The following is a 252,947-nucleotide window of genomic DNA, read 5'->3' as shown; positions in this document are numbered from 1 at the left end:
CACAAAGTTATTAAAGTTCCCGCCTAGATCCCCGGTCCAGAGGTAGGCTAGATGCAGGCTTTTTGTTTTTTATTCTGCCGATATGTGCTTTTAAGTTCAGAGTGATAAGTTACAACAAGTTACATATCTTCCTCAGATTCTCATCAGATCATCCGAGAAACCTCCAAGGTAACTAGCAAGCTAGCTTGTAATCCTGGAAGTGTAGCCAACTCTATTAATACATGTATGTAATAATTGTTAGCTAAAATACATTAATGTTAGCAAAATAATTTTGGGGGTTAATATATAATTGGCTGGTGAAGTATAATGGCACCGGAGGGGATGGCTGCCGTTTTATGGGCTCCTAACCAACTGTGCTATTTTGTTTTTTTCACATTGTTTGTAATTTATTTTGTAACTTATTTTGCACATAATGTTGCTGCTACCGTCTCTTATGACCGAAAAGAGCATCTGGACATCAGAACAGCGATTACTCACCTTGAACTGGATGAAGATTTTTTCTTTAACGAGTCCGACGTGAAGGATATACTGCTTTCTCGAGACCAGGCCCAAATCCTCGTCATTTACGTGAAGAAAATACAGAGAAAAAGGGGGCGGAGGTCGGGCGGACTTCTGAGAATTCGTAGACGAGTGAGTAAACCTCCACTACCGTCCGAACTATTGGCCAACGTGCAATCATTGGAAAATGAAATGGATGATCTACAATTAAGACTATCCTACCAACGGGACATTAAAAACTGGTCAGATGACGCAGATGCTACACTACAGGACTGTTTTGCTAGCACAGACCGGAATATGTTCCGGGATTTATCCGATGGCATTGAGGAGTATACCACCTCAGTCACCGGCTTCATCAATAAGTGCATTATCGACGTCGTCCCCACAGTGACCATATGTACATATCCCAACTAGAAGCCATGGATTACAGGCAACATCAGCACTGAGCTAAAGGCTAGAGCTGCCGCTTTCAAGGAGCGGGATACTAATCCGGATGCTTATAAGAAATCCCGCTACGCCCTCAGACGAACCATCAAACAGGCAAAGATTGAATCCTACTACACCTGATCTGACGCTCGTCGGATATGGCAGGACTTGCAAACTATTACGGACTACACCATCATCCCTGAAACCCTAGACCCACTCTAATTTGCATCCCGCCCCAACAGATCCACAGATGATACAATATCAATCGCACTCCACACTGCCCTCTCCCTCCTGGACAAAAGGAACACCTATGTGAGAATGCTGTTCATTGACTACAGCTCAGCGTTCAACACCATAGTGCTCACAAAGCTCATCACTAAGCTAAGGACCCTGGGACTAAACACCTCCCTCTGCAACTGGATCCTGGACTTCCTGACGGGCTGCCCCCAGGTGGTAAGGGTAGGCAACAACACATCTGCCACGCTGATCCCCAACACTGGGGCCCCTCAGGGGTGCGTGCTTAGTCCCCTCCTGTACTCCCTGTTCACCCACGACTGCGTGGCCAAACACGACTCCAACACCATCATTAAGTTTGCTGACGACACAACAGTGGTAGGCCTGATCACCGACAATGATGAGACATTCTATATGGAGGAGGTCAGAGACCTGGCAGTGTGGTGCCAGGACAACAACCTCTCCCTCAATGTGAGCAAGACAAAGGAGCTGATCGTGGACTACAGGTAAAGGCGGGCCCCCCCCCGGAAGACCACACACACACAAAATGTGCAACACTGTATGTTTGGGGGACGTCCTTGAGGTTCAAGTGTTGCAGTCATGTTGCAGGTAGCAACAGAGGAAACTGATGCAGTAGTACCTGAATGCTGTCACTAGAGGTTGGTAGTGTTCTACTCACACAGCTCAGAATGAACACAACTCAGCTGTGTAAGAGCAGTGTCAGTGAAGTTGTCTGTGCCTGAGAGGATGGCAGCAGGGATGGCAGTGAGTGATATCTCCAAGCTACATCTGCGGCTCCACAATGAATCAGTCAGACAGACCGTTTACCCGTTCTCCAATTGCCCTATCTACACACACAACATAAACGCAGCCCTGAAGTGTTGTAACTGTAGGCATACTGTCTCCTACTCTTTCCATATAGCATAAAAAGATGTAGATTGTCAATTAACTGTTCATCTGCTCTGAGAGGAAATGAGTGAGCTTCATAATGTAATACAAAGATGAATGGTGCAACACACAGTGCAGGCTGTATGTGATGTCCAATAATGTGATGTCATCTCCATTTCTGGGATCTGTTTCTGTAGCTCAGCTGGTAGAGCACGGCGCTTGTAACGCCAAGGTAGTGGGTTCGATCCCCGGGACCACCCATACACAAAAATGTATGCATGCATGACTGTATGTCGCTTTGGATAAAAGCGTCTGCTAAATGGCATATTATATTATATTATTATTATAAAAGTGAGATGATCACATTTGAATTGAAGATAAGGATCAGATAAGGAAATCTCATGAGCTCCAGATATGTGGTGTTGCAACTGAAGAATGTCTGGCCTTTAAATTGCAATTAACATGACTTGAAACTTGACTTAGTCTAGCCTACCAGTGACTAGGCAGGTTTCCATTCACCCAAGTTTATAAAAACATTGCGACATGTGTAATGGAAACGGCAGTTATAGGAGAAATGTTCTAAAGATTGACAACATTTTTATTCAGGGGACCTAAAATCCCCCAAAGTCCCCACAAGGATAGTAAAACAAATTATACCTCATGGAGACATTTCCCACGTCCTTATGAGGACAAATGCTGTTTTAAGGTTAAGGGTTAAGGTTATAATAAGGGTTAGGGTTATAATTAGGGTTAGGGTAAAGGGTTAGTGGTAAGGGTTAGGAGTTAGGTTTAGGGTTTGGGTTGGGGTTACGGGTTAAGGTTAGGGTTAAGGTTAGGGTTATGGTAAGGGTAAGCGTTAGGGTTAGGGGAAATAGGATTTTGAATGGAGAAACATTTTAGGTCCCCAAGGCCGATCCTTGCCATTTCTAGGATGTTGAAAATACATATTTTCCGGACGTTGAAAATACGTATTTTCCGGACGTTGAAATCAGGTTCATTTTTGGTTCTGAATGAAAGTTGAAAATAAGTAATTTATAGACGTCTATGTTTGGGCCAAATCAAGGCTGGTCCAAACTGGACAAAATCTGAACCAAAGTCTATGATTGGTTCAGATTTGGTCCGGACAGGACCAAGAACGAATGTCCGTGGATGTGGAAATCAAGGCCGGTCCGGACTGCACCAAAAAAAAGACGTCCAAAATGCCCATCCATGTGATAGGCCCACCGTTTGTAAAACAGGCTGTAGCATTAGCTTTATTAGTCCTGATTCCGGTGACTAATCAATTTGGCTATTTAAGCTCTGAATATCAGCTACCCAACTTTATCAGGAATTATCGTGAGCCTGTTTGCAATGTGTTTACACAATGGGAAGTATTTTCTTTTTTGCTATGATCAGCTTGTCAAAAATGTACGGATAGAAACTTGAAACCAATGATCATGACAATAGGGTGAAACTCCTGGACAACAGTTGTGATTGTCCATTCCATTTGTCCATTTTACTTTGACCTGTCCTGTTTTTTATGGAGGACTAAAAGTGCCACAATTAAATAAATAAATACACCATTAAATAATTACTTAAATGTGTCATTAATTAATTAAAATTAGAATTAAATACATAAATGTGTTATTAAATGTGTCATTAATTAATTCAAATACCGATTCATTTTATGTAAAATACATATATAATAATTTCACTATTTACATTTACATTTCATGGTCCTGCGTTGGAGTGCTTCCTGAATTACTTAAAACTGTCAAACTGACCCATCAAAAGTTGGTAGGCGGAACCTAACGCCTGATTGGTTACCCTCTGCATCAAGCCAAGACAAATCAATTCCGGATAATGTCAGCAGGTCCTGCTTCTACATCCTCTGCTAAGTTTAAAATGTCTCTAACCAACTCCCTGGAAAGTTCACGGAGATCCTCCATTGTCTCTATCCAGGTTGGCCTACTCTACTTCAGACCAAAGCAATGGATCAGACTAGATTCGCGTTAGCCCCGCCCACTGACTTTGATGGGTCAGTTTGACAGTTTTAAGTAATTCATGAATCACTGCAATGCAGGATCATGAAATGTAAATGTAAATAGTGAAATAATTATATATGTATTTTACATAAAATGAATCGGTATTTGAATTAATTAATGATACATTTAATTACACATTTATGTATTTAATTCTAATTTTAATTAATTAATGACACATTTAAGTAATTATTTAATGGTGTATTTATTTATTTAATTGTGGCACTTTTAGTCCTCCATAGTTTTTAGGATATGTTGTTTGTTAATATGATTGAGTGCCATTTAGGTTAGACTATTTGATCAGAGAAACCGGCATTATGTAAAATGTGTCCGTGTCATTACATTGTCATAAATTTTATCTCCAGCCTGTAGGCTACAGAAAAGGCCACATACTCTTTCTACTATATCCTATCTGCTACATCATTTATGTTAGATCATTTTTTTGACGTAACATTGGTGGAGCACCGCAGCGATGCGTCTCTCCAACAACACCCTGGAGAGGCGCACTGGGAACGGACAAGCAAAAATATTTTGCGTCCCTGCCTTTGACAAAGTGGGCACTACTTATCACAGGGCGGCATCAGCGCTCACCTAAAAATCACATATGCCACTGGTTGAGAGAAATTGTCATTGTTTTTGGGCAGAATTATGAGAGGTTTTATGTGTTGTTGTTGGAGATGCGTCTTGGTCAGTTTAGCTCAGAAAATGCCGCCCTCGTCAATCTGCTACCATAGGCGGCCGGCTTATCCTGCTTAATGAGCGTGCCGGCTGTGTATCTATCTATCTATCTATCTATCTATCTATCTATCTATCTATCTATCTATCTATCTATCTATCTATCTATCTATCTATCTATCTATCTATCTATCTATCTATATCTATCTATATCTATCTATCTATCTATCTATCTATCTATCTATCTATCTATCTATCTATCTATCTATCTATCTATCTATCTATCTATCTATCTATCTATCTATCTATCTATCTATCTATCTATCTATCTATCTATCAATCAATCTATCTATCTATCTATCTATCTATCTATCTATCTATCTATCTATCTATCTATCTATCTATCTATCTATCTATCTATCTATCTATCTATCTATCTATCTATCTATCTATCTATCTATCTATCTATCTATCTATCTATCTATCTATCTATCTATCTATCTATCTATCTATCTATCTATCTATCTTTCTATCTATCTATCTATCTATCTATCTATCTATCTATCTATCTATCTATCTATCTATCTATCAAAAAACCACACAAGCCTCCCCAAAGCAAGAAAAAAAGTTTGACAACCTATAGGTCCATGACAATAAATATTCCACAATTGGAATACATTCTATCAATAGGGTTTTGTCATGTGGATTAGGTGATGAGCTCTGGGTTGGGTAACAAGGCTGAGGCATGTTTGTGTGTGTGCTGTGGCATAGTGTAGCCAGGTCATTCTTACTGGTGGAGGAGTCTGCATAGGGGTGAATGACTGCACTGCTAGTCTATTCACATACCTTTTCATGGATTTAAATTAGTTCATATTGGAGAAGAAATCTGTGACGTTCTCTGATTTAAAGCAGAAGCTGCGTTGGGTAAGACGGTGAAGAGGCTGCGAATAAACCAACTTCAGCCCCATAGTTGAATCTGTGCCAGAGATGTTCTACTAGAAGTATGTGGCTTTGTCTGTGCGCAATAGAGTACCACAGTATGAGTCATAATACCCATAAAACCTAAAGGTCAAACAGGGAAATGGTTCCAATCGTTTTTCCAATAGAGGATTTTAGAAACACTTAAAATAAGGCCTGTGTTTCGTGTAGGCTTACCCGTGTGTGACGTTTTGATAACCGTGTAAATCTCTCTTGGACAAGGTCACTTTTATTAATATATTCACCTGTATTTACCCCCAAAAAATGAAATGCCAATTAGCTGCTAATGTGACTATCATAAAGAAATACAAATGCCATGATGATCTGGACGAGACTGCCGAGTCGAGGCAAAGGTAAGAATCTCTGGATTAACTATCTAATGTTAGTTAAATGTAGTAGTGAATAAATTGGCAAACTGTCTTTAAATTGACAATTCTGTGAACTGTCAATACCTGTTAGCAAAGGTGTCAGCTAGAGATGACATGCAGGGATTTGTAGTTTTGCATCATGTCTACTTTGATGCTAATTAACATTTTCAAATCTGAGAGTAAACAGAGCCGAATATATTGATAAAACTAATCTTGTCTGAGAGATATTTACATGGTTATCAAACCTTATGCCAGGGTAAGCCTACATGAAACACAGCCCTTATTTTAAGTGTTTCTAAAATACCCTATGGGAAAAATGAATGGTGGAAAAACGATTGGAACCATTTCCCTGTTTGACCTCTAGGTTTTATGGGTATTATGACACTGTGGGGCTCTATATGACAAATATATTGATTGATGAATAAGCTAATAATGAATTCAAAATTCTTCACATCTGTGCTCTTGCTGGGACACTGTAGTTCTTTGACAAAGCCAGATACTGTTGCTTCTTTGGTTGCCTTGATAAAAACATTATAAAAGTCAACGCGATCGAATGAAGATTTTGTAGATTGAGGTGTAGCGGTGGAGCTTATGATTGACAGACACTGCTCCTCCTACCTCTGTGACCGTGCTATCCTCGCAATGAAAAACTCAACTGTCGAATTGAAGAAGCACATCACAACATGGAAACGCAGCACGCCAAAGCCAAATAAAAGCCCCATAGCTCGATTGTGATCAATGGCATTACTCATTACAAGCATTGCTGTTTTGACATTTGAGGTGTGTTTAAGTTATTTGTAATTAGACACAGCCCATTACTTGCACCAAGTTTTCATTATACTATGCAGAGGTGGCATCACAGGTCCCAGAGTGGAGTGGCGCAACAACAAAAAATCTGGGCCCGTAGTTTTTCCTGATCTGATCATTTACAATCCAGACTTTATATGCTATGACGTGATTAATCTGTTGTAAAAAAAAAAGCTTTAATCTGTGCTATGATGGGCCAAGATTTTTCTAATCAGGTCACATGGTTTAAAAAAATATCCTAGAAAAACTTCTAGGCAAATGTTGCCTAGTCAGCCCAAGTTTAAATATAAACCAGATTTGATCCCATTCACATTTTCTAACAAACAAATTGGTTATAAATACACAATGTTACCGCTTCGTTTACCCTGGCCAGAGGGACAGAGCGCATAGTAGGCTAGAGTCAGACTATGCAGCTGCTGTTGTTAGTAGCCTACAGTTGATCAGACTGAAAAATAGTTTCGCTTCCATGCAATACAGAATGTCAGATTGCTAATGTTCAGGTGGATAGGCTGCTGAATTTATGTAAGAGTTTTTGCTTGTGTCTGTCAGGACTCGTGAGTGATGTGTTATGACCAATTATTTATAGATACACTAGATGACTATCAGGGTGCTCTGTTTTGAAGCCACCGTGCCTCCATCTTGGACTCCCCCATCGTGTAAAAAATATTTTGGAAGCTATAGAAATGCATTTATTAATGTCTACATTTGTTTTTGCCACGTTTATTATATTACAGACACCTTAATGCATACTTTTACATTATATTATGTGAGCTAAACATACAAATAAAAAATACACAAATATATAAAAACATTTTCCTTAAAGTATAATTTTTTGAAAGTTCTAATGTTACTGTCCCCACTACAGCAAAATAATACTTAAATACATGTAATTCTCTCCTTGAAACATTTAATTGAAATACTGTAGAATATAATCCATTCCTATGGTGGACTGCTCCGTCTGGGGTGTGCCAATATGGCCGACCGGTGGCTTCAAAGGCTCTCATTGGCCAATACATAGCGCAATCCAGGGTTTATAAACATAATTGGTTATCGCGCTTGCTAAATAAATACTGGAGGAAAGTTGGGAGCACGCCTTGAGTTTTGTGTGTTATGCTCCGCCCCGACCTGCGATTTCCGTGAATCTGATTGGTAAAGAGCATGCTGCAGCACTACGATGTGAAGGACAGAGAAATTGTGTGCAAATCCAACATTTTAAGGCTTTGCGTCGATATACTTCATTAAACTAAAACAAACTGAATGAAAAGTGCTGTGGCAAATGCCGCCTCGCCAGACGTTTTCCGGCAGCCCTGATACGATGTGTGAATTCTATAGGCCTACTCGATTTTTCATTTTTTTTATAGATAGGTTTCCATTGACGCAGGTTTATTCAACAAAAGCAATGTCGCATAAAAAAAAAAAAAACCTTGTGACGTGTAATGGAAACGGCAGAGAAATGTTCTAAAGATCGCCAACATTTTATCCATTTGACAGGGCTCGATTTTTCTTTTGTCTAACTTTCTTTATTGCGTTAAATTATGATGGAAAGGGTTTTCGAATAAATTATGATTGCCTAATAATTTTGAAGGTACACGGGGAACTTGATGTCATCATGTAACTATAAAAGCTCCACTCCACATGTAATTTTAAATGCCTACTGCTTGCTAAATCTATTTTTCAACTCTATTCTTGACTTTCAAGAATGCCTGCATTGCTTCGCATTGCTTTTCTGGTTGGCTGAATGTAAATTTCACAATCCAATCATTTCAGATTAACAGGACTACAAATCTCACACGGACCCGTGGTGATATGGTGGCACATGAATGATTAGAATATGGCATATATTTGCCCATTCTTGCACCCTATCCATGCTGGTTTTTGCGGGCTACCTGAGACATTAAAACAGATAGGTGGAAGGGCATGCAGGCAGTCACCAATTTATTAATGCGCAATTTGGCTAAATGGATAATGGAAACACTTCAACCACTTAATTTTTTTCGACACTAGGTTTTTGCGGGGGGATTTGTACAAATATTTTTTAGGTGTGATGTCATTACATCCAGCGGTTTTTCTCAACAGGAGACAGTTTCATGGAAACGCAATTGTCGCATCAAGTTTCTATGCAAACTTTGTAAATGTCCACCAAAAAATTACTGGAAAAGGTATTGGAAACAGCTAGTGGCGCAGGTGTTCGGTGGTGGAGGCATGGTCGACATGGCGCATTCATTAGGCTATACGTTTTATGGTCGTCACTAGCTAGGTTTCTATTGAATTGGTGACAGATTTTCATGCGAATATTCTAAAATCCACATAAAAACAATATGCGCATTTTCCCATCAGAGATGTGTTTCCATCAAATTGACTTGTTGCAGATAAAAGTCTTGCGTGATGATTTAGTGCACATGAAAATACCCTTTGCGGTTACATTCTCATGTACGAAAAAAAAGCGGAAAATAAGGAGCATAGGTGTTGGTAATGTTCTCTAGTTGCGCTGTGATTGGCTCAGTGTTCTGTCACTCATGGGGACACTACATCAACTCCAAGTCTAAGTGTAGAGCTCGAAAATTCAAGCCCCTTGGGTGCTGCCATAGAGTTACATTAGAAGTGCCCATCCAAGAAGGCTCAAGGTCATTGGCCACAGATACAATTACGTAAAATCACGTTATACAGTTGAAGTCGGAAGTTTACATACACCTTAGCCAAATACATTTAAACTCAGTTTTTCACAATTCCTGACATTTAATCCTAGTAGAAATTCCCTGTTTTAGGTAAGTTAGGATCACCACTTTATTTTAAGAATGTGAAATGTCAGAATAATAGTAGAGAGAATGATTTCTTTCTGGTTTTATTTCTTTCATCAAATTCCCAGTGGGTCAGAAGTTTACATACACTCAATTAGTATTTGGTAGCATTGCCTTTAAATTGTTTAACTTGGGTCAAACGGTCCGGGTAGCCTTCCACAAGCTTCCCACAATAAGTTGGGTAAATTTTGGCCCATTCCTCTTGACAGAGCTGGTGTAACTGAGTCAGGTTTGTAGGCCTCCTTGCTCGCATACGCTTTTTCAGTTCTGCCCACACATTTTCTATAGGATTGAGGTCAGGGCTTTGTGATGGCCACTCCAATACCTTGACTTTGTTGTCCTTAAGCCATTTTGCCACAACTTTGGAAGTATGCTTGGGGTCATTGTCCATTTGGAAGACCCATTTGCGACCAAGCTTTAACTTCCTGACTGATGTCTTGAGATGTTGCTTCAATATTTTTCAATCGAACGCTGCTAGCACCCGCCCACCCGACTAGAATCACCACTCTCGACGGGTCTGACCTAGAGTATGTGGACAACTACAAATATCTAGGTGTCTGGTTAGACTGTAAACTCAACTTCCAGACTCACATAAAGAATCTCCAATCCAAAGTTAAATCTAGAATCGGCTTCCTATTTCGCAACAAAGCCTCCTTCACTCATGCTGCCAAACATGCCCTCGTAAAACTGACTATCCTACCGATCCTTGACTTCGGCGATGTCATTTACAAAATAGCCTCCAACACTCTACTCAGCAAATTGGATGTAGTCTATCACAGTGCCATCCGTTTTGTCTCCAAAGCCCCATACACTACCCACCACTGTGACCTGTACGCTCTTGTTGGCTGGTCCTCACTACATGTTCGTCGTCAAACCCACTGGCTCCAGGCCATCTATAAATCACTGCTAGGCAAATCCCCGCCTTATCTTAGCTCATTGGTCACCATAGCAGCACCCACCCGTAGTCTGCGCTCCAGCAGGTATATCTCACTGGTCATTCCCAAAGCCAACACCTCCTTTGGCCGCCATTCCTTCCAGTTCTCTGCTGCCAATGACTGGAACGAATTGCAAAAATCTCTGAAGCTGGAGACTCTTATCTCCCTCAATAACTTTAAGCATCAGTTGTCAGAGCACCTTACCGATCACTGCACCTGTACACAGCCCATCTGAAATTAGCCCACCCAACTACCTCATCCCTATATTGTTATTTATTTTGCTCTTTTGCACCTCAGTATCTCTATTTGCACATAATCTCTTGCACATCTAGCATTCCAGTGTTAATACTATTGTAATTATTCTGCACTATAGCCTATTTATTGCCTTACCTCCATAACTTGCTACATTTGCACACACTGTATATATATTTTCTGTTGTATTTCTGACTTTATGTTTTTTTACCCCATATGTAACTCTGTGTTGTTTTTATTGCACTACTTTGCTTTATCTTGGCCAGGTCGCAGTTGTAAATGAGAACCTGTTCTCAACTGGCTTACCTGGTTAAATAAAGGTGAAATAAAAATAAAAAATAAAAAAATATATCCACATAATTTTCCTTCCTCATGATGCCATCTATTTTGTGAAGTGCACCAGTCCCTCCTGCAGCAAAGCACCCCCACAGCATGATGCTGCCACCCCCGTGCTTCACGGTTGGGATGGTGTTCTTTGGCTTGCAAGGTACCCCCTTTTTCCTCCAAACATAACGATGGTCATTATGGCCAAACAGTTCTATTTTTGTTTCATCAGACCAAAGTACATTTCTCCAAAAAGTACGATCTTTGTCCCCATGTGCAGTTGCAAACCGTAGTCTGGCTTTTTTTGGAGGTTTTGGAGCAGTGGCTTCTTCCTTGCTGAGCGGCCTTTCAGGTTATGTCGATATAGGACTTGTTTTTACTGTGGATATAGATTATTTTGTACCTGTTTCCTCCAGCATCTTCACAAGGTCCTTTGCTGTTGTTCTGGGATTGATTTGCACTTTTCACACCAAAGTATGTTTATCTCTAGGAGACAGAACGCGTCTCCTTCCTGAGCGGTATGACGGCTGCGTCATACCGCTTATCCGCTTGTCGTCCCCTTATACCATAGTTTGTACATCTCAATTGTCAGTAGAAACCACTTTTGTTTAAGTAAGTCAGCCATATCAGCTATGTTTTTTTAAAGGCAGTAAATGAGGCTGAATTAACTGTTTCGCTGCCAGACATCGCTCCGCTGATAGCCAGGTGTAGCAGTGGTAAGATGTTGGGATGCTGTTGGGACTCTGCTGTTGGGACAGCTTTATCTAGGCGCTAACAGTTTGTGGGCACCATTTGTCACTGTTATAGTGCAATTAATGTATTGTTTAGTGTTGTGTTGTGTAGTGGCTTTGCTGGCATGCTTCCCAGATGTTTTTGTTTTTTTGCCCCACCAAGATTGACATGCTAAAATCGCCACTGGTACTGGCATGTGCGCTCTAGCCAACACCGAGCATATACTGGCGCTGTTGGCCCGAGCAGGGTTTCCCAAACTCGGTACTGGGGCCCTCCCTGGGTGCACGTTTTGATTTTTGCTCTAGCACTACACAGCTGATTCAAATAATCAAAGATTGATGATGAGTTGGTTATTTGAATCAGCTGTGTAGCGCTAGGGCAAAACCAAACTGTGCACCCGTGCGGGGGCCAGGACCGAGTTTGGGAAACCCTGGGCTAGAGCGCATGTATAGCCTACATGAGGAGATTGTTATGGACAAAAGAGCGAGATTATTTTTATTTGTTAAAAGGCAGCCAAGCATCGATGATCATGTCACCAGAATAAAACCCTCAATATTTATTGGAAAGGAGCATCAAGCTCATCACCTTGCACTTTCACCAACCTGTGAATGAACATAATTCATTTCATCTGTAGCCTAATAAAGTGCATGCTTTCCCAATGAGTTGTAGTAGGAGGACCACACTACATGTCATTGCATGACTCCAAGTTTACTTCCATATGATAGTTATTATCTCAATATTTGCGCATAAAAGCGTTCCAAAAACATTTCTTGCATAATTCAATTTACCGACACAAAAAGATCCCACCTTGTCTAGCATATTTAGTTTTGTCGACATTTGGAAAGTTTACCAAAAAATGTTCTGTGTCCATTAGGCCTGTCATGACTTTTTTTATCCAACATGTAGGCTACTTTACTCGCATAAAAAGGTTGGAAACCTGGTTTGTAGTGATCACAGCCACAAAGTCATAATTATGGCTAAACCCCACCTTTCTACAATTTATCTTCTTAAAATGTGAATTATAACCTAACTAACACTAACCTTAACGACTCTGCTAACCTTATGCCTAACCTTAAATTAAGACAAAAAAACACATTTGTGTTTTCATGAATTTGTATGATATGCCTTTAGGCCTAGACAATTTGGCTGTCGTAACTAGTAAAAACCACCATGTTTTATCGCCATGTTTCAAATATCAGTTTTTGTAGCGCTCGACGGGTCTAATTTTGCCATAGTGTACAGTCTTGGGTAATACATTTGGCAGAATAATCAATTGCTCTGCTCTCTCTATCCTACCCTTTGTCTCAGTACAAGCATTTCGCTACACCCGCAATAACATCTGCTAAATATGTGTATGCGACCAATACAATTTTATTTCATTTTGATTTGAAGTAGGCTGTGGCGTCAAGTCGACTCTACCGAATGCGCAAGTGCGCATGCTCCAGTACTCCCGTGCGTGGGGAAACTTCATTTGGAACGTCACGGTGTAACGGACACTTGTGTACCGGATTTCTATCACGATTCTGGGAAAAAAGCCATTCTGAAGAAAATATATTGTTTGCACTGTTTTCACTGGACATCTAGCCTACCTCAACTCAGCTTGGAAGGACATAATACGTTTATAAAGGCTCCCAACAGGTAGGCATGATGATTAAGGTGCGCGCAGTTACAGTTAGTAGCCTATAAAAAGTTTGTGTTTAACAACAAATGGCTTAGGACTAACTCAAATATCCTATAATAATAGAGAATAAGTTCACAAATGTAGTGATTCAACAGTTTAGTACTGATAGATCACCGAGTTATCAATATGGGTCGTAATTTTGGAGAGAGCTGGATTATTGCAATCATATTGTGTCATAGAAGGACATGGGTGCACCTCAATATCAGAGTCACCTCCTTTCCTATGTCTTATTTCTTAGGCCTCACTTTTATGAAAGGATTGGATATAAGTGAGTGCATTTTAGCAGTCACTCCAGCTAAACAATATTGCTTAGCTCTGAATTAGGAAAATATAAATAACACCAACTGTTTTTGAACCTGTGTCTCTGAGTGACAGGAGAAACACTTTATTAGGTTGGAATGGTATGCAGACTTTGCTTTTGAATAGTTGGATGCACCTTGATGACATTATTTTCATCTGCGTTCATCCTGCACACACACCCTTCCTCCTAGTCACATCATGCTGTGGTATTTTATTTTCACAGGATGTGATTCACGGTTTCACACTCATGCCATAATTAGGTAGGTGTGTTTGTATGGAGTAACACTACATACCAAATCATAACCCTCAGCAATGTGTAGGCCTACCCAAGCTTTCACAATCGCATTGAACCATGGTAAAGATGACTTCACAACTGTTAATGAATAAGAGAAGCCTTTCCCTTGGACCTAGGACGACCGAGAGGTCAAGACACAAAGTGACCACTGGAATTCCGTCTAGGGACAAGATGTGCTTTTGAGTAGGAATAAAGGAGCAATTGTCTTAAAAATGTACCACAGTACGAAGAAGAGAAGAAATAAAACACATCCAGGTTACGAGTAGGACAGAATTCAGACTCTCATATCATCAGTAATTGCTATAATACATAAATGAAAACACCCAAATCAGCTGTCCTTTTCCACACTGCCAAGTGTGATACTCAGACAATCACACAGAGATTACATCTCCTCCTGTATCCATGGTAACCATAGCTGTCTGTCCAACTGACTGAGTGGGGTAATTTATGAACTTCTGCTCACCAGAATATCTGGGACTCCCAGTGTAGCCATGTCTGTCTGTTTAAATATGAAGTTCTGTTGAGTTGGCAGTGGCACTTCATTAATGCCTTTTATATTAGACTGCCTGCTTCTGCTCCGTATCCCTGTGCCAGCTGTTGCTCTAGCACCACATCAGACTTCAGGGACGACTGCATACATAAATAATGAGTGCGAGGGAGTCTTCAACAGTCATGAAAACAGGGTAGACATCATGATATCCATTTAGTATGCTGCTTACGTTCCCATCAAAACTATGTAAAAAAGCCTGGTTCAGATACGTTTCTTCTACACAATCTTAATATTTTGTGAATTAATGTGGTTTTTGAAGTGCCAGGTTTCTGTATACCTATTTGCATATGAGACTGGAAGTACAGTACCCTGTAAAGTGGCTATAATTTCTGTATCAAAACACTTTCAACTTCAAGGGCAATGATTGGCTGTCTCGTTGGACCACAGAGGCTGGCTTTGCACTTCAGATGTCTCTCTGATCAAAGTTGTCATAAAATAAGCAAGAGTTGAGCGAGGGAGGGAGGAGAGAGCAACCAAGAGGGGAGATTATAAAAGCATTACATTGGATTTCTTGAGTAGCACTATATGAATGTATTATAGGTAGAAATAGTGTAGCTCAGTTGGTAGAGCATGGTGCTTGCAATGCCAGGGTTGTGGGTTAGATTCCCACGGGGGGCCAGTATGAAAATGTATGCAGTCGCTCTGGATAAGAGCGTCTGCTAAATGACTAAAATGTAAATAAACCACATCTGTTTATTTGCATAAAAGTGTATACATCAACGGTATTGCCATGGTCCCCTTGTTGTTCATAGCATGACTGAGGTGATTAACACACGGGAACCTGTGATAGAGGACTTCAGTGTAGCTGGAGCAGTGTCAGCGGATCAGGGCATATCCTTTCAGGTGAGTCTACTGTTGCCTCAATCCACCAGTCACTCAACCAAGAGATTAATTGACATCCTACCAATGAAACAATTACAAATGTGCCTTTCATTTCGGATCTTTCTTGTAAAATGTTGTATGAGCTCTCATTGCAAGGATCTCAAATCCCTATTAAAAATAGTAAAACACCCTAATAAAGAGTAAATACACCATACTGAGATACAGCTTCTTCCCCCAAGCCATAAGACTGCTGATCAATTAATCAAATGGCCAACCGGACTATTTACATTGACACCCTCCCCTTTGTTTTTACACTGCTGCTACTCGCTGTTTATTATCTATGCATAGTCACTTTACCCCTACCTAAATGTACAAATTACCTTGACTAACCTGGACCCCCACCCATTGACTCAGTACCGGTACCCACTGTATATAGCCTCATTATTGTTATTTTATTGTGTTTCTTTTTCTTTTTTAAAACTTTAGTTTATTTAGTAAATATTTTCTTAACTCTATTTTTCCAACTGCATTGTTGGTTAAGGGCTTGTAAGTAAGCGTTTCATGGTATGTGGCAAATAAAATTTGATTTGATTTGATGTGGTTGTCTCACCTAGCTATCTTAAGATGAATAAGAATAAGAGTGTCTGCTAAATTACTAAAATTTAAAAACATGTAATACTTCTTGTGTCCAGATTTTCCCAGATACCCATGAGCGGAATCCCAAGCTGTCCAAGAGACTTCCCTCTATTGTGGTGGAGCCCTCTGATGGGGGCAATGTGGAGAGTGGGGAACTCCGCTGGCCCCCTAAGGATCCCAACTCTGCAGAGGTCCCAGGTGGGATGCAGCCCCACAAACACACCCCTCTTCAGACCACACAGGACCAGACAGCAGGTAGGATGACCTGGCATGATATTCTATTGCCCCAATTCAAAGTGTGTGTGTGTGTGTGTGTGTGTGTGTGTGTGTGTGTGTGTGTGTGTGTGTGTGTGTGTAGACTTTTTCCCTATCTGAGTGTGACACCTCTCTCCATGCGTCTCCCAGATGTAGATCTGAATCTCGGGGTGCAGGACAGCAATGAAGTGGTGTCTGGGGCTGTAGTGGAGGAATCTAACTGAGAAGATCATCCATCCACCTCCACAGCTGCTCTCGCTGTGAATGTGTCCAGAGTAAGATAGATAGGAAGGGGCACGGAGGAGAGGGTAGGAGGGACTTGGAGGGTCGTAACCCTTATCTGCACACTGCCAGAACACCTATGATTTAATTCTGATGTTTAAGCTGGACAGCGATCTGTAAAGCTGTCTTAAATAACTTGCTCACATGTGCCACACTACTGGTGTTAGCTACTTTGTGCAGTTTTCATATACATGCAGACTAGATCACTGCTACGCAGCACTCTCAAAGCTGCAATATGTAACTTTTTTGCCGACCTGACCAAATTCACATAGAAATGTGAGTTTTATAGATCTGTAATTCTCATTGAAAGCGTGTCTAAGAAGTGGTAGATCTGTTCTATGAGCGCTATTTCTATGCTTCCCGTTCTTAAGTTTTGTACTTTCGGTTTTGTACACCAGCTTCAAACATCACATTTCACAGCGGTTTAGATGCTTGTTTTTTCACATAAACTGAAATTAGGCTAACTATTCTAAATTTAGCAACCAGGAAATGGCAGAGTGATTTCTGCATATTGCACCTGAATAATTGTGTTGTCCTGTCTCTGTAGAAATGCTGATACTGTGTAAAAACATGAGTGGAGTACTGTATAAGAACTGAGGTGTTTTTGAAAAGCAACATTTAAAGTTGTGTCCAGCATATATACTCCAAGTAAAATTTAAGATAGATAAAGTGGTGACAACTGTGGGTATTCCTGTGTAGTGAAAAACTACTATTCTGGTTGGCAGTTTTTTATGTCTGGCTTCATATTTGTAAGTGTTTGTTTTTTTGTGTTCTACCATAAAAAGCAACAGCTTAACATCCGGAGATAGTCGTAGTTGTTACAATCCATGTGAGTGAAAATGCTGTGTACTGTATGTACCGCAACTGCATTTTTCTAGTCTGCTGTTTTTATAAACAATAAAAATGTGAGTGCTTAGATTGAAGCCTCATGTATTGCACAAACAATAGTCTTTAGGCTTGCCAAACAATTTTAGTTACCTGGATTTTTGTCAGCCTGTGCCTATACACCTACCCCCTCTCTCTCACCCCTTTCATGTAGATCCCCTCCCAACCACCCACAGTCCTGGCTTGCAATCCCCATGTCTGATGGCTCACTTGAATCTGGTTTCCTGGTAAAGGTCAGATTCTGTGTTTTCATCTAGACACAGACATGAGTGGCAGGGTCTCAATCTTATTTTTCCATCTCTCTTTCCTTTTTGGATGTGACCTTTCAGCTGACAGTTTAGTGAAGAGCACTTCAGTGCAGCAAACAGGCTCCCTCCTGGGAAAACGAGAGGGCAGAATTGGAGAGCAAAAGAGTGAGAGGGAAAAAAAATAATATGGTGTAGATAACATTTGGACATTTGAAAAATATATATATTTTTGAGAAATGGAAGGTCAATACCGTGCATTATTTAAGCCTTATTCACACTGCAGGCCTTAATGCTCAAATCAGTTTTGTTTTTCAAATCCGTTTTGGACTACTGTCTGTCCAAACAGCAAGTTACAAGTGACCAAATCGGATTTGTGTGTTCAGACAGCAGTCATTTGCTGACAAGGCTATGCTAGTTGTCATAGTAATGGCGGGTGTGTGTGGAGTCAGTAGTGTAAAGTACTTAAGTAAAAATAGTCCTTTTTGGGGGTATCTGTACTTTACTATTTATATTTGTTACAATTTTTGACAACATCCATAAAGATAATAATGTACTTTTTACTCCATACATTGTCCCTGACACCCAAAAGTACTTGTTACATTTTGAATGCTTAGCAGGACAGGAAAATTGTCCAATTCACGCACTTATCAAGATAACATCCCTGGTCATACCTACAGCCTCTGATCTGGAGGACTCACTAAACACACATGCTTCGTTTGTAAATTATGTCTGACTGTTGGAGTGTGACCCTGGCTATCCGTAAATTAAAGAAACAAGAAAACAGTGTTGTTTGCTTAATATAAGGAATTTGAAATGATTTATACTTTTACTTTTGATACTTAAGTATATTTAAAACCAAATACCTTTAGACTTTTACTCAAGTAGTATTTTACTGGGTGACTTTTGTTGAGTCTTTTTCTATTAAGGTAGCTTTACTTTTACTCAAGTATGACAATTGGGTACTTTTTCCACCACTGTATGCAGTAGTGTAAGCTGACTGGTGGTGGTGTTAGCGCTTCCTAACCCTCAGAAGTTATGTATCAAGCTAAGGTGACAACAATGCCTGCCATGGACATTTCCCAGTTGATTTTAATGTTCAAAATCATAGGGTAAGAATACTTTTTAAAGCCTCAAAGGATAAGTTGATCCAACTTTCAAAATCGAGCCTTAGCTAGGTAGCTGTTTAGCTTTCTAGCACATTCACTCACTAATTTGTTTGTAAACAATTAACAAGCTGGTTAGCTAGCTACCACATGTTCTTGTCAAACTATCAACAGAGTAGCTAGCAAGCAACAAGATATGCCAAATAAGTCTAAAAAACACTTGAGGGCAAATAAATCAGATTTGAGAGTTCAGACACAAGTCACGTGGCCAGGAATACGATTTTTATCTGAAATGTGGCTTGAAATATCAGATTCCATGTGCTTTTTGGCTGTTCAGACTGCAAGAAAAATAATAGATTGGAATCGGATATGCAAATAAATAGGATTTGAGTCACTTCAAATTGCCAATGTGAACATGGTTTTAGAAGCTCACTGAGTCTTCAAACCTGATGAAGACTCACAATGATGTATGAAAATATTAGATCACAAGGCACTAAACTACTACAGCAGGACTCTAGTGGCCTTACCCGTGTGATTTAGCATGTTACTCCTTGATTTGATGGTTCAGTTCTGTCCTTGAGCTGTTCTTGAGCTGTTCTTGTTTATTATTGTTCTGGATAATGTCATGTTTTGTGTGGACCCCAGGAAGAGTAGCTTCTGCTTTTGCAACAGCTAAGGGGATCCTAATAAAATAACAAAATAACGAACATAGTTCAACAAGGGCAAGGGCATCATTTCTCACTTGATCATTATTTGAACACATAGGCGAAATCAACATTCAATGGTGTCAGTCTCTGTCCATGGTACTGTATGTTCACACTCAGATATATATAAATAAATATGCATGTGTGCATCATAGTTCAAATCAGTCTTAATCTTTTGTGTATTCTTAATATTTGCCTTGAAATACCTTCATTAATGATGGTGAGGACTTATACTGTGTTTTCAAAATACCCCTCCATATACCCCTCAAGGCATTATAAGTAATGTAAAACTTTGTAGAATTGCAGGAAATGCGTCTATTGTCGTGTTTGAACATAAACACCAGACCTAATTCTTCTTTGTTCACAATAATAGTATATTGTGCCCTCAAGTAGAAAGTTGTTATTTTACATAAAGCTAAATACAGCTACATATATCATGTACAGTGGGGAAAAAAAGTATTTAGTCAGCCACCAATTGTGCAAGTTCTCCCACATAAAAAGATGAGAGAGGCCTGTAATTTTCATCATAGGTACACGTCAACTATGACAGACAAAATGAGGAAAAAAAATCCTGAAAATCACATTGTAGGATTTTTAATGAATTTATTTGCATATTATGGTGGAAAATAAGTATTTGGTCAATAACAAAAGTTTCTCAATACTTTGTTATATACCCTTTGTTGGCAATGACACAGGTCAAACGTTTTCTGTAAGTCTTCACAAGGTTTTCACACACTGTTGCTGATATTTTGGCCCATTCCTCCATGCAGATCTCCTCTAGAGCAGTGATGTTTTGGGGCTGTCGCTGGGCAACACGCTTTCAACTCCCTCCAAAGATTTTCTATGGGGTTGAGATCTGGAGACTGGCTAGGCCACTCCAGGACCTTGAAATGCTTCTTACGAAGCCACTGCTTCGTTGCCCGGGCGGTGTGTTTGGGATCATTGTCATGCTGAAAGACCCAGCCACGTTTCATCTTCAATGCCCTTGCTGATGGAAGGAGGTTTTCACTCAAAATCTCACGATACATGGCCCCATTCATTCTTTCCTTTAGAGGGATCAGTCGTCCTGGTCCCTTTGCAGAAAAACAGCCCCAAAGCATGATGTTTCCACCCCCATGCTTCACAGTAGGTATGGTGTTTTTTGGATGCAACTCAGCATTCTTTGTCCTCCAAACACGACGAGTTGCGTTTTTACCAAAAAGTTATATTTTGGTTTCATCTGACCATATGACATTCTCCCAATCCTCTTCTGGATCATCCAAATGCACTCTAGCAAACTTCAGACAGGCCTGGACATGTACTGGCTTAAGCAGGGGGACATGTCTGGCACTGCAGGATTTGAGTCCCTGGCAGCGTAGTGTGTTACTGATGGTAGGCTTTGTTACTTTGGTCCCAGCTCTCTGCAGGTCATTCACTAGGTCCCCCCGTGTGGTTCTGGGATTTTTGCTCACCGTTCTTGTGATCATTTTGACCCCACGGGGTGAGATCTTGCGTGGAGCCCCAGATCGAGGGAGATTATCAGTGGTCTTGTATGTCTTCCATTTCCTAATAATTGCTCCCACAGTTGATTTCTTCAAACCAAGCTGCTTACCTATTGCAGATTCAATCTTCCCAGCCTGGTGCAGGTCTACAATTTTGTTTCTGGTGTCCTTTGACAGCTCTTTGGTCTTGGCCATAGTGGAGTTTGGAGTGTGACTGTTTGAGGTTGTGGACAGGTGTCTTTTATACTGATAACAAGTTCAAACAGGTGGCATTAATACAGGTAACGAGTGGAGGACAGAGGAGCCTCTTAAAGAAGAAGTTACAGGTCTGTGAGAGCTAGAAATCTTGCTTGTTTGTAGGTGACCAAATACTTATTTTCCACCATAATTTGCAAATAAATTCATAAAAAATCCTACAATGTGATTTTCTGGATTTTTTTTCCTCAATTTGTCTGTCATAGTTGACGTGTACCTATGATGAAAATTACAGGCCTCTCTCATCTTTTTAAGTGGGAGAACTTGCACAATTGGTGGCTGACTAAATACTTTTTTTCCCCACTGTATTTTGTACATTGAAGCACATTTCTCATGTCATGGCAACAGTCTTCTGACACAGCTGCAGCATCACCATGGCAAGTACATTTCCATATCATTTCAAAAGCTATACTTGACCCAGTTGTACAAAATCTGCATGTTGATATTCTCTCTGCATGTTGATATAATCACCATCATCATCAGTGTTCCCTTTATCATGGTGATTATCATCACAAATACATTTATAATCTTCTGTGTTTGTGTTTTTACCCTCCTCGTTGATTTGTATTTTGTTCAATTGTGTAGGACAAAGAGTGACCCACGTCAGATGGTGCCCGTTCTGTGTTCCCACTTTCATCTTTCTCTCCCACTGGCTTCAAACAGGTCCTTTAAAGCGGGGCGTGATGGGTCAAGTTAGATACCCTACCACACCTAACATATCCCTTCACTCACCAACCACCTAGCATCCTCAGCCTTTAATATCACTTTTAGCCTCATCTCACCCAGCAGGAACTTGATGGGGATGTTGTCTCCCCATCATCAGGACAGCAGGCCAGAGAACTCTCATGGCAGGGTCATTATGCTTAAATGAGGCCAAGGTCCGGAAAGCTAGGACATGCCTGTGCACTTGCATCCCACTATCTTTTCCCACCCAGACCGAGGACTTTATGAAATTAAGGCTTTGGGAGTCTTTTGGCAAAGTCCTTCCCTCACAGTAAATTATGTGAAGAGCACATCCAATGAGAGGATGTAGATTCACAGTGATTCTCTGCCTCTTGTTTACTATCTATATGGTCATTTATCCTGCAAAGCACTTAATTAACCACACCAACTTAAATTACATTTAGTTAATGTAGTCAGGGAGCTAGAACAGCAGCCTCACTACAGAATTGCAAGCGAACATGCAGTTTCTGAATGCTTTATAGAATAACAATCAGTGTAGCATAACCACTTTCATTATGTACAGGGCTCTTGAGTGAATAGCTCAAGGCTACTTCTCTCCTCCTGTTAGTGATTCAGTGTTCATATTTACCACAGCCGAGGGTCACGACTGTAGCCTTTCCAGCAAACATTAAATGTCACTTTAATAAATTGTAGATAAGAGGTACTACAAATGGCAGAGCCGAGGAGAGCTAGGGATTCTGTCAGCAGCATAAAAGGGCACATAAACAGTACATAAAGTGTGTCTTTGTCACAGTCATGATTGATTGGTTGATTTTATTTGTCAGTTAAGAAAAAAGACATACAGTGAGCTCCAAAAGTATTGGGTCAGTGACAATTTTTTGTTTGTTTTGGCTCTGTACTCCAGCACTGATGATACAATGACTATAGGGTTAAAGTGCAGACTATCAGCTTTAATTTGAGGGTATGTGTATCCATATCGGGTGAACCCTTTAGAAATTACAGCACTTTTTGTACATAGTCCCCCCATTTTAGGGGACCAAAAGTATTGGGACAAATTCACTTATGTGTATTAAAGTAGTCAAAAGTTTAGTATTTGTTCCCATATTCGTAGCACGCAATGGTTACATCAAGCTTGTGACTCTACAAATTTCTTGGATGCATTTGCTGTTTGTTTTGGAGTCACTTTTATTGTAAATAAGAGTAGAATATGTTTCTAAACACTTCTACATTAATGTGGATGCTACCATGATTACGGATAGGCCTGAATGAATCATGAATAATAATGAGTGAGAAAGTTACCCCCAAGACATGCTAACCTCTCACCATTACAATAACAGGGGAGGTTAGCATTTTTTCTGGGGTATGATATGTATGCCTCTGTAACTTGTTTTATTCTCATCAAGACCAGTATGTAAGGGATCTATACTGAACAAAAATATAAACGCAACATGTAAAGTGTTGGTCCCATGTTTCATGAGCTGAAATAAAAGATCCCAGAAATTTTCCATATGCACAAAAAGCTTATTTCTCTCACATTTTCTGCACAAATTTGTTTACATCCCTATTAGTGAGCATTCCTCCTTTTACAAGATAATCCATCCACCTGACAGGTGTGACATATCAAGAAGCTGATTAAACAGCATGATCATTACACAGGTGCACCTTGTGCTGGAGACAATAAAAGGCCACTCTAAAATGTGCAGTTTTGTCACACATGTCACGCCCTGATTCAGGGGACTCTTATATGTTGAGTCAGGGTGTGAATATTCTATGTTGTGTTTTCTATGTTTCAGTCTAGGTGTTGTATATCTATGTTTGGCTGGGTGTGGTTCCCAATCAGAGGCAGCGGTCGCTCGTTGTCTCTGATTGGGGATCATACTTAGGCAGCCTATTGGCACTCGTTAGTTGTGGGATCTTGTTCCGTGTTTAGGCTAGTTTTGTGTTCAGCCTTTGGACTTCACGTTTGGTTTGGTTTGTTGTTTTGTCGTGTGTTTATTCGTTGTAAATAAACATGTATGCATATCACGCTGCGCCTTGGTCTGACCCGTCCTTAAACAAACGTTACAGAAGATCCCACCAAACACGGACCAAGCAGCGTTCCCAGGAGCAAACACCCTGGACACAGGTGGGGAAGATTTGGTCTTGGGAGGAGATATTTGCGGGAAAAGGACCCTGGGCGAAGAAGGAGGCCCAGGCAGGAGAGGAGCAACGGCAACACAGAAGCCGGCCGGGGAGGAAGCCCGAGAAGCAGCCCCAATAATTTTTTTGGGGTGGGGCTAAAGGGATGGTCGGGGAACGTGAGAGAAGAGCCCCGACCACTGCACCCGGTGGGTTTCCAGATTGATTCCCTACGACCATGGGAAGAAGAGTGGGAACAGTATTATACTGAGGAGTCGGAGGATGACGACGACGAAGATGAGTTTCTGTTCCCTAACTCGTGGGGGCTCCCGGAGGAGTCCTCACTGGAGGAGGAGTGCCGAGAGAGAGAGAAGGATCGGATCTGCAGGGTAAGAGAGGAGGCCACCATATTACGGGGGCTGATAGATAGAATAGAGCGATAGAGATCCAATCAAGAGGAGGCACTGCAGGAGGCTCGTAGGGAGAAGGAGGAAGTAGAGGCACGGAGAGAGGAGCTGGTTAGGCAGGAGCGGGGGTTAATAGAGGCACCCAGGTATGCGGAGAAACGCACTGTATCGCCAGTGCGCATGCACAGCCCAGTGCGTTCTGTGCCAGCGCCCCGCACATGTCGTGCGAAAGTGGGCAGCCAGCCAGGACGGGTTGTGCCAGCTCTCCGCTCCAGACCTCCAGTCCGCCTCCACAGTCTGGTCCGGTCCGTTCCTGTTCCTCGCACCAAACCAGTGGTGCGTGTTTCCAGTCCGGCCGGGCCCGTTCCTGCTCCCCGCACCAAGCCAGTGGTGCGGTCGCCAGTCCGGCCCGGCCCGTTCCTGCTCCTCGCACCAAGCCAGTGGTGCGTGTTCCGAGTCCGGCCCGGCCCATTCCTGCTCCTCGCACCAGACCTGTGGTGCGTGTCTCCAGTCCGGCCCGGCCCGTTCCTGCACCAAGCCAGTGGTGCGTGTTCCTTGTCCAGAGCCAGAGCAGTTTGCTCCACCGGTGCCTGATCCAGCTCCGGTCAGCGGCTCCAGTCCGTAGACAGAGCAGTTTGCTCCACCGGTGCCTGATCCAGCTCCGGTCAGCTGCTCCACTCCGGAGCCAGAGTAGTCCGCTCCACCGGGGTCCAGTCCAGCTCCGGTCAGCGGCTCCAGTCCGGAGACAGAGCAGTCCGCTCCACCGGTGCCTAGTCCAGCTCCGGTCAGCGGCTCCACTCCGGAGCCAGAGCGGTCCGCTCCACCGGTGCCCAGTCCAGCTCCGCTCAGACCAGGGGCGCAACAGGGAGGCGGAGAGTATGTGGTCGTCACGCCCGGGGCCGGATCCGCCTCCGAGGCGGAATGCCCACCCGGTCCCTACCCTGTTATGTAAAGGTTGTGCGGTCGGAGTCCGCACCTTTGGGGGGGGGGGGGGGGGGGGGGGTACTGTCACACCCTGATTCAGGGGACTCTTATATGTTGAGTCAGGGTGTGAATATTCTATGTTGTGTTTTCTATGTTTCAGTCTAGGTGTTGTATATCTATGTTTGGCCCGGTGTGGTTCCCAATCAGAGGCAGCTGTCGCTCGTTGTCTCTGATTGGGGATCATACTTAGGCAGCCTATTGGCACTCGTTAGTTGTGGGATATTGTTTCGTGTTTAGGCTAGTTTTGTGTTCAGCCTTTGGACTTCACGTTTTGTTTGGTTTGTTGTTTTGTTGTGTGTTTATTTGTTGTAAATAAACATGTATGCATATCACGCTGCGCCTTGGTCTGACCCGTCCTTAAACGAACGTGACAACACAGCACAATGCCACAGATATTTCATGTTTTGAGGGAGCATGCAATTGGCATGTTGACTACAGGAATGTCCACCAGAGCTGTTGACTGATAATGTAATGTTAATTTCCTGACCATAAGCCGCCTCCAACGTCGTTTTAGAGAATTGGCTAGATGTGCCAAGCTTAAAGAGACATACCCCAAGAGACTTGCAGCTGTAATTGCTGCAAAAGGTGGCTCTACAAAGTATTGACTTTGGGGGGCGGTGAATAGTTATGCACTCTCAAGTTTTCCGTTTTTTTGGTCTTATTTGTTGTTTGTTTCACAAGAAAAAATATTTTGCATCTTCAAAGTGGTAGGCATGTTGTGTAAATCAAATGATACAAACCCCACAAAAATCCATTTTAATGCGAAGGGGGGTGAATACTTTCGCAAGCCACTGTAAGTACATTACCTTCAGAGGTGAATGTATCAAACCAGTTGTTTTTTGTTGTTGTGCACTCTCCTCAAACAATAGCATGGTATTTTTTCACTGTAATAGCTACTGTAAATTGGACAGTGCAGTTAGATTAACAAGAATTTAAGCTTTCTGGCCATATAAGATGTCTATGTCCTGGGAAGTTTGCTGTTACTTACAACAGTCATGCTAATCACATTAGCGAACGTTAGCTCAACCGTCCCGTATATGGGACACCGATCCCGTAGAGGTTAATCTGACAGACAAATTAAATTAATCTAAGGATAATCTGTGTTTGATGTACATGCAGTGTGTTAAGGTGATCAGGGCACCTGCATTTATAGATGATTGACAGTACGCTGATATTTTACATAATCCATGTTCGTTTTTGGTTCAATAAGTGTGTTTACTTATTTGACCTTTCTCACAACACAAATCCTTTACACTGCTGGGAAAACATGGAACGTGCTCATAATTAGGTTAATTTATTATTTTCAAATGGCAAAGCTTTCAGTGGATTATAGTGCAACCATTAATAAGGCTGCTGCTTACGTGCTCCAGCTACCAGCTGAAGTCTGTGACCTTGGCTGGTGTAAAAGCCCAACGGTCTGAATTGTCTGGGTGGAGTTCCACTGCACATGGCTCTAACACATCCCACAAAGCTCTTCTGACCACATCGAGAGCGAAAGAGAACATTTCACCACACCTCTCTAACTATTTTTGCCCTTTCTCTCGCTCACACACATTTTCATAAAAGCTACTCTGATAACATAGGGCTGGATAGAATCACATTTCACCTGGGTGTTTTCTTTCCTCTGCTGAGTAGAGAGAGGGAACCTTATGAGTCATGGCACTGAGACTGGTGGAATTAAACAGACAAATCTGTTGCATAATTCTGGGTGTCTATGGATTTCCTGGCCCTACAGTACAGTGGTGTAAAGTACTTAAGTAAAAAATACTTTAAAGTACTACTTAAGTAGTCTTTGGGGGTATCTGTACTTTACTTTACTATTTATACACTGCTCAAAAAAATAAAGGGAACACTTAAACAACACAATGTAACTCCAAGTCAATCACACTTCTGTGAAATCAAACTGTCCACTTAGGAAGCAACACTGATTGACAATAAATTTCACATGCTGTTGTGCAAATGGAATAGAAAACAGGTGGAAATTATAGGCAATTAGCAAGGACTGGTTTTGCAGGTGGTGACCACAGACCACTTCTCAGTTCCTATGCTTCCTGGCTGATGTTTTGGTCACTTTTGAATGCTGGCGGTGCTTTCACTCTAGTGGTAGCATGAGACGGAGTCTACAACCCACACAAGTGGCTCAGGCAGTGCAGCTCATCCAGGATGGCACATCAATGCGAGCTGTGGCAAGAAGGTTTGCTGTGTCTGTCAGCGTAGTGTCCAGAGCATGGAGGCGCTACCAGGAGACAGGCCAGTACATCAGGAGATGTGGAGGAGGCCGTAGGAGGGCAACAACCCAGCAGCAGGACTGCTACCTCCGCCTTTGTGCAAGGAGGAGCAGGAGGAGCACTGCCAGAGCCCTGCAAAATGACCTCCAGCAGGCCACAAATGTGCATGTGTCTGCTCAAACGGTCAGAAACAGACTCCATGAGGGTGGTATGAGGGCCCGACGTCCACAGGTGGGGGTTGTGCTTACAGCCCAACACCGTGCAGGACGTTTGGCATTTGCCAGAGAACACCAAGATTGGCAAATTCGCCACTGGCGCCCTGTGCTCTTCACAGATGAAAGCAGGTTCACACTGAGCACATGTGACAGAGTCTAGAGACGCCGTGGAGAATGTTCTGCTGCCTGCAACATCCTCCAGCATGACCGGTTTGGCGGTGAGTCAGTCATGGTGTGGGGTGGCATTTCTTTGGGGGGCTGCACAGCCCTCCATGTGCTCGCCAGAGGTAGCCTGACTGCCATTAGGTACCGAGATGAGATCCTCAGACCCCTTGTGAGACCATATGCTGGTGCGGTTGGCCCTGGGTTCCTCCTAATGCAAGACAATGCTAGACCTCATGTGGCTGGAGTGTGTCAGCAGTTCCTGCAAGAGGAAGGCATTGATGCTATGGACTGGCCCGCCCGTTCCCCAGACCTGAATCCAATTGAGCACATCTGGGACATCATGTCTCGCTCCATCCACCACAGACTGTCCAGGAGTTGGCGGATGCTTTAGTCCAGGTCTGGGAGGAGATCCCTCAGGAGACCATCCGCCACCTCATCAGGAGCATGCCCAGGCGTTGTAGGGAGGTCATACAGGCACGTGGAGGCCACACACACTACTGAGCCTCATTTTGACTTGTTTTAAGGACATTACATCAAAGTTGGATCAGCCTGTAGTGTGGTTTTCCACTTTCATTTTGAGGGTGACTCCAAATCCAGACCTCCATGGGTTGATAAATTTGATTTCCATTGAAAATTTTTGTGTGATTTTGTTGTCAGCACATTCAACTATGTAAATAAAAAAGTATTTAATAAGATTATTTCATTCATTCAGATCTAGGATGTGTTATTTTAGTGTTCCCTTTATTTTTTTGAGCAGTGTATTTTGACTACTTTTACTTTTACTTCACTACATTCCTGAAGAAGATCATGTACATTTTATTCCATACATTTCCCTGACACCCAAAAGTACTCATTACATGTTGAATGCTTAGCACGGGGTTCGTCAAATAAGTTCGGCCTCGGGCCAAATTGTTATTGAGCTAATAATCGGTGGGCCAGAACATAATTATTATATAATATTAGCACAATTAATTGGCCTACACTACAAATTGAATAACATGTTTAACACATCCGATTAGTAGGCTACATAATAAATTCAGTGACAATAAGATAATAATTTCGATCTGATTACGCTTATAAAATCACCATGTCTCTATTCAAATATTATTTTTATTTCTCTGTGCGTTGATTGGTGTGGAAAAACAGGTCTACGCATCCTACTGTAGCCTACACTACTTTTTTTAACGTCAACATTCGTTCAGAACAATTAGCTTGATAGCAAGTGAAAATGTCGCTCTCAAAAAGTATCAAAAGAAAGGTGGATAATGAAAATCGAAGTTTCAGGGAAGAATTTTGGCTGACATATTCTGTCACTTAAACGGGTTAAATCTCCAGTTACAAGGAAGATGGAAACAGTCGTGGATATGGTGGAAAAACTTGAGGCCTTTACAAGGAAGCTTGAGTTGTTCGATTTGGACTTGTCATCTGGAAGGCTACTGCGCTCAGGAGTGCGGAATCCTTGTGTGCGTTTTGGGTCGCATTCCTCTATGAACGCAATATAGACTCACGACAGCAACCGGCTTTCACATAAGTCAATCGAGGACTGACTGCGCATCAAAATCACACCCATCTCATGCGACATCCACAAGATCGTGTCCGAATGGAAATGCAACTTTTCCCATTGAGTAAGTCACTTAGTGGCCTATATGACTATATTTAGTAAATACTAACATTATTATGAGTGCTTATCCAGGGATATTTAGGTCTCAAGCTGACAGTATTTTCAGTTTGTTGTCGTTAAAGGAGCAGGCTATCCTGAGACAGACATTCAGACACAGACATCGCCTTTTTTTCTTTAAAGGATTGTTTTATGTAGGATGCTACATTTTTGGCCAGTTGCAATTGTAAGTAGGACTAATAAATAAATAAATCCCACTTCTATTAGGCCATATATTTTTTATTGTGAAAGATGCTGTTAAGCCTCATAGCCTACCTCAGCCAGTTAAGTTATTTTATATAGGCCTAGGCTCGGAAGAAATAGACTCCAATTAAGCCCTCTTGTTGTTTGTAAAGTCAAATTAAAATGAAGATTATTGTTGAAATGAATTACTCGACTGGTGTAGGTTTTCTCCATCTGTTGCTGTGCAACACTTGCATAACAAGTTAGCTATATTTTCAGCACCAGGCCCTGTTCACCTCATATTGATTGCGCTGGGTTGCAGCTTTACGTTTCAGCACCACAAAATGGTCCGCTGCCTGCTTTATTAGTTGACCATCTCCTGCATTCTCTCTCCTCATGAATGAAGTTAAAATGTAACTTTTGCATTCTTTAGGTAGGGTAACTTCCTTCTTGGGACATTGCATTTGGGAGTTTTTGCATCTAGGGTCCGAGCTTTTTTTATTATTATTTTTTTTGTGGGGGAAAATATTAATAATTCATTTGGGGGGCTTTGGGGGGCCAAATAATATTACTGGCGGGCCAGATTTGGCCCACGTGCCGCCAGTTGGTGAACCCTGGCTTAGCAGGATGTGAAAATTGTCAAATTCTTGCACTTATAAAGAGAACATGTGGTTATCCCTACTGCCTCTGATCTGGCAGGCTCACTAATGCATCATTTGTAAATTATGTCTGAATGTTGGAGTGTACATCTGGCTATCCATACATTTTAAAAACAAGAAAATGGTGCAGTCTGCTTTGCTTAATATAAGGAATTTGAAATGATTTATACTTTTACTTTCACTGTATACAGTATATTTTATCAATTACATTTACTTTTGATACTTAAGTATATTTAAAACCAAATACTTTTAGACTTTTACTCAAGAACAGTGCATTCGGAAAGTATTCAGACCCCTTCCCTTTTTTCACATTTTGTAACGTTACAGCCTTATTCTGAAATGGATAAAATAAAACATTTTCCTCATCAATCTACACACAATACCCATAATGACAACGCGAAACTGTTTTTTATAATTTTTAGCAAATGTATTAAAAATAAAAAACAGAAATACCTTATTTACATAAGTATTCAGACTCTTTGCTATGAGACTCAAAATTGAGCTAAGTTGCATCCTTGAGATGTTTCTACAACTTGATTGGAGTCCACCTGTGGTAAATTTAATTGATTGGACATGATTTGGAAAGGCATTACATTTACATTTACATCATTTAGCAGACGCTCTTATCCAGAGCGACTTACAAATTGGTGCATTCAACTTATGATAGCCAGTGGGACAACCACTTTTTTTCTTCTTTTTTTTTATGGGGGGAGGGGGGGAGGGGGGGGGGGTAGAAGGATTACTTCATACTATTCCAGGTATTCCTTAAAGAGGTAGGGTTTCAAGTGTCTCCGGAAGGTGGTCAGTGACTCCGCTGTCCTGGCGTCGTGGGGGAGCTTGTTCCACCATTGGGGTGCCAGAGCAGCGAATAGCTTTGACTGGGCTGAGCAGGAACTGTGCTTCCGTAGAGGTAGGGGAGCTAGCAGGCCAGAGGTGGATGAACGTAGTGCCCTCGTTTGGGTGTAGGGTCTGATCAGAGCCTGAAGGTAAGGAGGTGCCGTTCCCCTCACAGCTCCGTAGGCAAGCACCATGGTCTTGTAGTAGATGCGAGCCTCAACTGGAAGCCAGTGGAGTGTGCGGAGGAGCGGGGTGACATGAGAGAACTTGGGAAGGTCAAACACCAGACGGGCTGCGGCGTTCTGGATAAGTTGTAGGGGTTTAACGGCACAGGCAGGGAGCCCAGCCAACAGCGAGTTGCAGTAATCCAGACGGGAGATGACAAGTGCCTGGATTAGGACCTGTGCCGCTTTCTGTGTAAGGTAGGGTCATACTCTGCGAATGTTGTAGAGCATGAACCTGCAGGATCGGGTCACCGCTTTGATGTTAGTGGAGAACGACAGGGTGTTGTCCAGGGTCACGCCAAGGTTCTTTGCACTCTGGGAGGAGGACACAATGGAGTTGTCAACCGTGATGGCGAGATCATGGAGCGGGCAGTCCTTCCACGGGAGGAAGAGCAGCTCCGTCTTGCCAAGGTTCAGCTTGAGGTGGTGATCCAACATCCACACTGATATGTCTGCCAGACATGCAGAGATGCGATTCGCCACCTGGTTATCAGAAGGGGGAAAGGAGAAAATGGCACACACCTGTCTATATAAAGTACCACAGTTGAAAGTGCATGTCAGTGCAAAAACCAAGCCATGAGGTCGAATGAATTGTCTGTAGACAATAGTCTACAGCGCCGGAGAAGATGGCTGCCGTTTTACAGCCCTCTAACCAATTGTACTATTATGTGTGTTTTTCCGCGTTATTTGTAATTTATTTTGTACATAATGTTTCTGCCATCGTCTCTTATAACCAAAAAGAGCTTCTGGATATCAGGACAGCGATTACTCACCTCGTATTGGACGAAGATTTTTTCTTCAACGAGGCGGCCGCGAAGGATATCATACAGACACCCGACAAGGCCCAAATCCCCGTCATTCGCGTGAGGAAGAGACGGAGATATCGTGGACGTAGATCGGGGTGCCTTGTAAGGATCCGACGGCGAGCGAGTAAACTGCCTCTTCCATCAATCCTATTAGCCAATCTTCAATTATTGGATAACAAATTGGATGACCTAAGATTACGGTTATCCTACCAACGGGACATTAAAAACTGTAATATCTTATGTTTCACCGAGTCGTGGCTGAACGACGACATGGATAACATACAGCTAGCGGGCTATACGCTACATCGGCAGGATAGAACGGCTGACTCCGGTAAGACAAGGGGTGGCAGTCTGTGTATATTTGTAAACAACAGCTGGTGCACAAAATCAAATACTAAAGAAGTCTCGAGGTTTTGCTCGCCTGAGGTAGAGTATCTTATGATAAGCTGTAGACCACACTATTTACCAAGAGAGTTTTCATCTATATTTTTCATAGCTGTCTATTTATCACCACAAACCAATGCTGGCATTAAGATTGCACTGAATGAGTTGTACAAGGCCATAAATCAACAGGAAAATGCTCATCCAGATGCAGCGCTCCTAGTGGCCGGGGACTTTAATGCAGGGAAACTTAAATCCGTTCTACCTAATTTCTACCAGCATGTTAAATGTGCAACCAGAGGAAAAAAAACTCTAGACCACCTTTACTCCACACACAGAGACGCATACAAAGCTCTCCCTCGCCCTCCATTTGGCAAATCTGATCATAACTCTATCCTCCTGATTCCTGCTTATAAGCAAAAACTAAAGCAGGAAGCACCAGTGACTCGGTTAATAAAAAAGTGGTCAGATGACGCAGATGCTAAGCTACAGGACTGTTTTGCTAGCACAGACTGGAACATGTTCCGGGATTCTTCAGACAGCATTGAGGAGTACACCACATCAGTCACTGGCTTCATCAATAAGTGCATCGATGATGTCGTCCCCACAGTGACCGTACGTACATACCCCAACCAGAAGCCATGGATTACAGGAAACATCCGCACTGAGCTAAAGGGTAGAGCTGCCGCTTTCAAGGAACGGGACTCTAACCCGGACGCTTATAAGAAATCCCGCTATGCCCTCCGACGAACCATCAAACAGGCAAAGAGTCAATACAGGACTAAGATTGAATCGTACTACACTGGCTCTGACGCTCGTCGGATGTGGCAGGGCTTGAAAACTATTACAGACTACAAAGGGAAGCACAGCCGCGAGCTGCCCAGTGACACAAGCCTACCAGACGAGCTAAACCACTTCTATGCTCGCTTCGAGGCAAGCAACACTGAAGCATGCATGAGAGCACCAGCTGTTCCGGATGACTATGTGATCACGCTCTCCGTAGCCGATGTGAGTAAGACTTTTAAGCAGGTCAACATTCACAAGGCCGCAGGGCCAGACGGATTACCAGGACGTGTACTCCGAGCATGTGCTGACCAACTGGCAAGTGTCTTCACTGACATTTTCAACATGTCCCTGACTGAGTCTGTAATACCAACATGTTTCAAGCAGACCACCATAGTCCCCGTGCCCAAGGACTCTAAGATAACCTGCCTAAATGACTACCGACCCGTAGCACTGACGTCTGTAGCCATGAAGTGCTTTGAAAGGCTGGTCATGGCTCACATCAACAGCATTATCCCAGAAACCCTAGACCCACTCCAATTTGCATACCGCCCCAACAGATCCACAGATTATGCAATCTCTATTGCACTCCACACTGCCCTTTCCCACCTGGACAAGAGGAACACCTACGTGAGAATGCTATTCATTGACTACAGCTAAGCATTCAACACCATAGTGCCCTCTAAGCTCATCACTAAGCTAAGGATCCTGGGACTAAACACCTCCCTCTGCAACTGGATCCTGGACTTCCTGACGGGCCGCCCCCAGGTGGTAAGGGTAGGTAACAACACATCTGCCACACTGATCCTCAACACGGGGGCCCCTCAGGGGTGCGTGCTCAGTCCCCTCCTGTACTCTCTGTTCACCCATGACTGCATGGCCAGGCACGACTCCAACACCATCATTAAGTTTGCAGACGACACAACAGTGGTAGGCCTGATCACCGACAACGATGAGACAGCCTATAGGGAGGAGGTCAGAGACCTGGCCGTGTGGTGCCAGGACAACAACCTCTCCCTCAACGTGACCAAGACAAAGGAGATGATTGTGGACTACAGGAAAAAAAGAGGACTGAGCACGCCCCCATTCTCATCGACGGGGCTGTAGTGGAACAGGTTGAGAGCTTCAAGTTCCTTGGTGTCCACATCACCAACGAACTATCATGGTCCAAACACACCAAGACAGTCGTGAAGAGGGCACGACAAAGCCTATTCCCCCTCAGGAGACTGAAAAGATTTGGCATGGGTCCTCAGATCCTCAAAAATTCTACAGCTGCACCATCGAGAGCATCCTGACTGGTTGCATCACCGCCTGGTATGGCAACTGCTTGGCCTCCGACCGCAAGGCACTACAGAGGGTAGTGCGTACGGCCCAGTACATCACTGGGGCCAAGCTTCCTGCCATCCAGGACCTCTATACCAGGCGGTGTCAGAGGAAGGCCCTCAAAATTGTCAAAGACTCCAGCCACCCTAGTCATAGACTGTTCTCTCTGCTACCGCACGGCAAGCGGTACCGGATTGCCAAGTCTAGGTCCAAAAGACCTCTCAACAGCTTCTACCCCCAAGCCATAAGACTCCTGAACAGCTAATCATGGCTACCCGGACTATTTGCACTGCCCCCCCACCCCATCCTTTTTACGCTGCTGCTACTCTGTTAATTATTTATGCATAGTCACTTTAACTCTACCCACATGTACATATTACCTCAACTACCTCAACTAGCCGGTGCCCCCACACATTGACTCTGCAACGGTACCCCCCTGTATATATAGCCTCCCTACTGTTATTTTATTTTACTTCTGCTCTTTTTTTTCTCAACACTTTTTTTGTTGTTGTTTTATTTTTACTTTTTTTGTTAAAAATAAATGCACTGTTGGTTAAGGGCTGTAAGTAAGCATTTCACTGTAATGTCTGCACCTGTTGTATTCGGCGCATGTGACCAATACAATTTGATTTGATTTGATTTGATTAGAGCTCCGAGACAGGATTGTGTCGAGGCACAGATCTGGGGAAGGGTACCAAAACATTTCTGCAGCATTGAAGGTCCCCAAGAACACAGTGGCCTCCATCATTCTTAAATGGAAGAAGTTTGGAACCACCAGCGCTCCAGAGTTCCTCTGTAGAGATGGGAGAACCTTCCAGAAGGACAACCATCTCTGCAGCGCTCCACCAATCAGGTCTTTATGGTAGAGTGGCCAGACGGAAGCCATTCCTCAGTAAAAGGCACATTACAGCCTGCTTGGAATTTGCCAAAAGGCACCTAAAGGATTCTCAGACCATGAGAAACAAGATTCACTGGTCTGATGAAACCAAGATTCGACTCTTTGGACTGAATGCCAAGCGTCACGTCTGCAGGAAACCTGCAGTGAAGCATGGTGGTGGCAGAATCATGCTATGGGGATGCTTTTCAGCAGCAGGGACTGGGAGACTAGTCAGGATCTAGGGAAAGATGAATGGAGTAAAGTACAGAGAGATCCTTGATGAAAACCTGATCCAGAGCGCTCAGGACCTCAGACTGGGGTGAAGGTTCACCTTTGTCGTGGAAATTCTAATCAATAATGAGGAGAGACGAGGTCAATCAAAACGTATTAATAATTCAGCAGGTTACATCACCCACACCCGCGAATATAGTGAGTGCTGGTCGACTGAGCCTGCATTTTCATAGACTGAATTGGTGTCTGTAAGTTACCAGGACGAGATCTGTAATGAATAGTTGAGCTCTGTTATGAATAGTTGATAAGAACCTTGTCTTGGGGGGCCAAACCCTGGTTTCCATACAATGAGAACAATCTTCATAGTAGATACTGTCTGCTGTGAATTGTTCATTTCTTTCATACACATCCTAAGCTTTTGACCCATTCCACACATCTGCTGTTTGTCATGTAGACTGAGAGGGTGTATCTTGACTATAAAAGAGAGCTCTGACATACAGACAATACAAATATATGTTATAGTAAAGACACACCCTCTCAGTCTACATGACAAACAGCAGATGTTTGTCATGTACGAAACAAAATCATCATGTTGATACTGAGCATACTCCAATTGGTCAGCATGGTGGAAATAACTATTTCCATCCCCATAACACCATCCGTAGAAACTACAATTAGCATATCTTGTTGGACAAATCCAGATAGTGACTCCCGGTTTAAGTCAAATGTATTCTGTTTAGTGCCTAGGCAACATGACACAGGACTTATCACTCAAATGTAAAACCCTCAATTTAGCACACATCGACACTGGCAAAATGTACATTTATATTAACATACAGTATAATTATCCCTAATTCTAGTATTAACTTTCTCATCACGATTTATAATTACAGATCAGTATCTTAATGCATTCTTAATCTAAATTATTATACATTTAGCAGTGTATAGACCTCCACAATCAACCTGATACCCCAAAATAAACAATTTTAGACAAGCCTAAATCAATTATGGGCACAGTTGACCAACCCCCCCTTCAGGCACTCATTCTTCTGGCGTCTCTTCATTCTCTTCTTCAGATAGCTTCACAGTTCAGAGTGGATGGCGCAAGGTAAAAGACTTGCTGGCAGGAAAATAGGAATGAATGATCAGTTCCCAAGGGAGATTGCAGAACGGCGCAAAGTTCTGTACCTAATCTTCAAGGAAAATAGATTAAAAGGGAAGCGTGTTGCTCTTGTTGTCAATAAACTGTATATTGACAACCAAATGTTCCGCGACACAAAGACTACTCCATGGCTATTCTGAAAGTTCTAATAGAGGAGTCGAATACACTTCTATACATCACTCAAGGTGTGTAAAACTTCAGTCCAAAAACCTCAGAGGACTGGTAACTCCCCCAAAAAACACTACTACTGGATGAAGAAAAATAAAACAATTTAAAATAACAAATCCATAATAACTTCATAATAATTTTTTTTACCCATACGGTCATAGGAAAATAGACTTAAGACAGCCTCCCCTTATTTAAGGGCAGCACTCTCTTTCCCCCGTCGACCGAATCACAAATAAACTTGTCAATAATGATCAGTATTACAAGGCCTTCAAATCAGTATTACATATGACCTTTAAATCATCACCCAATGTCTCTCGGCTTTCCAGTGAGTGTCACGGAATCAGCCGAGGCTGCTCCTCCTCCTTGCTCGGGCAGGCTTCGGCGTTCGTCGTCCCCAGAGTACTAGCTGCCACCGATCTATGTTTCGGTGTTTGACTTGTTTTGTCCTGATTGTGTACACCTGTTCCCCATTACGTTGTATTGTATTCCCTATTTAACCCTCTGTCGTTCATTGTGTGTTGTGTGTTATTGTATTCGTCATCGGCAGTGTTCGTGTGCGGGTTGTTTTTCCTCCTTGTGTGAAGATTGTTTTCTTCTCTGGTTACTTCCAAGTAAAGTACGTTTCCAGTAAGCTCTGTGTCCTGCATTTGACTTCGCCTACCGCATTTCACCGTCGCATTCTGACAGAATAACACACCACGATGGAGTCAGCAGGATCGGCGGCGCCAAGGGGAGCACTGGAGGAGCGTGTAACCCAACAAGAGGCCATGATCCAGCACCTGGGCACCACCATCCAAGGGGTGATGGACACCTTGAGGCGATGGGAGAGTGGAGGTTTGCCCAAACCTCATCCTACGATACCACCACCATCAGCCATACCCATCGTTCCATCTCCGGAGTCCAGTGGGATACGGCTCTCGCTCCCGAGGGCTTATGATGGCACCGCGGCCGGGTGTCAGGGTTTCCTACTCCAGGTTGAACTCTACCTAGCAACCATTCACCCGGCGCCCTCGGGATACGAGAGCGTGTCCGCCCTCATCTCCTGTCTGTCCGGCAAGGTGCTGGAATGGGCCAACGCCGAATGGGGTGGGATAGACGCCGCTACGGTCAGCTATGCGGAGTTCACCCGCCGCTTCCGGGCAGTATTCGATCATCCCCCAGAGGGTAAAGCGGCGGGTGAACGTCTATTCCACCTTAGACAGGGGAGGAGGAGCGCGCAGGAGTTCGCGCTGGACTTCCGGACGCTAGCTGCCAACACGGGATGGAATGAGAGGGCCCTCATCGATCACTACAGATGCAGCCTGAGGGAGGACGTACGTCGGGAATTGGCCTGCAGGGACACCAACCTCAGCTTTGATCAACTGGTGGACATGTCGATTCGCCTGGATACCCTGTTGGCTACCCGCGGACGTCCGGATTCGGGGCCGTCCATTCCATCCCCCAGCACTTCCGAGCCGACCCCTATGGAGCTCGGGGGTGCTGGTGCTAGGGAGACCAGGAGGGAGACCAGGAGGGAGGCCGTCCCCTGCACCAACTGTGGCCGCAGAGGACACACTGCTGGTCGGTGCTGGGGAGGGTCTCCTAGGAATCGAGGCAGTGGGCGACGCACTGATGAGTCATTCCAGGTGAGTAGGCACCCAACTCACCCAGAGCTCTCTGCTGATCATATGTGTATTCAAGTGGTGTTTCCCGAGGTTTCTCCTCACTCCCCGCATAAGGCGCTAGTAGATTCAGGCGCAGCGGGGAATTTTATCGATCGCCAGTTCACCTATAAGTTAGGGATTCCTATCGTACCTGTTGATGTGCCCTTCCCTATTCATGCCCTAGATAGCCGCCCGTTGGGTTCAGGATTGATTAGGGAGGTCACGGCGCCTCTCCGGATGAAAACGCAGGAGGGTCATGAGGAGATAGTACGTTTGTATTTGATTGATTCTCCTGCGTTTCCCGTGGTGTTGGGGCTTCCCTGGTTAACAGCTCATGACCCCAACATTTCATGGCAGCAGAGAGCTCTCCAGGGATGGTCTGATCAGTGTACTGGGCGGTGTGTAGGCGTTTCCGTAGGGGCAACGACGGTGGAAAGCCCGAACCAAGTTCCCACCTTGCACATTCCACCTGAGTATGCCGATTTGGCTCTCGCCTTCAGTAAGAAGAAGGCGACTCAATTACCACCTCATCGACAGGGGGATTGTGCGATAGACCTCCAGGTAGGCGCTGCGCTTCCACGTAGTCACGTGTATCCTCTGTCTCAGGAGGAGACGGCCGCTATGGAGACCTACGTCACCGAATCTTTGAGACAGGGTTACATACGGCCATCTACTTCCCCTGTGTCCTCGAGTTTCTTTTTTGTGAAGAAGAAGGATGGGGGTTTACGCCCGTGTATTGATTACCGTGGTCTAAATCAGATCACCATCAAATACAGCTATCCTCTCCCTCTGATCGCTAGTATGATGGAGTCATTACACGGGCGCGATTCTTCACAAAATTGGATCTCAGGAGCGCGTACAACCTGGTGCGCATTAGGGAGGGAGATGAGTGGAAGACAGCATTCAGTACCACCTCGGGTCACTATGAGTACCTCGTCATGCCATACGGGTTAATGAATGCTCCTTCAGTCTTCCAATCATTTGTGGACGAGATTTTCCGGGACTTGCATAGACAGGGTGTCAATGGTATATATTGATGACATCCTAATATACTCCGCTACACGAACCAAGCATGTGTCCCTGGTGCGTCGAGTGCTTGGTAGACTGTTGGAGCATGACCTGTATGCGAAGGCGGATAAATGTCTGTTCTTCCAGGAGTCCATCTCCTTCCTGGGACATCGGTTGTCTGCGTCAGGGGTAGAGATGGAGATTGACCGTGTTTCTGCCGTGCGTAATTGGCAGACTCCCACCACGGTAAAGGTGGTGCAGCGCTTCTTGGGTTTTGCCAATTACTACCGGAGGTTTATCCGGGGCTTTGGACAGGTAGCAGATCCCATTACCTCTCTGCTAAAGGGGGGTCCGGAGCGCCTGCAGTGGTCAGCTGAGGCGGACAGGGCATTTAAACGTCTGAAGGACCTGTTTACCTCGGCTCCGGTGCTGGCGCATCCGGATCCCTCTTTGGCATTTCAGGTGGAGGTGGACGCTTCCGAGGCTGGGATCGGCGCTGTGCTGTCTCAGCGCTCGGGTACGCCACCTAAACTCTGCCCCTGTGCTTTCTATTCTAAGAAGCTCAGTCCGGCAGAGCGCAATTATGACATGGGGGATAGGGAGCTGCTGGCTGTGGTTCAAGCCCTGAAAGTGTGGAGACATTGGCTTGAGGGGGCTAAACACCCTTTTCTCATTCTGACTGACCATCGTAACCTGGAGTACATCCGGGCAGCGAGGAGGCTGAATCCTCGCCAGGCAAGGTGGTCAATGTTTCTTTCCCGCTTTGTATTTAAGCTCACCTATAGACCAGGGTCCCAGAACGCTAAGGCAGATGCCCTGTCCCGACTATATGACACAGAGGAGAGGTCCATTGAGCCCACTCCCATACTCCCGGAGTCTTGTTTAGTGGCACCGGTGGTGTGGGAGGTGGATGCGGAAATCGAGCGGGCGTTACGTTCCGACCCTACTCCTCCACAGTGTCCAGAGGGTCGGAGGTACGTGCCGCTCGAGGTTCGCGACCGTTTGATATACTGGGCTCACACGTCACCCTCCTCTGGTCATCCGGGTATTGGTCGGACAGTGCACTGCCTTAGTGAGAAGTACTGGTGGCCAACCTTAGCTAAGGACATGAGGGTTTATGTTTCCTCCTGCTCGGTGTGCGCCCAGTGTAAGGCACCTAGACACCTGCCCAGGGGGAAGTTACAACCCCTACCCGTTCCACAACGGCCGTGGTCTCACCTATCGGTGGATTTTGTCACGGACCTTCCTCCCTCCCAGGGGAACACTACGATCTTGGTCGTTGTGGATCGGATTTCTAAAGCCTGCCGTCTCATTCCCCTGCCTGGTCTCCCTACTGCCCTACAAACTGCTGAGGCCCTGTTTACACACGTCTTCCGGCACTATGGGGTGCCTGAGGATATAGTGTCTGATCGGGGTCCCCAGTTTACCTCTAGAGTCTGGAGGGCATTTATGGAACGTCTGGGGGTCTTGATTAGCCTTACCTCAGGTTTTCACCCCGAGAGTAATGGGCAGGTGGAGAGAGTTAACCAGGATGTGGGTAGGTTTCTGAGGTCATATTGCCAGGACCGGCAAGAGGAGTGGTCGGGATATATTCCCTGGGCAGAGATAGCCCAAAACTCCCTCCGCCATTCGTCCACTAACCTTATGCCTTTCCAGTGTGTGTTAGGTTATCAGCCGGTTCTGGCACCTTGGCATCAGAGCCAGACCGAAGCCCCTGTGGTGGACGAGTGGTTTCGGTGCTCGGAAGAAACTTGGAACGCTGCGCATGTCCATCTGCAGCGGGCCATCAGGCGGCAAAAGGCGAGCGCCGATCGCCACCGCAGTGAGGCTCCGGTGTATGCACCGGGAGACCGGGTCTGGCTCTCGACCCGAAACCTGCCCCTTCGCCTGCCCTGCCGGAAGCTGGGTCGGCGGTTTGTGGGGCCCTTTAAAGTCCTGAGGAGATTGAACGAGGTATGTTATAGGTTACAACTGCCAATTAATTACCGCATTAACCCCTCATTCCATGTGTCTCTCCTCAGGCCGGTGGTGGCTGGTCCACTCCAGGAGAGTGAGGTACGAGAGGCTCCTCCGCCCCCGTTGGACATCGAGGGGGCTCCGGCGTACTCAGTCCGTTCCATCTTGGATTCGAGGCGTCGGACGGGGGGCCTGCAGTATCTCGTGGAGTGGGAGGGGTACGGTCCGGGGGAACGGTGCTGGGTCCCCAGGAGGGACATTCTAGATCCCTCCATGTTGAGGGACTTCCACCGGAGTCATCCGACTCGCCCTGCTCCACGTCCTCCTGGCCGTCCCCGAGGCCGGGGTCGGCGCACGGCTGGAGCCGCGCGTCAAGGGGGGGGTACTGTCACAGACTATATTAGACTAACCATTTAAAAGCAGTCAAACATTTCATACATTTCGTATCCCAGGGTTACAGTCAGTTTTTACAGTACCTTTCTTATCAAAATAATTCACGTTTAATTAAAACTCAGAAAATAAAAACTTCAGAAAATTCCATGTGTGTGCCACTTTTAAGGTGCAGTCTGTCTAACCCGTGAAAAACCCATTAAACCAAATGAAATAAGTCAAACACGGTATTAAAAACACTAACAAATATTCATAACAAGTGTGTTGTATGAGGGTGCCTGCAACCCATATGATACAGCGTCCCTTTAAGTAGAACAAACACCTTCTAAAGAAAATAAACCCAGAACCCCTGTCCGGTAATCTTATCATTGTAACCTGTTGCATTGATTCTGTAAAAATATAAACCTGTTGATTAACAAATCTAGAACCTTCAAAAAGTTGGTGCTGTCTCATCAGCTTAACAGTCAAAACTAACTGCCATCCACTTCAATTACTTGACACTGTTTAGAAATACATTAACTGTTTGCTTAAATCACTGGTGTTACCCAAACTATAGAATTGAGTAATAATAATTAGAAATTGTCAAAGAACATCTCCGCATTCAACTTAGTCATACCTCTACACCAAACTAACCCACTATGTCCCTTACAGCCCACTCGATTTCAGCGAGCACCAGTCGCTAACACTCGCGGAATAAAACATGGAAACTCTTCTATTCATCCAGTAGATTTTTTTTTACAACCATTCTCAAACAATGTTCTGCGTTTACCTCTATCGTAAGGTAAAAAAACAACTTGACAACTTTGTCTTCTGTTTCTGCATCACACTTATTAAATGGCCATTATTTAAAAATTAACATGTAATGCGCCAAATAAAATACATCAGTCAATCCATAAGGAAAAAGACACATTTTGGTGGGAACTAAAACAGTTCACAACGCTAGACCCTCTTTCTGCCCACAACTTCAATTAATTGCTGTTGTAGCCTTGTATTATCATGCAATAATTAATACCCATGTTTAGTTATCAATTATGATCATGGTCACAGCTCTATCGCAATTGCCTATCCGCTATTGTTAGAATGCATTAGATATACAGTACCTTGCAAAAGTATTCATCCCCCTTGGCGTTTTTCCTAGTTTGTTACATTACAACCTGTAATTTAAATTGATTTTTATTTGGATTTCATGTAATGGACATACACAAAATAGTCCAAATTGGTGAAGTGAAATGAAAAAAATAACTTGTTTCCAAAAATTCTAAAAAATAAATAACGGAAAAGTGGTGCGTGCATATGTATTCACCCCCTTTGCTATGAAGCCCCTAAATAAGATCTGGTGCAACCAATTACCTTCAGAAGTCACATATTTAGTTAAATAAAGTCCACCTGTGTGCAATCTAAGTGTCACACGATCTGTCACATGATCTCAGTATATACACAGCAGTTCTGAAAGGCCCCAGAGTCTGCAACACCACTAAGCAAGGGGCACCACCAAGCAAGCGGCACCATGAAGACCAAGGAGCTCTCCAAACAGGTCAGGGACAAAGTTGTGGAGAAGTACAGATCAGGGTTGGGTTATAAAAAAATATCAGAAACTTTGAACATCCCACGAAGCACCACTAAATCCATTATAAAAATTGAAAGAATATGACACCACAACAACCCCTGCCAAGAGGCAGGTATACAAGATGGCGTATTGAATACACAGCGGTACAAATCACCTCAAGATAAAAACATAATATTCAATATCAGTAAGTTAGACTAAATATTAACATTTCAAATATTCAAGGGTAATAACATTCAATCTGGATAATAACACAAAACAAATTATAAGGCTAGAGAAATGTATCAACAAATATTACAACAACACGCAACATCCAAACATGACGGAAGATAAACGAGGAGAATCAATCTCCAAGAGGAAACGCGACTCCTCGACTGATACAGATGATTTATGCTTTTCACCACTGGGACTGGTAAGTGTGGAAAGCGACCTGTTGAACTCGATAAATGACAAACTGGGCATACTAGAGTTGGTCAGTAATGATGTAAAAGAGTTGAAGGCGAGTCTTGAAATGAGTGACGGAAAAGCTGCGATAATGGAGAGCGATACAAAAAAACTGAAAGGGACAGTCACTAGGATGGAAACGGACGTTAAGGAAGCCTTACTAGACATACAAACTAGATCGATGAGAGAAAATCTAGTACTTACGGGTATCCAGGAAAAAGAGGGAGAGATTACAGAAAAAATTGTGAAGGACTTCTTTCTTACAGCGCTTCAAATTCCACTCGAGGCTGTCGACAAAATCCAACTCGAACGTGTACACCGTTTCGGACAAAGAGGACAGAGATATGAGCATCCAATCGTTGCCAAATTTGCTTTTTTTAAGGATAAAGTAATGGTTAAAAGCCTAGGTAAAAGACTTGCTGGCACGAAAATAGGCATGAATGATCAGTTCCCGAGGGAGATTGCAGAACGGCGCAAAGTTCTGTACCTAATCTTCAAGGAAAATAGATTAAAAGGGAAGCGTGTTGCTCTTGTTGTCGATAAACTGTATATTGACAACCAAATGTTCCGCGACACAAAGACTACACCATGGCTATTCTGAAAGTTCTAATAGAGGAGTCGAATAATGGAACACCCAATACTAGCCATGGTAGGGATTGTAATAATAAAGCACATTTGTAGTAGGTATATTATTTTATAAAGGGATAAGACGGTATTACAAGCAAAATAACACATCTTCAAATACAACTAAATTAGAACACAAGTACTTAATCAACATAGTGGAGATAAAAACATAGCAGACAGAAGACATAGAAGGCACAGTATGTGGGTATGTGTGGATGAATTGTGATGGAAGGTGTGGTGTGCGTTTTTTTGTTTGAATAAGTGTGGCGTTAAGTGAGTGAGAAAGGAAATGGTTGCATATCCCAGAACCAACGTGTGTCTGTGAGCAGGGGTTGTGAGAGAGCGCTTTCAATTTTGTGCAGATGAGGGATATACATGTTAAAATATATTATACATCTATTATTTGTTTTAATTGTCCTATCATGATATTATTTATTTTTTTCTAAATTATATATTTTTTTGTTTCTATTTAATTTTGTATTTATTATTATTATTATTATTTATTATAACACTTTTTTGTTGTTGTTTTATTTTACTTTTTTATAAAAAAATTAATGCATTGTTGGTTAAGGGCTGTAAGTAAGCATTTCACGGTAATGTTTACACCTGTTGTATTCGGCGCATGTGGCAAATACAATTTGATTTGATTTGATGGAACGATCCCCAACCCTATATCCTAGACACCCACCTGAGTGACCCATACACCAAAGAGAAGTCCACATCTGTTTTATGGACCTGCTGTGAGTTGCCTATATGCAGCCAAAACATGTGGTCAGAGACCTAATTGAGTAGCACCGCCCCCTCAAGATTCTGAGCCTGCCTGGCAGGGTTGGTCCTACAAAGCCAGAGCCCCCTGATGGGAGAGCATAATATACAAGGAAATTCTCAAAGCTGCTAATGAGAACCTTGACAACCTTGTACCTAGCCGGTGGGGATTCCGGTAGGGTACCCCCACCCAGGTAGTGGCAGTGCTGGCAACACTGGCTGCAGTAACCCATGGGGAGGGGGTCACACTCTGACAATCAGAGAGGGAGCTTATCATTGTGGCCCAGGTGGCACAAAATAATCAAAGGTCTGACTGCACGGAGATGCTTGGGGAAAATGGTTACAACGGGGGACCAGAGTGTTTGTGTCTCAGGTGAAGAGGGTATATTTGATCTCCAACACCTAGGACTTGACATAGATTAAATAGATTAATCAAATCTCACATTGTTATACATTTTTGCTCAATCTTGCGTGCTTTCTCAGCTGTAACTGTATATGCATTCGTATATGCATTTGTAAATCAGGTCCTTTCTTGAGTTGGGCTCTGGGATGTAATAACCGTTGAGCATCTGTTTTTATGGTTGATTGTGGAGGAAAGGGGTTGAGTGTGTTAGAGTATGTGCGTGTGTTTTTATCCCACATCTGTTGCAAGGGGGTAAGGATGTTAGGGAGAATATAGGATGAACGACAATAATTGTTTGCTAAAATAATAATTGCTTGTCAAAAATGTAATGCATTACAATGGCAATCCGGGTTATAAGTTAAAAAATCCTACGCATAAACTGCCAACATTATTACGCATATTAATTGATAGGGCGGCAGGTAGCTTAGTGGGTAAGAGCGTTGTGCCAGTAACCGAAAGGTCGCTGGTTCTAATCCACGAGCCGACTAGGTGAAAAATCTGTCGATGTGCCCTTAAGCAAGGCACTTAACCCTAATTGCTCATGTAAGTCGCTCTGGATAAGAGCGTCTGCTAAATGACTAAAATGTAAAATGTAATTAAATAAGATATGCAAGATATTTGAATAGATATATATTTTTAAATAGCTATATATAAATATTGAGGTGAGAGCATTGGAAATGCTTTTGGCGGTTGACCTGCTTCTGTTTTGTGGGTGGCACTGTGTGCTGTTTTCGATGGATGGGTCTTGGCCTCTCGGGGCCCTAGGGATCCGGAGAGACGGGGGTGGTATGCCGATCACTGGGATGACGGAGGGGCTTTAGGGGGGGAATTAGTGGAGAACAATTGGAGGGTTACTTAGTAGCAATGCAAATATCATGGTACAGCTACAGGACACTCAATCACTATGGTATTTTGTATTGGTAAATTTACAAACATATATAATGATAAATAGATTTGAAACTTGTATCTCATTATGGTATATGGTGAAATAAGTATAGCCAGTTATAATTGTAATGGTTTAGCAGATAATAACAAAAGAATAACAATATTTACATGGCTCAAAGAGAAGGAATATAATATCTGTTGTTTACAGGAAACTCATTCAACAATTCTAGATGAAGTTGCGTGGGAAAATGATTGGGGGGGGGGGGGGGCGAAATATACTTCTCCCATGGGCAAAGAAACTCAAAAGGGGTGATGATATTAATTAACAGTAATTTCGATCCGAATGTACAAATTGTCCAAACAGATATGCAAGGTAGATGGATTATTTTAAATATGTTATTGGACCATAAACAGATATGGCTCATTAACCTTTACGAACCAAATAATAATGAGCCACACTTCTTTGACAATATATAAAATAAATTACAACCCTGCAAGCAATTCAAGACTCTATTATTATGGTGGGAGATTTTAATACTGTTTTAAATAGCTCAATGGACCGCAAAGGAAATCACACTACAAACAATCACCCTCATGCTCTTAAGGAAATCGTGAATGTCATGGATACATTAGAACTAGTAGATATATGGAGGCTTAAATATCCTGATCTAGTGAGATATACATGGCGGAGACTCAATCAAGCTAGTCGTCTTGACTTCTTTCTTATGTCATTCTCGTTGGCACCAAAAGTTTAAAAAGTGTTGATAGGGGACAGAAAGCGGTCGGACCATCATATCATTGGCATATACATTACTCTTACTGAATTTCCACGTGGGTGAGGATATTGAAAATTTCATCAAAGCCTATTGGATGATAACTTGGACAGAGGAATTTAGAACTGATTTTTCCCCAACATAACATGGGACACCTTTAAATGTGCCTTTAGAGGCCATGCAATTCAGTACTCATCTCGAAAACAAGCAATTTTGGTCAAAAGAGTCCATACTAACAAAGGAAATAGAAGATCTAACAGAACAGATAGATAGCAATAAAAACTGTAACATAGAGGCTCAGAATAAATTAGAGGAAAAACAAAAAGAAATTGAGAAACTTATTCAGGAAAGATCTAGTGTAATATATTATAAAAAATAAAGCAAACTGGATGGAATATGGGGAAAAATGCTCCAAATTATTTTTTAATCTTCAAAATAGGAATGCTACCAAAAATAATTTACTGAAACTGGTTACAAATGATGGAGTCACCCATGATTCACCAAATTATATTTTGACGGAGGAAACAAAGTACTTTAAGCATATTTTTTTGTTTCAGTCGCATCCATCTCCTCTAACTGAAGCTAATTGTAGAGATTTTTTTCTATTGATAATGTAAAATTAACAGCCATACAGAAAGACTCATGTGAAGGTGAAATTACAGAGGAGGAACTTCTGGATGCAATTAAATACTCAGAGGACCGTTATTAGCATGTTTTAACCACTCCTATGTAAATGGTAGATTATCAGACACTCAAGAAGAAGGTCTGATTTTATTATTACTGAAACAGGATACAAGTGGAAAATATAAAGATCTAGTCCATTAAAAAAATTGAAGGCCCCTTACACAAAATTCTAGCAAAATGTATAGCGCATAGAATTAAAAAGGTATTGTCAGACATTATTCATTCTAATCAGACAGGTTTTTTTTACATGGAAGATACATTGGAGATAATATAAAGCAAGTACTGGAAACAATAGAACACTATGAGAAATCTGGGAAACCAGGCCTGCTATTCATAGCAGACTTCGAAAAGGCATTTGATAAAGTACGACTGGGGTTTATATATAAATGCCTGGAGCATTTCAATTTTGGAGAATCTCTTATAAAATGGGTTAAAATCATGTATAGTAACCCTAGGTGTAAAATAGTAAATAATGGCTATTTCTCAGAACGTTTTAAACTGTCAAGAGGAGTGAAACAAGGTTGTCCACTATCGGCATATCTATTTATTATGGCCATTGAGCTCTTAGCTATTAAAATCAGATCCAACAATAATATCAAGGGATTAGAAATCCAGGGCTTAAAAACAAAGGTGTCATTGTATGCTGATGATTCATGTTTTCTTTTAAATCCACAACTTGAATCCCTCCACAGCCTCATAGAGGATCTAGATACATTTTCTAACCTCTCTGGATTACAACCAAATTATGATAAATGTACTATATTACGTATTGGATCACTAACAAATACAATTTTTACATTACCATGTAGTTTACCAATAAAATGGTCTGATGGTGATGTGGATATACTCGGAATACATATCCCAAATGAAATAAAGGATCTCACATACAATACATTTTAATAGAAAGTTAACAAAAATAGATCTTGCTACCATGGAAAGGTAAATACCTGTCAATTTGTGGAAAAATCACCCTGATTAACTCTTTAGTATTATCCCAGTTTACTTATTTGCTTTTGGTCTTGCCTACGCATAGCAAACAGTTTTTTAAATTTTTAAAAATTAAAAATATTCCATTTTATTTGGAACGGCAAGCCAGACAAAATTAAACAGGCCTATTTATATAATGAATATGAATTCGGAGGACAGTAAATTATTAAATATGAAAGCATTAGACCTATCACTAAAGCTTCAGTCATACAAAAGTTATACTTAAATCCGAACTGGTTCTCTAGCAAATTAGTAAGATTGTCTCACCCAATGTTCAAGAATGGCCTTTTTCCCTTTATTCAGATTACAACCTCTTACTTTCAGTTATTTGAAAAGGAAATCATCTCCCAAATATCCCTATTTCTAAAACAAGCCATAGAAAGTTTGGTTGCAATTTCAATTTAATCTTCCAGAAACGACAGAATAAATAATGCAATAAATATTGTGGTTAAACTCAAATATACTAATTGATAAAAAAACCTTTTTCTTTTGACAAAATTTAAAAATAAAAAGGTATAATCTTCGTAAATGATATCATCGGTAGGACTGGTGGAGTTGTGTCACACATGCAGCTAACAAAAACATATGGAAATGTATGCTCTACCCAAAATTACAACCAAATAATTGCAGCATTACCGCAAAAATGGAAGAGGAAAGTGGAAGGGGGGAAAAGTAAGAAACTTGTCTGTCGGCCTTGCATTAAATAACATAATACTTTTCAATTGACAATCTGTAGAAACAATGAGAATAGAAAGGTTCAGAACTTCTGTAAAACATGACAGTACAGTTGAAAAATATATGGCAAATAGAAATCCAATATGGATGGTGTTAAGAGATAGATGGGTGGTGTTGAATGGAGTTGAAGGATGGGACTAATAACAACTAACAACAACTAATAACAACAAGATAACTACTAATGTAAGCATACTGTGTCCATAATAAGTATATAGATTATAGGTTGAGAGCTTTTGTGAAAGAGAACAGTTAGAAAGATATGGCATATAAAAGCAAACCGGATGGACATCATGAAAATGATCGGAGAGGTTGAGGGTAGAGGAAGAAGTTAAAGAGTAAAAACAAACAAAATAGAATTATTGTAAAATTGACTGTGTCCATAAAATGTATATAGTATGTATAAACAGGAAGTACAGGCCTAAGCATTGTTGTTCACTAGTTTACTCCAATTAGGTGGTGGGGTTGGAAAGTAATAAAGGGAAATATATTTTTTTAAAGGATATGTAGATGTATGTGTATATATGTATGTACAGTGGGGAGAACAAGTATTTGATACACTGCCGATTTTGCAGGTTTTCCTACTTACAAAGCATGTAGAGGTCTGTAATTTTTATCATAGGTACACTTCAACTGTGAGAGACGGAATCTAAAACAAAAATCCAGAAAATCACATTGTATGATTTTTAAGTAATTAATTTGCATTTTATTGCATGACATAAGTATTTGATACATCAGAAAAGCAGAACTTAATATTTGGTACAGAAACATTTGTTTGCAATTACAGAGATCATACGTTTCCTGTAGGTCTTGACCAGGTTTGCACACACTGCTGCAGGGATTTTGGCCCACTCCTCCATACAGACCTTCTCCAGATCCTTCAGGTTTCAGGGCTGTCGCTGGGCAATACGGACTTTCAGCTCCCTCCAAAGATTTTCTATTGGGTTCAGGTCTGGAGACTGGCTAGGCCACTCCGGGACGTTGAAATGCTTCTTACGGAGCCACTCCTTAGTTGCCCTGGCTGTGTGTTTCAGGTCGTTGTCATGCTGGAAGACCCAGCCACGACCCATCTTCAATGCTTTTACTGAGGGAAGGAGGTTGTTGGCCAAGATCTCGCGATACATGGCCCAATCCATCCTCCCCTCAATACGGTGCAGTCGTCCTGTCCCCTTTGCAGAAAAGCATTCCCAAATAATGATGTTTCCACCTCCATTCTTCACGGTTGGGATGGTGTTCTTGGGGTTGTACTCATCCTTCTTCTTCCTCCAAACGCGGCGAGTGGAGTTTAGACCAAAATGCTCTATTTTTGTCTCATCAGACCACATGACCTTCTCCCATTCCTCCTCTGGATCATCCAGATGGTCATTGGCAAACTTCAGACGGGCCTGGACATGCGCTGGCTTGAGCAGGGGGACCTTGCGTGCGCTGCAGGATTTTATTCCATGATGGCGTAGTGTGTTACTAATGGTTTTCTTTGAGACTGTGGTCCCAGCTCTCTTCAGGTCATTGATCAGGTCCTGCCGTGTAGTTCTGGGCTGATCCCTCACCTTCCTCGTGATCATTGATGCCCCACGAGGTGAGATTTTGCATGGAGCCCCAGACCGAGTGTGATTGACCGTCATCTTGAACTTCTTCCATTTTCCAATAATTGCTCCAACAGTTGTTGCCTTCTCACCAAGCTGCTTGCCTATTGTCCTGTAGCCCATCCCAGCCTTGTGCAGGTCTACAATTTTATCCCTGATGTCCTTACACAGCTCTCTGGTCTTGGCCATTGTGGAGAGGTTGGAGTCTGTTTGATTGAGTGTGTGGACAGGTGTCTTTTATACAGGTAACGGGTTCAAACAGGTGCAGTTAATACAGGTAATGAGTGGAGAACAGCAGGGCTTCTTAAAGAAAAACTAACAGGTCTGTGAGAGCCGGAATTCTTACTGGTTGGTAGGTGATCAAATACTTATGTCATGCAAGAAAATGCAAATTAATTACTTAAAAATCATACAATGTGATTTTCTGGAGTTTTTGTTTTAGATTCCGTCTCTCACAGTTGAAGTGTACCTATGATAAAAAATTACAGACCTCTACATGCTTTGTAAGTAGGAAAACCTGCAAAATCGGCAGTGTATCAAATACTTGTTCTCCCCACTGTATGTGTATATATATACAGTGAGGGAAAAAAGTATTTGATCCCCTGCTGATTTTGTAAGTTTGCCCACTGACAAAGAAATTATCAGTCTATAATTTTAATGGTAGGTTTATTTGAACTGTGAGAGACAGAATAACAACAACAAAAATCCAGAAAAACGCATGTAAAAAATGTTATAAATTGATTTGCATTTTAATGAGGAAAATAAGTATTTGACCCTTCTGCAAAACATGACTTAGTACTTGGTGGCATAACCCTTGTTGAAAATCACAGAGGTCAGACATTTCTTGTAGTTGGCCACCAGGTTCACACACATCTCAGGAGGGATTTTGTCCCACTCCTCTTTGCAGATCTTCTCCAAGTCATTAAGGTTTCGAGGCTGACGTTTGGCAACTCAAACCTTCAGCTCCCTCCACAGATTTTCTATGGGATTAAGGTCTGGAGACTGGCTAGGCCACTCCAGGACCTTAATGTGCTTCTTCTTGAGCCACTCCTTTGTTGTCTTGGCTGTGTGTTTTGGGTCATTCTCATGCTGGAATACCCATCCACGACCCATTTTCAATGCCCTGGCTGAGGGAAGGAGGTTCTCACCCAAGATTTGACGGTACATGGCCCCGTCCATCGTCCCTTTGATGCGGTGAAGTTGTCCTGTCCCCTTAGCAGAAAAACACCCCCAAAGCATAATGTTTCCACCTCCATGTTTGACGGTGGGGATGGTGTTCTTGGGGTCATAGGCAGCATTCCTCCTCCTCCAAACACGGCGAGTTGAGTTGATGCCAAAGAGCTCCATTTTGGTCTTTTATGACCACAACACGTTCACCCAGTTCTCCTCTGAATCATTCAGATGTTCATTGGCAAACTTCAGATGGGCATGTATATGTGCTTTCTTGAGCAGGGGGACCTTGCGGGCGCTGCAGGATTTCAGTCCTTCACGGCGTAGTGTGTTACCAATTGTTTTCTTGGTGACTATGGTCCCAGCTGCCTTGAGATCATTGACAAGATCCACCCGTGTAGTTCTGGGCTGATTCCTCACCGTTCTCATGATCATTGCAACTCCACGAGGTGAGATCTTGCATGGAGCCCCAGGCCGAGGGAGATTGACAGTTATTTTGTGTTTCTTCCATTTGCGAATAATCGCACCAACTGTTGTCACCTTCTCACCAAGCTGCTTGGCGATGGTCTTGTAGCCCTTTCCATCCTTGTGTAGGTCTACAATCTTGTCCCTGACATCCTTGGAGAGCTCTTTGGTCTTGGCCATGTTGGAGAGTTTGGAATCTGATTGATTGATTACTTCTGTGGACAGGTGTATTTTATACAGGTAACAAGCTGAGATTAGAAGCACTCCCTTTAAGAGTGTGCTCCTAATCTCAGCTCGTTACCTATATAAAAGACACCTGGGAGCCAGAAATCTTTCTGATTGAGAGCGGGTCAAATACTCATTTCCCTCATTAAAATGCAAATCAATTTATTACATTTTTGACATGCGTTTTTCTGGTTTTTTTTGTTGTTATTCTGTCTCTCACTGTTCAAATAAACCTACCATTAAAATTATAGACTGATCATTTCTTTGTCAGTGGGCAAACGTACAAAATCAGCAGGGGATCAAATAGTTTTTTCCCTCACTGTATATACACATACATACATATATACACATACATCTACATACCCTTTAAAAATATATATTTCCCTTTATTACTTTCCATATATATATATTTGCGAGAAGAAAAAAAAACATATGGGGGATTGGAAGTGATGCAGACAATTACATTGATGGAAGTTACAATCTATCTGCAATATTAAAGCTGCAATCTACCCCTAAAAAAAATATATAAAAAAACATGCCAAGAGAGGGCCGCCCACCAAAACTCACGGACCAGGCAAGGAGGGCATTAATCAGAGAGGCAACAAAGAGACCAAAGATAACCCTGAAGGCGCTGCAAAGTTCCACAGCGGAGATTGGAGTATCTGTCCATAGGACCACTTTAAGCCGTACACTCCACAGAGCTGGGTTTTACGAAAGAGTGGCCAGAAGAAAGCCTTTGCTTAAAGAAGAAATAAGCAAACACGTTTGGTGTTCGCCAAAAGGCATGTGGGAGACTCCCCAAACATATGGAAGAATGTACTCTGGTCAGATGAGGAAAACGCTATGTCTGGCGCAAACCCAACACCTCTCATCACCCAGAGAACAACATCCCCACAGTGAAGCATGGTGGTGGCAGCATCATGCTGTGGGGATGTTTTTCATCGGCAGGGACTGGGAAACTGGTCAGAATTGAAGGATTGATGGATGGCGCTAAATACAGGGAAATTCTTGAGGGAAATCTATTTCAGTCTTCCAGAGATTTGAGACTGGGACGGAGGTTCACCTTCCAGCAGGACAATGACCCTAAGCATACTGCTAAAGCAACACTCGAGTGGTTTAAGGGGAAACATTTAAATGTATTGGAATGGCCTAGTCAAAGCCCAGACCTCAATCCAATTGAGAATCTGTGGTATGACTTAAAGATTGCTGTACACCAGCGGAACCCATCCAACTTGAAGGAGCTGGAGCAGGTTTGCCTTGAAGAATGGGCAAAAATCCCAGTGGCTAGATGTGCCAAGCTTATAGAGACATACCCCAAGAGACTTGCAGCTGTAATTGCTGCAAAAGGTGGCTCTACAAAGTATTGACTTTGGGGGGGGTGAATAGTTATGCACACTCAAGTTTTCTGTTTTTTATGTCTTATTTCTTGTTTGTTTCACACTATTATTTTTTTTGCATCTTCAAAGTGGTAGGCATGTTGTGTAAATCAAATGATACAAACCCCCCAAAAATCCATTTTAATTCCAGGTTGTAAGGCAACAAAATAGGAAAAATGCCAAGGGGGGTGAATACTTTCGCAAGTCCATTCCAAACACTTGCTGTTGTTGACAAGCATATGTTCCATATCCATATTCAATTCAGTATTTTAAATTACAACCCCATTCTCAGTAGTTTCCTCCCGCAAACCATTAGGCAACACAACAAATTATTACCTCAAAATCGTCCCGCCATTCACGTTGAATAAATGCGTCTTTAAATTTGAACTAAGCAAACTGCTAAATCATTCAGCTTACATCTTCAAACAAAGTTGAATTACAATCAGAAACCCCGATTTTAGTCAGTAAGACAGACCCTATGCCTCTTGAAATGACAAGTAAATCTCACAAATAGCCCTTTTACAATGGTTTGTAGTCTTAACATCTGGCACATAATAACAACACAATTACCAGAAAACAGCCTTAAAGGTCATCCAAGTGTTTCTTTGCAAAGATCATGCTCAAAGGTAATACATTATCAGTCAACAAGTTAAATCCATATTCATTGATTTGGAAACATAATGAAATTCCTTATTACATCACAATGATAATTATTTTGATGGAAACCCTAATTTGGCTTTGTACTATGTTAAAAGTTACTTAGAGATTCCACCTTAATTCGCTCTAACTGTATTTTCTGCGGAAAATACACTAATTTCAGGATTTATGGGCAGTTTTATTTTAAATGTAGTACCCGGACGGAGAAAATCCCATAAGTGTTTTATAGTTACAGTTGAAGTCGGAAGTTTACATACACCTTAGCCAAATACATTTAAACTCAGTTTTTCACAATTTCTGACATTTAATCCTAGTACAAATTCCCTGTCTTAGGTCAGTTAGGATCACCGCTTTATTTTAAGAATGTGAAATGTCAGAATAATAGTAGAGAGAATGATTTATTTCAGCTTTTATTTCTATCATCACATTCCCAGTGGGTCAGAAGTTTACATACACTCAATTAGTATTTGGTAGCATTGCCTTTAAATTGTTTAACTTGGGTCAAATGTTTCGGGTAGCCTTCCACAAGCTTCCCACAATAAGTTGGGTGAATTTTGGCCCATTCCTCCTGACAGAGCTGGTGTAACTGAGTCAGGTTTGTAGGCCTCCTTGCTCGCACATGCATGAATTTAATGAAACTGGTTACAATTGACGGAGTCACCCATGATTCACCAAATTATATTTTGAAGGAGGAAACAAAGTACTTTAAGCATATGTTTTCATTTCAGTCGCCTCCATCTCCTCTAACTGAAGCTAATTGTAGAGATTTTTTTTCTATTGATAATGTAAAATTAACAGCCATACAGAAAGACTCATGTGAAGGTGAAATTACAGAGGAGGAACTTCTGGATACAATTAAAGACTTTAAGTCCGGGAAAACTCCAGGGTTGGATGGCATACCAGTCGAGGTATACCAAACCTTTTTTGATATACTAAGAGGACCGTTATTAGCATGTTTTAACCACTCCTATGTAAATGGTAGATTATCTGACACTCAAGAAGAAGGTATGATCTCATTATTACTGAAACAGGATACAAGTGGAAAATATAAAGATCCAGTCCATTAAAAAAATTGGAGGACCCTTACACTTCAGTGTTGTGATGCTAAAATTCTAGCAAAATGTATAGCGCATAGAATTAAAAAGGTATTGTCGGATATTATTCATTCTAATTAGACAGGTTTTTTACATGGAAGATACATTGGAGATAACATAAGGCAAGTATTGGAAACAATAGAACACTATGGAAAATCTGGGAAACCAGGCCTGCTATTCATAGCAGACTTCGAAAAGGCATTTGATAAAGTACGACTGGGGTTTATACAGTGGGGGTAAAAAGTATTTAGTCAGCCACCAATTGTGCAAGTTCTCCCACTTAAAAAGATGAGAGAGGCCTGTAATTTTCATCATAGGTACACGTCAACTATGACAGAAAAAATGTGGGGGAAAAATCCAGAAAATCACATTGTAGGATTTTTTATGAATTTATTTGCAAATTATGGTGGAAAATAAGTATTTGGTCAATAACAAAAGTTTCTCAATACTTTGTTATATACCCTTTGTTGGCAATGACACAGGTCAAACGTTTTCTGTAAGTCTTCACAAGGTTTTCACACACTGTTGCTGGTATTTTGGCCCATTCCTCCATGCAGATCTCCTCTAGAGCAGTGATGTTTTGGGGCTGTCGCTGGGCAACACGCTTTCAACTCCCTCCAAAGATTTTCTATGGGGTTGAGATCTCGAGACTGGCTAGGCCACTCCAGGACCTTGAAATGCTTCTTACGAAGCCACTCCTTCGTTGCCCGGGCGGTGTGTTTGGGATCATTGTCATGCTGAAAGACCCAGCCACGTTTCATCTTCAATGCCCTTGCTGATGGAAGAAGGTTTTAACTCAAAATCTCACGATACATGGCCCCATTCATTCTTTCCTTTACACGATCAGTCGTCCTGGTCCCTTTGCAGAAAAACAGCCCCAAAGCATGATGTTTCCACCCCCATGCTTCACAGTAGGTATGGTGTTCTTTGGATGCAACTCAGCATTCTTTGTCCTCCAAACACGACGAGTTGAGTTTTTACCAAAAAGTTATATTTTGGTTTCATCTGACCATATGACATTCTCCCAATCCTCTTCTTGATCATCCAAATGCACTCTAGCAAACTTCAGACGGGCCTGGACATGTACTAGCTTAAGCAGGGGGACACGTCTGGCACTGCAGGATTTGAGTCCCTGGCGGCGTAGTGTGTTACTGATGGTAGGCTTTGTTACTTTGGTCCCAGCTCTCTGCAGGTCATTCACTAGGTCCCCCCGTGTGGTTCTGGGATTTTTGCTCACCGTTCTTGTGATCATTTTGACCCCACGGGGTGAGATCTTGCGTGGAGCCCCAGATCGAGGGAGATTATCAGTGGTCTTGTATGTCTTCCATTTCCTAATAATTGCTCCCACAGTTGATGTCTTCACCTATTGCAGATTCAGTCTTCCCAGCCTGGTGCAGGTCTACAATTTTGTTGCTGGTGTCCTTTGACAGCTCTTTGGTCTTGGCCATAGTGGAGTTTGGAGTGTGACTGTTTGAGGTTGTGGACAGGTGTCTTTTATACTGATAAAAAGTTCAAACAGGTGCCATTAATACAGGTAACGAGTGGAGGACAGAGGAGCCTCTTAAAGAAGAAGTTACAGGTCTGTGAGAGCCAGAAATCTTGCTTGTTTGTAGGTGACCAAATACTTATTTTCCACCATAATTTGCAAATAAATTCATTAAAAATCCTACAATGTGATTTTCTGGATTTTTTTTCTCAATTTGTCTGTCATAGTTGACGTGTACCTATGATGAAAATTACAGGCCTCTCTCATCTTTTTAAGTGGGAGAACTTGCACAATTGGTGGCTGACTAAATACTGTTTTCCCCACTGTATATATATATATATATACAGTGCTATGAAAAAGTATTTGCCCCCTTTCTAATTTTCTCTACTTTTGCATATTTGTGATACTGAATGTTATCAGATCATCAACCAAAACCTAATATTAGATAAAGGGAACATAAGTCAACAAATTATTTCATAAACAAAGTTATGCAACACCCAATTCCCCTGTGTGAAAAAGTAATTGCCCCCCTAACTCTCAATAACTGGTTGTGCCACATTTAGCTGCAATGACTCCAACCAAATGCTTCCTGTAGTTGTTGATCAGTCTCTCCCGTCGCTGTGGAGGAATTTTGGCAAACTCTTCCATGCAGAACTGCTTTAACTCAGTGACGTGTGGGTTTTCAAGCATGAACTGCTCGTTTCAAGTCCTGCTACAACATCTCAATTGGGATTAGGTCTGGACTTTGACTAGGCCATTCCAAAACTTCCAATTTCTTGCTTTTTAGCAATATTCATGTAGACTTGATTGTGTGTTTTGGATCATTGTCTTGCTGCATGACCTAGCTGCGCTTCAGCTTCAGCTCACAGACGGATGGTCTGACATTCTCCTGTAGAATTCTCTGATACAGAGCAGAATTCATGGTTCCTTCTATTAAGGCAAGTCGTCCAGGTCCTGAGGCAGCAAAGCATCCCCAAACCATCGGCGTTCGTCGTCCCCGGAGTACTAGCTGCTACCGATCCATGTTTCGGTGTTTGTCTTGTTTGGTCTTTATTGTTTACACCTGTTTTCCATTATGTTACATTGTATTCCCTTTATAACCCCTGTCTCTCATTGGTTATTGTGTGTGATTGTTTTCCGTGAGGTAGGCAGTTGCTGTTGTATGCGAGTATTGTTCCTCCCTGTTAGGAGGTTTTTGTTTTGTATGTTCATTTACTGTGCTAGTAAAGTACGTCTGCCAGTAGCTCGGTGTCCTGCGCTTGACTTCGTTCACCGCATACACGTCACCTTGACAAGAATGTCAGACCATCCGTCTGTGAGCTGAAGCTGAAGCGCAGCTGGGTCATGCAGCAAGACAATGATCCAAAACACACAATCAAGTCTACATGAAAATTGATAAAAAAAGCAACAAATTGGAAGTTTTGGAATGGCCTAGTCAAAGTCCAGACCTAATCCCAATTGAGATGTTGTGGCAGGACTTGAAACTAGCAGTTCATGCTTGAAAACCCACACGTCACTGAGTTAAAGCAGTTCTGCATGGAAGAGTGGGCCAAAATTCCTCCACAGCGACGTGAGAGACTGATCAACAACTACAGGAAGCATTTGGTTGGAGTCATTGCAGCTAAAGGTGGCACAACCAGTTATTGAGTGTAAGGGGGCAATTACTTTTTCACACAGGGGAATTGGGTGTTGCATAACTTTGTTTATGAAATAAATGAAATGAATATGTAATTGTAGTGTTATTTGTTCACTTATGTTCCCTTTATCTAATATTAGGTTTTGGTTGAAGATCTGATAACATTCAGTATCACAAATATGCAAAAGTAGAGAAAATTAGAAAGTGGGCAAATACTTTTTCATAGCACTGTATATAAAAAAACATGGGGGATTGGAAGTGATGCAGATAATTACATTGATGGAAGTTACAGTACAATATATCTGCAATATTAAGCTGATCTACCCCCAAAAGAGAAAAATAAAAATAAAACAATTATAATAATATATATTTTATAGTAAAGATACACCCTCTCAGTCTACATGACAAACTGCAGATGTGTGGAATGGGTCAAAGCTTAGGATTTGTATGAAAGAAATGAATAATTCACAGCAGACAGTATCTGCTATGAAGACTGTTCCCATTGCATGGAAACCAGGGTTTGGCACAAAAGACAAGGTTCTTATCAACTATTCATAACATATCTCATCCTGGTACCTTACAGGCACCAATTCAGTCTATTAAAAAGCAGGCTCAGTCAGACCAGAGACATCTCCCTTTCACACACCACTAAACATGAAATGGAATGTGGCTGTTGGTTTAATCACCTAGCCATTCATAAATCAATTGCCAGCCTCAGCTTCAGAAGCTCATCTCAGTTCACACAGACACAGAAGAGAGAGTTTCTAAGAACCCTATTTTTTTATTTGTTTTTATTTATTTCACCTTTATTTAACCAGGTAAGCCAGTTGAGAACAAGTTCTCATTTACCACTGCGACCTGGCCAAGATAAAGCAAAGCAGCGTGATAAAAACAACAAACACAGAGTTACAAGTCAGACCCGCCGAGAGTAGTGATTCTAGTCGGGTGGGCGGGTGCAAGCAGCGTTCGATTTAAGAGCATGCATTTCGTTTAACTAGCATTTAAGAGCAGTTGGAGGCCACGGAAGGAGTGTTGTATGGCATTGAAGCTCGTTTGGAGGTTTGTTAACACAGTGTCCAATGAAGGGCCAGATGTATACAAAATGGTGTCGTCTGCATAGAGGTGGATCTGAGAGTCACCAGCAGCAAGAGCGACATCATTGATATACACAGAGAATAGAGTCGGCCCGAGAATTGAACCCTGTGGCACCCCCATAGAGACTGCCATAGGTCCAGACAACAGGCCCTCCGATTTGACACATTGAACTCTATCTGAGAAGTAGTTGGTGAACCAGGCGAGGCAGTCATTTGAGAAACCAAGGCTATTTAGTCTGCCAATAAGAATGCGGTGATTGACAGAGTCAAAAGCCTTGGCCAGGTCGATAAAGACGGCTGCACAGTACTATCTTTTATCGATCGCTGTTATTATATCGTTTAGGACCTTGAGCGTGGCTGAGGTGCACCCATGACCAGCTCGGAAACCAGATTGCATAGCGGAGAAGGTACGGTGGGATTCGAAATGGTTGGTGATTTGTTTGTTAACTTGGCTTTCAAATACTTTCGAAAGGCAGGGCAGGATGGATATAGGTCTGTAACAGTTTGGATCTAGAGTGTCACCCCATTTGAAGAGGGGGATGACCGCGGCAACTTTCCAATCTCTGGGGATCTCAGACGATACGAAAGAGAGGTTGAACAGGCTAGTAATAGGGGTTGCGACAGTTTCGGCGGCTAATTTTAGAAAGAAAGGGTCCAGATTGTCTAGCCCAGCTGATTTGTAGGGGTCCAGATTTTGCAGCTCTTTCAGGACATCAGCTATCTGAATTTGGGTGAAGGAGAAGTGGGGGGACATGGGCAAGTTGCAGCGGAGGGTGCAGAGCTGGTGGCCGGGGTAGGGGTAGCCAGGTGGAAAGCATGGCCAGCCGTAGCAAAATGCTTATTGATATTCTCGATTATCATAGATTTATCAGTGGTGACAGTGTTTCCTAGCCTCAGTGCAGTGGGTAACTGGGAGGAGGTGCTCTTATTCTCCATTGACTTTACAGTGTCCCAAAACTTTTTGGAGTTAGTGCTACAGGATGCAAATTTCTGTTTGAAAAAGCTAGCCTTTGCTTTCCTAACTGATTGTGTATATTAGTTCCTGACTTCCCTGAAAAGTTGCATATCACGGGGGCTGTTCGATGCTAATGCAGTACACCACAGGATGTTTTTGTGCTGGTCAAGGGCAGTCAAGTCTGGGGTGAACCAGGGGCTATATCTGTTCTTAGTTCTGCATTTTTTGAATGGGGCATGCTTATTTAAGATGGAGAGGAAAGCACTTTTGAAGAACATCCAGGCATCCTCTACTGACGGAATGAGGTCAATATCCATCCAGGATACCCGGGCCAGGTCAATTAGAAAGGCCTGCTCGCTGAAGTGTTTTAGGGAGCATTTGACAGTGATGAGGGGTGGTCGTTTGACCGCGGACCCATTACAGACGCAGGCAATGAGGCAGTGATCGCTGAGATCCTGGTTGAAGACAGCGGAGGTGTATTTAGAAGGTAAATTAGTCAGGATGATATCTATGATGGTGCCCATGTTTATGGATTTAGGGTTGTACCTGGTAGGTTCCTTGATCATTTGTGTGAGATTGAGGGCATCTAGTTTAGATTGTAGGACGGCCGGGGTGTTAAGCATATCCCAGTTTAGGTCACCAAGCAGTACGAACTCAGAGGATAGATGGGCGGCAAGCAATTCACATATGGTGTCCAGGGCACAACTGGGGGCTGAGGGGGGTCTGTAGCAAGCGGCAACAGTGAGAGACTTATTTCTGGAAAGGTGGATTTTTAGAAGTAGAAGCTCAAACTGTTTGGGCACAGACCTGGATAGTATGATAGAGCTCTGCAGGCTATCTCTACAGTAGATTGCAACTCCGCCCCCTTTGGCAGTTCTATCTAGATGGAAAATGTTGGAATTTTTGGTGGCCTTCCTAAGCCAGGATTCAGACACTGCTAGAACATCAGGGTTGGCAGAGTGTGCTAACGCAGTGAATAACTCAAACTTGGGGAGGAGGCTTCTGATGTTGACATGCAAGAATCCAAGGCTTTTACGGTTACAGAAGTCAACAAATGATAGCGCCTGGGGAGTAGGAGTGATACTGGGGGCTACAGGACCTGGGTTAACCTCTACATCACCAGAGGAACAGCGGAGGAATAGAATAAGGATACGGCTAAAGGCTTTAAGAACTGGTCTTCTAGTGCGTTGGGTACAGAGAATAAAAGGGGCAGATTTCCGGGCGTTGTGGAATAGATTCAGGGCATTATGTACAGACAAGGATATGGAAGGATATGAGTACAGTGGAGGTACACCTAAGCATTGGGTAACGATGAAAGAGGTAGCATCACTGGAGGTACCGATTGAACTGGTCTCCGCGTCTATGGGGGGTGGGACAAAGGAGCTCTCTGAGGCTGGTTGAGCGGGACTGGAGGTTCTACAGTGAAATAGTACAATAAGAAGTAGCCCAAACAGCAATAGGCTAGGCATATTGACATGGGAGAGAGGCATAGTGCAATCACAAGTGTTATTCGAGAGGGCTAAGACAACAACTGGTAATGGCGATGAAAGTTTGGGCTGAGGCTAAACAGATAAACAGGATAGGGTACAGTGTAAAGGAACAGTCCAGCAGGCATCAGCTGTGTAGCTGAGTGATTATAAGGTCCAGTGAACAGCAATAGCTATGTCCGGGAGCAGTTTGTAGGCTGCTACAGCACAGGGGAGCAGGAGGCACGGCTGTTGATTGCGCATGCTAGCGGGCCGGGGATAACAGATGGATCTTTGTGGTCGTCACAACTGGAAGCCTGTTGAAACCACATCTGACGATTACGTCGGCAGACCAGTCGTGATGGATCGGCGGGGCTCCGTGTCGACACTAAGTGGTCCCGTCTGGTTGACAGAGAGGTAGATGGGCCTGGCTCGAGGCTAGCTCAAGGCTAACTGGTGCATCGGGACAGTGGTGAATTAGCCAACAACAGCCATTCGGTTGCAGCTAGCTAGTTGCGATGATCCGGTGTTAAGGTCCAGTGATTCAGTGATTCCGGCAGAAAATCTGATATGCTCTGGGTCGATAGCACGCTGTGCAGACTGATAATTGTCCAGGCTAGAGCTGGCTGGTAGGTAGTGCAGGCCACGGACAGTGGTGAAGAACGCTAACGGTGGCTAATAGCAAGTAGCTAGTTAGCTGGCTAGCTGGCTAGTTTCAGCCGTAGGTTCTTGAAAAAAATAAAGAAATAATAGAATCCGTTCCACATCGGGTGAGGCGGGTTGCAGGAAGGTATATTTGGTTAAAGGATGGGAAGTGAGATAGAGAAATATATACGAAAAAAAGACAAAAAACTGGCTATTTACACGAGGACACAACACAATTCACGACCACACTGTTACACTATCTTGGATTCCAATCTATTCTATTGAATAAAACAGTATTAAACATAATCTTGTAATTTTTCCACCATACCTTCCAACAGGACAACAACCCTAAACACACAGCCAAGACAATGCGGGAGTGGCTTTGGGACAAGTCTCTGACTGTCCTTGAGTGGCCCAGCCAGAGCCCGGACTTGAACCCGATTGAACATCTCAGGAGAGACCTGAAAATAGCTGATAAGCAACGCTCCCCATCCAACCTGACAGAGCTTGAGAGGATCTGCAGAGAAGAATGGGAGAAACTCCCCAAATACAGGTGTGCCAAGCTAGTAGCGTCATACCCAAGACACTTAACCCTCCCGTTGTCCTAGGGTCAAAATGACCCGCCACTGTGTTAAACCAACTTTATTAAATTTTTATATTTTTTGGATCATTTGTGAGAAGGAGGCAGTGATACTTTCTTTAAAGTCTCACTGCCTCCTTCTCACAAATGATCCCAAAAATATAAAAATTAAATAAAGTTGGTTCAACACAGTGGCGGGTCATTTTGACCCTAGGACAACGGGAGGGTTAAGGCTGTAATCACAGCCAAAGGTGCTTCAACAAAATACTGACTAAAGGGTCTGAATACTTATGTAAATGTGATATTTCCGTTGTTTATTTTTTATAAATTTGCTAAAATTCGTAAAACCTGTTTTTGCTTTGTCATTAAAACAATTTAATCAATTTTAGAATAACGCTGTAACGTAACAAAATATGGAAAAAGTCAAGGGGTCTGAATACTTTCCGAATGCACTGCAGTATTTTAACTTTCTATTAAGGTAGGTATCTATACTTTTACTCAAGTATGACAATTGGGTACTTTTTCCACCACTGCTCTTGTATTAATGAAGGGGGGTATTGGAGGCGGTTGGCTCAACCTGAGAGCCTCAGCATCCTCACACAGACACTGACAGGCTCAGGCCAGATTGGAGAATAATTTTCATTCCATGCTGACTTTAGACATACACGAGCAGAACATTGATAGACAGAATGACTTACTTGACTTTCTTGAGATATTCCCTTCAGCTACTAGTGGAGAAAATGGCCTCAACGGTGCATCTCCAGCAGACTCTGTTCTGGGCAGTTTTCTTGAACTCATTCCAGATGGTTCCTGCCTTCCTCATCTCTTCCTCATTTGTCCTTCTCCATGGCTTCTTTGGGAATATAGACAGAATGACAGATCGAAAAGCGTTTTACTTATCCTGACAGGTGAATCACACATTTGTATTACTTCACCAGCAGTGGCGGCTCCTGAAAAAATTCTCAGGAGGGGCAATTTTTCTGATGATTTAGGTGACCTACACACATTTTTAAAAAGATATGTCCAGCAACAACATGAAGACAGGGGCAGCATATAAGTCAATACCAGAAGCATTTATTGACTGATCTCAAAAGTGTTGGCTTACAAAAGCAAAATAAGTTATCACAGTAAAAATAATCAAGGGTGTTCTTTCACATTCCTCAACACTGCATAAACAATATGTATGGCTTTGTAAAAATGAACAACCATATTCTGGCCAATTGTATAGATTTGTAAATATGAACAACCATATTCTGGCCAATTGTATAGATTTGTAAAAATGAACATGAACAGATTTTTTATTTTTTTGAATGGCAGTACCTTTCAAACATGTCTGCTTGCAGTAAGGTAGCACTCACAAGGTGGCCAGAGAAAGAGAACCTTTCTTTGGTGTGATCCAGGATGGTGTTGCAGACCTCTTCAGACAGCCTCTGCTTCTCCTCTTCTCTCAAAGCTGTTCTGGGTCTTTTGGCTCCTGTTGCTTCTTGCAGCTGCTGTTGAGAGGAGTCCCTGAAGGCAAACAGACCAATGTGTTTGTTGGCTTTGTACAGTATTGTTGTCTATGTGATGCACAGGTATATGCAATGTATCCATGTATAGTACAAATACTTCAGTTCCACTTAAAATGGGCAGGGATGCATAAAGTCTTTAGTGTTTAAGTTAGCCTTTGTGTCTCACATAGCCTGGATGTTCAGCACAGTATACAGTGGTGCTCATAAGCTTATGATCCCATGCTAAAGTTGACTAAAAAGAGGAATAAAAAAGAAAAGAAAATTGGTGTCCTTAAAGGTTGGATTTTCCAACTTTTTTAATTAAGTCATTAAGATCAATTTCCAAAAGATGATTTTTTTATTTTTTTATTCCTCTTTTTAGTCAGCTTTAGAATGTGTTCATACACTTATGAGCACCACTGTACAGTACACATAGTATATAAAATAAGATAGATTACACCACTGGCCATATGTATAATGACAATAATGTAATTTCAAACACAAATGCAGTCTCCTTTCATGCATACATTTTCAAATAAAGCTCTGCTTTGAGAAAGATCGAATGATATTGTTTAATCTTTATCTTACCTTATGGCCTGCACACTGCTTGCGAAGCTGTCGAGGGCACGTTTGATAAAGACAGCATCGATGTCCTTATTCTGTAGCTTCTGGTACGGTGGGCTGGTCAAATGAACCCAATGAACCCGTCCGGATGGCTTCAAAACATTCTATGAGGTCGTCTCGATTCTCGTAGACAGTGTTCACGACTCTGCTGTTGCTAACCTCATCGTTGTGGCGGCGGACAGCTAGCCTGTATCCCTCATCCAGTTGAGTGGCAATATTCACTCTCACCAAAGCAGACAATCTCAAACAGCTATCAATGTGGGTCTTTGACAGCTCATTTTTCTTAATCTTTTCTGAAAGATGGTGCATGTCGGTTACACCAGTCGCTGTCCAAGCGTTGCTGTCTGCCGTTCATGGTTACGTTACGTTACGTATGACGAAAGCGCGTAAGTGCAAGCCCTCAGACACCCATAGAGAATGTATTGAAAGCTCAGAAATTTGAAAAAAAAATATTTTACATTAGAGGCTATGAGAGACTTCTGGGCGATTTTCAACCTGACTGAAATCGCCCCAAAACGGGCGGGGACATTTGAAGCACGACTTTAGCCTGATTGGACATTTAGTGGCTGGCAGATCAGACGTGAACACTGAACTACTGTTGCCATGATATAATTGATTAGAAAAAAAATCCCTTCCTTTTCCCGTTTGGCAGTGCGTCGCCCATATCGCCCTATTGAACACACCGCCCATGTTCACCAGGTGGTGATCAAAATGAAGAGGATAACTTTAAGTCAGGGAACCTAAAACTGTAACAGGCGATTCAGGTTTCACAGTGTCAACATATGAAAGCATTCATGTCATACTACACTGTAGCGCGAGTGCTGAAGCGCGTGGTGTGTAAAAATGATCTGTCCTCGGTTGCAACACTCACTATCGAGTTCCAAACTGCCTCTGGAAGCAACGTCATCACAAGAACTGTTTGTTGGGAGCTTCATGAAATGGGTTTCCATGGCCGAGCAGCTGCATACAAGCCTAAGATCACCATGCGCAATGCCAAGAATCAGCTGGAGTGGTGTAAAGCGCACCGCCATTGGACTCTGGAGCACTGAAAATGTGTTCTTTGGAGTGATGAATCACGCTTCACCATCTGGCAGTCCGACGGACAAATCTGGGTTTGCAGATGCCAGGAGAACGCTACCTGCCCAAATGCATAGTGATACCTGTAAGTTTGGTGAAGGAGGAATAATAGTCTGGGGCTGTTTTTCATGGTTCGGGCTAGGCCCCTTAGTTCCAGTGAAGGGAAATCTTAATGCTACAGCATACAATTACATTCTACACAATACACAATTCTTTTTTTTCAATTTTAGGCTAAAATGACATACCCAAATCTAACTGCCTGTAGCTCAGGACCTGAAGCAAGGATATGCATATTCCTGATACCATTTGAAAGGAAACACTTTGAAGTTTGTGGAAATGTGAAATTAATGTAGGAGAATATAACACATTAGATCTGGTAAAAGATAATACAAACATTGCAGTTTAGGCGCAATTTAGATATTGGCCACTAGATGGCAGCAGTGGATGTGCAACGTTTCAGATTGATCCAGTGAAGCATTGCAATACTGGACTATTTTGTATCAAGTCTGCCCAAATGTGCCAAATTGGTCAATTAATACATTTTCAAGTACATAACTAGAGAACATACAAAAATGATATGGTAATACAAAATGTAAGTTTACACACTCACAGGAATGTCATACATGATGGATCATTAGCTTATACACTAACTTTCACACATCTAGATGGCCGGGCGGGGTGGGTGTGGAGCCAGAGACAGCAGGGGTTCAAAATGTAGAACCCAGTTCCTACATTTGAATATAAAAATTGATTTTATCAAACAAAACTATGCTACATTTTATCTCTGGGACCCTTAGGATGACAAATCAGAGCAAGATTACTGACTGCAAGTACATTATTTACCTTCAGAGGTGAATGAATCAAACCAGTTGCCGTGATAAGTTTTTTTTTTGGTGCACTCTCCTCAAACAATAGCATGGTATTTTTTCACTGTAATAGTGACTGTAAATTGGACAGTGCAGTTAGATTAACAAGAATTTAAGCTTTCTGGATATATAAGACATGTCTATGTCCTGGAAGTTTGCTGTTACTTACAACAGTCATGCTAATCACATTAGCGAACGTTAGCTCAACCGTCCCGTATACGGGACACCGATCCCGAAGAGGTTAAAGAACAACTTTTGTTTGAGCACCGCAAAACAGTCTCCCGCTGTCTTATTTTATTGTGAGTTTCACCTCTGACTCCCCTGGGCTGCCACATGTCTCGTAAACCCAACCCTAGGCAAAGTAGCTTTGATACATTGTGGGAGGTTCAAGTCTGCCTAGGGAGACTGATGGATGTAGGGCTCTGTAGCCTGAATGCAAAATAGCTGATTTCCATATGTCATTTTAACAAGGGGAGACATTTTAGGGGGTTTCTCCACAGAATGACGCGATTGTCCATTTTGGTGTCCGATGCATATTTACAGTATTATAAAAATATACATATAAACACTGCATTATAAGACTTAAATTAACCATATTTATCAGCTTATAAGGGTATTCATTATGAATAATGGGAATTTAGGGAGCTATAGAGGTACCAAAATGTCATTCGGAGTAAATGTCCAACTAAAATCAATATGCAAAAATGTCAAACCCCAATAAAAATAAAATAAACTCCTCTGGCGTAATTGTGAGGGTATCTGTATTGATAAATAAAAATAATGGTGAGGATCCTAATCTTTATTACCTTTTTATGCTTGAAAGACCCTACATCGGGATTTCATTCAATGTCATTCAGTATAACAGACATTCAGGAGCCATTTCAGACCATAATACTTTGTGATAGTCACATGACAGGGTATTGCATCTGAAAGAAGATACAGAAGGACCCCCACACAGTGCAAAAAGGTCAGTAAGTCTCTCCTAAAATGTTGATAATTTCACCTTTTCGGTCACTGGTGCATTATGATACAAAATCCTGTGTCATATGGTACAACGCTTAAAAATGTATGTTTTATTTTAAAATGGCATATTTGATGTGCACATTAAAAAGCTGTAGATCAAGGTCATAGTTTTTTCATAGGTGGCCAAGCAATTGCCTGTAGAATAAGTTCAAATAGTTTTTTTGTCATACGGAGTAACGATTGTCATTCTGTATAACTGTTATACCACAATGTAATTCGTTACTCCACGTGACACATATATAGTTTTTGTGTTTTCAGGACTATTCTTAAGCTTTTAGGGAATGTAGTGTATGTGTGTATGTTTTATTAATAACATTTATGTATTTTAATGCGTTAAGGTATTTTTCGTCTTTATTTATTACATTGTGAAAAACAAAAGTAATGACAACATGGTAATTACTGTTTGGTTTTTGTGAAGTGACCTATTCAAGTCATAAGCACTGAATTATTATTATGTTTTATTAATGCTTTATCAGTACAGTTTTGATGTTGAGGGAATATCTGTCGTTATAGATGCCTCTATCCAACAAAGAGAGGGCTGCATGGTTCAGGGCCCGGAAGAACTCAGATCATCTAGTTAGGGAAGATTGGCTTCTGAGCAGGAAAGCAAGGTATTATAGTGGTCCTGCAGTTAAGTGACAAGTGCAGTTCAGTAACCAGCAAACCTGAATTAAGACTAAGTTCAATTAGGTTCACACTCATTTGCAGTAGGCTAGATATTTTAGGTAATCAATCAAATGTATGAGTGTCAGACTAAGCTGTGGGCGATTACTCAAAGGTTGTTTACAATAGCATTTAGGAAATATTCATGTAATGGAAGTAATTTTGACTATAGCCTGCACTATATTTCTGTAATTATATTCGTCTTGTGTTTAGCTACCGCAGATGTAAGGAGGATGGGCACATAGACCATCGCCCAGTTAGGGAGATGACGACCTCCGCAGCTGAAAAGAGAAGGGATAAATTGAAGAAAAACCAGAGGAGTCGGAGGGAAAAATTGAGGCAGATGCATGCTGTGATGAACCTTACTCCAGTGTCCAGGAATGGTATCCATCTTGAGGATCATCCTGAGCAACATCTACAAGAGCCACAAGCTCAACAGCAGCACCCACCTCAGCCCTCAACTCCACAGCAAAGCCAACCACATTCACAGCACCCACCTGAGAAGCCACCAACAGAGCAGGGACAACCACTTGCTTCATCAACCCCAGAGAGAAGTGATGTAGAGTTAGGTAAAGAAAAGGCACAGTTGAAAATAGCAGACTTCTGCCTGGGAACAAAGACACCGTAACGAAGCACAAAGAGAAAGTTCAGAGACGAGTCCTTCTCAGACCTTTGAAAGAGCTCCTCTCACAGTATAAAAAAAGGCAATAAAGGAACTCTCCCTGTCATACAGACAGTTTGTGCATTTGAATCCCTTTTATGTCACAGAACCAAAAACAAGTGATTGCAACACTTGTGCATGCATTGATCATGAAAATGTCAAGCTCTTTGCTGACAAACTGAACCAAAGTGGATATTCGAAAACCTCAAGCATCTCAGAGCTGCTGGCCTCCATAGTGTGTGACCCTAATAGCAAAGACTGTATGTATCGTGTCTGGAGTCGGTGGAGCAGTCAAATGTAGTGCTGATGACATGGTGAAATTGGAAGCATACAGTGACTTTGGAAAGTATTCAGACCCCTTGACTTTTTCCACTATTTTGTTACGTTACAGCCTCATTCTAAAATTGATTAAATTGTTTTTTTTATTCATCAATCTACACACAATACCACATAATGACAAAGCAAAAACAGGTTTTTAGAGATTTTTGCTAATTTATTATAAATAAGAAACGGAAATATAACATTTTCATAGGTATTCAGAACCTTTACTTAGTGCTTTGTTGAAGCACCTTTGGCAGCGATTACAGCATCGAGTCTTCTTGGGTATGATGCTACAAGCTTGGCACACCTGTATTTGGGGAGTTTCTGTCACGAACATTGACTGATGACTCGTGGAACCAAGGCGCAGCGTGATAAGCGTACATTTTATTTATTACACAACACACGAACAAAACAACAAAACGAACGATACGTGAAGTCCTGAGGTTACAACAACACAAACCTTTACGGAACAAGATCCCACAAAATAACTGGTGCCAACAGGCTGCCTAAGTATGGTCCCCAATCAGAGACAACGAGCTACAGCTGCCTCTGATTGGGAACCACCCTGGGCAACATAGATCTAAACGATCTAGAACAAAAAACATAGAAAACAAAACATAGAAAAATCCACACCCTGGCTCAACATTTAAGAGTCCCCAGAGCCAGGGCGTGACAGTTTCTTCCATTCTTCTCTGCAGATCCTCTCAAGCTCTATCAGGTTGGATGGGTTTTCAGGTCTCTCCAGAGATGTTCGATCAGGTTCAAGTCCGGGCTCTGACTGGGCCACTCAAGGACATTCAGAGACTTGTCCCGAAGCCACTCCTGCGTTGTCTTGGCTGTGTGCTTAGGGTTGTTGTCCTTTTGGAAGATGAACCTTCACCCCAGTCTGAGGTCCTGAGCGCTCTGGAGCAGGTTTTCATCAAGGATCTCTCTGTGCTCAATTTCGAGTCTCATAGCAAAGGGGCTGAATACTTCTGTAACTAAGGTATTTCCGTTTTTTTTTTTTATACATTTGCAAAAATGTCTAAAAACCTGTTCTCGCTTTGTGATTATGGCGTATTGTGTGTAGATTGCTGAGGATTGTTTAAAAAAAAACCATTTTAGAATAAGGCTGTAATGTAACAAAATGTGGAAAAAGTCAAGGGGTCTGAATACTATCCGAAGGCACTGTATATCCAGACCCCAAAAGATCTGTACAGCAAACTACAGGAGAACATAAGCTCAAGCATAAAGTACTTTTGGGCATCTGAAGATGATGTGTGTAGATAGGACAATGTAGTGCCGAGTCAGTTGCAAGTGGTTAAAGGCACCATGAAAATACATCAGATTTCCTCACAAACCCCTGGGAAGATAAGTCACAGAGAGCTGTCCTGCTTCTGCAGCTGCGGATAGAGACATCGTGACTGCAACAGTCCAAATGAGGTGGACTTCAATCAAGAAGGATCTGAGGAGCCTGCCACCACAAGCTCAAAGTCAATACTGCAGCCTGCACAAAAAAACACACCGGATTTAGTTGGGAAGTTTGTTATTGTGATGTATGATCATCAACCTGCGTCGGCCAAGTCCTTGATCTGGTGGGGAATGAAATTGAGGTGAGCTGCATGAGATAAACTTTGGGAAAGAACTCATTCATGTGGCCAGAAACAAGCGATGTGATCTTTTACTACATATCTGACGTGAAAGCAGTCATCTCAGAGCCAGAGCCATCCACCAATCGCAGCTCAAAACGATGCAGCCCGGACTTCGAACAATTCAATCGGATGTGGTATGAAAATGTATGCACTCACTAACTGTAAGTTGCTCTGGATAAGAGCGTCTGCTAAATGACTAAAATGTAAATGTAAAATGTAATGTGGTAACTCAAAGGCTCCAGCTAAAATGGGGAGAGTACACCACAGATTGGGTATTTTGTAGCTTAACTTAAAGTGATGGTTACAAGGCCATGTAACAGAAGTCAAATGTGAACAGAAAGTATAAAGTAAAAAAAATATTAATTTAAGTTTTAAACCAACATTCCAAATGATAAACAGGCAGTGTTATTCTTTCATAGCATCCTCAGTCTTGTCAGTTGGATAAGACACCAACCAGGATTTAGTTAATTTTGTCACGCCCTGACTCAGGGGACGGTTATTTGTTGAGTCAGGGTGTGTATATTTCGTGTTGTGTTTATTTCTATGTTTAGTTTCTAGATCGTTTAGATCTATGTTGGCCAGGGTGGTTCCCAATCAGAGGCAGCTGTAGCTCGTTGTCTCTGATTGGGGACCATACTTAGGCAGCCTTTTGGCACCAGTCTGTGTGGGATCTTGTTCCGTGTGAGGTATGTTATTTTGTCTACCTCGGACTTCATGTTTCGTTTGTTGTTTTGTCGTGTGTTCAGTACGGAAATAAATATGAATACATATCACGCTGCGCCTTGGTCCTTCTCGTTAATGAGCGATCGTGACAAATTTGGTTTTCAATCCAAGTTCATCACATTTTGCTAACAATGTTATTCAATCAAAATGGTATACTTTACAATGTTTCAAAATGAATTGATCTTGACTTCATGTCATATATGAATTAGAGTTCTGATATGCCTTTTCCATATGCCTTTTCTCCATTTACCTGACAGTAAAAAAAAGCTGATTAAAACTGATTGCCAGTACCTCTTATTTTATATTTAGTATGTAATAAATACATCTTTGTTGCTGAGACAGTCTTTTAGGATAATCCAATGTGGAGTCTCACAGTATGTCATTCGGTATAACGATGCCACAGTCAGACTGTGTAACGCAGGTTTTAGTTTTGTCAAGCTGAGGATACAATAACAATCTTTACTCCTTTACAGAAAAACCTTTTTAGAAATTTTCCAGCTTTTTTCACTTTTGAGCATGAAATTGTGGGTGCTAAAATCAACAAATGAGCTCATGTTAGTAGAAAAGCAATTTTGATTTTCAAAGCAGTACATGTTTGTTGAGATCAAACCATTACTATCTATAGACAGCTAAATGCTAACACTGGTAAATAAACAAATAATTTGAAAAAGCCATTATCGCTACACCGAATGACATGCATTTAATTCTCGGTGACTAAAACTTGTTGAAATATATATACAATACTAATGAAGGTAGAAATAACTTAATTAGCATTTTTAACACATTTATTTTCTTCCCATTTTGAAATCCTTATTCGTCATTGACCCTGGGTGATGTACATGCTTTACTTCTTTGCTATCAAAGTTTCCATTGTTCAGAAGCACTGAATCCTAAAAAAAGTAGCTTCCACTACCCAATGCCCCAATCCATCCTCCACCCTTTACATTCCTCCCTCCTCCACCACTACCTCCAACACAGGAGGCTGCTGAGGGGAGGACAGCTTATAATAATGTCTGAAATGGAGTGAATGGAATGCTATCAAACGCATGGAAACCATTGTTTGATGAGTTCGATACCATTCCATTAATTCCGTTGCAGCCATTACTATGAGTCCGTCCTCTCCAATTAAGGTTTCACCAACCTCCTGTGACCTCCAAACCTCATATTCCACCACTGTCTGCAGGAAGTCATCCTCTCTCATCCTCTCTCCCTGCTTCCTCATGCAAATCTCCCACCAGGCTTTTGCTTAACTGCTGTGGTCCCCAGAGGCCCTCCTCTGGTAGAGGAGATGGAGTGGTACGTGGAAGATAAGATGTCAGAGGAAGTGCTGTCAGAGCTCTGCATCAGCCATCAAAGGTGCATCATCATGACACAGCATGAATAGCCAAATCATCACACTAACTAATCATACGATACATTGTGGTCATGCCCAAACCCCAAGCCCTTGACCTGTAGTCCAGTAACACATTGGCACCAAAGCTTAATCCAAGAACATCTGGTCTGTGGGCACACAACTCTCACACGCATGTAGGTCCATACACAGACACACACATGAACATAAACATAACAATGCTCACACAGCTATAAGTACAGTCGTGGTCAAAAGTTTTGAGAATGACACAAGTATTGGTCTTCACAAAGTTTGCTGCTTCAGTGTTTTTAGATATTTTTGTCAGATGTTACTATGGTATACTGAAGTATAATTACAAGCATTCCATAAGTGACAAAGGCTTTTATTGACAATTACATTACGTTTATGCAAAGAGTCAATATTTGCACTGTTGACCCTTCTTTTTCAAGACCTCTGCAAACCGCCCTGGCATGCTGTCAATTAACTTCTGGGCCACATCCTGACTGATGGCAGCCCATTCTTTCATAATCAATGCTTGGAGTTTGTCAGAATTTGTGGGTTTTTGTTTGTCCACCCGCCTCTTGAGGATTGACCACAAGTTCTCAATGGGATTAAGGTCTGGGGAGTTTCCTGGCCATGGACCCAAAATTTCAATGTTTTGTTCCCCGAGCCACTTAGTTATCACTTTTGCCTTATGGCAAGGTGCTCCATCATGCTGGAAAAGGCTTTGTTCGTCACCAAACTGTTCTTGGATGGTTGGGAGAAGTTGCTCTCGGAGAATGTGTTGGTACCATTCTTTATTCATGGCTGTGTTCTTAGGCAAAATTGTGAGTGAGACCACTCCCTTGGCTGAGAAGCAACCCCACACATGAATTGTCTCAGGATGCTTTACTGTTGGCATGACACAGGACTGATGGTAGCGCTCACCTTGTCTTCTCCAGACAAGCTTTTTTCCGGATGCCCCAAACAATCGGAAAGGGGATTCGTCGGAGAAAATGACTTTACCCCAGTCCTCAGCAGTCCAATCCCTGTACCTTTTGCAGAATATCAGTCTGTCCCTGATGTTTTTCCTGGAGAGAAGTGGCTTCCGCGCTGCCCTTCTTGACACCAGGCCATCCTCCAAAAGTCTTTGCCTCACTGTGCGTGCAGATGCACTCACACCTGCCTGCTGCCATTCCTGAGCAAGCTCTGCACTGGTGGTGCCCCGATCCCGCAGCTGAATCAACTTTAGGAGACGGTCCTGGCGCTTGCTGGACTTTCTTGGGCGCCCTGAAGCCTTCTTCACAACAATTGAACCTCTCTCCTTGAAGTTCTTGATGATCCGATAAATGGTTGATTTAGGTGCAATCTTACTAGCAGCAATATCCTTGCCTATGAAGCCCTTTTTGTGCAAAGCAATGATTACGGCACGTGTTTCCTTGCAGGTAACCATGGTTAACAGAGGAAGAACAATGATTTCAAGCACCACCCTCCTTTTAAAGCTTCCAGTCTGTTATTCTAACTCAATCAGCATGACAGAGTGATCTCCAGCCTTGTCCTCGTCAACACTCTCACCTGTGTTAACGAGAGAATCACTGACATGATGTCAGCTGGTCCTTTTGTGGCAGGGCTGAAATGCAGTGGAAATGTTTTTTTGGGGATTAAGTTCATTTTCATGGCAAAGAGGGACTTTGCAATTAATTGCAATTCATCAAATCACTCTTCATAACATTCTGGAGTATATGCAAATTGCCATCATAAAAACTGAGGCAGCAGACTTTGTGAAAATAAATATTTGTGTCATTCTCAAAACTTTTGACCACGACTGCACGACTGTACATGCGCACACATGCACACACACACACACACACACACACACACACACACACACACACACACACACACACACACACACACACACACACACACACACACACACACACACACACACACACACACACACACACACACACACAGCTGAGTGATGACATTGTATGTCCACGGACACACAGTTATTAACTTCACATCTTGGCCGGAAATGTAATGTATAGAGGAGTTCTTATATCCTGAAATGTCCTTGGCTGTAGGAGATACTGTTGCCCACACAATTGAATATTTTTCCCACTACTTATCCATATGGGAGAGTGACTATTATATATAGCCTATGATAACATATGATATGAAACTGTTGATATGGAGACTGTTGTCTTCCAAACCATAGAATAGGTTATACACCACCCTATCAGAGAAAATACCAAGGCTACACACTTAGAAACAAAGGGGCTATCTGGAACCTATAAGGGTTCTTCAGCTGTCCCCATAGGAGAACCCTTTTTGGTTCCAGGTAGAACTCTTTTGGGTTCCAGGTAGAACTCTTTTGGGTTCCATGTAAAACCCTTTCCACAGAGGGTTTTACATGAAACCCAAAAGGGTTCTACCTGAAACCAAATAACCCTTTCTGAACCTTTTTTTCTGAGTGTATGTTGATAAATGTGTTTGTTTGTCTTCATATGTTTTGTCACTTTGTATGTTGCATATTGTAAGTGCTTGATGCATTTATGCAGGGCTCATCTGTAAAAGAGACCCTAGTCTCAGTATGACTTCCCTGTCAAAATCAAGGTTTAATATATATATATATATTAGGTTAGCAGGTGTTATGGCAGGTGCAATCAATGCAGTAAATGTCAAACAAGCACACAATAACCAACAATTCAAAGATAATCCAAAAGTTGTCTTTTCTGAGCAGTTGTTTGCTCTTTACAGATAGACCTGTAGCCTATCTAGCCAACTGTAGAACTCCATGTTGGGATATCTCAAAACTATGCCTGTATGTAAGTGCAGTCTGGTTTAAAAGCATCGTCGTTCGATATCGTGTGTAATTTTCTTTGCCACGGATTTAGGCCTAGCTACAGCAAATATTGACGGTACACCAACAAATACACAGTGTAATGTAATGATTAACTTTCTAACAATATGTGATCTTTGCTTCTCTCATGCGCAGGTTGTCTCAAGCCCACATTATTGCTGCGATATGGTTGGTTACCCAAGAATTCTGTAGCTACCTGTCACTACTGGTCGAGGTCAACATGAAAGTGGAAGCAGTGAAATCCCCAGACTGGTATGCCTTGTCACCGCTCCAGACGGTAAAAAGTGTTGCTCAGGTGAGTGAGGCTATATTCTTTTGAAATTTGAAAGGGTGTATGCTTATGAGAAACATTTGTCTGTATGTCTGTAATGTTTTCCCCTACAGCAAATAGGAGCAGGGGATTATGCTGAGGCAGATTGTTTTTACAGACTAGGTTTCATGCATAATTGGGGCATTTGTCATACAATTGAACTCTTTAGCCTCTGCATGCTAAGTATTGCTCTGAAAATGGTGATGAATGTACTGTAGGGCTGTGCAGAGACATACTTCAATAGATAAGAAACTGCTCTTTAAATTTTTACAGGCAAGTTTTAACATGTTACTGCAGCTATCAACAAATAAGCTGTCTCTCTCATGGAAACTTAAGTGGAGAGGATGTTTATTCATCAACAGTGTTGGGGAGTAGTGAACTATTGTACATTTAGTTTAACTAGTCATTTAATTACATTTAGCAGTGGCTTGGTGGTAGTTGAACTAAATTCAAATCTTGGTAGTGTTTTCAGTAGTATTCTGCTAATGTTTTTACATTTTTGCCATTTAGTGGTATAGCTAACTACTGGAACTACACACTACTTTTATTTGCAAAAATAATAATAAAATATGTGTGAAGTAGGCAAGAATGTCCTTTCTTTTTTGTAATCAAACCTGCCTAATTCTCACTTGAAACACTTGTGTGTGTGCCTAATTCTCAATTTTTGTTTTTAATAGGTTTAATTACACATTCTGTTGACATCTGACTCCAGAGTGATCTGTTCTTGCATTTTGTAGTCAATGACATTTCAGATTTAGATATGGTAATTTTTCACAAAGTAGTTTGGATGTAGTTAACTACTTTTTCTAAGTAACTTCAGTTAAGTAAGCTATATTTTTCTTAAGGGTAGCTTTAGTGTAGCTTAACTTCTTCCAGTGTGAAGTAATTGGTAGCTTGGTAAACTATACAGTGGGGGAAAAAAGTATTTAGTCAGCCACCAATTGTGCAAGTTCTCCCACTTAAAAAGATGAGAGAGGCCTGTAATTTATATCATAGGTACACATCAACTATGAAAGACAAAATGAGAAAAAGAATCCAGAAAATCACATTGTAGGATTTTTTATGAATTTATTTGCAAATTATGGTGTAAAATAAGTATTTGGTCAATAACAAAAGTTTCTCAATACTTTGTTATATACCCTTTGTTGGCAATGACACAGGTCAAAAGTTTTCTGTAAGTCTTCACAAGGTTTTCACACACTGTTGCTGGTATTTTGGCCCATTCCTCCATGCAGATCTCCTCTAGAGCAGTGATGTTTTGGGGCTGTCGCTGGGCAACACAGACTTTCAACTCCCTCCAAAGATTTTCTATGGGGTTGAGATCTGGAGACTGGCTAGGCCACTCCAGGACCTTGAAATGCTTCTTACGAAGCCACTCCTTCGTTGCCCGGGCGGTGTGTTTGGGATCATTGACATGCTGAAAGACCCAGCCACGTTTCATCTTCAATGCCCTTGCTGATGGAAGGAGGTTTTCACTCAAAATCTCACGATACATGGCCCCATTCATTCTTTCCTTTACACGGATCAGTCGTCCTGGTCCCTTTGCAGAAAAACAGCCCCAAAGCATGATGTTTCCACCCCCATGCTTCACAGTAGGTATGGTGTTCTTTGGATGCAACTCAGCATTCTTTGTCCTCCAAACACGACGAGTTGAGTTTTTACCAAAAAGTTCTATTTTGGTTTCATCTGACCATATGACATTCTCCCAATCCTCGTCTGGATCATCCAAATGCATTCTAGCAAACTTCAGATGGGCCTGGACATGTACTGGCTTAAGCAGGGGGACACGTCTGGCACTGCAGGATTTGAGTCTCTGGCGGCGTAGTGTGTTACTGATGGTAGGCTTTGTTACTTTGGTCCCAGCTCTCTGCAGGTCATTCACTAGGTCCCCCCGTGTGGTTCTGGGATTTTTGCTCACCGTTCTTGTGATCATTTTGACCCCACGGGGTGAGATCTTGCGTGGAGCCCCAGATCGAGGGAGATTATCAGTGGTCTTGTATGTCTTCCATTTCCTAATAATTGCTCCCACAGTTGATGTCTTCAAACCAAGCTGCTCACCTATTGCAGATTCAGTCTTCTCAGCCTGGTGCAGGTCTACAATTTTGTTTCTGGTGTCCTTTGACAGCTCTTTGGTCTTGGCCATAGTGGAGTTTGGAGTGTGACTGTTTGAGGTTGTGGACAGGTGTCTTTTATACTGATAACAAGTTCGAACAGGTGCCATTAATACAGGTAACGAGTGGAGGACAGAGGAGCCTCTTAAAGAAAAAGTTACAGGTCTGTGAGAGCCAGAAATCTTGCTTGTTTGTAGGTGACCAAATACTTATTTTCCACCATATAATTTGCAAATAAATTCATTAAAAATCCTACAATGTGATTTTCTGGAGAAAAAAAATCTCATTTTGTCAGTCATAATTGACGTGTACCTATGATGAAAATTACAGGCCTCTCTCATCTTTTTAAGTGGGAGAACTTGCACAATTGGTGGCTGACTAAATACTTTTTTCCCCCACTGTATTTTCAGAGTAGCTTCCCCAACACTGCAAATCAATTAGGGGGTACCTTGGTTAAATGACCACACTCGTACCTTAAAAAGTGAACTTAGAACTTAGGCTGAACATAAATGGAAGGCCTGCAAACTTCAAATATTCTATGAGATAATGAAGGATCTGATGAGGAACTACAATGTTGCGGTTAAAGATGCAAGAGTGAAAGTTGTTTTCAAGCAATTGGTGGCTTATTTGAGTATGAACAACTTATTTGGTGAATGCTCTATCCTAGTTCTTTTGGATCTCAGTGACGCGTTTGATACTATCGATCATAACATTCTTGTCTACCGGCTGGAGAGGTGGGTGGGAATCTATAGCATTGCCCTCGATTGGTTCAGATCATATTTATGTGACAGACGTTTCTCAGTGAGCATGGGTGGTTCAGTATCATCCCCAGCACCTATTCACTATGGTGTCCCTCAGGGTGTCAATTCTGGGCCCCATCCTTTTTTCCCTGTACATACAGTGGGGAAAAAAAGTATTTAGTCAGCCACCAATTGTGCAAGTTCTCCCACTTAAAAAGATGAGAGAGGCCTGTAATTTTCATCATAGGTACACGTCAAATATGAGAGACAAATTGAGGAAAAAAATTCCAGAAAATCACATTGTAGGATTTTTAAGGAATTTATTTGCAAATTATGGTGGAAAATAAGTATTTGGTCACCTACAAACAAGCAAGATTTCTGGCTCTCACAGACCTGTAACTTCTTCTTTAAGAGGCTCCTCTGTCCTCCACTCGTTACCTGTATTAATGGCACCTGTTTGAACTTGTTATCAGTATAAAAGACACCTGTCCACAACCTCAAACAGTCACACTCCAAACTCCACTATGGCCAAGACCAAAGAGCTGTCAAAGGACACCAGAAACAAAAGTGTAGACCTGCACCAGGCTGGGAAGACTGAATCTGCAATAGGTAAGCAGCTTGGTTTGAAGAAATCAACTGTGGGAGCAATTATTAGGAAATGGAAGGCATACAAGACCACTGATAATCTCCCTCGATCTGGGGCTCCACGCAAAATCTCACCCCGTGGGGTCAAAATGATCACAAGACCGGTGAGCAAAAATCCCAGAACCACACGGGGGGACCTAGTGAATGACCTGCAGAGAGCTGGGACCAAAGTAACAAAGCCTACCATCAGTAACACACTACGCCGCCAGGGACTTAAATCCTGCAGTGCCAGACGTGTCCCCCTGCTTAAGCCAGTACATGTCCAGGCCCGTGCTAGAGTGCATTTGGATGATCCAGAAGAGGATTGGGAGAATGTCATATGGTCAGATGAAACCAAAATAGAACTTTTTGGTAAAAACTCAACTCGTCGTGTTTGGAGGACAAAGAATGCTGAGTTGCATCCAAAGAACACCATACCTACTGTGAAGCATGGGGGTGGAAACATCATGCTTTGGGGCTGTTTTTCTGCAAAGGGACCAGGACGACTGATCCGTGTAAAGGAAAGAATGAATGGGGCCATGTATCGTGAGATTTTGAGTGAAAACCTCCTTCCATCAGCAAGGGCATTGAAGATGAAACGTGGCTGGGTCTTTCAGTATGACAATGATCCCAAACACACCGCCCGGGCAACGAAGGAGTGGCTTCGTAAGAAGCATTTCAAGGTCCTGGAATGGCCTAGCCAGTCTCCAGATCTCAACCCCATAGAAAATCTTTGGAGGGAGTTGAAAGTCCGTGTTGCCCAGCGACAGCCCCAAAACATCACGCTCTAGAGGAGATCTGCATGGAGAAAGGGCCAAAATACCGTGTGTGAAAACCTTGTGAAGACTTACAGAAAACGTTTGACCTGTGTCATTGCCAACAAAGGGTATATAACAAAGTATTGAGAAACTTTTGTTATTGACCAAATACTTATTTTCCACCATAATTTGCAAATAAATTCATAAAAAATCCTACAATGTGATTTTCTGGATTTTTTTCCATCATTTTGTCTGTCATAGTTGACGTGTACCTATGATGAAAATTACAGGCCTCTCTCATCTTTTTAAGTGGGAGAACATTCACAATTGGTGGCTGACTAAATACTTTTTTTCCCCACTGTATATCCCCTTGGTGACATCATTTGCAATCACAAAATTCAGTTTCACTGCTATGCGGATGACACACAGCTTTATTTACCAATCAGACCCAGTGATCAAGCTAACGTAGCTACCCTTCACAAGTGTCTTGCTGATATTGTATGTTGGATGTCTGACAATTTCCTCCAGCTCAATGACTAGAACCCAGACTGAGAATAACCTTGGTCCTTTGTCCACCAATGTAAAGCCTATGGCCAGAAACCTTCTTCAACCCTAATCTTAATCTTGTTGTATGTAAAGATGATTGTCCAGTCCAGTTTTTTTTTGTGTATACATATTTTTTTGTTACTCCTTTTCACCCCAATTTCGTGGTATCCAATTGGTAGTTACAGTCTTGTCCCATCGCTGCAACTCCCGTATGGACACGGGAGAGGCGACGGTCGAGAGCCGTGCGTCCTCCGAAACACAACCCAACCGAGCCGCACTGCTTCTTGACACAATGTCCGCAACCCAGAAGCCAGCCGCACCAATGTGTTGGAGGAAACGCTGTACACCTGGCGACCGTGTCAGCATGCACTGCGCCCAGCCCGCCACAGGAGTCGCTAGTGCGCAATGGGACAAGAACATCCCTGCCGGCCAAACCCTCCCCTAACCTGGACGACGCCGGGCCAATTGTGCACCGCCCTATGTGTCTCCCGGTCGCGGCCGGCTGCGACAGAACCTGGACTCGAACCAGGATCTCTAGTGGCACATCGCAGTGCCTTAGACCACTGAGCCACTTGGAAGGCCCCAGTCCTGCTTTTATCATCTTAGAAATATAGCCAAAGTCAAGTATTTTATTTCAGTCACTGATCTGGAGAAAGTTATGCATGAATTTATTTCCTCACGCCTAGATTACTGTAACTCTTTGTATACATGTCTTAGTCAGAAATCATTCTGTCTACATATAGTTCAAAATGCTGCAGCTTGGCTTTTAACAGGTACCAGAAAATGTACCCATGTCACACCTATTTTAGCTTCTCTACTGTACACTGGCTACCAATCACTTTTAGAATTGATTTTTAAATTGTATTAATCACGTTTAAGGCTCGGTTTATGAGCCAGGACGCAGCATGATATCCTCTTGCAATGCACTGTTGGCCATTCCAAAGTTGAAAACTAAAGGAGACCGGGCATTTGCCATTAGGGCCCCTAGATTTTGAATGGTCTGCCAGAGGAGATCAGGCTTGCGGATTCAGTGCCCCTTTTAAATCCCTACTGAAGGCACACTTTTATAAAAATCCATTCTTAGCAGTGACCTGTGACTTGTTTGTCCCTGGCCTAGCGGCATATTAGAATATAATACTCCCTACATAGTAATTACAGGTTGTACACAAATTAATGTATCTACATATGATTCTTACGCAATGTAGGAATGCTACCCTTATTTTTAACTTGAGGTACTTCGCCAGGTTGGGTTGGTTACCGTGACGACACACCCTGTCCCTCTTACCTTCAAGAGAAAATGGCATGTTGTCTGTGAACAGAAGCTGTTCCTGCTGACTGTGAAGACAGGCACCAAAAGCTACAGGCACTTTTAAAAACACGTTCCACAAACACCTCCTTGCCTGACACAAGCAATTGATTTTCTAGAGACAATCTTCATCTTTCCCCTACCATTTTATTTTAGTAACCAGGGACATTCGATGCCAAGCGGTTATCAGATGGCAGAGATTGGGGAACCTGGGGACATGGAGGAGGTGAATGAAGCTCGGGGTCTAGAGGAGGACAGATCCTCCCTCAAATCCACCATGGAGAGGAACGGGAAGACCCAACCCAACGGCCCGGTGAAGGACAAGAAACTGGGGATGATTAAGCAATTTAGGGAGAGCATGAAGCAGGTTGGAGAGAAGAGTCCTCTGTTTTCAAACAGCAAAGGGTCAAAGGACAGACCCAATTCAGACCAGGGGGGACACAGTATTGAACCTGAAGTGACATCTCTGACCCATCAGCTGCCACCCCCTCCCTCACCAAGTAAGTTTTCCTTAGGTTTGTCCCTCTGTCAAATTAAGTGAGTTATGAAATATGCTCTTGAGTCAAGAAATGGCTTCCCAAGGTCATGGGAAGAGGAAGTCTCAGGACACACAGAATGACAGTATAAATGACAGGAAGGACTCTCTTATGCACTGTATTGAGGACTTGTATTTATTTTCAGCCTGACATAGCCAGACTGAGCAGGGAGTTTTCCTCATTACTCAATAACTGACATTCCTATCTTAATTAAGTTAATGCTCAACTCAGAAAACAGCTCCCAACCAAGCAGGATATACATTAACATAACTAACCTTTGTACAATAACAAATCTGACAGAACCTGCTTAACCAGTTGCCAACGTAGGTTGACTTTTTCTGTGTTTGTGTGTGTGTTTGTGTGTGTGACTGTGCGACTGTCCGTTTGTTTGTTTGTTTGTTTGTGTGTGTGTACGGTCAGCACACCCACTATTACACTGCAAATTAGTTAAATTACTACCGGTATTCAATGTCAAAGAGATCAGCAACTCTCTCTCTCTCTCTCAGGTTTGAGTGCTGGGTCTCCTGTGGCCTCTCCCCTGAAGAGTCCGGGTGGGTTCTTCCAAAGGAAGGAGGGAGGAGAGAGTGCAAAAGATTCACCACCATCCCAGAAGAAACACTCCAGATCACACTCAGGTACACCGCTGTTTACCCAACCAACCAGTCAATGGTTGTTTTTAGAGGCTGTTTGCAGTATTTTTTTCACTGACAGAATTCTAGAGAGCTTTGTAAGGTCTTCATAATCTGATCTCCGTATTGGCCATCTATAGACTCATCAGCCATTGGGGACTCTCTTCTGAAGAAGGGGGCTTCCATCCGACGGAGTTTGCGACTTGTGGGGAATAAGAAGGACAAGACCCTCAAACAGGTGCGGCTCCCGTCTGTCACTGAGATCACAGTGGAGGAGAAGCGAGAGAGGGAGAAGGAGAGCATAGAGATCAAAGAGTCATACATACTCCCAGAGATACCCCTCACACCCCTCTCAGGTGAGGCTCCCTCTCTCACTCTCTCACTCACTCCCTCCCACTCACTCACTCACTTTGATTTGTCTCATCCATCTTTCTTTGTTTTAGCAACAGAGATCACAAGAGATCTTATCTGTGATGTAAATTTACATTTACATTTTAGTCATTACATGAGCAATTGGGGTTAAGTGCCTTGCTCAAGGGCACATCGACAAATTTTTCACCTAGTCGGCTCGGGGATTAGAACCAGCGACCTTTCGGTTACTGGCACAACGCTCTTAACCACTAAGCTACCTGCCGCCTAAATCACTACGCTTGTGTTTGTGCAGTATGTGTGTATTAGGTATAACAGCCTAGATAACAAAGTTGTCTGCTCTTCCTCTCCAGTGATGCAGATCAACGAGCTGATTAAGACTGAGGTGCTGGAGGAGGCCCACCTGAATCTCCTCTCCCTACGCCAGGAGTTCCAGCGGGAGAGGGAGGAGTGCACGGAGGAGGCCTCCCCCATGGAGCTGGCCAAGAAGGAGAAGGATCTGAGCATCCTTTACAGAGCCATGCAGGAAAAGGTGAAGGAGATAGTGCGCGACTCCAACAGCCTTTCCTCCCGCAACAAGGAGCTCCTGATGCATGTGGCCCGCATCATCCAGGAGGAGGAGAAGAGGGAGGCAGAGCCCGGGGGCGTGGTTGGGCCTGGGGACTGGCGGGGTGCCTGGAGGGAGGCGGTGAGTTTGGGGGTCAAGGCAACGTTGATGAGAGTTAATCTGGACAGGCCCGAGCAGAATGCCTCCTGGCTGGCTATCCACCTGGGTCTGCTGGGCAAGGCCATCGTAGAGGACTTGGAGAAGGTGAAGGGAGAGCTGCAGGGCTCTTACCCACCCAGCTTCAACGTGTTCAGCACCTACATGAGCTGTTACCATGGTGCTGTCAGCCAGCACCTGAACATGCTTCAGCAGCAGGTGACAGATCTGAAGGACTACTACACCCTGCTGGACTGGATCATCAATCGCTATGAGAGGTGAGGAAGGCTAAAAGTAATTGTCTTGACAAATACATACAGTATATAAACAAAATGTTTTCTATGACTCAAAATGATGAGTATTATTTTATCTGAGAGACACCATCCCTGTTGAACAGTGAGAAGATAATGACCAGTCCTTCATTGAGACCAGAGATGGAGGCTGAGAACACAGGCCTCTCCCTGGAGGAGGGCTTCCTGGACCAGCTCAAAGCGAAATACTGCATGCGGGCTAAGGTAAGGGATTGAGCACTCCACTAAGAGACAGATGGAAAGATGTTTAGGAAGAATTTAGATTGAAAGCAGGTACCACACTAGAAGAGTTTACAAACAATTGTGTTATTTTGCCCATCAGGCCTTTAGCCTTTATTATTATTTTGCTTTACATATCTTTTCCAGGAGGACATGAGAGCTTCGCTGGATAAAATATTAGAGCTTGAAAACGAGGACATTTGGATAAAGAAACAGGCACCTGAGACTGATGATGAACACTTCTTCAACTCTGACATACACATGGATATTTGGACGGTATTGTTTTGTCATTATTTCATATAATGCAATAGCATCATATCTCCATTAGAGGGCAACATTGCCTACTTAGTTACATTTTCATTGTAGTGACAGGCACCTTTTCCTGCATGGTCCTCTGTAGCTCAGCTGGTAGAGCATGGTGCTTGTAACGCCAAGGTAGTGGGTTCGATCCCCGGGACCACCCATTCACACAAAAAATGTATGCATGCATGACTGTAAGTCGTTTTGGATAAAAGCGTCTGCTAAATGGCATATTATTATTATTACAGGCTACTAAGGCTACTATTGAGTTGAAACTGATGTTGTTTTCTTTGTAGAAAGTTGAGAGCAATGCTGTTAACTCCAAGAGGATTGATGCGAACCTGGAGATGAGAGTAGTCTGTTCCTGTCTGGAAGAGTTACAGAAGTTTCCCAAACAGTATGCTCTGCAACAGTCCAAAGTCTGCTCTTTCTATCTCTATCCTAACCATTATTCACTGGAAAAACAAAACAAAACCGGACCTTCTCCTTTGCTTGTTAATAACCCCATAGCTTATATATGTTTTATTATCTCTCCTTCACTCTCTCTCCATCTTCATAGATTTGAGACCAAATTAAGGTGCTGCTGTAACAGTGTGGAAAACTCTTCACTTTGGGCTGACTATCAGATAACTTACATCAACAGCTTTACAGCTCTTAAGTAAGTCTGACTCCTCTCTTCATTACATCCGGTCAACAACCCTCCTTATTTCCTCCACCCTCAATGTAGACTAGAATGTCCTGAACAACAGTTGCCAGGCAGTCAGTTCAGCTTGCCAGACACTTTGGGGTACATTCACCAAAGGAAGGTGTGAATTTAAAAAGAAATGCTGCCTAAAAGATTGAACTGAGAACAGAAGTCTTGGATTAGAAGTACAGTCTAAGTAACAATTAGTTTAATACTATCTCAGTGATTTGATGCACATTTTTTGTTTGGACTAGAGCAACCATATTTTAGTGGCATAATGTCATGCATTTAGGTAAAAGTTTAACTTCACTCTGTCTGATTTGAAGTTGCCACTCATACAACAGAAGTGTGATGAAAAACTGGGACGATGAAACGACTATAAGAGAGTATTTATTTCATGTGCATTTTCTGTGGAACCCAAAGAGGGTAATTTAGCCTGCCTGCAAGATGCTGTTCAAGATAAACATAAAGAAAATACACAACAAGAGTGAGCATAGATCTATAAGAGAATGAGCAGATATACAAATGTACAGTGGGTATACGGTTGATATACAGTGGATGTACTCATTTACAGTGTCAGTATGAATATATAAATAATGAAATATATCAAATGAATATATCTACATGCAGAGAGATGGACAGAGTGCAATGCAGTATAGTGCAGTTATTTTGTGTATAGTTCAGAGAAGCTTGATGCGATAGAGTGTATAGTCCTTTAGTCTCTATGGGCCAGATGGCCGGTCAGAGAGGGCCACAGCCCGGGGGAAGAAACTTTTCAGGTGGTAGGAGGTTTTAGTCATGAGTGACCTGAACCGCCTGCCAGAGATGAATTTTTGGAGGAGGGGGTCACCGGCGTGGGAGGGGTCGGCGATAATCTTTCTTGCACGCTTCCTTGCCCTGGAGTCGTGCAGGACCTCGATGGAGGGCAGGTGGCAGCCGATGACCCTCTTTTCAGACCGGACAATGCGTTGTAGTTTGCCATCAATCTCGAGGGGGAGAGATGGTGGGGGGCGGTTTCTGAAGTCAACCACCATTTCAGTGGTTTTGCCTGTGTTGAGTTCCAGTTTATTGCGACTGCACCAGGCCACTAGCCGGTCGACCTCTCCACGGTACATGGACCATAGTGGTGTCATCTGCAAACTTGAGTAGTTTGACAGTTGCGTTATTGAAGGTGCAGTCATTGGTGTAGAGTGAGAAGAGGTGAGAGCATGCATCCTTGCGGCACTCCGGTGCTGAGGGATAAAGAGTTCCAAAAGGTGTTTTCCCACAAACATTATCCTTGCATATGTCTTTGGGTTATCAAAGTGTTTGAGGATGTGGTGTAGGCCCATGTTGACAGCGTCGTCCACAGACTTGTTAGCTCTGTAGGCAAACTGCAGTGGGTCGAGGAAAGCATAATTGATGGTTGTGAGATGGGACAGTACCAGACGCTCAAAGGTTTTCATGATGACCAAGGTGAGCGCTACAGGTCTGTAATCGTTCAGGCAGGACACCTTTTTTTTTGGGGGGGGGGGACTGGAACAATGAAACATACAGGAACAGTGCATTGCTCTGGACTTCGATGGAGGGCAGGTGGCAGCCGATGACCCTCTTTTCAGACCGGACAATGCGTTGTAGTTTGCCATCAATCTCGAGGGGGAGAGATGGTGGGGGGCGGTTTCTGAAGTCAACCACCATTTACGCGGTTTTGCCTGTGTTGAGTTCCAGGTTATTGCGACTGCACCAGGCCACTAGCTGGTCAACCTCTCCATGGTACATGGACTCATCGGCGTTGGTGATAAGACCGACCATAGCGGTGTCATCTGCAAACTTGAGTAGTTTGACAGATGCGTTGTTGAAGGTGCAGTCATTGGTGTAGAGTGAGAAGAGGTGAGAAGAGGTGAGAGCATGCGTCTTTGCGGCACTCCGGTGCTGAGGGATAAAGAGTTCCAAAGGGTGTTTTCCTGTTGGGCAGGAAGTCAGTGATTCAATGACAGATGGAGCTGGACACATTCAGCTGGGAGAGTTTGTCTTGTAGCAGTTTTGAGATGATGGTATTGAACGCAGAGCTAAAGTCCACAAACAATATCCTTGCATATGTCTTTGGGTTATCGAAGTTTGAGGATGTAGTGTAGGTCCATGTTGACAGCGTCGTCCACAGACCATGCATTTAGGTCCAAGTTTAACTTCACTCTGTCTGATTTGAAGTTGCCACTTATACAACAGAAGTGTGATGGAAAACTTGGACGATGAAACGACTATAAGAGAGTATTTATTTAATGTGCATTTTCTGTGGAACCCAAAGAGGGTAATTTAGCCTTCCTGCAAGATGCTGTTCAAGATAAACGTAAAGGAAATACACAACAAGTAATGTTGAATTATGGATAAATATGTACAGTGTCTTACAAACAAACTCAAACATACTCAAACACACTAACATGCAGGCACAGTGGCACACTATATCATATTATTGTATAAGTGAAAGTGTATTGAAGAGCAAAGCTGTTTCCAGCCAATGGGCATCTCTGGAGTATATCACTGCCAGTCTAAAGAGAGAAACACCACGTGGTTTCAGGGAAACGGAGCTGAGTAAAATAACTGCCTGGGGGTTTAAGCTGTAGAGAGAGAAATACCTCTCTCCATGCTCAAAGAGCTGGTAATGCCACAGAAACAATCCACAGCATGTCTCCGTCAGTCAAAAAAGAGGAACATAATATTACAAATGGGCAGAAACAGTCAGAATTCTCTCTTGCAGATTTAGTTATTCATGTTCAAGGAGACAGGACACTCAGAATAATGATGGGGCTTGTCTGAGATGGCCAGATATAACTTTATACTGTTTATCCTTATTTCCTACTATTGGCATAATGTTTGTTTGGATAATCTCATCACCCAGCTCCATCAAGACAACATAGCCCTTCTTCCCCAAATGGCCAAATCCATCTGTCACAACAGTTTCCAAACAGACTCAGAAAACCCCTCACAGTTTCACAAGAAACATCACATAGTTACACAAACAAAACATCAGAAATCGTAAACATTCTGACAACCTCTGTTGAAACCCTCACGCTATCCCCCTTCACCCCCCTTCCCCAACATAGTGTTCTGATGAATTTAACCTAGGTGTGTATGCATGACAAGCTGACCTAACCTCTGACCTGTTTCATTTCCCTCTTTCTCTTCCTCCAGGGAGCATATGGAGGGCTACAGGGAGAGCTGCCCGACACAGGTGGACCATCTCAGCAGAGAGGTGGATGGCCTGGTTCATAGACTGGTCCAGGGCCTGGAGGACCAGTTTAAAAATGATGTCAGGGTAGGTTAGGGAGGGAAGTTTGATTGACCTTTGACTTTGTCCTCGTTCTACAAATGCCATGATAGCCTGAGTTGATCAGAGTGTGTTGAGGTGATTGAGATCTGTCTTTGCTACTTGTCTCGGGTGACCTGGAAGTTACTTAGTTTGGTAGCCTACTGATTTCCTCCTTGCACATGTTTTTGTAAAGGCTTTTAAACTCTCAATTGCTCCTGTTGTCAATGTAATGGATGGGTGAACAAACTAATTAATTAATTCATGAAAAAATTAGTGAGGGAATGGGTGGGTTAATATGTGTCTGTTGTATTTTCCAGCCCTACCTCAGGAGAATGATGACGAGGAAGTGGCTCTCCACAGATGAGGACTTCCAACAGCTGTATAGCAGGACAGAGAAGCTGTCCCAGCGCTGTTCACAAATGAGACCTCCATATGTACAGGTAAGGAATCGGGAAGTGCTGTTCATATTGTTTTAAATAAAGGATATAACACTCAATAAAGCAAATACTCAGAATTGTACTTGGTGGTATGGTGCTGCTAGTGATGGACAACATTTAGAGACAGAATACAGACAACAGAGTTTAAACAAAGTGTACATACATGAAATAATACAACTAGGTAGAGTGAGCATAGATCTATAAGAGAATGAGCAGATATACAAATGAACAGTGGGTATACGGTTGATATACAGTGGATGTACTCATTTACAGTGTCAGTATGAATATATAAATAATGAAATATATCAAATGAATATATCTACATGCAGAGAGATGGACAGAGTGCAATGCAGTATAGTGCAGTTATTTTGTGTATAGTTCAGAGAAGCTTGATGCGATAGAGTGTATAGTCCTTTAGTCTCTATGGGCCAGATGGCCGGTCAGAGAGGGCCACAGCCCGGGGGAAGAAACTTTTCAGGTGGTAGGAGGTTTTAGTCATGAGTGACCTGAACCGCCTGCCAGAGATGAATTTTTGGAGGAGGGGGTCACCGGCGTGGGAGGGGTCGGCGATAATCTTTCTTGCACGCTTCCTTGCCCTGGAGTCATGCAGGACCTCGATGGAGGGCAGGTGGCAGCCGATGACCCTCTTTTCAAACCGGACAATGCATTGTAGTTTGCCATCAATCTCGAGGGGGAGAGATGGTGGGGGGCGGTTTCTGAAGTCAACCACCATTTCAGTGGTTTTGCCTGTGTTGAGTTCCAGTTTATTGCGACTGCACCAGGCCACTAGCCGGTCGACCTCTCCACGGTACATGGACCATAGTGGTGTCATCTGCAAACTTGAGTAGTTTGACAGTTGCGTTATTGAAGGTGCAGTCATTGGTGTAGAGTGAGAAGAGGTGAGAGCATGCATCCTTGCGGCGCTCCGGTGCTGAGGGATAAAGAGTTCCAAAAGGTGTTTTCCCACAAACATTATCCTTGCATATGTCTTTGGGTTATCAAAGTGTTTGAGGATGTGGTGTAGGCCCATGTTGACAACGTCGTCCACAGACCTGTTAGCTCTGTAGGCAAACTGCAGTGGGTCGAGGAAAGCATAATTGATGGTTGTGAGATGGGACAGTACCAGACGCTCAAAGGTTTTCATGATGACCAAGGTGAGCGCTACAGGTCTTTAATCGTTCAGGCAGGACACCTTTTTTTTTCGGGGGGGGGGGACTGGAACAATGAAACATACAGGAACAGTGCATTGCTCTAGTGACTGGTTTAATATGTTTGTGAAAACGGTAGAGCTGGTCAGCGCAGTGCTTAAGTATGGCTGGAGAGACCGTGTCCGGGCCGGCAGCCTTCCTGCTATTGTCAGTGGTACTGATGTCGATGTGGTGGTGGAGTCAGGCGCAGGACACAGAAGCTTAATCCAAACAGACTTTACTCATCAGGAAAAGGACAAATACAAAATAAAGAGCCTCAAACGACGGAGGCGAGTGATACGCAGACCGTGCGTAAAACACTAAATACAAGAGATGCGCAAACAGTGCGTAACTATTCTTGAATATGAGAATGCAAAATCCAACAAACCCCAACAGACAGGCGTACAATTACACACAACTAACTACAAACAAAACGAGAAACTTATAGGGGACATAATGAACACTAAATGGAAACAGGTGTACAAGGAAGACAAAACCAAACAAACATCGATAACATTCAACGGTGGCAGCTAGTACTCCGGGGACGACGAACGCCGAAGCCTGCCCGAGCAAGGAGGAGGAGCAGCCTCGGCCGAATCCGTGACAGCTATTCTGTTTCCTAAAGAGTGTTACTGGAAGGTGACCATGCATAGAATGGAAAATGTATTAAAGTAGCTTCTTGAGTTGATGTGGAAATAGGGGTGAAGTGCCAGGAAAAGCAGTAAAAGGAAGAGGAGGAGGATGGGTGTCAATTAGTTGATTAGGATTGTGTCAGTCATGTGAAAGAAAGAACGTAAACAGTGAAAACAGCAGACTTTCATTTTTCTTTTAAATTCCTTTCTCTTGCCCCACTGTTCCATGTGTTCCTCTGCATCAGACCTTTGTGAGCCGCTTGCACTACTACGTGGTGAAAGAGTATGTATCCCAGCTAATGAAAAACAACTACTCCTGTAAGAACAGAAAGCATGACAAAGCAGCCACCAAGATGAGGATGCAGTGGGATAAACTCAAGGATCTGTTTGAGGAAATGGTAGCTAACACTTCTTAACCCTGAACCACAATCTGTTATAAGATTTTTTTGTCAATTTACATCCACACACATTCCACTTTTCATGTTCAAAATGTAGAATACTATAGTACATACATTTGTTTCATCGTTATGTCTTTGTGCTTTGAAGAATATTACTGACTTGCTATAACCATTCAAGACTACTAGACACACTCAAAATACTTTCCTCTTCTATAAGACAACCCATGACTGGCTCCACCCAGTAGGAGACCACCTGAGTAACATCATTGGTGAAACAAACAAGAGGAACATAAAGAACCACCTGGAAGGTTTAGTAGCAGACTACCCAGACATCAGGTAATAACATGCATATTCCTGTGGTCACACCTTGTATCTGTTGATTTGGATAATCAACAGAGTATACAGGTGTAATATGCACAGTATAAATTACAAAAGATAATCAAAGTTTTAAAAAAACATCATATGAATTCTACTCTGACTCTGTTATGGCCCTGTTGCTGTGAGGAGAGAAGAACAGTAGTGGAAGAAAGTAGGTCAGTAGTTAGCAGTGTTCATCAGACAGAGGAAGCAGGTTGACAGTAGCAGATTGAGAGAGCGCAGAGAGCATTGTTGATTCCCAACAGCAGTAAATACAGGAAGTAGGAGGGGCAAGACCAGCCTGAGCCTGTTGAGAGAGAGACTTTCCCTCAGATTACACAGACCCACAAAGAATTTGAAAACAAATCAAATGTTGAACAACTCTCATATCTACTGGGTGAAATACCACAGTGTGCCATCACAGCAGCAAGATTTGTGACAAGTTGCCACAAGAAAAGGGCAACCAGTGAAGAACAAACACCGTTGTAAATACAACCCATATTTATGCTTATTTATTTTCCCTTTTTTAACACTGTACACAGCCATAATATGACATTTGAAATGTCCCTATTGTTTTGAAACTTTTGCGATTGTAAAGTTTACTGTTCATTTTTTATTGTTTATTTCACTTTTGTTTATTATCTATTTCACTTGCTTTCTCAATGTTTCCCATGCCAATAAAGCCCTTTGAATTGAATTGACTGCAAAGCAGGGGTGACAGAACACTTGTAAAAGTGCTGTATTTTCCCAGAACATTGCCCTGGTCTGGATTTTTGTGAACCTCTCTGTGACATTTGATTTGTTGATTGAACTTTAGTAAACTACTCCAAATCAAGATTCACTGAATTTTTTGTCTCTGTCTGCAGTAAGAAGCACCTGTCGGCTGTGCTGTACTTCAGGGGCTTGATGCGGGGAAGGGAGAGGCAGGTGATCCTGCAGCGTCTCACTGAGCTGAAGAGGGAACTGGGAACCGCAGGGAACACTGGAGATAGTAGAAGAGCTCTCTTCAGTGACATGCAGGTCACCGTCACCAATACAGACTGTCTGGCTGACATTCCTTTCTCCTGCCTCTCCTCCTCCCAGACAGATAAGGAACGGGCCTAGATACAGGAGCCTACCACAGAGATGGTACCCTAACCAAGCTGTCTGAGAAAAATAACATACTGTACAGTAGGATCACAAGTATAATCACCTCGCACAAATCAAACGTAGAATAATGATTTATGTAATCAAAGGGATGCTTTAAGACACCTCATTGATTAAATGGACACAAATAAAAATGGGGCTGATGCTAAATGAACTCTATGATGGGGCTCAAACTGTATGTTCAGCAGGGGCGCAACTTTGGTTTTAGAAGTGGGGGGACATAATACATTTTTACAATTATTATTAAAAATATATAAATATAATTTTGGGGGGGGGGTAGATTAGCTTCATTATTGCACATAGATTGTGGCTTCCATCAATGTAATTGTCTGCATCATTTCCAATTCCCCATATATTTTTTGTAAATATATATATCTATTTTTTAAATACATTTTCCTTTATTATTTTCCCCTAACCCTCCCATCCCTCACCTAATTGGAGTAAACTAATGGACAGCAACACTTATGCTTCTACTTCCAGTTTATACATTCTATATACATTTTACTGACACAGTATATTTTATATTAGTTATCTTATGTTTGTTTTTAGTTCCATCCTTCATCTCCACACAATCCTTCTCATCTGTCTCTGAACACCATACCATTTTTATTTCTATTTGCCATATATTTTTCAACTGTGCTGTGATGTTTCACAAAAGTTCTGAACCTTTCTATTCTCATAGATTCTACATAAGGTAAATAAATAAAAGGAATAAGAGTATTATATTACTGATCAAGCTTGGTAAGAGATTATTAAATATGTTTAAGTGATTGATAAGACTGAACTAGATCCATGATAATTCAATAATCAATATTGTGTTGCACCTTTAACCAATAGCCTAACAAATGAACAACTCTTACAAATAAAGTACAAAGACAACTTTTGATTGTCTTTAAGACATCCTCTATATAAAATTTCAACCAGACCGCCCAGCCAACCCGAGCTGCCTACACGCCCGACTCCCACCAGTCTAGTCAATAACTCAACTCTCTCCCCAACACAACTTCCTTCCCATCTTTTTTTATGTCTCAAGGGAATGGTTTGGAAAACAAAAGTTGAATGAAAACACACATACACCTACACATTGACACACAGAAATAGTACACCCTCCATATAATTCATATCATAGGCCTAATAGTTCTGTAGAGCTCTTTTTACTTGCACACAATATAGCTGGGTAGCCCCGTCCTGCCCCTAGGGGTCCACCGCCCTGTAGCGCCCCAACCCAACACACCCCACTCACATTTAGGATCTTAGTGAAACATTCATTATTGGTTTCAGGTGTGTTAGGCCAAGGCCAGAGTGACAACAGTACAGCAGACCCCCATGGCCAGGACTGTGCAGCCCAGCAGCTAGGGATTGCCTAATACTCCTTTTGTCGTACAATATTCCATATAAGGCATCCAGACCTTATGAAAGTTGCACAGTATACCCTTAATCTTAGTGAAACTGTACATAACCAACCTTCCAATTAATGAATTAACCACTATAAATGCTAGGTTACACAGTTTCTTCTGATAACAGTCTCCAGTATCAACATTTCCAAGCAAACAAAAACAGGGAGAAGGGAGAATCTGTAGACATGCTGAGATAAAATAACATACTCTTTGCCAGAATTCAGCTAGCCTTCACAAGACCACAACATATACAAATATGTCCCGTTTTGTGCTTTACACCTCTATCAGAATAATGCAATTTCTGTTTCACTGGCATATAGTACGTTCTATTGATGGTCTTAAACTGCAGTAATTTATGTCTGAGATTATATGAACATGACTGGCCATGCTAACACATCTGTATCCAGGGATGCGGGTCCCGACAGAGATCATTGCGGCGCGGTCGGAATTTTTCATGCTGCAGGCTGGAGCCGGCGGTCAGATGACTTTGGAATGAAAATATTTTTGTCACACAGATTGTTTTTAAACGGTCCTCTTTCTGCTATGTCTGCGTTGCCTACCTATTGTATTAAAATCACATATTTCTCACATTATTCACACCAGTGGCGACCCGTCATTCAGGGCAAGTGGGGTAGAGCCCCACCTGTTTTGAGCCTCACCTGTTTAGCTAAAAAAAATATAGAACACTTTTTAAAAAATTGGGTTGCCTATTTTGCATGTTATTTTGGCATTAATACATGTCACATATCAATGTGCAAACAGTGTAAAAATAAATAATCATTGAGTTAATAAAGCCGCATACAAACTTGGTCTCTTTTTTGCTTTCTTGAGTAAGGCACCTCCAAAATGCAGGTGTTTCAGCCTAGCTCAGTGCTTTCTGTGGTGGTGGGGAAGCCAGCGGAAAATATGGAGCGTAGGGGTTGGCAATGTTCTCTATTTGCGCCGTGATTGGCTCAGTGTTCTGTCACTCATGGGGACACTACGTCACTGCAAAATCTACAGGTAGAGCTAAAAGATTCAAGCCCCTTGGGTGCTCCCATAGACTTACATTAGAAGTGCCCATCCAAGAAGGCTCAAGGTCATTGGCCACAGATAAAATGACATAAAGTCACGTTATATCTACAGTAGCTTTGATTGAACTGATCATGTCAACATCATACTTTCAAAATCTTGTAATGTAATATGCCAGGGAGATATGTATACTGTAGCTAAGAAAGTAATACTATGTTGTGTAGTAAACTGTTAGTTGCCCATGTGCCTCACCCTAATACTTTGGTCCCTTTTCCCCTCATTATTTAGCCTACTGTTCTGACTTGGTGGTGCACATGTAGCCTATGGCCTGTTTTAGAGAGATGTCATCATCGAATATTGTAAGACCTTTCATTCTGCTTAAATGCCCCCTTTATTTATCCTACAGTTCTGACTTAGTGCACAGGGAGAATACTGTAAGAACGGCCCATGTTCTGAATTCTGTCACTGTACATTTCAAAAGTGCTGAACAAATAGCTACATTGACTACGTCCATCCTAGCTCGCTCATTAATGTCTTAATCGAAATTACAGATTGCCTCTTATCCGCTCGTCGTCCCTGATGCCATAGTTTGTACATCTCAATTGTCAGTAGAAACCACGTTTGTTTAAGCAAGTCAGCCATATCAGCTATGTTCTTTTTAAAGGCAGTACATGAGGCTGAATGAACTGTTTCGCTGCCAGACAAGGCTCTGCTGACAGCCAGGTGTAGCAGTGGTAAGGTGTTGGGACTGCTGTTGGGACTGCTGTTGGGACAGCTTTATGTAGGCCCTAACAGTTTGAGGGCACAGTTTGTCACCGTTATAGTGCAAATAATGTATTGTTTAGTACTGTGTTGTGGCTTTGCTGGCATGCATAAAAAATAAAAATAAAGAAGTTTGCTCCACCAAGATCTACATTGTCACGTTCGTTCATCGACGGGTCAGACCAAGGCGCAGCGTGATATGCATACATGTTTATTTGGAACGAATAAACAAGCGACAAAACAACAAACTAAACGAAACGTGAAGTCCACGGTACACAAACAACATACCTCACACGGAACAAGATCCCACAACCCACTAGTGCCAATAGGCTGCCTAAGTATAGTCCCCAATCAGAGACAACGAGCGACAGCTGCCTCTGATTGGGAACCACACCGGCCAACATAGATCTAGACATACTAGACTTATAACATAGACCTACACCACATAGAAAATACACACCCTGACTCAACAAATAAGAGTCCCCAGAGTCAGGGCGTGACAGTACCCCCCCCCCCCCCCCCCCCAAAGGTGCAGACTCCGACCGCACAACCTTTACTTAACAGGGTAGGGGCCGGGTGGGCGGATCCGGCTCAGGGCGTGACAACCACCTATTCTCCGCCTCCCTGTTGCGCCCCTGGTCTGGTCTGGACCTCGGCGCACTGCTTCCCCTCTCCTTCTTCCCACTATACTCCAAGCCCTGTCTGGACCCTGGTGTGGGAGGCCCCGAACCTGGAGAGGGGCTGACGTCTGGGTCTGGTCTGGACCACTCAGAGGCGTCCGCATGATCCTAAAGCACACCCTTGCCTTGTTTTTTTTATCACATTCCAATAATACAACTGTGGGGGGGGGGGACAAAAATGCAATTTCAGAATGTGGGGTATCCCCCCCATCCCCAGTGAAAGTTGCACCCCTGATGTTCAGTGTTGAACAAACTTAACCATTGAGGAAAGTGAAAGTACAACTATTTCCGGGCTACTTAGATGCATTTCGTTGCAGGTATTAGCCTACTTTAAAAAAAAAAAAAAAAATTTACCCCACAGTCCACAGTTCTGTTTTTGTGAGGTTAAGAGCGAGGATTTGAAATATAACATTTGAGAATTAAACCACAAAACAAATGCAGTCTTCTCCATTTGTTAGTTAAGTGAAAGCTTTAGTTTCCTTCCTTTGTATTCGTGTCTTGTATGACTATAGATTTCAAGTCCATCCCAAATAAATCCATCCAACATCTACTGTATACTGTTCTCATAGTTCACTGATCATTTGTGTCAGCTCATTAATTATATTGTAAATATAATGATAAGCAAATGTATCATAAAAGTAATCATTATCTTGTACATAAAGTTTTAGTTGAAGTCAATACACATTTGCCTGTTTATCATGTGAGATGCATGCAGGCCAACCCAGCACATGATAGGATTGGGAAAATATGTTGAGACTGTTGTGACATGCTTTATGAAAATAAACTCCAAAGTGTCAGATAACAGAAGCAAAGCTACACCAACATGAAAACCCATAACGTCATATGAGGAAGGAAGCAATGTTGCTAAAGAGCAGCTCAACCGTCTTATAAAAGGACTGCCCGGTATCCTCCTGAGGTGTCTATTGCTAAGCAACATTCAGTTCATCTTGACCACATGCAGGGGAGGTAGAACACTTGACCCATCATTTATAGCAGCGCGAACTGTGGAAGAATGGAGTTATTTAGAGGGTTGAGGGATGAAGCAGGTAAGGCATGATCATTTCTTACGTTTTTCAAGTCTAGAACTCAATGACATTACATAACGGAAAATAAATCAGACTATTGCTTAGCTATGTCAATATTAACTATCTGTTTAAAACAGGTGATAAATTCCATAGCCTCAAATTTCTTTAGGGCTGATTCAATCAGATCCGCTTTAGCCAACATCTGCATAGCTGATGTTTTTACGGTGCTGGAGTTGAAACATTAGAGCAGTTACACCTGGCTATCAGCGGAGCCTTGTCTGGCAGCAAAACAGTTCATTCAGCCTCATTTATTGCTTGTTAAAAAAACATAGCTGATATGGCTGACTTGCTTAAACAAACGTGGTTTCCACTGACAATTGAGATGTATAAACTGTGGCATAAGGGAATGATGAGCAGATAAGAGGCAATCTGTAATTTCGATTAAGACATTAATGAGCGAGCTAGGACGGACGTTGTCAATATAACTGTTTGTTCAGCACTTTTGAAATGTACAGCGACAGAATTCAGAACATGGGCCGTTCTTACAGTTTTCTCCCTGTACACCAAGTCAGAACTGTAGGATAAATAAAGGGAGCATATAAGCAGACAATGAAAGCTCTTACAATATTCGATGATGACATTTCTCTAAAACAGGCCATAGGCTACATGTGCACCACCAAGTCAGAACAGTAGGCTAAATTATTAGGGTGAGGTACATGGGCTACTAACAACTTACTACACAACATACACTTAGTATTACTTTCTTAGCTACAGTATACATATCTCCCAGGCATATTACATCATTTATGCAGCAGCATACAGGACATTTTTGGACTCACCTTGTTGTACTGTGCTCACGTGAACAGGAAGGTGGCGCGGTGGTCCTTCACGGGCAAATGTTGTCATCAAACTTTGTCATCAAAGTCTGGCATTCTCTGGATTTATCGTGCTTTCAAGACAACTGGGAACTCAGAGAAAAACAAGGTTGAATCATGATGATGTCAGTGATCTTCAGGTAGGAGCTCTAGAAAGAGGCCAGAGTTCCCGACTTAGAATTCCGAGTTGGATGACTGTTCAAAACGTATTTTCCCAGTCGGAGCTAATTTCATTCAGAGTTCCCAGTTGTCTTGAACTGGGAACTCTGAGATTTCCCAGTTCCGAGTTTCCAGTTGTTTTGAAAATGCCAGAAGTCTTGCTGGATTGACAGCATGGCCAATGTTTAATGTTTATCCCTTTAAGCTTGGAAAAGAGACCTTTAAACCCAGACTTGGACCACACATCCACTCCACTGAATAGCAGGCTAGTGATTGCTTTGCAATGCTTGCAGTTAGCCACTGATTCCTACCAAACCACTCATTGTTGAATTTGCGATTTCCAACTTGTTGTGTAATGTTTATGTCCAATGGCAGATGAGCACCGATACGTTTTATCTATAATTTCTCTTCATAATTTCTCTTCATATGACAAGGATTGAAAAGGATTTGCCAGTAGATTGTCGACTTGATTCATGATGATGACTGCTAGCTTGCTAGCTAAGATTTTGAAAGTATGATGTTGACATGATCCGTTCAATCAAAGCTACTGTAGATATAACATGATTTGATGTCATTCTATCTGTGGCCAATGACCTTGAGCCTTCTTGGATGGGCACTTCTAATGTAAGTCTATGGCAGCACCCAAGGGGGTGACATAGTCCCCTGTAGCTCATTTGGTAGAGCATGGCGCTTGCAACGCCAGGGTTGTGGGTTCGTTTCCCACGGAGGGCCAATATGAAAATGTATGCACTCACTAACTCTGGATAAGAGCATCTACTAAAATGTAAATGTTTGAATTTTCGAGCTCTCCCTGTAGATTTTGCAGTGACATAGTGTCCCAATGAGTGACAGAACACTGAGCCAATCACGAGAGAACATTACCATCCCCAAGGCACCGTATTTGCCAAGAGTGTGCAAAGCTGTCATCAAGGCAAAGGGTGGCTATTTGAAGAATCTCAAATATAAAATATAATTTAATTTGTTTAACACTTTTATGGTTACTACATGATTCCATATGTGTTATTTCATCGTTTTGATGTCTTCACTGTTATTCTACAATGTAGAAAATAGTAAAAATAAAGAAAAACCCTTTAATGAGTAGGTGTTCTAAAACTTTTGACCTGTAGTGTATTTTAAACCAAATACTTTTAGACTTTTACTCAAGTAATATTTTACTGGGTGACTTTCACTTTTACTTGAGTCATTTTCTATTAAGGTATCTAAACTTTTACTCAAGTGTGACAATTGGGTGCGGCTTTATTAACTCAATTATTTATTTATTTTTTACATTGTTTGCAAACTGATATGTGACACATATTAATTACAAAATAACATGCAAAACAGGTGGGACTCTGCCCCACCTGCCCTGAATGACGGGTCGCCACTGCGTCTTTTTACAGATTTATAAACTCAGCAGAGAACGTTCTCTCTCTCTCAATTCAGCGCCACTCTAATGTTGAGGGGCGTTTCTTTAAAACATGCATCCAATCCCCTTGATCCCTTACATAATTAGACCAATCATATACTTCAATGTGCCGTGGTTCACAGTGCTGTGACAGGACAGGACCATTACATTTACATTTACATTTACGTAATTTAGCAGACGCTCTTATCCAGAGCGACTTACAAATTGGTGCATTCACCTTATAGCCAGTGGGATAACCACTTTTCAAAATTTTTGGGGTGGGGTAAGGGGGGGGGGTAGAAGGATTACTTTATCCTAACCCAGGTATTCCTTAAAGAGGTGGGGGTTTCAAGTGTCTCCGGAAGGCGGTGAGTGACTCCGCTGTCCTGGCGTCGTGAGGGAGCTTGTTCCACCATTGGGGTGCCAGAGCAGCGAACAGTTTTGACTGGGCTGAGCGGGAACTGTGCTTCCGCAGAGGTAGGGGGGCCAGCAGGCCAGAGGTGGATGAACGCAATGCCCTCGTTTGGGTGTAGGGACTGATCAGAGCCTGAAGGTACGGAGGTGCCGTTCCCCTCACAGCTCCGTAGGCAAGCACCATGGTCTTGTAGCAGATGCAAGCTTCAACTGGAAGCCAGTGGAGTGTGCGGAGGAGCAGGGTGACGTGAGAGAACTGGGGAAGGTTGAACACCAGACGGGCTGCGGCATTCTGGGTGAGTTGTAGGGGTTTAATGGCACAGGCAGGGAGCCCAGCCAACAGCGAGTTGCAGTAATCCAGACGGGAGATGACAAGTGCCTGAATTAGGACCTGTGCCGCTTCCTGTGTAAGGCAGGGTCGTATTCTCAGAATGTTGTAGAGCATGAACCTACAGGATCGGGTCACCGCCTTGATGTTAGCGGAGAACGACAGGGTGTTGTCCAGGGTCACGCCAAGGCTCTTCGCACTCTGGGAGGAGGACACAACTGAGTTGTCAACCGTAATGGCGAGATCATGGAACGGGCAGTCCTTCCCCGGGAGGAAGAGCAGCTCTGTCTTGCCGAGGTTCAGCTTGAGGTGGTGATCTGTCATCCACACTGATATGTCTGCCAGACATGCAGAGATGCGATTCGCCACCTGGTTATCAGAAGGGGGAAAGGAGAAGATGAGTTGTGTGTCGTTTGCGTAGCAATGATAGGAGAGGCCATGTGAGGATATGACAGAGCCAATTGACTTGGTGTATAGCGAATTTGGGGGTTACCCACAAGCAGGACTCGAACCCTGTTCAGCGACTGTCAAGCTAACACCTTAATCAAATCAAATCAAATTGTATTGTATTGGTCACATACATTTAAATACACTGCTCAAAAAAATAAAGGGAACACTAAAATAACACATCCTAGATCTAAATGAATGAAATAACCTTATTAAATACTTTTTTCTTTACATAGTTGAATGTGCTGACAACAAAATCACACAAAAATGATCAATGGAAATCAAATGTATCAACCCATGGAGGTCTGGATTTGGAGTCACCCTCAAAATTAAAGTGGAAAACCACACTACAGGCTGATCCAACTTTGATGTAATGTCCTTAAAACAAGTCAAAGTGAGGCTCAGTAGTGTGTGTGTGTCACGATCGTCTAAAACAGGAGACCAAGGCGCAGCGTTTTGAGTGAACATGATGACTTTAATTAGAAAAGCACGTCAATACAAAACAAAAGACGAAAGTGAAGTCCAACAGTGACAAAGACTGAACTTGGAACAAAAACCCACAATTCCCACAGGAAAACATTCAGATTAAATATGGCTCCCAATCAGAGATAACGAGCCGACAGCTGACACTCGTTACCTCCGATTGGGAGTCATAGACCAAACCTAGAAATGAACCAACAGAAAGGCAAACCTAGAAATACACCCAAACCCAACATAACAAAATACACCCTGGCTCAAATACAAAAGTCCCGGAGCCAGAGTGTCACAGTACCCCCCCCTAAAGGTGCGAACTCCGGGCGCACCAGCATACAGTCTAGGGGAGGGTCTGGGTGGGCGTCTGTCCACGGTGGCGGTTCTGGCCCTGGTCGTGGTCCCCACCCCACCTTAGTCACTATCTGCTTCCGTAGCCTCCTCCACCTGACCACCCCCCAACTAAACCCCACTGGATTAAGGGGCGGCACCGGACTAAAGGGCAGCACCGGACTAAGGGGCCGCACCGGACTAAGGGGCAGTACCGGACTAAGGGGCAGCACCAGGATAAGGGGCAGCACCGGGCTAAGGGACAGCACCGGACTCAATGGCGGATCCTGGCTGGCTGGCTCTGGCGGATCCTGGCTGGACGGCTCATGGCTGGCTGAAGGATCTGGCTGCTCATGGCTGGCTGACGGATCTGGCTGCTCATGGCTGGCTGACGGATCTGGCTGCTCATGGCTGGCCGACGGATCTGGCTGCTCATGGCTGGCCGACGGATCTGGCTGCTCATGGCTGGCTGACGGATCTGGCTGCTCATGGCTGGCTGACGGATCTGGCTGCTCATGGCTGGCTGACGGATCTGGCTGCTCATGGCTGGCCGACGGATCTGGCTGCTCATGGCTGGCCGACGGATCTGGCTGCTCATGGCTGGCTGACGGATCTGGCTGCTCATGGCTGGCGGAAGGCTCTGGCTGATCCTGTCTGGCGGAAGGCTCTGGCTGATCCGGTCTGGCGGAAGGCTCTGGCTGATCCTGTCTGGCAGAAGGCTCTAGCGGCTCCGGTCTGGCGGACGGCTCTGAAGGCTCATGGCAGACGGGCGGCTTAAGCGCCTTTGGGCAGACGGGCAGTTCAGGCCCCGTTGGGCAGACGGCAGACTCTGGCCGTCTGAGGCGCACCATAGGCCTGGTGCGTGGTGCCGGAACTGGAGGTACCGGGCTGAGGACACGCATCTCAGGGCTAGTGCGGGGAGAAGCAACAGGGCATGCTGGACCCTGGGGACGCACATAAGGCCTAGTGCGGAGAGCCGGAACAGGGCATGCTGGACCCTGGGGACGCACATAAGGCCTAGTGCGGAGAGCAGCAACAGGCCGGACCGGGCTGGCGACGCGCACCGTAGACTTGGTGCGGGTGGCAGGAACAGGTCGGGCAGGGCTGTCGACGCACACCGTAGACTTGGTGCGGGGAGCAGGACTGGGCCGGACAGGGCTGTCGACGCACACCGTAGACTTGGTGCGGGGAGCAGGACTGGGCCGGACAGGGCTGTCGACGCACACCGTAGACTTGGTGCGTAGAGCAGGAACAGGCCGGGCAGGGCTGTCGACGCACACCGTAGCCTTGGTGCGGGGAGCAGGAACAGGTCGGGCAGGGCTGTCGACGCACACCGTAGACTTGGTGCGGGTGGCAGGAACAGGCCGGACCGGGCTGTGGAGACGGATAGGAGGCCTGGAGTGAACAGCGGCCACCACCCGTCCTGGCTGAATGCCTACCCTCACACACTCTGTGTGAGGCATCCGCACAGGACGTACAGGGCGGTGTACCCCTGGCCTGGTGGCCTCCTGGATTCGCCCCATCTTTGCCTCCGTCGTCCATGCCGTGTGCTTGATGCGTGGAGTAGGAACAGGCCGGGCTGGACTGGCGACGCACACCGTGGGCTTGATGCGTGGAGTAGGAACAGGCCGGTCCGTACTGGGAACACACACCACTGGCCTTAACCGGGGATCAGGAACGGGCCGGTCCGGACTGGTAACACACCTCAGTCTCTCACGCCGTGCCTCAACTGCTTCCCTCCCTCTATTCGCCAATGGCTCCCGTAATCCGGTAGCCTTCTCTCAACATCTCCCTGTGGCAGCCTCCTGCTGCCCAGCCGCCCAAGCCATGTGCCCCCCCCCAAAAACTTTTTGGGGTTGCCTCACGTCCTTCCAACGATGACCCTGCTGACGCCGTTGCTCCTCTCTCGCCAGGGCCTTGATCTTCCCCCAAGGTCCCTTGCCCCCGAGCATGTCCTCCCAGGACCACGATTTGCCCACCTGGGCCATCGCCAGCCTCTCGATCTCCTTACCAGGCGCCTCCTCCCATGTCCAGTCTCTTTGCTCCCGGACACGCTGCTTGGTCCTTTGATGGTGGGTTTTTCTGTCACGATCGTCTAAAACAGGAGACCAAGGCGCAGCGTTTTGAGTGAACATGATGACTTTAATTAGAAAAGCACGTCAATACAAAACAAAAGACGAAAGTGAAGTCCAACAGTGACAAAGACTGAACTTGGAACAAAAACCCACAATTCCCACAGGAAAACATTCAGATTAAATATGGCTCCCAATCAGAGATAACGAGCCGACAGCTGACACTCGTTACCTCCGATTGGGAGTCATAGACCAAACCTAGAAATGAACCAACAGAAAGGCAAACCTAGAAATACACCCAAACCCAACATAACAAAATACACCCTGGCTCAAATACAAAAGTCCCGGAGCCAGAGTGTCACAGTGTGGCCTCCACGTGCCTGTATGACCTCCCTACAATGCCTGGGCATGCTCCTGATGAGGTGGCGGATGGTCTCCTGAGGGATCTCCTCCCAGACCTGGACTAAAGCATCCGCCAACTCCTGGACAGTCTGTGGTGCAACGTGGCGTTGGTGGATGGAGCGAGACATGATGTCCCATATGTGCTCAATTGGATTCAGGTCTGGGGAACGGGCGGGCCAGTCCATAGCATCAATGCCTTCCTCTTGCAGGAACTGCTGACACACCCCAGCCACATGAGGTCTAGCATTGTCTTGCATTAGGAGGAACCCAGGGCCAACCGCACCAGCATAAGGTCTCACAAGGGGTCTGAGGATCTCATCTCGGTACCTAATGGCAGTCAGGCTACCTCTGGCGAGCACATGGAGGGCTGTGCGGCCCCCCAAAGAAATGCCACCCCACACCATGACTGACCCACCGCCAAACCGGTCATGCTGGAGGATGTTGCAGGCAGCAGAACGTTATCCATGGCGTCTCCAGACTCTGTCACGTCTGTCACGTGCTCAGTGTGAACCTGCTTTCATCTGTGAAGAGCACAGGGCGCCAGTGGTGAATTTGCCAATCTTGGTGTTCTCTGGCAAATGCCAAACGTCCTGCACGGTGTTGGGCTGTAAGCACAACCCCCACCTGTGGACGTCGGGCCCTCATACCACCCTCATGGAGCCTGTTTCTGACCATTTGAGCAGACACATGCACATTTGTGGCCTGCTGGAGGTCATTTTGCAGGGCTCTGGCAGTGCTCCTCCTGCTCCTCCTTGCACAAAGGCGGAGGTAGCAGTCCTGCTGCTGGGTTGTTGCCCTCCTACGGCCTCCTCCACGTCTCCTGACATACTGGCCTGTCTCCTGGTAGCGCCTCCATGCTCTGGACACTACGCTGACAGACACAGCAAACCTTCTTGCCACAGCTCGCATTGATGTGCCATCCTGGATGAGCTGCACTACCTGAGCCACTTGTGTGGGTTGTTGACTCCGTCTCATGCTACCACTAGAGTGAAAGCACCGCCAGCATTCAAAAGTGACCAAAACATCAGCCAGGAAGCATAGGAACTGAGAAGTGGTCTGTGGTCACCACATGCAAAACCAGTCCTTTATTGGGGGTGTCTTGCTAATTGCCTATAATTTCTACCTGTTGTCTATTCCATTTGCACAACAGCATGTGAAATTTATTGTCAATCAGTGTTGCTTCCTAAGTGGACAGTTTGATTTCACAGAAGTGTGATTGACTTGGAGCTACATTGTGTTGTTTAAGTGTTCCCTTTATTTTTTTGAGCAGTGTACATACAGGGTGGAGAACAAGTATTTGATACACTGCCGATTTTGCAGGTTTTCCTACTTACAAAGCATGTAGAGGTCTGTAAATCCAGAAAATCACATTGTATGATTTTGAAGTAATTAATTTGCATTTTATTGCATGACATAAGTATTTGATACATCAGAAAAGCAGAACTTAATATTTGGTTCAGAAACCTTTGTTTGCAATTACAGAGATCATACGTTTCCTGTAGGTCTTGACCAGGTTTGCACACACTGCAGCAGGGATTTTGTCCCACTCCTCCATACAGACCTTCTCCAGATCCTTCAGGTTTTGGGGCTGTCGCTGGGCAATACGGACTTTCAGCTCCCTCCAAAGATTTTCTTTTGGGTTCAGGTCTGGAGATTGGCTAGGCCACTCCAGGACCTTGAGATGCTTCTTACGGAGCCACTCCTTAGTTGCCCTGGCTGTGTGTTTCGGGTCATTGTCATGCTGGAAGACCCAGCCACGACCCATCTTCAATGCTCTTACTGAGGGAAGGAGGTTGTTGGCCAAGATCTCGCGATACATGGCCCCATCCATCCTCCCCTCAATATGGTGCAGTCATCCTGTCCCCTTTGCAGAAAAGCATCCCCAAAGAATGATGTTTCCACCTCTATGCTTCACGGTTGGGATGGTGTTCTTGGGGTTGTACTCATCCTCCTTCTTCCTCCAAACACGGCGAGTGGAGTTTAGACCAAAAAGCTATATTTTTGTCTTATTAGACCACATGACCTTCTCCCATTCCTCCTCTGGATCATCCAGATGGTCATTGGCAAACTTCAGACGGGCCTGGACATGCGCTGGCTTGAGCAGGGGGACCTTGCGTGCGCTGCAGGATTTTAATCCATGACGGCGTAGTGTGTTACTAATGGTTTTCTTTGAGACTGTGGTCCCAGCTCTCTTCAGGTCATTGACCAGGTCCTGCCGTGTAGTTCTGGGCTGATCCCTCACCTTCCTCATGATCATTGATGCCCCATGAGGTGAGATCTTGCATGGAGCCCCAGACCGAGGGTGACTGACCGTCATCTTGAACTTCTTCCATTTTCTAATAATTGCGCCAACAGTTGTTGCCTTCTCACCAAGCTGCTTGCCTATTGTCCTGTAGCCCATCCCAGCCTTGTGCAGGTGTACAATTTTATCCCTGATGTCCTTTAACACAGCTCTCTGGTCTTGGCCATTGTGGAGAGGTTGGAGTCTGTTTGATTGAGTGTGTGGACAGGTGTCTTTTATACAGGTAACGAGTTCAAACAGGTGCAGTTAATAAAGGTAATGAGTGGAGAACAGGAGGGCTTCTTAAAGAAAAACTAACAGGTCTGTGAGAGACGGAATTCTTACTGGTTGGTAGGTGATCAAATACTTATGTCATGCAATAAAATGCAAATTAATTACTTAAAAATCATACAATGTGATTTTCTGGATTTTTGTTTTAGATTCCGTCTCTCACAGTTGAAGTGTACCTATGATAAAAATTACAGACCTCTACACGCTTTGTAAGTAGGAAAACCTGCAAAATCGGCAGTGTATCAAATACTTGTTCTCCCCACTGTATATATGCATATCCTTAAAAATATATATTTCCCTTTATTACTTTCCAAACCCACCACCCCTTCCCTAATTGGAGTAAACTAGTGAACAACAATGCTTAGGCCTCTTCTTCCAGCTTATACATACTATATACATTTTACGGACACAGTCAATTTTACAATAATTCTATTTTGTTTGTTTTTACTCCTGAACTTCCTCTACCCTCAATCTCTCCGATCGTTTTCATGATGTCCATCCGGTTTGCTTCTATATGCCATATCTTTCTAACTATGCTCTTTCACAAAAGCTCTCAACCTATAACCTATATACTTATTATGGACACAGTATGCTTTACATTAGTTATCTTGTTGTTATTAGTTATTGTTAGTTGTTATTAGTCCCATCCTTCAACTCCATTCAACACCACCCATCTATCTCTTAACGCCATCCATATTGGATTTCTATTTACCATATCTTTTTCAACTGTACTGTGATGTTTTACAAAAGTTCTGAACCCTTCTATTCTCATTGTTTCTATAGATTGTAAATTGAAAATAAACATTTTTGCTAAAAGTATTATTATATTATTGATCGATTGACTATGACTTTTCAGATCACCCGGTAGTGCTATCGCTACAATATTTAACAACGCAGCAGATTGAATACCATCAGTTTATAACACATTGTATCTGTAAACACCACCATTGGCATGCCACCTCTGATGCAAATGCAGTAAGTGTCCATCTGTCTCTGACTGTCTCTCTATAGTGATGTGGACCCTAGGGACTAGGAACCCAGTCTCAGGAACAGGATCCACTAAACCAGACTCTCCAGTGGAACACAGTGGAAAGACAACATCAGCTGGAAGAAAGTTTAAACCTTTAAAATTCCTAAGACGGAATTCCAAGAGTAACACCAACATCACTGCTCCAGATGTCCACAACACATCCAGCGTTATTACTGCCCCTCTCGAGGGTGCGTAAACACTGCAATGAGTTCTGCCCTTCTCTATCTCATTGCATTTCTTTTTCAAATGAGTCCTTTCTTGTCAAAGGTTATTACCAAAATCCCTGATATGGAATTTACATTTTCCTTATGACTGATTCATTTCTTTATATAACATCTGTAGATGGTTATTATAACAGATATCATACAGCACATTCATATGTACATGTTTTAGGGCAGATAGTTTAGACACTGTAAACACTACACTGTCTTTGTTGTCTTTCCCCTCAGAGGTGTTGACCTTTGAGCAGAACCTTGAGAGAAATCGCCTGTCTGCTGCTGGCCAACAGCTGATTGAGAGAGAGGAGCATCTATATGGACAGATCTCAGAAGAGGTGGTTCAGTCGACCACAGAGAGGGAGAAGGAGGAGAAAGAGCAGCTCACCAGAGATCACAAAGCCCTCCTCAGCCACATAGACCTGGCTGTAAAGAGTTCTCTCAGTCCGGATGAAGACAGTCTGGAGGCTCTGAAGTCTGCAGTGAAGGCTATCCTACAGGAGGAGGAGCAGGATAGGCGATGGCTGAATCAGGAGGGTAAACAGCCTGCCTGGAGGCCCAGTGAGTGTAGACGTCACCACAACACTGTCCTCCAGAGCCTGGTGGAGGAGCGTATGGAAAATGCCGAATTGCCCCCTGAAGAGAGCAACAAGCTACGCTCCTCCCTGCAGAGGGAGGTCTGTGGGAAGGGCAGACGCCTGCAGGAGGACCTGCTGAGGGTGGTGAAGGATGTGAAGGGCTGCTACCCAGAGGACATGGATATCTGCAACCTCTATGGAAAGATGTATCACCAAGCCTTCAGCGCAGGGATGAGGAAGATTGAAGAGTATGGGCTGGGCATGGAGGACTGCTCTTACCTCCTGCATTGGGTGAATGTTGCCTACCCAGAGTGAGTGATGTCTTGTTTGTGTTTGGTTATTAAAATACTATATAAGGAGGTTAGGAGATGTGATTGACTAACATAGTAACTCCTGGTTTTTGTTTTAGAATTCTACAAAATCCGGAACTGACCAAGGTGATTAACCCTGAAACGTTGGGAAAGCTGTTGACTGAGGAGTTGACAACACCACTGGAGAATCAATATCTTACTCACAAAGAGGTAAATATGATTTAAATTAAAATGTGTCCTGCAAACTGGACCACAGCTTTCTGACCCACTTGTTTATGTTTTTGTACAGAAAAAGATTAGGGGCTCTATTTAATCTGTATCGCTGAAGCATTACAGATTGCACGATAGAAATGTAAAGGTAATGTCAGATTGAGCCGACATATGCAGCATTTACCGTGAAAGCAGTCTCCGCTAACGCAGGAACGTTGCCTTTAAATTTAAATCTCGCTGCAACGCTGAACTTCCACAATACAGATTGAATAGAGCCCTAGATTTGCCCACCTACAGATGTAGGATCTTGCAACAACAAAAAAATGTTTTAAACAATTCAAGGTTTAAAAAGGCTTCTAATGTTTGTAATTTCCACATACAATTTTCAGACTTGATTTGCCCTTATTAAAAATGTACCAACCCCTACAAAAATGTCAATTTATAATCCACACAATAATTAACATTTCCTGTTGTTGCAGGATTATTTTCCTGCTGTGAGAAGCAGGGTCAAATTAAGATCCTACATCTGGAGATGTAAATGATTGCTTGTGGATCATTTAAAAAAGGTTTATGGTAATATGCCCACACTCTTGAAAAAAAGGGTTCCAAAAGTGTTCTTTGGCTGTTCCTATAGAATAACCGTTTTTGGTTCCAGGTAGAACCCTTTTTGGTTCCAGGTAGAACTCTTTTGGGTTCCAGGTAGAACTCTTTTGGGTTCCATGTAGAATCCTCTGGGAAAAGGGTTCTACATGGAACCCAATAGGGTTCTACCTGGAACCAAAAAGTGTTCTTCAAAGGGTTATCCTATGGGGGCAGCCAAAGAACCCTTTTAGGTTCTAGATAGCAGAAATAAATGTTTCCCTTGTTAGATGCATTGTTTTGTTCATGCCCTGTTTTCAGACAGAGGTTCAGATATTGATCAACAAAGTGCTGAAGGTGGAGGAGCAAGCCTGGATGGATGGGTCTGTGCCTGAGCTCAGAGACGACTGTTACTTTAGCCCCTTGGCCATCGACGTAATTCAGGTAGACATCATATAGGAAATATTTGGCATCCTCATGCCTTTATTGCTCTAACTATTCAGTTAGTCACAAATTAAGTTGTTTACTTTAACAGGGATTAATTTAATAAATGTTATATTTCTCTGTCCCTATAGTTTATTAATGCTGCAGTGAAATCAGTAGAGACAGTTTTGGGAGACACGTCCAAAGTCCAGATAATTGTGTGCCTGTTGAAGGACTTCTTGAATAGGTAATATAAACTTTTTTCAGGAAATAATTGCATGTCCTGAAGTTACAATGCATTGTATTGTATTCTACTCCATATACTATCAAATGATGATTATCTATTTCTAATATACCAAATTACACACTTGCAGCTACAAGAAATTCCAGGAGAAAGTTCTCAAGGGAAGCAACAACAGAAACAGCAGAACTGTGATAATGGCCAATCTTGCCTGTGTTGAACAATTTAGGTATGTTTTACTTTTTCTTTGTGTGATTTGATGTCCAAATTGATAGGACCACCATGACATAATCTAGTCATCTAATTTGATGTCTATGATTCCACACAGGGACTATATTGTGAACAAAGCAGACATCTTCCCAGTGGATGTAAAGGAATGCTGTCTGTCCATAGTAGCTGATATGAAAAACATTGGCTACACATCTTTAACAAGCCCTATACACAAGGATCTCAAGGTATTGCTGACTTACACAACTCATCTCTCTTTGATTTTAAGTCTGAGTAAAGTAATGTAAAGTGGAATGTACCTACTAGCCTGTCCTTGCTCTTCATACAGTACTGCTCTATTGTCTATCTGCCCTCTCCTCTCCACACACACACACACACACACACACACACACACACACACACACACACACACACACACACACACACACACACACACACACACACACACACACACACACACACACACACACACACACACACATACACACACATACACACACATACACACATACACACACACACACACACAGTCTCAGTACAGCTGTCTGGGGACACCCGTCTGGTTGGAGAAGAAGAAACAGGTGTTTGAGATGCTGTTTGAAGGAATTAACAAACACACCCAGGATCTTAAGGGCTTGACTGACTCCTGTCATCAGGTAAATTGATTAACAGATTGATTGAGAGATGGAATGGCTGATTTCCTGGTTGGTTGGTTGGTTAATTGATAGATTCAGAAGTTGATTGGTTGGTTGGTTGGTTGATTAATTGGTCAGATGGTTGTGCAGGAGCTGCTGAGCCAGCTGCACTTGGAGGTGACAGTGGAGTACGTGAGGAGGCTACTGAAGAGGAAGATCAAGTTGAGAGACAAAGAGATGCAGGAGCAGGCGGCCAGGTTGGTGTGTGAGGATGGCCAGAGACTACACAAACTGTTCACTGAAGCGGTGAGAATACACTCACTCACTCACACACTCACTCACTCACACACTCACTCATTCACTCACTCACTCACTCATTCACACACTCACTCACTCACTCACTCACTCACTCACTCACTCACTCACTCATTCACACACTCACTCACTCACTCACTCACTCACACACTGGAGATCATATTGTGTTTGTTGTCACAGGGTTCCAGGGAGGAGTGGCTGAGTGACATCCTGCCCAAGATTGCTGAAGTGCTGAAACTCCAAGACATTTCCTCCATACAGCTGGAGATAGTGACTCTGAGTCAAGCTTACCCTGATCTCAGGTTAAACTTTTATACTTCTTATTCACATAACTGTTGTTACTCAATACTGTAGCTATGTGATTTTGTATCTCCTTTGCATATTCTAATGCAGTGATTGCTTATATTGATACAGCTGAAACAGTTCATGTTATAATGCTAAATTCAGTTGAAGTGCCTTGCACAAGGCCAATAACACACTGCAGATGATGCTGTGTTTGCATTGAACACCCAGTGAGGTCAACCTTTTCACCTTTGACCCACAGTGAATTCCAGGTGTCCGCCCTGCTTAGCCTCAAATCCAACCTTTCTGCCTCTGCCGTGAAGAGGGTGAAGAAGACCCTCCTGGACAACCAGGACACCACCAGCTCCCTGGATGCCCCACCCTTTTTCTCCAAGTTACAGGTCAAATGAGTGTTAAGTCTGCAATGCTCTTGTAATTAAAGTACCCTAAAGAGGGGACTAGCATGGTTCTGGTACCGGTTGACCGAAATGGTTGCTTATAAATTGCTCTGTGGACACCATCGATTGAAATGCCGTGCGTTTAGCGATAACCCTAGATCTCACGGACTCGGGAGTACATCTCTTCCGCCTGTGCACCTCAGGCTGTGAAATCTGACACCACTTGAAGCTGGGATGTCCTGCCTACCATTTCATTCACTCTTCTGACTGCCCATTAACTCCTGGCTGAAAGCCACTGACAAAGCACATGCCTGCAATCCTTAGATCCTAGCACAGCAGGAGAGAATGGTTTCATCGCATCCAGAACTTTATCGAAGTCATCAAAAATAATTCATAGATTTTAAACACATATTTTTTATTCTGTTTGTCATAGACGGACAAGATTAATATGAGAAGGCAGGCCAGTTCATAATGAGTTCAGGAAGCCAAGCTATAGTCCTGTCCGATGTTCAGAAGGGTGGGGGCAGAAGTTTTGTTCAAGAGAAACCTTTAGACAATATGCACATTTTCTCTAACACGAAACATACAAATATGTATTTTACAGTTATAAGGAAGGTGACATTTTATAGTTAGTCATTTTAGAATTTTATTGTAATATATTTAAAAAGCATATACGTCATTTCAAGCCTTATTCATACAGTTTTGTTGAATAGGAAATACATCATAAAATATTTCATATGTGTATCATATTTGTACTGTGTACTTGAGCTTGTGTCCTCGAAAGTGACTACACCTCAGCAATTTCAAAAAAAATAAAAATAATATTTCTTGGAGTATGCAAGTTATTGTTTATGGCCATCTCATGATAAATAATTACTTTTGGGTTACATAGATTATATTTTAGATTACATTTTATATTTGACATCTAACAAATAACCATCCAGTGATACACCATTTTACTGTACTGTATTAGATTGGTGCAAAATAACCTTTTTATTTTGGGCATTCTTAAAGGGACCTATTAAACATTGTAATCCCCAAGATGATGTCACGCCCCGACTCAGGGGACTCTTATATGTTGAGTCAGGGTGTGTATATTCTATGTTGTGTATATTCTATGTGTGTTATCTAGTATGTGTTTATCTATGTTGGCCGGTGTGGTTCCCAATCAGAGGCAGCTGTCGCTCGTTGTCTCTGATTGGGGATCATACTTAGGCAGCCTATTGGCACTAGGTAGTTGTGGGATCTTGTTCCATGTTGGAGGCTTGTATTGTTTGTTAGCCTTAGGACTTCACGTTTCGTTTGTTTATTGTTTTGTTGTGTGTTTATCAGTTGAATAAACATGTACGCATATCACGCTGCGCCTTGGTCTGACCTGTCCTTGAACGACCGTGACAGAAGATCCCACCAAACACGGACCAAGCAGCGTGCCCAGGAGCAGACAGCCTGGACATGGGAGGAGATCCTGGACGGAAAGGGATCCTGGACATGGGAGGAGATTCAGGCTGGGATGGATCGCCGTACTTGGGAGGAGACAGTGGAGGCCCGGTATAGAGAGGAGCAACGGCAACGCAGAAGGCGCCGGCCGAGGAAGAAGAACGAGAGACAGCCCCAAGAAAATGTTTTGGGGGGGCTAAAATGGTGGTTGGCGGAGCCTAGTGTTAGAGCAGAGCCAACTCCCCGTACTCACGTGAGGAAGCGTGTGACTGGGCAGGCTCTGTGTTATGCGGAGCTACGTACTGTGTCGCCAGTGCGCCGGCACAGTCCTGTACGTCCTGTGCTAGCACCACGCACGTGCCGTGCGAAGATGGGCATCCAGCCAGGACGGGGTGTGCCGGCTCAACGCTCCTGGTCTCCAGTACGCCTCCTCGGTCCTGCATATCCTGTGCCGGTTCTACGGACTGTATCGCCAGTGCGCGTGCACAGCCCAGTGCGTCCTGTGATAATGCCTCACACATACTGTGCGGAAGTAGGCATCCAGCCAGGACGGGTTGTGCCAGCTCTCCGCTCCAGGCCAGTGGAGCGTGTTCCCAGTCCGGCACGGCCTGTTCCTGCCCCTCGCACCAAGCCAGTGGTGCGCGTCGCCAGTCCGGCCCGGCCTGTTCCTGCTCCTCGCACCAAGACAGTGGTGCGCGTCGTAGTCCGGCCCGGCCTGTTCCTGCTCCTCGCACCAAGCCAGTGGTGCGCGTGTCCAGTCCGGCATGGCCCGTGCCCTTTCCACCGGTGCCTGGTCTGGCACCGGTCAGCGGCTCCACTCCGGAGCCAGAGCAGTCCGCTCCACCGGGGTCCAGTCCAACTCCGGTCAGCGGCTCCACTCCGGAGCCAGAGCAGTCCGCTCCACCGGTGCAAAGTCCAGCTCCGGTCAGCGGCTCCACTCCGGAGCCAGAGCAGTTCGCTCCACCGGTGCCCAGTCCAGCTCCGGTCAGCGGCTCCAGTCCGGAGCCTGAGCAGCCTGCTCCACCGTCGTCTGGTCCAGCTCCGGTCAGCGGCTCCAGTCCGGACCCAGACGTCAGCCCCTCTCCAGGTTCGGGGTCTCCCACACCAGGGTCCAGACAGGGCCTGGAGTATCGTGGGAGGAAGGAGAGGGGAAGCAGCGCGCCGAGGTCCAGACCAGACCAGGGGCGCAACAGGGAGGCGGAGAGTAAGAGGTCGTCACGCGGAATGCCCACCGGCCCCTACCCTGTTAGGTGAAGGTTGTGCGGTCGGAGTCCGCACCTTTGGGGGGGGGGGGGGGGTGTACTGTCACGCCCTGACTCAGGGGACTCTTATATGTTGAGTCAGGGTGTGTATATTCTATGTTGTGTATATTCTATGTGTGTTATCTAGTATGTGTATATCTATGTTGGCCGGTGTGGTTCCCAATCAGAGGCAGCTGTCGCTCATTGTCTCTGATTGGGGATCATACTTAGGCAGCCTATTGGCACTAGGTAGTTGTGGGATCTTGTTCCATGTTGGAGGCTTGTATTGTTTGTTAGCCTTAGGACTTCACGTTTCGTTTGTTTATTGTTTTGTTGTGTATTTATCAGTTGAATAAACATGTACACATATCACGCTGCACCTTGGTCTGACCCGTCCTTGAACGACCGTGACAGCTGACTAGGTGAAAAATCTGTCGATGTGCCCTTAAGCAAGGCACTTAACCCTAATTGCTCCTGTAAGTCGCTCTGGATAAGAGGGTCTGCTAAATGACTAAAATGTAATATTGTGCAATACAGTTCTTTGAAGTTGTTGCTGCTTTTTCCTCCATGAGAATACTGTGTTCTTATAGCTTCTTAAAGATTTGTATGTTGTGTTTTGCATGTTGAGCTATTCATCACGTCTGTGAGGCACCTCTGTGTAGTTGACATTTCTCAATTTCTCCCTCAAGGATTCAAGAATTCTGCTTTTGAGTATTTTCTGCCTTACTCAAGGATTTCCCTTGAGTTGGTTAGTCAATGATTACAAGTCATTGTTACCATTTTGTCAATGAAAATGGAAAGTATACACTCTAAGCACTTGTCTAACCGACCATGATTTATTTTGTGTATCAGTTCCAGGTAAACGCTCACTTTACCAGTAAGCTACTTATGACTTTGGAAGGAAGGAAACCACATTAACAGCCTTGTTGTTAACAGGATAGGTGTTTCAAGTGAGTCAGGCTGCCAATTCTTCCAGGTTAATGTCAGTGTTTTGATATAGGTTGTGATAAGGATATAAGGGAAACACCATTCTTTGATGATAATATCCCCTGGGATACCATTGAGGAAGCATGTAGTGGTGGACTGTCCATTGAAAAAGATCAGATAAATACCATCCTACCTCTGTGGCCATCCAAAAACGCATTAAAATTGACTTACTGATTACTGTATGTGTTGTGAATTACTGTACATTTTGGAATTTCCAACATTCGAGTACTACTCTCACAAGCCAAGAAGACTGTAAGGGGATTTCCCTTCTCAGGGGAAGCACAATGACTGATAGCCTTACTGCCGTTGTCTCCATCTACAGGGCACTATTGGTGCTACACTCACTGCACATGAAGTCTTTCCATGAGGCATTTTTGATGAGGATTAAAACCACTTGACCTCAAAATGAAAAGCTTTAGGCAGTTTTAATTCCAATTTCAGATATGTATTATTATTATTTATCTTTAAGAGAGTAAATAATAACTTGCCATAGAGTACGTTTAAAAAGTTGACCAAGACATGTAAACAGAGCTCCAAATATTGTGCGGTAGGGTGAAAACTTGAGGGTCATGTTGTTTAGAGTGGGGTCGTTATTGTCCTCCGCTTGAGACTTCCCAGTTCACACACTCAGCAGCAAAGAAGGCAGCCAAACCAGAACTGGTTTGGGACAGGTAAATGGAGTACACTTCCTGGCTTGCCTCCAGAACCTCCCGGGTCTGTCTCAGTGACAGTCCTCCCAGGTGCTCCGTAGTACTACAACAGAGATAAACATTTATCAATACATAATACTGGAGATAGCAAGCCTGTACTCAAGCTATTCCCTATGTAATAAAATTAAAGACAGTGCTGTGGATCATGCAGACTTTGAAAACCCTGTGGCATACTCATCCGTGTAAAGAGGGGCTGTTTAACCTTGTGCTATAGCTTCTTAAAGATTATTATGTTGTATTTTGCATGTTGAATTATTTATGTAATAAAAAGAGCTATTCATTACATGTACCGTTGAAGTCGGAAGTGTACATACACCTTAGCCAAATACATTTAAACTCAGTTTTTCCACAATTCCTGACATTTAATCCTAGTAAAAATTCCCTGTCTTAGGTCAATTAGGATCACCACTTTATTTTAAGAATGTGAAATGTCAGAATAATAGTAGAGAGAATGACTTATTTCAGCTTTTATTTATTTTATCACATTCCCAGTGGGTCAGAAGTTTATATACACTCAATTAGTATTTGGTAGAATTGCCTTTAAATTGTTTATCTTGGGTCAAACGTTTTGGGTAGCCTTCCACAAGCTTCCCACAATAAGTTGGGTGAATTTTGGCCCATTCCTCCTGACAGAGCTGGTGTAACTGACTCAGGTTTGTAGGCCTTCTTGCTCGCACACGCTTTTTCAGTTCTGCACACACATTTCCTATAGGATTGAGGTCAGCGCTTTGTGATGGCCACTCCAATACCTTGACTTTGTTGTCCTTAAGCCATTTTGCCACAACTTTGGAAGTATGCTTGGGGTCATTGTCCATTTGGAAGACCCATTTGCGACCAAGCTTTAACTTCCTGACTGATGTCTTGAGATGTTGCTTCAATATATCCACATAATTTTCCTTCCTCATGATGCCATCTATTTTGTGAAGTGCACCAGTCCCTCCTGCAGCAAAGCACCCCCACAGCATGATGCTGCCACCCCCGTGCTTCACGGTTCGGATGGTGTTCTTCGGCTTGCAATAATAATAATAATAATATGCCATTTAGCAGACGCTTTTATCCAAAGCGACTTACAGTCATGCGTGCATAATTTTTTTTGTGTATGGGTGGTCCCGGGGATCGAACCCACTACCTTGGCGTTACAAGCGCCGTGCTCTACCAGCTGAGATACAGAGGACCACAAGGTACCCCCTTTTTCCTCCAAACATAACGATGGTCATTATGGCCAAACAGTTCTATTTTTGTTTCATCAGACCAGAGGACATTTCTCCAAAAAGTACGATCTTTGTCCCCATGTGCAGTTGCAAACAGTAGTCTGGCTTTTTTTATGGTGGTTTTGGAGCAGTGGCTTCTTCCTTGCTGAGCGGCCTTTCAGGTTATGTCGATATAGGACTTGTTTTACTGTGGATATAGATACTTTTGTACCTGTTTCCTCCAGCATCTTCACAAGGTCCTTTGCTGTTGTTCTGGGATTGATTTGCACTTTTCGCACCAAAGTACGTTAATCTCTTGGATACAGAGCGCGTCTCCTTCCTGAGCGGTATGACGGCTGTGTGGTCCCATGGTGTTTATACTTGCGTACTATTGTTTGTACAGATGAACGTGGTACCTTCAGGCGTTTGGAAATTGATCCCAAGGATGAACCAGACTTGTGGAGGTCTACAATTTTTTTTGGTTGATTTCTTTGGATTTCCCCATGATGTCAAGCAAAGAGGCACTGAGTTTAAAGGTAGGCCTTGAAATACATCCACAGGTACACCTCAAATTGACTCAAATGATGTCAATTAGCCTATCAGAAGCTTCTAAAGCCATGACATCATTTTCTGGAATTTTCCAAGCTGTTTAAAGGCACAGTCAACATAGTGTATGTAAACTTCTGACCCACTGGTATTGTGATACAGTGAATTATAAGTGAAATAATCTTTCTGTAAACAATTGTTGGAAAAATGACTTGTGTCATGCACAAAGTAGATGTCCTAACTGACTTGCCAAAACTATAGTTTGTTAACAAGAAATTGTGGAGTGGTTGAAAAACGAGTTTGAATGACTCCAACCTAAGTGTATGTAAACTTCCGACTTCAACTGTATGTATGGTACCTCTGTGTAGTTAACATTCCTCCATCATTTATCCTTCATGGTTTGAAGAATTATGCGTTTGAGTATTTTCTGCCTTACTCAAGGATTTCCCTTGAATTGGTTAGTCAATGATTCCAAGTCATTGTTACCATTTTGTCAATGAAAATTGAAAGTATACACTCTAAGCACTTGTCTAACCGACCATGATTTATTTTGTGTATCATTTCCAGGTAAATGCTCACTTTACCAGTAAGCTACTTATGACTTTGGAAGGAAGGAAACCACATGAACAGCCTTGTTGTTAACAGGATAGGTGTTTCAAGTGAGTCAGGCTGCCAATTCTTCCAGGTTAATGTCAGTGTTTTGATATAGGTTGTGATAAGGATATAAGGGAAACACCATTCTTTGATGATAATATCCCCTGGGATACCATTGAGGAAGCATGTAGTGGTGGACTGTCCATTGAAAAAGATCAGATAAATACCATCCTACCTCTGTGGCCATCCAAAAACGCATTAAAATTGGCTTACTGATTACTGTATGTGTTGTGAATTACTGTACATTTTGGAATTTCCAACATTCAAGTGCTACTCTCACAAGCCAAGAAGACTGTAAGGGGATTTCCCTTTTCAGGGGAAGCACAATGACTGATAGCCTTACTGCCGTTGTCTCCATCTACAGGGCACTATTGGTGCTACACTCACTGCACATGAAGTCTTTCCATGAGGCATTTCTGATGAGGATTAAAACCACTTGACCTCAAAATGAAAAACTTTAGGCAGTTTTAATTCCAATTTCAGATATGTATTATTATTATTTCTCTTGAAGACATTAAATAATAACTTGCCATAGAGTCCCTTTTAAAAGTTGACAAAGACATGTAAACAGAGCTCCAAATATTGTGTTGTCGGTTGAGAACTTGAGGGTCATGTTGTTTAGAGTGGGGTCATTATTGTCCTCCGCCTGAGACTTCCCAGTTCCCACACTCAGCAGCAAAGAAGGCAGCCAAACCAGGGTGCAGACCTGGTTTGGGAGAGGTAAATGGGGTACACTTCCTGGCTTGCCTCCAGAACCTCCCGGGTCTGTCTCCATGACAGGCCTCCCTTCCAGCGCAGCAGGGCTGGCAGGTGCTCAGCAGCACTACAACAAAGATAAACATTTATCAATATTGGAGATAGCAAGCCTGTACTCAAGCTAATCCCTATGTAATACAATTAAAGTCAGTGCTGTGGAGCATGCAGACTTTTGAAACCCTGTGGTATACTCTGTTTTACCTTGTACTGGAGCAGTCCCTCAGTATCTCACTGACTATTATCTTGAGACTTTCAATGTCGCTGCACTCTAGCACTTCTCGCACTTTAATCAGTATGATGTTCCACTGTTTAACATCAGGATTCTGATAAAAAGAACTCATGTCAGTAGAAGAATGGTGACCTTTTAAAGTAGTTACACATTCTGAGATGAACCACCTGCATCTTATCAGGTAGAAAGAAGGCATTTATAGTAACTGGTGTACAGGCCTAGCTTTCTCACCAGGCATGAGAAGATGGAGTGAAGGAGCTCAGCATCATGCATCACTCTTTTGCCCACATAATCCCATCTCTTCACCAGCTTCCCATGGTTACTCTGCACCAGGTGTTGGAGGTACAGAAGGGTGATGCGCTGATAGGCTTCGTTAATCACAGTCTACAGAGAGAAGGGACAGAGATGTATAAAACAATATACCGGAAAGAACAAGAGAGAAGTGTTGAGTATTTCACATTACAGTTTTGTTATAAGAATGCAATAGGAATGCTCTCACACCAGATGTGAACAGTAAACACACCTTTTGCGTGTCCTGGTCTTTGGGAAGGTAATGGAAATGTTTTTCAATTTCTTTCATTAGATTTTCCATTTGTTCATCCTCTCTTTTGAAATACTTCTTCAAGGAAATCTGGGATCACAAAACATTGTAACACCGTCCAGCTTCCCTTAATGGTTTCAATATAATTTAATACAAATTACGATTACAAAATTAATGTGTTCAAGAGTGCATATTGGAAGTGGGAACTTGTGGATTTTTAACAGATAGGCTTGGGGGGGGAATGCACCTGTGCAAGTTTAATTGGTCTTTCCAGGAGAAGCTTCCAAGAAAGAGCTTCCAACCCCTTAAGTGTTGAAATGGGTTTAACACAGTCAAAACTTGTGTCATCTCTGGCAATCCTTGAAATATACAGCCTGCAACAGAAACATAATCATTTCTAATCATAATGATTATCATGATTCAACAACGATACATGAGATTTGATTTCATAGCATAAGAAGAAAATATAAAACTTACTTGAGTTCATTGCAGGTGTTGAAAGTCTTGAAGAAGTGCATTGTACCTGACGTGCCCATTCTTGCTTGTTTCTGAAGGTGCTTCTTTTCAACATTGACATACCTGCACAGTTTAGCACATTCATTCAACATTTTGCCTGGTTTCGGTGCATTACCAGACAAACAGCAAGACAATGAAACAGTAGTGTGGTACTAAGAAAAGGTGACAACAACCTTTCCACAAAGTCCTGTAGCTCTTGCCAACAGACTATTTGGACCTTGAGCGTCAGAGTTTGGCTCATTGTCTTTGCTTTCTGGAGCACAGCATTGATGCACTACGTAGAGGAGGAAGAGTTACAGGGAGAGAAATGTCTTAGTATAGATTTACAGTGATACACTTTATAATCTCTTTACACATCACTGCTGGTTGAAGTACCTGAATGACATCCAGATGCAGTTGGATAAAGGCCTCGTCTCCAGAGACACACACCTCTCTACCTGACTCCTCATTCTGAAGGATCCTCCTCAGTGATGTAGAGATGTCCTCCTACAATGGGTCAGAGAGAAAGAGAGACTGAAATGCGTAAAATCTTCACAGGAACTGCATGGGTTATTATCATATAAAATATGTTTAAAAATCAATACATGATAGAAATCTACCCCTCAAGAAGTAGGACCCCAGTACTAATTTGTTTGTTTTGAGATGACATCACCTATAGGTGATTCACCTGCACAGTGGCCAGGAGTTTCTTCTCAGCTTGTGGGATCCATTCTGTCAGAAGGAGAAGGTCAACTGCATGTAGAGCCTCATCCCAGAGGTCAGGGTGTCCTAGCAGCTCCTGACTAGAAAAACAACCCAGATGTTATGCTGTTTCACTCACCAATTACTGCTTTAGTATCAGAATCAGTACTATACCATCACAGTGAAAGTGAATAAGCGAGATAGAGAGACTGTGGGTGGGACAGAGTACCTCAAGTATGTGTGTAGTACCCAGTCAAGAACTGTGAAGGCCTCTTTTTTTGTGTTGACATGCTGTAGGATCTGATGTAGACAGTCAAACATACGCTGATGATAGCAATCAATCAAATGCTTCAGCAACTGAACCTCTTTGAGCAGGGGTGCCAACCTCAGAAGCTCCACTAGCACAGTTCTTTGCATCTCTATCAGGAAGCCCTCCAGCTGATTCACAGTGTTCCCTACTGGCAGTTTGGGGAAGTGTTTGTCCACAGACGCTTCAATAAGATGAAAGTACCTCTGGAGCAAGACCTCTGGGTGTGTATCGTCCTTCTTCTGAGCCTCATGGCACATCATCTCTTCCCGTGGCCCCTCCAAATTAGCTTCAAGTCTCTCTTGAGGGACAACATGGCTGACCCTCAAAGCTTCTGCAAGTACATTGAGCAACGACTGTCCCTTCTCCTGACCCCCCAGATCGTCCAACTCCTGATGGTTGTTAAAGCCATTCTCCATGTAGGGATTCCCATACCCCACATTCCCGGTTTGGTCCTCTTCTGTGAATAATACCAATAATGCAATGCATTTGAATGAATACAGTGCTCAAAAAAACAAAACAAAAAAAACATAACACCATACTTTTTTGTTAGGGGGTAGATCAGCTTTAATATTGCAGATAGATTGTAACTTCCATCACTGTAATTGTCTGCATCACTTCCAATCCCCCATATGTTTTTTCTCTTTTTTTGTTCATTAAAATAACATCAAATTGATCAGAAATACAGTGTAGACATGGTTAATGTTGTAAATGGCTATTGTAGCTGGAAACGGCAGATTTTTAATGGAATATCTACATAGGCGTACAGAGGCCCATTATCAGCAACCATCAGTCCTGTGTTCCAATGGCACGTTGTGTTTGCTAATCCAAGTTCATAATTTTAAAAGGCTAATTGATCATTAGAAAACCCTTTGCAATTATGTTAGCACAGCTGAAAACTGTTGTGCTGATTAAAGAAGCAATAAAACTGGCCTTCTTGAGACTAGTTGAGTATCTGGAGCATCAGCAATTGTGGGTTCAATTACATGCTCAAAATGGCCAGAAACAAATAACTTTTTTCTGAAACTCGTCAGTCTATTCTTGTTCTGAGAAATTAAGGCTATTCCATGTGAGAAATTGCCAAGAAACTGAAGATCTCGTACAACGCTGTGAACTACTCCCTTCACAGAACAATGCAAACTGTCTCTAACCAGAATAGAAAGAGGAGTGGGAGGCCCTGGTGCACAACTGAGCAAGAGGACAAATACATTAGAGTGTCTAGTTTGAGAAACAGGCACCTCACAGGTCCTCAACTGGCAGCTTCATTAAATAGTACCCGCAAAACACCAGTCTCAACGTCAACAGTGAAGAGGCGACTCCGGGATGCTGACCTTCTAGGCAGACTTGCAAAGAAAAAGTCCAGTGTCTGTGTTCTTTTGCCCATCTTAATATTTTCTTGTTATTGGCCAGTCTGAGATATGGCTTTTTCTTTGCACCTCTGCCTAAGTCAGCATCCCGGAGTCACCTCTTCACTGTTGACGTTGAGACTGGTGTTTTGCGGGTACTATTTAATGAAGCTGCCAGTTGAGGACCTGTGAGGCATCTGTTTCGTTGTTTTGCGTATCAGTTCATAAATACTATGCCATGGAATCAGTACGTCAAAAATCTCTTCCCAACTATTTTGCAATCTATATGGGACGGCTGTCAATCCTTTGGTCCTTAAATGAAACTGGTATACTTTTTTATTTATCAGAATTTTCTTTAACCAATTATGTTCTTTAATGCAGGGCCGACAGACAAGTTCATTACTTTTTCCTCATTCCACTTTCCTCTTCCATTTCTGCGGCAATGCTGCAATTATTTGGTTGTAATTTTGGGTAGAGCAGACATTTCCATATGTTTTTGTTAGCTGCATGTACAACATAACTCCACCAGTCCTACCTATGATATCATTTACGAAGATTATATATATCTTTTTTAAATTGTCAAAATATAATGTTTTTTTATCAATTAGTTTATTTGAGTTTAACCACAATATTTGTTGCATTATTTGTTCTGTCATTTCTGGAGGATTAAATTGAAATTGCAACCAACTTTCTATGGCTTGTTTTAGAAATAGTGATATTTGGGAGATTATTTCCTTTTCAAATAACTGAAAGTGAGAGGTTGTAATCTGAATAAAGGGAAAAGGGCCATTCTTGAACATTGGGTGAGACAATCTTACTAATTTGCTAGAGAACCAGTTCGGATTTAAGTATCACTTTTGTATGACTGAAGCTTTTAGTGATAGGTCTAATGCTTTAATATTGAATCATTTCTGTCCTCCAAATTCATATTCATTATATAAATAGGCCCGTTTAATTTTGTCTGGCTTGCCGTTCCAAATAAAATGGAATATTTTTTTCTCATATAATTTAAAAAACTGTTCGCTAGGCGTAGGCAAGACCATAAGCAAATAGGTCAACTGGGATAATACTAAACAGTTAATCAGGGTGATTTTTCCACAAATTGACAGGTATTTACCTTTCCATGGTAGCAAGATCTTATCTATTTTTGCTAACTTTCTATTCAAATTCAAATTCACGGAGGCTCTCTGCACTGCTAAAGCTAACTCTCTCCTCTGTTCTTATCCTTCTAGACCTATCCACTGCCTTTGATACTGTGAACCATCAGATCCTCCTCTCCATCCTCTCCGAGTTCGGCATCTCCGGCGCTGCTCACTCTTGGATTGCGTCCTACCTGACAGCTCGCTCCTACCAGGTGGCGTGGCGAGAATCTGTCTCCGCACCACGTGCTCTCACCACTGGTGTCCCCCAGGGCTCAGTTCTAGGCCCTCTCCTATTCTCTCTATACACCAAGTCACTTGGCTCTGTCATATCCTCACATGGTCTCTCCTATCATTGCTATGCAGACGACACACAATTAATTTTCTCCTTTCCCCCTTCTGATAACCAGGTGGCGAATCGCATCTCTGCATGTCTGGCAGACATATCAGTGTGGATGTCAGATCACCACCTCAAGCTGAACCTCTGCAAGACGGAGCTGCTCTTCCTCCCAGGGAAGGACTGCCCGCTCCATGATCTCGCAATCACGGTTGACAGCTCCATTGTGTCCTCCTCCCAGAGTGCAAAGAACCTTGGCGTGACCCTGGACAACACCCTGTCGTTCTCCGCTAACATCAAAGCGGTGACCCGATCCTGCAGGTTCATGCTCTACAACATTCGCAGAGTACGACCCTACTTACACAGAAAGCGGCACAGGTCCTAATCCAGGCACTTGTCATATCCTGTCTGGATTACTGCAACTCGCTGTTGGCTGGGCTCCCTGCCTGTGCCATTAAACCACTACAACTTATCCAGAACACCGCAGCCCGTCTGGTGTTCGACCTTCCCAAGTTCTCTCATGTCACCCCGCTCCTCTGCACACTCCACTGGCTTCCATCTACTACAAGACCATGGTGCTTGCCTACAGAGCTGTGAGGGGAACGGCACCTCCTTACCTTCAGGCTCTGATCAGAACCTACACCCAAATGAGGGCACTACGTTCATCCACCTCTGGCCTGCTAGCTCCACTACCTCTACGAAAGCACAGTTCCCGCTCAGCCCAGTCAAAGCTATTTGCTGCTCTGGCACCCCAATGGTGGAACAAGCTCCCCCACGACGCCAGGACAGCGGAGTCACTGACCACCTTCCGGAGACATTTGAAACCCTACCTCTTTAAGGAATACCTGGAATAGTATAAAGTAATCCTTCAGAGCTGTGAGGGGAACGGCACCTCCTTACCTTCAGGCTCTGATCAGAACCTACACCCAAACGAGGGCACTACGTTCATCCACCTCTGGCCTGCTAGCTCCACTACCTCTACGAAAGCACAGTTCCCGCTCAGCCCAGTCAAAGCTATTTGCTGCTCTGGCACCCCAATGGTGGAACAAGCTCCCCCACGACGCCAGGACAGCGGAGTCACTGACCACCTTCCGGAGACATTTGAAACCCTACCTCTTTAAGGAATACCTGGAATAGTATAAAGTAATCCTTCGACCCCCCCCCCCCCCCCCCATAAAAAATATAAAAAATTGGTTGTCCCACTGGCTATCATAAGTTGAATGCACCAATTTGTAAGTCGCTCTGGATAAGAGCGTCTGCTAAATTATGTAAATGTAAATAATCTACCATTTACATAGGAGTGGTTAAAACACGCTAATAACGGTCCTCTGAGTATATCAAAAAAGGTTTGGTATACCTCGACTGGTATGCCTTCCAGCCCTGGAGTTTTCCCGGAATTAAAGTCTTTAATTGCATCCAGAAGTTCCTCCTCTGTAATTTCACCTTCACATGAGTCTTTCTGTATGGCTGTTAATTTTACATTATCAATAGAAAAAAAATCTCTACAATTAGCTTCAGTTAGAGGAGATGGAGGCGACTGAAACGAAAACATATGCTTAAAGTACTTTGCTTCCTCCTTCAAAATATAATTTACCGAATCATGGGTGACTCCGTCATTTGTAACCAGTTTCAGAAAATTATTTTTGGTAGCATTTCTATGTTGACGATTAAAAATATATATATATTCCATCCAGTTTCCTTTATTTTTATAATATATTACACTTGATCTTTCTTGAATAGGTTTCTTCATTTCTTTTGTTTTTTCCTCTAATTTATTCTGAGCCTCTATGTTACAGTTTTTATTGCTATCTATCTGTTCTGTTAGACCTTCTATTTCCTTTGTTAGTATGGACTCTTTTGACCTAAATTGCATTTGTTTTCGAGATGAGTACTGAATTGCATGGCCTCTAAATGCACATTTAAAAGTGTCCCATACAATAAGGGGATTTGCTCTACCTATGCTATGTCGGAAAAAATCAGTTATACAGTGAGGGAAAACAAGTATTTGATCCCCTGCTGATTTTGCACGTTTGCCCACTGACAAAGAAATTATCAGTCTATAATTTTAATGGTAGGTTTATTTGAACAGTGAGAGACAGAATAACAACAAAAAAATACAGAAAAACGCATGTAAAAAATGTTATAAATTGATTTGCATTTTAATGAGGGAAATAAGTATTTGACCCCTCTGCAAAACATGACTTAGTACTTGGTGGCAAAACCCTTGTTGGCAATCACAGAGGTCAGACGTTTCTTGTAGTTGGCCACCAGGTTTGCACACATCTCAGGAGGGATTATGTCCCACTCCTCTTTTCAGATCTTCTCCAAGTCATTAAGGTTTCGAGGCTGACGTTTGGCAACTCGAACCTTCAGCTCCCTCCACAGATTTTCTATGGGATTAAGGTCTGGAGACTGGCTAGGCCACTCCAGGACCTTAATGTTCTTCTTCTTGAGCCACTCCTTTGTTGCCTTGGCCGTGTGTTTTGGGTCATTGTCATGCTGGAATGCCCATCCACGACCCATTTTCAATGCCCTGGCTGAGGGAAGGAGGTTCTCACCCAAGATTTGACGGTACATGGCCCCGTCCATCGTCCCTTTGATGCGGTGAAGTTGTCCTGTCCCCTTAGCAGAAAAACACCTCTAAAGCATAATGTTTCCACCTCCATGTTTGACGGTGGGGATGGTGTTCTTGGGGTCATAGGCAGCATTCCTCCTCCTCCAAACACGGCGAATTGAGTTGATGCCAAAGAGCTCGATTTTGGTCTCATCTGACCACAATACTTTCACCCAGTTCTCCTCTGAATCATTCATTGGCAAACTTCAGACGGGCCTGTATATGTGCTTTCTTGAGCAGGGGGACCTTGCGGGCGCTGCAGGATTGCAGTCCTTCACGGCGTAGTGTGTTACCAATTGTTTTCTTGGTGACTATGGTCCCAGCTGCCTTGAGATCATTGACAAGATCCTCCCGTGTAGTTCTGGGCTGATTCCTCACCGTTCTCATGATCATTGCAACTCCACGAGGTGAGATCTTGCATGGAGCCCCAGGCCGAGGGAGATTGACAGTTCTTTTGTGTTTCTTCCATTTGCGAATAATCGCTCCAACTGTTGTCACCTTCTCACCAAGCTACTTGGCGATGATCTTGTAGCCCATTCCAGACTTGTGTAGGTCTACAATCTTGTCCCTGACATCCTTGGAGAGCTCTTTGGTCTTGGCCATGGTGGAGAGTTTGGAATCTGATTGATTGATTGTTTCTGTGGACAGTTGTCTTTTATACAGGTAACAAGCTGAGATTAGGAGCACTCCCTTTAAGAGTGTGCTCCTAATCTCAGCTCATTACCTGTATAAAAGACAACTGGGAGCCAGAAATCTTTCTGATTGAGAGGAGGTCAAATACTTATTTCCCTCATTAAAATGCAAATCAATTTATAACATTTATGACATGCGTTTTTCTGGATTTTTGTTGTTGTTATTCTGTCTCTCACTGTTCAAATAAACCTACCATTAAAATTATAGATTGATCATTTCTTTGTCAGTGGGCAAACGTACCAAATCAGCAGGGGATCAAATACTTTTCCCCCTCACTTTAAATAGTTAAAAACAAATTATCATCCAATAGGCTTTGATTAAATTTCCAATATCCTCGCCCACGTGGAAATTCAGTAAGAGTAATGTATATGCCAATTATATGATGGTCCGACCGCATTCTGTCCCCTATCAACACTTTTTAAACTTTTGGTGCCAACGAGAATTACATAAGAAAGAAGTCAAGACGACTAGCTTGATTGAGTCTCCACCATGTATATCTCCCTAGATCAGGATATTTAAGCCTCCATATATCTACAAGTTCTAATGTATCCATGACATTCACGATTGCCTTAAGAGCATGAGGGTGATAGTTTGTAGTGTGATTTCCTTTACGGTCCATTGTGCTATTTAAAACAGTATTATAATCTCCCAGTCTTGTATTGCTTGCAGGGTTGATAATTTATTATTTATATTGTCAACGAAGTGTGGATCATCATTATTTGGTCCGTAAAGGTTAATGACCCATATATGTTTATGGTCCAATAACATATTTAAAATAATCCATCTACCTTGACGATCTGTTTGGACAATTTGCACATTCGGATCGAAATTACTGTTAATTAATATCAATCACCCCTTTTGAGTTTCTTTGCTCATGGGAGAAGTATATTTTTAAATATATATATATTTAAAAATATATATATTCAAATATCTTGCATATCTTAATTTCCATAATTATCAATTAATATGCGTAATAATGTCGGCAGTTCATGCGTAGGATTGTTACCTATAACCCGGATTGCCATAGTATTACATTACATTTTTGTCAAGCAATTATTATTTTAGCAAACAATTATTGTGGTTCATCTTATATTCTCCCTAACATCCTTACCCCCTTGCAACAGATGTGGGATAAACACACACACACGCACATACTCTAACACACTCAACCCCTTTCCTCCACAATCAACCATAAGATCAGATGCTCAACGGTTGTTTCATCCCAGAGCCCAACTCAAGAAAGGACCTGATTTACGAATGCATATACAGTTACAGCCGTTTGAGAAAGCATGCAAGATTGAGCAAAGATTGACAACAATGTGAGATTTGATTAATCTATGTCAAGTCCTAGGTGATGGAGATCAGATCCACCCTCTTCCCCTGAGACAAACACTCTGGTCCCCCGTTGTAACCATTTTTCCCAAGCATCTCCGTGCAGTCAGACCTTTGATTATTTTGTGCCACCAGGGCCACAATAATATGCCCCCTCTCTGATTGTCCGAGTGTGACCCCCTCCCCATGGGTTACTGCAGCCAGTGTTGCCAGCACTGCCACTACCTGGGTGGGGGTACCACACCGGCTAGGTACAAGGTCGTCAAGGTTCTCATTAGCAGCTTTGAGAATTTCCTTGTATATTATGCTCTCCCATCTGGGGTCTCTGGCTTTGTAGGACCAACCCTGCCAGGCAGGCTCAGAATCTTGAGGGGGCGGTGCTGCTCAAGTAGGTATCTGACCGCATTTATTTTTCTGTTTTGGCTGCATATAGGCAACTCACAGCAGGGCCATAAAACAGATGGGGACTTCTCTTTGGTGTATGGGTCGCTCAGGTGGGTGTCTAAGATATAGGGTTGGGGATCATTCCATCATGATAGGCCAATAAAAAAATAGATTAGATGTATACTTTATTTCAAAATGTATATCCCTCATCTGCACAAAATTGAAAGCTCTCTCACAACCCCTGCTCACAGACACACGTTGGTTCTGGGATATGCAACCATTTCCTTTCTCACTCACTTAACGCCACACTTTTTCAAACACAAAAACGCACACCACACCTTCCATCACAATTCATCCACACATACCCACATACTGTGCCTTCTATGTCTTCTGTCTGCTATGTTTTTATCTCCACTATGTTCATTGAGTACTTGTGTTCTAATTAGTTGTATTTGAAGATGTATTATTTTGCTTGTTATCTTTTCTTGTAATACCGTCTTATCCCTTTATAAAATATTAGAAATACTATAAATGTGCTTTATTATTACAATCCCTACCATGGCTAGTATTGGGTGTTCCATTATTGGACTCCTCTATTAGAACTTTCAGAATAGCCATGGAGTAGTCTTTGTGTCGCGGAACATTTGGTTGTCAATATACAGTTTATCGACAACAAGAGCAACACGCTTCCCTTTTAATCTATTTTCCTTGAAGATTGGGTACAGAACTTTGCGCCGTTCTGCAATCTCCCTCGGGAACTGATCATTCATGCCTATTTTCGTGCCAGCAAGTCTTTTACCTAGGCTTTTAACCATTACTTTATCCTTAAAGAAAGCAAATTTGGCAACGATTGGACGCTCATATCTCTGTCCTCTTTGTCCAAAACGGTGTACACGTTCGAGTTGGATTTTATCGACAGCCTCGAGTGGGATTTGAATCGCTGTGAGAAAGAAGTCCTTCACAATTTTTTCGGTAACCTCTCCTTTTTCTTGGATAACTGTAAGTACTAGATTTTCTCTCATCGATCTAGTTTGAATGTCTACTAAGGCTTCTCTCAGAAAGTTGTTCTCCTTTTTAAGTTCCTTAACGTCCGTTTCTATCTTAGTGACTGCCCCTTTCAGTTTTTTTGTGTCGTTTTCCATTATCGCAGCTTTTTCGTCACTAATTTCAAGACTCGCCTTCAACTCTTTTACATCATTACTGACCAACTCTAGTATGCCCAGTTTGTCATTTATCGACTTCAACAGATTGCTTTCCACACTTACCAGTCCCAGTGGTGAAAAGCATAAATCATCTGTATCAGTTGAGGAGTCGCATTTCCTCTTGGAGATTGATTCTCCTTGTTTATCCTCTGTCATGTTTGAGTGTTGCTTGTTGTAATATTTGTCGATACATTTCTCTAGCCTTATGATTTGTTTTGTGTTATTATCCGCGAATATATGAAGTGCTAATATTTAGTCTAACTTACTGATATTGAATATTATGTTTTTATCTTGAGGTGATTCGCACCGCTGTGTATTCAATTTGCCATCTTGTCTACCGGAAGTCCTGTTTGTTTACTGAAATCACCATATATGTATTCTTAGTTTATTCATTATAAATTGAATATTGTTTGTTTTGGTCATGCTATTATTACATTACAATAATTGATCCCAACAAATGTAGACATATCTTCTTGCTTATGGAACAAACAAATACTCAGACAAACAATAGGTAGACCATAATAATAATCATCATCATCTGGAGCTCACCATCTGCAGGCAGTGTACTATTCTTAATCAAAGGACTCTTGTCCTCTCTTCCCAATGGCTTACTCTTTCTGCTCATCAAGTTGAATCTCTTCATTGTTCTCTTCTGGGTTGATTGTCTGACACACCAATTGCCACAAAAGGCACCACTGCTGAACTCAACTGGTCCTCAGTCAGAATCCAAGTAGGTGGATATGATGGAGCAGGTGCATGTACAGATGACGAATACTGTAAGTCACAGTTTGTCAACCAACCACCAATATCCATACAATTGACTGTTTGCCGAACTATATAGACTAATGCTGGAGCAGGGAATTCCCCCATTATCCCGATTGGAGAGACACCACAGTCAGTGTTGCTTTCAGTTTCTGTGGCTGCATTGTACTGTCCTGTACACCTATATCCCATTACATGTTGAACAATACACTCATTGTGAAGACTTTTTAATGATAATCCTGTTAATAGACTAATTGAACTGTAAAAGGGACTAGCTGATGACAGGAAACAATATATTTTAAGGTAAACATTCTGGAGGTTATAGTCTGAACAAATGAGCATTATGCAGCACTTGCCTAACTGGGTGATGGTATGAGTCAACTGTTTTGATTTCCCCCAAACTTTCCCAGGTCGGGAACAATTTCAAGGAGTGGGGGAATATTTGGTATACTCCTTAATAACAACTGCTCTATCTGGTTGTTTCACTCAACGTTTACATAATCAAATTCCCCAACCATTCCTCCTGGAAGGGGCTCTGGATAAAGGTGATTACTAATCCACTCATAACAGGCCCTGACAAGCTGTTGGTCTGGTTTCATAGAAAAAAAAAGAAGAGGGAAAAGTACTGTAGGCCTATTTGTGTCTGCCACAGTAGACATATATATGATTGACTGAGAAATATAATTTATTGAAGTATGAAACCAAAGGCTGTTTGTTTTACAACAGCTAACCAGAGATGTGGGTGGGGCAGTGGGTGTGGTAGTGTTTGTGTATCAGGATAAAGATAATTTTCCCAGGTGAACGCTAACCTTTCCTTTCCCTTGTTGTTGACATGACAATCATGATTATTCAAAGCTGAGCTAATGATGATGCAATCATTTTATCAGTACCAGAGAGGAAGAGGCAAAGCCATAGACCACCTTTGTCAGTACTAATCACAAGGGGACATGCTGTTGGGGGCACTGAGCTATACATGTAGTGACTTCAGAAAGTAATCAAACCCCTTGACTTTTTCCACATTTTGTTGTGTTACAGCTTGAATTTAAAATTGATTTAATTGACATGTGTGTAACTGGCCTACACTCAATACCCCAATATGTCAAAGTGGAAGTATGTTTTTAGACATTTCTACAAATTAATAAAATAAAATAAATTGTCTTGAGTGAATAAGTATTCAACCCCTTTGTTATGGCAAGCCTAAATAAGTTTTAAAATGTGCTTAATAAGTCACATAAGTTGCATGGACTTACTCTGTGTGCAGAAATAGTGTGTAACGTTTTTTGAATGGCTACCTCATCTCTGTACCCCATACATACAATTATCTGTAAAAATAAACGGAATAGAGCTAAGCACAGGCAAAATCCTAGAGGAAAACCTGGTTCAGTCTACTTTCCAACAGACACTGGGAGACAAATTCACCTTTCAGCAGGACAATAACCTAAAACACAAGGCCAAATATACACTGGAATTGCTTACCAAGATGCCATTGAATGTTCCTGAGTGGCCTAGTTACAGTTTGGACTTAAATCAGCTTGAAAATCTATGGCAAGAACTGAAAATTGTTGTATAGCAATGATCAACAACCAATTTAACAGACCTTGAAGAATTTTGAAAAGAATAAAAGGCAAATGTTGCACAATCCAGGTGTGGAAAACTCTTAGAGACTTACTCAGAAACACTCACAGCTGTAATCACTACCAAAGGTGATTCTAACATGTATTTACTCAGGGGGTTGAATACTTATCTAATCAAATATATTTGTGTTATTTTTCATGTTTTTTATTTTTACAAATTTTTGAATTGTTCTTCCTCTTTGATATTGAGTATTTTATGTAGATCTTTGACAAAAAAATACACTTAAATCCATTTTAATCCCACTTTGCAACACAACAAAATGTGGAAAAAGTCAAGGGGTGTAAATACTTTCTGAAGGCACTCTATATTGGGGTTGGGGGAGTGATATGAGGGAGGGGCCTTCACCAAATACATTTTAATTGAATCTGCATAGAGAAAGTTGTTTTTGTTTGTGTTTAATAATGTCCAATATTCTCAACATCAGTACTATTGCATTGAATAGTTTAAAATGTGTGTTGTGTTTTATTTGCTTGATATGTTCATTGTGTGTAAATAGACAGAACTATAGTGAAATCAACAGTTTCGTAGTTATTGTAATTGGGACCATAATGTACAAATATATGTAGTAAAATGTATCAGAGAAGTTGAATTTGTCCATCAGTGGAGCATATACTGATACAGTGTGGGCAGTCTAAGAGAGAAAGAGAGAGACTGAGATCCAGTATGAAGGAAAGGGGGATACAGGAATTGAGTTTAAAGAGCATACTGAGTAGAACATAATTAGATACAGTCTCAAATATTTTGTTATTTAAAAAGAAACTGGGCTGGCAGGTAGGATTAATAACTTCCTCCCTGTCTCTGGCCCACACTCCACTACATCAACCCCATCGAAGAAGAAGAAGGATTTGTCCAATGGGTGAAAGGGGAGGGCGGGGATAACCAGTTGTGCAGACAGTTCACGTTTTGGCTACAGAAGAATCATCCCGTATGACGTAGCTCTAGCATTGACAGAGAAGGATGAGGAGGCACTAGCAACAATTCCATGGAGACTTACCCCCACACCAGTGTGTCACCAGTGTTTTATGTTCATGTAAACTCAAGTGTAATTGTGTTTCCAATAGAAGTGTGACACTAAAAACTTTGGGAGAGCAGAATCAACAACCTCTGCATCATCAAGACAGTTGCTTTGTGTGAAGGTGTTAAAATTCACAGTTAGCCATTGTTATGTAAATGCCAGCTGAAAAGTACCAGTGGCCTGGCTTTGGCCCCAGGTGAAAGTAGGTCCACTGGAGCCATGGCCCAGTGAGACACAGGTGCTGGTCCGCGTAGATGGAAACAGAAAAGTCTGAGCCTTTTGGGTAAAACACTGGGGTAAATCCTGCATGGAAATGCGCCATCTGGGAGAATCTCAATTGCATACTCCTTGCGTCCTCTCTCCTCGCCTTCTTCTCAAAACCCATTAGATGAGAAAGCCAGAAGTCCATCCCCTCTGACCTTCTCTTCCAATGGGTCGTGCGTAGCTTTTTGGTGCAGGGCACCCCTCAAGGGGGTAATATCTGGTGTTTCATGGGAAGTCGAGATGGAATAAATAAAAAATATCCCTGGAGTGATTGATGCACATTGGATGAATTGAGTAGTTAATGGAGAGAAAGTGAAGAGTATCTGTACTTTTGTTTTTTGAAGCGAAGTCCCTACCTACCGAGGTGAAGTTGGGGTATATTAATTACCGTTTAAGAGTCTTTGTCCCTAGATTGCTGCAGTGTAATCACTATAGTGCCTTTGGACATGTGGAAAGTGTCTGTAGATGAAAGAAGCAAAGGTGTGAAAGTTGTGGAGATCACATTGAGTGTGGTTTGAGTTTTGACCATGTGAAATTTTTCAATTGTGGTGGGAACCATGTTGCTTCATCTTTGGAATGCCCGATGAGGGTGAAGGAAAATTAAGTGGCTAAATTCAGGGCCAACCAGAACATATCATATGCATCGGCTGTCAAGAGGGTTGAGGGGGCGAATGTTCCTGAAGAGCCCATAGTGGTGGATAGGCATTCACTGTAGGCAGCAGGGGTTGCCTCTCATCAGTAGGACCCAGATATTCTACAGGTTAAGAAGGTGGACTTTGTACTTATGGCTATGGTGATCAATGTCACTGCCAACGTGGAGAAAAAGTCTAGAAAGATGGATATCATTGTGGATGCGGCAGAGCGGTTTCTGGGATTGGAGGACTTCTCGGCGATGGAGTTACATGAAAGGCTGTCATGAGCCGTACTACCCCCTGAGTGGGTTGATGGAACTTTGAAGGATGGAAGAAGTGGGAGTCTGTTCCCTTTCAGTCGGTCACTCGGTATAACATACTATGGGGAGTCAACAACCAATCACATTCCCTTGAAGAAAACTAAAAACACGCCCAAAGGGCAGAGCCCACCCTCGGAAACCCCGCCTTCCTGGCTATAACACCGTGGCTCACATGAATTTCCTCAATTGTTCACTCTTCAGCTCGCCTGAAGGAGAATGTGTCACGCAATTTACAAGCATACAAAGACTACTGGAGTCCATCTTAGGTGTCTGTTAGTGGGGAGAGATTACTCGTCCCCCTAGATATTGCGAGTTTTGGGTCTTGTTATTGGTTTTTGTGTTTGCTAAAAGCAAATTACTTTCTGCTCGTGTAGCTAATGCTTCCTTGCTTGGGTAGGATTTGTGTTTGCTAAAAGCCTAGCACTTCTGCTCTGCTTGTGTAGCTAGTGCTTCCTTGCTTGAGTAAGATGGACAGTGGTAAGTGTAAGCCTAGGGCATGATACTCACAAGTGCTGTCCTGTTTGCCTGGGGTGGAAACACACTCAGGCTGCCTTGGCTTGGAACAGTTCGTGTGACCGGTGTCACCGGCTGAGTTCAGACTCAATTGTTCACTGAATTCTTAGGAAGATTGGGGTTACTGGAGAAGGCCCTCTCTTTTTTTTTAATCAGTGTTAACCTCCTAGGGCTTAGTGGTCACATACGTGGACAGCACTTTTTAGCTCTTATGTCCACAATTGTGTAGAAGTTCTGTCATATTTCATGGCTTATTCTGATTTAGATATTTATAAAAGCCTTGTATATTTGTCATGACATGCAATTTTGAAAAAAAAGTGTAAAACTAGCAACTTTGTAGGTCGCTAAACATGAAGTACACGTAAGTGTACTTATGGACTGAGGCTCCTCGAAACAGCTAATATGCTTGTAAACATGCACACACGTAAAATGGGAAAAAAGCTAGCTCTGATGAAGCTAAAAAGCTGTACATGGTCCCAATGAAATAAATAACAATTAAATCACTAAATACATACATACATACTTAAATTAGTTGTGTTGAAAATGTTAGCCTAATGCAATTCGGACCATGAATCCACATATGTGGACATCATTTTTCTCTAAAAGTACATCATATCAAAAGATGATACTTAGTTTTTATTCTAATTAGGTTCCAATAAGCCCAAATAGCAAAGAGAAATAAAAAATGCATGTAAAAAAACAGCTTGGGCCTTAAGAGGTTAAGGCGGCCTCAGGGCTGCCGGAGACAGGTAGAGAGTGTGTGGGCTACTCGGAAAGGGGAGTTTGGTCGACAGCACTAAGAGCGCTGCATATCAATTACCTGGAGCTACTGGCTGTTTTCCTGGCGGTGAGGAGTTTTCTTCCGATATTGGAGGGACAGCATATGTTGGTAAGGTCCGACAACAGGACGTCAGTGGCGTACATCAACAGGCAGGGGGAGACGCGTTCTCTCTCTCTCCTGAACCTGGTCTGTTATCTGCTCAAAGGGAGCAGTGCGCATTTCTTGTCGCTCAGGGTGACAAAGCTTCCAGATCTCTCAACATGGGTGCGGAACTACTTTCCAGGGGGGGTCCTCTCTCAATAGAGTGGAGACTTCACCCCTTGGTGGTTGCCCACATTTGGGATCCGTTCGGAAAGGCAGACATAGATCGTTACGCGATCACGAGAAAACAAGCATTGTCACCTGTTCTTCTCAAAGAGGGATCTGGACGCACTGTTGGGAACGGATGCTTTGGCGCATCAGTGGCCTCTGGCTCGGCTTTATGATTTTCCTCCAGTGGACCTGATTCAGGCGCACGGGAGGGTTTGGCACCCACGATATGGAATCTGTGGGTTTGGCCCAATTAAAGGCTGAAATTGACAGCTAGGTGTTTAGCGTTGAATGTGATTACGACTATACAGTCGGTGCGAGAGCCCTCTACAAGGGGTTGTATACGTATAAGTGGCACGCGTTTGAGGGTTCGTGTCAGATTAAAGGAGTTTTTCCTTTTCACAGCTCTTTTGATGTTCTTGCAAGAGCTTTTTGAGCAGGGCTTTTATTTTCCTACACTGATGGTTTGTGGCCATCTCGGCGTGTCTTGTAGGGATTGATGGCTCTACCCCGGGGTCTCATCCTCTGTTGGTGCGGTTCCTGAAAGGCGTGCATCGGCTCAGACCAGTATCTAAGCCTATGGCACCGACCTGGGACCTGGCTTTGGTCCTGGATGCTCTGTGTGAGCCTCCTTTTGAACCATTGGAGTCTGTGGACCTGTAGGTCCTTTCCTACAAGACTGCCGTGCTCATGGCCTTGGCGGCCAAGCGTGTTGGGGCAATCTCCACGGCAATCTTTCGCTTCTAAGGTTATGCCTATATCCTACAGGTCTCTTGTAGCTCAGTTGGTAGAGCATGGCGTTTGCAACACCAGGGTTGTGGGTTCGATTCCCACGGGGGGCCAGTATGAAAAAATAATAATTATGCACTAACTGTAAGTTGCTCTGGATAAGAGTGTCTGCTAAATGACTTAAATGTAAATGTCTCTAGCTTTTGAGCTGTTTCCTGTGTCACCTCCTCCGTTTGCTTCCAGTGAACAACGGAGGTTGCATTACCTCTTTCTGGTGCGCACTTTACGCACGTATATGGATAGGATCAAGAATATCTGTGTTTGTGACCAGCTTTTTGTCTGTTTCGCTAATCCAGCTCGGGGTAGGGCGCTTTCTAAGCAGCGTCTTTCTCATTGGATTGTGGAGGAACCAATGGGGTGCTCGAAGGGGAGGCGTTCATGCAGGAACTGAGGGGGAGGGGGTGGTTTCATGAAGGAACCAATGGGATGGTCGAGGTGGGGGGCGTTCCTGCAGATGAATGCCCACATGCAGAAACGCCCTGAACTGCGGGCTGCAATTGCACACTATTGAGATCCGAGGTGAAGAGGGCGACCACATTTAAAATACTCAAAGGTGGGACAAAAGGATGATTTTGCGGAACATAGTATCCTACATAAATAAAAACAAGTACTAAACAAGCACCACTGTGCTCAGGCAGCACTACACCCCTGCAGTCCGCAGCACCGAACAAGCAAAGCAATTAAAGCGCTCCTAGCCTACTCTTTTGACTCATGCAAAATTTGATGATGCAGAAAGAGAGACGACATGTGTGGCTGTTTTATGAAAATCTGGGAATATTTGGCCAAGGAAACATTTCTGGTTGATCTCAGCCAGGGAATGGAAAAACACTCAGGTAGGGTGACTTTTAAAATGGGATTGAGTGAAGTAGCAGCAAATATGTTGAATGAGCAACTAATGAGCATGGAGAGCCTTACAAGTTTGACAAAATGACCTATCTTTCAGTCTAATACAGCTATTTACTTACTTTTGTAGCTCTTCATCATAAGCACGCTTTTTGTAAGTAGTTAGGTGCTATCCTCTCCAAGTTTAGCTGGAATTAATAGCCCGAAAGGATTTGAGAAATATGATTGGTTGACGATCTCGTCTTGCGCTGCACAGAACATCAGATCTCAACAACGATTGGAGAGGTGTTTAACGTCACCAGCCAGCAAAGGCCAAATCAAACGAAACGTAAACTAGCATTGCTTTGCGTATCTACGCAAGAAAAATAGACTTGCTTTCTAATTTGAAGTTAATGAATCTTTTGACAGCGTTGATGCTCGCTGCCCGTCTGTTTTCTGTCATTCACGAACGTGCATTCTAATTCCAGCGCTTGTTTGCGTTTCGTTTGATTTACGCCTTGATCACACCGATAGGGTCTTTGCGCAAAATAGTATGCAGCATCATCTGGATATGTGTGCAACAAAAGTTAAACATTCACCTTCTGCTACCATTTCTGTGAATCCGTCTACGCATACAGTTTGGCATATGTTCGATAAATCCAACGTATGCACCACACAGATCGCACTGGAACTGCCTCTGCAATGCTGCAAGGACAACGCAGTGTTCCATTGGAAATGAATGTACTTCTGGTGAACCAAAATGCAATGATGTCGGTGTGAGCGAGGCGTAAGCCTCCAATGGCTACCACATCCTTATGATAGCCTATATAGGCCAGTGGAGGCTGCTGAGGGGAGGACGGCTCATAATAATGGCTGGAATGGAGTGATTCGAATGGCATCAAACCATGTGTTTGATGTATTTGATACGATTCCACTGATTCTGCTCCAGCCATTACCACAAGCCCGTCCTCCCCAATTAAGGTGCCACCAACCTTATCAGCCTATATTTTCATAAGACAGATCGGAATGTCTTACTGAAATACGGGACAGATCAACCTTTTTTTCTACATTAGAGGTGTTTGGTTGCGGGAGGCGGGACAAAGGGCCAAACTGCGGGACTGTTGCCGCGTTCACATGCTAGTCGGAACTAGGAAACTCTGACATTTCCGAATTGCTAACTGGTTGTAGTTATACACGTGCTGGGGTTAATTAATCAGCAAGCCGGAAATGTCCTAGTTCCTAGTTCCGACTAGCATGTGAACGTGGCATGCCCCGCACAATAAACCCATAGAGATCCTATTAAATTACTAATTCCTAATTATATGCATAAGACCATAGAGATCCTATTAAATATACACTATGCAGAAATCACTCCTCCATTTCCTGGTTGCTAAAATTCTAATAGTTGGCCTAATTTCAGAATGTGACAAAACAAGCAAATATAGCGTGAAATATATTTTCCATAACCAAAAATATTGTATTTTCAGCTGGTGTACAAAACCGAAAGTAAAAGATGCAAAAACGAAATTTAAGAACCGTAAGCATATAAATAGTCAGTGGTGGAAAAAGTACCCAATTGTCATACTTGCGTAAAAGTAAAGATACCTTAATAGAAAATTACTCAGGTAAAAGTGAAAGTCACCCAGTAAAATACTACTTGAGTAAAAGTCTAAAAGTATTTGTTTTTAAATATACTTAAGTATCAAAAGTAAATGTAATTGCTAAAATATACTTAACTATCAAAAGTTAAAGTATAAATAATTTCAAATTCCTTATATTAAGCAAACCAGACAGCACGATTTTCTTGTTTTTTTAAATTTACGGATAACCCTCAGACATCATATACAAACAAAGCATTTGTGTTTAGTGAGTCTGCCAGATCAGATGCTGTAGGGATGACCAGGGATTTTCTCTTTAAGTGCATGAATTGGACAATTTTCCTGTCCTGCTAAGCATTCAAAATGTAAAAAGTACTTTTGGGTGTCAGGGAAAATTGTATGGAGTAGAAAGTACATTATTTTCTTTAGGATTGTAGTGGAGTAAAAGTAAAAGTAGTCAAAAATATAAATAGTAAAGTAAAGTACAGATACCCCCAAAAACTACTTAAGTAGTACTTTAAAGTATTTTTACTTAAGTACTTTACATCACTGGAAATAGTGCACATAGAAACGATCTACTGCTTCTTAGACTTGCTTTGAATGAGAGTTACAGCACTATAACACACATTTATATGTGAATTTGGTTGGGTCGGCCAAAAAATGTAGCTTTAAATCCATAATTCTATGATTAAGATCATGCACCATAATAGGATGGTGCTGCGTTCAAATTATCTGGGAACTCGGACTTCAGTGCATTCAAGAAAACTAGGACCTATGAAGAAAATGTGCTCCGACTCGGAAAAATAGTTTTGAACTTGATCATCCAACTCCGAATCCAGTTGTCTTGAAAGCACCATAGGAATTCGGTGAAATTGTGAAGTCACTGATCTTTAGTTCGTAAAAGTCCGAGCTCTAGGATGATCCCCGAGTTTCCGACTTGGAATTCGTTTATCCGAGTTCCCAGTTGTCTTGAACGCTCTGAAGTCTGATTTCGGAGATTCCCGAGTTACATTTTCCCAGTTGTCTTAAACGCGGCAATTGTCTGCAGTAAAACCCCACAGAAGAAGCAGTAGCATTGAAAAAGAACGTTCGAGAGGTAAGCAATTTTACTGTTGCCCATCTGATAGTTGTCTAGCTAGCAATTGTTTTGTGGTATTATGTTATATTTAGCCAAAGCTAGTTAGTTAGGCAACATACAAAAAAAACTAGCTAAAGTTAGCGCGAGAGTATCAACGTGCTAGCTATCCGCATTATCTAGTTAGCAAGTTTCTACTGACTGATTTATTTTCGCGTTTCCTTAGGTACCCCAACTCTGAGGGCGACCAGAATATTTTCACAATAGGGGCAAGAATCTGCTGGGTCGTGTATCACCTCCGAAGTTCACGACACTTATTTTGCCACCACAAGCCTAGCAACACATCAGCTATTGGTAACCCTTCACTGCGCCTCTTGGACGACCAGCGGTGTGTTTATGTCTTTGTTTTACGAAATCGGTGAGTGTATTATGACTATAGAAAGATAAAGGTACTATCGTAAATATATATATACCTTTTTGTTGTATGTATATTTTAGTGTACTTATATAATTAAATTATTTGCGTGTGTCTTAACTAAGAATATCAAAATGGCGTCTCCCCATGTCTCGTGCCATCTGATGACGCACTCTGCAGTGCCAACTAGTAGTTATGCCGCGTTCAAAACAATCGGGAACTCGTATACTTACGAGGGTAAATCATGACGTCGGGAATCTTCAGATCGGAGCTCTAGAAAGAGTTGGAATTCAAACGTTTTTTCCCAGTCGGAGCTCGCTCCCCACCCCCCCGACGATTTCCGAGTTCCAAGCGCCCAGTTGTTTTGAACGCGGCATGAATGGTGCTTTCAAGATAACTGGGAACTCGGAAACGAGGTCGAATCATGACATCAATGCTCTTCAGGTCGGAAAGTCGAAACTCTACAAAGATGCCAGAGATTTCCGAGTTGGATGACCCTTCTAAAATATTTTTACCAATCTGAACTCGTTTCTTCTGAGTGGCCAGTTGTCTTGAACGCCATGAAGTCGGAGATTTCCGAGTTCCCCGTTGTTTTGAACTCTGCTTACGCTAGCTTCATCAGTCAGGCTTTCTGGTTGCTAATCTACCCAACCTCGTTTGTGAGTGGTATGGTTTGTATGTCGAAGTGAAAGAATGTGCATCGTTAATTGTATTAGCTAGCTAACGGTAAAGCAAAATAAATTGCCTAACAAGTTATCTAACCCAATGACGTGGTGAATAACTGCTCTAGTCGTGAAGATGGCTAGTTTCGTCGGTTAGAGTAAGATTTGAATCCGAATTTGATTTTGTCTAAAGCTACCAGTGTCTTCCAACTCGTGACTTGAACACATTGAGATGTTAATGCCTGGTCGAAATTGGAGGACAATGAGCTAAATGTAAGACTGCCTTTTCGTCTTGTCTCGTAATTGAGTTTGACAATGTCAACGGTGAAATTTCATAAGAGCCACACTATGGACACATTGGGTAGCTAACAACATACTTAACAACTAACGTTATACAGATTGTTACTATTAATGCCTGGTCGAAATTGGAGGACAATGAGCTAAATGTAAGACTGCCCTTTCGTCTTTTCTCGTAATTGAGTTTGACAATGTCAACGGTGAAATTTCATAAGAGCCACACTATGGACACATTGGGTAGCTAACAACATACTTAACAACTAACGTTATACAGATTGTTACTAAAAGGTCAAGTCATAGAATTATATAGGCTACCTGGGTATTCAATAAAAGCCATTGCCATCTAGGAAGTTATCAGAATCTGTGGTACTAGAGCTGATGACTGTGCCTTTCTCCCTCTTTCAGAGCTGTTGTGCAGCTGTTACAACCTGTGTGGGGGAAACCTAGTCTACGAGCAAGGAGCTTGTGGCCACTGTGGCAAAATCTTTTTCATGTCAGAGACCGAGCACGCTTGCAGTCGTTTATGTCATCCCCTATTTTCCAAACAGAAGATCCCGAAAAATCCCCTTTCAAGATATTTTCATCTTACTGATAGTGCCAGTAGCCAGCCAAAATGTCTGTTAATGTCAACCGCAGCGTGGCAGACCAGTTCTATCGCTACAAGATGCCCCGTCTGATTGCTAAGGTGATTATCTGGTGTAGTATGATCCTGTAAGAGAAATTACTTTGTCATTCAACATTCTTGATATTTGCATCTTTGGACAGTATGTTTGTTCCAGTTCTTTTCCAATGAAATGTGCAGGCCTCAATGGTGATAATCTGCAACACGATTCTACTAATTTATTAGTTTTTGTGGTCTGATTTGTGTCCAGGTTGAGGGCAAAGGAAATGGAATCAAGACTGTCATTGTCAACATGACTGATGTTGCAAAGGCACTGAGTAGGCCTCCAACATGTAAGTTACCCTCCCCACCACCAAAGTGTTGTTGATTTCTGAAGTGCTAACGTTGACTCGTACCATACATTGATAATATTTAACCTTAACGTGACTAAATGTTAGGTAGCTGTTGTGTGCATAACCATCCATTAGCTTAGTGGATATTGATTTTGACTTGTCCTCCTTGCAGATCCAACCAAGTTTTTTGGTTGTGAGCTTGGTGCGCAGACACAGTTTGATGCAAAGAATGACCGCTTCATCGTCAACGGATCCCATGAGGCGAACAAGTTGCAGGACATGCTAGATGTATTTATCCGGAAATTTGTGCTGTGTCCTGAGTGTGATAACCCTGAAACCGATCTGGTAACTATTTGATTAACATATTTGTGGTGGATGTTTGGGTAGTAGAGGGGGACAGAAATGAAATGTGTCGAGTGCATTGATCTGTAGGACTTTGCAGTTGTAATTTGGGCGTTTATACCAAATCCACAGATGTTGGTCGGTTATTTTCCCGGTAGTGTTTCTTTTTGTCATGTCATTATTTCACTCTGTGTACTGTTGTATCAAGGTCCCTCCTGAGGCTTGTAGATATGACAAAGCCCTGGTCAGGTTTTTGTATATAGATTTATTTGATGTCCTGCCAACCTTGACTTGTGCTATATCTGCCATTTTGGGTTCTGCTTGTGCATGACCAAGCCATTTGTATCTCATTTTGTATGCTACATACACTGTAGTGACATATCAATTGTCTTTTTCTCCTGCAATGCAGTTATGGTCTGTTGGGTAAATTATTACTTGTCTATTATAGGTGGTATATTCACGGTCATTATAGTGAATATGCTAATTTGTTTGACCTTTCACTGCAGCATATAAATCCTAAGAAACAAACAATCGGTAACTCCTGTAAGGCATGTGGGTACCGTGGCATGCTAGACACACGACACAAGCTCTGCACATTCATCCTCAAAAACCCACCAGGTAAGCACACAATAAGAATTTGCCCATGATCGATTTGTTTCCTTAATAATCTAAAAGTCAAGTCAGATATGTGGCCTATTGAGTGTCAAAGCGCCGGTGGCTTTTTCATCAGAAAATGAACCTGGGTCTGTGGAGAAGAAGAAAGATAAGAAGAACCGTAAGAAGGACAAGGAGAATGGCTCTGGCAGCGGAGAGGCTGGGAACCATAACGACATAGATGCCCCTGATGCCGTGGTGAGTATCCTCATTAATGTATGCAAACCATGCCAGTTGTTAATGTTAGTGGTTGAATAGGGGGAACAAACCTCCATCACCCGCCTCCAAGCTATTAATGGTCTGAGGGACTAGTTTGTCGGTAACTCCAGCCTGTCCGTCTAGCAGCATTGACCCAGTGAGAATATGTTGTGATCAGGACGGTGATGATGATGACGAGGATTGGGCAGAGGAGACCACAGAGGAGGCACAGAGACGGAGGATGGAGGAGATCAGCTCCCATGCGAAGAACCTGACACTCAGTGAGGATCTGGAGAAGACCCTGGAGGAGAGGGTGAACATATTCTATAACTTTGTCAAAGTAAGTTGTGCCTGAAACTAATTACAAGGATAATGAAAGTTGGTGATTGATTGTGAAATTCTCTTTGATATGGGGTAGGCAACCCTGGTCCTGGAGTGCCATAGATACTTCATGTTTTTGATTTAACCCGACCAGGTGTGTTGCATTTAGTCAATCATTGAACTAATCAATTAGTGTAATTGGTCTGGTATGGGGCCTAGTTGGGACAAGATCCTGCGGTAAGGGTGTGAACATTAAAACGTTTAAACGAAGTTGGTATCCTTAACGTTAAGAAAAATACCTAACCGAAAAACAATGTTTTTGTCCCCCCCCCCCCCCCCCCCCAATTAAAATCACAGTGCAGTTATTATTTTCTGTGTCAAATAAAACCAGAGGAAGAGGAACTTTAGGCTGTTTTGGTGAATTTGCGAGATGCAGATTACCAAAACATATGAACATGTTTCTGCCTGCCCCTCATGCTGGCCTGCCTGCTCTGTCTTTTCACTAATGATGCAAATGTGTGTTCAGTCTTCTGTCTGTTGCGTGTAGAATATTTTAACCTATTCATGGCACAGATGCCGCCGGGATACAGCAGCATCTTCAGGACAGTCTTGCGAGCACAGGGTAGCCTACTCTTCATTTTTGCCTCATAATCTGAAATTACATTAGGCTACCGGTAGCCTTTATCAATTACCGTACCCTTTTCAGACATAATTGAATGTGGCCCCTTGAAAGCATGCGGCTACGGCATGTTTGTCTGTTAGGGTAGGCAACAATACAGCTTTTTAAATGCCGACACGAAACCTTCTCTGGAGATATGAACGGACATTGTACTTGTCTGTAAAGGGATGAGGCTTCTGAAGTGGAACTAATGTTCATCACTAGGTGACCAGAACTCTCAATCAAATAATCGTGAGTTGCTGTGTGCAGCCTGCCTGCTGCCTTGCCAGACAATCTCGCCTTAAAAAGTACTTTTTAAAGTTGATCAAATACTGTGATGTACCAAGACATTTAGTAGAAATAAAACCTCTAGCTACCATGCCATAAAAACAGCAGCACATCAATCAGTGACGTTTATTGTTGGGGAGAAAATACAGAATTTTATGCGGAGCATTTAAATAAAAAATAAAAAAATAAAAAAGTCTGCGAAGTTAACAATTGTCGCTATCAACATGTTATTGTAGCTGCGTTCTATGTCTGTAAAGGCTTGCGGTAGATATAACTTCATTGCCTGGCCCTAGCGGTCATACATGGGTAATATAACCATTATTCTGCATTGTAAATTGATGTGGAATTCAAAAATTTCTTAGCGTTTAATGGAAAACGAAGAAGAAAAAATGGCAGTTTAAACATTAAGCTATATTGTCCATTTGTCACGTCCCTAACCTGCGGCACTCCAGGATCAGGGTCACCTACCCCTGATATAGGGTAACAATTAAAGATTTAAAATGTTTTGACGTGGACCAAGAAGTGTTTCCTAGCGGTCCTGTTCCACACTCTGAAATCTTTGTGTTGCTAGGCTTCTTGGGGGCTATTTTGAAGACCTTGGTGTTAAAAGCTTTCTCGCTGTGGTTACTTTTCCCGCCTCCAGCAAAAAAGGGAGGACTGCACTGTTGACGCAGCAGATAAGGAGATATTGGCAGAGGCAGAGCGTCTAGATGTGACGGCCATGGGACCGCTGATTCTAAGCGAACTACTGTTTGACGAAAACATCCGTGACCAGATCAAGAAATACAAACGCCATTTCCTTCGCGTGAGTCTTCAAACCAACATTGTTACGTTTGACCTCTGTCATAACCTCATAACTCAGTGGTAATGCGTTCAAGAGGGGACATTTGACCAAAACCTTCTCAGATTGATCATGGTTTTGTTACTTCTCCTTTTGTCTTCAGTTCTGTGTGAATAACAAGAAGGCCCAGAAGTACCTCCTGGGAGGCTTTGAGTGCTTGGTGAAGCTGCACCAAGCCCAGCTGCTGCCCCGTGTGCCTGTCGTGCTCAAAGACCTGTATGATGCTGATCTAGTGGAGGAGGATGTCATACTGTCCTGGGCAGAGAAGGTATGTGGTAAACTTATACATTGCTTGCACACAAACTTCACACTTAAATAAAGCTGAATGTCACACAGATTACCGTAATACGTAGGTTCTTGTAAAAAAAAGTTTGTCGTTTAAATTTCTGTTTGCGCCGTTTTCTGTGAGACTCGTTGCTCATGACTGTCTCTTTCAGGTGTCCAAGAAGTATGTCTCTAAGGAACTTGCCAAAGAGATCCATGCGAAGGCGTCTCCTTTCATCAGGTGGTTGAAGGAGGCGGAGGAAGAGAGTGAGGGCAGTGAGGTAGAGGAGGAGGAGGAGGATGATGAAAATGTGGAGGTACTGGTCAGACTGTCCCCTGATTTCATAGCTTGCCCAGTTTATACTGTTTGAGTTGGGCTACTAGGATATGCTTAGTCAAAATTGCAGCTAAGACCTACTGGAATGTAACAACTTATTTCCCCTCACTCTCCTCAGGTTGTATATGATTCTTCTGCTCGGGAACTGAAAGTGGAGACCGTAAAACTGAACAAGCCTGACGAGGAAGAGGACGACTTTGATATTGATGCAATTTAAACAAGGATGTCATTTTTGAGAAGCTGTAGCTTTGAATCACATTTTCTCATCTTGTCAAATCACCAGCCCTCCTTTCCTTTTCTCACACCCTCACTGCTTCCTGGCATGATTAACATGGCGCAGTGCATATTTCCTCTAATTTTGAGATGTATCCAATCTGAGATATGGGTGGGTTTTGGGGGAATTACTTTTCCATTCTTTTTTTGTCATTAAATGTTTAACTATCCACAACTGTTGTATTCTTTTATTTTTTCAATTGAATCAGATAAACAAGAACCTTTCAATTGTTAGATGGTGTTCTTGATATTGTCAGATCTGTGGTGTGTGTAAACCGTACATAACCTTTATGGATGTCACTCAGTACTCAACACACTCAAATGGTATTCCCCTCTTGACAAGTCAGCAGTGCCATCTCGGCAGATTTTTTAATTTTATTGTTACAACTTTTTTGAAAAATGAGAGCACAGAAAATAACACTGATATTATATATGAAGCTCATCAGGGTGACCCCTTAATTGTATTCAGTATATAGAGATGGCATCTGTATCTAATATGGCTATTATATAGGCCTACCTTACTTGGATGAGGCAAATAAACACTGAACAAAAATATAAACGCAACATATAAATGGTTGGTCCCATGTTTCACGAGCTGAAATAAAAGAGCCCATGTTTCATACTCAGTTTTTCTCTCATTTTTGTGCACAAATTTACTTACATCTCTGTTAGTGAGTATTTCTCCTTTGTCAAGATAATCCATCCACCTGACAGGTGTGGCATATCAAGAAGCTGATTAAACAGCATGATCATTACACCGGTGCGCCTTGTGCTGAGGACCATAAAAGGCCACTCCAAATTGTGCAGTTTTGTCACACCACAATGCCACAGCTGTCTCAAGCTTTGAGGGAGCATGCAATTGGTATGGTGACTGCAGGAATGTTCACCAGAGCTGTTGCCAGAGAATTTAATGTTAATTTCTCTACCATAAGCCGCCTCCAACTTCGTTTTAGGGAATTTGGCAGTACATCCAACCGGCCTCACCACTGCAGAGCACGTGTATGGCGTTGTGTGCGAGCGGTTTGCTGATTTAAAGGTTGTGAACAGAGTGCCCCATGGTGGGTTTATGATATGGGTAGACATAAACTACGGACAATTAACACAATTGCATTTTATCGATGGTAATTTGAATGCACAAAAATCCCGTGAAGAGATCCTGAGGCCCACTTTTTTAAAGGTATCTGACCAACAGTTGCATAGCTGTATTCCCAGTCACGTGAAATCCATAGATTAGGGCCTAATGAATTTATTTCAATTGACTGATTTCCTCATATGAACTGTAACTCTGTAAAATCAATGAAATTGTTGCATGTTGCGTTTATATTTTTGTTCAGTTTATTTTCTTTATGGGAGGGACCTACCATCCAGCCATCACCCAGCTACTTTTGGAAGCATAAGCTCTGACTCATGGTTTCTGTAGGTAAGGCATGAACTTGTGCACTGAAGAGAAGGACCTGTTATTTCCTATCTGTCATTATGGTGAATCACTGAGCGGTGACCGCGCTATCGCTGGCTGTATTGCGCTCCAATGAACGCTGAGGGCCGCTTGTTTCCTCACTTCCTCTGCCGTTCTGACAGGAGTTGGCCCGATCCAACAGAGCCCGTGAGTAGCCATTTTGGTCCCACCTAAAACACTAGCCTCATTCGGAATCGGAGATGGAAGAAATAGAGACGACAGCGAGTAAGAAAGATAAACGCTATTGAAACCCAGGAATAAAGACGGACATCAAGGCACACAAGGATTCCGTTACAAAAAGGAGCGATTTTGGGATCGGTGACAACAACCATCTGGCGTCCCCTCTGTCCGAGTGCTATTCTAGCCTAGATTGGAGCCAGTCTCTGATAATTAGTTAAATTTAAGAGGCCATGTATGGCATTTTGCAAATAAATATATAGTTTTATCACGCTTCATTCTCAATATAAAGGACTATAGGCCGAGTGAGCGTTATAGGGAAATAGATGTCATCATTCAATTTTGTCTGCGTCCTCAGGACACCTTGAGACACATTTGGATTGGATGGACCGATGTTTAGACAGTTTCCCGAATCCATGGTTTTGGTCCAGAAGCAAGAGTACAATCGCCACCCCTTGTATTGCCAAAGAAGGTGCAGAATTTAAAAATCCGGGAAATAGAGGCAACATTCATCGAGAATAAAATGTCAACAAAAACTCCACTACCTACGGTCAATGAGAAAGAGACGGAAAGCGTAAGTAAACTGTTATTATTAGGTAGTTAGAGGTGTATTGTGTCTGACAATACAAAGTAACCACTCTCCCTGTTCCATTGTATCATACCGTTTTACATAGGCTACTGGTTACATTGTATCTGAGTGTTCGATACATTGTGTCACGCTGGAGATGGGCAAATGTTCGGCTAAACAATCCTCTACTGTGCAAGCCCTGGCTGTAAACTCCTATGTTGCCTGATAGCACGACAGATGCTGTGTTTGGTCTGTGGACAGTGATAGATACTCATTTGTATTTCCATCCAAACCTTACCTGTTAGAGGACTGGTTTTTAAAAGTGTCGGTCAATTGAGGTGCCAATTGCTCGCCTTCCAATGGTCTTACACAGTTCCCACCCCTTCCAGTTCAATGACAATCGTCTGTCAGTTTTCATTCTCGTTGAGAGTATCGGGCAAGCGCGAGGGGATCTATGAGTTACCCCCACAAAAACGAGAGAGTTATCTGGTTAAATGCCATTCAAATCGCCAGCACAAAAATGACAGGGTCTCCGTTGATGAAGAGACACCCCATCAGCATAGTAAGTAACGATTTATTATGAGAAATCTCTGCAACTCTATAGACTACCTGGAATTTTCATTTTGCTAAATGAGGATGAAACTCTCTTGGAATGTCTGTTAGTGAATTTGATCATTTCATACCATTGAATGAAGTTGCCTTCATCCTCTGTATCCTCATCCATTCAGGTTAATCGGGAATTTATATTATAGTGAAGGAACATACCCTGAGTATACAAAATATTAATTACTTTTTCCCTGACAGACTGACCAGGGGAAAGCTAAGATCCCTTATTGATGTCACTTGTTAAATCCACTTTAATAAGTGTAGATGAAGGGGAGGAGACATGTTAAAACCTATTAAGGATCAGACCCTTTTTTCAATTTTCGCCTAAAATGACATACCCAAATCTAACTGCCTGTAGCTCAGGACCTGAAGCAAGGATATGCATATTCTTTATATAATTTGAAAGCAAACACTGTAAAGTTTGTGGAAATGTGAAATTAATGTAGGAGAATATAGCACATTAGATTTGGTAAAAGATAATACAACAAAACAACATGCGTTTTCTATTATTTTTGTTGTTGTATCATCTTTGAAATGCAAGAGAAAGGCCAGACAGTGATGTAGGATTCTAGATATAGTTTAGATGTTGTCCACCATATGGCAGCAGTGTGTGTGCAAAGTTTCAGACTGATTCAGTGTGAAGTTTTCCCAAATGTGCCGAATTGGTTTTCAAGCACATAACTATAGAGAACATACAAAAATGCTATGGTAATACAAAATTTAAGTTTGCACACTCCCAGGAATGTCATAAATGATGGATCATTAGCTTCCCTACAGAAAATACACTAACCTTCACACATCTAGATGGCCAGGCGGGGTGGGTGTGGAGTCAGATGTCAAACTGTAGAACCCAGTTCCTACATTTGAAAATAAAAATTGATTTTTCAAACAAAACGACACTACATTCTATCACTGGGACCCTCAGGATGACAAATAAGAGCAAGATTACTGAATGTAAGTACATTATTTACCTTCAGAGGTGAATGTACCAAACCAGTTGCCGTGATAAAAGTGTTTTGTTGTTGTGCACTATCCTCAAACAATAGCATGGTATTTTTTTGCTGTAATAGCTACTGTAAATTGGACACTGCAGTTAGATTAACAAGAATTTAAGCTTTCTGCCCATATAAGACATGTCTATGTCCCGGAAAGTTGTCTGTTGTTTACAACACCATTCTAGTCACATATCGCATATTGTGCAACAACCGTCCCGTATAAGGGACACCGACCCCGTAGAGATTAAAGAAGGATTTTTAAGCCTTGAGACAATTGAGACATGGATTGTGTATGTGTGCCATTCAGAGGGTGAATGGGCAAGACAAGTGCCTTTTAACGGGGTATGGTAGTTGGTGCCAGGTGCACCGGTTTGTGTCAAGAACTGCAACGCTGCTGGGTTTTTCACGCTCAACAGTTTCCCATATGTATCAAGAATGGTCCACCACCCAAAGGACATCCTGCCAACTTGACACAACTGTGGGAAGCATTGGAGTCAACATGTGCCAGCGTCCCTGTGGAACGCTTTTGATACCTTGTAGAGTCTATGCCCCAACGAATTGAGGCTGTTCTGAGGGCAAAAGGTGGGGTGCAACTCATTATTAGGAAGGTGTTCCTAATGTTTGGTATACTCAGTGTATTGCCAGGTAATAATAGTTTAAGTGTGACCTACTTAGAGAAGGTTTATGAGCGAGTTGAATTGTTCTCACATTCAGAGGCGTTGTTTAGGTTGTTGTCTAGGCTGGTAGTGGATCACAACAGAAATTAAAGCATGTTGCAGCGATGGGACAAGACTGTAACTACCAATTGGATATCAAGAAATTGGGGAGAAAAGGGGTAAAAAAAATATTTTTAAAATCAAGAAATTAAAGCATCCCTGCAAGTGATAACAGCACTGTAACCCAGTGTTATGGTTGGCTTTACTGGAAGTCTAGCCTGGTCCAACAGACTGACCAGCACAGCGATCTGTCTGGTTTACAAGGTTATTGGATGTCTGCTGAATCTAGTGCATTCTTACTGGTAACTTCCTGATCAATGCAAACATCAGAATCTTATTAGTCTATGCTTTTCCTTTTCTTCCAGTTCAGCGCTGTGTATGTTTTCCTACAACTGAAACTGTCTGTGGTGTAGCTGTGCGGCCAGGGAACCACTGATGCCCAGGTTAGGGGTGGGGTTGTTAGGGCAGAGTGAGAGCACAGAGCAGGCCCTGTTGAGGGAGCTGAACGGGGGTGGAGAGTCGATACTGACCCATAGAAAAGATTTTGAGATGGGGTGTTGTCGGCTTTTAACCATGGTCAGAGGATCAATACGCTGGACATACACTGGATAGTCATACTGCACTACAGTGAGTCACCTACACTAGGGTTGCAAAATTCCAGGAACTTTCAATAAATTCCCTGGTTTTCCAGAAATCCTGGTAGGAGGATTCCGGATTTCCTGCTTATTCCCTCTTCATTCCGAGGGAATTTATTGAAAGTTCCCGGGAATCTTGCAACCCTAACCTACACTAATCTTTCTTTACCCTCTTGGTTTGCTTGATCATAATCTGTTCAATAAACATGTAATAAACAGGAGAGTTGTTTTGGATCCTGACAGAGGATGGAATGCTCCAGCATGAGCCGCTGCTAGTGCAGAGATGTTCCACGCCTGTCTGTCCGTCCGCTCGTCAGTCTGTCTGTCCACAGCACACTGTTTCACTCATGTCTGTCCGTCTGTCTGTCCACAGCATACGTCTCACAGCAATGGGCGCCAGGAGGTCACCACGCGCTCCGTCCGCTCGGGAGTCCGCACCCGAAACACTGGTGCCGACGAGCAGCCTCATGTGGGGAACTACCGGCTCCTGAAGACCATTGGGAAGGGCAACTTCGCCAAGGTCAAGCTGGCCCGCCACATCCTCACTGGCAGAGAGGTGAGAGGATAGACTAGGCCTGCAACAGGACAGGCTGCTATAGCCCCTTTCTGGTTTACCAGGCTTCACTAGACTCTTCTTTGCCCTCTCAATAGCATTGTTCTTGTTGTGCAAATATGAATTGTATATTGTTCATCAGTAGGTGACATATAAAAAAAAAGATAAGTAATTTACACACAGTTTATTAGGTACACCCATCTAGTACTGGGTCGGAACCCCCATTGCCTCCAGAACAGCCTGAATTATTTGTGGCATGGATTCTACAAGGTTGGAAACGTTCCACAGGTATGTTGGTCCATGCTGACGCAATGGCATCACACAGTTGCTGCAGATTGGACGGCGGTACATTCATGCTGCGAACAGCGCATTCTATCTCATCCCAAAGATTCCCTATTGGGTTTGGTCAGCAACAATGTTGAGATACGCTGTAGCGGTCAATCGTTGCTCAGTTGATATCAAGGGACCTAATGTGTGCCAGGAACACATTCCCCACACCAGTACACCACTGCCACCAGCCTGTACCGTTGACACCAGGCAGGATGGGTGCATGGACTCATGCTGCTTACGCCAAATCCTGACTCTGCCATCAGCATGATGCAACAGGAACTGGTATTTGTCGGACCAGGCAATGTTTTTCCGCTCCTCAATTGTCCAGTGTTGGTGATCACGTGCCCATTGGAGCCTCTTCTTCTTGTTTTTAGCTGATATGAGTGGAACCTGGTGTGGTCGTCTGCTGCATTAGCCCTTCCAAATCAAATCAAATCTATTGGTCACATACACATGGTTAGCCGATGTTATTGCGAGTGTAGCGAAATGCTTGTGCTTCTAGTTCCGACAGTGCAGCAATATCTAGCAACTAATATCTAACAGTTCCACAACAAAATCCTAATACACACAAATCTAAGTAAAGGAATGGAATAAGAATATATAAATATATGGATGAGCAATGTCTTAGCATAGGCTAAGATGCAATAGATAGTATAGAATACAGTATATACATATGAGATGGGTAATGCAAGGTATGTAAACATTATTAAAGTGACTAGTGTTCCATTTATTAAAGTGGCCAGTGATTTTCAAGTCTATATGTAGGCAGCAGCCTCTCTGTGCTAGTGATGGCTGTTTAACAGTTTAATGGCCTTGAGATAGAAGCTGTTTTTCAGTCTCTCTGTCCCAGCTTTGATGCACCTGTACTGACCTCGCCTTCTGGATGATAGCGGGGTGAACAGGCAGTGGCTCGGGTGGTTGATGTCCTTGATTATCTTTTTGGCCTTCCTGTGACATCGGGTGCTGTAGGTGTCCTGGAGGTCAGGTAGTTTGGCCATGGTGATGCGTTATGCAGACCACACCACCCTCTGGAGAGCCCTGCCGTTGTGGGCGGTGCAGTTGCCATACCAGGCGGTGATACAGCCCGACAGCATGCTCTCAATTGTGCATCTGTAAACGTTTGTGAGGGTTTTAGGTGACAGGCCAAATTTCTTCAGCCTCCTGAGGTTGAAGAGACGCTGTTGCGCCTTCTTCACCACACTGTCTGCGTGGGTGGACCATTTCAGTTTGTCAGTGATATGTACGCAGAGGAACTTACAACTTTCCACCTTCTCCACTGCTGTCCCGTCGATGTGGATAGGGGGGTGCTCCCTCTGCTGTTTCCTAAAGTCCACGATCATCTCCTTTGTTTTTTTGACATTGAGTCAGAGGTTATTTCCCTGACACCACACTTCGAGAGCCCTCACCACCTCCCTGTAGGCTGTCTCATCGTTGTTGGTAATCAAGCCTACTACTGTTGTGTCGTCTGCAAAATTGATGATTGAGTTGGAGGCGTGCATGGCTACGCAGTCATGGGTGAACAGGGAGTACAGGAGGGGGCTGAGCACACACCCTTGTGGAGCCCCAGTGTTGAGGATCAGCGAAAAGGAGATGTTGTTTCCTACCTTCACCACCTGGGGGCGGCCCGTCAGGAAGTCCAGGACCCAATTGCACAGGGTGGGGTTGAGACCCAGGCCCACAAGCTTGATGGTGAGCTTGGAGGGTACTGATGAATGCTGAGCTATAGTCAATGAACAGCATTCTTACATAGGTATTTCGCTTGTCCAGATGGGATAGGGCAGTGTGCAGTGTGATGGTGATTGCATCGTCTGTGGACCTATTGGGGTTGTATGCAAATTGAAGTGGGTCTAGGGTGACAGGTAAGGTGGAGGTGATATGATCCTTGATTAGTCTCTCAAAGCACTTAATGATGACAGAAGTGAGTGCTACGGGCGATAGTCATTAAGTTCAGTTACCTTTGCATTCTTGGGTACAGGAACAATGGTGGCCATCTTGAAGCTTGTGGGGACAGCAGACTGGGATAGGGAGAGATTGAATATGTCCGTAAACACACCAGCCAGCTGGTCTGTGCATGCTCTGAGGACGTGGCTAGGAATGCCGTGTGGGCCGGCAGCCTTGCGAGGGTTAACACGTTTAAATGTCTTACTCACGTCGGCCACGGAGAAGGAGAGCCAACAGTCCTTGATAACTGTGTTATCATCAAAGCGGGCAAATAACTTGTTTAGCTTATCTGGCAGCAAGACGTCGGTGTCCACGACGTGGCTGGTTTTCCTATTTAGTCCGTGATTGTCTGTAAACCCTGCCACATACGTCTCGTGTCTGAGCCGTTGAATTGCGGAGGGAACGACCACTCTGTTTATATTCTGCCATATTCCCAGTCACCTTGCCTTGGTTAAATGCGGTGGTTCGTGCTTTCAGTTTTTCGCGAATGTGCCATCTATCCACGGTTTCTGTTTAGGGTAGGTTTTAATAGTCACAGTGGGTACCACATCTCCTATACACTTCCTTATAAACCCACTCACCGAATCAGCGTATACGTCTATATTATTCTCAGAGGCTACCCGGAACATGTCCCAGTCCGCGTGATCAAAACCATCTTGAAGCGTGGATTCCGATTGGTCAGACCAGCGTTGAATAGTTCTAAGCACAGGTGCTTCCTGTTTGAGTTTCTGCTTATAGGAAGGGAGGAGCAAAATGGAGTCGTGGTCAGATTTGCTGAAAGGAGGGCGGGGGAGGGCCTTGTATGCATAGCGGAAATTAGTATAACAATGGTCCAGCATTTTTCCAGCGCGAGAGAGAACCCAGATGGCTGTATGGACAGAGACGGTGTATCCCGAGAGAGCCATGTTTCCGTGAAACAGAGTATGTTACAATCCCTGATATCTCGCTGGAAAGCAACCCTTGCCATGATCTCGTCCACTTTGTTGTGTAGGGACTGGACATTAGCGAGTAATATACTCGGAAGTGATGGGTCGTGTGCGCGCCTCCTAAGTCTGACTAGGAGACCGCTCCGGCTCCCTCTCCTCCGGCGGCGTTGTTTTGGGTCGGCCTCTGGAATCAGTTCAAATGCCCTGGGTGGTGCGAACAAAGGATTCGCTTCGGGAAAGTCGTATTCCTGGTCGTGGTAAGTTGACGCCGCTCTGATATCCAATCGTTCTTCTCGGCTGTATGTAATAACACTTAAGATTTTCTGGGCTAACAATGTAAGAAATAATACATTAAAAAAATATATATACTGAAAAGTTTCCTAAGGACTAGAAGCGAGGCAGCCCTCTCTGTCGGCACCATCCGTGACAGGTTGTGCGTTCCGAGATGCCATTCTGCACACCACTGTTGTACTGTGCTGTTATTTGTCTGTTTGTGGCCCGCCTGTTAGCTTGCACGATTCTTCCCATTCTCCTTTGACCTCGCTCATCAACGAGCTGTTTTTGCCCACAGGACTGCCGCTGACTGGATGTTTTTTGTTTGTCGCACAATTCTCTGTAAACCCTAGACACAGTCATGCTTAAAGCCTGGGAGGCCGGACGTTTCTGAGATACTGGAACCTGCTCGCCTGGCACCGACGATCATACCATGCTCAAAGTCGCTTAGGTCACTCGTTTGGCCCATTCTAATGTTCAATCGAACAGTAACTGAATGCTTCGATGCCTGTCTGCCTGCTTTATATAGCAAGCCACGGCCGCTTGACTCACTGTCTGTAGGAGTGATCCATAAACTGGCCGGTAAGTGTATGTGTGTGCTATGTTGATCCCAGTCAAGCGTCCTCACAGGATAATTGTTTAAACTGGTATTTAATCTTTTACACACTTTTGTTTTTGCTCTCTCCTCAGGTGGCAATAAAGATAATCGACAAGACACAACTGAACCCAAACAGCCTTCAAAAGGTAAGGATCCTCCCTGTGTGGCTGTGATTCACAGTACACTTATTGAGGTGATATGGCAAAAGAGATCATTTGTGAGTGTGGCTGTGTAACCCCTGACCTGTGTAGTTTTGTCCCTGGTTGTGGTTGTTGCCAGTCAGAGGGCGTTATTGATCTGACTGATGTGCTGTAGCAGGCAGGGTTTTGGTAGACAGAGCAGAGCATGACCAGGGCATACCCAGGGTGCTAGTGTGGCCGTTAATATTCTGCCTGCCCCACTCTGAGACTCAGAGTAAGCATCTCTCTCAATCACTGCTTAGCTGCAGTTTCCATATGTTTTTCCACTATTGATTCGATGCTTTGTATTTAAGGTCTGGCCCTTTGGCATAGGCTGTGCTAAACCAACATAAACACTGAGGCACTCTTCATGAGGTGGCTAGTTGGAAACACACAAAGCATAGCGCTTCTCTTGACAACCTTCTTGTAGGTCCTTAGTAATAACCCAAAGGAGTAGTCATGTTGTGTTGGGTACTTGACTCATTTATAGTAATGCAAAGCTACAAATATCATGCTTATTTGTCCACTTTGCCAATTGAAATCCACTTGTCTGACAATGTTATCAGACTTTGAATTGTGAACAATAGAAACTCTAACTCTCTCTTACACAGTCCATGTTTTGATTTATTGTCCCAATAACCGAAGCCACCAGCTTTTGTAGTCTCCTCTTCTCAGTGTGCCTTGGCCCTTGACCTTTGTGTTATGTAATTAGAGGTGTTGGATTAGAGGGATGTGAAGTCTGTCACAAGCTCATTGTGATCTTATTTTGCCTCCCTCCATCCCCCCCGAGCTCCCCTCCTACTTCACTGGAGGTCACATGACCAGACCAGGCTGTTGTTGCTCAGGTTAGAGACCAAAGGTTAGGGAAGCCCTTGATTAAATGTAAACAGTTTGTTCTCAAATGTTGGTGTGGCCTCTGCTTCTACTGCTCTCCTACTCTGTTCTCCTCAAATCACCACAGAGCAGCTCTAGTTTCAGTATAGGCTAATGAGAACAGAAGCAGTGCTCACCAGTAAATGTGGAACTGCCTGTTAGAAAGTGACCCGCTGTGACAATTAGCATTGCGTAAGTAAAGACGAATGATCCATATATTAGTGCTCTGGTATAGCTGCATTGATGGCAACACAATCTAGAAGTGTTGTGTCTCGTGATGTTTTGGCAGACTTCTTATGGTGCCCTGGCCTGGTGGTTCCAATGTGGTGTGTGTCTCTGCCTCTACGCACACTCTGGATGTTTCTTGCTGTAGACTGAAGTCTAACGTGTGTGTGTGAGAATTAGAGAACTGACCAGTTCCGATCTTTATGACCCCATAAGCCTGTCATTAACTGCTATAATATAGTATTATCTGTCCCCCATAGTTTTTTCATTGGAAACAATGATACGCCTGCCTGCCTATCCATGATATGGAAAATGGCCTTAGATTTTTTTCTCCGTATTTACGCAGCACTCTGACAATATTTTGGATATAATAATGGGTGGAGCGGTGTAATGGGAAAAGTGAGCCAAACCTCAAGCCGAGGCTAAGACGTCTCTTCCCCTCAAATGGAGGAGCCAAGTAGAATCTATGCTTGTTTGTTACTATGGCGTCCAGAATGTTTTTCTGTTTAAGTTTAATCATACTATTCAGTTGAGATACTTGGAGATGGATGATGTTCAGGTTGGGTTTAAATTTGAACACCACCCTGGCTGGCTTCCCCAGGACAGAGTGTGACCTGTGTCTGTCTGTCTTTCTGTCTGTGTTTGTTGATGGTTGAACAGTTATTTATTTTATTTAACAGGTAGATCAGCTTTAATATTGCAGATAGATTGTGGGTTCTATCAATGTAATTGTTAGGATAATTTCCAATCCCCCATATACAGTGCATTCGGAAAGTATTCAGACCCCTTGACTTTTTCCACATTTTGTTACTTTAAGCCTTATTCTAAAATTGATACAATTGTTTTTTTCCCTCATCAATCTACACAATATACCCCATAATGACAAAGCAAAAACAGGTAAAACAAAAACAAAAAAATGACAAATGTACATAGGTATTCAGACCCTTTACTCAGTACTTTGTTGAAGCACCTTTGGCAACGATTACAGCCTCGAGTCTTCTTGGGAATAACACTACAAGCTTGGCACACCTGTATTTAGGGAGTTTCTCCCATTCTTCTCTGCAGATCCTCTCAAGCTCTGTCAGGTTGGATGGGGTGCGTTGCTCTACAGCTATTGTCAGGTCTCTCCAGAGATGTTTGATCGGGTTCAAGTCCGGGCTCTGGCTGGGCCACTCAAGGACATTCAGAGACTTGTCCCGAAGCCATTCCTGCGTTGTCTTGGCTCTGTGCTAAGGGTTGTTGTCCTGTTGGAAGTTGAACCTTGGCCCCAGTCTGAGGTCCTGAGCGCTCTGGAGCAGGTTTCATCAAGGATCTCTCTGTACTTTGCTCCGTTCATCTTTGCCTCGATTCTGACTAGTCTCCCAGTCCCTGCCGCTGAAAAACATCCCCACAGCATGATGCTGCCACCACCATGCTTCACCGTAGAGATGGTGCTAGGTTTCCTCCAGACATGACGCTTGGCATTCAGGCCAAAGAGTTCAGTCTTGGTTTCATCAGACCAGAGAATCTTGTTTCTCATGATCTGAGAGTCCTTTAGGTGCCTTTTGACAAACTCCAAGCGGCTGCCATGTGCCTTTTACTGAGGAGTGGCTTCCGTCTGGCCACTCTACCATAAAGTTCTGATTGGTGGAGTGCTGCAGAGATGTTTGTCCTTCTGGAAGGTTCTCCCATCTCCACAGAGGAACTCTGGAGCTATGTCAGAGTGACCATCGGGTTCTTGGTCACCTCCCTGACCAAGGCCCTTCTCCCCCGATTGCTCAGTTTGGCCGGGCGGCCAGCTCTAGGAAGAGTCTTGGTGGTTCCAAACCTCTTCCATTTAAGAATGATGGAGGCCACTGTGTTCTTGGGGACATTCAATGCTGCAGAAATGTTTTGGTATCCTTCCCCAGATCTGTGCCTCAACACAATCCTGTCTCAGAGCTCTACGGACAATTCCTTCGACCTCATAACTTGGTTTTTGCTCTGACATGCACTGTCAACTGTGGGACCTTATATAGACAGGTGTGTGCCTTTCAAATAATGTCCAATCAATTGAATTTACCACAGGTGGACTCCAATCAAGTTGTAGAAATATCTCAAGGCTGGTCAATGGAAACAGGATGCACCTGAGCTCAATTTCGAGTATCATAGCAACGGGTCTGAATACTTATGTAAGTAAGGTATATATAAAAAAAAAAAAAAAAAAAAAGTTTTCGCTTTGTAATTATGGGGTATTGTGTGTAGATCGCCGAGGAGTTTTATTTATTTAATCCATTTTAGAGTACGGCTGTAACGTAACAAAATGTGGAAAAAGTCAAGGAGTCTGAATACTTTCCGAAGGCAAGTGTTTGTGTGTGTGTGTTTATTTTTTATATGTACACTACCGTTCAAAAGTTTGGGGTCACTTAGAAATTTCATTGTTTTCCATGAAAACATACATGAAATGAGTTTGAATAGGAAATATAGCAAAATGAATAGGAAATGTAGTCATTGACAAGGTTAGAAATAATGATTTTTAATAGAAATAATAATTGTGTCCTTCAAACTTTGCTTTCGTCAAAGAATCCTCAATTTGCAGCATTTACAGCCTTGCAGACCTTTGGCATTCTATTGTCAATTTGTTGAGGTAATCTGAAGAGATTTCACCCCATGCTTCCTGAAGCACCTCCCACAAGTTGGATTGGCTTGATGGGCACTTCTTATGTACCGTACGGTCAAGCTGCTCCCACAACAGCTCAATAGGGTTGAGATCCGGTGACTGTGCTGGCCACTCCATTATAGACAGAATACCAGCTGACTGCTTCTTCCCTAAATAGTTATTGCATAGTTTGGAGCTGTGCTTTGGGTCATTGTCCTGTTGTAGGAGGAAATTGGCTCCAATCAAGCGCCGTCCACAGGGTATGGCATGGCGTTGCAAAATGGAGTGATAGCCTTCCTTCTTCAAGATCCCTTTTACCCTGTACAAATCTCCAACTTTACCACCACCAAAGCACCCCCAGACCATCACATTGCCTCCACCATGCTTGACAGATGGCATCAAGCACTCCTCCAGCATCTTTTCATTTGGTCTGCGTCTCACAAATGTTCTTCTTTGTGATCCGAACACCTCAAACTTCGATTCGTCTGTCCATAACACTTTTTTCCAATCTTCCTCTGTCCAGTGTCTGTGTTATTTTGCCCATCTTAATCTTTTATTTTTATTGGCCAGTCTGAGATATTGCTTTTCTTTGCAACTCTGCCTAGAAGGTCAGCATCCCGGAGTTGCCTCTTCACTGTTGACGTTGAGACTGGTGTTTTGCTGGGTACTATTTAATGAAGCTGACAGTTGAGGACCTGTGAGGCGTCTGTTTCTCAAACTAGACACTCTAATGTATTTGTCCTCTTGCTCAGTTGTGCACTGGGGCCTCCCACTCCACTTTCTATTCTGGTTAGAGTCAGTTTGCGCTGTTCTGTGAAGGCAGTAGTACACAGCGTTGTATGAGATCTTCAGTTTCTTGACAATTTCTCGCATGGAATAGCGTTCATTTCTCAGAACAAGAATAGACTGACGAGTTTCAGAAGAAAGTTCTTTGTTTCTGGCCATTTTGAGCCTGTAATCGAACCCGCAATTGCTGATGCTCCAGATACTCAACTAGTCTGAAGAAGGCCAGTTTTATTGCTTCTTTAATCAGCACAACAGTTTTCAGCTGTGCTAACATAATTGCAAAAGGGTTTTCTAATGATCAATTAGCCTTTTAAAATGATAAACCTGGATTAGCAAACACAACGTGCCATTGGAACACAGGACTGATGGTTGCTGATAATGGGCCTCTGTACGCCTATGTAGATATTCCATTAAAAATCAGCCGTTTCCAGCTACAATAGCCATTTACAACATTAACCATGTCTACACTGTATTTCTGATCAATTTGATGTTATTTTAATGAACAAAAAAATTGCTTTTCTTTAGAAAACAAGGACATTTCTAAGTGAGCCCAAACTTTTGAACAGTAGTGTGTATATTATTTTCCCCTAACCCTACCTCCCCTAATTGGAGTAAACTAATGAACAACAATACTTAGGCTTCTACTTCCAGCTTATACATAGTTATTTCTGTATTTCATTAAATACATTTGCAACAATTTCTAAAAACATGTTTTCACTGTCATTTTGTGGTATTGTGTGTAGATGTGGTCCTCTGTAGCTCAGCTGGTAGAGCACGGCGCTTGTAACGCCAAGGTAGTGGGTTCGATCCCCGGGACCACCCATACACAAAAATGTATGCACGCACGACTGTAAGTCGCTTTGGATAAAAGCGTCTGCTAAATGGCATATTATTACTATATACATTTTACTGACACGGTACACGAACACGGTACATTTTACATTAGTGATCTATTTTTTTATTTAATTTTTTTACCGTTCAGCTACCCTCAACCCCTCCCATCTATCTCTAAAAACCATCCAATCTTGACTCCTACTTGCCAAATATTTTTCAACTCTGCTGTGATGTTTCACAAAAGTTCTGAAACTTTCTATTCTCATAGTTTCCACTAAATTATAGATGAACACCTGTACAAAAAGTGCTATTATATGGATCAACTGACCATGGCTTTTCAAGTCACCCATCAGTGCTATTTGCAAAGATAGCTTTAAGTAAATGTAGTGATTTTTCAGCCATTCCTGAACCTGCACAGTTTAAAATTATTTGGTCCTTAAATGGAACTGGTATACATTTTTTATTATTTTTTATTTTTTACAAATGTTTGTCTTTAATGCAGGGCCGACAAACAAGTTCCTTACCTCCTCCCCCTTCCACTCGCCTCCTCCATTTTTGCAGAAATGCTGCAATCAATTGGATGTCATTTTGGATAGAGCAGATGTTTCTATATATTTGTGTTAGCTGCATGTGGGACATAACTCCCCCAGTCCTATTTATGATATCATTAACAAAGATTATACCATTTTAAAAAATGTATTCCAAAACTGTTTTTTTATCAATTATTATATTTGAGTTTAACCATAATATTTGTTGTAATATTTGTTCTGTTAAACTGAATGTTAAAGTAGTGATATTTTGGAGATGATTTCATTTTCAAATAACCGAAATGTGAGAAGTTGTAATCTGAGTAACTGGAAAAAGGCCATTTTTGAACATAGGGTGAGACATTCTTATTAACTGCTTGAGAACCAGTTTGGATTTAAGAATAACTTTTGCATGACTGAAGACTTTAGTGAGAGGTTCAATGCTTTAATATGTAATCATTTTAGCCCTCCGAATTCATATTCATTATATAAATCGGGCCGTTTAATTTTGTCTGGCTTGCCGTTCCAAATAAAGTGGAATATGTTTTGCTCATATAATTTAAAAAACAAGTTGCCCTGTGTAGGCAGGGCCTTCAGTAAATAGGTAAACTGTGATATGACTAAATAATTAATTAATCAGGGTGATTTTTCCACAAATAGACAAGTATTTACAGTGCCTTGCAAAAGTATCCACCCCCCTTGGCGTTTTTCCTATTTTGTTGCATTACAACCTGTAATTGAAATTGATTTTTATTTGGATTTCATGTAATGGACATACACAAAATAGTCCAAATTGGTGAAAAATAAATAATGTAAAAGTGGTGCGTGCATATGTATTCACCCCCTAAATAAGATCTGGTGCAACCAATTACCTTCAGAAGTCACATAATTAGTTAAATAAAGTCCACCTGTGTGCAATCTAAGAGTCACATGATCTGTCACATGATCTCAGTATATATACACCTGTTCTGAAAGGCCCCAGAGTCTGCAACACCACTAAGCAAGCGGCACCATGAAGACCAAGGAGCTCTCCAAACAGGTCAGGGACAAAGTTGTGGAGAAGTACAGATCAGGTTTGGGTTATAAAAAAATATCAGAAACTTTGAAGATCCCACGGAGCTCCATTAAATCCATTATTAAAAATGGAAAGAATATGGCACCACAATAAACCTGTCAAGACAGGGCCGCCCACCAAAACTCACAGACCAGGCAAGGAGGGCATTAATCAGAGAGGCAACAAAGAGACCAAAGATAACCCTGAAGGAGCTGCAAAGCTCCACAGCGGAGTTTGGAGTATCTGTCCATAGGACCACTTTAAGCAGTACACTTCACAGAGCTGGGCTTTATGGAAGAGTGGCCAGAAAAAAGCCATTGCTTAAAGAAAAAAATAAGCAAACACGTTTGGTGTTCGCCAAAAGACATGTGGGAGACTCCCCAAACATATGGAAGAAGGTACTCTGGTCAGATGAGACTAAAATTGAGCTTTTTGGCCATCAAGGAAAATGTCTGGCGCAAACCCAACACCTCTCATCACCCCGAGAACACCATCTCCACAGTGAAGCATGGATGTTTTTCATCGGCAGGGACTGGGAAACTGGTCAGTATTGAAGGAATGATGGATGGCGCTAAATACAGGGAAATTCTTGAGGGAAACCTGTTTCAGTCTTCCAGAGATTTGAGACTGGGACGGAGGTTCACCTTCCAGCAGGACAATGACCCTAAGCATACTGTTAAAGCAACACTTGAGTGGTTTAAGGGGAAACATTTAAATGTCTTGGAATGGCCTAGTCAAAGCCCAGACCTCAATCCAATTGAGAATCTGTGGTATGACTTAAAGATTGCTGTACACCAGCGGAACCCATCCAACTTGAAGGAGCTGGAGCAGTTTTGCCTTGAAGAATGGGCAAAAATCCCAGTGGCTAGATGTGCCAAGCTTATAGAGACACACCCCAAGAGACTTGCAGCTGTAATTACGCCAAAAGGTGTCTCTACAAAGTATTGACTTTGTGGGGGTGAATAGTTATGCACGCTCAAGTTTTCTGTCTTTTTGTCTTATTTCTTGTTTTGTTTCACAATAAAAAAATATTTTGCATCTTCAAAGTGGTAGGCATGTTGTGTAAATCAAATGACATAAACCCCCCAAAAATCCATTTTAATTCCAGGTTGTAAGGCAACAAAATAGGAAAAATGCCAAAGGGGGTGAAAACTTTCGCAAGCCACTGTACCTTTCCATGGTAGCAAAATCTTTCTATAAAAAATGTATTTTATTGAGATCATTTATTTCGGGATAGGAATACCGAGTATTTCCACTTCACCGTCAGACTATTTTATTAGTAAACTACATGGTAATGTAAAATTTTTGCGATCCAATACGTAATATGGTACACTTCCAGAGAGGTTAGGACATTTATTTAGATCCTGTATGAGGCTGTGCAGGGATCCATATTGTGGATTAAAAAGAAAACATGAGTCGTCAGCATACAATGACACTTTTGTTTTTAAGCCCTGGATTTCTGTCCCCTTTATTACTGTTGGATCTGATTTTAATAGCAACAATTTTTATGGCCATAGTAAATAGATATGCCGATAGTGGACAACCTAGTTTTACTCCTCTAGACAGTTTAATACTTTCTGAGAAGTAGCCATACATTTACTATACATAACTTTAACCCATTGTATAAGAGATTCTCCTAAATGTAAAATAGTCCATGCATTTATTTATAAATTCTATTCGTACTTTATCCAAGGACTTTTCAAAATCAGCTATGAATACCAGGCCTGGTTTCCCAGATTCGTTCTAGTGTTCTATTGTGTCCAGTACTTGTCTTATATTATCTCCAATGGATCACTCATGTAAAAAAAAACCTGCCTGATTTAGGATGAATAATATCTGACAATACCTTTTTAATTTTAAGCGCTATATATTTTGCTAGAATTTTGGCATCACAACACTGAAGTGCAAGGGTCCTCCAGTATTTTAGGTGGACTGGATCTTTATATTTGCCACCTGGGTCCTGTTTCAGTTATAGTGAATTCAGACCTTCTTGCTGAGTATCTGATTGTCTACCATTTTTATAGGAGTGGTTAAAACATGTTTTTAACGGACCTTCGGGTGAACAGTTAGGATATGTCATTGAGCTGTATGTTCCAGACATGGTGAAATACTGTATCTCTTCTTATGCATTGTCTATGTCTACTGCAGCACTATTATGTCTTGGATTAAGCCAGCCGCACAGTAGGAGCCAGACAGGCCAGCACATGTATGGCACAGCATCAGGAATGTGTCCTGTTCCATTAAAGATGGATGACTTTTATTATTTTATGGATGGAAGGGGGGATGGGAGCACAGCTAGCTATAGTTAAAGGGCGAACAATCATAAATAGCACTTGGCTCTGACGCAACTCTGCTTATGTGCTCACTCTAATGGTTATGGAGCATTTGTCTAGTGTGTGCGTACGTGCGCGTCTTGCTCAAATTCAGTTGAAAATTGTGACATCTAAGGTTCCCTACTGTCTCTCTTCTCTGACTCTGACACATCCAGTCCAACACTGAAATATGAATTCATTTATTTTCTCTCCTTCCAGCTCTTCAGAGAAGTAAGAATAATGAAGCTTTTAAACCATCCAAATATAGGTAAGCAGAACACACACACACACACACACACACTGTTGCAGCTGGGGAAGGAGACAGGATTCTCTGCTAATTTAGTTTAATTTTGTATCCCACGCATGTCATGATTTCTCAAATCTGACTATAATGACATGCACAATGATAACCATTTAAAAGAGAGAAAAAACCGCTTCTCCATCCCACCTCTGCTATATATAGCCCTGGAGCTCAGCCACTCTTCATCCAGAGACTGTTAGAACAGCTCACGGAAAACACTGCAGGGAAGCTGATTTTATAGTATATACCCAATAAACTTGTGAGTGCCCTACAGTATATGCACACGTGAGATATGGTAAGCGTTAGTGTGACTGGGTCACACACAGGCACGAATACACAAAAGGAAATGAGAAATGTCTTCAGTTTTCTCAAGGCTTTCAGCAGTAGAAAATGTGAGTTATTGGATTCCTTGCTTTAAGCTACGACAGCTTGCTATTGATACTGAGGAACAGAAACTCCCTAGAACCATCTTGAATGCCCTATGAGCTATCCAGGACAAGCATTTTACAAAGTTGAGCCAGAAAGGTGCAATTTATTAGTGGTTATTGAGTGTGGGCCAAAGACAAATTGTTATTTTTCTCGTCTCCCCTCAGTCAAGTTGTTTGAGGTGATTGAGACCGAGAGGACGCTGTACCTGGTGATGGAGTATGCCAGTGGAGGTGAGTAGTATTATGCCTTGGCTTCTCAGCCCTCATAACTGCTGTGATGGCATAGGGCTTGGTGAAGAGTCACACAGGAAACATATCAAGTGCAAGTGCTGGTGAAGTCTTATTTATTTTTATAATTTTTTGTGGGGGGGGGGGGGTCGAAGTGAGGAGGAGGATTATTTAAGATACTGTTTGAAGAGGTAGGGTTTCAGATGTTTTTGGAAGATGGGCAGGGACTCTGCTGTCCTAGCTTCAGGGGGAAGGTGGTTCCACCATTGGGGTGCCAGGACAGAGAAGAGCTTGGTCTGGGCGGGAGGGCCAAGAGACACACACACACGGACATTAACACACACACTTACTCCCTGCCTTCGCAGGTCAACACTGAGTGTGTGTGGGAGGGTTTCGAGGATGCAGAACTAGAGGTTTTATGGGGAGAGTTGTGTTGATGCTGGGCCCCCCCCCCCAGGTGTGTGGGCTGAGGAAAGCCTCTGATGTTGTAGCCATACTCAGAAGCTTGTGCCTTCAGGACAGAACTACAGTATATTAATTAGAGTTCTGTGTCCCTCTGAAGGCATGAGGAGCAGTTAGGCTCACATGCTCCACATACTGTTTTTCAAAGTAGTTCTTGATTTTATTTTGACTATCTTTTTTAAACATTGATCTCATTTGATGTACTGTCTGAATGTTGACGTTTTTAAAAAAAATTTCCCTTTGAAATATGCGTCCTTTAATTTCAGCTCCTTACTTTTGTGTTTGTCTTGCAGGGGAGGTCTTCGACTACCTTGTTGCACACGGAAGGATGAAAGAAAAAGAGGCCAGGGCTAAATTTAGACAGGTAGGTACAGGACTTTACCCGCAGTGTGCTGGATTCACACCCTGCCTGGCCATACATCACTAGTCAGTGTCAAGACCCACCCAGGGTAAACTGCTATCACTGTGGAGTTATGAGAAGTGACAAAACACAGAGCTCCCCTCATCACTTATCTCTCTCTGTCACTGACGGTGAAACACTGGGGATGTGCTGCCTACACACAGTGCTCTGCAGTGGAAGGACAGGCACACTCAACAAAGTCTAGGCTATAGCTTCCTACTTCCCTGGTCTCACTGCAGGTTCATCTTACTGCAGAGTTTCACTGGGGGCACTGATACACTGATACATTTAGAACAGATGCTCACACAGGAAGAGAGGAGACAGTTTTCTCCCAGCTAGAGATGTCATGTCTACACCTTGTGTCTGAGATACTCTGTGTCTCTAGCTGTATCGTCTCACTCTACACCACATCTCCTCACCACATCCTTCACCCAGGGGGTGTTGTGAAAACAGTGTCAGGTGGAAGACCGTAACTGTCTGTCTATCTGTTTCTATGTAGATCATATCTGCTGTGCAGTACTGCCACCAGAAGCACATTGTCCATAGAGACCTGAAGGTAAGGAACCAGTGAGGGCCAGGCTGGGTGGACGGGTGAAGGGGGTGTATGTGTGTGTGGGGAAGGGGAGGGGGAGGATGAAGTCAGGTGGCTGGAGGCGGGCTTTTTACCTGCTCACATGTTCTCTGCTGCACAATATACTCACTTAAAGGGACCATTCCATTTAGTCAACCTCCGTTATGCTGCCACATGTAGAATAAATATTGATGCTCCTGTATTTGAATCTCGGTTAGCGTGAGTGGGTCGACCTCCGTGGGAGTTACTCTGTTCAGAGCTCCCATCTCCTCTCCGCTGGCGGCAGCCGCGTGTCCACACTCTGCTTCCTCTGTAGAGCTTCATGAATGATCCATGAGGACAGAGATGTGAGAGCAGAGAGCAGCCATCTCCACCCTGTATGTTTGTGTCACTGGGGAGAGGAGGAAACACAGTTAAACTTTAAACACGACACTAACTTTGACTTGCAGAGCACTTTGTTTTGTGAGGGGGTTTTCTGTAAAGGGCCATCTTCAGAGGCATCAGTAGATTTTTTTGTGCCTCTGACATCTCTATATCTTATTGGAACTCTACTGTTATCATGAGTCCTTGGGTTATTCAAATATTTGCTTTTACCTGTGACCCAGGTGGTCTGTTACCTCTATCTATTCGATTTCACTGCTATCTCTCACCTCATCCTTACTTCAGTTTTTCTCTCCCTTCCCTCCTGTGTCTCTAGGCAGAAAACCTGCTGCTGGATGCAGACATGAACATTAAGATAGCAGACTTTGGTTTCAGTAATGAGTTCACTATGGGGAACAAGCTGGACACGTTCTGTGGCTCCCCACCCTACGCCGCCCCAGAGCTGTTCCAGGGGAAGAAGTACGACGGACCCGAGGTTGACGTCTGGAGCCTAGGGGTCATCCTTTACACACTGGTCAGCGGCTCGCTGCCCTTCGATGGGCAGAACCTCAAGGTCTGTAAAAAGACTATCACAAAAATACTTCCATCCTCAGTTCCTTTGTCATTGGCAGATTCATAGTCAATTAAACAATTGGGTACAATTTTATATAAACAACTCACAATTTCAAAGATGTCCTCACTCCTGTCTCATTCACTCTTTCTCCCTGTCTGTCTCTCTGTAGGAGCTTAGGGAGCGGGTTCTGAGGGGGAAATATCGTATCCCCTTCTACATGTCCACAGACTGCGAGAACCTCCTCAAGCGCTTCCTGGTGCTCAACCCGGCCAAGCGGGGGACTTTCGAGGTGAAGGAGGACAGCGAAAATGTGAATATTCTTCACTTCTTTATTCACTCCGCCATGGCATTCCAGAGCATTTTATTCCATCCACCACTCCTCGGCCTGGCATCTGCTCGACACTCCTCCCACCACTCTCTTTTTGTGCTGATTACATATTCTCCCTTATCTTTATCTCTCTCCACTGTTGGCACAATACATCATTCATAATCACTCTTATTTTTATCATTTTTGTTTCTGAGCACAGCACAGACATTGTCTTAGTTTCTGTGTTCACATTATGTGTGTTAGAATCCATCCTCATCCCTCTTGTCACCAGAAGTTCAGATTAGATACAACCTTGCATTGAAAGATGTCATTTAGAACAGGTATCGGCATCGTGGTTGCACGTTTCCTATTGTCATTATCTTGTAAACCCATCATACACGACGGTCCGATTGATTGGCGAGTTTGTTTGAAAATTACATGAGACTGACTTTAAATGGCGATTCTGCTTTCAAACAGCGGAGCGTTGCTTCAAACCGAAACCTCTATCCAATCTTTTTCAAGGAAACCACAATTCACTTTATTTGAGTTCAATGGGGTGAAAGTGGATTTAAGAGGGTACCTTACGTCACACACATCCCCCTGCATCCATGTATACGTATGACAGTGATCATGATGATGGAACCCTGTACTAAGAGGACCCAGGCCTGTATTATAAGGACAATATTTTATAAGGACTATTTATTTTTCTTTCAGCAAATCATGAAGGACCGCTGGATCAACGTGGGATCAGAGGAGGACGAGCTCAAGCCTTTTGTAGAACCAGAACAGGACATCACGGATCAGAAGAGAATAGGTACTAAACAGGAGAAAAACTGCTCGTTACTGCGCTTCAAAAACTCAAGTGTGTAGGCAGCAGCAGCAACACTGCAACAGGATCGCTCTCAGTATTTATTTGAAAAGATAAAAGCAGCCCTGTTTCTGTGAGAGCCCCTGAGAGAGGGAGAGACACATGAGACAGAGAGAGCCTCCACATCTTGCCCTGGATAAAAGCACTACGGCAGGAGAGGGAGGGATAGAGAGGGCGTATGCTCTGAAAGATGTCCTCTTGAGTGTGGGGGTATTGCATAACAGCAGCTGGGATCTCTGTCAGAGGACATGTGTTAGAGGGAGATGCCAGTCACCTAGCGCACAGAGAGAAAGAGCGCGGGAGGGAGGGAGAGATTGGATGGAGCACATGTTTCACTGAGGGCTCTGTAGTCTAGTGGAGAGAGATCACATGTTTCAGGGGGGCTTCCGATCTCTTTCGCCCAGTGGAATGAAAAACTCCTCAGTGGGTATAGTGAAGCCTTATCTTCCAAAACAAATTGGATGGATAGATAGAGAGAAGGATGAAGAGATAGAGGGAGCTGATGTATTAAGGGAGCTGATGTATGATCTTCCCCACCTGGCATGCTCCTCTCAACGTGATGCAAGCAGCACAGCGGGGGTGGAAGTGATTGGTCGGGAGGCAGTGGAAGATGGGGAGTGATTGGTTGGAAGGCAGCGGGGGTGGCAGTGATTGGTTGGGAGGCCTGTGTGTTCCGCACTCCTCCCCTCCCCCCCAGCACTTTTCCTCCTCTGCTGATGGATGGGGTGAGAGGGGGGAGGGGTGATATCACCTGAGCTGGAATGCAATGCTGACTCACTCATGAGGTTGCTGCTGCATTTAATAAGTGGTGGATACGCGTTTGTCGTTATGGTGGAATAAGTGAGGGGGAAAAAGTATTTGATCCCCTGCTGATTTTGTACGTTTGCCCACTGACAAAGAAATGATCAGTCTATAATTTAAATGGTAGGTTTATTTGAACAGTGAGAGACAGAATAACAACAAAAAAATTCTGAAAAACTCATGTCAAAAATGTTATAAATTGATTTGCATTTTAATGAGGGAAATAAGTATTTGACCCCCCTCTCAATCAGAAAGATTTCTGGCTCCCAGGTGTCTTTTAAACAGGTAACGAGCTGAGATTAGGAGCACACTCTTAAAGGGAGAGCTCTCCAAGGATGTCAGGGACAAGATTGTAGACCTACACAAGGCTGGAATGGGCTACAAGACCATCGGCAAGTAGCTTGGTGAGAAGGTGACAACAGTTGGTGCGATTATTCGTAAATGGAAGAAACACAAAATAACTGTCAGTCTCCCTCGGCCTGGGGCTCCATGCAAGATCTCACCTCATGGAGTTGCAATGATCATGAGAACGGTGAGGAATCAGCCCAGAACTACATGGGAGGATCTTGTCAATGATCTCAAGGCAGCTGGGACCATAGTCACCAAGGAAACAATTGGTAACACACTACGCCGTGAAGGACTGAAATCCTGCAGCGCCCACAAGGTCCCCCTGCTCAAGAAAGCACATAAACAGGCCCGTCTGAAGTTTGCCAATGAACATCTGAATGATTCAGAGGAGAACTGGGTGAAGGTGTTGTGGTCAGATGAGACCAAAATCGAGCTCTTTGGCATCAACTCAACTCACCGTGTTTGGAGGAGGAGGAATGCTGCCTATGACCCCAAGAACACCATCCCCACCGTCAAACATGGAGGTGGAAACATTATGCTTTGGGGGTGTTTTTCTGCTAAGGGGACAGGACAACTTCACCGCATCAAAGGGACGATGGACGGGGCCATGTACCGTCAAATCTTGGGTGAGAACCTCCTTCCCTCAGCCAGGGCATTGAACATGGATCGTGGATGGGTATTCCAGCATGACAATGACCCAAAACACACGGCCAAGGCAACAAAGGAGTGGCTCAAGAAGAAGCACATTAATGTCCTGGAGTGGCCTAGCCAATCTCCAGACCTTAATCCCATAGAAAATATGTGGAGGGAGCTGAAGGTTCGAGTTGCCAAACGTCAGGCTCGAAACCTTAATGACTTGGAGAAGAGGGACAAAATCCCTCCTGAGATGTGTGCAAACCTGGTGGCCAACTACAAGAAACGTCTGACCTCTGTGATTGCCAACAAGGGTTTTGCCACCAAGTACTAAGTCATGTTTTGCAGAGGGGTCAAATACTTATTTCCCTCATTAAAATGCAAATCAATGTATAACATTTTTGACATGCGTTTTTCTGGATTTTTTTGTTGTTATTCTGTCTCTCACTGTTCAAATAAACCTACCATTAAAATTATAGACTGATCATGTCTTTGTCAGTGGGCAAACGTACAAAATCAGCAGGGGATCAAATACTTTTTTCCCCTCACTGTAAATACACATTTGCTTTAAATGAGTCAGAGGACAAAGTGTGCATAATTCCTTATGAATTGTTTATTAACTACAGTGGGGAAAAAAAGTATTTAGTCAGCCACCAATTGTGCAAGTTCTCCCACTTAAAAAGATGAGAGAGGCCTGTAATTCTCATCATAGGTACACGTCAACTATGACAGACAAAATGAGAAAAGAAAATCCAGAAAATCACATTGTAGGATTTTCAATGAATTTATTTGCAAATTATGGTGGGAAATAAGTATTTGGTCAATAACAAAAGTTTCTCAATACTTTGTTATATACCCTTTGTTGGCAATGACACAGGTCAAACGTTTTCTGTAAGTCTTCACAAGGTTTTCACACACTGTTGCTGGTATTTTGGCCCATTCCTCCATGCAGATCTCCCCTAGAGCAGTGATGTTTTGGGGCTGTCGCTGGGCAACACGGACTTTCAACTCCCTCCAAAGATTTTCTATGGGGTTGAGATCTGGAGACTGGCTAGGCCACTCCAGGACCTTGAAATGCTTCTTACGAAGCCACTCCTTCGTTGCCCGGGCGGTGTGTTTGGGATCATTGTCATGCTGAAAGACCCAGCCACGTTTCATCTTCAATGCCCTTGCTGATGGAAGGAGGTTTTCACTCAAAATCTCACGATACATGGCCCCATTCATTCTTTCCTTTACACGGATCAGTCGTCCTGGTCCCTTTGCAAAAAAACAGCCCCAAAGCATGATGTTTCCACCCCCATGCTTCACAGTAGGTATGGTGTTCTTTGGATGCAACTCAGCATTCTTTGTCCTCCAAACGCGACGAGTTGAGTTTTTATCAAAAAGTTCTATTTTGGTTTCATCTGACCATATGACATTCTCCCAATCCTCTTCTGGATCATCCAAATGCACTCTAGCAAACTTCAGACGGGCCTGGACATGTACTGGCTTAAGCAGGGGGACACGTCTGGCACTGCAGGATTTGAGTCCCTGGCGGCGTAGTGTGTTACTGATGGTAGGCTTTGTTACTTTGGTCCCAGCTCTCTGCAGGTCATTCACTAGGTCCCCCCGTGTGGTTCTGGGATTTTTGCTCACCGTTCTTGTGATCATTTTGACCCCACGGGGTGAGATCTTGCGTGGAGCCCCAGATCGAGGGAGATTATCAGTGGTCTTGTATGTCTTCCATTTCCTAATAATTGCTCCCACAGTTGATTTCTTCAAACCAAGCTGCTTACCTATTGCAGATTCAGTCTTCCCAGCCTGGTGCAGGTCTACAATTTTTGTTTCTGGTGTCCAATTTTGTTTCTGGTGTGTGACAGCTCTTTGGTCTTGGCCATAGTGGAGTTTGGAGTGTGACTGTTTGAGGTTGTGGACAGGTGTCTTTTATACTGATAACAAGATCAAACAGGTGCCATTAATACAGGTAACGAGTGGAGGACAGAGGAGCCTCTTAAAGAAGAAGTTACAGGTCTGTGAGAGCCAGAAATCTTGCTTGTTTGTAGGTGACCAAATACTTATTTTCCACCATAATTTGCAAATAAATTCATTAAAAATCCTACAATGTGATTTTCTGGAAAAAAAATTCTCAATTTGTCTGTCATAGTTGACGTGTACCTATGATGAAAATTACAGGCCTCTCTCATCTTTTTAAGTGGGAGAACATGCACAATTGGTGGCTGACTAAATACTTTTTTCCCCCACTGTATGTATAACACACTAAGGATATGGGCTGCTTTTGGTTGCTGACAAGATCGTTCTGGTATTATGGTCATTAACATTTTGGGTTGCAGGATTGGGGTCAATTCCATTAAATGAAAAGTCCCTGAAAATGAGAAAGTTGTTGACAGTGGTTGTAGAGGTATTTGTAATTATTAGGGGATCCCCATTAGCTGCTGCCAAGACAGCAGCTACTCTTCCTGGGGTCCACCAAAATTAAGGCAGTTATACCATTTTAAAAACCTTACAATACATTCACAGATTTCACAACACACTGTGTGCCCTCAGGCCCCTACTCCACCACTATCACATATCTACAAAATCCATGTGTACGTGTGTGTATGTTATCGTGTGTGTATGCATGTGCCTGTGACTATGTTTGTTGCTTCACAGTCCCCGCTGTTCCATAAGGTGTATTTTTATCAGTTTTTTAAATCTAATTTTACTGCTTGCATCAGTTACTTGATGTGGAATAGAGTTCCATGTAGTCATAGTACTGTGCGCCTCCCATAGTCTGTTCTGGACTTGGGGACTGTGAAGAGACCTCTTGTGGCAGGTCCTGTGGGGTATGCATGGGTGTCCGAGCTGTGAGCCACTAGTTCAAACAGACAGCTTGGTGCATTCAACATGTCAATACCTCTCATAAATACAAGTAGTGATGAAGTCAATCTCTCCTCCACTTTGAGCCAGGAGAGATTGACATGCATATTATTAATGTTAGCTCTCTGTGTCCATCCAAGGGCCAGCCGTGCTGCCCTGTTCTGAGCCAATTGCAATTTTCCTAAGTCCCTTTTTGTGGCACCTGACCACACGACAGAACAGTAGTTCAGGTGCTACAAAACTAGAGCCTGTAGGACCTGCTTTGTTGATAGTGCTGTTAAGAAGGTAGAGTAGCGCTTTATTATGGACAGACTTCTCCCCATTTTAGCTACTGTTGTATCAATATGTTTTGACTATGACAGTTTACAATCCAGGGTTACTCCAAGCAGTTTAGTCACCTCAACTTGCTCGATTTCCACATGATTTATTACAAGATTTAGTTGAGGTTTAGGGTTTAGTGAATGATTTGTCCCAAATACAATGCTTTTACTTTTAGAAATATTTAGGACTAATTTATTCCTTGCCACCCACTCTGAAACTAACTGCAGCTCTTTGTTAAGTGTTGCAGTCATTTTAGTTGCTGTAGTAGCTGACGTGTATAGTATTGAGTCATCCGCATACATAGACACACTGGCTTTACTCAAAGCCAGTGGCATGTCGTTAGTAAAGATTGAAAAAAGGAAGAGGCCTAGACAGATGAAAATATGGCAAATAGGAGTGGCAGTATCGTCCGCTATTATCCTCAGTAATTTTCCATCCGAGTTGTAAGGGCTGGGTATGTGAACCCATGTCTCTGTACTGTTCCAGATGTGATGGTGGGGATGGGCTTCTCTCTAGAGGAGATCCAGGAGTCTCTGGCCAAGATGAAGTATGATGAGATCACCGCCACCTACCTGCTGCTGGGGAGGAAGTCTTCTGAGGTCAGAGCAACACTATAGATAGTTGTTGATATCTTTGGTCTAGTGCTCAGTATATCCAGAGTCCAATCTTTTTAACGTGTGTGCTTGTGACCTTTGACCCCTAGCTGGAGCCCAGTGAGTCAACCTCCAGCAGCAACCTGTCCCTGACCAAGCCCCGACCCACCAGCGAGCTTAATGGCCAGTCCCCCTCCCACCTCAAAGTCCAGCGGAGCGTCTCCTCCAACCAGAAACAGAGACGCTACAGTGACCAGGGTAAGACACTATCAGTCCGTCATATTAACAAACATTTAGAGGGAATTCTCATCTTTGACTCGTGCTTATCAGCTCAAATGTGAGGCCAAAGATATACAGTTCTATGCGGGTCAGTAATGTTTCTTTCTATCTCTTTTGACTAGTTCTTCCTCGTTTTCTCTTCTCCAGTGGGTCAGAATGTTCCCCCAGTGTCCGGATACCCCAAGAGGAGCCAGACCAGCACGGCCGAAAACAACATCAAAGAGGAGGGAGGGGTGCAGCTCCGCAAACCCAACACCCCCGGGGGGCGCAGTGTCCCCCCATCCAGCCCCCTGCTGGGGAACGCCAACAACCCCAACAAGGCTGATATTCCCAATGGCAAGAAGGGTGCTACCCCCATCCCCAACGTGAGTGTCTGCTATTCCATTCCATTATCGATTCTATAACATATTATGACACTTGAAGTGGCGATGAATCCCCCATTCTGATTTGATGATGTGTGCTGAATCAGCGTTTCTGTTTCACCCTGCAGAATAACACTGGCTCTGGTGGGATGACGAGGAGAAACACGTATGTGTGCAGCGACAAGAACGCTACGGACCGTCTCTCTGTCATTCCCAATGGGAAGGAGAACAGGTAAGGAACAGGCCGGAATGTTACTGTGTTCACTGGCTGCCTGAACTAAACCCCTAGTGGCCCCTTTCACAGGAACCCTCCACATGGCATCAGCATTCAACACAGCACCTTCACTGTCCATCCCCCCAAGGGCACAGAGGAGAGAACTATGTGTAGTAATACTGTTATTATTGAGATAAGTTATTAAAGAAAAACACGACAAGGCCTCCAGGGGAGAAATATCATAGATTTCTTGCTCTTCTTTTACTTGTCTTTTTTGATCCCCTTTTTCTTCTCTTCTATCTATCTGGTTACTTCGTGGTCTGGTTGTGTCCCAGTATAACTGAGATGTCAGCCTGTGTGACAATTAGTCCGTCCTCTGGCTTTGCCCCCGTGTTGGCTGGCTCGTCCACCTCGGTCCAGCTGAGGTACCAGGCCTCTGGCCGTCTGTCTGCCTGCCCCTCAAACTCAGACTGGGCCACGCTGCCCCACTCCCATTGCACTCTGGACTTCTACAGGCCCAAGTAAGACGGCAGGCAGGGCCTCCAACTGTCTGTTTGACCTCTCCCCTCCCACTTGTAGACCTGTCTCAGTGTCTCAGGCCCTCTCTAACCCACGCAATGGTCCCCACATCGACATCCATCCCTTTTATGGACTCTAACCGTTGCGATGACGACATCTCTACCTCTCTCTAACCTCTTGTTGGAGACAGCCCCACCCTTTATTATGCACACACCTCTGTTCCCTAATCTCTCCTCCATCCTCTGCTTGGACCTTGGAGCTTTGGTCTGGCCCTGGTCTTGCCCTGGTATGGCACTGGGCCGGTTTCCCAAAATAATCTTAATTAACGTTGCACTTGAAAACGGTCGTAATGTAACGCCTGCCTCAGACCACTCGTTGGACAGCTAAGTGCGTCGTTAGATGCTTTTTTGCCCTCCCGTGTCACGTTATACACAAAAGATCTCTGCTAAACATAGAATCACATGGTTTATCCTTCTCTCTGTGACCGCTGATAACTTAGAACAAAGTTGCCTATGTCTTTGCAATTGATACAAACAAGCGATGTATGAAAAGATGCTTCAAATGAAAACCGAGATGACTGCATCAAATTATAAATACAGTAGGTTAAAGGCCTATTTCAGTCATATTGAAATACATTTCATGTTCAATAAATGGTGGTCTATTTTGCTACTTGTAGGCTAATGTCTGTAATTTGTCTCAATATACTGTATTTTCTGATGTGTAGCCTAACATGTGTGCAATGATGTGCCAAATCAGTGATTTAGTGCATTTTTAATGGGTAAGCATTAGAATAAGCCGCCTCAATATTTGCAGCCGTAGGTGGTAATATCTCTCTAGTAGCATATCCGTCGTCAGTATTGTGAAATAATTATAACGTTAAGGTAAGATTTGAATGGAGAAAGCTGACCCGAGAGCAGCGCTCCCTTTCTTTCGATCCTATCAGTATCGACACATGCTCCAATGATGCACTTAGCGACCGTTCTCTCTGCATGGTGTTTTGGGAATCGCATGTTGTAGGAAAGATGCATTGTTAAAACACTCGTAAGCCTTAATTCCATCACTATCAGGAAACCGGGCCCTGGTCTGTCACTGGCAGCTCCACTACCCACCTCTACCTCGACTATCCAAAACTGTGTCAGTCACTCCATGTTTCCCCACTAGCCAGTTTCCCTAAACAACGTTTCCTCTCTTTGTTTAGTTCTAACTGGATATTAGGACTCCAACTCACTTTAATAATAGCACACTTTAGTGAACTACTAGGATTATTCTAAATTAACATAACACAGATTAGATTTCATTTTAGAAGAGTTTTAGAGTTTAGGATTTGAAGGTAAGGTTCTGGTGATATGATAATGGCCCAGCTGGTGATACTATGTATAGAACTGGTATGTACAGCCAGGTGTTTATCTGTCTTCTCTGTATCATCTCTTCCCTCCGTCCTCCCTGCAGTGTGGCCGTGTCTCCTGGCCAGCGGAACCCTGTGGCGTCCACCAACAGCATCACCAGCGCCACCACACCCGACAGACTACGTTTCCCACGAGGCACGGCGAGCCGCAGCACCTTCCACGGCGGCCAGCTGAGGGAGCGCCGCACGGCCACCTACAATGGGCCCCCAGCCTCACCCACCCTGTCTGACGACGCCGCGCGCTTTACCCAGACTCGCAGCCGCGGCTCCAGCAACCTCTTCTCCAAACTCACCTCCAAACTCACACGCAGGTAGGTGTCAGGAACTACAGCTCCATGCCAATCAATTCAACTATGAGTCCAAGCCCCTAAAATATACTCTGACTATATCGAGCTACTGAATATCAAATCAAAACAACAGGTGTGGACTAACAGTGAAATTCTTACTTATATGGTTGGTTTTTAATCCTTCTGAGTGGCCTTTGAACACTGCCTTTTAGCATCATCACATTGTGTGGAACATTCACAGTCCTACTAACAATATAGTGTTCCAAAAGCACTGAAAACATAGCCTGGGTGTCAGCCTAAGAAATACATATAATTAAACTTACCTCAAGTGTAAACCTGCAGGGAAAACCCAATTGAGTTTTTGTCCAAACTGAGTGGTGTGAAACACATCTCAGGCGGGCAGCCAGGCTACTGACAACAATTTAGGGATGTCCCAAGACTAACCTGACTTTAGGAATAGAAATCAACATCTGTCATTTGAACCTTCCTCACCATTGATGATTCTAACCACCCCACACTCTTAGAGAAAAGGGTTCCAAAAGGGTTCTTCGGCTGTCCCCTTTTTGGTTCCATGTAGAACTCTTTTGGGTTCCATATAGAATCCTCTGTGTAAAGGGTTCTAAATGGAACTCAAAAGGGTTCTACCTCTCCTATGGGGACAACCGAAGATGCCTTTTAGGTTCTAGATAGCACCTTCTTTTCTAAGAGTGTGATTTTGTTCACTCATTTCAACTAATCAGTTATATTCCTTCAGTTGTCCTTCCTCATTTTCACTGTTTCTTTGTGTTTCCTGATTCTGTTGTAGAAACATGTCATTCAGGTTTACGAAAAGGTAGGACCCCTTATTCCCTTCATTGTGTGCAATTAATCAACTAAAACTCTCTTTAACCAATAATAAGATGAGCTGGAACTGACAAACTAACACAGTGCTTAGAACCTTTGTGATTGGTCTCAGGCTTCTAGAGTTAAAGATGGGGTATATTCTAGGGGCCGTGTTGCCCTCTTGATCGGTCAGAAATCCATCAACAGCCAACAGAAAGCTTGCCACTAATCAATCTCCATTGCATGCGGTGGGGACGGGCTGCTTAGGTAGTTGCTATTGACTGGTTTGTTTTTCACAAAGCAATGATTGGTTAGTATTGAACTGTTGTTCCAGGTAAGTGTGTGTGTGTTTTTTGTAGACAGATCTGTGTTTGAAAGGTAGACAGATTCTGGTGCTCTGTCCAGTATTGGATTTTCTTGTACGTTTATTGGTTATGATCGATGGTCCCTGTGATAACTTGGCTGGCTTGTAGCAATGTGATCGACTTTGCGATGTGGTGATGCATGAAATAGATCCCTCAAATTCAACTCTGGACCTCGAAGACAGTTCCACTGCTTTTTTTTATTTTTCCCCCTCTAATCAGGCACTGATTTTAGATCTGGGACACCAGGTGGGTGCAATTGAATTATCAGGTAGAACAGAACCTGCAGGCTCTGGACCTCCAACTAAGAGTTGAATACCCAGATATAGATTATTCTGATAATAATAATTGTTTATAAGGCTTTGGGAATATTGGTTTGTGGAGTCAAATGTGCACTGGTAGGGAACCAAGAGGGTTCTGAAATAAATTATTGGGTTGCTTTTTGTGTACAAGTTGTACTGATAGCAAGATCAGATGCAATTCATAAATTCAAAGGGATTGAGACATTTCTAAACATTTATATAAGCGGATGGTCTGGCAGTTCAGGAGCGGTTGTTTAAAAGTAAAGACAAAGCTCTCCCACCATATCACCTCTTCAGAGAAAACCTTCTGTTCCTCAGTCTGATTTAAGGCGCATTTACACCTAAGAGCCTGCTTAGCCCTGGGCTAAGGGAGATTGTAAGCCCAGGGCCAAGCGAGTGTTCATACTTGCACATTCTAAAGTGGACTAGCACCAACCTCGGGAGCAGGGTTAGCACCGACTTTTCGGGGCTAGACCCAGAAACACGGTGCCAAAATAGCCAGTGTGAAACAGGGTCAAGAACAACGCATAGAATTGTTTTACTGTCCAATCACAAAAGCTGGACTTTCACTTAATTTGCATATGCTTGTGATGCCTGTGATGCGTTCTGCAGCTATTTTGATAAGTAAATGTATACTATTTCATCCTTCCACTTGAGGACAAAAACCGGACAAAAAAAATAATACTTTCATCAGTGCAAATACATTGGTTGCTATGGCTAACAAAAAACGGTTGCTTTGCAGGCTGGCTAACATCTTCTCACATGGATACACACAGCGAGGCGTAGCTTAACATGACCACGCACCCGAGTAGGGTACAGCCGTAGGGTACTCCTGTTGCTCCTACTTGGTCGAATCATAAATATCCAAATGCAGAAGAATATTATAGCTATTTGGACAGATACAGCTCACTAGTCTTTACTGCAGGCTAACTCGCAAGCTTTATGCAATAGTTAGTTAGATACAAACAAATGTTAGTGACTTACTGGTGATGAAGTGCATCGAACACACAAATGTATCGAGTAACCGGAGCCCACAGCTTTCCATCTTCATCGAGGCATAATAGTCTGAAACTGTACCCTCTGTAAGAATGCTGTTCATTGACTACAGCTCAGCCTTCAACACCATAGTACCCTCCAAGCTCATCATTATGCCTCGATCACACCGATAGCGTCATTGCATTTTGGTACACCAGAAGTACATTCATTTCCAATGGAACGCTGCGTTTGTCTTGCAGCGTTGGATTTATCGAACGTATGCGTCAAACTGTATGCGTAGACGGGTTGACAGAAATGGTAGCAGAAGGTGAATGTTGAACTTTTGTTGCATACGTATCCAGATGATGCTACATACCATTTTACGCAATGACGCTATCGGTGTGATTGAGGCGTTAAGCCTGCCCTGTGCAACTGGGTCCTGGACATCCTGACAGGCCTCCTAAGGTGGTGAAGGTAGAAAACAACACCTCCACTACGCTGATCCTCAACACAGGGGCCCCACAAGGGTGCGTGCTCAACCCCCTCCTGTACTCCCTGTTCACTCATGACTGTGTGGCCACGCACACCTCCAACTCAATCATCAAGTTTGCAGATGACCCAACAGTAGGAGGCCTGATTACCAACAATGACGAGACAGCCTACAGGGAGGAGGTGAAGGCCCTGGCAAAGTGGTGCCAGGAAAATACCCTCTCCCTCAACGTCAACAAAACGAAGGCGCTTCAGGAGACAGCAGAGGGAGCACGCCCACATCCACATCGACGGGGTCGCAGTGGAGAAGGTGAAAAGCTTCAAGTTCCTCGGCGTACACATCACTGACAGTCTGAAATGGTCCACCCACACAGACAGTGTGGTGAAGAAGGCGCTGTCTTCAACCCAGGAGGCTGAAGAAATTTGGTATCAAATCAAATCAAATCAAAATGTATTGGCCACATGCGCCGAATACAACAGGTGCAGACATTACAGTGAAATGCTTACTTACAGCCCTTAACCAACAGTGCATTTATTTTTTTATAAAAAAGTAGAATAAAACAACAACAAAAAAGTGAGAAAAAAAGAGCAGAAGTAAAATAAAATAACAGTAGGGAGGCTATATATACAGGGGGGTACACGTGCAGAGTCAATGTGCGGGGGCACCGGCTAGTTGAGGTAGTTGAAGTAATATGTACATGTGGGTAGAGTTAAAGTGACTATGCATTAATAATTAACAGAGTAGCAGCAGCGTGCAAATAGTCCGGGTAGCCATGATTAGCTGTTCAGGAGTCTTATGGCTTGGGGGTAGAAGCTGTTGAGAAGTCTTTTGGACCTAGACTTGGCACTCCGGTACCGCTTGCCATGCGGTAGCAGAGAGAACAGTCTATGACTAGGGTGGCTGGAGTCTTTGACAATTTTGAGGGACTTCCTCTGACACCGCCTGGTATAGAGGTCCTGGATGGCAGGAAGCTTGGCCCCAGTGATGCACTACCCTCTGTAGTGCCTTGCGGTCGGAGGCCGAGCAGTTGCCATACCAGGCGGTGATGCAACCAGTCAGGATGCTCTCGATGGTGCAGCTGTAGAATATTTTGAGGATCTGAGGACCCATGCCAAATCTTTTCAGTCTCCTGAGGGAGAATAGGCTTTGTCGTGCCCTCTTCATGACTGTCTTGGTGTGTTTGGACCATGATAGTTCGTTGGTGATGTGGACACCAAAGCCCCGTCGATGAGAATGGGGGCGTGCTCAGTCCTCTTTTTTTTCCTGTAGTCCACAATCATCTCCTTTGTCTTGGTCACGTTGAGGGAGAGGTTGTTATCCTGGCACCACACGGCCAGGTCTCTGACCTCCTCCCTATAGGCTGTCTCATTGTTGTCGGTGATCAGGCGTACCACTGTTGTGTCGTCGGAAAACTTAATGATGGTGTTGGAGTCGTGCCTGGCCATGCAGTCATGGGTGAACAGGGAGTACAGGAGGGGACTGAGCACGCACCCATGAGGGGCCCCCGTGTTGAGGATCAGTGTGGCAGATGTGTTGTTACCTACCCTTACCACCTGGGGGCGGCCCGTCAGGAAGTCCAGGATCCAGTTGCAGAGGGAGGTGTTTAGTCCCAGGATCCTTAGCTTAGTGATGAGCTTTGAGGGCACTATGGTGTTGAATGCTGAGCTGTAGTCAATGAATAGCATTCTCACGTAGGTGTTCCTCTTGTCCAGGTGGAAAAGGGCAGTGTGGAGTGCAATAGAGATTGCATCATCTGTGGATCTGTTGGGGCGGTATGCAAATTGGAGTGGGTCTAGGGTTTCTGGTATAATGGTGTTGACGTGAGCCATGACCAGCCTTTCAAAGCACTTCATGGCTACAGACGTCAGTGCTACGGGTCGGTAGTCATTTAGGCAGGTTATCTTAGTGTCCTTGGGCACGGGGACTATGGTGGTCTGCTTGGAACAGATTGGTATTACAGACTCAGGCAGGGACATGTTGAAAATGTCAGTGAAGACACTTGCTAGTTGGTCAGCACATGCTCGGAGTACACGTCCTGGTAATCCGTATGGCACTGCGGCCTTGTGAATGTTGACCTGCTTAAAAGTCTTACTCACATTGGCTACGGAGAGCGTGATCACATAGTCATCCGGAACAGCTGGTGCTCTCATGCATGCTTCAGTGTTGCTTGCCTCGAAGCGAGCATAGAAATGGTTTAGCTCGTCTGGAAGTCTTGTGTCACTGGGAAGCTCGCGGCTGTGATTCCCTTTGTAGTCTGTAATAGTTTTCAAGCCCTGCCACATCCGACGAGCGTCAGAGCCGGTGTAGTACGATTCAATCTTAGTCCTGTAATGACTCTTTGCCTGTTTGATGGTTCGTCGGAGGGCATAGTGGGATTTCTTATAAGCGTCCGGGTTAGAGTCCCGCTCCTTGAAAGCGGCAGCTCTACCATTTAGCTCAGTGCGGATGTTGCCTGTAATCCATGGCTTCTGGTTGGGGTATGTACGTACGGTCACTGTGGGGACGACGTCATCGATGCACTTATTGATAAAGCCAGTGACTGATGTGGTGTACTCCTCAATGCTATCTGAAGAATCCCGGAACGTGTTCCAGTCTGTGCTAGCAAAACAGTCCTGTAGCTTAGCATCTGCGTCATCTGACCACTTTTTTATTAACCGAGTCACTGGTGCTTCCTGCTTTAGTTTTTGCTTATAAGCAGGAATCAGGAGGATAGAGTTATGATCAGATTTGCCAAATGGAGGGCGAGGGAGAGCTTTGTATGCGTCTCTGTGTGTGGAGTAAAGGTGGTCTAGAGTTTTTTTTCCCTCTGGTTGCACATTTAACATGCTGGTAGAAATTAGGTAGAACTGGTTTAAGTTTCCCTGCATTAAAGTCCCCGGCCACTAGGAGCGCTGCCTCTGGATGAGCGTTTTCCTGTTTAGTTATGGCCTTATACAGCTCATTGAGTGCAATCTTAATGCCAGCATTGGTTTGTGGTGGTAAATAGACAGCTATGAAAAATATAGATGAAAACTCTCTTGGTAAATAGTGTGGTCTACAGCTTATCATAAGATACTCTACCTCAGGCGAGCAAAACCTCGAGATTTCCTTAGTATTTGATTTTGTGCACCAGCTGTTGTTTACAAATATACACTGACCGCCACCCCTTGTCTTACCGGAGTCAGCCGTTCTATCCTGCCGATGTAGCATATAGCCTGCTAGCTGTATGTTGTCCATGTCGTCGTTCAGCCACGACTCGGTGAAACATAAGATATTACAGTTTTTAATGTCCCGTTGGTAGGATAACCGTAATCTTAGGTCATCCAATTTATTCTCAAATGATTGAACATTGGCTAATAGGACTGATGGAAGAGGCAGTTTACTCGCTCGCCGTCGGATCCTTACAAGGCACCCCGACCTACGTCCACGATATCTCAGTCTCTTTCTCATGCGAATGACGGGGATTTGGGCCTTGTCGGGTGTCTGTAGGATATCCTTTGCGTCCGACTTGTTGAAGAAAAATTATTCGTCCAATACGAGGTGAGTAATCGCTGTCCTGATATCCAGAAGCTCTTTTTGGTTATAAGAGACGATGGCAGAAACATTATGTACAGAATAAATTACAAATAACGCGGAAAAACACAGATAATAGTACAATTGGTTAGAGGGCTGTAAAACGGCAGCCATCTTCTCCGGGTTTGGCCCCTATGACCCGCACAAACTTTTACAGATGCACCATTTAGATCATCCTGTCGGGCAGCACCACCGCCTGGTGCGGCAACTGCACCACCCGCAACCGCAGGGCTCTCCAGAGGGTGGTGCGGTCTGCCCAACGCATCACCGGGGGCACACTGCCTGTCCTCCAGGACACCTACAGCACCCAATGTCACAGGAAGGCCAAAATGATCGTCAAGGACATCAACCACCCAAGCCACGGCCTGTTTACCACGCTATCATCCAGAAGGCGAGGTCAGTAGCATCAAAGCTGGGACTGAAAAACGGCTTCTATCTCAAGGCCATCAGACTGTCCACCCAGTACACTGCCCTGAACTTAGTCACTGTCACCCGGGCTACCACCCGGTTACTGCTGCCCTATGTACATAGACTTGGAATCACTGGTCACTTTAATAATGGAACACCGGTCACTTTAATAATGTTTACATACTGTGTTATCATTTCATATTTATATACTGTATTCTAGTCTACAGATATACTAAATGTTCTATCCACATATTGTCCATAATGTCTATACATTCCATCACACACATATATACAGTGAGGGAAAAAAGTATTTGATCCCCTGCTGATTTTGTAAGTTTCCCCACTGACAAAGAAATTATCAGTCTATCATTTTAATGGTAGGTTTATTTGAACAGTGAGAGACAGAATAACAACAACAAAATCCAGAAAAACGCATGTCAAAAATGTTATAAATTGATTTGCATTTTAATGAGGGAAATTAGTATTTAACCCCTCTGCAAAACATGACTTAGTACCTGGTGGCAAAACCCTTGTTGGCAATCACAGAGGTCAGATGTTTCTTGTAGTTGGCCACCAGGTTTGCACACATCTCAGGAGGGATTTTGTCCCACTCCTCTTTGCAGATCTTCTCCAAGTCATTAAGGTTTCGAGGCTGACGTTTGGCAACTCGAACCTTCAGCTCCCTCCACAGATTTTCAATGGGATTAATGTCTGGAGACTGGCTAGGCCGCTCCAGGACCTTAATGTGCTTCTTCTTGAGCCACTCCTTTGTTGCCTTGGCCGTGTGTTTTGGGTCATTGTCATGCTGGAATACCCATCCACGACTCATTTTCAACTCACAGCTTTCCAAGAAAAGAAAATCTGAGACATTTATGGTCTGTTTACATATGTTTTAGAGGCTATTTATACAGAAAATATCTCAGATTATAATTATATGACAATATTTTTGATTGACTATAATTCCATTAAACAATTTCATGGCTTACTTTTATTTTCCTCCATAAGTAAGAGCAGGAAATGCATCACCTATGCCTCTTGCCATTCATTCCAATTAGACTGGTTTGGGATTCCACCCTGACCAAGATGGCTGCCATTTTGGCCCCATTATGGAACTTTGAGGGTTTATGATATAGCCCCTCTAGTAATTTAATAGGATCTGTATGAGTGAAACATTGTTTCTGAGGTCAGACAGGCAGACAGCAAGGTTTACAAACCATCACTGTTGGAAATAAAATGATAGGGTAGAAGCAAGAAGACATCATGTGTTAATAAATGTCTTACTTGGCAGAGAGATTGTTGTTCGCATGTTGTGTTTGTCCTCCACTCCGTTGATCTATGTGCGTGTGTGCATGTGGGTGGAGTGAGACTTTTGGTATCCTCGCCGGTCCCACTCCCATTCACAAGGGGGCGATTTGAAACCAAGGAAGAGTCTCCTTCCCTTGCTAGTAGAAGCTAGCTGGCAGCTAAAAACATAGCAAGCTAGCTAGTTTTTTTTGCATTCCCAAATAATCAGATTTATAATAAAAAAATCTTGCAAATATTCTTATACTTGCCGGTGTAACCTAAAACATTATCCCAGTTTGATATGCTGCTTGAATGTATTCACTCCTACATCAGCTAAAAATAGAATGTCATGTTTTGGTTGTGGAGAAAAAGCACACAGTGCCTTCGTAAAGTATTTAGACCCCTTGACTTTTTCCACATTTTGTTACGTTACAGCCTTATTCTAAAATGGATTAAATAAAATAAAAATCATCAGAAATCTACACACAGTACCCCATAATGACAAAGTTAAAACCTTTTTTGCAAATTTATCAAAAATAAAAAACAGAAATACCCTATTTACATAAGTATTCAGACCCTTTGCTATGAAACTCGAAATTGAGCTCAGGTGCATCCTGTTTCCATTGATCATCCTTGAGATGTTTCTACAACTTGATTGGAGTCCACCTGTGGTAAATTCAATTGATTGGACATGATTTGGAAAGGCACACACCTGTCTATATAAGGTCCCACAGTTGACAGTGCATGTCAGAGTAAAACCAAGCCATGAGGTCGAAGGAATTGTCCGTAGAGCTCTGAGACAGGATTGTGTCGAGGCACAGATCTGGGGAAGGGTACCAAAAAATGTCTGCCGCATTGAAGGTCCCCAAGAACACAGTGGTCTCCATCATTCATAAATGGAAGAAGTTTGGAACCACCAAGACTCTTCCTAGAGCTGGCAGCCCAGCCAAACTGAGCAATCGGGGGAGAGGGGTCTTGGTCAGGGAGGTGACCAAGAACCCGATGGTCACTCTGACAGAGCTCTAGAGTTCCTCTGTGGAGATGGGAGAACCTTCCAGAAGGACAACCATCTCTGCAGCACTCCACTAATCAGGCCTTTATGGTAGAGTGACCAGACGGAAGCCACTCCTCCGTAAAGGGCACATGACAGCCCACTTGGAGTTTGCCAAAAGGCACCTAAAGACTCTCAGACCATGAGAAACAAGATCCTCTGGTCTGATGAAACCAAGATTGAACTCCTTGGCCTGAATGCCAAGCATCACATCCCTACGATGAAGCATGGTGGTGGCAGCATCATGCTGTGGGGATGTTTTTCAGCGGCAGAGACTGCGAGACTAGTCAGAATCGAGGGAAAGATGAACGGAGCAAAGTACAGAGAGATCCTTGATGAAAACCTGCTCCAGAGCACTCAGGACCTCAGACTGGGCGAAGGTTCACCATCCAACAGGACAACGAACCGAAGCACACAGCCAACACAAAGCAGGAGTGGCTTCGGAACAAGTCTCTGAATGTCCTTGAGTGGCCCAGCCAGAGCCCGGACTTGAACCCGATCTAACATCTCTGGAGAGACCTGAAAATAGGTGTGCAGCGACGCACATCCAACCTGACAGAGCTTGAGAGGATCTGCAGAGAAGAATGGGAGAAACTCCCCAAATACAGGTGTGCCAAGCTTGTAGCATCATACCCAAGAAGACTCAAGGCTGTAATCGCTGCCAAAGGTGCTTCAACAAAGTACTGAGTAAAGTGTCTGAAAACGTATGTAAATGTGAGATTTCTAAAAACCTGTTTTTGCTTTGTCATTATGGGGTATTGTGTGTAGATTGAGGGGAAAAAAACAATTTAATCAATTTTAGAATAAGGCTATAACCTAACAAAATGTGAAAAAGGTCAAGGGGTCGGAATACTTTCCGAAGGCACTGTATTTCGCAGCTGTTTTTACCAGTAGCCTGGAGTCACTAGTTATTACATCTAAACAAAATACATTTTGGGGGGGATTCTAATAAGGCTACAATGTTTATTGTTTGAACAGTCACTGAGATTATTATTTTCTTATCAATGCAAAATAGGCTACTTTGATGCATAGCCTATAGCAAGGGTACTCAACTGTTACCCTACGAGGTCCGGAGCCTGCTGGTTTTCCGTTCTACCTGATAATTAATTGCACACACCTGGTGTCCCAGGTCTAAATCAGTTCTTGATTAGAGGGGAACAATGAAAAAATGCAGTGGAACTGGCTTCGAGGTCGAGTTGAGTTTGAGGGCCCTATAGGCTATAGATCAGATCAAGGAACCAAACAAACGTCATTGCCTACACAACCAGTGCTTGACTTGTGCAGGAGCTCACTGGAGCTGAGTACCGGCACCTAAAATGTTCTACTGCTTGAGCTCCTGTTCCTCTTATAAAATATTAGCTCAAAAGTATTGTGGAGCTCCAGCTTCTAAATAGAAACAGTACTGGGACCCAAAATGAGTACCAGCACCTATTTAATTCCAAGTCATTTGCATATTCTGTGTAGATCCCTTTAGCCCAGGGCTTAGCCCAATAGCCCTGGGTTAACAAATGCTTGTGTGAACACAGGATAAGGTATCCCAGGGCCAGTCTTAGCCTGGGGCTAAGATAGCCCGGGGCTAAGAACAATGCAGTGTGAAAAGGCCTTTAGTGGCACACTGAGATTTAGTGGCGACCAGGAGTTCTACATCTCTGGAAGTTCCGTCACATTTGCAACCCTCCCATCTTTCTTCCTTCACCATGTTCTTGACACTCATTTCATTTCTCTGTTGAGTGATTCTTATTTCTGCACAGAGTAACAGCATCTTAGAAACGATTGGTTCAAGTATAAGGAAGGAAGTCTTAGCAGGAAGTCTCTTGTCTCAGTAGTAGGCAATGCGCTTTGGTCTCTCTGTGCCCTCCCTTCACTCTTCTCCTCACTCTTGTATTGCTGTGTGCCAATGTCTCCCTGACCTTTCTGTGCCCTTTAACCTTGGACCTTTCACTGCTCTTCCTCCCCTCAGGGTCAGTATTGACCCGGCCAAACGGCAGACGGCCAAATCAGGGCCTGCCATCCCTTCTGCCCAGGGAGCAAAGACTCTTAGTAAGTCTTCTGTCCACTCATCTCTCCTCTTCTCTTCTTCCTCCTTGTCATCCTGGCATTATTGGCCTGTGATCATGTCATTTTTTCTTACTCTCTTTTCATGTATCCGTAAAAAAATACACGCTTTTTTTCAGAATCCATATTTTCTTCCAGATTCAGGAGCGGAAGATATAGAGAGTAGTAAGAAGTTGCAGATGGAGACCTAGAGTAAGGGATCATTTCAACCCTTATGTCCCCACAAGAGTTAGGCTCAACTCTGTATGTCAGAGTTCTGTGTGGAGAGAACAAACTTGTATGCACACCGCAACATGGTCACATGGTCACATTCCCTTCTCTCCAGTATGTGAATGTGACACACTCCCAGCCCCTCTCCCTGTCCCAGATACAGTCTCAGTACTTTTCTGGTCCCTCATCCCCTTGGCTAGAGGCTGCTATCTTGACCGCTAACTAAGACCCTCCAGGAATCTAACTTCCTTTACCCTCTTGTAGACTCATTTCAAATACCCTCTTGTAGACTCATTTCAAAGCTAGTTTGCATGTCTGCAGCCCAAAACTCATTAGGGTCTGTGGACCTGGTATGCAGTCCCTGTCTACAATGGCCCTGTGACTGCTTGCCTAATTGTCTTTCAAACCAACCCCCTCTTCTCTAAACATATCCAGTGTCACATAGAGGGAAGAAACATAGGACATGTTAGAGGACATCTAGAGGACCTCTGTCCTGCTATCTGTCAACCTCGAGAAAGACTGCATGAGATCTCCCACAACAGCCCCAGTCTGCATGCACTGACCCTAATACACAATGTGTGTATTAGATGTGTGGGTGTGTGGACTGTAGTTCCACTGTATGGTTTTGTTTTTGTCGTGTTTGAGTGAATCTCTTCATGTCAACAAACTTACCCAAGCTGTCATACCATCACTCAACACATTTCCATTCCTGTATCCCCTTGCTCTATGTGGTCTGTTGAAGCACTTTTGGTTAGTTTGCTCTCGTTTTTATTTTGTGCTAAAGAAGCAAGTAAGTGTGAACACCAGCGAGACTGATCAGTGTGACCAGTTCAAAGTCTCTTTTTCCATTGATTCTGCACAGGTTTCACGTCAACACTTCCATAATGAGGTTATAGTTATTTGGCGGTGGCTTTCTTGTTTCTAAACACTTCTACATTAATGTGGATGCTACCATGATTACCGATAATCCTAAATGAATCATGAATAATGATGAGTGAGAAAGTTAGACGCACAAATATCATACACCCCCCAAAAAAAAAAAATGCTAACCTCCCCTGTTATTGTAATGGTGAGAGGTTAGCATGTCTTGGGAGTATGATATTTGTGCGTCTTTAACTTTCTCACACATTATTCACGATTCATGCTGAATTAACCGTAATCATGGTTGCATCCACATTAATGTAGAAGTGTTTAGAAACATATTCTATTCTTATTTACAATAAAAGTGACTCTAAAATGAGAGAGAGAGAGAGAGAGAGAGAGAGAGAGAGAGAGAGAGAGAGAGAGAGAGAGAGAGAGAGAGAGAGAGAGAGAGAGAGAGAGAGAGAGAGAGAGAGAGAGAGAGAGAGAGAGAGAGAGAGAGAGAGAGAGAGAGAGAGAGAGAGAGAGAGAGAGAGAGAGAGAGAGAGAGAGAGAGAGAGAGAGAGAGAGAGAGAGAGACTGTAATTTCTAAACGGTTCACCCGATATGGATGAAAATACCTTCAAATTAAAGTAGTCATTGTATCATTTCAAATCCAAAGTGCTGGAGTACAGAGCCAAAAAAACAAAAATGTGTCACTGTCCCAGTACTTTTGGAGCTCACTGTATGTTATATATCTCTCAATGTATATTCACAGTACAGTGTTCTCTGTCTTCCTTGAAATGACAAAATACTCTCTTTAGAAGTCCACATTTGTGTTTTTTCTCTTTTCTCCTAAACTTGCTCTGCTCCCTCAACTGTTAGAGTCTCAACCGAGTTTGAGAGAAACGGGAGATTTGAGGGCTCAAGGTGAGGTGTATGTTGTTGCTTTCTCAACCTGATATTCCTGTGATGACAGGCTTGATGTCACTTCACTCCCAGCTCTGTTCTCCATTAATTCTGTCAGTCAACCAGTAGTCCCATCTGTCTATCCATAGGGTCTACACCTCCCTCACCTTTTCCCCATAGATGTGGTCTCTGTATGTGACGTAGGGTGTGGTTATTTCAGTTAATTGTGGTTTCCTCAGAGTGTTGTGCCCCTCCTAGTGTGCTGCATGACCATCCGTTTACTGCCTGCTTTGCTAATTGACGCTTTGATCAACACCTTGCATTATTGTCTATTCATGATACCCTTTAAAACAGATTGAAGTAAATACTGTCATACACAGCTATGAACATGACTAAACCTAGGGGAAAATGCACAGCTTTAGTGAATTCAACTTTTTTCTCTTTATCGCCCTCTTATCAGTCGCCATGTACCTGGGGATCAGAAAGGGGAAAATAAAGACAGTAAACCCCGCTCCCTCAGATTCACTTGGAGTATGAGGACCACCAGCTCCATGGAACCTTGCGACATCATGGAGGAGATACGCAAGGTGCTCAACGCCAACAACTGCGACTATGAACAGCAAGAGTGTTTCCTGCTGCTCTGTGTCCATGGCGATGGACATGCTGAGAACCTTGTCCAATGGGAGATGGAGGTGTGCAAGCTGCCCCGCCTCTCCCTCAATGGCGTGAGATTCAAGAGGATATCAGGCTCATCCATCACTTTTAAAAACATTGCTTCCAAAGTCGCCAACGAGTTAAAGCTATGAACAAAAGGGCAAAACTATATCTAGAAAGTATTTAAGCTGTACAATCATTAAAGTAGCAGTTTCCAATAATTTTTTAACAAAATACAGTATGAATTGAATGATAGAGGAACACTTTTGGCAATAATCACTGAATTACTAATAGCTACAGTATATAATCTGGTCATGTTTGGCCATAACAAATTGAATATAGTTTGTCATGCTGTGAAGATGGACAAAGAGCATTTGTTTTGAATTATTTATTTCATTAAATTTAGCCTTGTTTTCAGTGTAAATAATGTATCTTACTTTCAAGACAGTTACGTTGTTATACTCTTTTATATATTGTTTGAAATTAGATGGAATTTATGTAAATGCTCATTAGGTAAGATCACCAGTGTCAATAAATAAATGTCAACTTGACTCATGGTATATTGTCATTCTAAATGAGAATGTGCAACTTCACCTCAAATGGGATAGAAATAGAAACACATGGATTGAAACAGTTTTTATTTTCAGATCCACTCACATTGAAAGAGGACCTTGTATGAGAGAGTAAGTGCTCTTTATTACAGAGTGCATTCCAGGATAATGTCACACATTCATTCAGATGACAATGGGGAGGCAATCAAGAGTTTTCACTTCTGGGCAGGCATGAGGTCGTCGATAGACTGGCCCTTCTCCAGCTTCTTCTCCATCTCAACCAGCAGCTTAACACCATCCACAACCATTTGCACCAGCGCCACCTCAGAGAAGCCCAGGCGGTCTGCGTTGGAGATGTCGAAGGTGCCACCCACAGCTGCGGTGTCCACGCCACCTGGAATGGAGGCACAACATCAGAAGATGGACTTCACAGCTACAATAGTCCTTTCAGAGAAATTCCAGCTTTAATGCTAGAACTATTGCCAGTGTTGGTCATGCTACAGCCTTAATGTGCTTGTAAGTTACCCTGAGCAACAGAAAACAAACGTAGGTATCTGGTTCTGTGACAATTTTTTTTTACCGGTTCCACGTTTCTGGAGTCTTAGCCTCTTGAGCACTTCCTCAAATTTGGCATGCTTGCTCATGTTGGGGATCTTGACGTGGACTCCAGCACGTAGCCCTGTGCCCAGGTTGGATGGGCAGGTGAGAACGTAGCCCAGGTGCTCATTCCACATGAATGAAGTGCCCTTATCTTTGAACAGGGTTTCAATCTGAGGAAAAAATAGATTAGGTCCAATTTTAACAAGGAAAGGAATACAAAACACCATTGATTGATCATTTCCAGCATGTTTTTACACAGAGCATTTTTAATATGGCAACAGCAAATTATCCACATTTCATTCTCAAAATCTTGTGATATTCCTCAGATATTCCCTCACCTTTGTGAGGCCAGCGCAGAAACGGTTGAACACCTCCTTCATGTTGCCACCCTTCTGCATGGAGATGACACGCAGGTGGTCCTCCTCATTGACCCAGACCAGGAAGGTCTTGGTATCGTTGTGCCTTGACCATAGAACATTTTATTTATTCTAATCTGTCAAGGTCATGGATGGTGGCATAAGCCACCACCAGCGTATAAACTGTTATGAACATTTTCCCTCTGACTTAGCAGAGATTAAGATACACCTAGTTAGAGGGTAACTGAGAATTTCCTATCCCTTCCCGCAGTCATTTACTTGAATAAAGTAAGGTTGAGAGGGTAGAAAGTAAGAATGACTTTGGTGCGTTAAAACTAAACCAAAATTGTAATACCTTTGAGGAAACCAAGTAGTGTGAGAATGAAAAATCCCTGTCCTCTCACCAGATACCCCTGCCATCGGGCCAGTCCCGGGCCATGCCAGAGGCCAGCAGCAGAGGAGACACAGGCTTGTCAAACAGGAAGTGGTCATCAATCAGCTGCTGCTGCTCAGCATCTGTCATGTTCTTCAGGGCATAGTACTTCCCCTTCAGGTCACCGGACAGGGAGTCCAGAGCTGCAGAGGAACAAAATCAGATGTGTCGGATACATTGGCCCTGTCCGAGGTTACTGGATGAGTGAATGTGCAGTCTTCATTACGTGGCTTTCAGTCTGGTTATCATGTTACAACCAGAAATTAACACAAGGAAGAAAGGATCAATTCAATGTATCTAAATATGTCCAGACAGTGATCTCCAGTCTAAAGCAGGGGTCCAGATCATGTTAGCAAAATGTGTTTCCCCCCCCCCCGTCTTGTCATCTGGTGAATGATAATGGAAAGGACAAGTAATCAACATTTTACAATGAATAGATTTGGTAGATAGTTTCATTATTTTGACATCCCCACATTATAATTGGAAGTAGTGTCAACCAACATTAGCTAGAAAAGGTAACTCCAACTAGGGCTGTGAAGATTATGGAATTTTGGGTAACGATTAATTGTCGTGCAAATGACCAGACATTGTAATAATTCAAATTTTTGTTGTAAAGTGTTTTGAGCTTGTATGCGTCATAAAGACCTTACTAATGAATACAACACCGCTTTGGTGACACTCCTTTCTCAAAAACAAATGTTTGACAAATTAGAACTTTTGGAAATGAATTAGGTAAACAATATATCCACACTTGAATATAAAGTTGAACACCCCCCCCATTCTCCTAAAATAAATATTATATGAGAATTGTGCCAGCTCTACTCCAAACATGTTCGCTAATAGCAGCTGTTTAAACAAAGGTTAGCCATGTACTCACTTGTGCTTTTTTTCAAAGCCTATGTCAGACACTCCAGTGAGTGTAATTTGCTCAATATTAGGAGTTGAGAAATAAAGTTGACATCATTAGAAAGAAGAAAGTGTGTCTAGTCTGTTGCTAGCGATATTAATAAAAACATTGAAATAAAACATATTTCCCCCATATACATACGCACTACCTCAATGGGATCAGCGGAAAAAAACACATAAAAAGTGTACAAATATGTTTTTGAAATAAATACCCCTGGTCTATGAATACCCCTGATCTGTAGCAATCCTTTCCTGTCAGTAACAGACCAATAAATTAACATAGTTCACCACTAGAGGGGACCCTCTACACAGAAATGTTGCAACAGGAAACAAGCATCATTCTAGGCTGGCATCCACTCAGAGCCCCAGACCCTCCTGCAGTACTGGATGGCCAAGCTCTGCTGCACCCCACTGTTCAAACACCCTTCTAGTTAATCTGTCTAAAATTCTACCATGTATGAAACGCACCATCCCAGCCCCTCAAAACATTGTTTCTACACTCCCATCTTTGCAATTTATGGGGTAAAAAAAAGCATTTAGAAAAATAAGTTCAGTTCATCTTGATACATTTTTGGGGTGGGTTGAGGTAAGTACCTTCGACTGACATTTTCTCAACACCCCGTCGCTCTCCACGGCTGCAGTGTGGGGGCAGGCAGAACCCGCGGATGCTCCTGCCTGTTCGGACACGAGAGCTAATGACGTAGTTGGGGTCCAGGTCATCTCCACCCTGTAAAAAAAATTAAAAGACACCCAAGTTAACCTAGCGTTACCTGTAACTTGCCAACACTGGTCTACTTTCCTGCAGGGTACACAGTTGAAAATGTGTCTCAGACCACAGTCAACCAGGTACCCATTTAGATGGCAGTACCTTCAAGTTGTCTGGGTTGAGGTCAGTCTTGTGCTTGTCTGTAGGCTTGTATCCTCCATGTCTGTCCTCGATGATGGGGTCCAGCAGCTCCTTGAAGACCTCGTATGTCTCCTCATCTCCAGCCACACATCCCACAGTCATGATGAAGGGATGGCCTGGAATGGGGAAAAACAAAACAGCGGAGTCAATTAGGAGACAAATTGTAGAGCATGACAGAAACACATTGACAACCTCAATAAATAGTGCTTAGCATTTCAAACTCCAAAAGGTGGGGTCGACAGACTCAGGATGTGTTCATTTTACCAGGATTATCAATCCCCGTCTGAATGACACCATCTATGGTGAAGCCGTTGGGGGTGGCACGGTCTCTGAGTTTGGTGTACATGTCCTGGGTTAAGACCTTGGCCATGTGGTTGTTGTGCTGGCTTAGGTCAGGGAACTCCTCCTCAGCTGACAGCCTCTTGATGGTCAGTTTTGCCATTTTATCATTGCTGAACAATAACAAAACACATTCTACAAGGTAAGGGGAAGCCACCTGCTATGCTTAAAAATGCGTTTGGACTATCTACTCAGCATCTCAGTTCCCCTCAAAAAGGGTTGGGCTATACTATTTTAGTTCATATGGAGTCACCAGATTGTCACTTATTGCAGTGACAATCTATGATAGTTTCCGTATTGATAAGTTCTTATGGTATGCTTGACCAACAAGCTTTATTCCCAGCAGAATTTAAAAGGTTATCTGAAACAAATCGTTGAACCATTGTGCTTTGAGCGTTTGGTACGGATGCAGACCAATGGAATACACGCATCTTTCTTCCTCTTAATTACAAACTTATAGGGTTATAGAACCCATCGACAAGGTCACTGTGCAGAACAAAAGGGCATGAGCGCTTCCATAGCTGTAACACTGGATGTCCTCATTAAACGCACTTTTAAGAGGCAGAACACATGGCTTGATGGTTGAAAGCTGCATGGGTCTTTACCTGGGTTATCAATCCCGGTTTGAATGACATCATCCAATGTAAATCCACTGGGCGTTTGTTTGCTCCTTAGACGCTCGTAGATGGCAGGAGTCAAGACCTTGGCCATATGATTATTGTGCTGGCTGAGATCTGGGTACTCCTCACTAGAAGCGTACTTCATCTTTAGCAAGTTGTGGGTGTTTCCGAAAGGCATGGCTGATCCCTGGACGCAACACGGAGTGGAGGAAAAACTGGTGAATGTGAGCTAGGAAAAATGTGTACAACATAACTGTCAAATACTTGGTTTTTCCTATGCGACTGCATGGCTCAATATGCGCAGTAAGCGATCGCACTGAACGACGATCAGCCGATTATATAGGCTAGAGGAAAATGTCGACAGAAAGTTTATAAAATTAAACTGATCCCTTTACTCTAGAGGCGGAGTGATGGAATGCAAGTCAAATGCCAAAGATTGCGCAGCAGCGTCATTCCAATCCAAATAACTATTTTATAGAGCTCTAGTCTGGAGAGGTATTTTGCGTGTGATCTGTTCGAAATCCAAATCACTCAGAACAATAAGGTAGGGTAGGCTATGCGAGATAGTAACAGGTGCGGCACACTAGACTAGAGCAAGATTATCAACATAACGAGGTCTCCTGCTCAATCAGGGCTACAGATAATATTACAATTGTTTGCGTTGTCTATTGTTATCGACATTTCCCCGAAATATGGATGATATCCTTTTAAATATAGCCTCTGCTAAAAACCAAGTATTTGCTCATGAGTCACTAATGTGCTGATTTGGGGTTAAAACGACTGAGGCCATTCTGATCATCGAATGTCATCGACGAGCGAGTAGAAATAGTGGTCCTACCTGCTGCCGAGGCTGGTCACTACTACTACTGGGGGAAGACACAAAGATCCCTATTTTTCTGCCCGTGCCGCACAATCACCAACGTTATTTGGTTCTCCAGTAGAAAATGATCTTGGAGATGGTGCTTTATAGTAGGCGAACTCGGCTCCCATTGGTCAGTATTTGTAGTCGATTCATTCTATTGGTCTTCTACTAGGCTATACTCCAAGTCGATATTCACCTAATAATAAGGAATTCCTCTCGACCACGCCCACAAATTGAGGAAAACCAACATTCTTTCCAATTGACCCCCATTGTAAAAGAGCCAGCTTCATAGTCGTTTTATTGTTATACAGAAATAACAAAACATGACGAAAAGCTGCTGTGTTGTTCAATGTACATGTAACCAGGAAAAAAATCCCGACCTACCATTCACAATGCTCCCACATTGGGATGTGATTTCAGGCTATTTGGTGTGGAAGAGTGGGAAATGTGGGGACCAGGTGTACAAGTGGGCTACACTTAGCTAGCTATGCATGTGGGAAACGTTTCATCACAGGTAAGACATTTAACTTGTTTAGTATAGTCCGTTTGTAACTCCACTCACTACTTGTAGCTTTCAAGTCATGTTGGTAACTAGCTAGCACTCACTCACATGGCTGCTAGCACTGTCAAGAAAAGGGGCATGAGGGAAGCCCTACAATATTATGTTTATCTAAGTAGTGAGAATTCTAGGGAGCAAGCAATGTTGAAAAGCAGTATTTAGACATGTTGTACTTTTCTTAAATGTAGTTTTGTAATTGATTAAAACAAGCAGACAACAAGGAAATTGCATTTGAACGTTTTTGCTGTGAGCCAATTTAGTAACCTAGGTAACCGCAGGTTGTTTTACCCACAGGTGGGTGGGGCCAGGAAGTTCTATCTAATACCTACTATACCAGATAGCAGTTTTTAGATGTTCCCTTACCTTGGCCTTTACACTTTTCTCATAAAACCTCTTAAATGTAACTAAATGTAATCAAAAAAGTAATCTGCTTAATCCCAAAAAGTAATTTGCATACTCCAAGAAAGGTTAAAATCTCACCTTTCTGGTAATAAATAGTTATAAATTGCTGAGGTGTGGTCACTTTTGAGGACACAAACTCGGGTACCCAGTACAAATATTATGTATGTCCTATTCAACAAAACTGTATGAATAAGGCTTGAAACGAATTATATTTTTTTCTAAATATAGTATAATCAATTTATAAAATGACTAAGTATAAGATTTCACCTTCCTTATAACTGTAAAATACATGTTTGTATATTTAGTGTTAAAGAAAATTAGCATATTTTCTAAAGGTCTCTCTTGATCAAAACGTCTGCCCCCATCACTGTGAACATCTCACAGAGCTCTAGCTTGGCATTCTGAACTAGTTAGGAACTTGCCTTTCATCTCATATTAATCTTGTCCATCTCTGACAAACAGCAAGTGTTTTTTGTTTAAAATCTGTGAATTATTTTAGATTACTGGCTATAAATCGATCTCTGAATGTTACATTATGATGTAAGGATTCCAGCCATATGCGTTGTTGGTGGCTGTGACATAGGGTTCAGCCAGGAGTTGATGGACAGTCGGAAGAGTGAATGAAATTGTAGGAGGGACATCCCAGCTTCAAGTGGTGTCAGATTTCACATCCTGCTTCATACAGGCAGAAGAGACATACTCCTGTGTCCATGAGAATCAGGGCTACTGCTCAATCTATGGTGTCCACATAATGATTTATAAGCGAAAATGTCGGTCGGAACCGGTACCAGAACCACGCAGGTCCCCAAAACAGGGTACTTTACATCTAAGAGGTTTAAAGGCCCAGTGCAGTAAAAAACTTGATTTTCCTGTGTTTTAAATATACATTTCCACACTATGAGGTTGGAATAATACTGTGAAATTGTGAAAATTATGATAATGCACTTTTATTGTAAGAGCCGTTTGAAAAGACTGCCTGAAATTTCAGCCTGTTTTGGTGAGATGACGTCACCAGGCGGTAAATTATCTCTGCCAATAACAGCTAGCCCCTCCCACTCAGACCACTCCCAGACAGTCCTAGCGAAAGTCTTGCTTGAGAAATTGCTCTTTGCTAAGAAGCAATTTTTTCCACGTCTTTTTGACCATTTTAATTGAAAACAATCACAGTAAAGTACTTAATTGTTATCCAGAAATTATTTAATATTGAGATAAAAATGGCTGCATTGGACCTTTTAATGGTTATACATATGATATAACAGTGTGAAAAATGTGATTTTTAACCATAGAGATAAATAGAGGACTCATCTTTATATCTGTGCCATTATAGCATCTGTGACAGCATGGTCAGTGCCATTGAGGCTACAACCCATAGGAATCCCCACCCAGTTGACTACTTAAGCATGGTGGAAGCCCTCAATGGCACTGCCCAGGGCCGGCGTAATGCAGGGGCTTACCGGGGCTGAAGGGCCCAAGAGACAGCAAAAATAATAATATAGGAAATATATACAGTACCAGTCAAAAGTTTGGACACATCTACTCATTCCAGGGTTTTTCTTTATTATTACTATTTTCTACATTGTAGAATAATAGTGAAGACATCAAAACTATGAAATAACACATATGGAATCATGTAGTAACCAGAAAAGTGTTAAATAAATCAAAATATACAGTTGAAGTCGGAAGTTTACATACAATTTAGCCAAATACATTTAATCTCAGTTTTTCACAATTCCTGACATTTAATCCTAGTAAAAATTTAATTCACACTTTATTTTAAGAATGTGAAATGTCCGAATAATAGTAGCGAGAATGATTTATTTCAGCTCTTATTTCTTTCATCACATTCCCAGTGGGTCAGAAGTTTACATACACTCAATTAGTATTTGGTAGCATTGCCTTTAAATTGTTTAACTTGGGTGAAACGTTTTGGGTAGCCTTCCATAAGCTTCCCACAATAAGTTGTAACTGAGTCAGGTTTGTAGGCCACCTTGCTCGCACACGCTTTTTCAGTTCTGCCCACAAATGTTCTATAGGATTGAGGTCAGGGCTTTGTGATGGCCACTCCAATACCTTGACTTTGTTGTCCTTAAGCCATTTTGCCACAACTTTGGAAGTATGCTTGAGGTCATTGTCCATTTGGAAGACCTATTTGCGACCAAGCATTAACTTCCTGACTGATGTCTTGAGATGTTGCTTCAATATATCCACATAATTTTCCTTCCTCATGATGCCATCTATTTTGTGAAGTGCACCAGTCCCTCCTGCAGCAAAGCACCCCCACAGCATAATGCTGCCACCCCCGACCTTCACGGTTTGGATGGTGTTCTTCGGCTTGCAAGGCACCCACTTTTTCCTCCAAACATAACGATGGTCATTATGGCCAAACAGTTCTATTTTTGGGTCATCTGACCAGAGGACATTTCTCCAAAAAGTATGATCTTTGTCCCCATGTGCAGTTGCAAACCGTAGTCTGGCTTTTTTATGGCGGTATTGGAGCAGTGGCTTCTTCCTTGCTGAGCGGCCTTTCAGGTTATGTCGATATAGGACTTGTTTTACTGTGGATATAGATACTTTTGTACCTGTTTCCTCCAGCTTCCTATCAGAAGCTTCTAAAGCAATGACATCATTTTCTGGAATTTTCCAAGCTGTTTAAAGGCACAGTCAACTTACTGTATGTAAACTTCTGACCCACTGAAATTGTGATACAGTGAATTATAAGTGAAATAATCTGTCTGTAAACAATTGTTGGAAAAATTACTTGTGTCATGCACAAAGTAGATGTCCTAACCAACTTGCCAAAACTATAGTTTGTTAACAAGAAATGTGTGGAGTGGTTGAAAAACAAGTTTTAATGACTCCAACCTAAGTGTATGTAAGCTTCCGACTTCAACTGTATGTTATATTTGAGATTCTTCAAAGTAGCCACCCTTTGCCTTGATGACAGCTTTGCACAATCTTGGCATTCTCTCAACCAGCTTCATGAGGTAGTCACATGGAAAGCATTTCAATTAACAGGTGTGCCTTCTTAAAAGTTAATTTGTGGAATTTCTTTCCTTCTTAATGCGTTTGAGCCAATCAGTTGTGTTGTGACAAGGTAGGGGTGGTATACAGAAGATAGCCATATTTGGTAAAAGACCAAGTCCATATTATGGCAAGAACAGCTCAAATAAGCAAAGATAAATTACAGTCCATCATTACTTTAAGACAAGTTCAGTCAATCCAGAAAGTTTTAAGAATTTTGAAAGTTTCTTCAAGTGCAGTCGCAAAAAACATCAAGCACTATGATAAAACTGGCTCTCATGAGGACCACCACAGGAAAGGAAGACCCAGAGTTACCTCTGCTGCAGAGGATAAGTTAATTAGAGTTAACTGCACCTCAGATTGCAGCCCAAATAAATGCTTTACAGAGTTCAAGTAACAGACACATCTCAACATCAACTGTTCAGAGGAGACTGCGTGAATCAGGCCTTCATGGTCGAATTGCTGCAAAGAAACCACTACTAAAGGACACCAATAAGAAGAAGAGACTTGCTTGGTCCAAGAAACACGAGCAATGGACATTAGACCGGTGGAAATCTGTCCTTTGGTCTGATGAGTCCAAATGAGATTTTTGGTTCCAACCTCCGTGTCTTTGTGAGACGCAGAGTAGGTGAACGGATGATCTCTGCATGTGTGGTTCCCACCGTGAAGCATGGTGGAGGAGGTGTGATGGTGTGGGGGTGCTTTGCTGGTGACACTGTCAGGGATTTATTTAGAATTCAAGGCACACTTAACCAGCATGGCTACCACAGCATTCTGCAGCGATACGCCATCCCATCTGGTTTGTGCTTAGTGGGACTATCATTTGTTTTTCAACAGGACAATGACCAAAAACACACCTCCAGGCTGCGTAAGCTATTTGACCAAGGAGAGTGATGGAGTGCTGCATCAGACGACCTGGCCTCCACAATCACCCGACCTCAACCCAATTGAGATGGTTTGGAATGAGTTGGACCGCAGACTGAAGGAAAAGCAGCCAAGTGCTAAGCATATGTGGGAACTTTTCCAACAGTCTTGAAGGAGTTCCCACATATGCTTAGCACTTGTTGGCTGCATTTCCTTCACTCTGCCTGGCGGTGTGTTGGGTCATTGTCCTGTTGAAAAACAAATGATAGTCCCACTAAGCCCAAACTGATTGGCTCAAACGCATTAAGAAAGAAGGAAATTCCACAAATTAACTTTTAAGAAGGCACACCTGTTAATTGAAATGCATTCCAGGTGACTACCTCATGAAGCTGGTTGAGAGAATGCCAAGAATGTGCAAAGCTGTCATCAAGGCAAAGGGTGGCTATTTGAAGATATAAAATATATTTTGATTTGTTTAACACTTTTTTGGTTACTACATGATTCCATATGTGTTATTTCATAGTTTTGATGTCTTCACTATTATTCTACAATGTAAAAATAAAGAAAAAAGTGTGTTTCCAAACTTTTGACTGGTGATTATATATATATATATATACATACACACACACACACACACACACACACACAGTGCATTCGGAAAGTATTCAGACCCCTTTACTTTTTCTACATTTTGTTACGTTACAGCCTTATTCTAAAATTGATTAAATAGTTGTTTTCCCTCATCAATCTACACACAATACCCCATAATGACAACGGAAAAACTGGTTTTTAGACATTTTTGGAGAAAAAAATAAACTGAAATATCATATTTAGTATTCAGACCCTTTACTCAGTACTTTGTTGAAGCACCTTTGGCAGCGATTACAGCCTTGAGTCTTTTTGGGTATGACACTACAAGCTGGGCACACCTGTATTTGGGGAGTTTCTCCCATTCTTCTCTGCAGATCCTCTTAAGCTCTGTCAGGTTGGATGGGGAGCGTCACTGCACAGCTATTTTCAGGTTTATCCAGAGATGTTGGATCGGGTTCAAGTTCGGTCTCTGGCAGGGCCACTCAAGGACATTCAGAGACTTGTCCCGAAGCCACTCCTGCGTTGGCATGGCTGTGTACTTAGGGTCGTTGTCCTGTTGGAAGGTGAACCTTCGCCCCAGTCGGCGGTCCTGAGCGCTCTGGAACAGGTTTTCATCAACGATCTCTCTGTACTTTGCTCAGTTCATCTTTCCCTCGATCCTGACTAGTCTCCCAGTCCCTGCCGCTGAAAAACGTCCACATAGCATGATGCTGCCACCACCATGCTTCACCGTAGGGATGGTGCCAGGTTTCCTCCAGATGTGACGCTTGGCATTCAGGCCAAATAGTTCAATCTTAGTTTCATCAGACCAGAGAATCTTGTTTCTCATGGTCTGAGAGTCCTTTAGGTGCCTTTTGGCAAACTCCAAGTGGGCTGTCATGTGCCTTTTACTGAGGAGTGGCTTCCATTTGGCCACTACCAAAAAGGCCTGATTGGTGGAGTGCTGCAGAGATGGCTGTCTTTCTGGAAGGTTTTCCCATCTCCACAGAGGAACTCTGGAGCTCTGTCAGAGTGACCATCAGGTTATTGGTCACCTCCCTGACCAAGGCCCTTCTCCCCCGATTGCTAAGTTTGGCAGGGCAGCCAGCTCTAGGAAGAGTCTTGGTGGTTCCAAACTTCTTTCATCGAAGAATGATGGAGGGGACCTTCAATGCTGCAGACATTTTTTGGTACCCTTCCCCAGATCTGTGCATCGACACATCCTGTCTCTGAGCTCTACGGACAATTCCTTCGACCTGATGGCTTGGTTCTTGCTCTGACACGCACTGTCAACTGTGGGAATATATTATACCTTAAACAGGTTTGTGCCTTTCCAAATCATGTCCAATCAATTGAATTTACCACAGGTGGACTCCAATCAAGTTGTAGAAACATCTCAAGGATGATCAATGGAAACAGGATGCACCTGAGCTCAATTTTGAGTCTCATAGCAAAGGGTCTGAATACCTATGTAAATAATGTATTTCTGTTTTTTATTTTTAATACATTTCTAAACATTTCTAAAAACCTGTTTTCGCTTTTTCATTATGGGTTATTGTGTGTAGATTGATGAGGGCACATTTTTTATTTAATCCATTTTAGAATAAGGCTGTAACGTAACAAAATGTGGAAAATGTCAAGGGGTCTGAATACTTTCCAAATGCACTGTGTATATATATATATATATATATATATATATATATATATATATATATATATATATTGCCTCCTAAATTGTACTATCTGTGTGTTGCTTCATTGGCCTGGGCTATTGTTTGTTTGAATTCAAGACCAGATTGATCTCAGCTTGTCAGTGTCAGTGTAGCCACTCATTTCGGTCAATTATGATTTCCAGTTAATTGCTTGTTCTGCCTTTTTACGAAATCCCCTACGTCATCAACTTGAGCCTGCACAGCTCAGCTGTTGAAGAGCATCTAAAAAGCACCGCATTTGCGCCTTTTCACAGATTTACATACAATCTGAACTGCCTCATTCATTGCACGATTCATGATTACTGCGAAAGCGAATACTGTAAATGTTTGTGAACAGAAGCCTCGTCTGGTCAGTCTCGGTGCTCTCTAACAAATCCACATGTAAGATCTGCAGGAGCATGTGAACAGCAAGTAAGTTAGCTAACACGTCCCAATCATTAACCTCTCAACATAGAAATCACTTCGAATATCAGCTTTACTTCGGTTTTATACAGTGCTGTAGTTAGTTCCAAGCAGCTACATTTGTGGCGGGTCAAAATTTGCTAACGCGTTCGTCGCCGTGACTGTTCGTTGCCTAACGTTACCTAGCTAACGTTAGCTAACTACAAATAAAATAAAAAATAACATTGAGATACGTTTTGCACAGTGAAGTTGCCGAATAGTGGACTTGGAAAAGCAAGATTCTATTTTTTGTTGTCGAACCAAGCTAGCTAACGCGTTAACGTCAGTTGGTTAGCTGGCTAGATAGCGTTAGCTAGTAATTTAGCAACCTAACTAGATTGTTAATTTCCTAACTACTATTTTAGCTAGTTATGTATTTTAAAAATGAACGTCCACAGTTTTTCACTTACATTTTCTCCATATGGTCCGCCATGGTTGTGGCTGTTTTAGGTGGGGGCAGTCTGATAACTGAAGTAAAGTTTCTCCACTGTTATTCTTCGAAAATAAACAGCGGCAGTTTATAATTAAATTATATACTTGTTTTAAAAACAAAATATACGACTCGCACGTGCAAGTATTCGAATGAGTATGCAAATAAACAAAGCCATGTTGGAGGTATTTTGATGTTCAGACCACCTAACTACATTTTCAACTTACAAAGAAGAGGCAGACCTGATTTTAGCTTATCGCAGCTATGTCGCCCAATACTTTTAGCAAACTTGTATTTTTATGCATTTGTGAAAAGAATGTTCTGTTTGTCATGGGGGAAATGTTCACTAGTTTCCACTCTTTTTGACTTATTGTCTTTGCAGTGATAACATCTGGAACTCTTTACTTTGGTTCCCCCTTGTAGACCCCAGTGATAGAAGTCAGAGAAGACCAGCCATGAGTTTTGTAGAGTATTCAGAGTTTATCCAGGAGGGTGATGTTGCCATTATCTTCCTGGGTCATGACTCAATGATGCCAGTCAAGGTGCAGCAGGGTTCCCAAACACAAACACGCTATGGAGTCATCCGCCACTCCAAGGACCTGATAGGCCAGCGCTTTGGCACAAAGGTCACCTGCGGCAAAGGCGGCTGGGTCTATGTGCTGCACCCCACCCCTGAGCTGTGGACCCTCAACCTGCCCCACCGCACCCAGATACTCTACACAACAGACATTGCCAACATTACTATGATGCTGGAGCTCAAGCCTGCCTCTGTCGTCTGTGAATCAGGTGAGAGTGACAAAAACCGCTGTTTTTCCAACTTTGTGTAAGCTGCTTTGTCTGAGGACATGAATCATTTGAAACTTTCCTGAACGTCACCCATTTCACTGAATAACTGCTTAGCAAATGACACACGCATACAGTATGGATTGCATGTTTCATGTCCCTGTAGGAGAGGGTCACAAACAGAGAGAAGACCTGGAGGAGGAATGTGTTATAGACTAGTGGGAAACCACACACTCAACAACAAAAGGCTAAATGTGACACCAATGATTCTTGTAACAGAGGAGCCAGTTAGCGAAAGCTCCCACTCAAGAGCCGAGGGAAGTGGAGGGGGCAACATCATACTTTTGGTGACGCATGCCAAGTTGTCATGATTATCACGTTTTGGAGAAAGCCGTTGCTGTCTGTTTTCAGTGGGTCACACCATCACATATTTACCTTGAGGCCTGTTACGATGATGCTCTCCCTTTTAAATTAAGAGCTGAGGGAAATCCATGTTGTGGAGTTTTACATCCCATTTCTTAGACTTAGGGTGCCCACAGGTGTCAAATCCTACTTCAACTTTCTTTATTAACCAATTCAGTTAAGTGGTCAGTTATGAGAATGATCTGAACTAGACGTGAGATGGAACGCCACAGTAGTACCATCTAAAAATCTCCTCCAGGAAGGAGTGTCCACCAGTTGAATTCATTTAAAAGTAAAGTGATTGTGTGTGGGTGGGTGGCTAATGGATGGCTGATGCAGCCTTGGCTATGTGTACGTGCCTGGCTAGGAGTGCCTGGAGGCAGACGGCTATTCTTGCCGCAGTGCTTCATCATGCTTTACTGCTGTGCTGTTCCTTCCCAGTCGGCAGGTTATTGATGGAACACCGGTAAACGTGTGCCGACTCCCAGACGGCGTATCAATGAACAAACTACTTGATCAGCCCCCGCCCGCCCTCCCTGGCATAATGGGGAGCCGCAACATGTCCTGCAGTATTGTCACGTTTCTCAGCCTCTTCATGTGGGTCTTTACACTGCTTTGAAAAAGTGCCGGCTCCAAAACATACAGTCGGGTCAAAATGCTGAGGCAGCAGTACAATGCACCATTGCATGCGGAGTCATTTTTGTTGGTTGGTTTTGAACTGGTGTAAGACAATGTAGCCTAATTGAGTGACGAAAGACCCCCAACGTACCAGCCTGTCATGAGGACCACCTCCCCTCTCCTCATTAGATTTCATGGTGTGTTTTGGCACTGAAACCTTGTTTCACTGTAGAAAATAAACACTTATTGGATGTCTGGTCTTTCCTAAATGTTGATCAAAATGACTGATAAGACCATGGAAACTTAGCAACTGATTAGATGTTGAATCTACTTAATTACTTGCTAATACATGAACACTGGATGACGACAATGAGCCTATCTGCCGATAAGCACTTACTAATATCAGGGGTGACTTACAGTTCTATGAAAAAGTATTTTCCCCCTTTCTAATTTTCTCTACTTTTGCATATTTGTGATACTGAATGTAATCAGATCTTCAACCAAAACCTAATATTAGAAAAAGGGAACATAAGTGAACAAATAACACAACAATTACATATTTATTTCATAAACAAAGTTATGCAAAACCCAATTCCCCTGTGTGAAAAAGTAATTGCCCCCTTACACTCAATAACTGGTTGTGCCACCTTTAGCTGCAATGACGCCAACCAAATGCTTCCTGTAGTTGTTGATCAGTCTGTCACGTCGCTGTGGAGGAATTTTGAACCACTCTTCCATGCAGAACTGCTTTAACTCAGTGACGTGTGGGTTTTCAAGCATGAACTGCTCGTTTCAAGTCCTGCCACAACATCTCAATTGGGATTAGGTCTAGACTTTGACTAGGCCATTCCAAAACTTCCAATTTGTTGCTTTTTAGCAATTTTCATGTAGACTTGATTGTGTGTTTTGGATCATTGTCTTGCTGCATGACCCAGCTACGCTTCAGCTCACAGACGGATGGTCTGACATTCTTCTGTAGAATTCTCTGATACAGAGCAGAATTCATGGTTCCTTCTATTAAGGCAAGTCGTCCAGGTCCTGAGGCAGCAAAGCATCCCCAAACCATCACACCACCACCACCATGCTTGACCTTTGGTATGATGTTCTTACTGTGGAATGCAGAGTTGGTTTTCGGCAGGCATTACTGGAACCATGTCGTCCAAAAAGTTATACTTTTTAATCATCTGTCCATAGAACGTTCTTCCAAGAGTCTTGATGATCATCCAGGTGCTTTTTGGCAAACTTGAGTCAACTTTTTGGACGAGATGGGTCCCATTATGCCTGGCAAAAACTAAACACTGGTTGGAGTCATTTGGTTGGAGTCATTGCAGCTAAAGGTGGCACAACCAGTTATTGAGTGTAAGTGGGCAATTACTTTTTCACACAGGGGAATTGGGTGTTGCATAACATTGTTTATGAAATAAATATGTAATTGTTGTTATTTGTTCACTTATGTTCCCTTTATCTAATATTAGGTTTTGGTTGAAGATCTGATAACATTCAGTATCACAAATATGCAAAAGTAGAGAAAATTAGAAAGGGGGCAAATACTTTTTCATAGCACTGTATATTTTGTGTCTTGAGTGACTTTGTGAATGAGCAATGTAAACAGGCAGTGATAAGAAGTGACTATGTGTTGTAGGGGGAATTCACAGTCACTAGAGGAGTCACCTTGCAGCTAGATTGCGCTGAAGTTCACCAGGCTAGCCCTAGCACAAGGTCTCCTGTTATCATGTTCTGCTGCTTCTCATGTAGTTGTTTAATTTCATCCCTCTTTGCTGCCTGCTGACCAGGCTCCATCCTTCTGCCAGGATTAGATTAGAACTCTTGATAGGAGTCTCTGGTCAGGGCTGTTTTCATCAACGCTGGCCTAATGGGAAAGCTAATGGGTGCTCACTGCTCAGAGCCTCTGATGAAGATGCCAACCGCGGCCTTCTTCTTACCCAATCAGGTGGCACCCTCGTGGTGGGCATGGGATGAGTGCCAGTTCCCAGTACTGATGGGCAGTGTGTGAGATGGGAAGATACTTTGGTCTCTTGTCCTGCAGCTCATTATCCTCAGGCAGCAGAAATGTTCAATGTCTTTTGAAAGTCAAGTTGAAACTCACCAGGAAACTGTATTCACAGATGGTGCTCTTTCCCTCGCTCTTTCATTCCATCATTGTCTCTGTCTCTCACATGGAAGGCTTATTAAATGAACTAGGTTGCTCTCTGATTCTGAATATGCTCTTGTAACTACAGGAGATATTTTTCATATAAACAGTAACAGTCAAAGGTTTGGACACTCCTACTCATTCAAGGGTTTTTCTTTATTTTTACTATTTTCTACATTGTAGAATAATACTGAAGACATCAAAACGATGAAATAACATACATTGCTCAAAAAAATAAAGGGAACACTAAAATAAAACATCCTAGATCTGAATGAATGAAATAATCTTATTAAATACTTTTTTCTTTACATAGTTGAATGTGCTGACAACAAAATCACACAAATTATCAATGGAAATCAAATTTATCAACCCATGGAGGTCTGGATTTGGAGTCACACTCAAAATTAAAGTGGAAAACCACACTACAGGCTGATCCAACTTTGATGTAATGTCCTTAAAACAAGTCAAAATGAGGCTCAGTAGTGTGTGTGTGGCCTCCACGTGCCTGTATGACCTCCCTACAACGCCTGGGAATGATCCTGATGAGGTGGCGGATGGTCTCCTGAGGGATCTCCGCCCAGACCTGGACTAAAGCATCCGCCAACTCCTGGACAGTCTGTGGTGTAACGTGGGGTTGGTGGATGGAGCGAGACATGATGTCCCAGATGTGCTCAATTGGATTCAGGTCTGGGGAACGGGCGGGCCAGTCCATAGCATCAATGCCTTCCTCTTGCAGGAACTGCTGACACACTCCAGCCACATGAGGTCTAGCATTGTCTTGCATTAGGAGGAACCCAGGGCCAACCGCACCAGCATATGGTCTCACAAGGGGTCTGAGGATCTCATCTCGGTACCTAATGGCAGTCAGGCTACCTCTGGCGAGCACATGGAGGGCTGGGCGGCCCCCCAAAGAAATGCCACCCCACACCATGACTGACCCACCGCCAAACCGGTCATGCTGGAGGATGTTGCAGGCAGCAGAACGTTCTCCAGACTCTGTCACGTCTGTCACATGTGCTCAGTGTGAACCTGCTTTCATCTGTGAAGAGCACAGGGCGCCAGTGGCGAATTTGCCAATCTTGGTGTTCTCTGGCAAATGCCAAACGCGCTGCACGGTGTTGGGCTGTAAGCACAACCCCCACCTGTGGACGTCGGGCCCTCATACCACCCTCATGGAGTCTGTTTCTGACCGTTTGAGCAGACACATGCACATTTGTGGCCTGCTGGAGGTCATTTTGCAGGGCTCTGGCAGTGCTCCTCCTGCTCCTCCTTGCACAAAGGCGGAGGTAGCGGTCCTGCTGCTGGGTTGTTGCCCTCCTACGGCCTCCTCCACGTCTCCTGATGTACTGGTCTGTCTCCTGGTAGCGCCTCCATGCTCTGGACACTACGCTGACAGACACAGCAAACCTTCTTGCCACAGCTCGCATTGATGTGCCATCCTGGATGAGCTGCACTACCTGAGCCACTTGTGTGGGTTGTAGACTCCATCTCATGCTACCACTAGATTGAAAGCACCGCCAGCATTCAAAAGTGACCAAAACATCAGCCAGGAAGCATAGGAACTGAGATGTGGTCTGTGGTCACCACCTGCAGAACCACTCCTTTATTGGGGGTGTCTTGCTAATTGCCTATAATTTCCACCTGTTGTCTATTCCATTTGCACAACAGCATGTGAAATGTATTGTCAATCAGTGTTGCTTCCTAAGTGGACAGTTTGATTTCACAGAAGTGTGATTGACTTGGAGTTACATTGTGTTGTTTAAGTGTTCCCTTAATTTTTTTGAGCAGTGTATATGGAATCATGTAGTAACCAAAAAAGTGTTAAACAAATCAAAATATATTTTATATTTTAGACTCTTCAAAGTAGCCACCCTTTGCCTTGATGACAGTTTTGCACACTCTTGTCATTCTCGCAACCAGCTTCATGAGGAATTATTTTCCAACCGGCTTGAAGGAATTCCCACATATGCTGAGCACTTGTTGGCTGCTTTTCCTTCACTCTACAGTCCAACTCATCCCAAACCATCTCAATTGGGTTGAGGTCGGGTGATTGTGGAGGCCAGGTCATCTGTGCAGCACTCCATCATTCTCCTTGGTCAAATAGCTTACACAGCCTGGAGGTGTGTTTTGGGTCATTGTCCAGTTGAAAAACAAATGATAGTCCCACTAAGTGCAAACCAGATGGGATGGCGTATCGCTGCAGAATGCTGTGGTAGCCATGCTGGTTAAGTGTGCCTTGAATTCTAAATAAATTACAGACAGTGTCACCAGCAAAGCACCATCACACCTCCTCCTCCATGCTTCACGGTGGTAACCACACATGCGGAGATCATCCGTTCACCTACTCTGCGTCTCACAAAGACATGGCGGTTGGAACCAAAAATCTCAAATTTGGACTCATCAGCCCAAAGGACAGATTTCCACCGGTCTAATGTCCATTGCTCGTGTTTCTTGGACCAAGCAAGCGTCTTCTTATTGGTGACCTTTAGTAATGGTTTCTTTGCAGCAATTCGACCATGAAGGCCTGATTCACGCAGTCTACTCTGAACAGTTGATGTTGAGATGTTTCTGTTACTTGAACTCTGAAGCATTTATTTGAGCTGCAATTCTGAGGCTGGTAACACTAATGACCTTATCCTCTGCAGCAGAGGTAACTCTGGGTCTTCCTTCCTTGTGGCAGTCCTCATGAGAGCCAGTTTCATAATAGCGTTTGATGGTTTTTGTGACTGCACCTGAAGAAACGTTCAAAGTTCTTTAAATTTTCTGGATTGACTGACCAAATGCATTAAGAAGGAAATCAATTCCAAAAATTAACTTTTAAGAAGGCACACCTGTTCATTGAAATGCATTCCAGGTCTGTAATTTTTATCATAGGTACACTTCAACTGTGAGAGACGGAATCTAAAACAAAAATCCAGAAAACCACATTGTATGATTTTTAAGTAATTCATTTGCATTTTATTGCATGACATAAGTATTTGATCACCTACCAACCAGTAAGAATTCCGGCTCTCACAGACCTGTTAGTTTTTCTTTAAGAAGCCCTCCTGTCCTCCACTCATTACCTGTATTAACTGCACCTGTTTGAACTTGTTACCTGTATGAAAGACACCTGTCCACACACTCAATCAAACAAACTCCAACCTCTCCACAATGGCCAAGACCAGAGAGCTGTGTAAGGACATCAGGGATAAAATTGTAGACCTGCACAAGGCTGGGATGGGCTACAGGACAATAGGCAAGCAGCTTGGTGAGAAGGCAACAACTGTTGGCGCAATTATTAGAAAATGGAAGAAGTTCAAGATGACGGTCAATCACCCTTGGTCTGGGGCTACATGCAAGATCTCACCTCGTGGGGCATCAATGATCATGAGGAAGGTGAGTGATCAGCCCAGAACTACACGGCAGGACCTGGTCAATTACCTAAAGAGAGCTGGGACCACAGTCTCAAAGAAAACCATTAGTAACACACTAAGCCATCATGGATTAAAATCCTGCAGCGCACGCAAGTTCCCCTGCTCAAGCCAGCGCATGCCCAGCCCCGTCTGAAGTTTGCCAATGACCATCTGGATGATCCAGAGGAGGAATGGGAGAAGGTCATGTGGTCTGATGAGACAAAAATATAGCTTTTTGGTCTAAACTCCACTCGCCGTGTTTGGAGGAAGAAGAAGGATGAGTACAACCCCAAGAACACCATCCCAACTGTGAAGCATGGAGGTGGAAACATCATTCTTTGGGGATGCTTTTCTGCAAAGGGGACAGGACGACTGCACCGTATTGAGGGGAGGATGGATGGGGCCATGTATCGCGAGATCTTGGCCAACAACCTCCTTCCCTCAGTAAGAGCATTGAAGATGGGTCGTGGCTGGGTCTTCCAGCATGACAACGACCCGAAACACACAGCCAGGGCAACTAAGGAATGGCTCCGTAAGAAGCATCTCAAGGTCCTGGAGTGGCCTAGCCAGTCTCCAGACCTGAACCCAATAGAAAATCTTTGGAGGGAGCTGAAAGTCCGTATTGCCCAGCGACAGCCCCGGAACCTGAAGGATCTGGAGAAGGTCTGTATGGAGGAGTGGGCCAAAATCCCTGCTGCAGTGTGTGCAAACCTGGTCAAGACCTACAGGAAACGTATGATCTCTGTAATTGCAAACAAAGGTTTCTGTACCAAATATTAAGTTCTGCTTTTCTGATGTATCAAATACTTATGTCATGCAATAAAATGCAAATGAATTACTTAAAAATCATACAATGTGATTTTCTGGATTTTTATTTTAGATTCCGTCTCTCACAGTTGAAGTGTATCTATGATAAAAATCACAGACCTCTACATGCTTTGTAAGTAGGAAAACCTGCAAAATCGGCAGTGTATCAAATACTTGTTCTCCCCACTGTACATACATACATACATACATACATGCATGCATGCATACATACATACATACATACATACATACATACATACATACATACATACATACATACATACATACATACATACATACCATCATACATACATACAGCTAAAAAATTAAGAGACCACTGCGAATCTTTCTTAAATCAGCATCTCTACATGTATGACATCCATTCCAGTGTCTGTTGAATTCCAACACAGGCACACCTCATTCTACTGAATTAGGTACTGATTAGGTGATCACCTGAACCAAATCTTATTTAACGAGGAGAAGTATAAAAACCACTGCTGTGGTCATCACTATCCTCTTGCAATAGGACCAGCTGGATGGCAAAAACAGTGCTAATAGTACCTCAAAAGTAATATTAATCAAAAAATAACTATGGACCATGCCAAAAGAGTTGAAAAGGAATGTTTTGAGTGAGGAAAAGAAGGGTTCAATTCTGGCTTTACTGGCAGAGGGATACAGTGAGCGTCAGGTTGCTTCCGTCCTTAAAATGTCATTGGGGACAACAAAGCTACAGACCGGCAGAGGGCGAAAACGAGATTCTACTGAACGGGATGACAGCCAACTCATTCGAATGTCACTCAACAACCGTAGGATGACATCAAGTGACCTACAAAAAGAATGGCAAACAGCAGCTGGGGTGAAGTGCACGGCGAGGACGGTTCAAAACAGGCTCCCAGGGGCAGGGCTGAAGTCATGCAAAGCTAGAAAAAAAGCCCTTCATCAATGAGAAGCAAAGAAGAGCCAGGCTGAGGTTTGCAAAATACTTGGACAGTAGAGGACTGGAGTAAGGTCATTTTCTCTGATGAGTCCAATTTTCAGCTTTGCCCAACACCTGGTCGTCTAGTGGTTAGACGGAGACCTGGAGAGGCCTACAAGCCACAGTGTCTCGCACCCACTGTGAAAATTGGTGGAGGATCGGTGATGATCTGGGGGTGCTTCAGCAAGGCTGGAATGGGGCAGATGTGTCTTTGTGAAGGACACATTAATCAAGCCACGTACAAGGTTGTCCTGGAAGAGAACTTGCTTCCTTTTGCTCTGACATTGTTCCCCAACTCTGAGGATTGGTTTTTCCAGCAGGACAATGCGCCATGCCACACAGCCAGGTCAATCAAGGTGGGGATGGAGGTCCACCAGATCAAGACCCTGTCATGGCCAGCCCAATCTCCAGACCTGAACCCCATTGAAAACTTCTGGAATGTGATCAAGAGGAAGATTTGTTGCTAGGAGTAGCATAAAGTCACCCAACATCAATGTGAAAGACTGGTGGAGAGCATGCCAAGACGTATGAAAGCTGTGTTAAAACATTAGTATTGTGTTGTTTAAAAATGAACATGAACTTATTTTCTTTGCATTATTCGAGGTCTTTTTAGTTATTTTGACCAGTTGTCATTTTCTGCAAATAAATGCTCTAAATGGCAATACTTTTATTTGGAATTTGGGAGAAAATAATGTTAATTTTACCCAAACACATACCTATAAATAGGAAATCCAGAGAAACTGATAATTTTGCAGTTGTCTCTTAATTTTCTCCAGAGCTGTATGTGTGTGTATACAGTGAGGGGAAAAAAAAGAATTTGATCCCCTGCCGATTTTGTACGTTTGCCCATTGACAAAGAAATGATCAGTCTATAATTTTAATGGTAGGTTTATTTGAACAGTGAGAGACAGAATAACAACAAAAAATTCCAGAAAAAAACGCATGTCAAAAATGTTATAAATTGATTTGCATTTGAATGAGGGAAATAAGTATTTGACCCCTCTGCAAAACATGACTTAGTACTTGGTGGCAAAACCCTTGTTGGCTATCACAGAGGTCAGACGTTTCTTGTAGTTGGCCACCAGGTTTGAACACATCGCAGGAGGGATTTTGTCCCACTTCTCTTTGCAGATCTTCTCCAAGTCATTAAGGTTTCGAGGCTGACGTTTGGCAACTCGAACCTTCAGCTCCCTCCACATATTTTCTATGGGATTAAGGTCTGGAGACTGGCTAGGCCACTCCAGGACCTTAATGTGCTTCTTCTTGAGCCACTCCTTTGCTGCCTTGGCCATGTGTTTTGGGTCAATGTCATGCTGGAATACCCATTTTCAATGCCCTGGCTGAGGGAAGGAGGTTCTCACCCAAGATTTGACGGTACATGGCCCCATCCATCGTCCCTTTGATGCGGTGAAGTTGTCCTGTCCCCTTAGCAGAAAAACACCCCCAAAGCATAATGTTTCCAGCTCCATGTTTGACGGTGGGGATGGTGTTTTTGGGGTCATAGGCAGCATTCCTCCTCCTCCAAAGACGTTGAGTTGATGCCAAAGAGCTCCATTTATGGTCTCATCTGACCACAACACTTTCACCCAGTTCTCCTCTGAATCATTCAGATATTCATTGGCAAACTTCAGACGGGCATGTATATGTGCTTTCTTGAGCAGGGGGACCTTGCGTGCTCTGCAGGATTTCAGTCGTTCACGGTGTAGTGTGTTACCAATTGTTTTCTTGGTGACTATGGTCCCAGCTGCCTTGAGATAATTGACAAGATCCTCCCGTTTATTTCTGGGCTGATTCCTCACCGTTCTCATGATCATTGCAACTCCACAAGGTGAGATCTTGCATGGAGCCCCAGGCCGAGGGAGATTGACAGTTCTTTTGTGTTTCTTCCATTTGCGAATAATCGCACCAACTGTTGTCACCTTCTCACCAAGCTGCTTGGCGATGGTCTTGTAGCCCATTCCAGCCTTGTGTAGGTCTACAATCTTGTCCCTGACATCCTTGGAGAGCTCTTTGGTCTTGGCCATGGTGGAGAGTTTGGAATCGGATTGATTGCTTCTGTGGACAGGTGTCTTTTATACAGATAACAAGCTGAGATTAGGAGCACTCCCTTTAAGAGTGTGCTCCTAATCTCAGCTTGTTACCTGTATAAAATACACCTGGGAGACAGAAATCTTTCTGATTGAGAGGGGGTCAAATACTTATTTCCCTCATTAAAATGCAAATCAATTTATAACATTTTTTACATGCGTTTTTCTGGATTTATTTGTTGTTATTCTGTCTCTCACTGTTCAAATAAACCTACCATTAAAATTATAGACTGATCATTTCTTTGTCAGTGGGCAAATGTACAAAATCAGCAGGGGATCAAATACTTTTTTCCCTCACTGTGTGTGTGTGTGTGTGTATATATATATATATATATATATATATATATCTCACATACACTACTGTTCAAAAGTTTGGGATCACGTAGAAATGTCCATGTTTTTGAAAGAAATGCACTTTTTCTTTTGTCCATTTTTTAAAAATAACATCAAATTGATCAGAAATACAGTGTAGACATTGTAAATGTTGCATATGGCTGTTGTAGCTGGAAACTGCTTTTTTTATTTATTTTTACAAATGGAATATCTGCATAGGCGTACAGAGGCCCATTATCAGCAACAATCAGTCCTGTGTTCCAATGGCGTGTTGTGTTTGCTAATCCAAGTTTTTATAGTTTTAAAAGGCTAATTGATAATTAGAACCCCCTTTTGCAATTATGTTAGCACAGCTGAAAACTGTGCTGATTAAAGAAGCAATAAAACTGGCCTTCTTTAGACTAGTTGAGTATCTGGAGCATCAGCAATTGTGGGTTCGATTACAGGCTCAAAATGTCCAGAAACAAATAACTTTCTTCTGAAACACCAGTCTCAACGTCAACAATGAAGAGGTGACTCCGGGATGCTGACCTTCTAGGCAGAGTTGCAAAGAAAAAGCCATATCTCAGACTGGCCAATAAAAATAAAAGATGGGCAAAAGAACACAGACACTGGACTTTTTCTTTGCATCTCTGCCTAGAAGGTCAGCATCCCGGAGTCGCCTCTTCACTGTTGACGTTGAGACTGGTGTTTTGCGGGTACTATTTAATGAAGCTGCCAGTTGAGGACCTGTGAGGTGTCTGTTTCTGAAACTAGACACTCTAATGTATTTGTCCTCTTGCTCAGTTGTGCACCGGGGCCTCCCACTCCTCTTTCTATTCTGGTTAGAGCCAGTTTGCGCTGTTCTGTGAAGGGAGTAGTACACAGCGTTGTATGAGATCTTCAGTTTCTTGGCAATTTCTCGCATGGAATAGCCTTAATTTCTCAGAACAAGAATAGACTGACAAGTTTCAGAATACAGTTATTTGTTTCTGGCCATTTTGAGCCTGTAATCGAACCCACAATTGCTGATGCTCCAGATACTCAACTAGTCTCAAGAAGGCCAGTTTTATTGCTTCTTTAATCAGCACAAGAGTTTTCAGCTGTGCTAACATAATTGCAAAAGGGTTTTCTAATGATCAATTAGCCTTTTAAAATTATGAACTTGGATTAGCAAACACAACGTGCCATTGGAACACAAGACTGATGGTTGCTGATAATGGGCCCATGTAGATATTCCATTAAAAATCAGCAGTTTCCAGCTACAATAGCCATTTACAACATTAACAATGTCTACAATGTATTTCGGATCAATTTGAGGTTATTTTAATGGACAAAAAAATTGCTTTTCTTTTGAAAACAAGGACATTTCTAAGTGACCCCAAACTTTTGAACGGTAGTGTGTATATATATATATATATATATATATATATATATATATTTAATTTTTTTACAGTGGAAGATGTAAATAGTGTATCCTCAGTGCACTACATGCTTAAAATTGGTGCATGCTTCACGTGTACTCTGTGAGGAATGTTCCTCCTTGGTATTACCATGGAAGGTGACTGGATGTTTTGGAAACTTGCGATTTGAAGCTATCCCCTTAGTGCTTAAGTATTTTCATAGTAGAACATTACACACACTTGAGCAGGGTTGGAGCAGAGTTGTGAATTAAATTCAGGAGTAAACTACAAAGCCTGGGAAATGGCTTACCATGCAGTAACACCACTATGATTGCACCATACACACAGCAACACTACCCACATAAAGCATCAGATTACATGCAGTAAGTAGTTACCGGACACTTGTCTGTGCCACTGGCTCTGACGTCAGTCATCCCGTCGGTCAAACGGCATTGCGTTTAGCAAGTCAATGTGCCGCTGTGGGGTAAACATTGCCCCCATTGTTGCCATGAGAACAAAAGCAGCAGTGATGCAATGTGAGGAGGGGGAGGAGGAAGGGGCACTGTAGCCCATCGCCATGTCCCCCTGCCCTAACCGCGTGTCACATGATCGCTTCAGACGCGATGAGACAACAGCAAGTATTGTTGTGGTCATATAGTATGATGTACAGTCCAAGATTTAAATACTCTTTTGATGCTTGCGCATGCACAACTACACAAACTCTAACATGTAACATGTACTGTACATCAGACACGTTGATTGAATATGATGACATAAATGGTATTGATCTGTTTTCAACATCTTTCCCATTGTGAACACGCCAGCCATCTATGACACTGCTGCTAGTCGCATACCCTCTCTAAACCCATTCCCTGTTTGTTTTGTTGTGGTTGTAGGTACGGGCAGCGGGTCTTTGTCCCACGCCATCCTGCGCACCATCGCGCCCACGGGCCACCTGCACACTGTGGAGTTCCACCAGCAGCGTGCTGAGAAGGCGGAGGAGGAGTTCAGGGAGCACCGCGTAGGCCACCTGGTCACCGTCCGTAACCAGGATGTCTGCAAGGAGGGCTTTGGAGTGACGGGGGTGGCAGACGCTGTCTTCCTGGACATCCCCTCTCCCTGGGAGGCCGTCCAACATGCCAAGAACGCCATGAAGAGGCAGGGTAAGAAACCGGTGTGTGTGCGAGTGTGGAGAAACAGCCAAAAACTTGGTCCCAATAACATGACATTGGCCTGTCCACTCTGAAATCCCAGCAAGCCTTTGTTCCCTGGCTGTGTAGTGCAGTGCACTCTTCCATATTGGATATTGATCTGGGTCAGCAGAGCGCTCATTAAATGTGTCCTTAGCTCGCGTGTGTTCCTCCCTGTTTGTTTCTTCCTTGTCACACGGACGCAGAATAAAGTGACCTGGTTAAAGAGCATGCAGTGTTCTCCGTGGAGACCAGGGCCTATGGTGCAGTGGGGGCAAGCCTGGGCAAGTTGGTGGCTTAGTTGGGTGGTCAGTCTCTGTGCGAGCGTGTGTGTGTGTTCGTGGGCTAAAGGTGGGACATGAGTAGAATACATCACAGGGCTATTATTCACATAACCCTAGCCTAGTACAGTTACTTACTTTGGATCACTGGTTTATAAACCGCTTTGTAAAAGATGGAGTTGATTTTTATAATCCTGAGGCGCATAAACCGATAATCTTATTAAACGGAAGCCTCAATAAGAAATGGAATGTGGGACATGGACTAGCAACAATGCAAAGAGACTCCAGCACCCTTTCGTACATTCTCTCCCCCAGTAGATGTTTCAGTCCTCCCTTTTATGGTTTCACGTCTGCATATTTCTCTTTAGCTATCCGACTTCCCCTTACACGCACAGCCAGATATCTGGATATAGAATCAGTCCCATGACCATACAGGGTTATGTGCTGTAGGGAGAGGTTGCATCAGTCTCCTTTAGGCAAGGCACAATTTATTTCCCTATTTTACATTCATAGAGACTGGAGTCCCCATCTTTCTCTCTCTCTCGTTCACTCTCTCTCTCGTTCACTCTCTCTCGTTCACTCCTCTAGAGGACTGAACACTATGGAGCTGTGTCTCTGTGCTTCAGCTGAGGGCATCCAGCAGTTCACCAGTCAATTATACCGCCCCTGTGAGCTTCACATGCTCCTGCGCAGTGCTTGTGTAACCACTAATAATAAAAGTGCATTCCATATGTTTTCCTTTCCCTGCTTCAGATTTGGTCATGCTATCTGAGAACCAGGGTAAGGGGCAGAATGTGGAGCATGGGGCAATGGAGAAGGGCTTTATTTAAAAAAAAAAAAATCACTCATTCTTTAAAAAAATTGGCCAGTTGCCTGCCCCTTTTATTTAGAGAAGCTGTGCTCCGAAGACCCTGTATCCTGGCACGGACTGCCCTGCCCCCCCCCTCTCCTGGTTGCCAGGAGACATGGGGGCTGTGTTTAGAGCTGCCTAGCGAGAGAAAGGCTGCCATTATTTGTCAATGGAACGTCCGCTATCTGAGAGATCCCACATTTCCAAGACTAGACATTGACTTTTGTAAGGGCTCGTCTAATATCTTACACACACACACACTCCAAAGTAGAAGAAAAGTATGTGTGCTTGGCACTTACTAGTAACTGTCTGCTTGTGTTGCTTGTTGGACTTGTAAGGCTAAAAGCCACCTCACTTTGTTCCTACACTGTTAAATCTACAATCAAGTCTTCTCACAGTGAGACCTGGGCTTCTGTAATAGGCGTGTGATTTAGGCTGCATGCTTAACTCACTCTCCAGGTTAATGGAGATATCTTGGCAAGCTGCTCTCATCCCCTGCTGTGGGGCTTGTATTTAGCAGAGGTAGAGGGAGATCCTTTGCAGTTTGCACACATTCTTGGATGTTAGTTAATGATGTGTGTAGGCTGTTTCTCTGGATACATTATCCCAGTGGAAACGCATGCATAGTCTTGTGTGTTTGTGATTCTACTCATGTATTCGTACACACTGCCTCGGCTCTTTCAGTTCTGTGAAGTTCAACACTGGTCCTGTCACTGATTCCTTGTCACCATAAAACACACACACATTCTTCTCCCTGGAGCCTGAGTGTTGCACGTCCAGGTTTTGGCCAGAGAGGAGGAGGTGGTGATCCTGGGTTAAGTGGATCTGCTGTGATCCTGGTAAACTACACTCATGAGTGGCAGACCTGTCCCTCTCTCTCCCACTGCACTTGTCCTGCTCCAACCCCTTTAATCCATCTGTCCTTACACAACCCTCTGTTAAACTGATTAGGCCTGGGCCTGGAAACACAGCACACACACACAACGTCCCTATTTGAAGCTGAGGAGACAATTGGCCCAAGCGTGTTTGTGTTACTGACCTCTGCCTTGGTCAATATGCACGGCTGTCTGGCCCCAGATATAGTTTGAACAATAGCTTTCACACACTCCCTGGATCAGTGTTGTCAACAGCCTGATCACCACTAGCTCCACCTCTTCTGCTTCTCTCAATCAACATTTCCACTGGTCAACAAGGGTGATCACCATAGCAATTACAATGCCTCTTGAGCAACCGGTGAAAAATTGCCATGTGTTCTTCTATTACTTAATACTGGATTTTAAAATGGTTGACTTGCTTCTGTGTTCAACATAACACACAAGAACAATGAAATGTTTATGGTGGGGTCAATATCGCGTTAAACTCTTGTGGGCAGACTACGTAAACATAAATGGGTCGTTCCATCAATTCGGTGCCTTTTGAGAAGTGTAACTTTGTAAAAAAAAAAATAGATTGTTTGATTTCATCTAATTTTAACATTCTGTCATAAGAGCATATGTTCAATTCCATAAAAAACACGCTTTCCCATCTAAAGAGGTTAAATAAATAAAAAATATTATAGTAAGTGCCTATTTAAAGATGCACTATGCAGAAATCGCGCCGCCATTTCCTGGTTGCTAAAATTCTAATAGTTAGCCTAATTTCAGTTTGTGACAAAATAAGCAAGTACAGTGTAGAGAATCATTGTACCATCTAAACCGCTGTGAAATATATTTTCCATAACCAAAAATATTGTATTTTCAGCTGTTTGAAGCTGGTGTACAAAACCGAAAGTAAAAGCCGCAAAAACGTAAGCACGGGAAGCATAGAAATATGTCAACATAGACTTGCTTTCAATAAGAATGGCATCTATTTGTAAGTCGCTCTGGATAAGAGCGTCTGCTAAATGACGTAAATGTAAATATATATAAATCATATTTGAATGTGAATTAGGTCAGGTCGCCCAAAAAGTTACATATTGCACGGTGCTTGGGTTTTTTGTCACTGGTTATTTGGACAAGGCCCGATTTTCACAGGTGTATAACATCTTTATAATGTTGGAAGGGGGGGAGGCATTTGGCCCATAGGCTGGCCCATAACTTGCAGACAGAGGGTGGAGCTCCTCGTTACGATTCTGCTCCTCATTCTAGCATCTTTACCTCTTCTCTTCTCTTAACGCGTGTGGACCCAGAACTTAATCGAACAGCTGACCAATTATGCAAGACTTTAGTTGTGAGTTAAACGAGATTACATTGTTGTGGATGGATATAAAAAAATTAATAAATGGCTTTGTAAATCTCATTAAAAAAATTATCCCAGCATTGGAATCCAAGTCAGGAGCCGAGTCTGTTTCTGGTCTCTAAACCTGTTTTCTGAATCTCTTAAACGTAGCTAGAGGATTCTCCAAAATCTCCATTAGGGATGAATATACCAAACTCTGGATGTTTACATAGAAATTGCCTAGAAGCAAAGCATGTGAGATTCAAACAGAATAATTGACTAATTCTTGTTGGCTTTTTCTACCCTTATTTACCCTCTGTCACCATCCTGTAATCCCCCTGTCTCATCCACTCTCTCTCGCTCTCTCTCTGCAGGGGGACGTTTGTGCTCCTTCTCCCCATGTATTGAGCAGGTGCAGAAGACGTGTGCGGCACTGGCTGATGAGGGTTTCGAGGAGATCAGCACTCTGGAGGTTCTGCTGAAGGTGCATGACGTACGCACCATCACGCTCCCCCTACCAGACTTTGGTCCTGACCGGCCCCTGGAGACCCCCACCGACACCCCAGTCCCTAGCAACACCTCTGTTCTCTGTAAGACAACCACGCCCCCCAGGGAGATGGCAGGGCACACAGGCTACCTCACCTTTGCCACCAAACCCCGGGTGTAGAGGACTGACTGCTGGAGGTTGTAGAGACTGTTGGTCTAGGAGGCTATGTCAGGGGAGCTCCAAAAGGTCTAAATGCAGTGCTGATGACTTGGGACCTAACCTGACCCGGGTGGAAAACCTCTGCTCACAGACTGATTTACTGGATTTTCCCCTTCCTCTTCCCTGCACAGCTAAAACTCTACATTTCAGTTGACAGCTGACTTCCTCTTCGAGAGAGACGTGATTGAGAAATTGCTGCTGTTTTAGTCTCTTTCCAATGTCTTCCGTAGACTTGGATGAACGCGTGCATACACACACACACACACATGCTCAAACACTCTCACAGAGGGAGGGAAGAGAAAGCTAAATGGGATTTTGTTAATAGGCAGCTGATTGCTGAGGGTCTCTACACAGGGCTGTGGAGAGCTGTCTGAGAGGTTCGCTCTTAGTCTGTCATGTACAATCACTCTTATCATGCCACCGATATCTTCTTGCATCATTCAGGATTGAAATAATAGTACCTTATTTCCCATTGATGGTTAAAATAATCTCCCATTACTACCCAGTTTCTCTCTTCAGTTTGTTTCGAGGACATGGCCTTTTTTGTGTGAAATTGTTATATTTGTTTTGCACTTTGTGTTTAGGAGAATTTGTATTTTTTCTCAGCCTTGTTACAGCATCTCCCCTCAGCAAAATAAACCTTACCATCCTTCCTACTGCCCTGCTTGTACTGTGATATGTTTTATTTAACTTATGGTCTGCTATTATCATCATTACTGGACGGAGCTGTGGCTCCAGACCAAAAAAGGCAGAGAAATGGCAGCCATTCCAGGCTGGGAGGAGGTGCAGATGTCCTCCACTGCTCTCTTCCTCTGTGTGAGGGATTATAAACATTTGACTATTTTACTGTAGAAGAAGCACACTATTACTCCAGAGGAACACAACCTCTGCCCAATGATTTTGTACATTGTCCTTACTCATCACACATGACCAATTAGTTTGTGTACATGTCTGTTAAAAAAATTAAAAATAAATGGGAGAACCGAACTTTTCTTTTTCATTTATTATTTTCCCCAAACCCTACCACCCCTCCCCTAATTGGAGTGAACTAATGGACAACAACACTTAGGCTTCTACTTCCAGCTTATACATACTATATACATTTTACTGACACAGTATATTTTACATTAGTTATCTTTTGTTTGTTTTTAGTCCCATCCTTCAGCTCCCCTCAACCCCTCCCATCGATCTCTGAAGACCATCCAGTTTTGATTTCTATTTGCCATATATTTTTCAAATGTGCTGTGATGTTTCACAAAATTTCTGAACATTTCTATTCTCACAGATTATAAATTAAAGAAACATTTTTGCTAAGAGTATTATATTATTGATCGATTGTCTGATTTTTCAAATCACTCATCAGTGCTATTTATAGAGTTAGCTTCAGGTAAATGTTGCAATTCGTCAGCCATTCCTGAACCTGCAACCAAAAATAAGCTACATATGGACAGTACCAAAACAAATGATGTAATGATTCTGTCTCTTCGCAGCAAAATCTGCAGAGCTGGAATAGTTGTATCCCCCTTATATATAACATTCTATTGGTTGCAAGAATTTTGTATATTATTTTAAATTGAACAAATCTAAGTTTTGAATTCGGCGTCGTTTTGTTTATCAGTTCATAAATCATGTGCCATGGAATTTGTACATAAAAAAATCTCTTAAACTATTTTGCAATCTGTATGGCACAGCTGTAAATGTTTTGGTCCTTAAATGAAACTGGTATACTTTTTCATTTATCACAATTTTCTTTAACCAATTTTGGTCTTTAATGCATGGCCGACAGACAAGTTTGTTACTTTCACCCCTTTCCACTTACCTCTTCCATTTTTGCGGTAATGCTCCAATTAGTTGGTTGTAATTTTGGATAGAGCAGACATTTCCATATATTTTTGTTAGCTGTATGTGTGACAACTCCACCAGTCCTAGTGATATCATTTACAAAGATTATACCGTTCTTTAATCAATTAGTATATTTGAGTTTTACCATATTAGTTGTTATAATATTTGTTCTGTTAAACTGAATGTTAAAATAGTGATATTTTGGACATTATTTCATTTTCAAATAACTAAAAGTGAGCGGTTGTAATCTGAATAAAGGGAAAAAGGCCATTCTTGAACACAGGGTGAGCCATTCTTACTAATCCACTAGAGAACCAGTTCGGATTTAAATATAGCTTTTGTATGACTGAAGCCTTTAGTGAGAGGTCTAATGCTTTAATATTTAATAATTTCTGCTCTCCAAATTCATATTAATTATATAAATAGGCCCGTGTAATTTTGTCTGGCTTGCCGTTCCAAATAAAATGGAATATGTTTTGGTCATATAGTTGAAAAAACAAGTCGTTAGGTGTAGGTAGAGCCATAAGCAAATAGGTCAACTGGGATATGACTAAAGAGTTAATCAGGGTGATTTTTCCATAAATAGACAAGTATTTTCCTTTCCATGGTAGCAAGATCTTCTTTTTGCTAACTTCCTATTAAAATGTATTGTAGTGAGGTAATTTATTTTGGGATATGAATACAGAGTATGGTCCACTTCACCGTCAGACCATTTCATAAGTAAACTACACGGTAATGTAAAAGTTTTATTTTTGAGTGATCCAATACATAATCTAGTACATTTATCATAGTTCGGTTGTAATCCGGAGAGGTTAGAAAAATTATCTACGTCATCTGAGGCTGTGGAGAGATCCAAATTGTGGATTTAAAAGAACATGAATCATCAGCGTACAATGACACCTTTGTTTTTAAGCCCTGGATTTCTAGCCCCTTGATATTATTATTGGATCTGATTTCAATAGCTAACATTTCGATGGCCATAATAAATAGACAGTTTAATACTTTCTGAGAAGTAGCCATTATTTACTATTTTGCACCTGAAGTTACTATACATAACTTTAACCCATTGTATAAGAGATTTGAATACCAGGCCTGGTTTCCCAGATTTTTCGTAGTGTTCTATTGTTTCCAGTACTTGTCTTATCTCCAATGTATCATCCATGTAAAAAACTTGTCTGATTTAGAATAAATAATATCTGACAATACCTTTTTAATTCTATGCGCTATGCAATTTGCATCACAACACTGAAGTGTAAGGGGGCCTCATTTTTTTTAATGGACTGGAGCTTTATATTTACCACCTGGGTCTTGTTTCAGTAATGGTGAAATCAGACCACCTTGTTGAGTATCTGATAATCTACCATTTTTATAGGAGTGGTTAAAACATGCTAATAACGGTCCTTTGAGAACGTCAAAAAAGGTTTGATATACCTCAACTGGTATGCCATCCAGCCCTGGAGTTTTCCCGGACTTAAAGGCTTTAATTGCATCAAGAAGTTCCTCCTCTCTAATTTGGCCTTCACATTAGTCTTTCTGTACAGCTGTTAATTTTACATTAATTGAAAAAAAATCCTTACAATTAACTTCGTTTAGTGGAGATGGAGGAGACTGAAAATATATGCTTATAGTACTTTGCTTCCTCTTCCAAAATATAGTTTGGTGAATCGTGGGTGACTCCGTCATTTGCAACAAGTTTCAGTAGCATTTCTATGTTGAAAATAAAAAAATAATTTGGTGCATTTTTCCCAATATTCCATCCAGTTCGCTTTATTTGTATAATATATTACACTTGATCTGTAAGAGTAATGTACAGTGCATTCGGAAAGTATTCAGACCCCTTGACTTTTTCCACATTTTGTTACATTACAGCCTTATTCTAAAATTGATTAAATTGTTTTCCTCATCAATCTACACACAATACCCCATAATGACAAAGTGAAAACAGGTTTTTTGAAATTTTATCAAACGTATTAATAATAAAAAACAGAAATACCTTATTTACATAAGTATTCAGACCCTTTGCTATGAGACTCAAAATTGAGCTCCGGTGCATCCTGTTTCCATTGATCATCCTTGATATGTTTCTACAACTTGATTGGAGTCCACCTGTGGTAAATTCAATTGATTGGACATGCACCTGTCTATATAAGGTCCCACAGTTGACAGTGCATGTCAGAGCAAAAACCAAGCCATGAGGTCGAAGGAATTGTGCATAGAGCGCCGAGACAGGATTATGTCAAGGCACAGATCTGGGGAAGGGTACCAAAACATTTATGCAGCATTGAAGGTCCCCAAGAACACAGTGGCCTCCATCATTCTTAGATGGAAGAAGTTTGGAACCACCAAGACTCTTCCTAGAGCTGGCCGCCCGGCCAAACTGAGCAATCGGGGGAGAAGGGCCTTGGTCAGGGAGGTGACCAAGAACCCGATGGTCACTCTGACAGAGCTCTAGAGTTCCTCTGTGGAGATGGGAGAAACTTCCAGAAGGACAACCATCTCTGCTGCACTCCACCAATCAGGCCTTTATGGTAGAGTGGTCAGACGGAAGTCACTCCTCAGTAAAAGGCACATGACAGCCCGCTTCGGCACCTAAAGACTCAGACCATGAGAAACAAGATTCTCTGGTCTGATGAAACCAAGATTCAACTCTTTGGCCTGAATGCCAAGCGTCACGTCTGGAGGAAACCTGGCACCATCCCTACGGTGAAGCACGGTGATGTCAGCATCATGCTGTGGGGATGTTTTTTCAACGCCAGGGACTGGGAGTCTAGTCAGGATCGAGGGAAAGATGAACAGAGCAGAGAGTACAGAGAGATCCTTCATGAAAACCTGCTCCAGAGCGCTCAGGACCTCAGACTGGGGGCGACGGTTCAGCTTCCAACAGGACATTTACATTTACATAATTTAGCAGACGCTCTTATCCAGAGCGACTAACAAATTGGTGCATTCAACTTATGATTTTTTTCTTTATGGGGGGGTGGGGGAAGAAGGACTACTTTATACTATTCCAGGTATTCCTTAAAGAGGTAGGGTTTCAAGTGTCTCCGGAAGGTGGTCAGTGACTCCGCTGTCCTGGCGTCGTGGGGGAGCTTGTTCCACCAGTGGGGTGCCAGAGCAGCGAATAGCTTTGACTGGGCTGAGGAGGCAGAATCAGGAGATCGGAGGGAGAAGGATTTAGCAGAGGGAAGAGATGATAGGATGGAAGAGGAGAGAGTAGCGGGAGAGAGCGAGCGAAGGTTGCAACGGCACATTACCATCTGAGTAGGGGCAGAGTGAGTAGTGTTGGAGGAGAGCGAGAGAGAAAAGGATACAAAGTAGTGGTCGGAGACTTGGAGGGGAGTTGCAGTGAGATTAGTAGAAGAACAGCATCTAGTAAAGATGAGGTCAAGCATATTGCCTGCCTTGTGAGTAAGGGGGGACGGTGAGAGGGTGAGGTTAAAAGAGGAAAGGAGTGGAAAGAAGGAGGCAGAGAGAAATGAGTCAAAGGCAGATGTAGGGAGGTTAAAGTCACCCAGAACTGTGAGGGGTGAGCCATCCTCAGGAAAGGAACTTATCAAGGCGTCGAGCTCATTGATGAACTCTCCAAGGGAACCTGGAGGGAGATAAATGACAAGGATGTTAAGCTAGTGACTGTGACAGCATGGAATTCAAATAAGGAGATAGACAGATGGGTCAGGGGAAAAGAGAGAATGTCCGTTTGGGAGAGATGAGGATTCCTGTGCCACCGCCGCGTTGACCAGATGCTCTCGGGGTATGCGAGAACACATGGTCAGACGAGGAAAGAGCAGTAGGAGTAGCAGTGTTTTCTGTGGTAATCCATGTTTCCATCAGCGCCAAGAAATCGAGGGACTAGATGGTAGCATAGGCTGAGATTAACTCTGCCTTGTTGGCCACAGAACGGTAGTTCCAGAGGCTGCCGGAGACCTGGAACTCCACGTGGGTCGTGCGCGCAGGGACCACCAGATTAGAGTGGCAGCAGCCACACGGTGTGAAGCGTTTGTATAGCCTGTGCAGAGAGGAGAGAACAGGGATAGACAGACACATAGTTGACAGGCTACAGAAAAAGGCTACAATAATGCAAAGGAGATCGGAATGAAATGAACTAAACATCTTGGAAAGCGAGAGAGCGTGGCCTCCCTCACTTACGTTTCACTGAAACACTCAAATATAATTCTCCCAACTTCCACTTTAGACATTATAATTGTTGTAAACTACAGCGGTTCAATGTTTTCTAGGATTAGACAACGACCCTAAGCACACAGCCAAAACAACGCAGGAGTGGCTTCGGGACAAGTCTCTGAATGTCCTTGAGTGGCCCAGCCAGAGCCCGATTGAACATCTCTGGAGAGACCTGAAAATAACTGTGCAGTGACGCTCCCCATCCAACCTGACAGACCTTGAGAGGATCTGCAGAGAAGAATGGGAGAAACTCCCCAAATACAGGTGTGCCAAGCTTGTAGCGTCATACCCAAAAAGACTTGAGGCTGTAATCGCTGCCAAAGGTGCTTCACAACGTACTGAGTAAAGGGTCTGAATACTTGTATAAATGTGATATTTCCGTTTTTTATTTGTAATACATTTGCAAAAATTTCTAAAAACCTGTTTATGATTTGTGATTATGGGGTATTGTGTGTAGATTGATGAGTGAAAAACAAAACAATTGTAATCCATTTTAGAATAAGGCTGTAACAAAATGTGGAAGAAGTCAAGGGGTCTGAATACTTTCCGAATGCACTGTATATGCCAATTATCATCCAATAGGCTTTGATAAAATGTCCAATATCCTCGCCCACGTGGAAATTCAGTAAGAGTAATGTATATGCCAATTATATGATGGTCCGACCGCATTCTGTCCCCTATCAACACTTTTTAAACTTGGAAGTTTATGTTCTTTAAATAAAGCCCCCTACTATGTTTCGAATATGTATATATGGGGACGGGGTGGGGAGTTGGTTAATGACGTAATCCTGGGATTTGTGTGGGTTATAAACAGCCCTGTGTGGTCAGGTTGTGTTTAAGCTGACCCTGTTGGTATGAGAGAGAACTGTCCCACCATCAGCCTGTCCCCAGCTAGAAAGGATCTAATCTAGAGGATGGAGGCTGGGAATAGCAGCTCTGAGCCCATGGAAATCCCACTCCTAATCAGCTTGTTGTCTGCCCTCCTGAGCTGAGATATGGCACAGGCACAAATCACAGAGCATCCCGGGGGGGGGGGGGGGGACTCCGTGGCATAGCACTGACAGGCAGGCTTGCGACAGTGTCATTAGGGTGGAACCTAGGACGGCCCTCGGATGGAGGAGAGGGTGCGTCCAGCGTCCACTAATGGTCAAAAAGAGGGTTGACCCACTGTGAATACCAGGGATGAGTGTTTGTGACAAAGACTATGAATGATCCAACCACTTTGAACTGATGACTGTTGACTGTAAACAGATCCCATCTCTCTCTCGCGCCACATCTCTGTATCTCTTGTTTCTCCTCTGTCCCCTCGCCGCACTGTGAGTTTAAACCCCATGATCTGGTGGGGCTTGGTGGTTTAAAAAAGTAAATACAATTAAGTAGCGTTGATGAGATTATAGAGGAAAATTGACTCAGGGCAAAGCTGTGTCTTCTTGTCAGTACTTGTGGCTATTAAACCTCTTACAGAAGCCACTCTGCTCTGGGTTAGGACAACCATCCCATATCAACGACACAAAGTGCCCCTACCTACCCCCTCTCTGTCACGGTTTGCTTCTTCAACTCAAGCAATGCCAGTAGAGTCCAGTCATGTTTCTATGTGTCACACATAGCTAGCTATCTCCTGTAAACTGAGCTGCAAATTATACTGAACAAAAATATAAACGCAACATGTGAAGTGTTGGTCCCAGTTTTCATGAGCTGAAATAAATGATCCCAGAAATGTTCCATACGCAGGTGTGGCATATCAAGACGCTGATTAAACAGCATGATCATTACACAGGTGCACCTTATGCTGGGGACAATAAAAGGCCACTCTAAAATGTGCAGTTTTGTCACACAACACAATGCCACAGATGTCTCAAGTTTTGAGGGAGCATGCAATTGGCATGCTGACTGCAGGAATGTCCAACAGAGCTGTTGCCCGAGAATTGAATGTTAATTTCTCTACCACGTCGTTTTAGAGAATTTGGCAGTACACCCAACCGGCCTCACAACCGCAGGACCTCCACATCCGGCTTCTTCACCTGCGGGATTGTTGGAGGAGGGGGAGGGGGGGTGCTGAGGAGTATTTCTGTCTTTAATAAAGCCCTCTTGTTGGGGAAAAACTCATTCTGATTGGCTGGGCCTGGCTCTGCAGTGGGTGGACCTATGCCCTCCCAGGCCCAACCATGGCTGTGCCCCTGCCCAGTCATGTGAAATCCATAGATTAGGGCCTAATGAATTTATTTCTGTTGACTGATTTCCTTCTATGAACTGTAACTCAGTAAAATCTTTGAAATTGTTGCATGTTGCGTTTATATTTTTGTTCAGCATAGTTCTATGGTCATAATACTGAGCCTGATAAACATATCTGAAAAGTAGTTTAGCAAATAAATATGGTGGACACCTCTCTATAAAAAGCTGAATGTTTTGCATTACAATTCTGCACACAATAAGCAACTAAATGATTGAGTCCTGAGCCCTTTGGTGCGGGAGAGATATGGTGTTGCTTTATGGTCTATTTTTGTAGGTACTGCCAGAGGGGAAATGGAACATGATTGTGGAGCAGCCTTTTCCCATAGATAATGGCCCACAGACATCAGGGTCATTGGTCATAGAGACGTTCCAAACAAAATAAAAAAGTAGGAACTTCTTGGTCACTGTCTCATCTCACAAGGCAATGACTAAGTGTCATACTCTTACTAATACTTACTTACAGTGGGTGCCTGTCAAATCCATACATCATGAGCAACGTTATTTCTAAATGTTAAATATGATTTAAATGGTAAATATCCCTCCCACTCAATCACATATTTTGAACTGCATGTTTACATTCAACTGCAGCACCAATCAGAGGTGATTAGTGTGTGGTCTCTCAGGTTGAGGTCAAATATTCCTGGTCACTGGATTAGATAAGCCTGACTCTTCTACAGTGCTGCAGAATTCTTTCTGATGATTGGTTCACCCAACAGACAAACATTTGTATGTGAGGTCATTTTCAGTTTGGAAAGAGATTGATTTCCGAACCCTCTGTAAATTAGAATTGATTGGTTTTGTGATGAAAAGCCCATGACTGTTTACCCCTGCCCAAAGGCTAGGACACACACTTCACACAGACTGTGATGAGAATATTCTAAACCATTCATCAAGGATGAGAGCCAAACAGGTACAGTAGAAACTATTCATGTATCTCTGTTGTACAACATCCCCTGTCATGCTTTCATACCCTCTCCTTTTACACCTTTCAGCCCACCTCGTTGCCATTGTTGTGACAAATTCGTCCTTATACTGATCAAAGAACCAAAGTATTTCCAGAGTTTTTGTAGAATTAAGATAGACTTTATTACAATAGACAAAGCCGAGGTGGTTTGCAAAGCATCCCTTTTTCCACCTCCCAGCTCTCAGTTTATATAGTCATTTTACATACATTTTAGCTTAACCCCTCGCTCTTGGGTTCCCCCACCACTGTTTCCAGTTTCCACCTTTTGACCGTTCCGCCCACTTCCTTAGTTTATGATAGTGGCAAAATCTGACTTCTCCTCTATGTATTCAGTTTGGAAACAATGGTGGTGCGACCAATCAAGCCTTGTCATGCAAAATCATGTTTAGTTTGAACTCTGTTCAACCCCAGCTCACCCTGGCTTGACCTGGAGATTGACTTTGGACATGGCAGGTCCACAATCAATCTCTCAAACATACCCAAGCCTAACCCCTCTCTCCCACCCCGTCATGCTGTAATTAATCAAGAAGACGCCCAAGGAGAGACAAAGGGTTTAGCCTAAAATCTGTTCAACCCCGGCTCGTTCCAGGGATATGCCTAAGGAGAGCCACAGGGTCACAGTCTGGTTTCAGTCACTGATAAGATAAGACAACTGTAGAATCTGACCCAAACACAGGTCAGATGCCCATTTCACACACACACAAACCCAGTGAGAGGAACCAATTCAGTTCTTGCCCAGCAACAGCGATGTACCAATCTAAAACCCATATCAATGTAAAAATCCACTTCTCCATTTCTCTTTCCATCCCTATTATCTTACCAGTAAGTGTAAACAAAGTGCACTACTGCTACTGCTTTCCCAGACTGAAGTTCCATCTTTATTGACACAATGTCACCATGTTGAGTTATGGCTGCCTACATAAGAGCTGTAACAGCAAATATATTTTTGCAGCTACTACAAGTGTCCTGTACCGATTCCCTAACACATCATCAGTTCAGTAACATCATCACACACTCATTAAACAACTCAGCTCTTCCATGCATGTCAAGCACTGCTACACACAGCAGGGCATCAGTCGGATGCTGCTGTTGTCAGCATAGCTTAGTCAGCTGGTGACCTGCTGAGATAAAGAGATACAAGATACTTTACACAAAATACTTTATTATTATACTTTGATCATGCAGCTGAATGCTGATAGTCCTCTCAAACCTTAAATTAAAGGCAATCTTCCAGCTCTAGGGCACATGTCCAAGCAGGGAAGCACAGGGTTAATGTGCTGGGTTAATACGCAGGGCTGCATTACATTGGCTCAGTGATCAGGGATGGGCACCTGCTGGGCAGAGCTGAGATAAGATCCTGGCTCTGCAGCAGAGGGGGGAGAGGGGTGAGGTGGGGGTCTGATCTGTGACTCCTGTCCCAGTTGATCCCTGTGTTCTAGTGACAGTGAAGGCTACTAATTCTCTGCAGCATCAGGAGCACCCTCTTGCCACTCCCTACCCTTCACTTTTGAAGCACCACACACACACACAGATTTGAGAGGGGAAATAGTCATGTCTTTAGATGTGAATGGCAACAGAGATGTCTGTGTGTTTTATCAGTAGTCAATTATTTTGGGGTCAGCGTCAATGCTTTGTTCTCTCTGGCACATATGTCATGGCTAGCCTGGTAGCTGAGCAGGAGGGTGCTGAGACTGTTATCTACTGTTATCTACATTTATCCTCCACAACTGGAATGTTGCCCAACTGTGCCTAGTGTAATATAGAGTACACATTTACTGCAGATCTGAATAGCACCAAACTTTTCCTTTTTATTTAAACGATCCCTACGTTACTGTAACAACTAAAAACAGCTGACCAAGGCCCACCATTTTACTTAGGTTGTCCAAGAACACTCCACAAAATGTCCACACACTGCCTGTTCCCTACCACTAAAATAGAACACCATATGACTTATTTTTGCCATGGGTCATATGAAACACTTGTCCACCACAACCACTTTGGAACTACTGTGATAGATTTGAAGTATAAACAGGTCACACAGAGGATATCTTCTACCTAGGACTTGTGGGCATTCATAATCTCAATGAGTGCTAATAAAAATAGCAAGACAATTCATTAAGTAGGCCTGTAAAGATTATGGTGCCCTATGTTGGACAACCATATCTGTTGTTATATGTACACTCGCTGCCTGGACGTACAGGCTACCCAGTCGTACAGTTTGTACAGATAAGATATTACCAGTGTATTTTTCCTTTGGTTCCTAGGTCAGTGTTTTACAAGGCTAGTTTCACCATTACACATAAAAAGGGAAGATAAGTTCTTATAAAGGCTTCATGTCAGGCAAATTTGCTGCGAATGATGTCATAGGAGTTATGGTTGAACTTTGTACTTTTCAGGAGGAAAAGCCATAAAGCTTATATCAAACATGAGCCTTGTGTCACACATGCCCGCTCACTATCAGCCTAATCAGCAGGTCTTAAAGGCCTTGTTTGAATGTGACCAACCTTGTGACAACACTACTGTGCTCGCCACTGGCCCTTATAAAAGGGCATTTATGTTTGCCCTCATAACATGCGATGGGCTCACCTTTTTAGTTCTGTGGCAAGGGACTCATTACATGTGTATGGTCTATAATGATTCTTTTTTAAAATATATTTTTATTGGACACATAAAGAAATACAAATTACAAATTGAACAGACACATCCTTTTATCCCCCTATACTTATTGAAACATCTCCCTCCCCTTAACAACAAAAGCAGAATACACACAAAAATTAAATAAATTAAAACATACAATTGGAAATAATCATATATAAATATACATATACACTACCAGTCAAAAGTCTGGATACACCTACTCATCCCAGGGTTTTTCTTTATTTGTAAAAAATTGTAGAATAATAGTGAAGACATCAAAACTATGAAATAACACATATGGAATCATGTAGTAACCAAAAAAGTGTGTAAAAGAGTGAGTAGGTGTGTCCAAACTTTTGACTGGTAGTGTACACTACCGGTGATAAGTTTTAGAACACCTCCTAATTCAAGGGTTTTTCTTTATTTTTTACTATTTTCTACATTGTAGAAAAATTGTGAAGACATCAAAACTATGAAATAACACATATGGAATCATGTAGTAACCAAATAAGTGTTAAACAAATCAAAATATATTTTATATTTCAGATTCTTCAAATAGCCACCCTTTGCCTTGATGACAGCTTTGCACACTCTTGGCATTCTCTCAACCAGCTTCATGAGGTAGTCACCTGGAATGCATTTCAATTAACAGGTGTGTTTTCTTAAAAGTTACGTGGTGTGGGGTGAACGGATGATCTTCGCATGTGTATTTCCCACCGTAAAGGATGGAGGAGGAGGTGTTATGGTGTGGGAGTGCTTTGCTGGTGACACTGTCTGTGATTTATTTAGAATTCAAGGCACACTTAACCAGCATGGCTACCACAGCATTCTACAGCGATACTCCATCCCATCTGGTTTGGGCTTAGTGGGACTATCATTTGTTTTTCAACAGGACAATGACCCAACACACCTCCAGGCTGTGTAAGGGCTATTTTATCAAGAAGGAGAGTGATGGAGTGCTGCATCAGATGACCTGGCCTCCACAATCCCCCGATCTCAACCCAATTGAGATGGTTTGGGATGAGTCGAACCGCAGAGTGAAGGAAAAGCAGCCAACAAGTGCTCAGCATATGTGGGAACTCCTTCAAGACTGTTGGAAAAGCAGCATTCCAGGCGAAGCTGGTTGAGAGAATGCCAAGAGTGTGCAAAGCTGTCATCAAGGCAAAGGGTGGCTATTTGAAGAATCTCAAATATAAAATATATTTTGATTTGTTTAACACTTTTTTGATTACTACATGATTCCATATGTGTTATTTCATAGTTGGAATATCTTCACTATTATTCTACAATGTAGAAAATAGTAAAAATAAAGAAAAACCCTTGAATGAGCAGGTGTGTCCAAACTTTTGACTGGTACTGTACATACACAAAAATAAATAACAAATATCACAACATACTCTCCCTTCCCTCCCACACCCTCTCATATCCCCTGTTGGCCAAAATTCTTACTCCTGATCAATAGAAGGCAACTGTTCAAAAAATAAATTAAAGGCTGCCATCTCAAGAAAAAGTTATCAGTACAACCTCTCAAAGTGTATTACATTTTTTCTAAGTGTAGAAAAGACATTAGATCTTTCAACCAGGCTGATACAGTGGGAGGTTTGGAGGATTTCCAATTAAGCAAGATCTGCCGACGGGCTATGAGGGAAGCAAACGCTACAACGTCTGCTTTACTTTTAGTGAGACTAGGAAACAAAGATGGAACTCCAAATATAGCTATCAAAGGACAAGGCTACAGGTCAATATCTATACTGTTAGAGAAAGTATTAGCAGTGCGGTCGTGTACTCTGTAGTGTGTCCGTGTAAATAGCCTGTTTTAGTTTTTTTTGTCTTTTTCGTATATATTTTCCCTATCACACTTTTCATCCTTCTACTAAATATACTTTCCTGCAACCCGCCTCACTCAATGTGGAACGGATTCTATTATTTACTTACCTTTTATCTAGAATCTCCAGTTGAAACTAGCTAGCCAGCTAACTAGCTACTTGCCATTAGCCACTGTTAGCGGTTTTCACCCAGAACATCGGATTTTCTGCCGGAATAACTCAATCACTGGACCTTAACACCGGATCACAACTAGCTAGCCGCAACCAAATGGATGTTGCTGTTGGCTAATCACCACTGCCCCTGAAGCAAGCACCAGTTAGCCTTGAGCTAGCCTCGAGCCAGGCCCATATCCTGGCTATCTACCTCTCTGTCTACTGGACGGGAGTAGCCAGCTAACTAGCTACTTGCTATTAGCCACCGTAAGCGGTTTTTCACCATTGTCCGTGGCCTGCACTACCTACCAGCCAGCTCTAGCCTGGACTATTATCGGCCAGTCTGCACTGTCTGCACAGCGCGTTATCGACCCAGAACATATCGGATTTTCTGCCGGAATCACTGAATCACTGGACCTTTAACATCGGATCATCGCAACTACCTAGCTGCAACCGAATGGATGTTGTTGTTGGCTAATCAGCCTTGAGCTAGCCTTGAGTCAGGCCCATCTCCCGGCTATCTACCTCTCTGTCAACCGGACGGGACCTCCTAGTGTCGACATGGAGCCCCGCTGATCCATCACGACTGGTCTGCCGACGTAATCGTCTGTGGTTTCAACATGCTTACCGTTGCGATGACCACGAAGATCCATCTGCTAGCCCCGGCCCGCTAGCACATGCAATCAATCAGCCATGCTTCCTGCTCGCCTGTGCTGTAGCACCAATTCGAACTGCTCTCGGACTCACATATTGCTGTTCACTGGACCTTATGATCACTCAGCTGCACAGCTGATGCCTACTGGACTGTTCCTTTACACAGTACCCTGTCCTGTTTATCTCTTTAGCCTTAGCCAAACTTTCATCGCCATTACCAGTTGTTGTCTTAGCTCTCTCGAATAACACCTGTGATTGCTTTATGCCTCTCTCCCATGTCAATATGCCTTGCCTATTGCTGTTCCAGTTAGTTCTTATTATACAATTTCACTGTAGAGCCCCAAGTCCCTCTCAAACTGCCTCAAATAGCTCCTTTGTTCCACCCCCCATACACGCGGAGACCGGCTCAATCGGTGCCTCCAGTGATGCTATCTCTTTCATTGTTACCCAACGCTTAGGTTTACCTCCACTGTACTCATATCCTTGCATATCCTTGTCTGTACATAATGCCCTGAATCTATTCTACAACGCCCGGAAATCTGCCCCTTTTACTCTCTGTACCCAACGCACTAGAAGACCAGTTCTTAAAGCCTTTAGCCGTATTCTTATTCTAGTCCTCCTCTGTTCCTCTGGTGATGTAGAGGTTAACCCAGGCCCTGCAGCCCCCAGTATCACTCCTACTCCCCAGGCGCTATCATTTGTTGACTTCTGTAACTGTAAAAGCCTTGTTTTTTTGCATGTTAACATCAGAAGCCTCCTCCCTAAGTTTGAGTTATTCACTGCGTTAGCACACTCCACCAACCCTGATGTTCTAGCAGTGTCTGAATCCTGGCTTAGGAAGGCCACCAAAAATTCAGACATTTCCATCCCAAACTACAACATTTTCCGTCTAGACAGAACTGCCAAAGGGGGTGGAGTTGCAATCTACTGTAGAGATAGCCTGCAGAGCTCTATCATACTATCCAGGTCTGTGCCCAAACAGTTTGAGCTCCTACTTCTAAAAATCCACCTTTCCAGAAATAAGTCTCTCACTGTTGTCGCTTGCTACAGACCCCACTCAGCCCCCAGCTGCACCCTGGACACCATATGTGAATTGATTGCCCCCCATCTATCCTCAGAGCTCATACTGCTTGGTGACCTAAACTGGGATATGCTTAACACCCCGGCCATCCTACAATCCAAACTAGATGCCCTCAATCTCACACAAATTATCAAGGAACATACCAGGTACAACCCTACATCCGTAAACATGGGCACCCTCATAGATATCATCCTGACTAACTTACCCTATAAATACACCTCCGCTGTCTTCAACCAGGATCTCAGCGATCACTGCCTTATTGCCTGCGTCCGTAATGGGTCCGCGGTCAAATGACCACCCCTCATCACTGTCAAATGCTCCCTAAAACACTTTACCGAGCAGGCCTTCCTAATTGACCTGGCCCAGGTATCCTGGATGGATATCGATCTAATTCCGTCAGTAGAGGATGCCTGGTTGTTCTTTAAAAGTGCTTTCCTCTCAATCTTAAATAAGCATGAAAAGAAATTCAGAACTAAGAACAGATATAGCCCCTGGTTCTCCTCAGACTTGACTGCCCTTGACCAGCACAAAAACATCCTGTGGCGTACTGCAATAGCATCGAATAGCCCCCGCGATACGCAACTTTTCAGGGAAGTTAGGAACCAATATACACAAGCAGTTAGGAAAGCAAAGGCTAGCTTTTTCAAACAGAAATTTGCATCCTGTAGCACTAACTCCAAAAAATTTTGGGACACTGTAAAGTCCATGGAGAATAAGAGCACCTCCTCCCAGCTGCCCACTGCACTGAGGCTAGGAAACACTATCACCACCGATAAATCTACAATAATCAAGAATTTGAACAAGCATTTTGCTACGGCTGGCCATGCTTTCCACCTGGCTACCACTACCCCGGCCACCAGCTCTGCACCCTCCGCTGCAACTTGCCCATGCCCCCCCCGCTTCTCCTTCACACAAATTCAGACAGCTGATGTTCTGAAAGAGCTGCAAAATCTGGACCCCTAAAAATTATCTGGGCCAGACAATCTGGACCCTTTCTATCTAAAATTAGCAGCCGAAATTGTCGCAACCCCTATTACTAGCCTGTTCAACCTCTCTTTCGTAATGTCTGAGATCCTCAGAGATTGGAAAGCTGCCGCGGTCATCCCCCTCTTCAAAGGGGGTGACACTCTAGATCCAAACTGTTACAGACCTATATCCATCCTGCCCTGACTTTCGAAAGTTTTTGAAAGCCAAGTTAACAAACAGATCACCGACCATTTCGAATCCCACCGTACCTTCTCCGCTATGCAATCCGGTTTCCGAGCTGGTCATGGGTGCACCTCAGCCACGCTCAAGGTCCTAAACGATATTATAACCACGATCGATAATAGACAGTACTGTGCAGCTGTTTTCATCGACCTGGCCAAGGCTTTCGACTCTGTCAACCACTGCATTCTTATTGGCAGACTAAATAGCCTTGGTTTCTCAAATGACTGCCTCGCCTGGTTCACCAACTACTTCTCAGATAGAGTTCAATATGTCAAATCGGAGGGCCTGTTTTCTGGACCTCTGGCAGTCACTATGGGGGTGCCTCAGGGTTCAATTCTCGGGCCGACTCTATTCTCTGTGTATATCAATGATGTCGCTCTTGCTGCTGTTGACTCTCAGATACCTCTACGCAGACGACACCATTTTGTATATATCTGGCCCTTTATTGGACACTGTGTTAACAAACCTCCAAATGAGCTTCAATGCCATACAACACTCCTTCCGTAGCCTCCAACTGCTCTTAAACACTAGTAAAACGAAATGCATGCTCTTCAATTGAACGCTGCTGGCACCCGCCCACCCGACTAGAATCACTACTCTCGGCGGGTCTGACCTAGAGTATGTGGACAACTACAAATACCTAGGTGTCTGGTTAGACTGTAAACTCTCCTTCCAGACTCAAATTAAGCATCTCCAATCCAAAGTTAAATCTAGAATTGGCTTCCTATTTCGCAACAAATCCTCCTTCACTCATGCTGCCAAACATGCCCTCGTTAAACGGACTATCCTACCGATCCTTGACTTCGGCGATGTCATTTACAAAATAGCCTCCAACACTCTACTCAGCAAATTGGATGTAGTCTATCACAGTGCCATCCGTTTTGTCACCAAAGCCCCATATACTACCCACCATTGTGACCTGTACGCTCTTGTTGGCTTGTCTTCATTACATATTCGTTGCCAAACCCACTGGCTCCAGGTCATCTATAAATTACTGCTAGGCAAATCCCAGCCTTATCTTAGCTCATTGGTCACCATAGCAACACCCACCCGTAATATGCGCTCCAGCAGGTATATCTCACTTGTCATCCCCAAAGCCAACACCTCCTTTGGCCGCCATTCCTTCCAGTTCTCTGCTGCCAATGACTGGAACAAACTGCAAAATTCTCTGAAGCTGGAGACTCTTATCTCCCTCACTAACTTTAAGCATCAGTTGTCAGAGCACCTTACCGATCACTGCACCTGTACACAGCCCATCTGAAATTAGCCCACCCAACTACCTCATCCCCATATTGTTATTTATCTTGCTCATTTGCACCCCAGTATCTCTATTTGCACATAATCTCTTGCACATCTATCATTCCAGTGTTAATACTAAATTGTAATTATTTTGCACTATGGCCTATTTATTGCCTTACCTCCATAACTTGCTACATTTGCACACACTGTATATATATTTTCTGTTGTATTTTTGACTTTATGTTTTGTTTACCCCATATGTAACTCTGTGTTGTTGTTTGATTATCGCACTGCTTTGCTTTATCTTGGCCAGGTCGCAGTGGTAAATGAGAACTTGTTCTCAACTGGCTTACCTGGTTAAATAAAGGTGAAATAAAAAAATCAAATAAAAAAAGGAGGACAAATACCCAGCCAGCTTAGAACATGAATAAAACATATGGGTGTGGTCTGCCGGAGTGATTGAACATCTATCACGTGTCATTTGTGTCTGGGAGGAATTTACTAAGTTTTTCTTTGGTGTGGTGAATTCTGTGCAAGACCTTGAACTGAATTAAACTTAACCGAGCACATGAGGACGTGGAGTTAACCCTAAGAAGGGCCTCCTCCCACCAGTCATCTGTAAGGTCAAGTTCAAGTTCGCTACCCCAGTCTGTCTTGATTTTGTTTATTGGAGAGGGTTCAGAGGAAAGCATAATGTCATATATTCTAGAAATCAGACCCTGCCAAATCAACGGCAGGGACAAAATCTCTTGGGAGGTAGTTGAGGAAAGGTGGGAAAATGAGAGTGAACAAAGTATGGGCTTGAAAATAACGGAAAATATTAGAATGAGCCAGATTACATTTAGCTACGAGATCATTAAAACTGGCAAACTTCCCATCTAAAAATAAATCTTTGAAACATACCAAACCTCTCTCTCGCCACAAAACAAAAGCCTGGTCAAGTTTGGAGGGTAAAAATAGGTGGTTGTTACAAATAGGGCTTAGAAGAGAAGGGGCAGAAAGTCTAAAATGTTGACAAAATTGTCTCCAGATCTTCAAAGTAGAGAGCACAATGGGGTTTCCAGTATACTTTGAAGGACGCAAGGACAGTTGGGCACAAGTAAGAGCAGAAAGGGAGGATGATTGGCAGGAGTGTGCTTCTATTGAGCACCAGTTGGTACTTGGAGCATTACACCAGACCATAATCTTTTGAATATTGGCTGCCCAATAGTAAAGCAGTAAATTTGGAAGTGCCAATCCTCCATCTTGTCTCCTTCTTTGAAGTATTGCTCTAGTTTTATGGAGGGTAGCCAGAGAATGTGTTATATTCACACCTAAAAAGGAAAAACCAGAGGGCGACAGATGGAAAGGCAAGGCTCCAGGGGGATTTTGCTTGGCAGCGGGGTTGATCAGAAAACATTCACCTTTCTGAATGATCAATTTGTAACCTGAGAATGATCCAAATGTGTTTAGAATATGCAGTATGTTATCGACAGAGTTCACAGGGTTAGTGATATATAATAGTAGATCATCTGCGTACAGAGACACTTAGTGTTCTTCACCAGCTTGGTGAATTCCAGTGAATGATGATAATTTTAAGGCCAAGGAAAGCGGTTCTATTGCAAGTGCAAAAAGGAGCGGGGACATAGGGCATCCTTGACGGGTCCCTCTGGAGAGGGGGAAGTATTTTGAATGTTGAGAGTTGGTGTGTACACTAGCTGTAGGAGCAGAATAGAGCAGACGTATCCATGAGATGAAATTGGAGCCAAAACCAAATCTTCCCAAAATCTTAGTCTATGATGATTCTTGTGTAAGGACGTTGGTACTGTTCTATACTCCCTACATTCCACCCTGTGGCTGTGGCAGCCCCTCTGGATGATGTGCACTGGTTTACTGGGTACCCCCAGGAGCCTGTTTCAGAGCTGGACAGAGTATTTTGCTCTCTCTAACCTCTGTGTTAACCACAGTGGCAAATACAAGTACTTACAACTTAGAAAAAACTTAAGACTAACACAAAACAAATAGAATTCAACATATTCAAGCTTTATATTAATGGACTAAAAAGTTGCCTTTTTTGCCCAGGGACCTTGGAGCAGAAAAAAGTATCTGTTTGTCGTCCTCCACAGTGACGCCTTGTCCCCATACCCACAACTCCAGGCTGTCTCAAGATCTGTTGATATGGTAAGGCAGTAGTTGGTGGACTTTAGCCTGCTGTTTTAATATGCCATTTTCTCCAGGCAGCTCCTCCCTTGCCACTGCGGTTATGAGGAAGTCTACCACTGGTGAAGTCTGAAGGGCACCTGTCAAACTGCACGTAACTGTTCTAAACACTGCTTCCTCCAGTTAGTGAAGTAGCCAGTGTGGTCCATCAAGCCGTACACATCTCATCTGAGACAGACAGCTATGTAGATAGACATGAATGCAGTCACTAAGTCATTGTTTGTCTCCGTGTTTCCTTTATTCTGAGAACAGCATAGTCGCTGGATACTCTAAGTTCCAACTTGGTAGGTTTGTCCGACAGATTCCACACTGAGACAGCTAACCCCCTGCTAAGAATAGAACCACTATTTGTCTAGCACAGGGTAGTGGTGAGGGTTGGGGTGTGGGATTCTATTTTCTACTCCATTTCGGCATTTCTCCATTTGAACAGAGAGCAAGGTGTGTCACATTCCTCTTAGTATTCCTAGACAGACAGTAGGCTATGACAGTGTCCAGCAGAACGTGCTGAAGGGCAGGTGAACACTGTAGAGAGAAGGAGAATCTGAAACCTGGACAGATCCTTTGAGATGAATGAGAACATTTCAGGTTGGGGGAACAATGGCCCCTGAAATACAGTAGCTAACACATCAAGACATTGTGTTGCTTTCACCATTCCAAAGCACACTGTCCAAGGTGACATGTTTGCCCTGGCCTGGCCATTGCAGGGATGCCACAATGATCGACTGCCCCCTGGAGCATGAATGAAGATGTGCCAACCTCTACGATTAGACACTCTCCAAATGCCAGATACAGTGTAAATAGGTGTGGCATGTCTTGTATATGTGTTCTCAGCCTTAAGCATGGTTTTTAAGGGAACTTAGAATGTAGGATTTGGTTTTGGGCTTGCTGCAGAAGGGATCTGTTTACAAAGGTTTCAAACATAGATTTATGCTCACCAGAGAGTGTAAACACAGCAAAACATGCAGTAGAAAAAAGACAGGCTGTGTAGAGCCACTGAAGAGTCCACTCAGAAGACAGTTATGCTGTAGTAGAGCTGAGCTCTCTTGTCCAATGGAATAAGGCATAGTTCATGCTTTGCTCTGTTTTGAGGGGGATTTAATGACAACAGTAAATATGTGGAGATGCCTTACCCTATCTTTAGCGTCTGTGTATGTCTGCATGTGTGTACTCTGAGTCCCCGAGGTGGGGCTGAGGGATGGGCAGCAGTACATTTGAGTGGAAGAACAGAACAACATCCACAGTGCAAACAAGGTCCAGCTTCCGTGGAGGAGTGAGTAATTCCCGTTGCTGTGGCAACCAGCCAACTGCTACACTACTCCCATAATTTATGGGACTTGCAGCTCTGTCCTGAGATTATCCCTATCAGTGAATTGAACCGGGATATAACAGACATCAGCAGTCCTTGTTGCTCCAGATGGTTTCTGGCTGCCCTGCAGCTGGATGAGTTATGTAAATGTCATTTTAATTAGAGCATAATCTCTTCCCTCTGACTGGCTGACTCTCCTCCCACTGTCTCCCTCCAGCTCCCCCACTCTCCTCCATTCTGTTCGCTGTGACCTCACCGTTGGCGGTGTAATAATCTCTGGAAACCCACAGAATTTCTCACAGGGACCATGTGGGGGGGGGGGTTAATTTCACAGCTGTCGTCCTTGAGTTACGTGTTTATTTGCCGAGGTTCGGAGCAAACTCAACTTGCCATAACCTACTTACAGACAGATGGGGCTCGGACCCGGGCCAATGAAGAGAATCCATTGGACGATCATGGGACCTCACGTTACCCTGTCTTTCTATACAGAATTATAATATATTTCATGTATGTAACTACTCTAGCGTCTTTCTCAAAAGGACACATTACATGACATGAGTCACAAAATACAGTACAGAGTGCTCCAAACTGCTTATAAACACACATAGTAAACAAGAGCACCCACACACTACACTATTCATTCAAGTACATAACTGGGGCCGAGCTCCCTGCCATCCAGGACATCTATATCAGGCGGTGTGGTAGGAAGGCCAGGAAAATCGTTAAAGACTCCAACCACCCAAGCCATAGACTATTCTTTCTGCTTCCGCAAAGCAAGCGGTACCGGTGCATCAAGTCTGGCACCAACAGACTCTTGAACAGCTTTTATCCCCAAGCAAAAATACTGATAAATAGCTAACAAAATAGCTACACAGACTATGTGAGTTAACCTTGTATCTTTATTGACCTTTTATTTAAACTTTTCTCTATGCACACTCACAGGGCCCTACACACTCACACGCACACTCACTCCATCATCTGCTCACTCACACATAATGTGCACATACATTTATACTGACTCTACACTTATATCCTGTTGCATAGTCACCTTACCCCTATACATATCTACAGTACCTCCATCACTCCAGTATCGCTGCACATTGTAAATATGGTATTGGAACTGACCCTGTATATAGTATGCTTACTTACTTATTGTGTTCTTCATATTTTTTATTTATTTTTCTAGTATTACATTGTTATTGATTATTGCATTGTTGGGTTTTGAGTTTGCAAGAAAGGCATTTCACTGTACTTGTGTATGTGACATTAAAACTTCAAACTTGAAACTTGAATAGAAAAAGATGGGGAGAAGAAGAGCTGAAACATAAACAGTGATGAAGGGGGAGGACAATGTGTTTATGTGTGGATGGTTATGTCATCCAGCAGGGTCTCTATGTTAGCCAGAGTAATGGTGCAGATGCAGAAGGGAAGAATGTTACGTAACTTGCATACAAGGAGCCCACCACTACGGGAGCACTGATCCTGGGGAGGGGGTGGAGGGATGGGGTGGAGGGAGGGCGGGAGGGAGGGGGATTGATTTGACTAAGCAGCTAGCTGGCCTGGACCGTGTGACCTGGACCGTGGAGTCAGTAGCCTCATCATTGACAGGTTGTTGCACATAGCGTTCCCCTGTAGCAGCACTGATCCATGTTGTGAGGCATCGAAACGCTTGGCATGTTTTCACGTTAGTACGACACTTATGCAGTCCTCATAGCAACACCAAGCTTAAACACGCTGCAGGGTGCAGTCCATGTGTGAGCAGGCCTCGCCCTGATTAACAGCAGACACACACACACCCTCTCTCTCTGGACGTTGTTTGCGTGGCCTGTTATCTGGCTCTCTCTAGTGGCCATACGTAGGAACAGTTGTGCCCTATGGGCTAAAGAAAAGAAAATACTTGGCACAGTAACTTTGAAATTACCCAGTGTTTATGTTGGCAGGCACTCTCAACAGGCTTGCCTTGCAGGACCAAAAAGTATTCACTGTACTGATACTGTAGTAATGCTATAGTGATAATGTACTCTGTTGCAGGTGATGGAGCGGAAGTGAGCCCGCGCTGAGACACCCTGTTGTGTGAAAGGTCATGATCCCACACATGGAGCGTGGTGTCATCTTGATCAGCCGTCCTGGCGGTCAGTGTTATGAGAC

General features: G+C 43.1%; 7 protein-coding genes across 16 annotated transcripts; 6 read left to right on the top strand and 1 right to left on the bottom strand.

The window, feature by feature from the left end:
- The first annotated feature begins 13,093 nt into the window (after positions 1-13,093).
- LOC311145746 (protein LBH-like) lies at positions 13,094-18,686 on the top strand. 2 transcript variants are annotated; one of them, XM_084182033.1, is made up of 5 exons: positions 13,383-13,574; positions 14,141-14,177; positions 15,515-15,605; positions 16,277-16,475; positions 16,626-18,685. In XM_084182033.1, the coding sequence occupies exons 3-5, from the start codon at positions 15,516-15,518 to the stop codon at positions 16,697-16,699; spliced, it is 363 nt and encodes a 120-aa protein (XP_084038159.1). In that variant the 5' UTR covers positions 13,383-13,574; positions 14,141-14,177; position 15,515; the 3' UTR covers positions 16,700-18,685. The 2 variants fall into 2 exon arrangements, with proteins under 2 accessions (XP_084038158.1, XP_084038159.1); XM_084182032.1 differs by lacking the exon at positions 14,141-14,177 and having other exon boundaries at positions 13,094-13,574; positions 16,626-18,686.
- A 59,601-nt stretch (positions 18,687-78,287) lies between these two features.
- LOC311145711 (exocyst complex component 3-like protein 4) lies at positions 78,288-96,408 on the top strand. 2 transcript variants are annotated; one of them, XM_084181982.1, is made up of 14 exons: positions 78,288-78,385; positions 84,642-84,985; positions 85,528-85,656; positions 85,791-86,006; positions 86,373-87,000; positions 87,120-87,237; positions 87,400-87,528; positions 87,849-87,949; positions 88,112-88,210; positions 91,406-91,529; positions 91,841-91,963; positions 94,025-94,177; positions 94,395-94,513; positions 95,401-96,408. In XM_084181982.1, the coding sequence occupies exons 2-14, from the start codon at positions 84,658-84,660 to the stop codon at positions 95,636-95,638; spliced, it is 2,505 nt and encodes an 834-aa protein (XP_084038108.1). In that variant the 5' UTR covers positions 78,288-78,385; positions 84,642-84,657; the 3' UTR covers positions 95,639-96,408. The 2 variants fall into 2 exon arrangements, with proteins under 2 accessions (XP_084038108.1, XP_084038107.1); XM_084181981.1 differs by having other exon boundaries at positions 87,849-88,210.
- Positions 96,409-100,371: 3,963 nt separating this feature from the next.
- On the top strand, positions 100,372-116,280 carry LOC311145469 (tumor necrosis factor alpha-induced protein 2-like). The gene is made up of 12 exons (XM_084181713.1): positions 100,372-100,576; positions 111,042-111,248; positions 111,510-112,164; positions 112,263-112,374; positions 113,275-113,397; positions 113,529-113,623; positions 113,751-113,846; positions 113,946-114,072; positions 114,376-114,501; positions 114,631-114,786; positions 114,976-115,097; positions 115,340-116,280. The coding sequence occupies exons 1-12, from the start codon at positions 100,543-100,545 to the stop codon at positions 115,485-115,487; spliced, it is 2,001 nt and encodes a 666-aa protein (XP_084037839.1). The 5' UTR covers positions 100,372-100,542; the 3' UTR covers positions 115,488-116,280.
- A 28,485-nt stretch (positions 116,281-144,765) lies between these two features.
- LOC311145899 (eukaryotic translation initiation factor 5-like) lies at positions 144,766-151,957 on the top strand. Of its 5 annotated transcripts, XM_084182271.1 has the most exons (13): positions 144,776-144,853; positions 145,059-145,250; positions 146,102-146,181; positions 146,611-146,890; positions 147,078-147,159; positions 147,332-147,504; positions 148,008-148,119; positions 148,232-148,353; positions 148,532-148,693; positions 150,264-150,425; positions 150,565-150,729; positions 150,899-151,042; positions 151,181-151,957. In XM_084182271.1, the coding sequence occupies exons 4-13, from the start codon at positions 146,819-146,821 to the stop codon at positions 151,277-151,279; spliced, it is 1,293 nt and encodes a 430-aa protein (XP_084038397.1). In that variant the 5' UTR covers positions 144,776-144,853; positions 145,059-145,250; positions 146,102-146,181; positions 146,611-146,818; the 3' UTR covers positions 151,280-151,957. The 5 variants fall into 5 exon arrangements, with proteins under 5 accessions (XP_084038398.1, XP_084038397.1, XP_084038396.1 ...); XM_084182272.1 differs by lacking the exon at positions 146,102-146,181 and having other exon boundaries at positions 144,766-144,853; positions 145,059-145,220; XM_084182270.1 differs by lacking the exon at positions 146,102-146,181.
- Positions 151,958-152,887: 930 nt separating this feature from the next.
- LOC311145844 (MAP/microtubule affinity-regulating kinase 3-like) lies at positions 152,888-198,098 on the top strand. The gene is made up of 17 exons (XM_084182177.1): positions 152,888-153,542; positions 156,862-157,044; positions 161,202-161,255; positions 170,736-170,784; positions 171,411-171,476; positions 172,229-172,299; positions 172,835-172,891; positions 173,604-173,840; positions 174,010-174,150; positions 174,862-174,961; positions 180,461-180,573; positions 180,678-180,825; positions 180,994-181,211; positions 181,337-181,440; positions 183,391-183,657; positions 184,439-184,465; positions 197,354-198,098. The coding sequence occupies exons 1-17, from the start codon at positions 153,492-153,494 to the stop codon at positions 197,697-197,699; spliced, it is 2,232 nt and encodes a 743-aa protein (XP_084038303.1). The 5' UTR covers positions 152,888-153,491; the 3' UTR covers positions 197,700-198,098.
- A 70-nt stretch (positions 198,099-198,168) lies between these two features.
- LOC311145846 (creatine kinase, testis isozyme-like) lies at positions 198,169-211,153 on the bottom strand. Of its 3 annotated transcripts, none has more exons than XM_084182179.1 (8): positions 211,101-211,153; positions 201,565-201,752; positions 201,262-201,416; positions 200,988-201,120; positions 199,459-199,630; positions 199,037-199,160; positions 198,679-198,868; positions 198,169-198,492 (listed from the first exon to the last, which is right to left on the bottom strand). In XM_084182179.1, the coding sequence occupies exons 1-8, from the start codon at positions 211,121-211,123 to the stop codon at positions 198,314-198,316; spliced, it is 1,164 nt and encodes a 387-aa protein (XP_084038305.1). In that variant the 5' UTR covers positions 211,124-211,153; the 3' UTR covers positions 198,169-198,313. The 3 variants fall into 3 exon arrangements, with proteins under 3 accessions (XP_084038305.1, XP_084038306.1, XP_084038307.1); XM_084182180.1 differs by lacking the exons at positions 201,565-201,752; positions 211,101-211,153 and adding exons at positions 202,245-202,446; positions 203,098-203,198; XM_084182181.1 differs by lacking the exons at positions 201,565-201,752; positions 211,101-211,153 and adding an exon at positions 203,098-203,198.
- Positions 210,583-229,937, top strand: LOC311145847 (tRNA (adenine(58)-N(1))-methyltransferase catalytic subunit TRMT61A-like). Of its 2 annotated transcripts, none has more exons than XM_084182183.1 (4): positions 210,583-210,660; positions 211,544-211,906; positions 224,952-225,218; positions 228,947-229,937. In XM_084182183.1, the coding sequence occupies exons 2-4, from the start codon at positions 211,576-211,578 to the stop codon at positions 229,237-229,239; spliced, it is 891 nt and encodes a 296-aa protein (XP_084038309.1). In that variant the 5' UTR covers positions 210,583-210,660; positions 211,544-211,575; the 3' UTR covers positions 229,240-229,937. The 2 variants fall into 2 exon arrangements, with proteins under 2 accessions (XP_084038309.1, XP_084038308.1); XM_084182182.1 differs by having other exon boundaries at positions 210,608-210,660; positions 211,503-211,906.
- Positions 229,938-252,947: the final 23,010 nt, after the last annotated feature.

The sequence above is a fragment of the Coregonus lavaretus genome, assembly GCF_964263955.1.
Source record: "Coregonus lavaretus genome assembly, chromosome: 18".
Taxonomy (NCBI): Eukaryota; Metazoa; Chordata; class Actinopteri; order Salmoniformes; family Salmonidae; genus Coregonus; species Coregonus lavaretus.
The sequence above is the reverse complement of the archived record's forward strand: the minus strand, read 5'-3'. Positions and strand labels throughout refer to the sequence as shown.

What these genes read in the sequence shown, in the direction of transcription:
- LOC311145746 (XM_084182032.1), top strand. Translation starts at nt 15,516, where the DNA reads ATGACTGAGGTGATTAACACACGGGAACCTGTGATAGAGGACTTCAGT. An exon ending in ATCAGGGCATATCCTTTCAG is followed by an intron (nt 15,606 to 16,276) that starts GTGAGTCTACTG and finishes TCTTGTGTCCAG; the next exon opens with ATTTTCCCAGATACCCATGA. An exon ending in CACACAGGACCAGACAGCAG is followed by an intron (nt 16,476 to 16,625) that starts GTAGGATGACCT and finishes TGCGTCTCCCAG; the next exon opens with ATGTAGATCTGAATCTCGGG.
- LOC311145711 (XM_084181981.1), top strand. Translation starts at nt 84,658, where the DNA reads ATGCCAAGCGGTTATCAGATGGCAGAGATTGGGGAACCTGGGGACATG. An exon ending in AATACTGCATGCGGGCTAAG is followed by an intron (nt 87,238 to 87,399) that starts GTAAGGGATTGA and finishes TATCTTTTCCAG; the next exon opens with GAGGACATGAGAGCTTCGCT. An exon ending in AGGATCTGTTTGAGGAAATG is followed by an intron (nt 94,178 to 94,394) that starts GTAGCTAACACT and finishes CTCTTCTATAAG; the next exon opens with ACAACCCATGACTGGCTCCA.
- LOC311145469 (XM_084181713.1), top strand. Translation starts at nt 100,543, where the DNA reads ATGGAGTTATTTAGAGGGTTGAGGGATGAAGCAG. An exon ending in TATTACTGCCCCTCTCGAGG is followed by an intron (nt 111,249 to 111,509) that starts GTGCGTAAACAC and finishes CTTTCCCCTCAG; the next exon opens with AGGTGTTGACCTTTGAGCAG. An exon ending in TGGCCATCGACGTAATTCAG is followed by an intron (nt 113,398 to 113,528) that starts GTAGACATCATA and finishes CTGTCCCTATAG; the next exon opens with TTTATTAATGCTGCAGTGAA.
- LOC311145899 (XM_084182269.1), top strand. Translation starts at nt 146,819, where the DNA reads ATGTCTGTTAATGTCAACCGCAGCGTGGCAGACCAGTTCTATCGCTAC. An exon ending in CATCCTCAAAAACCCACCAG is followed by an intron (nt 148,120 to 148,231) that starts GTAAGCACACAA and finishes CTTTTTCATCAG; the next exon opens with AAAATGAACCTGGGTCTGTG. An exon ending in AGGATGATGAAAATGTGGAG is followed by an intron (nt 151,043 to 151,180) that starts GTACTGGTCAGA and finishes CACTCTCCTCAG; the next exon opens with GTTGTATATGATTCTTCTGC.
- LOC311145844 (XM_084182177.1), top strand. Translation starts at nt 153,492, where the DNA reads ATGTCAACAAAAACTCCACTACCTACGGTCAATGAGAAAGAGACGGAA. An exon ending in GATGGAGTATGCCAGTGGAG is followed by an intron (nt 171,477 to 172,228) that starts GTGAGTAGTATT and finishes TTTGTCTTGCAG; the next exon opens with GGGAGGTCTTCGACTACCTT. An exon ending in CCCAATGGGAAGGAGAACAG is followed by an intron (nt 181,441 to 183,390) that starts GTAAGGAACAGG and finishes TCCTCCCTGCAG; the next exon opens with TGTGGCCGTGTCTCCTGGCC.
- LOC311145846 (XM_084182179.1), bottom strand. Translation starts at nt 211,123, where the DNA reads ATGGCGGACCATATGGAGAAAAT. An exon ending in TCAACCCAGACAACTTGAAG is followed by an intron (nt 201,121 to 201,261) that starts GTACTGCCATCT and finishes TTTTTTTTACAG; the next exon opens with GGTGGAGATGACCTGGACCC. An exon ending in CCCGATGGCAGGGGTATCTG is followed by an intron (nt 199,161 to 199,458) that starts GTGAGAGGACAG and finishes TCTATGGTCAAG; the next exon opens with GCACAACGATACCAAGACCT.
- LOC311145847 (XM_084182183.1), top strand. Translation starts at nt 211,576, where the DNA reads ATGAGTTTTGTAGAGTATTCAGAGTTTATCCAGGAGGGTGATGTTGCC. An exon ending in CTCTGTCGTCTGTGAATCAG is followed by an intron (nt 211,907 to 224,951) that starts GTGAGAGTGACA and finishes TTGTGGTTGTAG; the next exon opens with GTACGGGCAGCGGGTCTTTG. An exon ending in GAACGCCATGAAGAGGCAGG is followed by an intron (nt 225,219 to 228,946) that starts GTAAGAAACCGG and finishes CTCTCTCTGCAG; the next exon opens with GGGGACGTTTGTGCTCCTTC.